General features: G+C 59.9%; 1 protein-coding gene across 1 annotated transcript; it reads left to right on the top strand.

The window, feature by feature from the left end:
* Positions 1-38619: 38619 nt before the first annotated feature.
* TAFA5 (TAFA chemokine like family member 5) lies at positions 38620-230244 on the top strand. The gene is made up of 4 exons (XM_057742878.1): positions 38620-38785; positions 163053-163202; positions 201236-201363; positions 229346-230244. The coding sequence occupies exons 1-4, from the start codon at positions 38674-38676 to the stop codon at positions 229352-229354; spliced, it is 399 nt and encodes a 132-aa protein (XP_057598861.1). The 5' UTR covers positions 38620-38673; the 3' UTR covers positions 229355-230244.
* Positions 230245-280259: the final 50015 nt, after the last annotated feature.

The following is a 280259-nucleotide window of genomic DNA, read 5'->3' as shown; positions in this document are numbered from 1 at the left end:
TGTGGGGAGGGAGGAGGGATGTGACTCTTTGCAGATGCAGAGTCCAAGGAGCCATCAGAGAGTAGACGGCTGGGATGTGAGTGGGACGTGAGTTTGTCTACAGCTGGAGGCGTGACCGTGATCAGTGATCTGAGGGTCCTGAGCAGAGGGGAGCCGCAGGACGGGTGGACAGAGGAGGAGGAGCATTTGCCCAACTCAGTATGGCCATGTGGTCCATGGGCAAACCCCAGGACCAGAGCTGCCCCTTGGAGGCTGCAGAATCTGCCGAGAAACGTTCCTGTAGCACAAGGGGGAAGGGGCGGTTGTAGCTGCAGTTAGAACCCAGGGAGGAGCAGAAGCCTGGACTCAGCGGCCAGCTTCCAGGATGCTCTGTGGGTCGCGGGGACTGACCCCAAGAAAGGCACCACGCTCCCGCAGCCTTGGACACAGCATGGCGTCAAATTCAGGACCCCTCCCTGCCTACTGCCGCCCTCCGCTGGCCGAGCACCCCCCACCCTCAAGGGTGGAGAGGCACCTGCTGTGTGCGTGCTTTATCGGGGGTTAGAAATGAAGAAACAAAGAGGTGGGGAGGGTGGCACTTCCCCAAGGCTGGCCAGGCCAGGCCTGGGGGACCTCCCCTGACGGGGCCGAGGCTGCTGGACTGGCCAGCTTCCCCGCCCGCTGCAGCCTCCCTGACAGTTTGTCCAATGCTGGGTGATGGAATACCATCCTCCCCACACTTATTTTTGTCTTCTCCATCTATTTTGGGAAGCGGGTTCTTAGATCAGCAATTAGAAATGTCACTTGTACTTTGGGAAGGGGGGAGTTTGAGAAGTCTGTAATTGAGAATAGTAATCAAATTCGTTGACAACTTCAATGGTATGAAAATGGTAATTAATGGTAAATTTTTGATGGAATGTATAATATTTATCTATTTTTGAACTTTTTCCTGATCAGCAACAAGCTCTGGTGTCTTACTTCCTTTTTTATCTGATTTCTATAGTTAGCATCTTTATTATTTTTGCATTAAAAGTTTCCATGAGGAAGGAGGAAGCTGCTCAAGAATAAATGTCAGGGTCGAGGAAAACTTCAGCGTCTAATCGGGGCTGTGAAACGGGCACACGTTGTTCTCCGGGGCCTGGGGCTTTGCTGGAGCGGGAGCGGGGTGAGGAGACAGGCCTGTGATAGGAGGAAAGACCAGGGGTTTGCTCAGACCCTGCAGCCGGGGGAGCCCGAGAGAGGCAGATGGTGACACACTCAGATTGCAGGGCACCCCGGGGTTAGCACCTGCCTTCCACCTGCTCTGGCCCTTACGTGCCTGTCAGTCTCTACAGGTTGGTCACCATGCAGGTGACAAAACCACGTCTGAGGAGGGTGTCGGGCAGCTCGGTGGCTGCAACAAAGCCACAGACTGGGGGGGCGAAAACGACGGAAGTAATTGTCTCCCAGGGGGGAGCCTGGGATCTGAGATCCAGGTGGGGCAGGGCTGGTTCCTCCTGAGACTTCTCTCCTGGGAGTGTAGACGGCTGTCTTCTCCTTGGGTCCTCACATGGTCATCCACCGTGTGTGTCTGTGTCCTGATCTCCTCTTTTTATAAGGACACCAGTCCTGTTGGATCAGGGCTCACCCATGTGACTTCATTTTACTTTAATCAGCTTTTAAAGACCCCATCTCCAAATACAATCATATTCTGAGGTTGTGGGGGTTAGAAGGTCAACACGTGATTCTGGGAGGACACCGTTGAGCCCATGATGGGTGGCAGGGGGCCAGCAACTCTGAGATGCTCACACCTCCCCGGGAGCCGGCGGTAACCCAGCAGACGCGGCTCGGGTCCTGCTGCAGGATGCCCGGACGAGGAGCCTTGAAGGATGGACTGTGAGCCCGAGCTCGGGGCAGCTCTGAGCTCCATCGCTTGGTTATCATGAGTTTCCTTCATTGCAGTCACAATGTTCTGAAGGGGATTCTAGGGAAGAAGGAAAAAGCGTTGCCCAGCTCTTGCCAGGCTGAGAGAGAGGAGGCAGGACCAGCCCGTGAACTTCCCGCTGCGGGTCACACTCAGAGGTCCTGGGGGCCCTGCTGTTACCTATCCCCATCCCAGGATGACGAGCCTAGGTGCCTACTGGCAGGCGGTGGACTCTAACCCCCAGGGCTGAGCATCCCACTGGGGGATGAAGGGAGACGGGGATGCTGGGGGAGCAGAGCATCCTCCACGCACTGGAAGGTCCTGCCTTTGGGGCAGGATGTCCACGTCTCAATTTGGGGCCCCTCACAGGTCTCTGCACACCCCACGCCAGCCAGCCTCAGCTATCCAGGGTCTGTTTTCCTTTTCCAGGGCCCTTGCTTCCACCACCACCCTGGCCTCTGACCTCAGCAGGGATGAGCTTTAGGAGCTGCAATCTTGGCCCCTCGAGAGATTGTTCCATCAGGGTGGCGGGAGGGTCTGCAGAGCCTGCTGGCAGAGGTGCTCCAGGCTGGGGAGCACCCCGAGGGGCTGGACCCCAGGTCCCCCGTACAGCACCCTCAGGCGGCACCCCGGTCACTCTGTCGGTGATGTCAGCTCTCAGCCCCAAGGCACACCTTCCTCAACCCCATAGCATCCCCTCACCCTCCCAGCCCCCCCACCCCAGACCGCCAAACCCCGTTTTCACGGAGCTCTGCCCAGGGCTGCCAGATGGTCTTGAAAGAGTGATGAGCAGTCGTCCAAGAGCAGAAAAAAATGCACGTCCGTGCACACGCACTCGCACCCTTGGAAGGCAGCGTGCTTCCTGGCCACCATCTATACTGAATCTCGTATTTTGCATTATAAATTAAGAACATTTTTCAATCTAATTTTTAATGATGTCTCCAAATCTCTTTTGCTGCCCAACGTGTCAGCAGCAGCACACATTTCAAATTTTCTCCAGCCCAGCACTCAGTCTGCTGGCTTCATCAGCCCACAGCCTGGTGCTCCTCCCACAAAGGCCCTTGACCGAGGAATTGAAACAGAACAGTGGACCAGGCTGAAGAAATTTGGAATAGCAGATCTGCAGCTGAAAACAAGATCTGCTTGCACTCATCCAGGTAGGCTGTTCCCACAAGGAATGAGGACAAGCGCTCAGGCCACGAGAGGCACCTTATGGACTTCGAAGGATGCTCTCTATTCTGGGGAAGATTCCAACAATGAGCCTAATCCCAGACACTCCTGAAGCTGATCTGGAGAAGGAGCAGAGGCAACTGCCCTGCAGACACATGGACCCCTGTGTCCGTCCATCCTCTCGCTGGACATCTCCCGGTCCAATGTGGTCCAGCCCTGGCCCGCTGTGGTCCAGCCCTAGTCCGGTTGCTGGGCAGCATCTGTGCACACAGAAGCCCTGCCTCACCCCCAGGGCAAGAGCTGATTAGCATGGCTGGAGCAAGCCTGAGGAGGGAGCTGTCCCGCTCCCAGCTCCCCCTGAGTCCTGCAATGTGTGGGACCCCTGAGGGTTCACCAGAGCCTGAAGTCCTGGTGCCCAAGAAGCTCTGCGTTGAGTCCAGAGGGCTAAGTGCAAGGAGGAGAGAGCAGATGGCCTCTCACTGCCCCTTTGAGGCAGATAGCCAAGCCCAGCATATATACTGAGATGCCAGGGACACTACTCCACCCGTCCTGAAACTTCAGGGCCACCAGCTCCAGCAGGGGACAGAATTGGAGTCCCCGGCACGGCCATTGGCATTGAGAGCAGACAGCTATGCAGCGAAGCAATGTCTGACCCTCCCGGGCACAAAGACTCACAGAAACAGCTCTGTGAGGTGTTCAAGAACAGGGGTCCTGGGTGAGCAGGGGCGGCAAGATCCGGGGACATTCGGGCTCTTCTCCATCAAGGGACCTGATGTCACATCCATGGATGGAGAAAGTGAGAAGGTGTGTCTGCAGGAGCAGGGGCAAGCTTTGCTCCTCCTGGGGTCTGGTGAGCGTCCTGTTGGCCCCTGGAGAGGAGCTCACCCTGGCCTCCTGCCCCCAGGGTGGGTGCCCTTTGTGACACAAATTGATGCATCACAACCACCGACATTAGCTGCCATGAACCCAACGCAAGATGGCACCTGACAGAGAAGGGCCTTGATCAGGCCAGCAAATCGGGATCTGATCCTGGAGCTAAAATGAGCTCCTGCTGAGACACTGGGTCCCCAAGTCTCCCTGGCAGAAGGCGGTGTCCCCTCAGACCCGAGAAGGCTGGGCAGGCTGACAGCCATCCATCCGTCCGCCAGCCAAGGCGCTAATCACCCCGGACAGGCCCCCGCTCCCGCTGCAGCACAAACACGCTCTAAATTCAATTGATAAGATGTAAAACATCGCCTCCCCCACCTTCCGCACCCGGTCGGGTCAAAAATAGGTGACGTTCATTGCATTACTTGGCATAAACATGATTTTAATAATTACCGTGGGCCAGAACCCGTGCCTGCTCTTGAATAATGAGCATTGAATCCTATTACCATTCAGTATTAAATATCTTTCCGGGCAATTCCTCTCTCCGGCTGGCGCGGAGACGTCCGTGGCACAGAGCACCCCTCCGTGAGGCGTGCGGCCCGAGATGAACAATCTCGGCTGCTATTCTGAGGCCCTAATCACACATCATGTGGCAGCCGTAGAAAACCGCAGGCAAATTGTACTCCCTATTTTGTAATCAAGGGGATTTGCTTGAATTTGTTATAACTTCAGGTAGTTTTCCTGTTCCCTGAAGATTATAATTATTCTCTACCTGAAGATACGTGTTAGGCGTATGACAACGTCTTTGTGTCGGAAAGAGTTTGTTTATGGTTCTTAACCTGTGCGGTCAGCACGGGGAATCCACGCAGCTTGGGGAGCTGGACCCCCGTGTCAGGGCGCAGGAGCCGGGCGGGAGCTCAGAGGCCACCGTGCAGCCCATCTCCTGCAGCCCCTTCATCTTCCAGATAAAGACAGTGGAGCCCAGAGAGGTTAATTGACTGGTCCAAGGTTACCTGAATAATTTAAGACCCTTCGGTAACACGAATTAAGTCTGAATTTCAAACAGCTAACTCTCAAGTGTATTTAACCGATCAGTTTGGCTGCATCTCAAGGAAGTGGGAAAAGCCAACGGCCGGTTTCAGCCCCCAAAAGATGCTTGCTGCTAGAAAATTCCGGGGATTCGTCTCCACGGTGTGGTTTCAGAGAGCTCAGAGTTTTCGCCCAAGAAATTACAAGGAGGGATTATTAACTGTGAAGCCCGTGGAGAATGCACACACGTGGGTACACACCCACGCGTGCACACACGCGCACACGCAGAGACAAAGCGACACGAGTCCTATCCGATCCTCCGTCGCGATGCTGGCGCCCCAGCCACGGAAACTTCTTTTGCAGATTACGCAGTGGTTTCCATAGAATATCCCATCCGATCCCTGAACAACAAATATGGGTAAAGAGGCAGGTGTTACGATCACAAATTTTCAAGGGAAAAAAAAATGAGATCAATGGAGTTTAAAGAACTAGCTCCAAAACACACAGGCAGGAGGGACCCTCTTGGAGCCACAGGCACGTGGTCCTGCTCCACCTCCAGCATTCGGGCCAGTGTGGCCACCCCGCCGCAAGTGAGTTTCTGGAGTTATCCTTGACCTGAATGTCTGCCTGCCTGGGCGCCTGATACCCACCGTACAGAAAGGACATGTCTCCTGCCATTTCGTCAGATGTTGTGATATTCTACACGTCAGGGCTACACCTTCTGGATTAAATGTATTCTCAGAAATTGTATAGTTATTTTGTTATTATGGATGGCATTTTCTGTCTACTTCCACTGGAAATTGGATGTTTCTGTGAAACAATGTTTCTTATTCACTTACCTTGTACACCAGCTGTGTTACCACATCATGTGTAATTTTGACCGTGTTTTCAGTGCAGTCTCTTTGGTTTTCTAGCGACGCAGCCGTACGGTTGGCAAGTGAGGAAGAGTCCTGCCTGTGTTAATTACACATTTAATAGCATCCCAACCATATCCTTAATGTGATATTTTGGGGGACGGGACAAAATGATTTAAAATTGCACTTAGAAGACAGACTCTCCAAGAATTGCTATTTTTAACGTGAAGTATAAATATCTCCTTCAATCAAAACAGTAGGACATTTTCACAGATAGACAAACAGATCAATGGAACACGATAGTATGTGCAAAATTAGTCACTGTGAAGGTGAGTTTTCTGTGTCTGCTTGGCCAGGCTGTAGTCCCCCGTTATTTTATCAAACGTGAATCCGGGCTCCTCTGTACAGATATTTTGTGGATGTGGTTGACAGCTGCAATTAGTTGACTCTGAGTAGGAAGATGACCCTTGACTGTGTGTGGACCTCATCCACTCAGTTGAAGGCTTTTGGAGCAAAAACTGAGATTTCCTGCAGAAGAAGAAATTCTGCCTCACCTCCTGCCTGAGTTCCTCAGCAGCTGGCCTCCTTGCGCATTTCAGACGTGGCAGCCCCACCATCACTGAGCCTGTTCCTGTCTAGGCATGTGTGAGTCTCAATTGCTGTGTTTCTTGGGAGAACCCTGACTGATACAGACTTTGATACGGAAAGTGGTCCTAGAGGAACAAAATCTCAAGGTCATATTTTCCGAATTGGTTCCAGGCTTTCTGGAATTGGTTCTCGAATCTGATTAAGTTTAAAGGCACTGCTGGCTCTATTTCCATGGTGTGATGTGGCAGAAGAGAGAGAAAAAACGTCAGAACTTGGTCCTCCTGATCAGACACCTACAAGAGGCAAGGCTCTGGGTGACCATTGATTTGATATCTCAGAACATTCTATCAACCTAACAAGACCAGCTGGTTGTTCCTAACTGCATTCAGCAAAGTGGGGCGAAACCTCCCAGCCCACGTATCACACGTGACCAGAAGACCCTACATCTACCCTGAAAAGACCCTCCGCCCCTGCCGTCACAGAGCTGAGAGTCCCAAAACCAGACCCGGAGCTCAGGCTGCCAGTGGCTACATCACAACAAAAGTTGAATGCTCCATGTCACGGGGCGTCTGCGGTTGATCGGGAGGAAGGCAACTGCCTCGCAAGACACTGCTATTCTCGGGAACCGCCCACCCCTCCTCGTGGCTTCCAGACCCAGGACTAGACTCTAGGCCCAGCAGCCCCCGAAAGGTGAGGTTCAGAGAGTAAACCACGAGGAGCGGGCTCACAGCACTCTGAAAGCACGGTATTTCCCAACTTACGTGGACAGAAACTAGGGAACAGGCAAGGGTGTGAGTAACGGTGAGAGGACGTAGAGTTGGACCAGGCTGAGTTTGTTGATAGTGACTGACTCAGCAGAGGATCTGGAGGCAGGGCTGCAGCCCCCGGGGCTTTGCTTGGTTGGGTGGCTGAAACGTGGTCCAAAAGGTGGCCGACATCCAGGGAGCTTGAAGTGCCAGGGCCACCTCTGCCAGGGCAGAGGAAGGGGTGCAAAGGCTTGGTGAGATGTCACAGTGGATCTCTCACGTGAGGCTGCTCACCCACCTGGGAGGGTCCAGAGGACACGCCTCTCACCCCAATGTGAGAAGTGAGTTCATGACGGGAACCCCCAGACTTATGAAGCCCCCTGTCATCGCCCTTTTCTGAAGGTGAGAAATTACAGCAAGAGCTAAAGCCAGTCCTTGAATGCAATGGGGATGATTGGATCCTAGGGGGTGGGGCCCGAGTGACAGGCGATGTGCTGAAGAGAAGCAGCTGCACGTCTGGCCTCTGTCCCCCGGATCGGAACACAAAGCCTCGAAGCTGTTTGGGCCTGGAAAAGGGCTGGGCTTTGAGAGCCGGAGGCAGCAGGCAATGCTGACTGATGCTGAGCTGCGGGATCTACGCCACGTGCCAGCCTTGGTGCGAGGGCCCGTGCGTGTCTCCATTCTCCCAAAAGCCTCCCAAGCTGGGAGCTCCTACCTTTGAGCAATGAGGAGGACGAGGAGGTTGGGGACGTGCCCCCTGTCTTGTAGGTGGGAAGAGGAAATGCCAGCATTGAATGCCAGGTGGTCTGGCATTCACCATGACTCGAAACCGCCGTCTGGTCAAGCAAAGGGGGCCACAGAGGTTACAGAGAGCAGCTCCACCAACTGGGGACACAGGGCCATGCTTCCCTGGCTCCTGGCCGAGAGCCACACCTGAGCCCTTGTGAAGATGCCCTGCCTCAGGAGAAAGGGATGCAGAATTGGGGAGGGGGAAGGGCTATGGGTGACCAGCAGAGGAGAACGCTGACACCCCACCACAGCCCCTGCACCCCTGGAGCCTCTGCCCTTGCCCCCTGACTCACAGTAACTCTGGGTGCACCTGGAAGGGTCTCAGAGAGCAGTTACGAGATGGTGACAGAAAACCGAGCTGGGAGGAGAAAAGGCAAGGGCGCTTCTCCCCACCGTAAGCTGCCCCTTGTCCCCGCCGGAGATGCCACAGGGGAGAAGGTTTACTTTGGATGAGGGCTTGCAGTGAAGCTTTTGGACCACATGGGTGTTGAATACCTGAAAGTAACCAGATGAGAGGACAGATCTGCTGACATCTCATCCGGGAAGGAAGGACTAGTGGCTGAGCTGTTCATCGGAGCTGCCGCGGGGATGAATGGCATCTGGAGGCCAGCTTCTCGGTTCCTGGAAAAAACTCTGCTGGTCCATGACTGGTCATCCTTTAAATACACCAACGGGCTTGGCTTCATCTCTACAATTTTATTGAAGAGTTTTGCATCTAGGTGTAGAAATGAAATTAACAGATAATTATATAATTAGTTTCTTCCTTTACTATTATTTTTCAGTTTGGGCATTTAGTTTTCCATCTTTTTGTGTGATCTGCAATAGTTTAAATATCATAGGAAGTAAAGAAGAGCGAGAATACAGTTCAGAGATGATGAACTAGAAGAACCATTTTTATTAGGCAATGCTTAAAATATTCCCCAGCTGCAATAGTCTATGTTAATATGACCAGAATCTTCCAGAGCAAAAGACAGAATTCTGGATATGAAATTAATGTCAGCAGTTGCCTTAGAGAGGGATTGAGAGAGCAGCTTAGGTAGATACAAAGATAGGAAAAGTTCACTGCTCAGTTTCTATATGTGTTTATTAAAATTACCTCAAATGTAGGACAAGAATATAGACAAAATAATAATCATCCTTGGACTCTCAACAACGCTTTAGCAAATCAAAATATGATATTAAAACAATCCCTCCTAATGACGTTTTGCTGCCCAGTAGGAAGGGCATCAAGAGGTCTGGTTTGCTGAATTTTCACAGACAGAACCCACCCAAGCAACCAAAACTCAGATCAAGAAGCAGGACACGGTCATCCCCCCAGGAGCCCCTGGTGCTCCAATCACTCACCATCCCACCCCAAGGAGGTGCCCAATCCTCCCTCTTACAGCGAGGACTGCTCCCCCCTGGCCTCCACTCTGGGTAAACGGGATCCCGCATCCACAGAGCCTTTTGTGTTTGGCTTCTTTTGCTCAAAGCAGTAGCTATGAGACTCCTCCACGTTGTTGCGTGAAGTTGTGTCCCGTCCCTTGTTGTAAAGGATGCCATCATGTGAATATATCAGCACATCTGCAACCACTCTATTGATTGGCAAGTAGGTAGCCACCACCCAGGGGCCAGCAGAAGCCCTCCTCCAGATATTCCTGTACGTGGCTCTTTGTGAACACACGCCCACGTGTCTCTCGGGTCCACGCCCGAGGATGAAACAGCTCCATCACAGAGTGTGCCTCGCTGGGCTTCAGCAGAGGCTGCCAAGTGGTTTCCCAAAGGGATTGGAGGGCACGGCTCCACGCACAGCCTTTAAGAGACGGCCTTGCCCCACGTCCTCGCCACCTTGGGGTACTCTCGGGGTTTCCCATCTGGTGCCCAGATCGTGAGAACTCACCAGAGTTGCAGAGGCCTCTCGGACGTCCATTTTTTGTGTGAAGAGCTTAGTCAAACATTTCGCCCCGTTTTCTGTTGGGTTGTCTCTTCTTCCCTATTCATGCGAAGTTCTTTACATATTGCGGGTACAAGTCCTGTGTTGGGCACACGTGTTGTGAAGATCTCCTCCCGCCTCACCAGCTGTCTTCTCCCTCCCCAAGGGTGTCTTCGGATAAACAGAGGCTCCTAATTTCACTAGCATCCAATTCACCCACCTTCCCAGTTTAGGTCTCGGTTAAGAAATCTGCCTACACGAAGACCTTAGAGATAGGCTCCTGTGCTTTCTTCTAAAAGCTTCCTTGTCCTCACGTTTAGACCTGTAATCCATCTGAAATTGATTTTTATGTAAGATAAAGCGCAAGGATGCACACAGATATCCGATTGATCTCACCCCGTTTATTGGCGAGTCTATCCTTTCCTCTCTGTGCTGCAGTGTGGGCTCTGTTTCAAATCATGTTTTAGATGAAACTCCAGCTTATTCACCAGTTTTTCCATGAATGTCCTCTTTCTGTTCCAGGATCTAATCCGGGAGCCTGCATGGTGTTTAGTGGTCACGTCTTCCCGTCCTCTGTCTGCTGCAATTTCTCTATCTTTCTTTGTTGTTTATGACCTTGAAAGTCTTGAAGAATACAGGTCATGTACCTTGTAGAATGTCCTTGAATCTGGGCTTTTCTGTTGTTTCTCTCATAATTAGACTAGGGTTATGGAGTTCTGGAAAAAATAGTGCAGAGGGGAAATGCCCTTCTCATCACATCTCATTAGCGGGCACGTGATATCACATGGCTTATCGCTGGTGATGTTGCCGTCATTGGCTGGTTATGGTGGGGTTTGCCAGCCTTCTCCACTGTGTAGCTACTGTTTTTCTTTTTCCAGCCTGTTCTTTGGAAACCAGTCCCTGAGCCAAACCCACACTTTGGGATGAGTCTCTGCCTCCCAGAGGGAGAAGTATCTATATACGGTGTTTGGAATTATTCTACAACAAAGATTTGTCTCTTCTCTCCCATTTGTTTATTTATCCAGTCATTCATTTATAGCCATATGGGCTCATGCATATTTATTTTCTACATTGTCACGTCTTAAAAAAAATTCAGTATGAGAGTCAGAGTTGATGTTCAATTATGACAGCGATGGAGTAAAGGGGGTCAGATTTAACCTCTCACTTGAAATAACAACAAAACGAGACAAAATATATGAACAATTAAAAACAAGTATGCTTCTCAAGACACTGGACATCAGGCAATGAAGGACAGGAACCCCTGAGAGAGAGGAAACCAATGAGGTGATCTCCCCAGCTGCTCCAGCCTGGAGAGTTTCCTGCCACAGAGAGTACAGGGAAGGAAAAACCACGGGGAGCCTGGCAGATGCCCGGAGGGGAGTGGACAGAGCCCAAGCTGAGTAAGGCAGCTGGAATTTGTAGGACAGAGTATTTAAAAGAGTGACACACAAAGAGGGAGCAGAATATTGATCCGTGCGTGCAAGTGAGGAAACCACTTAAGTTCAGGAAAGAATGACCCAAAAAGATCAGTGAGAAGAAGACCCAAAACTCACAGAGGACCAGGAACATTCCCTGCTCCCAGCAGTCAGCTAAAACCCTCCTAGTTTATAAGACATCAGATAGATTACTCAGAAAGGTCATGCCCCAGTAACAGAGGAAAATTGCCCTAACTCAGTGTTGCTCTGGTCCTGCCTAATAAATGTGGAATCATTTCTGAAAGGATAAAACTGTTTTCAAGTAACATAACTATACATTAGAACAAAGCTCGAGAATGTTTTAAGAATATAAAAATACACAACACTCAATGTTGGGCATCTAATCAAAAAGTACCAAAAAAAAAAAATTACCAGGCATACAAAGAAGCAGAAATTTCAGCCCCAAATGAAGGGGAAAATCAATAAACGGGAACCAAACCATAACTAACACTGATATTAGGATTCGTGGAAAAGGAGTTGAAAGTACTTATGATAACTGCATATTATAGTTCAACATACTGAAGACTGAACATGGTAAGTAGAGACATGGAAGATACTAAAAAGACCCAAATCGAACATGAAGAGATGAAAGCTACAAAGTAGAAGATTAAATGGGATTAATGGTAGTTTAAATGTTATAGAAGAAAATATTAGAGAATGTGAAAATATAGCAATAGAAACTCTCTAAAATGTATAGGTTAAAAAAATTAACAGAGCATCAGTGGGCTATAAGAAAATTTTCAGTAGCCTAATATAAGTGTACTTGGGGTCCCCAGAGAGGGGAGACAGGGAAGCATGTTTGAAAAAATAATGGCTGAACTTTTTGCAGATTTCATGGAAACTAAAAATTCATAGATCCCAGAAGTTCAATGAATCCCATGCTAAAGACATAAGAAGAAAACTACAGGATGCATTCTCATAAAATGGTTCACAACTATTGATAAAGAGAAAATCTCAAAAGCAGCCAGATACAAGTCATATTATATACGGAAGAACAGAGATGTATATGACAGCAAACTTATCCTCAGAGCAAGCATCCAAGCAAGTCAGTAGGACAACATCCTTAAAGTCATAAAAGAAAAAAAGCCTACTCCTTGATTTCTATATCAAGTGAGGAGAGCTTGCACAAATGAAGACAAAATAAAATCTTTCTCTGACATTCAAAAGCTGAAATAATTCATCACCGTGAAATGAATTTATAGAAACCTCTTTCACTAATGAGGTTAGCAAGTTTGCAAAATACAAGATGCACGCACAAGAAGAATCGCATCTCTACATACTAGCAATGACCTTTGGAAGTTGAGATTTAAAAACACCACCTCCAGAAGCATCAAAAAACATAAGATACATAGAGATAACCATACAGGTGAGATATTCTACTCTGAAAACCATAAAATTCTGATTAAAGAAATCAAAGGAACCTAAAGAAATGGAAAGACACACACTGGTAATGGATTGAAAGTGTAACGTAATGAAGATGTTAATCTCCCCAAAATGATCAATAGGTTTATATGCAATTACCGTCATAATGCCGGCAGGAACTTTTGTGGCCAATTCTAAAATTTATATAAGAGAGCAAAGGGACCAGAATGGCTAAAAACGTTTTCAAAAAAGGAAGAATATAATTAGAGGAATTGCACTACCTGATTTTAATATTAAAGACTGACTCTAGAGCTGTAGTAACAAAGATGGTGTTCTATTGATATAAAGATATTCAGACAGATCCATGGATCAGAATAGAGAGTCCAGGGTCAGACCCTTACATGGATGAACTACTGGTTCTTTTTGACAAAGGTGCAAAGAAGGTGTGGTGGAGAAAAGAGGGCCTTCTTTATTTTAACTATATAAAAATGCAAATTTTTTCAATATTAAAAATGTCAGAAACAATGACAGAACACAAATAACAGAGAAGGAAATGTTTTTCAATATATATGAGCAACACATGGTTGTGCTGTAATTTACAATGTGTATATAAGCCCAAAGTAAAAGATGAACAACCCGAAAGAAAACCAGGCAAAGAACCGAAACAGTTTTCAGATAAAAGAAATACAACTGTCCATCGAATACATGAGAGAATGCTCAGCATTATTCATAGTTAATGGAATTCAGATAAAAATAGGGAAAAACACCCCCCTTTTCACCCATCTGATTGCAAGTCACAGGAACTGTCATACCTGGGGTGGAAATATGATTCAGCTGGTGCTGCCGTGGGGAGGGTATGGTCAGTGCAGACAAGCCACGTGTCCGAGAAACGCTAGTCCTGAAAAAGGATCCCTCATGTAAAGAAAATCTGATACCACCTGGAATATCACAGCAGGTTATTTTAAAGTTGAATTTGGGTTTAAGAATACATATAAACTATGAATACAATTTTATCTTATATTTTACAAAGTGAAGTTTGTAAGGCAACTACCTCCTCATTTTCCAAAGGAACAATGAAGGATTCAAATGTCGATGGTGGGTTTTCAAGAATGATTCTTCTAGACAATGTTGCAAGGGTACAGTGACAACCTTGCCCCGCCCCCTCCCCCCAAGCAGGAACACAGCTGAAATCTGACGTGCTCCTCAAAGGCTTCTCCACTGTTCCCCTGGACCTGGCGACCCCGACCTTGCACTCCCTCCCGTCTTTCTGAGGGTGTGAGTGTGTTCCCTCCTCCACAACCCAGAAACAAGTGCTCCTCTGTCAGCGGATCCAGGCTCCCCCATGCCGCTTCGTATGTGGTGTCCGCTCTCCTTGCTTTTGATGCCGCGCCTGCTTTTCGAGCTCTCTTTTGGCCTGTGCATTTGGCTTTTCATTTTATTGGGTTGCCCCCAAATTATGAACCCAATAGTTACAACGTTTTTCATGTTTAGCAATTAACTAGTTTTTTGTTTGCTTACTGAGCTCCCTTTTTAAAAATCTGATCAGAGCACAGTTGATTTACAATGTTGTGTTAGTTTCTGGCAGGCGTACAGCAAAGTGACTCTGTGATACACATACATGTATCCTTTTCTTTTCAGATTGTTTTCCCATGGAGGTTATTACAGAGTACTGAGTAGAGTTCCCTGTGCTCTACGGTAGGTCCTCACTGTTCACCTATTTTATATATCACAGCGCGTGTATGCTAACCCCAAGCTCCTCACTTATCCCTCCCACCACGTTTCCCCTTTGGTAGCCATACCTTTGTTTTCAAAATCTGTGGGTCTGTTTCTGTTTTGTAGATAAGTTCATTTCTATCATGTTTTAAAATTAGATTCTGCATGAGTGATATCATATGATATGTGTCTTTGTCTGATTTGCTTCACTTCGTATGATCATCTCTGGGTCCATCCACATTGCTGCAGATGGCATTGCTTGATTCTTTTTCATAGCTGAGTAATATTCCACTATACACATGTACTACTTCTTTATCCATTCATCAGTCGATGGACATTTACATTGCTTCCATGTCTTCGCTACTGTAAATAGTGCTGCTGTGAGCATTGGGGTGCATGTGTCTTTTTGCTTTATGGTGTTCGCTGGGTATACGCCCAGTAGAGAGATTGCTGGGTCATACGGTAGTTCCGTTTTCAGTTTTTAAGGAACCTCTAAGCTCCCATTTTTAATAGTGTTTTGTTTCCCACCCATGTTTTATATTCCGTCTTCTACTGAAACACATGACGCATATATACTCATAACCTACCATCGTCAACCCCCAAAATCTGAAGTCTCCGTAGGGTGTGCTTCCCTACCCGGGGATATGCTTGTCTTTGTAGGTTTATGGAGTTTTCAATGGGTGATTCGCTGGGCAGACTCTGAGGTTGGGTTTGTGGGTGTGTAATTACAGAGAACATTGCATTTTTTTTAACTTTTTATTATTATTATTATTTTTACAATAAACTGCATATATTTAGAGTGTGCAATTTGGTATCCCAATCTCCCAATTCATTCCCCCCCCCAACCCTCCCCGCTTTCCCCACTTGGTGTCCATATGTTGGTTCTCTACATCTGTGTCTCTATTTCTGCCTTGCAAACTGGTTGATTTGTACCATTTTTCTATAGTCCACATATATGTGTTAATATACAATATTTGTTTTTCTCTTTCTGACTCACTTCACTCTGTATGACAGTCTCTAGGTCCATCTGTGTCTCTAAAAATGTCCCAGTTTCATTGCTTTTTACAGCTGAGTAATATTCCATTGTATGTATGTACCACATCTTCTTTATCCATTCATCTGTGGATGGACATTTAGGTTGCTTCCATGTCCTGGCTGTTGTAAATAGTGCTGCAAAAACATTGCATTTTTTTTTCAGCCAGGACCTTCGAGCCCTCTGAACTTGGGACCATGTCTAAAAACAAAGTATCAGCTACAGTGTTGTAGGACACTACAGAAAATGTGTATTCAAGCCATGAACTTTCCACAGAGTTTTGAGATATGCATTTTCCCTCTACCCAGAACCAGAGTTGATGCGACAAGTGTCTGTTTCTGCTCTTCTGTAGGGAGAATCCACCCCCAGATTCCTCCTCTAGTGAGAGTGTCCCAGCCGCAGACAAGGATCCACACCTGTCTCCTCACCTTGGTCCTGTCCTGTGCCACCGTCAGACACACAAACTCCACGTCGCTGCAGCTGGGAGGTGCCTCTGCAGGCAACCGATGTCTTTACAGCTGGTCTCGTACTTCCCTGTTGTTTTTTACTCCCGAAGACTTTTATTACTATCTTTGAGGAGAAACAAGCATTTAAAAGCACGTATTTTACACTTTATCTCCCATCCTGAGGGCTATCGTGACAGAATATTTCATCCATTATGGTGCTATCAAAACAGATCTAAAGAGGGTTAAATTTTGCTTTTTAGTATTTAGTGTTCAGTCCACCTAGATATTACTTTTGAGTACGATATGAAATAGTGATACTCTTCCTATATTCATACGCAATTACCCATGTATTTTAAAAAATCTATCTTTTTCTCATCGAGACTCTATCAGCCTTGCCGTATACTGATTCCACATATCCTGGGTCTATCCTGAGGTACTTCCTTCATTCGGTTTATTCGTCTGTCGCAGGACTCTCAGTATGTTGTCTTAATTCTATAGGCGTCTAATATGTGCTGAAACACCGTAGGATGAGCATTTTGTCTTTTTCTTCACAATTAACTGCGGTATTATCTGTCCTTCTCTGGTATGTGATAACAAACTTGTCATCCTCTGTGAAAAATACTGTTGGAATTTTGACTGGAATTACACTAAATTCAATGACGAATGTATGGAGAATTGACTTGTTTATACCACTAAGACTTCTAATCCGTGAACATAGCTAACCACTTTTTCAGATCTCTATTTATGTCCTTTTAAGTTTATAATCTTTGTAGCAACCTGGTAAATCTTTGTCATAGTTTTTTTTTTTTTTTTTTCTTGGGGGGAGGGGGAGATAAATGGGAACTTTTTCCTGTTGCATTTTCTTTTTCTTTTTCTGTTTTCAAATGTTATTGACATTTTGTAAAGTGATATACCCAGAAACCTTCTTCATAGTTTTGTTTCTTTGATGTATAAAGGCATATCTTTGGCAAATAAAAATTGTATCATTTTTATCACTTCTGAATTCAATATTTTTCCTTGTCTAATTGCATTGGATTGAATTCAGTGAAAATTTGAAGAGGAGGGATGAGAGCAGGCTCCTAGTCTTGTTCCTGAATTCAAAAGGAATGCTATTAAAATGTTCTCTCTAATTATGATTCTTGTTTATATTTCTGATACATACCCTGCAAGCTAAGAGGTTACTTTCAATTCCTACTTGGCAAGTCATTTTTATCCAGAATGGATATTTGTCCTTATCAGTGCCTTTTTCTAAGTCTGTTGTGATAAGTTTTTAACCTTTAATTACTTAATAAAGTGGGGCCATAGTCACTGTGGGGAATTTTGAGATACTGATAGGTCTCTTCAAAAATTCTCAAAAGCCCTCCTTGAGTGTCCACTTCCCTGACCTTCTACAACCTTGAGGTTGGTAATGCTGTCAAGAATTATTCCACTACTTCTCGACTGTCACCTGTGAGATCTCTGCATGGGGGTGTCACTTTGAAATGAAGAGTTTGCTGTCATGTGTCTAAGCTAATGATGAAACAGGCTCATCTCATTATGTGCCTGGATTTTACATTTTGGGTGATTTCCTTTGTTTTAACTTCCAGTTAATTACTTCTCATTTTGACTGCATTCAGGCAGGCTAGAGTTCAATGTCTTGCTTTTTTCTAAAGTTTATTTTTTTCATTTTCCTTTTTTTCATTTTACTTTTTACTGAAGTATAGTTGAATTACAATGCTGTATTAATTGCTGCTGTGCAGCAAAGTGACTCAGTCATGCATGTGTATATGTTTGTTTTCTTATTCTTTTCCATCATGGTTTCCTTGTGCTGTACAGTAGGACCTTGCTGTTTATCCATCCTGTATGTACCAGTTTGCATCTGCTAACCCCAAACTCCCCCTCCTACCCTCTCCCACCCCCACCCCCTTGGCAACCACAAGTCTATTCTCTATGTCCCTGATTTTGTTTTTGTTCATTTGTGTCATATTTTCGATTCCACACATGAGTGACATCACAGGGTATTTGTTGTTCTCTTTCTGACTTGTTGCACTTAGTGTGATCATCTCTAGGTCCTTCCATGTTGCTGCAAATGGAATGATTTCATTCTTTTTTATGGCTGAGTAGTATTTCATTGTGTATGTACCACACCTTCTTTGAATATACAATGGGGAAAAGACAGACTCTTCAGCAAATTGTGTTGGGAAAGCTGGACAGCCCCATGAAAATCAGTGAAGTTAGAACACACCCTCACACCATACACAAAAATAAACTCAAAATGGCTTAAAGACTTAAACATAAGACATGACACCATAAAACTCCTAGAAGATATCATAGGTGAAACATTCTCTGACATAAATCGCAAAAATGTTTTCTTAGGTCAGACTCCCAAGGCAATAGAAACAAAAACGAAAAGAAACAAATGAGACCTAATCAAATTTATAAGCTTTTGCACAGCAGAGGAAACCATAAACAAAATGAAAAGAAAACCTGCATAATATAAAGTTTACTTTAATGACTCCCTTTTAATCAGTACTTAAGGTCTCCAACTAGTCATTTTTCACAAAAATAAATTCTTATAGCATTTTGTCTGTTTTCTTCTTGTGTTTTATTCATTTGGGATTGAAATTGTACCTTCAATAATCTTTAAACATCTTCAGCATACTTATTGAAGCCTCTGTCTGTCACTATGTAAAGGCCTGAATGAGTCTCGCCTGGAGTCCGTTTCGATGGCAGGAGCTTATTTACTGGTTATATTTCTCAGAATATACTTTTGTGGGCCTTTCTCAGTTTTGGTCTGCAAGTCAGATCTGAGTGGGCGAAGTGTGGGGCTGTTCTCCCTTTGTGTCTGTCTCTCTCCCGCCTCCTTCTCCCTGCACTCACCTCTCCCACCTGAGGACCGTGCCTCCACTCCACCCGTGGTGTGTCCAGATTCGGGTCACACACAGGATCATGTGCCGGGCAGCAGGGATGCTGGCGACACGGCAGGCCCGTCCGCGATGCTGGTGGGTGCCAGGCTCCCATCCCAGCCGCACAGTGATGTCTGCTTCCTCTCCTCTCCCCAGGCCTGCAGCTCCCCTCAAACTAGCCTCCCTGGAGTCGTTTCCAGTCTTATTTCATGGGGCTCCTCCCCACCCTTGGCTGCGGCCTGGCTCTTGTCTCCCGCCGGATATTCTGGTCACCGTTGCCCAGCAGGTGTCGACCTTTGTCCGCCGTGCCTGGACCCGGAGACCAGCGGCCCTCGTTCTCCCCACTCAGCAGTCACGCTCTCCCCCCACCCCTGCCTCCTGAAATGAAGCGCATAGAGGCCTGTCTCCCGGTTTCAGAGCCTGACACTGTCTGCATTTTCTCTGTTCACATGCTGTTCATCATTTCTGTGATTGCAGAGCAAAGGGAGCTGTTGCGATGCAAACACTGTCCTGTCCTGGCAGGAAATCCCCGTGATTGCTTTTAAGTGATAGGATTTTAAATGATTTATATTTTTGTCTTTTATTCAGAATTTTTCAAGCACAAACAGATTGTAAAGACGATAAAGTAAAATTAAAGAATGGTTATTTTCGTAGCATGAAGTAGAAAATAAATACAGAATTAGTACAAAATGAATGTATAATCACAAGAATTACACATGTAAATGGACAGAGCCTGAGAGAGAACTTAGAAAAAAGAAGACACTTAATATGTAGATGTTATAGGATTCTGGGTAAATTTCTCTGATTTTTATTGTGGCTAATATTACAATAATCAAGAGCGTGTAATAGTTGGGTAGATTGAAGCGATAGGAGAGGGAAGTAGTAATCGTATTTAATGCCTAAGTGATTTTTTTTAACTGCAAGAAATAGGTCAAAGTCTACAGGCTAATGGGATCCCAATTAGAAGAATCCTAGTATTTATAATGAAAAAAAAAAGGTAAATAAAAGTATTAGCCTTTGAAAGAGGGAGAAAGCTTTCTGAACAAAGCAGGAGGTGAAGCCACAGAGTTCTAAAGAAGCTTCACTGCTGGGCAGTCCCAGAGCCCAGTGTTTGCAGAGGCCACGCAGGGGGCAGTGGGGTCCTCCCACCCCCAGAGCCTAGTGTTTGCAGAGGCCACGCAGGAGGCAGTGGGGTCCCCCCACCCCCAGAAAGAGACAGAGGCACCAGGTTCCAGCGGGGACCCCCAGCCAGGGCACAGGGAGCCCAGTGTGAGAAGGACGCACAGGAGGGGACAGGAGGCCATCCTGGAGGAGGTGAGACCCACGCGGTGGTAAAGGGCCGCAGAAAAGCAGGAAGAGGTCTCCGGGGCATTGATCCGATGAGAGGATAAGAAACTACCTTGCACAGCAACAGCCATGATAGAGCCTTCCGGCTCTGCCCGCGGGCAAAATAGGGGTTCTGTTTTACACATTTTAGACAAAGACCCCGGGAGGCAAGGTGGGCACAGGGCAGTCCTGGTGGCGGCGGGTCAGCCCACACCCCCGCTGCCTCCCGCGGACCAAAGGACCAGCGCCTCGGCCGCGCCAGCTGGGCAGCCCCCGCGGCATTTCCCACAGGCTGCGGGGCCGGCGCTGCGGGCCTGGGGCTGAGACCCACACCCTCCTGCCCCCCCAGAGCCCCTGCCCCTCCCCTCTGCATCACAGCCCTCGGGGTGGAGGGCAGAGGCCGCACCCGACACCCGTCAGCACAGGCCCCAGACGCAGGTGCCCCCAGGTGTCCACAGGCGCAGGGCACATGCACCTCGGGGCTGGGGGCCTGGCCGCGGAAGCCCACGCAGCCCTGGGGGGGGACCCCACGGCTCCTTGCCCGTGGGGTCCCGCTCGGCTTCTGTGCTTTTGTCGGCTGGCTGCTTTAAGTCACAGCGTCAACCACAGGACATCCCCGACCCAAGGACCAGCAGATTGGCTTCAAGTGTGGTGCTTCTGATGTGCTGTGCTGGGGAGCTGGCCTGTGTGCCACCTTCCGTTCACCTGTCCCTGTTCTCTGCTGACATGTGTGTTGAAATCAACTAGTTGTACTTTCTCGAGGTAGAATCTTATTTTAGGTATCAAACGTTAATATATGTCAAGGATTTTTCAAACGTTAATATATGTCAAGGATTTTTTTGATCCAACAATAACGGGTAATAGAAATTGAAGGGATGGGAACAGCTTTACCTTAGAGTGGGGTCAATGCACTGGGGAAGCTCCAGGGCTCCCAGGCACCGAGAAGGTCCGCTGTCTTATTCCAGCGTCGATGTGCGCCCTGCACCAGCCAGAGGGCCCAGCCCAATGCTCTGACCCCCTCCCCCCGCCCCACCCCGCACCGCGCACGCCTAACCTCCGTTATCCACCCACTGTGCACACGCTGCTGGAGCCCGGGGCTGTGACGTGCCTTGCGATGCATTTCATCTCACCTTTTTAAGCCCTACGAGGATGTCCTAGTGACTGACCGCTTAGAGAGAAAAGCTGACCTCAGAGAAGTGAGGTGATGGCCTTGGGTTTCCACAGCCGTTGGTGGAAACCATTGTCTGACAACAAACCCCGAGTCACACTGGAGCATGGTGGTGGGCACCGGGGAGGGGTGGGCACCGGGGAGGGGGCAGGCATGGGGGGCGGGCATGGGGGCAGCCGAGGCAGCGGGAGCCTGGCCACAGCTGCAGCACACGGGGGCCCTCAGGGTGGCGCGGCTCGGGGGTCGAGGGGGCTGGGCAGTAAATACCACGGCCTGGAAAAGGCAGGTGGGGAAGATCTACCACAGATAAGAGTGGTCCAGTGGGTAGAATGGGGGCCCCCAGATCCTAACCCCGCTTGGTAAAAGCATCCTTGCAGACGTACCTGAGCATCTCAAGGTGGCCTCGTCCTGGATTACTCAGGGCCTTATAAAAGACTAGGACACAAAAGGAAGGAAGATGCAGACTCCGAGGAGGGGCCGCGTGAGGACAGGGCAGGGAAGGCTGATGCGGCCACAAGCCCAGGAGCCCCACCGCCTCCGGACGCCGGGGGAGCCTCCCCGGACCCTCGGGAGGGAGCGCGCCCTGCAGACACCTTGATGTAGGACTCTGGCTCCAGAACCATGAGAAAGCACATTTCTGGGTGTGGGCGGGGCCAGAGCACATACAGCAGCCCCGGGGAGGGGGGGGTTGTCTGGCTCTGCCCACGCGGGTCACTGCACATCTGATGGTCAAATACAACCGTCCAGAGACCCTGCTAGTGACCATGCGCGGCCTCCCCAATGGGGCGTTTGGGCTGCAGGAGGCCTGAGGAGAGGACTGGAGAAGGAACACGGCTGCTTTGACTCTAAGGAGACGTGGCAGCCACTGCAGGATGCAGGGATGGAGGAGGGAGCCTGGCATCGGGCCCAGGCCTGCTGGGGGCTCATGGGCCACCTTCACAGGCCACTCGGGAGGCCCATCCTGGGCCCTGGGGCTATGGAGCGACCTGCACCTGCAGGGTCAGCCCGTCCTGGGGAGGCAGGGCCCCAGGGAGGTTTGCTTCCAGCCCTGGAGATGTGACCACGGGCTGACCTCACACCAACCCCGCAGACTCACGAAATATTTTTCTGAATGAGGTCGGCGAAGCATCTTTTTTAAGACTTTGATTAAGAAGCTGTTCTCTTAGGGCACCTTCCAACGGCCCAGCAAGGAACAAAGGTGCTTATCCTCACTCACAAAGGAAATGGGCTGTGAGGAGAAGAATTCCCTACAATTTATTCACCCCACAAAAAATTAATGAGCATTAGTAAATTCCTTTTTAGTGTAAGAAAAAAAAAGATGCAAACAGTGATTTAATGAAGGATTCTGCTCTCAATGCTACTTTCCACCATAACAAAGAGGACGGTCCTTGTTATTCAGAAAGCAGTTGGACTCAGAAGGAGAAGGTTCTATAAACAGCCATTAGCATCTTAATTACATGATCATTCAAAAGAAAGCTCCCCTGAAAAAAAAAAAAAAACTTCAGCCCATAAATCTCTTAGTCGCAAAGTCTAAGAAGTGAAACAGCCTCCTGAGAATATGTTCCAGGCCAGGCAGGAGCGAGGGAGTCTTCAGGGAGCGAGGCCCCAATGCGTCCTTCCCGTGGGTGACGGCTGGGTGGGCGGGATGCAGCCTGGGTTCTCCAAGCGTGGGTCTCGGGGCCACGCCTCTCATGGCTGAAATCTTTCGTTGAAAGTGGGCGACCTCATTCAAACCCACTCCTTCCTAAAGCAAAACATATTTGCACATCTGAAAAAGGAGAAAGAACAGACAGTGCTTCTTCCAGGCAGAGTCTGCCTTTGGAGACCAAGGGGTGACCAACGTCCCCTGTGGTCCCTCCACATCCCCACCTCAGGCTCTGGGTGACACGATCCTGGGGGCAGGGCGTCTCCACACGGGGCTTCTCGACAGCCCTGGGCGTGTGTCCCACTTGTGTGGACAGTTTCTCCCCCAGTCATTTCTGCAAAAGCCCTAGAACTGGCTTGAACAGGAACCGATCACTGGTTCAGAGGGAGTCTTGCCGTCTTGGGGTGAGGGGTGGACCAGCGCCTGCCAAGCGCATGGGCAGAGACACAGGTCAGTTCTCTGCGGGAGAATGCAGTTGGGGTGCTGCTGTCAGAAGTCGGGGTCAGGACTGGGCAGCAAGACGTCCACTGCTGGGTGATCGAGGCCTCCAAGAGGCACTCAGAACTGCAGCTTTGGATCTTTCTTCAAGCAGCATCTCAGGGCAGCTCAAGGTGCAAAGCAAACAGAAGCCACCCCTGTTGGGGTGATGGTGGGAACCTCAGCCAGTCAAATCCATCCATCTTCCCCTTCCATGGGGTCTGAGGCCCTACTCTGAACCGCCAGGGCCCTGAGAAACGGTGAAACTGGTAACACGTCCCTCAGTCCCTCCATCATAGTACGAATAAACCATGACAGAGAGGAGCGGAGACCCCATCAGTGCCCAGAGAAAAGCACCTGAAACTCGGGTCCTGGAGATCCTCACCTGAAGGCGACCCCCAGAGCGGTCGGCTGGCACTGTCCCCCAGCCCTGCCCTGAGGGCTGCAGCTGGGGCCATGGAAGTTGGTGATGGGGCTGGGGTCTCTTTTTATCATGTCAAAAAAGAAAACAACACCACTCAGTTCTCCCTTTCTATGATTTTGTGTTTTCAGATGCCACGTACGCGTGAGATCGTACGCTCTTCATCTTTCTCACTGAGCGTGATGCCCTCCAGGTCCACCCATGTTGTTGCGCATGGCAGGATGTGTCCTTCTTTCTGTGGCTGAATAATATTCCATTGTTGCCACGTGCACATCTCCTCACCCGCCCCTCCATCGGGGGACACTTGGGGTGTTTCCGTGTCTTGAGTACTGTGAATTATGCCACAGTGAACATGAAGGTGCAGGTATCCTTCAAGAGCCTGATGTCAGCTCCTTCCAATCACACTCAGCAGTGGGTTGCTGCATCGGACGGTAGTTCTATTTTTAATTTTTCGAGACACATCCATATTAACCAGTCTTACTGTGATCGTCACTTTGCAATATGTAAATATAAAAAATCACTGCCTTGTACACCTTACGCGTACACGGTGTTATATGTCAACTCTATCCCAGACAGCTGGAGAAAGCCCAGCAGGAAATATAATTCCATCTACACTAAACCAGCTGTGATTTTCCTGGGGCTGCCCTGACGCAGGGTCCCCTCCCAGGCCGTCTTCCACTTATCACAGACTCTTTGTTGTACAGACAGGTGGACAGATGGATAAAGACATAACCTGGAAATACTGAGTAAGCTGCTAAAGATAAAACCCCCGCAGTGATGAGGGTACGTCAGAGGGGTGCGGGAGCCACTGAGAGAGCGCCTGCTGGCCAGAGAGACAAAGGAAATCAGGTAGCACTAAATCATACCCTGTGTGAACAGAGAGCCCCAGTCGGTGCTAATAGAAACACGTAAGTGAGGAAATAAGGAGGACGAGAGACCCATCTCTCAGGCAGAAGCATCCACATAATTTGTAGACACTTCACGTGCAAGGAGCCGGGGCAGAACGCCCACCCCTAGGCGTGAGCCTTGCATGGTGACAGCCTTCCAGGGAGGAGTTAGGCAAGGAGAGCCCAGCAAGCACACCTGAGCCAGGTGGACGGCACGTGCCCAAATGTGATGTGGGGAGGACATTCACCTCTGTGGTCCTCCCCCCAAAACCCAGGACCCCAGTCTAACCCCGAGAAAAACATCACGCAGATCCCAGGAGGTGGGGCACCTACACGACACCTACCCGGTACTCCCCAAAGGCGCCAAGGTCACCAAAAGCAAAGAGGATGTGAGAAACTGTCGGGACCCAGGGAGCCTAAGGCAACATAACGACCACATGTCATGTGGGACCTTGGTGGGGTCCCGGGACCAAACAATAAGAGAAGAAAAAGACAGCGGTGAAAATGAAGCATATCTGAAGACATGTGGATTGTTGTTTAAAATCAGGTATCAACAAGGAAACACACGACAGTACCAATGTGTAAGGTGTGGATGGCAGAGAAAATAAGTGTTGGGTGTACAGGAACTCTGCAGTAACATCAGCATTTTTCTGTAAATCTAAAACTGTTTTAAAATGTAGAAGTTGATTTTAAAAAGTACTTATAAAAGCAACTGTGGGGAGGAAAGCAGGGTGCTCCCCCCATCTACGGCAGGGCCTGTGGGCCAGCAGCATTCCAGCACCGTCCTCACATCTGGACACCCGGACGGCGCCCAGGGCCCCCAGCGGACATGTCCTCAGCTTTGCGGAGCCTCTGGACACAAGCGGATCCACCCCCTTCGGCGCTGGGCCATTTCCTGAAAGTGCGCGAAGGGCCTTAGGACAGACTGGACGTGACAAAGTGGGCAGGAGCCCCGTGACAAGAAGGGGCTCACCGTAGTGGAAATGTTCAAAATGAAAATCCAAGAAGACCAGGAAAATGGTCGAGAAGTGCTGGCCCCCCGCTTGAGGCTGGGAGATGACCGCTGGTGAGGCTGGGTGGGCGTGATGCAGGGCCCGCGAAGGGGTGGTTGGGTGGGTCTGGGGTGGAGGTCTCCCAGGTACGAAGGTGATGCCATGAGGTCTCGGCCACAGAGAGGAGGACTGAGGGCAGTGGGTAGACTCTCAGAGCCCCTTGTCCTCGGGTCTGGGGCTGGACGTGGACCCTCTGAGATGCCCAGCCCTCGGGCTCACCCAGCGCAGTGCGGCGATCCCACGATCTCAGGGGCAGACGGCAGTAAACAGGCCGCACAGCTGGGGTTGGCTCCCCAGGCCGGGCTGGGCTGCATTCAGCTTCAACACCCACCAACATATCTACTCCCCTTCACTCGTTTGTTTATTTATGTACGTATCCACGCTTTCTTTTTCCCTGTAGCTTTTTCTATCAAATCTCAGGTATCCTATTAATTTACCCCGATCAATTCAGCAGGTGCCTCAAAAATAATGACATATTTATTATAAGCCCAGGATACCATGCCACACATCATAAAATACAGTGGCTGTTACTGACTAACCAGTCCTGATGAAGTCAGCTGAGAACTGTCCTCTGACACTGGCTTAGGGAGACCTCCAGGGTGAGGGCTGCTCCCAGCACCCCTCCTCCCTGACTCCTGGCCTTCCTTTGGGCCTTGACCCCCCAAACACACCCCTTGGCACCACTCCTGACCGAGGGCTGGGATGCCTGCCAAAGGCCACTGGGGTTCCAGGACTAACCCCTGTTTGTGATGAACAGACCAGGGCTTTCATTTCAAACCCTGCTACTCCTTCCCACACCAAGCTCCAGCCTTGCCGAGTGACTCACCTTTGCTGGGACATCCCTCTGTCCCTGGGCCCTCACACACTTCTGCTTCCGCCTTCAGTGTTCTCTGCTCCGCAGACGCCTTCTCATCCATTCTCCAGGCAGCTGGTGGAGCTGCCATGGCAATGCCCCCTCGTGCTTACCTGTTGGCTGTGGAAGCTCCAGCCATACCTGCTGTGACTGTTCCCTGGCGGCCAAGGCTGTGCTGGTGACCTTCCCTCCCCAGGACTCAGCATAGCCCTGAGCACAGGCAACTGAAAGGGCGACGATTCTATCACATGTGTTACACAGTAAAGCATTTTTAATTATAAAAAATACTGAAAGGAAGACCTTTGCTTTCAAAAATGAGGGACTAACAGTGATAGAATATACCCTCCCACCTGAATCAATTGAAAAATGGACAAAGTATATGAAACAATGCTCTGCAAGATACTGGTCATCAGGAAACAAAGGACAGTGACCCCTGACAGATGCAAAGCAAACAAGGGGAGCCCTGGGGTGGCCCCAACTTACTGCCTAGAAAGAGTTCCCAGGCTGCACTGCAGGAGCAGGACCCGGGTGGAGCCAGGTGAGTTCTCAGAATTGAGGAGGTGGAGCCAGAGTATGGAGGGACCAGGGTGGCTAGAGGCCACCCACAGAATGCCCAGGGGGAGACATCGGCCCGGAGAGAACCCCAAGATCAATACAGCATCTCCCTCAAGTGCTCTGCTGAGGACTAGCCAGTGCACGTGGGTGGAAACTGCCCCAGGCTAGAGAAAGAACCACAAGAGGAGCAGAGGTAACGGTCCCCACTGCTCACACAGGGCCCAGCACTAGTGCTTGCTCCTGTTGCTTTTTCCCAGGAGACAGACCCTCAGGGTTCATGGGGCAATGGGTAGCGAGCTCAGCATCTGGTACTTGCCTTAACCGTGGGAAATAATGAATCCTAGATTATATGCTGTTCTTGTCCCCCTACAGTAATTCCCAAAAGCAAGATCTGAAAGGATCAAACTGCAACCTAGAACAAAGCTCAAGAATATTCACAGAAATACAGAAATACCCAGCACCCAACAAGGAAAACTCAGAATGTCTGTTGTCCAATTAAAAATCAACAGGACTGTTATATAGAGGACATTTCAACACATAAGGAGGAGCTGCATCAATCCCTTGAAACCACCCCAGAACTGACACAGATGTTAGAATTAGCAGACAAAGCATTTTAAAAGTTGTTAAAACAGTAACCCATATGGTCACAAAGCCCAGCGGAGACATGGGAGATATTTTTAAAAGACCTAAAATGAAATTCCGGAGACAAAACTATAATGTCTAAGATGAAAACTACACTGATGGGATTAATGGTAGATTAGAAATTAAAGACAAAGAATTAATGAATTTGAAGACACAGCAGTAGAAACTATTCAAAAGGAAGCAGAGGGAAAATCACTTAAAAAATAGAGTGTTATCAAGCTGTGGGCTAACGTTAGGCAGTGTGTAGTGGTAATCCTCCAGGAATAAGAATAGAAAGAATATTTAAAGAAATAATGGCTCAAATATTTCCAAATTTGAGGAAAACTGTGAGCGCATAGACCCAGGAAGCTCAGAAAACTGCAAGCACAATAAAACGACACCAAGACATAATAATCAGTTTGCTAAAACCACTGATAAAGAGAAAATCCCCAAAGCAGCCAGAAACAAATGATATGTTACATGCAGAGAGGCATAAGAAAGACAACAGATTTCTTGTTGAAAACAATGTGGGAGGAAAGACGGTGACAAAACATCTTTAAAGTACTAAAAGAAAACAAATAAACAAGCAAATACCAGTAAACCTAGAATTCTATACTTAAGCAACATTTTTCAAGAATGGAGGTGAAATAAATGCCTTTTAAGACATTCAATTGATGAAAGAGTCCATTATCAACAGATCTGCTCTGTAAGAAATGGTAAAAGTAGTGCATCAAGCATAAGGAAATAATACTAAATGGAACAAGTGATCTACTCATATAAGGACATCAGAAATAGCAAGTATGTAGATTACTTATACTGTAAATGAAGTAGTGTCATAATATACCTTCCGTGTGGCATAGCAAAGCTACACTGTGAGAAGCAGACACTCAGATGACAAAACAAAGAGAGCTGAAAATAGCATAAAATTGAATAATAAAAATATTCAATTAATCCATAGGAAGGAAGAAAAAGAGAGTAATGGGAAAAAAGAACAGCTGAGAAAAAAAGAAAACATTTGCCATGTAGATTTAAACCTAACTCATAAATATTCACATCAAGTGTAAATTGTCTAAATATCCCACTGAAAAACAGATACTGTCAGATTGGATAGAAAAGTGAGGTCCAACAGTATGCTGTTTTGAAGTAATTCACCCAAAAAATAAAGACACAAATAAGTGAAAAGGAATAAGATGAGAAAAGATATGCTATAATAATAGAGTAGATATGCTAATTTCAGGCAGAATAGATGTCAGAGCAAACTATTATCAGGAATAAATATGGTCATTTTAGAATGACAGAAGGATCAATTTATCAAGAGGACACAATTATCCTAAGTGGTCATGTACTTAATTACAGAATTTCACAATATGATACTTGAGGCAAAAACCGATAGAACTGCAAGGATGGTAGACAAACCCACAATTACAGGCAAAGACTGCAATGACTCAGTAACTGATTAAACAAGTAGACAGCGTGTTAAAGACATAGATGATGTGAATAACACTGAGAACTAACTCGATGTGATAGAAGTTTGTTCAGCATCCCACCCAACAAGAGTGGCGTTCCATCCTTACCAAGGACACACGAAACATTTACTGTGATAGACCATATCCTAGGTATAAAACATGTCTCAGGTTACTTTAAAGGACTCAAGTCAGGCAAACTAGATTCTTTGTCAAAAGAACAAAATTAGAAATCAATAAAACAAAATCTCTAGAACATCTTTTGAATGTTTACAGACTAAATGACCCACTTCTAAATAACTCACAGTTCAAAGAAGACATTAAAAGAGAAAATGAGAGAGTATGTTGGATTGCATGAAAATGAAAACACAACTAAAATAGTAATTGAGGTAAGTGATGATGTGATTGTCTCGGTACAGAGGAAAAATATATAGAAAATTTAATATTCATTTCTGATAAAACCCTCCAAAATCTGGGCTTGGAAGGGAACTTTCTCAATCTGAAAGAGTACCTGTGCAAAACCTTCAGCTAATATGCATAATAGAAAAGACTGAGAGATTTACTTCTAAGATCAGAAATAAAATGATGATGTCTGTTCCAACTACTTACATTCAGCATTGTGCTGGCATTTCTGGCCAATGCAATAGGGCAAGAAAAAGAAATAAAAGCCATCCAGATTAGAAATGAAGAAGTAAAATTGTCTGTATTCATAGCAGTTAGGATTCTGTAGGGATTTAATGGAATCCACAAAAAGATACTAGATCTAATATCTGAGTTTATCAAGTTTGCAGGGTGTAAGATCAATATAAATAATCAAATGAAATTTTATAAAGTAGGAGCAATCAAAAATTGAAAAAAAATTTTAAAAATTAACAAAATATCACTTTGTACCAAAAATATTATAAATATGACAAAAGGTGAGAAGACCTGTATACTGAAAACTACAAAATATTTCTGAGAGAAATTAAATAAGATCTGAATGGAAAGACGCACTGTGTCCGTGGGTCAGTAGATTCAAAACTGTTGACAGTTACACCCTAAACTGATTCTAAAATTCATACAGTTAAAATAAGATAAGTTAAAATAAAACTTTTAACTATCTCATTTCAAGACTTTCTGTAAAGCTACAGTAATCAAATCAGTGCATAAAGATAGATAAATAGATCAGCGGTGCAGACTAGAAAGGTTAGAAATAGACCCACGCACATGTTGTTGGCCAATTTTTCACAAAGCTGCAGAGAAAATTCAGTGGAGAAAGGACAGTATTTCAAACAAATGGTGCCAGAACAATTGAAATATTCATATCCAAAAAAATAAACTTGTATGTGTAACTCACACCATGTACAAAATTATCTCAAAATAAATCACAGATCTAAATAGAAACCCTAAAACTATAAAACTTCTAGAAGAAAACATACCCAAAACATTTTTGGTTTGGGGCTAGGCAAAAATTTCTTAAATAGGACGCCAAAATATGTACTTTATAGAGCAAACTGATGAACAGGGCTTCATCAAAATTAAAAACTTCTGTTCTTCAAGTGACACTGTTAGGAGAATGAAAAGGCAAATCATAGATTGGGAGGAAATATTTGCACATTACATATCTGATACAAGATGTATCTGGTATATGTAAAGAACTATAAAAAAACAAGAAAAACAACAACTCAGTAAAAAATTGTGGGTACCTCCCATAGAAGTATTTATTTGCACATATGCAAATAGCCCATGCCAAGATTCTTAATGTTATTAGTCATTAGGGAGTTGCAAATAAAACCACATGAGATTCTGCTTTACACATATTAGGATGATGAAAATTAAAAGATACCAAGATGTGAGAATACGGAGCACACAGGACTCTCATATACTGCTGGTGCAGATGTAAAGTGGAACATTCGTGTTGCAAAAGAGCTCACCATTTCTTACAAAGTTAAGTGTGCAGATGCGACATGGTCCAGCCCTTCGACTCCTTAATATTTACCCACAAGAAATGAAAGCATGTGCTTATACAAAAACAACACAGGAATGTCCGCAGCCCAAACTGTAGGCAACCCAAATGTCCCTCAGCAGGTGAATTCATGAAAAACTGTTGCATCCATGCAGCAGAACATTACAGCAACAAGGAGGAATGAACTATTTATTGATCCCTTCAGTAACATGGATGAATCTCAAAATAATTCTACTGAGTGAAACAAACCAGAAAAAAAAAAGGAGGCTACACTGTATAAGTCCATTTTATAGATATAATGTATCATGACAGAAACCATGGTTGCAGTGGGCAGGGAGGTGTGGGATGGAAAGGGGTGGAAAGGGCCAGTGGAAACGGTCTGGGGAGATGGATGTGGGCACGTTCATTCTCTTCATCCTGGTGATGTTTTCACAGGCATACACACGCCAACATTAATTAAAAATGTCCACCTCAAATGCATGCTGTTTATTGTATGACAATTACTTCTCCTGTGATGGTTAATTTCATGTCCACTTGGCAGACTATGGTGCCCAGTGATTTGGTCTAGATATTGCTGTGAAGGTATTTTTAAGGTATGATTAACATTTAAATCAGCAGTCTATGAAAAAGTAGATGACCTTCCATTATGCGGGTGGACCTCATCCAATCAATTGAAGGTATTAAGACAAAACACTCTGAGGTCCCCCAAGAGGAGGGAATTCTGCCTGTGGATGGCCTTTGGACTCCAGCCGCGACATCAACTCTTCCCCAGGGTCCAGTCTACCTTGTCCTGCAAATTCTGGACTTGCCAGCCTCCACACTTGCACGAACCATTCCTTAAATCTCAACCTCTCTCTCTCTCTGCTTCTCGTTCTCTAATTGGCTCTGTTTCTCTGGAGAACTCTAATACACCTCTGTAAAGCTGTTAAAAAAAAAAAGATACAAAAGATGAAAACCCATATTCCCATTGACAGCATGTTTAAATCTTCAAATAGAAAAATTGGCCCATGATCCATGCAACAGTTGAAAAAAGTGATTTATAATATATGTGAAAGAATGTTTATACCTGTTGTTGTCTTACTTATACCTTTCTGTATTTTTTACATTTCAAAAAGTTGAAAGAAATTAATTCCAACGTTAAAAGAGTCCTTACTAGTCAATAATAAAAGGACAAAAACACCCGGAGAAAACTGGCAAAAGATATAACCAGTTGATTCACAAAAGATGTTAAAAAGACATAGACATATTGTTAACCCTTGTTAGAGCAAATATCGGTAAGTGCAAATGAAAAAAAATAATAAGAACTTTTTATCAACTAGGTAATTGCCCAAGTTACTTGAGTCAATAACAATAACCAGGCTGACATGGGTTGACTGAAATGGTCACTGTCCGGTACTGTCCAGAGGAATGTAAATTAATATAACATTATATGGAAATTCATTTGGCAATATATAGCAAGTCCTTAAACCGGTGTCCTCATTGTGACCTAACAATTCTAGTTCGACAATATTTTTCTACAAATAACCATAACTTTTAAGTACAAGTGTGTTCATTGCTGGGTAGCTTAAAAGAGTAAAATACTAGAAATAGTTTAAATGCCCCCAAATAAAGTTGTTGATTAAATAAACAGCAATGTTTGCACATCACAGTACAGCAGACTGCCATGGAAACAACGTTCTGGAAGAGTATATGTGGTGCCGTGTGGTACGTTTACTACATACAAGGAGCCTATTGACTGCAAAGCTACAGACCGCACAATTTCACTCCGAAGCACGTGTCTAAGAGTAACGAAAACCTATGTCTACACAAAAACCTGTTCATAATGTTACTAACAGCATTACTCACAACAGCCAAATGGTAGAAAGAACCCAGTATCTACGAACAGTGACTGAATAAACAGAAGGTGTCTAGCCGTACAATGGAATATTCCTCTGCCACTGAAAGGAGCGTAGTACTGACACAGGCTACAGCATGGAGGAGCCCTGAAAACATTATGCTGAAGGAAAGAAGCCAGCAACAGAAGACCACACGTTACATGATTCCGTTTATGTGGAATGTGCAGATTAGGCAAACCTATAAAGAAATCTGTAAATCAGAAAGTAGATTAGTGGTTGTCTAGGGCTTCCCAGGGTGGTACGGAGGGCTTTGGAGTAATGGGGGTCTGGGGCTCTTTGGGGTGAAAAAAAATGTTCTAAAATTGATTGCGATGGTTGCACAAGTGTTTAAAATGACTGAACTATACATTACTTATGTGAGTGAATTGTATGGTTTGTAAATTATATTTCAATAAAGCTAATACAAAAATAAGAAAAAGTAAAGCTCTCTGGAGTGAATGTGCAAAAAGAAACGTACGAGTTACTAACAAAATGCCGAGTGTGGCTAACTCTGGGTGGTGGAAGGAAGGAACACTTGATTTTCTTTTGGCTTCTCTGTCTGTTTCACACAATTTTCTATAAATGAACTTAACTGAGTAACGAGAGGCAGGGTAGTGACCGTGCTGAAAAGCGCCCTACTGGAGCCAGAGAGCCCGGGCCAGGCCTCCGCTAGCCCTTACCAGCTAAAAGTCCTGGAGCGATCCCTTTACCTTCTTCCTGCCCAGCTGTCCCACCTGGAAATACAGGAACAGGAACGGAGTGCGTCAGGGGGTGGCTCTGAAGGCAGAGTCAACCATCTCTGCCTGCCCAGCACATGGATTAGTGCCTGGTACACGGAACGGAATAGAGAAGCACTGCCTATCATTATCAAGGCTGAATTGATAAAATGGATGATTGTTCATAAAAATGACACATAGATTCCCTGCACCAAGTCCCCGGAGAGCACTGTTCCAAGGGCTGAAAATTCCGCCAGGTTGCCTTCCATCTCCATGGAGCTTACAGTCCGCACCTGCTGAAACTCCCACTCCTGCTTCCGTATCTTCTGCCCATTGATGCTTCCTTCTGGGCTGCAGCTTTCCCATCAGCCTGAAAGCTCACGGAGGAAGCGACCAACCTCACAGATTTGTCATCTGTCCCCAGCATCTGGCCAGTGCCTGTCTCCGGACACATGGAGACATCGCTGCCCTCTTCCCAGTTTTCTGGCCAGAATCTTGGAGTCACTCGGAACACCTCCATCATGGCCATCCGCTTCCCCGTCCAACGGCCCGTCAAACCCGTCTCCTAAAGAGCTCCTGAAGGCGCCTGTGCCCCACCCCCATCCTCTGTCTCTAGAGAAACAGCCAGCCAGCCTCTCACATGCACTTGTACACCTGCTGCCAACTCCTGTCTGCCTCCCCTCCCCCAGCCCTCCTCCCACACTCACTTTGGAAGTGATGTTTTTCCAAACACACATGGGAGACACGTGTGCCAGGCCCTCCAAGGGAAACCGGCTGTGTGTCCAGAGGAGGAACAGCCAGGCCCAACACAGTCCAGCCCTTTAGCTGCCTGCTACCTAGACCCATGTGTAGTCTTCACAAAAGAGGACCTCCCTTTTCATAACAAAGTCCCTCTCCAGTGTCCCAGGGGAGACATCCCAACATCTCTCCCAGTTAAAATATCCCGCTCCATCCAGGAGCTCTGGGAGCTGCCAGTCAGCCTGGCAGCCCATGCCTGAGTGACAAATGTGACACTTAGTGTGGAGGAGAAAGAGTGAATGGGAAAACCAGAGCCGGAATTTCTGTTTTCTGAAGCAAAGCAGAGAAAATGAGGCACACATCTCTCGAAGAGCAGAAACCGAGATTTCCTGCTCAGACATGGTGGAAGGAGTGCCTTTTTGACCCACCCTCACACCCCACACCTCCTCTACGGGGGTCTCTCCATTCCTGATGCCTCTGCGGCCACCTGAGCCATCCATGGTGCAGGACGCTCCTCCCTGGGCCAGGTGTCAGCAGCCCTGTGACTATCCATGTGGTGCCGGGTGAGACCCAAGGATTTCCTCGGGGTTGAACACCTATATCCCTTGTTTCCTAGGCTTGGCATGAAGCTTGTGGTGTGATTCTCTAATAAACTTTATCCAAGTTTCAAAATTTAATGTTTCATCCGTTCTGGCTTGTAATCAAAACCAGCCAATCAACAACAACAAACTGTCACTGGGTAGGATGCCTGGATGCAGGAGCTTTCTGTTTCCTAGCAACAGAATTCAGCACTCTGCTTATCCCCATCCTCAATTTCCATCTTGGTTTCTCACCAGGCCTCCGGGAACCACCAGCTTCTGCCCCAGTCTGGGCTGCACCCTGGCTCTGCCACTGTGATCAGATCAGGTCGTCGGCTCCTGGGCAGGAGACCCCGATCTTGTCTCTTTTTCCACCTCCTGACCCTTTCCAGCCTCCCTGGGTTTTAGACTCTCCATCACCCTGAATTCTGAGTCAAAAGCACCAAGAACTGCATTCTCCTTCCTCTTCCTGGTACAAGTTTTCAGTACATGGCATGAAGTACTCAATCCCCTCCAACTTCCTAAAGTTTTCTGTCTGACAAAGATTCTTTCCTCAAGCAATCTTTAGCCAGACTCCAGAACCCTCTCCAGACCCTACTTCCTTGTAGGATCCACTTTTATTAAGAAGCCTGCCAAGTCAGTTTATCCAGAATCCCCCACCCTGGATATCTGATCAGGTTCCTATCCACCCACCCCCATCCCCCAGGTGATGTCTGACCACTTGGCCTGCCTGCAGCAAGGTTGGTTTAGCCAGAAGCCCCCCCACCCATGATGTTCTCCTTAGTAATTTTCCATCTACTGACCCCCACTGCTCCTTGGCCATAAACGCCCGCTAGCCTGTGCTGCACGCAGAACTCATCCCAGTCTGTTTCCCCCACTGTAGAATCCCATCCCAGGGGTCTCCACACGTATTGTGATGGTCCTGAGTAAAGGCTGCCTTACGGTCTTTAACAAGTGTTCTCGAATGTTTTTTTTTTTCTCTCTCTAATGTGTGAAACTCCTAACATTGCAGCTACAAAAATCTCCTGGCCTGAGTTACAGGATAAAATAGGCCGTTTCACTCTGTGTGCCACCTCCCTCTGCTCGGAGCACCCTCCCCAACCATCCTGCTGTCACCAATCACCCGGCATCCTTTGGCAGGACAGCCCCAATTTATCCTCCCAAGATCAACATACACCACATCTCTCTAGAGAACGGTATTTTCAAGCAAAGAAAATTACAGTAAACAAAATTATTGGGTGGGCAACCAGCATTTTAAGAAACGAATTAGGATAGAATCGAATACATCAGAGAGTATCGAGGGCCTAAGTATTGTTCTTTGAAACTTTCATTTCAAGTGTTTGTGTGCCTCTGTGTGCGTGTGTGTGTGTGTGTGTGTGTGTGTGTGTGTATCTTAAGGATGGCACCAAAAATGTTTGAAAAGCACTCTTCTGGAAGCTTCCCTGGGATGCCCTTACTGTACCCCACAGCCAGATTTGGGGCCAACTCTCCTCTCCTCTAACCCCCCCCCCCACAGCACTAGCCACACTGCACTATAGTGGCTGGTTTGCCAAATCAACCACACATTTCCAGGGGAGGAAGCGGATGCTGGTCCACTTTCCCTCCTCCAGCACCTGGCATCCCATAGGTGCTCAGTAAACAGACGCTGAGTAAAGTAACGTCCAGAAAAGAAGTTCAGAATGCACAGGATGAAATGCAAGGTGTAGCATTTTCACAAGGTACATCCTTTTTACAGGATGAAAGGCTGACATCGAATGAGTGAATCGTGAAGGTGGAGATACAGGCGTCCACAGTGGCCCAGGCGCTCTGGTTGAGGGGCCCCTCCCTGGGCCAGGAGCAGAGGAGACAAGGGGTCCTGCCCTCATGCTCCCCAGTTCTTAGGGTCTGGGTTCTGCAGGACCTGCTTGCCAGCCAAGGGAGACAGGCAGCTGCAGTTGGGTAGATACTGAGACAGGAAGTCAGAGGATTGTAATTAGACAGGACCAGAAAATTTATGAAGAAAATCAGCCTGGACACAGGCCTATTACAGCACCAGCCCTGCCTGAGCCCCTGGCTGAGGCGCCCATGTGGCCGACCCTGGGACCAGACACACTGCCTGGCCCGAGTCCTCTCCTCTCCGCTTGCTGGGTTCCCCCGCAGTGTGCACGTGTGTGCGTTTGCACGTGCGTGTGTGCACGTGTGCGTGTGCATGTGCGTGTGCACACACATGTGTGCGTGTGTATATGCTGTGTGCACAGACGTGTGTGCTGTGCATGATCCTGGGAGGGCTGTGCCCTCACACCCTCACGGCAGGCTCCCGGGTTCCTCAGGGACCTCCCGGCCAGGACTCAGGCAGAAGGAGGGACGCCAGTCACCTTCCTCTATCTCTGCTTCTCCCCCCCTGTTCAATCAGCTCTCAGGCTGACTAGGGGCTCCTGAGCAACGGTCCCCAGCTCTAACAGGACCTCAGGGGTCCCCAGCTCCCCTCCCTCATGCAGAATCCGGAAGACCCACTGAACTGGGAAGGATGCATTTCTATGGGGTGTCCATGAACGGGTGGGGAGGCAGTGCTTGAGTGAATGGTGTGTCTGGGCACCGCAGGGCCAGAGCCTCCCCGGGTAGCAGGACCATCGGTCAGCACCTGGACTTGCCAGCTTGTCTTGCTTGAGGGAGCAGTGGGGATGGGGAAACGGACCTCAAAGGATGCACTTTCTCCATCCTTGCATTAACCTAGGAGACCAGTCCCGGGTGGGGGACTTTGGAGACACGAGACTGGGGCTTTGTGAACCCTGGGCAGGGAGACCGCTCACCAAGGCCAGGGCGGCGGGCAGTGGTGGAGGCGCTGCAGAGGGGCCCAGGGCAGCGCCCCTGGGACGTGTGTCCCGGCCTGGCAGTGCCGGGCCTGGGGAAAGGAGCAGGCTTCCCGGGTGCCTGAACGCAGCTGACTCTGCGGGGCTCCAAGGCAGTGCTCTCCAGGGGTTTGAGGACGCCAACACAAAACCCAGAACAGAGGTGACGAGGCCCATCTGGGGAAAGGGTCCGAAGCCCCCTGTGCTTGGAATAAACTCCGGTACCCACCCCCTCCCCGCCCCAGGCAGGGTCTGGGACCCAGCACTGCAGGCCGGGGCGGAGGAAGGATCCGGGCGCCGGCGGGCCGCACAGCCCCCGTCCACAAACTTCACGCCGGCCGGCCCGTCCTCCCTGCGCGGGGCCCAGGCCGCGGGCGCGCCGGGCCGTCTCTGTCGCCATCCAGAGGCGCGGCTCGGGCGCTTCGTCCCCTCCGCCGCCGGCCTCCCCCGCCAGCCCCTGGGCCCCCGCGGCGCCGGGCACGCGCGTCGGGCGCGCCCCTCGCCTCTCTGGGCGGCGCGCGGAGCCGGGGCGCGCAGCGACGCCCAGAGCGGCAGGGCCGGCGTCCCCGGGCTCGGCGGGCGCGGGCGCGGGCGCGGGCGCGGCGCGGGGCGGGCCGTGCGGGGCGCAGCGGGCCGGAGCCCGGGCGCGGCGGCGGCGGCGGCGGCGGCGGAGGATGGCGCGCGCGGGGCCCGCACGTGGAGGCCGGCGCGGGGGCGCGGGCAGGGCTGGCCGCTGAGACGCGCTGCTGCCCCCCGCGCGGGCGCCGCGGCTTCAATGGCGCCATCGCCCAGGACCAGCAGCCGGCAAGATGCGACCGCCCTGCCCAGCATGTCCTCAACTTTTTGGGCGTTCATGATCCTGGCCGGCCTGCTCATCGCCTACTGCAGTGAGTACCGCGCGGCGCGGGCCCCGCCCGGCCCTCCGGCCCCGGCCCGGGTCCCCGGGCCCCCGGTCCCCCGATCCCGGGCCGCCCGGAGTCCGCGCGGAGTTGCCAGCTCGGGGCGCGCCGCCCCCCGGGTCCCCGCCGGTCCTGCGCCGGCCCGGGAAGGCGAGCGCCCGGCACTTCGGAGGCCGGCGCCCGCGCTGAGCCTCCCTCCCGCGACTGCGGGGCAGGGCCCGGGCGCCAGGCCCCGGGTGGCGCGGCGATGCCCGCGGCTGCCCGGCGGGCCGCCGCCTCTCCCGGCCCCAGGCCCGCGAGCCGAGCCGAGCCGAGCCGCGCCGAGCCGGCGGCTTCCCGGCCCAGCCGCGCGGGCGGGCGGCGCTGCCGGGGCTGCGGGCGGAGCGCCCTGCCCCGAGCCTTGGGCTGGCGACGGTCCCGCGGGGGACGTGGGGGGACGCGGCGGCCGGGTCCGGAGCGGGGCGCCCGAGGCAGGAGCGCGGCTCCGGCTGGCACGCGCGGCCGCAGCCTCTTGGCTCCCCGGGAAGCAGGCTCGCGGGCGCTTCCGAGAAAAGCGGAGAAGTGCGGGCTGGGGTGCCCGGGGAGGGCCCGCCGCTGCCGCCGGCATGTCGCGGGTGGCGTCCGGGGGCCCGAGCCCGTGAACCGGCGGGTCTGGCGCGGGGCCGCGGGCTCGGGGCTGGGGCGGCACGGGCTGGGGGTCTGCCCGGGTGCCTCGGGGTGGGCCGTGCCCGGGATGCGGGCTGGGGGAATGGGGGGGGGGGGTGGCCGGACGCCGGGCGCAGCCCAGGGACCGGGGCGGGGGTGAGTGGTCCGTGCTCCGGACCCGGGTTCACGGCTGGCTGCGGTGGGTGGAGAGTCGTCCGCGTCCCGCGCACAGGCTCCGGGCCGGGCCGGCGCGGGCTGCTGGGCTCCCCGCCGACCGCCGGGCACAGGGTCCGGGCCCCTTCCCACCCCGGCGGGAGCAAAGCACGGGCGCTGAGTAACACCTGTCATGGAGAATTGCCACGGGCGCGGGAGGCGGTGGAAAAATATGGATTCTTTACGAAAAAGAGAGAGGGAGAGAAAGAGGGAGAGGGAGAGAGGGAGAGAGAGACCGGCGCCGGCACCCCCTCGCCGCCCTCGGCCTCCCAGCTCCCAGCCTGAGCCTTCGCAGCCTCCAAAATGGGACCGCAGCGGGCCTTGGAGACGCGGGGCGCGCGCGGTCGCCGAGTCGTGGGACAGCCCAGCCCGCCCGCCAGTCGCCGGGGAACCCGGTTCTCGGAGCAGCAGTCGTGCTGCTGGCCTCGGCCGGTTGTGCGTTTCCCTACAGTTGCTGGCGACGTTGGGGCACCGCGTGGGGAGGGGTCTCGGAGCGAGGAGATTCCCTGAGGGGTCGCGAGCCTGGCTGCCCAGGCTGGCACTGCCAGCCCGGCTGCACCCTGCGAGCCCCTCTGAATGCGTCCCTGGGCTGGCTGCCTGGAGGGGGGGTCTGGGGGTTTGAGCGAGGTCTGTGCCGTCTCCCCAGCTCCCCGCGAGGTGCTGGGGCAGCGTTCCCAGGGTTCCAGAGCACGGCCCCCTAGGTGGCTTCCTTGGCCACTGGGAAAAGGTTACAGGCAGGTAAACTCGGGGCAGCACGGGAGGGGGAGGGGCTCATCCAGCAGTGCTTGGGGGGGGGATTGTTGTCCCTCGAGTGTCCCCCCCCCACCGCTGCTGCCCCTCGCGGCTCTGGGGACAACATCCTTGGTGCCAAGGCGAGAACCCGGCAACCACAGGCTGGCTGGGGAGGCAGCCCTCCAGGTGCGGAAAAGAGCAAGTGCTAATTGTGGTTAAGTACATGACACCTCCGCCCTGGGCTTCAGCACGCCCCACCCCAGGTGCACCAGCCAGGCCTTCCTTTCTCACCTTCTGTGTGCAGCCTCTGCTCCAGCCACCCCCCCACCCAACCCCAGCACCTGCTGAACCTGAAGGGGGACCCGCCCTGGTTGGTGGGAGCACCTCTGCGGGAATGCTGCCTGCTCCCGGTGGGGGTCAGAGCGCAGTACCCCGGCCTGGCCTGCCCGCTGCTCAGACACTCGGTGGAACCTGAGATCCCATCGGACACGCGGGCTGCCTTTCGGAGGCCTCCCCGGCATTCTGGAAACAGCTCTTCCAGCAGAATGAGGACATTTGGTAAAAAAACGTGTTACCCAGACTGGCAGAAATCATTAATAGCAGGCGCTTGGGTTACCACGTTTTATGGTCGTCTCCATGCCCACGGGATGGAATAATTGACAATAAGATAACGTTTTTGGACACACCCCACTACACCAGAAAGGCACTTGGAGAGATGAAAACGTTGCGCTAAAGTACAAAGTAGACATATGCACTTGGAGAAATGAAAACGTGGCACTAAAATACGAAATAGACATAACAGTACTTGATAGCTCGGAACATCCGTGCTAGAGAAAGAACTTCTTTTTTTTAGTTGATAAAGCAAATAAAATGCAAATGGAACAGTTCCCATGATTTCATTCTCTTTTCCAGTAGATCTGGGATGAAGAAGGATGGTTTAGTATCCATGTTTGTAAATTGCTTTGTGTTATCAGTCAGGCTTTTTGTCACCCGAAATGTTTTTGTGCAGATCTGTGTGTCTCATTAGTTAAGGAGACTGATAAACGTCATACAGGACGCAGTTATCCTGCCTGTCAGATCTGCTTTTCTCTGCGGCACAAAAGGTGTTCACTTCCTGGCGCTGCCAGAAGAAAACCGGAATATTTCTTGGCCTGGTTTTCCGTGAGGGGTGTTCTGCTCTGGCCGGTGAAAGCCCTCCCTTCTTTGCAGGCTGCTGAGATTCCTGTCTAAGGAGATGGGCTCCACCCTCTGGCTGGAGAAAGACCTGCAGGCCACCAATTAGGTTAGTTGCTATAGTGACACAGCCTAGTCATTTTCTCCTATTGGGGAAGAATTGCCAAGAGAAGCAGAAAGAGGAGGGGGGCCCTCGATGGCTTTCTGTAGAGTTGCATCCTCTATCTCTGGGTACGTGCCCGTTACAGCAGGGATGGACGCCTGGGAAAGACTCAGTCTTGGGGGGGTGATGAGCTTGGATGAGAAAATTGAAACTCTTCTTCCTTCTGGTCTGGGGAAACCTCTGTCCTCGTGGCTTGGAAAATGCTGATTTAGATTGCCTTCTCCTTAGCGTGTCTGGAGCGGAGAGGTCTGCCTGGACCTGGTTCTTGGATGGAGTGGAACAGCTCTGGCGAAACCAGAGCGGTTGGCGTGTGTGCCATGTTCGTCCCCAAGAGCCCGAAGATGCGGTCTCTCGTGCCGGCTTACGACATGTTGGCTGTGATCACAGCGGGGGGTGCGGAGGGGAGGATGAGCCAGTGGCTGCCTCAGGACCCTAAAGCCTGCCTTGACACCCGAGTGCAGTATTGACTTCGCAGGTGGAGAAGGCTGTGCTTGCACGTAGATTCACGTCCCCCATGTGGACAGGCTTGGTGGACAGCCCTTCCTGGCATTTAAACAGCAGGCGGAAGGTCTGTCTTTTAAAGTACCAGGCAGCAGGGTGGGAAAGGCAATGTGACTCTGTGTTTGATTTTTATTTCCCAAATAAATCTCATCAAGATTGAATTGTAGCTTTACGTTAAATCTCATGTCATAGTCCTCATGCAACTACGAGAAGAAATTACAAACAACTTCTGAATTGTTTTTAATCCATTAGAATACTAACCAAGCGTAGGCTCTCTGATGCTGCATTTTCTTTACAAATGCAATTTATTGCATATTTAGGAGAGATTAGAATATGCCACTTTTCCTGCTGTTCAAATTTTATTTCTGGGATTTTCCAGGAGGTAAAATTGAAAATACTGGAAACTTAATGAAGTGATGCCTTCAGAAGTTTATTTCTCATCTATTTTTTTTCTCCTACTGTGTATTTTATTTGATGGATTTCCGGCAGGAGAAGATGTGCTCTGCGTTTCTTTCAGCTACGCAACGATAGGTTACCTGTTTGCAGGATTTGTGTTCGTGGAACTCCATGCCCAAGGATCGGCGAGGTGGGGGAGGTTTTGGCCTTGGAGGCCAGCCAGGCGGAGTGCTGTCTCCCTTCCCCCCAGACACCTCCAGGAGGGGCCACACCCTCCAGGACCCCCCTGGCGTCTCACGCCTCGCAGCGAGGCCACAGGACAGCGCATCCAAAAAGGGGGCTGCGTGCCGCCGCTCCGCTGGCTGGGTCTTCGGCACCAGGCATCCGGGCTGAATTCCGCCTTGGAATTCTTTACTCAGGACCTGCCACGCGACATCCCCGCAATGAAATATGGAGATCAACTTTTGTGGCGCGAAGTATTTTCAGGTGACTTTTATGGGCGTAATTATGGGAAAATGTGATGATAATGTGGCACTAGAAAAGGGAAGAAAAGCAAAACATTAAAATCCCCATTTCTTTATATAGCTTTGCAGCTGCGCTGATTTAGAAGGGCTCATTTTTGCATTAAAACGTGGTGCTCCGGAGTTAATGACCTCTACAGAATGCCACCTGTCACCCAGAGCCGTGGGTGCAGGCCGAGTGTGGGGGAGGAGACTGCTTGATCAGGAGGACGGGGGCGGGGCAGGGCTCCTGCAGGAGACGGACTGGGTGCCGGTCGCAGAGGGGGCTGCCGCTGCATCTGCTGGGGTTTATTTGTTTGGAGAATCGTCGCTGGCTGTCCTCCCAGGGGCCTGGGCTGGCGCGCAGGGCTGAGAGTGCCCGGCGGTGTCCCTCTCTACTTGCAGCCTTGCATGCCATCCATGGACCCCTGAGCCGAGCTTGGGCTGCCCCGGGGCTCCCGGGGCTCCCGCGGCTTCTGGGAAGTGTCCAGCAATGGTCCGCTCCTCCCTCCGTGCCTCCCTCCGCACGGCTTCCAGATCTGGGCCCTGGAGGGGTGCTAACCGAAGCTCCCAGCAGGCAGCACAAGCTGTCTTGATGACTGGGCTTTCCAGAAATGGCCCGGCAGCTGGCAACGGATCCGGGCAAGCAGCCCCATCCCTCCTTCACCCTGCGAACGTGGCGGAGGGCTCCCGCAGGCTGTGTAACGTTTACGTATTTATTCCAGTGGCTGGCAGGAGTCGCGTGTGGAATCACTTTTGTCTCCAACTAGGCCGGCGGGACTCCTCCGGCATCCCCTGGTCCTTGTGGTTCTTGGGAGGCCCAGCTCCAACTTCCCGTGCCCGCGGCATCCTTGGGAAGGGCGGGCCTGGGCCTGGTGGGACAGCGGCCCCTTGGTGAGCTGTCCTCGGGGGAGGCCCCGCTTATCTCCCGGTCCTGGGTCCTGGTGTGTCACCTGCTGGGGGTCAGCCTCTCCCGTGGAGGGGCTGGCCTCTGTGGGACCCCAGCTGGGGACCCGGCTCTCCTTCCAAGTGTGTGGAAGGAGGCAGGAGCCGTGAGAGCCAGGCCCGGCGTCTGCGCCTCGGCTGGTTCGTGTAATGAGGAATTAGGAAGGGTGGGGACACAGAGATGGCGAGATCGTGGCCTCCTGGGCTTGCATCCCAGTGGGGGGCTGGACGGACGGTGCAAAGCAGAGGATGTAGAGGAGGGGGCACCCAGCGGGGCCGGCACCCTGTTCTGCGGGGGGCCTGGCCTGACCTCTCGCAGGTCACCGCCTGCCCAGGATCTGGCCCCGAATCCCCTTCCATCCCTGGAGGCTCCTTGTGCCCTGTCCAGCCCTCCCCAGGGCCTCTGCGTTGCAGTGCGGCCTCCGGCTCTGCCCCTGTGCCCAGCCTCCTGTGAGCGCTTCTCCAAACACACTTAGCCATCCTCCAGGTCTGCCTTCACCACCGTCACCGAGTCCCTCCTGCACAGGCCGGCCTTGTCCTCGGTGGCCCCTCTGCCTCCAGGCTGGCGGCCAGGAGGTCCCCACAGTGGCTCCCCTTGGAGCGGAGGCGGCACCCGTCCTCCCCGCCCCATCTCGCCACCTCCCCGCTCACGTCACTCAGGGGCTCACAAAGCCGCTCTTTCCTGCCCGGGTGGCCCTCTCCGTCCCCCTGTGCTGGCCTGGCAGAGTCCAGCCCGCGGCCGGCACCCAGGGCTCCCTTCGTGGTGGCATATGTGCGCTTCTCTCCTGCACCCCCAGGCCTGTCCTACTCACTGCCATATCCCACTGCCCGCCGGGACCCCTCGCTCCGAAACTCCCCGCGGTGCTGCTGAGTGCAGGGAGGGAACCAGAGCTGGACTGGTCTTCAGGACAGGCCCTGACCCCAGTGTTCGAGAACACCTCCTCCGGGAAGCCTCCCCTGAATGTACTGCCTCCTTCACCTCCCCAGTGCTCTCCGTGTTCCCCTGGCGCTGGCTGTCAAGGCTCTGGGCGCCCAGGCATGGCTTACTGCCCCCGGGGCATCGACTGCCCTGTTCTCTGAGCAAACACTCACTGATCCCGGCACCCTGGGCAGTGAGCTGTGACCAGGCCGGGGCTGAAGGTCGGGGGTGGGGCCTGAGGACTAGAGGAGGGGCTGAGGGCCTGGGCAGGGCCAAGGGACTGGGGGTGGGGCTGGAGAGATGTATTCTGAAAGAGGAAGGCTTTGTTGGATTCCGGGGGTCACGTCTGGCTCTAACACTGATTAAAAAGGAGGAGAGAGAAAAACACCTCAATGAAATGTTCACTATGTTTCAAGTGTCCCTGGTAGGCTTTCCCACAGCCGGAGCTGAAAGCTCTGCAGGCCCTCCCGTCAGCCTCAGCTCCTTTCCTGGGCTCCTGCTTTGAACCTTCATCCTTGTTTTCCTTGGACGCTTACGTTCTCCTCCATCGCTCTGTTGGGGCTTCTCCCCTCAGCGCTGTGGACGTTTGGACCGGGCTGCTGTGCGGGGTGGGCTGTCCTCACGGTGGGGTGTGGGGCGGCATCCTGGCCCCCACCCACTCGGTGCCGGCGGCCCCCACCCCCGGGGTGACAGCCAGGCCCTTGCTGTGAGTCCCCCGGCGGGCGGCATCCCCCCAGCCCTGGGACGCCTGCTTCAGTTACTGGCTCCGCAGGGCACAGGCTTGCTCTGGTGTTTCCCGCTTTGTTGAACCAGGACCCTGGTCCTGGGGTCGGTGTGACAACCCCACGGCCGTGTCTGTGGCTGATCCCGCAGCTGCGTCTCCCCAGTGGTGCCCAGATGGGCCGGGCCGTGGGGAAGGCTGTCTGCGGGGAGGGGACGGGACGGTGTCTCCAGAGCGCGGGACGGGCCTTAGGGCTGGCAGGCTGCTTCCAGCCTCTTCTCCGCGTCCTAATTTCTCCACGTCTCGCGTGTGGCTCTCTTGCCGACGGCGACAGAGCCACGTAGAGGGATCCGCCGTTCCCACCCACCACCCGGCTCCCCTCCCTGTGCCGCCCGCTTCCGCTGCCCCGTCCCTTCGTGCCGTGTCCCTGTGTTTGTGCATGCACGTGTGCACACACCACAGACACGCATCCCTTCTGATCTGCGTGTGGCCGGGATGGCGCGAACGATCTTGCCGGGCCCAGACGTCGCGAGGGTCGGGAGGAAGTGAGTCTCGTACTTTGCAGGGATCCGACCCGCGATCCCAGGACCAGCTCCCAGTGACAGAGGACAGCGCAGGCTCACCGGGCCCTGGGCCCACCTCGCGCTGCAGCTCCAGGTTAGGTCGATGGTTGTTTGCTTCCTGCTTCAGCTCCATGGGCTGAGGGACCTGCGCATTTTCTCTGTAGTTCACGCAACGAAGTTGCAGCATCGCTGGACAGACGCCTTGAGTGTGCTTGCAAAGAGGGGGCAGGTCACTTGGGCCACTGTGTGCCCAGTGGGCTGGGCCTGATGGCCAGCTGTCCCTGAGCACAGGGAGTGTGTGGCCTTGTCCTCAGGGCGCGGGGCAGAGCAGAGACCGTGGAAGGTTTGCAGCTGTGCCCACGTCTGCCCTGGCCAAGCTGGGAAGCAAACCGTGTCAGAACCCTCCCTGGCACCAAGCAGGCCTGTGAGGATGTCTGGTTGAGGAGTGAGTCCCTGGGATCTGGCTGGCAGTGAACTTGGGATCCCGTGGTCCCTCCCCTGGCTGACACCCTCCCACATCCCAGAGCCCACCTGCCACAGTCACCTCGGGGCGCCCACAGCAGACAGGACTGGGGGATGCCAGCAGGGGGGCCTGGGCCTAGCGGTTCTGTCCACGGGGAGGCTGTTGCCAGTGCGTGTGCTGGCCGCTCTGGCAGGAGTGAGGGTGGAGGGGACCTGGGGCTCCTGCTTGGGGTCTGGGCAGGGGAACCGCCTGGAAGGTCCACCCTCACCCTCCCAGCCCACTGGCTTCCTAAGGCCCCTTCTTTTGGTGACACACTGACCGCTGCCCCCACACCCAGGGCTTCCCCGGCTCCAGACCCACCGGGCACCTGGCCCTGCCTCCCCGGGCAGGCCCTCGGCCACACCTCGTCCTTGTACCCGCCCTCCGGACATTCAGCGTGACCGTGAATGCTGTTGAAATAGTCACAGACGTAGAAGACAAACTCTGGTCACCGAGGGGGTGAGGAGGGCAGCGGTAAATTGGGAGACTGGGACTGACACACACACACCATGTACATAAGATAGGTAATCAGGGCTTCCCTGGGGGCGTGGTGGTTAGGAATCCGCCTGCCAGTGCAGGGGACGCGGGGTCGAGCCCTGCTCCGGGAAGATCCCACATGCCGCGGAGCAACTAAGCCCGTGCGCCACAACTACTGAGCCTGTGCTCTGGAGCCCGCAAGTCACAACTGCTGAGCCCGCGTGCTGCAGCTACTGAAGCCCACACGCCTAGAACCCGTGCTCCGCAACAAGAGAGGCCACAGCACTGAGAAGCCCACGCACTGCAACAAAGAGTAGCCCCCGCTTGCTGCAATTAGAGAAAGTCTGTGTGCAGCAACGAAGACCCAAAACAGCCAATAAAATAAATAAATAAATAAATAAATAAATGTATTAAAGAAAATGAAATAGTTTAAAAATAAATAAGTGAATAAAATAATCAACAAGGACCCTATACAGTGTACAGCACAGGGAACTCTGCTCAATACTCTGTAATGACCTTTCTGGGAAAAGAATCTAAAAAGCAGTGGATGTATGTATACGTGTAACTGATGCACTTTGCTGTACAGCAGAAACTAACACAACATTGTAAATCAATTACACTCAATAAAAATTAATAATAAAAAAAGACCATGCTGTCCCACCCCGGCTGCCTGGAGCCCCCAGCCCCCGCCTGGTTTGCTCTGCCTCCTTCCTGGGGCCCCCTCCCCACCCCTGCAGGACAGGCTGATGTTCTGGGTGGGGAGTTGCTATGGAGGAAACGCACGGATTGATCCGAGGGATCTCCTCTCCCGGTCACGGGGCCCAGGGCCTGCACGCGTGGCCCACCCGTGGGCAACCTCAGGCCTGTTCACCCGTGCTGGGATCCTGCGCCCTGGATACAGGATGCGGCAGCTGAACGTGTCAGGGGATGCTCTGGCCGCCTGAACGCCGCTCTGGTCCAGGCTCATCTCTCCAGGGAAGGGGGTGCCTGGGGTGCCCAGGGCGGGGTGGGGCAGGTGAGGAGGGGCCGGGAGACAGCTGCTCCTCAGGAGCTGAACTCTGCCGCCCTCACTGTTCTGGCTCCGGCGCGTCCTCCCAGGGTCCCAGGGCTGTGGCTGGAGAGAGGTGGCTACACCTCACAGGTGTAGGTAAACGCTCGCTGCGCGGAGGAGGCGCTCTGCTGCCCCGGGCCTCGCAGGCCCTGGGGATTCTAGCAGGGCGGCCAGCAGAGCCTGATGGGCCCAGAGCCCGCACACCGTGAGGGGTGTCCCCAGGTGGGGCAGCGCCGTGGGCCTGGATGGGGACAGAGCCGGGGAGCCTGGGAGGGCCTCCTTTCTCCCCCGGCGGGCCCCGGTGTGAGCCGGAGGAGGGCTGGGTGGGGGGCCGTGCAGCCCCTTTCCTCACAGCCCCTCTCTGTGCCCCTGGGTCTGAGGCTGCCGACTCACCGCGGCCCCTCGCTGCCGTGGTCACGGTCGCGCTGTGTCCGTGGCGTGGGCGTCTCCAGGGCAGGGCCCCCAGCACAGCACCCCTGGCTTACCGACGGCTCCGGAATGGTTTTCCAAGAGAGCAGACAGAGTGCCGTCCCTGCAGCGATGGCGGGGGTAGCCAGGGCCCTGAACTTTTCAGGACGCCCCCTCCCCCAGGGTGGTCCCAACTGCCTTGTCTTGGTGTCTCGAATGCCCCACAAGAGGGGCTGTTGATAACAGCCGGTGGGCTCTCCCTGCGTCCTTGTTGACCGCCTGTGATGGGCCGCCTTCTCCTAAGCCAGTGGTCCCCGCCTTTCTGGCACCCAGGACCGGTGTTGTGGAAGCTGACTTTTACACAGACGGCCGGGAGGGGTCGGGGATGGCTCAGGTGGTAACGCGAGCGGTGGGAGCCCTGGGGGGCTGCGGGGCGCGGTGGGGCGTGGCCGATGAAGGCCGCTCACCTCCTGCTGTGCGTCCCGCGTCCTAATGGGCCTTGGACCCGTGGTGGGCGGCCCCTGTCCTAAGCTCTACGTGGAGGGTTTCAGCTGGTATTTAGGAAAGTCAGCACCAGCATTATGAATGTCTCCGAGTTACTTACCTGTTACTAAATCCCCTGATGACGAGGTGGCAGAGGAGTCTTCCTGGCTGGTTGATCTCACCGTGAGCAAGCTGGCTGGAGCCGGGCTGAGCCCGTGGCCTCCTGCTGTCAGGCACCTGGCGACACTGGGGGGCAGGGCGTGGCTGGCTTCCCACCACCTGCCTCACACCTGGTTTTACGGAGCTTGATGAAGGTGGTTTCACAACACACCCGGGACCTGAAGCCTTGCGGCCCAGAGGGGGCCCAGGCGGCTCTCTGCAGGGCTCTCCTCTCCTGATGCTGCACAGGTAGGATGCTGAGGCCCCCACGCCGCCCTAAATGCCGCTGGATGCAGGTGAGCGGCCTCTCTCGGGCTCTGTTTCTAGATTATTTTTCTCTATAGCCGTTCCATCACCTGACAGCACTTCGCCTGGATGTAGCTAAATGCCATTCATGGGTTGATAGGACGCGTGCTCACTAATTGATGCTAATTTATGGTCCTTGCGGCTGCGCTGCGGTGGCTGAAGGAGGCCAGCCACGGAGCCACGCTGGGTCTTCCATGCCTTTCCCTGCCCCCGTCGTGTCTCTTTTCTTCCACGGCTCACGTGGAGTGAGCGGTGTGGGGAGCCAGAGGCTGGCCTCTGAGCTGCGTGTCGGAGGCCCCGTCACATCCACATTCACAAGCTAGAGGCAGGAGGTGTCCGCTCCCTGAGTGTGAGCGAGCGGGGCGTCTCGGGAGAGGGTCGCCTTGAGCGGCTGCGGGTGGCACGCCGCTCCCTGGGTTCTGGACACACGTGTCCGTGTCGGGCCCGCTGTGCTGAGCCACCGCGTCGTGACCCCAGAGGCCTCTGCCCGGCGTCCTGGTCGGCCCAGACCACATGTGCTCCACACATTAAAAATTCTCGGGACACAGACCTGAGAGCCCTGCAGTGAGATGTGAGCTCTCAGGCTGAGAAAACAGCAGAACTTCTCACCATCAGCACCTGGGACATTGGACGTGGGCACCCAGGGCTTCTGAAACCTTCCCTCAGGCTTAGGCTTCGTGAGACACAGGCCACTGTCATGTGGAAACCCACGTGCCTCTTTACAAGGACTTCGGTTTAATCGAAATGAGTGTTCCGTGGTCAACAGAAATGTGTTTTCTGAATGTGGTCAGTGTTTGGTCTGTTTTAGCTCTGTCTTCATCTTAAGGTTGCAGGATGAAAAGGGAACAGATTTTAATGGCAGGAGCAGCAGAGGCCCACGCGGTACAGCCGGGTAGCCGCCGGCCGCCTCCAGCTCTGAAGCCCAGTGCGTGGGGAGGATGCCGGAGGCTTCATCAGATACTGTCGTCATGGAGATTTTGCAAGATGCTCCAGTCACTCTCACCGTCTCAGGTGGTCAGGAGGTTTCTGTCTGTTAGACCCTGGGAAGTGGGCAGGACACTCAGAGGCCTCTGTCCACTCAACACGTCAACCCCACCCACTGTGACCTGCAGGGTGCGGGGCGGTGAGCTTGCCGGAGGGGCCAGGGCCCTCGGGTAAGAGGCTTCCTGCATTCTACAAGCCGGGCCCAGCACCTTCCTTCTGGTGTCACACCGGACCTGGGTTTGCACCCTCAAACCCGGTATCTGCTTTGCTCCCCCTCTATTCTCGGGGCCAGTGACGGGGCGGGACATTTCCGAGCAACAGAGGAGCCAGATTCAGCGCCATGGAGCAGATGTGGCACAGACTGCAGTGTCCCGAGGGGGGAGTCTGTGGGGCCTGGAAAGTTCCCTGGGGCGGGCCAGGCCCCCTGTGACCGTGGACGCTCTGCACAGCCTCGTCCGCTGCCAGGGCCGAGGGGCCGCAGCTCTGGCTGTGGGTGACCAGAGCCTTCGCAGCTCACATTCCCATCAGGGCGGCTGCAGCCTCAGCACGTCCTCTCCTGGGACTCAGGTGGACGCTGTGTGGGAGGGTCAGGGGCCGGCCGGGCCCTGCAGGGCTTCGTGGCCTTGACTCAGCACCCTCGGGGCCGGCGTTGGCGGAGCGTGGCACGTGTGAGAGGCCTAGCCATGTTCTGTGACCTGTGCTTACCTGCAAGGTGGGGGCATCTCCATTCACAGGAGCAGACGGGAGCTCCCCCAGAAGTGGGGGGGGTGGTCCTACGAGCTGCGTGCCACGTGGGCCCTGCGTTTACCCTGGGCTGTGAGCCCCTCTGGGGCAGGACCTGGGCATCCGTCGTCAGCTTGTCCCCGTCGTCATCGGCTGGGCCAGGGCCTGCAGAGAGCAGGTGCTGCAGACAAGTTAGCCCAGGCTGACGGCCGCTGTCGGCCGTTTACACGTGTGTGTGAATGAGGCTCTGATGCTGGCTTGGCCGACGGGGTCGGGAGGACATGGGGTGTCCCACCTGGTTCAACCCTGACTTGGGAGACTAGCTCAGCAGGCGTTTTTACCTGCGTGGCGGAAGGGACTTTAGCACCTTTCTAATCCACTGCAGTTCCAAGAGGAGACCAGTGGTCCAGGCTCCGGGGTCCCTGTGGCTAATACCCTGTCTTCCGGCCCAGCTGTAACCCCGGCAAAGGCCTACGTTGCCCCAGAAGGCACCTGGGGCACCTCTGGGGCACCTCTCGCTCCTGCTCCACTCAGGCCCCCATGTCGGTCTGAAATCCTGCCTCCAGGAGCAGCTCCGGGGTCCTGATTAAAGCCCCCTTATTCCCCAGCCCTGGCAGACTCCCACCTCTCGGGGCTTTGGTGACCAAGGCTGCTGGATCTGCTGCCCAGAGGGACACGTGCTGTCACCTGAGGGCTCGCGATGCTTGTCCACCGCACAGGGAGGCCTCCCTGTCCTTGGAGAGGCAGGCGCTGGCCCTGCTCAGTTGCGGTCCTGGGGGCTGGATGTCCTGTGCCCACTTGCTCCTGGGTCTTCACAGCCACCCTCCCAGCTCCATGCTTGTCTTCTCTTCATCGTAGAGCAAAGGGAGGCTCAGGGAAGGCAGGGGACGCACCCAGGGTCCCTGGGGGTGGTGGCGACACAGCGCGACCTTCTTCTGGGGCTCCCAGCCTGGTCGCAAGGAGCTTGGGAGGCTCTGAAAGGAGGCCCGTGATGGGACTTGTGGCCAGCCTTGGGGGCTGCTGGGGGTGGTCCGGCCCTCATGCCAAGAGGGGCAGGTGGGACTTGGACTTGAGGGTCTGGACAAGTTGGGTGAGCCCACTGACGACATCCGTGCTGTTTCCAAGTTCAGTTCTGATCGCGAGGTTAAAAAACAGGGAGGAGGGAAGGAGGGGAGGGGGGAGAGGGAGGGGAGGGGAGGAGGAGGGGAAGGGGAGTGGAGGGGGAGGGGAAGGGGAGGCAAGGAAGTACGGTCCCAGGTGGGGCTCCTGGAACCTGGGGGCCACTGCAGGGGTCCCTCCAGCTGGCAGGTGGGGACACTTTGGGTGCTTGGGTGCCCTTCATACCCCACCCCACCCGCGCCTCCTTGTGAGCGCTCTGGGCAGGGTGGTCTCAGGCCCCGTCCCCCACGGGGGGTGTGTCTGCCTGCAGGTGGGGCACACGTTGTTTGCCTTTGGGATCGAAGCAGTTGTCTCCAGAAACGCCCAGCGCTCGGGAATCCACACAGGAGCCTGGAGCCCTCCCAGAGAGCACGTTTCTTGAGCCACTGCCGGGTGCCAGGCACTTTTCATACTTTGTGACTTGAGTCCCCCCAGTGGGAGATGGGGGCTATGATTCTCTTTTTATAGAAGAAGAAACTGAGGCTCTCAGACGCCCACGGTGGCTCCCTGTCTTCCCCACGTGTGGCGGGGCTGGGGCTTGAACACGTCTGCTGGGCTCCTCAGCTCTGGATCTTGCCGCTAACCCTGTGAACGTCTCCTGCCCCTCACGGGTGTGACGTTCGGTGGTCACCACCTGGCTGACCAGGGCCATGCCATGCAGAGCCCTGCCACCAGCCTACGGTGATGTCTGTCTGGGGACCGAGGACGAGCGTCTGCCCACAGGCATCCTGGCAGCCTTGGCAGTTGGCACCGCACCTGCAGAAACGGCATCCTAAGCACACCCCCTGCAGACCATTGCCACTTGCTGTGGGTTGGGGTCCCTGAGACCACCGTCAGGTTCCGAAAAGCTGTGACCGTCACGAGGGTGGTTTGTTAGAGTGAAAAGACCCAGATTACATTGGCAAAAGGGACAGGTTCACGGAGACACGGTCTCCAGGAGAGAGAGAGCTCCAGGCCCCAGGGGTGGCACAGACGGCACTAGTTCCCCAGTGAGGACGCGTGACAGCCTGTGGAGTGTTGCCAAGCAGGGGTGCTCCCCGAGCCTTGGGGCCTGACATGGTTATCAGGGCTTACCTGGTGGGTAGACTCCAGTCCCCTAGATCCTAACTGGGAAGAAATAGAAAATTGAATCCGTAGTTTTAAAACTCGCAACAAACAAACTCCAGGACCAGATGGCTTCACAGGTAAATTCTACCAAACATTTAGAAAAGAGTTAACACCTATCTTTTTGAAGCTGTTCCAAAAAGTTGCAGGGGAAGGAACACTTTCCAAACTCATCCTAGGAGGCCGGCATCACCCTGATACCAAAACTAGACAAAAATACTACAAAAAAAAAAAAAAATTATAGGCCTATATCACTGATGAAAGATGCAAAAATCCTCAAAAAAATACTAGCAAACTGACTCCAACAATAACATAAAAGGAGCATACACCATGATCAAGTGGGATTTATTCCAGAGGTGCAAGGATTTTTCAATATACACAAATCAATGTGATACACCATATTCACAAAGTGAAGATTAAAAACCATGTGATCATCTCAATAGATGCAGGAAAGGCTTTTGACAATATTCAACATCCATTTATGATAAAAACTCTCCAGAAAGCAGGCATAGAGGGAAGCTACCTCAACATAATAAATGCCGTAAATGACAAACCCACAGCCAGAATCATGCTCAACAGTGAAAATCTGAAAGCATTTCCTCTGAGATGGGGAGCAAGACAAGGATGTCCACTCTCACCACTACTATTCAGCATAGTTATGGAAGTCCTTGCCACAGCAATCAGAGAAGAAAAAGAAATAAAAGGAATCCAAATTGGAAAAGAAGTAAAACTGTCACTGTTCACAGATGACATGATACTATACATAGAAAATCCTAAGGATGCCACCAGAAAACTACTAGAGCTCATCAATGCATTTGGTAAAGTTGCAGGATACAAAATTAATACACAAAAATCTGTTGCCTTTCTATACACTAACAATGAAGTACCAGAAAAAGAAATTAAGGAAGCAATCCCCTTTACCATTGCACCAAAAAGAATAAAATACCTAGGAATTAACCTACATAAGGAGGCAAAAGACCTGTGCTTGGAAAACTATAAGACACAGATGGAAGAAATCGAAGACGACACAAACAGATGGAGAGACATACCATGTTCCTGGACTGGAAGAATCAACGTTGTTAAGATGACCATACTACTCACGGCAACCTACAGCTTCAATGCATCCCTATCAAAATACCATTGTCAATTTTCACAGAACTAGAGAAGATAATTTTAAAATTTGTATGGAAGTGCAAAAGACCTTCAATAGCCAAACAATCTTTGAGAAAGAAGAACTGAGTTGTAGGAATCACCCTCCCTGACTTCACACTATACTACAAAGCTACAGGCATCAAAACAGTATGTTACTGGCACTAAAACATAAATCAGTGAAATGGGATAGAGAACCCCGAAATAAATCCATACGCTTATGGTCAATTAATCTATGACAAAGGAGGCAAGAATATACAGTGGAGAAAAGATAGTCTCTTCTGTAAGTGGTGCTGGGAGAACTGGACAGCTACTTGTAAAACAATGAAATTAGAGTACTACCTAACACCATATACAAAAATAAGCTCAAAAGGGATTAAAGACCTAAATGTAAGACTGGATACTGTAAAACTTCTAGAGGAAAGCACAAACAGGATACTCTTTGATATAAATCACAGCAATACTTTTTTTGGATCCATTTCCTAAAGTAAAGGAAATAAAAGCAAAAATAAACAAATACGACCTAATTAAACCTAAAAGCTGTGTACAGCAAAGGGAAACCATGGACAAAATGAAAAGGCAGCCTACTGAGTGGGAGAAAATATTTGCAAATGATATGACCAATAAGGGATTAACATCCAACATCTATAAACAGCTCCCACAAATCAACCCCAAAAAAACAAACAACCTGGTTAAAAAATGAGCAGAAAAACTACCCATTTCCTCCAGAGAGGAAATGCAGATGACCAACAGGCCCAGGAAAAGATGTTCAACATCTCTAATCATCAGGGAAACGCAAATCAGAGCAACAGTGGGGTACCACCTCACACCTGTCAGAATGACCGTCATCAAAAAAAACACAGGTGACACGTGTCAATGAGGGCATGGGGGAAAGGGAAGCCTCGTACACCCTTGGTGAGAAGGTAAAGTGGTGCAGCCACTGTGGAAAACAGTGTGGAGCTTTCTCAAAACACTAAAAGTAGAACTACCATATGACCCAGCAATCCCACTCCTGGGTGTGTAGCCGGAAAGAAAACAAAAGCACCAATTCAGAAACATACATGTACCCTAACACCAAGTGGGGAAAGCAGAGGGGGTTGGGGTGGGATGAACTGGGAGATTGGGATTGCCACATATACATTACTAATAAAAAAAAAATCAAATTGTACACTTTAAAACACACAAAAAACAAAACAAAAAAACCCCAAAAGATACATGTACCCTAATGTTCATAGCAGCACTGTTTCTAATTGCCAAGGTATGGAAGCATCTTAAGTGTCCATCAACAGATAAAGGGATAAAGAAGAGGTGGTACATATATACAGTGGAATACTACTCAGCCATAAAAAAGATTGAAATACTGCGCATGCAGGTACTATGTTAAGCGAAATGTCAGGCCAAGAAAGACAAATACTGTATGATATCACCTATATGTGGAACCTTAAAAATAGTAGAAACTACCGCAATGAGAAGCCTGCACACCACAACGAAGAGTAGCCCCCGCTCACCACAACTAGAGAAAGCCCGTGTGCAACAACGAAGACCCAACACGGCCAATTAAATAAATTAATTAATTAATTAAAAAAAATAGTAGAAACTAGTGAATATAGCAAAAAGAAGCAGAGTCACAGATACAGAGAGTAAACTATTGGGTACCAGAGGGGAGGGGGAAGGGTGAGGGCTCTACAGGGGTGGGGAGTGGGTGTGGGCACCAACTTGGGTGTAGGAGAGGCTCAAGGGTGTGGTGTACAACGCGGGGGACACAGCCAGTGTTTTGTAATCGCCGTAAGTGGAATGTGACCCTTAAAAATTGTGTAAACACAGGAAAGCCTCCCCAGTGCTCCGGGACCGTCCTCCCCGGACATGAGTGGAGGCGGGGCAGCCAGGTGTGTCCTGGCCAGCATGGGCACTGTGTCATCTGCTGTGGGGTGACACCCAGCACCTTTGGGGGTGACCAGGAGCCTAAAGTCCATGGCGCAGGGCTGGTCTGTGCTCTGCTGGGAGACGGAGCTGCCGTCTTGGGAGCCGGGGGCATCTGGGGGCGGCCGGGGCCACCCCGGAGGGGGCGAGCTGGTCAGCGTGTGGCCTCGGGGCTAGTGCTGTGTTTGGTGCTCCGCGGGGCCCCCTCACCCCTCTGGGTGCTTTTGTTTTCCGCCTGGTGGGGGCCTGCTGTTCTGGCCCACCCAGCCCGGGGGGCTCAGGCTTCTGGGAGGTGGGGGCGTTCTCCCTGCTGGTGCCTTCCGGGGTCCATCCCTCCTGGGTCCTTCCAGCCTCAAAAGGCCTGTCTTCCCCGAGAGAGGGTTGACAGAGCCCCAGCACCTTCCTGCTGGAAATCGCCCTCTGTCAGCAGCACCCAGGTCTGCAGAGAAGCTGTCCATCCGTTTTGATTTCACAAAACGCACGAGCAGAGGCCCAGTCACACCCCGAGCTGGCCTCCAGGGACGGTGAGGGCTCTGCCCTTCCAGCCCCTTTGCCGGGCCAGCCAGACCCCGCAGCTCTGAAGGGTCGCCCCCTGAGGCTGTCTGGTGCAGGCCTGTGTCGGGGTGTCCTGGGGTCCTTACAGGGCTGGCGGGACGGACCCCCTGTGCAGGTGCACCAGGCCCTGATTTGCTGGGGCGGCGGGGGGCAGCCTGCCCGTGACCGCCTCGTCCGCCAGAGCAGGCCGCCGCCGGGCCTCCCCCAGCGGGGCGGGCTCCCTCGCTCCTTAGATGCTGCACATGACTCGGGGCGGGAAGACGGGCATCTGCTGGGCGTCCCCAGGCTGCGGCTGGTGAGGGACGGGACAGACCCCCAGGGCGCAGCGTGGCGGGCGGGCAGCGAGGAGCCGGCCCAGGGATGGTGGCCGGGGACCCGCACGGCACAAGCGCCTGCATCTGTGTGGCCCAGGCGGCAAGGTGACCAGAGCCTCTCCCCCGTCGGCGCCCTCGCGCTGTCACGGCCGCACTCCAGCCAGGGAATAACCCCTTCTGCTCTGCGTCCGGAGACAGGTGGTGATTTTAAAGGGAGACTTTAACAAAAAAGTAAAGGAAAATAATCAGGTCTGAAATGAGGACAATACGAACACCTAGAGGGTTTGTAGACCGCGGGTGTGTGCGTGTGAGCGCGTGCGTGTGTGTGAACACGTGTGTGTGAACGCGAACACGTGTGTGTGAACCCGCACACGTGTTCCTTCTAACCTAACTCCTCTCAACGTGCTTTTCTTCCCTCGCGGTGGGTCGTTGCGGCCCAGCGCCTGCTCAGCATCCTTTTCTGACACAAGGACCAGAGGTTTCCTGAGGCCAGAGGTCAGCTTGGGGCCTCAGAGCAGAGCTCGGCCGAAGGAGGCCCAGACCCAGACCGGGGCTGACGGCAACCAAGTCCACGCTGGGGCTGCGCCCGGGCCCCTGGCCTTGGCCGGTGTCTGCACTCCCTGGCGCTGCCTCTCCCCCGGGCGCCCACGCGTGTCCTGGGCGTGGCGCCCTTTCGCCTTGCTGGGGACTCGCTGTGCGGACAGCCTCGTCTGTCCTCTGGCTTCCCACCTGGGGTTGCTGGGTCCAGGTGCCCTCGGTGTGGACAAGGGCTCGCGGCTGCAGGGAGGGGTGGGGCAGAGGGAAGACCCAGCCCTCCTTCCCGTCCCGTCACTTTTGTGAAGCTCGGGTCTGCCGTGGGAACGCGCCCCGCCGTGGACGTCCTCGTTGGCCTGAGGTTACGGCCGGCGTCAGGGTCTTTCCTGTGCCCTGGGCGTGGAATCCAGGGTGGGCCACTGCGTCGCTGCCTGTGTGCACAGGCTCCACACGGAATGAACACATGCTCCTCTGAAACTCCAAATTGCAAAGTTTTCATCTCGATTAGTGTAACAATAAGTTTGGGAAGGTGGCAGTCGGCATTGGAAAATTAAATGACACCTTCTTGGCATCTCACGTTGGTGAGAAGGCCAACTGATTATTTTTATATTACAATCCCCAGGCATTGTCAAATTGATTAATAAATTCGCTGAAAACCCGTTACCTCTTAATAAATTTAATTTGGGTGGCTGGGGATAACTTTCCTAGGACCTCTGAGTGTGGGCTTTCTGGGGGTCAGTGTTGCAAATGTGCACGGCGTGGCAGAGATCCATTGTCCCACCAGGAGCGTGCTGGAGTCAGGGGACAGTTCTGTCAGCTGCCTTTCCACGGACATGGCCCAGGGTCTCAAGGCCACATGGGGAGGGCCCTTTGGAGGGCCAGCCCCCTCACTTGTCAGCCAAGTGACTCATCCCAGCTGAGAGTCACTGGCGCAGGCAAAGGGAGCTCCTGCAATTGAGCAGAAAGCTTAGCTCTGAGCTTCCTGGCAGACAAGGCAAAAAGGGAAAACACACCAGGTGTAAGGCTCTCAGTGCCTACTAAGGACTCATCTCAGAAGGTTGAAATGACACCAGCAGGGCTTCACTCTGAGCTTCACTCTGGCTGTCATGACACTTGATCAGTCATCTTCGACCTCCAAAGTCAGACAAGGTAGGCACTGTCATTCCCATTTTTAGGGTGAAACCAGAGAGGCCCAAAGAGGACCTGCCACAGGCCTCCCATGTGGCAGGGTGGACGTGGCCCTGAGAGGGGGTGGGCCCTCCCTGGGTGGGGAGTGGTGGTGCAGAGCTGCTCTAGGTCAGTGAGTCCCCAACGTAGGGCCAGCAGCAGGGACCTTGTCGGGATGGACCTGCCAGACTACAGCTTCCTGTCCTGCAAAGGGGGGTTTTGGGGTGCTGGTCCTGCCTGAGCTCTGCCCGATGACCCCCTCCCCTGGTCATCTCCACCTGCCCTCGCTCCTCTGGCACCTTGGCCTTGGACCAGCTGACCTCAGCCACCACCCCCCCACCCCCAACCGCCGCCATCTCCGCAGGCACCAGGGCTCCACTGGCCTGTCGCCCGCTCTCCTGGGGTTGGTGCCCGCCCTTCCTGGGATGGCACTTGTCAAGGTCACCGGCGCGGTTGCAACCGCAAGGTCTTCTCAGGCCTCGTGGTGCAGGGGCCCTGCTCACGTAGCCCCTCCTCATCTCCTCCCCTCAGGCTGGTCCTGGCCTGTGTCCTGCCCGCCCCTTTCCTCTCGGGTGGTCTCTCTGTCACTGTTCAGGGAGCATTGCCCACCCCCCGCCAAGCACTGGCTTCCAGCCTGAGACACGGGAGACCTGAAGCCGGGCCCACCTGGGGCCTCCGGCATCCTGTGGGCAGGTGTCCATCCTCCAGGGGTCTGGCCGCAGAGACCCCTCCCTGCGCACGGGGACCCGGGCAGCCGTCCTGCTGCGCCCAGCCTCACACCCCGAGTCCACCTCTAGGCCTACCGCCCGCGCCCACCGCCGCATCCTCGGCAACCTTGGCCTTGACCCCCCACCAGCAGGTCGAGGAGGAAGGACGAGGTGAGACGCGGCCCCGGCAGCCAACGCGATCAGCCCGGCATGTTCCATCATTAACTCGGAGGCGCGCTACCCAAGGACTAATTAAACCAGATGGCGGTAAAACCCAAGCGGAGGCACAGAGACGTTTTTACATTTAAGTTGATCAGAATTAGGTGGAACGGCATATGCTGGTGGAGATTAGGAATTTTTTAAGTACATATGAACGGGTCTTCCGAACACCCTCCCTGGTGATCTCAGCACGGATCTCTCCTCTCGTACCACTTAACCTGCCGCTCCCGTTCTCCTGTCGCCGAACCTTTGGGCCACTCGGTTTGGGTGTAATTTAAGCCAGTGGAATAGTCTGTGCGGACGTCACTGCCGTGGGTGGCACGCGGGCTGAAGGGATGGACGCCGACCCCCAGCTCTCGTTGGGAGCCGGTGGGCCTTTCCCGGCTGGGCCCAGGGACCCCGCAGGGGACTGTCTCCATGGCGACGTGCTGACCGCTTGTCGCGCCTCGCTGAGCGCTCATGGTGTCCTGTTTTGTTGTGTTCCTGGCTGGGGGGCTTTGGGCTCAGGCCGTGCAGATGCCCAGCCACGGGTGGGGGGAGGCCGCCCCATGCTGGGGGGCTGGTACTTTCTGGGGGGATGGTGGCTGCAGCCCCAGCCAGGCCCCTGCTGGGCCACCCCCCGGGCAGGGTGCGTGGCCCCAAGCATTGTGCCCCGGTGCGCACGCGTGGTTGTGGGTGGGGGCCGTGGAGGCTCCCGGGAAGCCAGGGGACCTCCCTCCTGCTCTTTCAGGGGGAGCCTGGCTGCTCTGAAAGCCTTTAAAAAAGTTAGCTTGTTTTATTGAGGTGAAATTCACGTAGCAAAACTAAACATTTTTAAGTGCGTTTCATTGGCATTTAGCATGTTCACGGTGTCCTACGACCGCTGTCACCATCGAGTTCTCGTTTTCATCACCGGAGAGGAGACCCAGAGGCATTAGGCAGTCACTGCCTGTCACCCCCTCCACCCATCCCAGAAACCCCCAGACCCACAGCCTTTGTGAAGCAAAGGCCAGGAGACCCCTCAGTTCCTTGCAGGTGGAGGTTCACGAACAGGGAAACAGAGATCCTGGCCTCGTCCCGGCCGCCCCGGCCCCCAGACGTGCCTGACCTTGGGAGAAGCCCCTGGGCACGGCTGTGCTGGGACATCCAACAGACGGGTGTCATGTGGGCTCCGGCAGTGGCCGGGGGAGGGGGTGCGGGGCACCGGCTGCCCGCGGGCGGCCGCACAGGATGGAAGCGTCCCTCCGTGACCTGCTCCCGCCGCCCCCAGGACGCTCGTCCCCGCCCGGCCTCCTGCCCCCATTCCTGTCCCCCTTCCCCGGATATCGAGGGTCTCCTGCGCGGCCTGGGCTCCAGATGACAGCGCAGCAGCGACTCCGACCCAGCCCTGGGCCCCGGAGCCCGCGCCAAGGCTCTGCCCGGCTGGTGAGCGCAGCACACGGACATCCGGGGCTTCTGCCCGAGGGCTTGGCTCGGGGCCACCTTGCGTCAGGGTAGAAAGCAGCCCCTCATCGGGGAGCAGCAGACCCCAGGCCCCTGCCGCCTGGGCACCCGGATCCCTTCACCTGGTGGCAGCAGTGAGACCGGAGGCATGGTTCCCCGGGGCCGGGGTCCTCTGCCAAGGCCAGCCCGGGGCTGGAGGGGCCAGGCCGGCCTCCCTCCCCGGCCTCCCTCCCCGGCCTCTCCTCCCTGCCCATCTTCTCCAGGCGGGCACGGTGGGGGTGACGTTCTGGCAAAGCCCACTCTGTTTTCCAGCCCAGTGGTGCCCACATGTGACAGCGCAAGGGACACTGCCCATGAAAAGCCCCTTTGTCTGCTCTGGCTAATTAAGAAATAGCAGCAGGCCTCGAAAGGGGCCCAGGCCCAGGTTCTTCCTGGACGGCGGCCAGGGTCCGGAGGGGCTGGACATGCGCACTCAGGAGCTGAGCGGGGTTCAAGGAAGAGCTTCCAGGCCCCGGGGGGGCCTCGAGGCCGTGGTCAGTGTGCTCCCTGCTGTCCCTCCGCATCCAGGGAGCTGACGTGGTCCTGCGAACGGGCCCAGGCTCTGAGGCGACTGCTCTGTGTGTGCCGGGAGCCCAGGCAGGACACAGCGTCTGCGGCTCCGCTCTCTTCTCTGTGAAACGGGGCAGACTGGCTGCTGAGGCCACAGGGCGGAGGCTGCAGAGGCCGAGGCTGCTTGCAGGGCCTCACCGTGCACACCAGGGCCTGGGTCCCCAGACGGGGATGCCATCTCCGCCCTGGCCACAGGGCCGTCTGAAGTGGCGCCTGCCGTGCCATGCCCCTGCCCACCTGGGCACCCCTCCGCGCCCCCATCTGCACAGCCAGTGTGCCCCCAGGGATGGGGACCGGGGGTTGGTCCCAGAGACGCCACGCACGGCTCGCGCAGGATGGGTGACGGTTGCCGGGGCTCCCGCCTCCTGCTGTGACCTTTGGGAGCAGCAGGTCTGGCCCAGCACAGAGGACCGGCCCAGGGATCCCCGCTGTGCTCGCCCCGCAATGACCACGGCCAAAGCTGAGGATGAGCCCGCAGGCTCTGGTTTGCTTCAACGTGAAAGACTTCCAACCTCAGAGAAAACGGTGACGCTGCCCGGCTCTGGCGTTTGGGCCCCGTGACCCACAGACTCATGAGAGCCGGTCCAGCGCTTGGCGTGGCCACATAATGACGGGACCAGGTGAGCTGCTCGGCCTCCGGGGCCTCGGTTTACTGGCCTGTGTGATGGGAACAGGAGCCCAGGAAGGCTCACCCCCAAGGCTCATTGCCCGGCCTCAGCAGGTGGATATAGGTGAGGGAGGGGTTCACAGCGCCCCTCCCACCTGAACAGCAGCTCAGCCGTATCCCCATCAACTCCATCCCCACCAGGGACCTTACCAGACACGGGGCCCTGGTGAGGATGCCGGCTCCGGGACCCCTCCTGCACGTCCCCGCGAGGTCCTGCCTGGGGACTCCTAGAGCTTCGCGGGTCCTCCACATGCCGGCTGGGCTGGGCGGTGATGGCCAGCGTGGAGATGGGAAGACAGAGGCGCCCGGTAGAAGATGGTTCCCTGGGTCACAGTAACGTGGAGTGGCGTCCAGCCCTTGTCCCCCAGCTCTGTGCGGACAGTCACTCTGAGACGGGCGAGGGCCCTCACCTCCTTCCCTGGGGCGCTTTTCACCTGCGTGGGAGCCCAACCTGCACCCGCGTCTGCAGAGCAGGCCAGGAGGGCGCCTGGGACGGCCTGGACCTCGTGCAAGCAGCAGGCTCTTAGGGGCCGACCCCGAGCAGGGAGCTCTAGGGTAGTTTAAATTTGAAAATTAACATGGAATCAAAAGAGACAGAGGAATTTTTCATTCTGCTTGAAAGGTTATTTGCTTTCCTGGCTGATGCTTAGTGCACTGATAGATGATGTCAAAGGTAAATGATTTTAAACCAGATTCAATTTAAATTTCATTACGTATTTGTAGGAGACAGAGGCTCCCCGCGTCCCTCGCCTTCTCGTGGAGCACCTTTCACTTTTAATAACTCTGGTGCCCAGTGCCCTCATCTGCTTATTATGCGATCATGTAGCAGAGGTGAGATGTCTCGTGTTCCCAAGAAGCCCCCTCGAGTGTCTGTGAAACAGGCCCGCATCTCAAAGGGCGGCTGTGCTGGGGACCGAGCACAGCCTGGCGGTCCCGGGGGAGGCAGGCTGGAGACCCCAGTCCCAGGAGCCGCTCGGCCCAAACACCGTATGACCGTCGGCACGCGGCGCCCTTCTAAGCTCTGTCTCCCCCTCTGCACTGAGCGGCTGAACCCCACCAACAGAGAGGACAAGGGCCAGGCTCCAACTGTCCTGCCAGGGTCTGGTCATGGCTTGACCACGTAGCAGCTGTGCAACCTTGGATCAGCTGCTCAACCTCTCTGATAGCGGGATAGTGGTCGTACCTTTCATGGGCTGAGTGGTGTCCCCTCAAAATTCAAGTCCACCTGGGATCTGAGAACGTGACTGAATTTGGAAATAGGGTCTTTACAGACGTAATTGTTAAGATGAAGTCATACTGGAGAAGGGTGGCCCTAAACCCAGTGACTGGGGTCCTTGGGAAAAGAGAGGAGGACACAGAGACACAGGGAGAAACCACGTGGTGGCTGAGGCAGAGGTGAGAGTGGTGTATGTATTGTACAAGCCACGGGACAGCAAGGATGCCGGCAGACACCGGAAGCCGGGGGAGAGGCCGCAGAAGGAACCGGCCCTGCCGACACCCTGGCCTCATGGAGGAGGGTGAGCTCCCGCTGTGCCGTCTGGGGCCCTCGTGGCGGCCGCCCCAGGGAGCAGATGCACATGCCTGGGGTGGGCGTGAGGGTGCCCTGGGCGTGTGCTCCCGCAGGCGGGGTCGGGAGACCGGGGCCGTGCCCCAGGCAGCACCATGGACATGTTTGTTCCATCCGTGCTCGCCACCTGCGTGTCCTCCTGCCCACGGCCACGGCCAGGCACAGCTCCGCTGCCAGCCCCCGTTCTACGTCTGAACGCCGTGGAGCAGGAGAGGGGGCAGGGCCGTGCCAGCAAGCACAGCTCGTATCAGGTTCTGCTGGGTGAGATGGTGCATCGCGAGGACGCGTCCAGGACGGGACCCAGGTGGACAGTGTCACTCGGGACAGGGAGTCGGAGCCTCTACCTCTGGGCATGTGGCTTATCCCCGGGGATGAAACTGTGATTTTTGTGTTTTCTTTGATAAATTTATCTATTTATTTATCTTTGGCTGCATTGGGTCTTCATTGCTGTGCGCGGGCTTTCTCTAGTTGCAGCGAGCGGGGGCCGCTCTTCATTGTGGTGCGTGGGCTTCTCAGGGCTGTGGCTTCTCTTGTTGTAGAGCATGGGCTCTAGGCATGCGGGCGTTAAGCAGTTGTGGTACATGGGCTCAGTAGTTGCGGCTCGAAGGCTCTACACTGCAGGCTCAGTAGTTGTGGCGCCCGGGCTTCGTTGCTCTGCAGCATGTGGGATCTTCCCGGACCAGGGCTTGAACCCGTGTCCCCTGCATTGGCAGGCGGATTCTTAAACACTTCGCCAGCAGGGAAGCCCCGAGACTGATTTGAGGACAATCCCATGGGTAGTCTTGAGCTGATGTGGGGTTCCCTGCAGGATGTGGTGGCTGGACAGCCTTGGGAGGGCACCAGGGCTGGAGCACAGAAACGGGAGAACCTGGTGGGCTGGGCTGTGCCGACAGGTCTGAGGCCCACTGACCACACTGGCCTCGTCCAGCTGGGGACCCGCCCTGAGCCTCGTCCGGGGAATGAGCATCGGGAATGGTCACTTCGAATCGTCCGGGGCTGCTGACTGACCACAGGGGGAGGCCCAGCCGCAGGGCCGCGCAGAGCTCTCTGCGTGGCCAGGGAGAGGTGGGCAGGACACAGCTCGGAGGAGCATGCAGACGCCCCAGGTCTGGAAGTTTCCATCAGGACCGGCCTGCCTTTCTCCATCGGATCCTGAGGGCCAGGGCGGATCCGAGGGCGGCAGGGCTGGGCCTGCCGTGGGTGCAGAGAAGTGCAGCGGTCATGGGTGCATCCAGAGGTCCCGACCCCATCCACACTTTCAGCACCCCAGCATCCGACTCCCACCCCAACTGCCGGAAGAACCTGGGGGTGGGGTGGATCCTACAGTCAAGAAGTCTATTTGTGGGGAAACGTGAGCGTGGATGGAATTTTCTTTGGAAATTAATTGCCTGGGGAATTTTTCCCGCCTCGGTTGTGACAACGCAGAATCCAGGGCGTGGAAACTAGGGCTGTAAATGGGTTTCCTCTGGCCCGTTTCACCAATTACCGCCTTCTCGCCGTCCTCTGGCTTTATTTACCCAGCAGGATGCTGCTTTTAAATGCACATCTGGGCACTTTTAAAAAATAATGGTTGTGCATCTCGGGAACGCTTTTCCCCGATTTGGGTTTGTTTTATTTTGCAACATCAAACAGTGAGGAATGGAAGGTTCCAGACCGCGGCCTGCAGGCCCTGGGGGTAAGTAAGTGTGCAGCCTCTGCCCGACGCAGGCTCTTGGTTCCAGCCGCCTCCGTTGCCCGTTTTCTCTCCTGTTCCGCGGCGCTAACGGTATTGTTTGTTCCCGGTGCCACACACAGAAAAACACAGGATGACCACCCGGGCATGAGTCCTCATTAAGCTGAGGATGAAAACAAAGGTGTTCTGAAGCTCTGTTTCCAGGGTGGGCGTTGTGTCTCCAATGAACGGTGTTTGTTACAAATGTGGGATTTCGGGGAGCCAGGGCCGGCCCCGCGGCGTCGTGGGGAGGCAGCGAGACTGAGGGCCTGGAAGGCAGACCCGGCGAGGAGGTGAAAGTGCCACTTGGAACTGCCCCCACGGTATTGGGTTTGTCATTAAGCATCGCGTGGGCTTCCGGGTGGCCTTGGCCTGCGTCTGTGACTCAGGGTGGTGTCGGAGGCCCCTCCCCGACGGCCTCTGGGAGGCCGGTCCGTGTGTGCTCAGCCTCCGTCCTCCACTTCTGCTCGGAGCAGACCCGGCCGTGGGCTCGGCTGCACGGGGGACGGGGCCCCATCCGGGCGGAAACTCTTCCAGAAACAGAGCCCAGGCTCCGGGCAGCGCCAGGCGGCTCAGGGAGAGGGGGCACGGGGGCCAGAGGCAGCTCTGCGTCTCCATCAGCTCCAGTCGCTGCTGCCTTTCTTAGCCAGTGACATGCGTCTGACCAACACTGGTGTCACCAGCCAGAGGTTAGGTTCTCCCACAGGGAAGCCCGGCCGGGCAGCCACAGCCGACGCGGGGCGGTGGGGGTTCTGAAGACAAGACCCTCCTTCCCTCATGTCCGTCCGTCTCGGGGTCAGCGCAGGTCCCCTGGTCCCCCCACCCCCGGCCGCTCACCATCTGGGTTTCTGGTTCCCTCTCTCGGTGGTCGGCTCCCAACAGCACAGGGTCTGGCCAATGAAATGCCACACTCCCTTCTCCGTTTGCTGAAATGATGCTTCCGGGCGTGTGGGAACCTAGGGGGGCGGTAGGGTCCAGCCACGCTGGGCAGATGAGCTCACATCTGCCTGGGAACGTCACCCCTTCAAGTCCCAAGGAAGGTGAGATGCTCAGGGATGCTCAGAGATGTGGAAACCCAGGGGGTCCATCTGGGGCCTCCCGCCCTGGACTCTGTCCACTCGTTGTGGGTGACCTGCCTGGCGGAGTTCAGGGGGCATCCGCCTGTCACCCAAGTGACTTTGTGGCAGTGAGACCAGAGCAAGCAGGGGGCCTGGTGAGGCAGGAAGTGCCCCTCAGTGACCCCTGGGGCCTGCCTGGTGTCCAGCCTGTCCTGGGGGATGGGTGACAGGGCTGCTTGGGAAACCAGGAGCAGCCCCAAGTGGTTCAGACACCAGAGACCCCGGGAGGGGCTGGGTGACACGTGTCACTTCCTTCCCAGCAGGGGACCTAGAACTGGCAGGTCCTCACCTGGCATGGCCAGGGCTGGACGACAGCCTGGGGCAGCTTCATCCCCTGGACAGCAAGTCACCCCAGAGCCGGGACCCCCAGCTCGAGGGTCTCCATCTAGCTCTCTGAAGCTCGTGCCGCAGCCTCCCTGGGGCCTGGCTGACCTGACACAGCACAGGACTGGGGGCTCGCTGTCCTAGGGCAGCAGTGGCCTGGCTGAGGGTCTCCTAGAAGCTGCGGGGCCAGCACAGCCGGAAGGTGACTGTGGCAGAGAGTGCCGGGTGGGCTCGTTCAGGGTCGGGCTTGGAGCCTGCGGGTTTTGGGTGCGAGGGGTCTCCACACTCGGCCGGGCCCCCGGTGGCTGTAGGACCGTTTCGGCCCTGTGCTTAGGCAGCCGTGTCTGGCAGGTGGTCGCTGGGACAGATCCGCCCCATGTTAGACTCACTGGGTGACTCACACCCTGAGTGCTGAGGTGGGGACGCGGGAACCTGTGACTTGGTGTTGAAGGCGGGGCCAGCGAGGGGTCTGGCTTGGGAGGGTGATGGAGCACCTGGGCCCAGGCCGGGCTCGCACGGTGGGCACAGGCAGGGGACTCTCTCACCCTGGTCGGGCCGTGGTGCCCACGTGTGGCCTAGCCTTCAGCCCCCCACCCCCACCCCGCCAGGGGAGACTCAGGGGTGCAGCCCCGCCCCCTTCCTGTGGGAGACTCAGGGTGTCAGTCTTTGCGTGGAACATCTTTCCATAGACGAGCACTCTTCTCTGTCTCTGTCTCTCCCTGCGTCTCTCTGTCTCTCCCTGTCTCTGTCTCTCTTATCATCTCCACCATCACCCAGGGCGCCCAGAGCCTTCCCGTCCACGGATCTTGGCAAATGGACTATAGGAGGAACGCCCGCCTAAATTCAGCCCCTCCCCCGCGGGATCCCCTCCCCCTGGAAGCCCCGCCCACCCAGGAGCCCCTCCCCCCACGGGAGCCCCACCCCCGCGGGCTCCAGGACCCCCAAGCCCAGCATTTCTCTGACGGTGGCTCGTGACCGACCCTTGCTGTAAAGCCAATCCAGCGGGCCGGGATCATCTTTAATAAGGTGCAGTATTCAGCCAGGATCAGGCTCCCTCCCGTGGTCCGCAGTTCCGTGAGGCCTGGTGCACGCGCAGGTCCTTGTGTTGTGGGGGCCATGGACGGGACACAGCGCGCCCCCACCCCAGGGCCTCCCCCCGGGAGGCCGCCCCAGCCCCTGGTGACCGCTCCTCTGGGCTCGGTTCCCGCGGGGTGCCTTTTCCGGGGTCCCCGTCGAGCCCCTGCGCGGCCACCGCCCCCCGGGTGCCCCCTGGTTGGTCAGGGCCCCCCGCGCAGAGGCCGCGCCCCCGCCCGGCCCAGGCGCTGCCCCCGGGGCCTGGGCGTCCGCCCGCTGCACCGCACGCAGCATCTCCGCGGGGCGAGTGGCGCGAGCTGCGGTGCACACGCCGTGCGGGGCTTGCGTGCACGCGGCCGTTTCCCCAGGGCTCCGACGCCGACGTGCGGTGGCCTCGGCGGAGCGGCGCGCAGGGCCGCGGGCGCAGGGCCCGAGGGGCCGGGGCGTCGGCCCCCGGGTGTCCCTGGACGCCGGAGCGCGGCCGCTCCCGGCCTTCCAGCCGCCGTGTCCTTCAAGCCCGGTTTCCTTTGAGACCTGAACGCTGCGGCGTCTGCCGGGGAGGGAGGGCAGAGCTTGTCCAATGGAGTCCTGAGCCGGGGTGGGGGGAGCGGATGGGATCACAGCTCCTGAAGAAACAGGGTACGAGCGGGACCTCGGGGGTGAGTCCCATGCGACCTGAGGCTCTCCTGGGGCTGGGTCACGTCCCACGGAGATGCTCGTTCCACAGATGATTCTGGAGCACGTCCGTCTGCCCACCTGAGGGTCCAGGGTCTCACAGCTCAGAGGCGGGCAGCTCGCAGGTGTGCAGGGCGGGCATCACTGCGACCTGCCTCTGACCCCCCCCCCCCAAAGCCCTTTCCTTCTTGCTGCTTCTCCGTACCCGGCACCCTCCAGCCGGGACCCTTGCCCGCCCACGTGGACCGCTCCCCAGTGCCCTCCTTCCAGGCGCTCGGACCCCCTGCCCGCCAGGCCTCCCAGCTGCCTCCTTGCCACCCACCCCCCACGTGGGATGCTGCTTCCCCCCAGACACTCTCACCTGCTCACACCTGGAATCAGTCGGGCGCCGCGCGCGCTTTCTCTAAAGATCAGAAAATACGTTGACGCTTTGAGGGCCCCACGGCGCCGGGTGGGCTTCTCTTCTGGGCCGTGTCGCTGAGGAGTCGCCGGCCTGAGGGCCCGGCTGCTGCCAGGCGCTGAGCCGTCGCCCCGGGACTCAGGGTGGGACCTGAGTGGGCAGGAGGCCCCTGCAGGTGTGACTGGTGTCCTTACAAGAACTCCGCGTGGCAGGGCTGTCACTCCCACGGGCAGATGCCGGGGGACGTGAAGGCGGAGGCTGGCCGGGAGCACCCAGATGGCCAGCGAGCCCCGAAGCCGCGAGGGGGGCCTGGAAAAGATGCTCCCGGCTTCCAGAGCTGGGGCAGGGCACGTGTCTGTGGTTTGCGCTGCCTGGTGTGTGGGGCTGGGTCGGGGCAGCCGCAGGAAACGAGTGCATCCTGCATTTACCATCGGCTGTCACAGGGGCCCCTCTGGGTGGAGAGCAGGGCGTCCACTCTCTCGAGCACGGCCCTGGACGGGCTGCCTTCCATTGGCCTCTGTCCACGTGTCCATCTGTCCACCCGTCCATCCAGCCCCACAGGGCGGCCCACGCGCCGGGGCCCCACGAAGCACCCCGACGCCTCCGCGGGTTATTTCCGGCGGGCGACTCTGCCCACCCTGCCCCGTCCGCCCCGCTGTGGGAAGGGCTGACCCTGCACCCCCCGGGCGGTGGCTTCCTCAGGTGCCAGCCTGCAGGGGTGACTGGAGAGGGGCTTGGGGCACAGGCTGTGATTGGAGTCAGCACCCCAAGAGCCACAGGCAGGGCCCGAGGGGCGGCGACAGGGCGGGGGTCAGCGCAGGGGGGTGACGGGCGCCTGACTGGCCAGAAATCAGCCCCACGGGACAGGAGAGACAGTCACGCGTGCACCACACGACAGGCAGTGCACACACGTGTGGGCACGAACACGACACGCGTGCACACACCGTGCGTGTACCCATCCTGACATTTACACTCACACGTGCGCACACACGGGAGGTGAAGCTGGCCGTGGACCCCTGCCGTCCAGCCACCGCGGCCGGAGGCACAGCCACCAGCTGCCACCTGCAGTTTTGTCCACTTGACCTGCAGGCCCCCCGGCAGCCTCCCAGTGTTGGCAGGTGGAAAGTTGCCTTTCGGCTGGTGGAGGCCCCACATACCTTTCCTCGGGCGGGGGTCTGTCTTCTGGGGGCTCCTCACCCCCCGGGTCTCAGCCAGTGACCCGGCCTCAGAAGCAGAAACTTTCCTCCTTGGGGTGGATGCAGGCATTTTAAAACCACAACTGTTTTCCCCTTATTGTGCTTGTGGGGTCCCCGCATCCCTGGGTTCATGGCACGGGGTCCCGTAAGCTTTCCTGCCTCCTGGGCCCAACGCCCTCAGTTAGGTGCTCCCGAGGGTCCTCGCTCTGGCTGAGCTCAGATCAGAGTCGGACGGAACAGGCACCAGGTTGTCCCAGTGGAGCCCTGGGGAACACACGCATGGCTGCTGCCCTTGGAGGTTTCCAGGGACCCCTGCAGCAGCCTTCCAGTGGTCTCCCGGGACAGGGGGGACACAGGGCCCACCTGTGAGGGCCTAGCCCAGGTGTTCCCAGGTGAGGGGGATGCCGGCCGTGTGTGTGCACATAGTGGGGAGGTCCCTGCACCCTAGCCGGGATCCTGGTGCGGCTCCTGCCATGGGGCCCTTGTGGGTACGGACGAATGACTCCAAAGTCCTCCGTGGGCCGAGTGGCAGCAGGTGCAGCGGCCAAGCCTTCTGAGAGCTGCCGCCAGCAGCCGCATCTGTGGGTGGCCGTGCAAAGCCCCTGGGGCCCGATCCCTGGGCTTTTGTCCTCAGGAGCAGGACAGGCATCCGCGTGCCACTCACTCCCATTCCCTCTGTGCGTCCCGGCGTCGCACAGCGGACTGTGCGGGGCGCCTGCCGCGCTGGAGCTCCCAGGGGGCATTTCACGTTGTCCCTCCGCCTGGTCCCCGCAGGAGGAGACAACGTCCTGTGGGTGCATTTGCATGTTGATCACGCTGCCATTATGTATCTGGGAGTTTTTATCGTGGGAAGAATGAGATAATCATGTTGGTATATACTGAATAGACTTTAAAAGATTGCAAGATGGCACTTTCATTGGAAGAGGGGAATTCATTTAAAAATATGCTGTCAAAATATGTTGTTCTAAATGCTGAGTTGATGGTTCTTTTGTTTTGCTTTGTTTCTTGAATGTGTCATTAGAAAAAATTAACAATGACATCAACTGTGAGATGGGCTACGGCTCCTCTGAAAGGGAGATGTTGCGTTGTTCTTGTGATTTTGTAAAACGATTTCTTTGCCTTTAAATATTACATCTCGTGTGATGAAGGCCCACCATAACTTTGGTGTTCGCTTTGTGAAAGTCCGACGTGGGCGTGTGGAGAACTCAGATATAAGATGCTGCCAAGGGGCAGGTGGGCCCCGGGGCCCCTCCCAGGGTCCGCGCCGGCCTCCCGCCCGCGCCCCATCGTGGGGCCCGGTCCAGCCCTGGGGGGACTTGGGCCCCGGGCTGGGCTGGGCTGGTGACTTGTCCTCTTAACGCTCCTCTGAGGGCACCGTGTTTCGGAGCCCAGCCGAGTCCGCCCTCTGAGGACAGGAGGGCGGGTGAGCGACGCGGGTGTGTTGCGTGGAGACAGATGTGTGTCTGCAGCAGTGGGTGACCCAGTGACGGGTGAATGAACGGCTGAGTGCGTGCAGGGCGGCCGGGGGAGCTGTGGCCTCCGGCCTGGGGGCCCCGCGAGCTGTTGCGTCCAGACGTCTTCTTCCCGAGAAAGCTCCGCGGAGACGTGCTCTCTCCGTGTCCGGCTCCACAGCAGAGGGTGGAGCTCCCCGCTCCATTCTGTCATGGCTGCCCTCAGCCAGAAGCTTCTCCCGGAAAAACCCAGGGTCCCAGAGGCCGAGGGGGCCCGGAGCAGGGAGGGCAGTGCCCCGACCCCGGCCGGGGCTCTGAGCAGAGGTGGGGTGGCCGCTCCCGGCAGCCCCCAGGCCATCCCTCCTGCCCTGCCTCCCCTCTCCTGCCTGGAGGATGGGTCACCCTGGTCCTTGGACCCCGGAACCTTCCAGAAGGCTGACCAGGGCGTGGCTCAGGGAAGCGGGGCAGTCCGAGAGTGGGCGTATCAGGGGAGGAGGGGACCCTCAGGCCTGCTCGCACCCCCAACGTGCCCTGATACAGACGGAGAGGTGGACAGCAGACAGCCACTGCCCCCGCTGTCACCCCAGCCACCTCCCCCAGCCAGGCCTGAGGGGAGGCCCGGAGGCGTCACAGCTCAGGGGCTGCAGGGCCTCAGGGAAGCCCCCCGGGGGCACAGTGAGGACTGTTTTGTGCATGTTTAAATTTCAGTAATTCTTTTTGCAGGGAGAGAGAGAAGCATAGGTCCCTGTACACAGTTAGGAGACGCAGACCCTGCAGAAGCAGGCTCAGGGCCCCTGTGCCTCCTCCAGGAGTCTCCAGCCCGGCCACGTCGGGTGCGGCAGCGTCCTGGCACCCACCTCGCCAGGGGCTGACCGTGTGCCAGGCCCCAGGCTCACCCCGCCATCCACGGGCCCCCCCAGAGCCCCGCAGGGAGGCGGCCGCCCTCTTCCCGTGTGTCGGACGGGCTTTGAGCTGCCCTCCCGTGGCTGCCCTTGCTGAGGGGTCCCAGAGAGACGTGGGTCCCCCTGGGGGGCACAGGGGCCGGCCGTGTGTGGTGGCGGCCTGAGCTCCGGGGCGGGGGGGGCAGGGAGCCACTTTGGAGGGGCTGCTTTCTTCAGCCTGAAGGCAGCTCATGGGCAGGCCCCCGGGCGCTCGGGAGAAGCCGTGAGCCTGCTCCCCTGGGGGGCCCGGGCCGTGAGGGGCTGTCGGGGGCCCCAGTGGGCAGAGCAGCCTTCTCCCTCGTGGGCGTGTGGCTCTGGTGTTCCTGGAGGCTCCGGGGTCTCCGTGGTGGGAGAAGGCTGACATCCCAGTGTGTGCGCCCGTGTGCCAGCATCCACGTGTGTGCGTGTGCACGTGTGAGTGTGCACCTGAGAGCGTGCGTGTGTGCACGTCTGTTCGTGAGGGTGTGTGCACATGCAGGACACGTGTGCGCCCATGCGTGTGTGCGCGCGTGATAAACGCGAGAGGGGACGTGCGACTCGGCCCAGGGCTCCGGGGCGCCGCCCCACCTCCTGGCTCCGACCGAGCCCCCGCCCCTCCCTCCCACCCCCTCCCCGCGTGCCCCCTCCCGGGGGCCTTCGGCCTGTCCTCGAGCCCTGCGGTGTGCGGGGCCGCTGCCACTGATGTGAAGAGACTCCGGGGGGGGGCTGTGGCGGGAAGGGGCTGCGCTTCCTTCTGGAAGGGGGCGCGTGGACCCCAGCTCCAGCCCAGGTGCGGCGCGGTGGGCCCCACCCAGTCGGGGCCTCTCTGCTTCCTGGTGGCAGCCCCGCACGCCAGCACCTTTCCGAATGAGCAGCCACGCTGCCGCCCTCTCACGGTAGGATGAGCCTTAGTCTGCCTCCTCGGGAGCACCAGAGAGGCGGCGGGTCCTCAGCCCGCCGAGAAAGGGGGCACATCTGGTGGCCCCACCCGGCCAGCAGGACCCCCTGAGGGGACACGGGCTCCATGCAGGAGCCTCTGAGCAGGGAGACTGGACAGCCTTGGGGCCCAGGAGCTGTGCTCTGAGACACCATCCAGGCTGTGACCCAGAGGACGAGAGGGGTGATGGGGAAAGTGGGGGAAGGGAGGGTGACCCAGAGGACAAGAGGGGTGGTTGGGACAGTGGGGGAAGGGACGGTGTCCAGACAGGGGGCTGTGACCCAGAGGACAAGAGGGGTGATGAGGACAGGGGGGGAAGGGAGGGTGTCCAGACGGGGGGGGAGGGTGTCCAGGCAGGAGGTGAGGGTGTCGAAGCAAGAGGGGAGGGTGTCCAGGCAGGGCGGAGGGTGTCCCGGCAGAGGGGAGGGTGTCCAGGCAGGGAAGAGGGTGTCCTGGTGGGGCGAGGGTGTCCAGGCAGGGGGGAGGGTGTCCAGGCAGGAGGGAGGGTGTCCAGGCAGGGGGAGGGTGTCCAGGCAGGAGGGACGGTGTCCAGGCAGGGCGGAGGGTGTCCCGGCAGGGGTGAGGGTGTCCAGGCAGGAGCAAGGGTTTCCAGGCAGGAGGGAGGGTGTCCGGGCAGGGTAGAGGGTGTCCTGGTGGGGCGAGGGTGTCCAGGCAGGAGGGAGCCCCTTCCTCCAGGCTGGACGGTGTGAGTTGGGATTCACACTCCCAGCACATCCATGGGTCTGGGTGTGGGGTGTGGAAGGAGGCGAGGGTGACTTGGGGGTGATGGTGGCCCACCTCACAGTGAGACTGGACAGGGCGCGGTGGGGGAGGACCCTGGAAGGAAGTGCTGCCGGGCTGACCGGGCATCCAGGACTCACTGGGCCGCTTCCACGCCCACCGTGGACGGGCTTGGGGCCCACGTGGACGGCCGTCAGGCAGGGGAGCCACGGACCCATCCTGAGCCGGTAAACCTGCAGCCCGCTAGGTTGCCTTGGAGATGATCTGAGGGGGAGGAGGGCTGCACCTGCATTCTTGGGCCGGCAAGACTTCCGTGAGTCTCCTCTGCCTGTGGTGTCCATGTCCCCGCGGCCCGTCTGAGTAGCAGGCAGGGCAGAGCCGTGCGCCCAGCGTGGTGAGGCGACGCGGGTGCAGCCAGTCCTCCTCGTCGGCTGGCTCGGGGCCCGGGGCTCACCTGGTCCACCTGCTGCTGTGTCACAGAGAGGAGCTGAGGCCCAGGGCGGCAGGGGTCTCCCACCTCCTGCCCCCATCGCAGGTGGGACAGGACACCCAGCGGCCCGGGGCTGGCTCCTTTCCTCCGGCCCCCGCGCTGCGCCAGGGACAGGGTGACCTTGGAGGTGCCAAGCAGGTGCACCTCCGGGCCGGCTGTGGCGGGTCTACGGCTGCGTGGTGGAGGCGGGCATCTTCGTGCAGGCGCCCGGCCCTGCGGCTTCCTCCCCGTCCCCGGGGGTCAGAGCAGGACGTCCTGCGGGCCGCTGTGCAGGGGCAAGGGGACAAGCCCGCAGAGGGCCCGCACGCTAAGCCCTAGACTTTCCACTCGCGCCCACAAGGCTGCCGGGGACACCCGGGCACAGAAAGGGGTGCAGGCTGGTCCGGGCTGGTTCGGGCTGGTCCGAGGACTCACACCCCCCATGGAGACCCTGGGGGGCGGAGCCCAGAGAAGAGGCGACGGGGCCCCAAGCCCAGGAAGGAGCCTGCCCGCAGGGGTGGCAGAGGGAGGCCCGCAGCAGCCGGCCAGCGGGGGGCCCAGGGCGGGTGGCCCTTCTGGTTCTGCGAGCCCGCAGCTGTCACTGTCCCCCAGGTGGACCGGACCCCTTTCTCCTGGAGCCCCCTGAGCCCTCCTGCTGTCCTCTGGGGCCCTTCCTGTCACGCCCTCTGGTCCCTGTGAAGAGAGGGTCCCCTCCCCTTTCCTTTCTGTCACAAAGGCCGTGAGCTCGGTTCGCGGCGGGGCTTTTCCACGATGCAGCTGCCGGCACCCCAGCCGGGGCCCTGTGGTCACGGCTCCAGGACGCCCGCGGGACACAGACTGAACCTTCAGTACTGACACCCTTTGCTTCCTGGCCTCCTCTCGGGCCGTGGGCCGTCCCGGCAGCTCCTGCCGGGGCTCGTCCTCAGGGGGACCTCCCCTGGGGAGACCGTGTCCCTGTCCCGGGGTCCGCACGGGGCTTGTGGTCACAGGCACGGCTTCTGTTTCTAGGACAGTCTCCTTGGGGTTTCGGTTCCCAGGTTTAAAGTAATGACTTGGGGACCGCGTCAACAGCTACGCGTTGTGTCCCGGCTGCGACAGGGAGGGGCCGGGGGGCTGCGCGCTGCCCTGGGGGAGCGTGGGTGGCACCGGCTGGCGGCCACAGGCGCCCCCCTCCCAGGCTCAGCCCGACCCCACTGGGTTTCAGCGCCCGTCCCCGCCTGGGGAGGGTCACGGGGCCCATGGCCAGAGCAGCCCAGGGATCCTCTTGTTCCATCTCGTGAGGCCGCCACCCAGCAGGGTCCCCGGGAAGGGGCGGAGATGGAGGGATGTGCGGGGGGCGGGGGGGCCGGGCAGAGGCGCACGCCACCCTGCCCACACGCCTCTCCCCGGAGTGACTCCCGCGGTCCAGCTCCACGCGCGGCTGGCAGGGAAACGCGGTCGTCCCGTGCGTCCAGAGGAAGCCGTCCGCGCTGGAGAAGGCGGTGCTGCTTCTCCGCCTGCCGGGGAGGGCGGGGAGGCGGGCGGGAAGGACTGCCCGGGTGCTGTGGTCCGTGCGTCTCCCCTCCCGCACCCCGGGCTCTGGGTGTGGGCTCCCCCCTCCCCGAGCATGTGTCCTGGGTGGGCCCCCCCCGAGGACACCCCTGGCCAGGCTCCTGGGCCTGGTGGAGCTGATGGGGGCGGGGGTGGAACGAGAACAGGACCTCTCTCACGGAGGGTTCTGGTTCTGAGTGTGTGTGAGCGTGTGCACAGGTGTGACTCCTGAGAAGCTGGGATGCTTCTGCGGGGTTATATGACAATGAGAGCCCCTACCTGCATATGACTCAGAAAAGTGTGTCTTCTGCTCGCACGTACATACTCCACAGAATCCCACGTGTGTGTGTGTGTGTGTATGAGATGCACGCTTGTCAGCCCTGTGCACACGCAGTGAGAGGAGGGAGCACGCGGCCAGCTTCATGTGGAGGTGAACGTGTGTGACCTCCGTGCCACACGGGTGTGTGTGCATCACAGACGCATATCAGAGACACGTGTGCAAAGGCTGCTCGATTGCATCGTGTGTGCGCGGCTGTGCTGACCACCACACACACACACACCAGGGCCACACACGTGTGCCCAGGTGTGCACGCCCTGCAGGGGAGGGAGGCCTCCGTTCCCTGACCCACTCCGTGACGCTGACCCTGGACCAGCACCGTTGTCCCGCATCCGGGGGTTTTCTCCTGAAATTCAGCAGAGGCGGCATCCGTAGGTGGGTGTGGGACCATGGCTGTGCATCTCCCGCATCCCCGCGCACATGCATGCGCGCACACACACACACACTCACAGGCTTGTACCCGGACACCCCTGCGCAGGGCAGGATGGCAGCCCAGGCTTTGCTGACACACAGAGGAGCCGCGTCCGCCCCAGGGCTTTCCCTTCCTCGACCCAGGAAACAAGGGCTTTTCTTCTTTCCCCTTCAAGTTCAGGTCCACGACGGGGGAGCCAGCCCAGCCCCCGTCCTTGCGGTGCTGACGGCGTGTCAGCCAGGGAACCCGGGTGACGAGCAGACACAGGGCCCCCCGGCACCGACCGGACACGCTGTCCGGGATCTGTGGCCGGGCTTGCCGTGCCGGACACGTTACCTGAGGAACAGGGGCTCCAGCCTGGTTATGAACACGTGACATTTCGGAAACCGCGGAGGAGCGGTTAACTCTGGGGTTTCCATGTCAAGAGCATCCTGTCCTCAGTGGCAGCCGCAGCCTGCCCGGGTGAACATGGCCGGGGAGCAGACCCGGGGGCTTGCTGCTTCTGAGAAGCTCCTCAGGCCGGGGTGGGGGCTGGGGGGTCGGGACGGGGTGGCAGAGGCACTTCCCGGCGCATCTTGGGCACGGTGGGCGAGGCCCCCAAGGCAGGCGTGCTGTGGGCTGGGACCAGGCGCGTGGACGGTGACAGAGGCGTCTCCGTGGACACCCTGTGGTTTCCAGGCAGTGCACCCGTGTCATTGTTCCCCCCTGCCCAGGGCCTGCGTTTGAATTTCCAGGGAGCTAGGAACGGATTCTACGTTCCTGAAGGGTGATAACCGTGGCAACAGAACGAACGTGTGACGCAACAGGGACAGCGTGCGGCCTGCACCGCCCGACTCCGGGTTTTGGGCTGGCCTCCAGGCGCCACGGAGACACGTCACTGGGGGGTCCACACAGAAAGCTGCCTCGTCTTTATCTCCGCCTTTTTTACGTCTCTGTTTAGCGTATGTTTCATAAGGTGTGCGGTAGGTTTATAGGCTCAGGCATGCATAGATGCACATGTTGGGGGACACGCTCATTCTGGGAAACCGACCAGATGCCGATGGCAGGGGTTTGAAGGGTCCTGGGCTGGAGCCGCAGCTCCGATCGGGCCAGGCTGGATCCCGCTGAGATAAGCACCCAGGGGCCTTCCGTGACCTGCCACGTGACTGCTGTTTTTAGACCCTGCTTTCTTGTTACATAATGACATTTCTCCATCTCATGGCGGATGCTGGCTCTATGGTAATGAAGGCCCTGGAGAGGTGGCCAGAAAGACCCCGGTGGGCCCCCAAATTGGTTGATTTGCCAGGTGATCGGAGGCAAAGAAGGTTCAGTAATAAGACACGGGCTCTTGTGTAGGCTGTGTGAAGCCGGGCCCCGCGGGACAGGCCTGGCGGGATGCGTGGAGGCGGGCGGCCTCCCTCCGAAGTGGCTGTTACTGTTTCCCAGGCAAGAAAAGCTCTTTGATTTCCCTTTTGGCACCTGGTGTGAAACAAAGAGAATTATTATGTCGCTTTTGCGAAAGACAGAGGTACGTGGAGATGGGTGTCGTTTGTCCGTGCGGCTTTTTTGTCCCGCCTTCTGCTGTGTCGCACCGACCCAGCGTTTACGAAGGATGTGAGCACATTAGGCAGCGATAAAGGACCAAGGAGCGGTAAGGAGCGTTTGGGGAGGCGGCGCGGCGCACGGCTCCGTGCCGACCCCCGGGCTGTCTGGGCCTGGCCTCGCCATCCCTACCGCCGGGACCCTGCACAGCCCAGGGCACCGGCGCCCACAGCCGGATCAGCCGTCGCTGGAGCCGCTGGTCCACAGACAAGGAACCAGAAACAGATTATAAGTCCGCGGCAGGTACACCCGGCACTGGAGCGTCCCTCAAAGAATCGTGAGCGTGGAGCTTGATGGTGGCAGGGAGGCTGCAGGGGGCGGGTGCTGGGGGTGGGGGGCGGCTCCCCAGGGGGGCATTTTAGCCAGCGCTGATGACAGGAGGGCAGGAGCGGGCTTCCACGGGGACGCTGCTAAGTCCTAAACACTCAGCACGTCCGAGGCGCGTTCATCGAGAGATGCAGCCTCCGAGGCCCCAGATCCTGCATCTTCCGGCCAGAAAAATGCAAAGACTCGAAGCACAGTTCTGGGTCCCTGCCCCGACCCCCTCGGAGTCCCTGTGCACACGCGTCCCAGGAGGGGCGCAGGCAGGCAGTCCTGGGGCCGAGGAGGCGGGAGAGGGCTCTGGTTTAGGTCTACGTGTGACGGAGCCTCAGGGGGGACACAGTCTGCTTTAGCGTCTAAAGGCGCCCGTGGCTGCCGGCGACCTTGGATTGGGGGGAGGGGGGAGTGGGATGGGGTCCAGTTGGGGATGGAGGGAACAGTCAGGGCAGATGGCGGTGCTTGGGGTGGGGAGCAGGGGCCCTGGGGGGTCTGTGCCATCTCATCCCAGCCCTGCCCAGGGTGGTGTGATGCCCACTGGAGCTGAGCCCCAGGAGGTCACAGCATGTGAGATGCTACCGGTCACAGGTGACCAAGAGCTTAACTCAGACTGGCTCAACCAGCAAAGGGGCTGCTGGCTCCCAGCACGGGGAGGAGCCTTCAGATCCAGAGGCAGGTGGGCTGCTGGTCCCCCTGCCCCTCTCGGGTGGCTCCCTCCCGCCCCAGTGAGCCTGCTGGCTGCACCCAGGAGTGCCTCCCCTCCCAGCACTGGGCCCAGACCTGGGGAGGCCGGGGAGGAGGGGAGGTCCTGGCTGGACCAGTGAGGGTCACAAATGCATTCTTTTTTTTTTTTTAATTAATTAATTTATTTTATTGACTGTGTTGGGTCTTTTTTTTTTTTTTTTTGCTATGTGCGGGCTTTCTTCAGTTGCAGGGAGTGGGGGGCTACTCTTTATTGTGGTGCACGGTCTCCTCGTTGCCGTGGCTTCTCTTGTTGCGGAGCATGGGCTCTAGGCGCGTGGGCTTCAGTAGTTGCGGCACATGGGCTCAATAGTTGTGGTTCATGGGCTCTAAAGCGCAGGCTCAGTAGTTGTGGCACACAGGCTTAGTTGCTCCACAGCATGTGGAATCTTCCTGGAGCAGGGCTCAAACCCGTGTCCCCTGCATTGGCAGATGGATGCTTAACCACTGTGCCACCAGGGAAGCCCCTACAAATGCACTCTTGAACGGTGGACTGCAGGTAGTAAATGGAGAATGCTGGTGGGCTGAAGGCGGTGGGGCTGCCTCCAGGGATGGGCCAGCTGCCCTGGACCACAGCTGCCTGGGCAGGGGGATGCCCGCAGAGGGAAACCTGTGGGCACCAGGAGGGGCTGGGGAGGCAGACGCCACCTGACCCGCAACAGAGTCCCTTTCCTGCCCCCCCACCCCCACCCCCCCAGCCCGTGTGGCCTCAAACATGCCCTTCATTCTTTCCACGAACCCAAGCCTTGATATGCTTTCTTTCAGCTGTTTCTCAAGTTACTGCACTAAAATAATCCCGTAATTCGCCAATTATTCCTTCTTTACAAAATAGTGTTATTCAGAATTTAGTCTCTGATGTCTGTGAACATGTGGCCCGGATTCCAGCTTCCCTCCGACGTTTGGACCAAGATTTGTGGCGCTGGGTGTACAGGTTTGCTCTGTGTTTGCCTGTTGGACCATTTTTCATCTCCCATAATAAAAGCAGCCGTTTATTAAAAGCTGGCCAGGTAGTGCTGGGCCTGATGGGTGATGTATCTGTGGATGTGAAGCTCTGGTCCTCGAAAGAACCCTGGAAAGCCTCTCCCATGGGGAAACGGGGACCCGGGGCCGAGGGTCGTGTCCAAGGACCCTCGGCCAGGGCGACGCAGGGGCAGCCGTCAGGCCCCCGCGTGTGCGGGCCACCTGCAGCCCTTCCCCTACTGGAGTCTCCTGGGTTGTGTGCACAAGGACAGAGACCCCGCTGCCCACGCTTCCTGGGGTGTGTGCAGGGACCCAGGGATCCCATTACCCTGTGCTCTGTGGGGGGGTGTGCAGGGACGCAGAGTTTTGCTTGGGGTCTTTGTGTTTTTATGGCCAGAAGAGGCAGGATCTGGGACCCTGGAGGCTGCGTCTCTTGATGAAGACGATCCCATGTTTGATCCCGTCGCGTCTCTGGCCCAGGTGTGAAGTCTGGCAGATCGCCTGGCCCACGTGGTCACACCTGTCGGCCACATGGGGCTGTGGGTGGCTCCCTCTGGGCTGTGAGGGTGCGGGGTCCCTGCAGGCGGCCTGTGCTGGGGGCGTAGCTGACCGGCCCCTCGTCTTGGCCGCAGGTGCCGGGCCTTCTGCGGTGTGGCTGTGCTCTAGGCCCAGGGGCCGGTGGCTGGCCAGGCCTGCATCCAGTCTCTGGGCGGCCCGGTGGTGCCCATGGCCCCGGGAGCCGCGTGTCCACAGGCGGCGATATATCTCCCCTCGGCCCTGCTGGTCCAGGTTGCCTCCAGGTGTGTCCAGTGCCCGTGGGCACCGTGTGGGCTTCCTGGGGCCTCTGTAACGAAGCGCTGCGCCCAGTGCGGCTTCAGACAGCGGGCAGTTCCCGCCTCACAGGCAGAGGAGAGGCCAGGGGCCTGAGAGGCGGGTGGTTTCCCCGGGGAAGAGGAAGAGTCTGTTCTCTCCCGGCGTCCAGAGGCTCCTTGGTCCGCGGCCGCGTCACTCCAGTCTCTGCCTCCATCCTCACAGGGAGGTCTCTGTCTCTGTGTCTCTCCCCTTCTCATCAGGGCCCTGGTCTCGTGGGCTCAGGGCCCCCGCCCCACTCCAGGAAGGCTTCATCTTCACGGATTATGTCTGCAGTTGCCCCGTTTCCAAAGAAGGACATCTGGGCTCCGCAGGTGTGTGAGGGCCAGGACTTGAACATCTCTTTCCAGGGGATAAAATTCGATGCATAAAGGTCAGTCAGGGTCTCCGTGCCCCAGTTTCCTCATCCAGCACCGTCCTTTGTGGCTGTTGGGAGGTGATGTGGGTGCGTTTTGGATGGAAGGTGGCATCTATTATCCTCAAACAGTGCTGGCCCGCCTGATGGTTAATCTAAAGGGTTACTGCAAACCCAGCGTGACCGGGGACCGTGGCTGGGCCCTGTCCCCACCCCCAGGGTGAGAGGTGTCCCCCTGAGCAGACCAAGGAGGCAGCGGCTTTCCCAGCAACCCCACCGCCAGGGCCTCAGCGGACCCGGCCTCAGGGCGTGGAGGCGAGGGTGGTCCTGGTGATGACCGTGGGCTGGGAGGGGAGGAAAGGGCTCAGGACGGCCTTGGGGGGTGGGGGGGGCAGGGCCTTGAGGGACAACGAGGAGTGACGCTCGGCCTTGCTCCAGGGAGGGTGAACATACCCTTCCTCTAGCCCCTCCCGCTCCAGAGAGCAGAGCCCCGACCACATGAAGCCAGGAGCCTGTGCAAGGGCCGGACGGAGGGGCTGTGCGCGCCACGGGGCCGCAGCAGGGAGGGGGCAGAGCCCTACGTGGGGCCCCGGGGCAGGTGTGGCCGCCCAGCCCCGCCCTGACCTCTGAGGTGGGGGTGCTGGGGGCTCTGTGTGGACGGCGCGGCTCCGTCCTGCTTTGAGGGATGCACAGGCGTTACTGTCTCCTCCCTCGCGCACCCCTGCCTGGGGGGCGAGCAGGAGGCCCGTCCGCTGTCTGGGCCCCCAGCGAGCCTCGGGGCAGCGGCCCTGCCTCCCAAGCCCCGGCCTGGTACCTGGCCCCACCCGGGTCTGCTCTTTCCAGGGAAGCCACTGGGGGCGCGTCCACCTGGTTTTCATTCCTCCTTTGGCGCTACTGCACGTTAGGATTTTGAACGGCATGAGCTCCTATTACCAAACACCCATGAGTCAGGACACTCACCCCGCCCCAGGGCGGGAGGTCGGCCTGAGTAATTTTTTGCAATAACGTTTGTGGAAGGTGAAGGCAAAACGTTCTTAAAAGGATCATAAAACGTAATCCTGGCTGTGAAGCCGGCCTGAGTGGATGGGAGGTGACCTTTCCAGTTTCTGTGGAGGAAATGTCACCAGGAGAGCGGGTGGTGGGGTCTCAGGTCTGAGGAGAGCCTTCCTGCCGGGCGAGCCTGACCTGAGCCCACCCGGCCAGACGCTGCCCTATGACTGAGAGCCGTCTGGACGTGGACAGCATCTTGGGCACTGCAGGTGCAGCCCGCCAACCTCTCTGCCCTTCCCATCACTGGCCGGTTGTGTTCCTACCTTCCCGGGGGGCCGGTGGCCCTGTCTGGGCAGAGCCCCTGACTCCGGGATCTGGGTCAGGCGGGCATCCGCCCTCCGTTATGCGTGTCCTGACTAGCGAGACACCCTCCCCCACCCCGAGGAGCGGTTGCAGTTGCCCCCAGGACTCCAGCAGACCCGCAGCTGCAGGGAAATGGGGCCACATGTCACGTCGGGGGCCGGTCCCTCAGCTGCTGGGCTGGCTCGCCTGAGGCCGCGGGATCTGACACTGGAGGGGGCCGTGCCCTGGCCAGGCGTGTCCTGTGGGCACCAGGAGGCTTTGTCCAGGTGGCCACCCCCGGGGACATCTGACAGTACTGGGCATGGCCAGTGAGGGGGCGTCTCCTGCAGGAAGGGCTTCCGGTGGGCCCCGGGACTCACCTACTGTCTCCAGGTCCCCAGCTTTCCCCGGAACTCCCGGCCCGGACCCGAAGGCTGCCTCCGTGCTCCACCCTGGTGGACCGGTGGGAGCCCCTACGGAGCGGACGGGGCCCCGTCGGGGCTGTGGACCCGGGGCGCCCCCTCCCTCTGCACCCCCACCCAGTTTTCCGGAGGGTTTGCAGGGGCCTCCGTGAGCCCTCTGCGCAGTGGCATCCCAGGAGGCTGCGTGGCGCTGAGACGCTGGGCCCTCCGCTGCGCGTGCTGATGTGGACTTTGTTCAATTGCGCGGCGGCGCCAGGGCTGGGGGAGTGCGCCCGGTGTTAGTTGTGCTACCATCACGCCAGCTCCTCCCCGGCTGCAGAGAGCCGCCCAGCTGTGTTTCTGTGGCTGCGTTTCTACCCTCTTTCCTTAAAGCCCCGCCTCACACGAGGCCCCACGTGGCGGGTTTGCCGCGTCCCCTTGGTCCCACACGTTGGCTTATCGCGTGTCGGGTGCAGATGAGAAGGCTCGTGGCCTGGTGGCCCCTCCGGGCCTTGGGGAGACCCGCGTGTCCAGTGCCCCGAGTTCCCGCTTTTATGGCCACCGAGGCAGCATCGAGCGGCCCAGACTGGACGAGTCCAGGGTCTTAGGTTGAAATCCAGGGTAGAGAGAGCTCTGGGGGGGCGTCCAGGGGGAGGCCGGGCACAGAGCTGCCCCCCCAGACCTGCCCCTCCCTGGTCCCTAAGGTGTCAGATGGGCGGAGTGGGCAAGATGGAGGTTAGAGGCTCACTTTTAACCGGCAGCGGCTGCCCCGAGTGACCGTCTCTTCTGAGTGGGGGGCCCGCCCAGCCCTCAGCAGATCAGACGGCAGGAAAGACGCCTAGGAGTGATGACTCAGCCACCTCCGGACCTATTCCCGCACACTTAGGTTCCGTGAGAGTTTTCGAGTCCTAAGGCATTGTTACGATGTCAGGACGTGCCACGCTTCCTCTCTCCACCCTCATCCCCGCCCGTCCGTCTCCTCGCTGACGCCCATGGCCCTAAACACAACCACAGCCGTGGCCGCAGCCACCACGGTGTCTGAGGCCTCTGGGCGTCAGGACTCTCAGGGATGCTCTCCTGACCCCCCCACCGCCCTTCTTGTGCCAGCGCCGTGCTGGCAGCGGGGGCTGCACCTTCCTCCCCGACTCACTACCGTTTATCGTCGCCGGGGTCCCTCGGCTCCCCGACTGGAGTGGATCCCCGAGAGGACAGCCACCCTGCGTCCCTGACGCCCAGCGGACAGCCCGGTACCCAGTGCGCGGTACACAGGGGGTGCTCGACGCGTGTGTGTGGAGTCGGAGGGCTCAGGCAGCTCCGGCTGTGCCTCCCAGTCTCTGAAGCTGGGGCATCGCGGAGGTCCCTGTGCTGATGTTGGCAGGGGAGGAGGGGTTCACAGGCTCCCCTGCTCCCCGGGGGGCTCCTGGAGACACAGGGCTGACACCCAGAACGAAGCTGGGACCTGGATCAGGTGGGGACACAGATCACGGGGCAGATAGCCGTGCCGGAGAGCTGCTGCTGGCCGGGGAGGCCTGGCCGGGCCCTCAGAAGGGGAGGTGCGGGGGCCAGAGCCCCGCCCAGGCTGCTGTGCCGTCCCCGGAAGGAGCCCAGAGCACCACCCTCGATGTCCGTCCCTGTTAGAGGTGCTTGTCCCGGGATGCCACCCCACGTCTGGCCAGACCGAGGCCTGCCGTGTCTGCTGAGTAGCTGGGGGCGGGTGGGGCGTGCCCCGCGTCCTGTGTTGGCTTGGGGGTGGGTGGTTCCTGGTCTGTGGGCCAGCAGGTCCCACCCTAGCCATTCTCAGGGCTCCTGGAGCCCTGGCCAGCATGGGGGTTGGGGGCCTGGGAGGGAAGCCCGTGCCACCCTAGGTCAGCGCCTGGAACAGCGCAGGTGGGCACCCTGAGGCACCGAGGCCGCGGATGCCGCTGGCAGGGAGGAGGGCTGGCTGGGGCAGCCTGGGGAGGAGCGTTCCCCACCCCAGGGCAGGTGGGCAGGGCGCACTCCTGTCCCGCCCCCTCTGCCCTCGGCGCTTCCTCTGCACATGGGTCCCCGACCACCCAGGCCTCCATCCTCTGTCCTCACGGAGCCCCTCTGACCAGAACTGGGGTGCTTTCTTTCCGCGTTTCGTGCTCACCTGTCCCAGGTGTAGGGGCTCGAGCCAGGCATGCCAGCAGCCTGTGGTTCCCTCACAGACCTTGTCTTGCACATGGACGGCCCCTGGAGGCCCCTCAGCACCCCCCACCTCCCACCCACCCTCGGAGCTCTGGGAGGAAGGGGCACGCGGGGTGGGAGCCCTGTCTTCCCAAGGTTGCCTGCCTGGGGTGTCCTGCAAGCCCGGGAGGGGGAGGGGAGCCCCGCGCTCTCTTGTGCTGGTTCCGTAGGCCCCTCTGTGGCAGGGGAGGCTCGTGCACATGGCCTGGCCCCGCCGCCAGCAGCACAGCCATCCCCCAACCAGAGGCGTCTCTGTGGTTCTGGAAAGACCCCCCCAGCTGTGCCCGTGTCAGGCTGGTCAGTTCCAGAACCTGTGGCCCTGGAGGCTCCCAGGAAGCCCCCGGGCCTTGTTTGGGGATCGGGGGGCGCCTGCAGTGGGCTCTTCCCACCAACAGCCCCACGAGGGCTGCACACAGCCAGTTGGCCAGACTCCGTCTTCGTCTTGTTTCAGAAGAGTTTGTTTTTCCAGACTCTGTCCAAGTCTGTTTTAATCCACCAAAAGAGGAGCTAAGTTTGATAAATAAAAGAAGATTAAAAATGGTAGAGAAAAATGTGTTTTTCCCCCAGCTCCCGGGAGAGGACTGCCAAAATTGAGGCGTAGAAACAAAAATAGAAATGATCAAAACGTCTGATGGTATCTCTATTTTCAAATGAAAAGGCAGCGCGTCCTCTGGCCGAGGCCTCGCGGCCTGGGAGCCACCGCGCCCCCCGCACGCTGTGCTCAACGCCATGGGGCCTCTTCCTCTGCTGCTGGGACATCTGGGGGCCCCTGGGGGATTCGCGCGCACGGGATGTTAGGCCCCCTGGTATGCACCCGCCGGGGAGCTCTTGGGTTTGGGGTCCCCCATGTCCCAGCCCTCCCCTGGTGTGCCCGGTCCTTGCCTTTTGAGACGTGCCCGTGCCCTCTGAGGCCCTGAGATGCCAACCCTGGACAGGAGCTGTGTGTGATGGGGGGGACGGGCAGAGGGGACCTTGAACTTGGCCCTGGTCACTCAGCTGCATGTGGGAGGCCTGGAGACCTCGCCTAAGAGACCACAGTGGAGGTGGCAGCGACATCCCTTCAGAGGCTCCATGTCACCTGCCAGCCCTGTCTGCCACGTCACAGGTATCACCTCCTTGAACCTTCACGACCCCTTCTAGGTGGGTGGTTCTCACGTGGGGCCTCGGCCTCGCCTGCGAGCCCGTGAGAAATGCAGATTCCAGGCCCATCCCAGACCCCCTGAGTCGGAGACTCCCAGGTGGGCCCGGTTCCCCTGTCTTTCTCCAGGGGGTCTAATGCACGTGCAAGTGTGAAAGCCGCTTCTCTGCGGTGGCTCAGGGGTCCCCCACCCCGTTTTATGAGTGTGGAGGATTGAGGAAGTTGACATTTAACGTCTAACCACCTGGCCCAGCATTTGGCGTCCTGTCAGTGGCAGAAACTGGAGCAAGATAAGGCTCTGCTCGCCCGCAGCCACAGCAGGTGCCCCGGCTCCGGGCCGTGTCCCTCTGGATCCGCCGACGTCCCAGGACAGGTGGGGACCCTGACGTCCCCAGTCCCCAGGCGTGACGTGGCCACTGGGGCTGCAGGCGGGTGGGCGGGCGGCCTCCGAGCCGAGGAGGCACCAACAGCGGCCACTGGAGGTTTCCCCGAACCCGCCGGGTCGGTGCGCCTGGGATGCCGGTCCCGGGTGAGGATGCGCTTGCTTTCAGTGGGAAGTAATGAGGAAGATGTGGGGCATTTAGCTAAGTCTCCGGAGACGGCCGGAGATGCCGCGTGCGTCTGCACTCTCCCCCGGACCCCCTCCCGCCACAGACAGCAAGCTGATGGTGACACACCCGTCCTTCAGGTGAGCCGCGCTCCCACTCTCAGCCGGTCTACATTCCAGATGAAGGGTCTGCTTCAGTGAGCTGCGGCCCTGCAGTGCTATGTAACAAGCCGGCCACTCAGGGGCTCCATGGGGCACGCGAGCATCCGTGGGTCAGCTGGGTGGCTCCGGCCGTGGGCCTGGGGGCAGCTACAGCGGGGCTAGCCTGGACCCAGGCTCCGGGCTCCGGGACAGGGCTGTGGGTCCCCTGGGGCTCGGCTGGTCTCGGCACGCTGGGCCTGGGGTTCCGGGCTGCTCGGTGCGTGAGGCGCCAGGGCCCAACCTCAGAGGCCCACGCCAGCCCCTGGCCGCTCCTGCGTCTGCCCGTCACTGCGTCCCACTGGCTGCCGCAGGCCAGGCGTGGGGGAGGGCGTCCCCGGGGGGGCCGTCGTCTAGCAGGGGCCTCGTGCAGGCCTGGCTCTCAGCTGGCCTGCAGGCAGCTGTTTTCACTTGGTTCGTCTCTCTGGGAATGAGATTATATGAGGCCGTCGCACCCACGCGGAGGCTGTTGGCCAAAGAGACCTGCCTCACAGAAATCAAATTGACCCAAAGAAGAGTTTTCACACGTGAATGTACATTCCTTGGCATGAAATGGCCCGGCCCATCTCGTCCTAAATTGTCTCCGAAATGGAAATACGCAGAGTAAACGCACAGCCCTCCTTTTCCGACTGGCACGGATCGAACTCTTGCAGCCAAACACCGGCTCCGTCACCCATCCCTCTGCCGCCGCTCTGCGCAGGCGTTCACCGCACACGCATTGCTGAGCTGTTGGGGTTGCCGGAGGTTCCGCCCTTGCCCTGCGCCCAGTATTGAAACCCACACGCCAGCAAGCTTGTGCCCCGGGGGCCATCCGTGGTGCTGGGAGCAGCGTGAACCTGGGGCGGACGCGTCCCTCCCCGTCCCGGAGCTGGAGGTGGTCTCCTAGCTCCAGGTGGTAATCCTGAGCTTTGGTGCAGCAGGGATTCTGCACGCATTTCAGAGAGGGGCCCTCATTTGAATTTAAATCTTATCCATCGTATTCACACGGCGGCATTTGGAAGAGGGGACCCGCGGCCACACCAAGGGGCTGCAGGATCTCAACCGACGTGGTGCCCCCGAGGGCTGGGCTGGCTCTTGTCCAGCCCGTCCGCTCCTCTGGAGGGGACAGCCCCTGACCGAGCGTTCCCGGGGAGGGATGTGGCAGGAGCAGGGCCAGGACAGGGGCCGCTCTGCAGCCCTTGCATGGCATCGGGATCTGTCTCTGGCCCTCCCTGCCTGTGTGGCCGTGAGCAGTGGGTGAGCCCCAGGCGCCCTGCCCAGGTGTAAGGACTGGACTCGGCCACAGACCGATGGGCCAAGCCCGCTGCTGCTGTTCAGGCTCTGATGTGGACACTCCCGGCAGCCAGCTCTGCACCAGGCGCAGGTCCAAGTGGTTTACGTGCAGTGACTCATTCACGGCTGCAACCCCCCACGAGATGCTACCACGGCCTCCTCTCTCCCAGGGAGGAACGGAGCCACAGAGCCTTTGAATACCCCGAGCGTGTGGCCCACTGGTCTCAGAAGCCTGGCACTCTGGCGCCAGCAACGTGAGGATGCCCGCTGGGCCCACTGCTGCCCGGACAGCGGCTTCTCTGGGGCCCCCCTGCCGGCTGGCCACCACCACCACAGCAGTAGGAGCCACAGGCTTGGCGTCACGTGCCCGCGCGTGTCCTCTTCTTAATGGCTCGAGGGCCTCCCGGAGGGAGGCTGCACCCCTCCATGGTTAGCACGGGACCTGGCACTTAGCAGGGGCTCGGCCAGCCTGGGGCGAGTGAAAGGCCTGGCGCTTCCTGATGTCAGGAATGGACGCTTCTCCGTGTGGTCCCTCGCCGTCCACGCCCAGGAGGAGGCCAGAACCCCCAGAGAACTGTTGGGATGAAGGCCCTAAAACGGAGACCTCCCCGAGGGTCCGTTCCCCTCCGGGTGGGCTGCAGGGACGGAACCCTCAGAAAACTCACGCTGTCTCTGACAGCTGGCCTGGGAGCCCAGGAATCAGGACTTCAGACTTTGCACTCCAAGTTTTCAGAAAAGCTCTGCCTGAGTGTGTCTGGGAGGACAGACGCAGACGCCTCTGTGGGCTGTTCCAACCACAGAGAGTGACCGTGGGGCCAGAGCGGCCTCAGCTGCCGTTTCTGGATTGACCGGTGGCCAGCCCGCCCGTGCTAAGTGGGAGGACGCCAGGCCGTGCCAGGGCAGGGCACCGTCAATTTTGACCTTTTGTAGCAGGACACACACACACACACCCCACCAGGGTGGGGCAGAGGGAAGGAGAGGACGTGGCAGATAAGAGGGACGGGGGTTGGTGATGGTGTCCAGGAATGAGGTGTGTTTATCTCATGCAACCACCAATCATCTCATCTTAGATGCCCAGCAGGCTCTCTTGAGAAGAGTTCTGGCATCTTCGGGGCCTGGTAGGAGATGGATTAGCGATGTCTGCTATGGGTGCAGCCCGGGGGTATCGCCTGGGAGCCTTTGCTGTTTCAGGGCAGCGGGTCCAGGCAGGTGGATCCAGCGCCCTGGACAGCGCCCGGGGGCCAGGATGAGGTGGTCAAGGCCACGTGGTGTGTGGGCGTTGATCTCCGAGAGCGGGGAGCTGTCTGGTGGCCCTGCCAGGTGGCGGGATCGGTCCTGGGTACCCAGCCTCTTCCCGAATCCAGGACAAAAGTCACGGGAAGGTTGGGTGTCAGCCCTGGCGCCCCCCCCCCCCCCCCCCCCCCCCGCCTCCTCAGAGCTGAGGCCGGAAGGCACTGGGTGTTGGGTGTTTTGCATCTGTCCGTGCTCTTCCTGGACTGAGAGGAACAATGCGTCTGCCCTGGCGTGAGAAAGGGGCCTGGGGGGGTGTGCGGCCATGGAGAGGGTGCGGGACCCCACGAACCCCTTCCCACCTTCTACTGAGCTCCGGGTCAGGCTGCTGAGGTCTGGGCTCTGCCATCCTGCTCTGCTGGACAGAGAAATGCATCTGATAAAAGGACCCACCTTGGAGACTTTCCGTTCTGACTCACACACTCAGCTCAAAAGGAGGGTCTTACACCACGGAGGCCCACCCCGGTTTTCCCTCACAGTCCCAACGCCTTCTGGACTTGGGTGCCTGGGCCCCCGTGCAGATGGAGGTCTTGCCGGGGCCAGCAGGCCCTGGGAGCCTGGACGACTGAGTCCTGGTCTGGGACCCTCTGCTTTGAGGGAAACGCCTTCTGTGACCTTCTCCTTCTCGGGTCTGAAGCAGGATCTTCCAGGCCAAAGGGTGTCCAGAACCAGCGGACTCACCTCTGTGCAGAGAACCACTGTTGTTGAAAACGGTCCCTCCAGTCTTAGCCGGCGATGCTGTGTCGGGCCTTCGTGAGGAGGGTCCACGTGCGTTGCTGGCCCACCGTCCCCTGCGGCCACCGGCACTGCTCTGGGTCCCCAGACAGTGTCATTCTGAGCCCTCCACACCCCAGGGTGCAGGCGAGCAGGAGGTGCCCCTTCTGGCCTCCCGGTGGAAGGACAGCCTGTCCCCTCTCCGCTCACTGCCCGGAACAGGCAAGGGACAGCCCATTGCGGGGCTTCCCAGACAGAGGAGGGGCTGAAGGCCCCCCCGGAGGTGGGGCAGGTGACAGCAGCCTCGCTCGTTTTCTTGGCACACGCTCTGCGGACGAGCCCACTGAGAATTCTGTTCCAGAACTCCTTGATATTTGACTTAAAGTTCAGCTCTAAATATAGACCCGCTGGGCTACGTCACCACATGTTGCCTTTGAGGTGTGTGTGTGACCACGTGCGTGGTGTAGTAGCAGGCGGGCCGTGCTCGTGCATCTTTCTTACAGGCATCCTGCTGCATCTTACAAGGAGAGAGACCCTGCATCAGAGGCCCCAGGGATAGGACCTTCCCCCGTCTCGCCCTCCTGAAGACGCTGGTCCAGCAGAGCCAGGCCCTGCCTTGCCCGCTCCCCAGGCCGGAGCGACCCCTCCCCAGCCCTCCCCCTGCCGCGGCTCAGGTGGACGCTGGCGGGAGCCGAGTTGCAGGATTAGGGGCTTCTGGGCCAGCCGAGGAAATTGGAGTGGACAGCAGACCATGTGGTTAAGAGCGTGAGGCCTGGTGGGACAGCGGCACTGCTGGGGGGACCTTCAGAGGAAACAAAACCTCTGACTCTTTAGCTGGCGCCTGAATGGGGTCAGCGACACGGGAGAGTTCTCGTGTCCGAATGACTCAGGGGCCGTGTGTCCAGGGGCCGCGTGCCGGCCGTGTGCCACGTGGGTGCCTGCCCGCCTCTGTCCCATCCTGGGAGGGTCCCTGAGAGGTCCAGCCTCCGCGTCCTCCATCAGAAAATCCTCTGGGTCACGGGCTCCCCCAAGGTCACGGCCAGGCCCCTGCACTTCCTGGGGCACCCGACCTGTGCTCTCTGGGCACCTGGGGTGGGTCTCGGCTGGTGGGGGGCCCGGACCCCTGTGGGCTGCTCTCCGAGTTCCAGCAGCAGGGAGCCAGGGGCCCGGGGACTCAGGCTCTTCGTGACTGTTCTTGCCGCCTGCAGGTTCCAGCGGGGCCACCGTGGGATGCTCTTTGCCCCCAAGTGGGAGACGCAGAGGCCGGCCAGCCTGCCCAGGCCAGTGCTGCCCCCTGTGGGGCTGGGGGTGTGTCCTGGGGAGGCTGGGAGGCCCTGGGGGAGGCTGGCTGTCCTGCGGGCGGAGCCGAGGCCAGGTCAGCCTACGTCCTCATGGACATCTTGGTGTCCAGGATGGTCCTTCTGGGGACACCGCGTGACACTGCCCGCTGTAGCAGGGGCTGTGTGAATGGGGCCCCGCCAGAGGGAGGCAGAGGTCAGCGAGCTGGGGGCAGGGTCTCGGGAGCGGGGCCTGGCTGTCCCCTCGGTGTGGGAGCCCGGTGCTTCCCTGTGCGGGGTCTTGGTGGCCGTAAGGCCCGGCTCGGGGAGGCGTGGGCGGGTTGAGGGAGCCGGCTTTGCTCAGCCTCAGGACCCTGCCGGGGTCGGGAGAGACATCAGCGTGCGTGAGCGCCCACGTGCTCCTCCTTGTGTCCGCGGGTGGCTCGCCCGCCCCCGGGCCGGGACACGCCAGGACCCGCTCTTCTGGGACGGAGGGAAGTGGCCACGAACAGGCTGGCCTGTCTCGGGGTCCTGCGAGCTGGAGCCTCAGAAGTCTGGGTCCTCCCCGTCCACCGCCCCCGCGAGGGCTGCCCCTCAGCTCCATGCTGAGGTCCTGGGGGGACCTCTCTGTTCTGGGTCTCAGCGTGCTGCTCTGTCACCCAGGTCTGGCACCCCTCGTCTCCTAGTATGGGCTTGGGGGTGCATGACGGTTCCCTGCCAGCGGCTCCTCGGGCCCCGAAAAGCGATGGCCGGAGACGCTGAGGAAGGCACGGTGGCCGGCCTCCGCCTGGGGAAGGCCACGTGGAGCTCGTGCGCCGCCGTAGGCGACTGGGGTCACAGGCCTCCCTCAGGGCCCCCCCATGAGACCAGGTTCTCAGCGCAGGATCCCGAGTTCTGGCTAGGGGCTGGGGCTGGGGGCTGGGCACAGGGACCTTCTGGCCCTAGGCCTGGGAGAACGGGTGACCCGCAGTCAGGTCCCCTGGGGCACGAAGGGGCCTGGGGGCCGCCCACGGGGCAGCAGACCTTCCTGTCAGGCTCGGGGCCCCACGGCCCCCGTCCAGCGGCTCCCCTCTGCCCTCCATCCCTGTACCCGGTACACTTTATTTACAGGAATAGGCCGTGGTCCCGCGGAGGCAGGAGGAGACGGATGCATTGAATTCTGGGACGGAAGCGCCTGAGGGGCCAGTGCAGCCCCGCAGGGAGGGGACGGGCAGCTCATCCCAGGGCTGCCGGGGTTCCACAGAGGTCACGGCGTCGCTGGGTTGGAGAAGGGAAGGCACTGGAGGGATGTTTTAAAATCCGTGACTCAGATGGTAAGGTTTTCCACTGAATTGTGCTGATTTAATTGAGTTGATCAGAAATTAACTGAACTCAGCTTGGCCTCCTGCAGAAGAGGCAGGCCTGGGTGAGGTTTGGGCCCCAGACTCAGCCCAAGCCCAGCGACGTCTGCACGGACAGCGCCTCCCAGGGTCTTTCTGATTCTGCATCCGTGTGACCGCAGCCCCGTGCTCCGGGGCAGTGTCCCAGCCTGGCCAGCCTGGGACAGGGGCCCCCTCCTGCAGGCATCTGGTCCTCTGCTCGACCTGGCCTGTGACCTGCATGTCTCCATCCCTGGGACCCCTGTTCACACCAGCCCCCGTCCCGGGCCCCGTCCCTCTGCCTGGTCCCTGCCCTGTATGGGGACTCGCCTCTCAGCCCGGTGCCTGGAGCCCTGGAGCCCTGGAGCCCGGCTCTGGGCGTAACCGTGCACGTCACCTTCATACCGTCCAGCGCTCTGAGTGACGGGCAGAGGGGGACATGCCTTCGGGGGGGCTCCTGTGGATTAACTCGGCTTACTTGATTCATTGATTTTTGTCAAGGGACCGTTTATCACGCTGACACCTGGAGAAACCTTAGGTAACTGTGTAGCGGGCACTGTGGGGTCTGCTGGGCTCCTGGGGAAGGGAAGGGAAGGAGCGGCCGCCACCCGGTACCCACGTGGGCCCCCGGGCTCGGCCCTGAGGGGGGAGGCTGAGCGCTGGGGTCCTGGGGCCCGCCTGGGGGAGGCTGCCGGTCCCGCTCTCCCGCGCGGGGCTGCCCCTCCCCCGCTCATTCACGCGTTCAGGCCGCTCCCCTGAGATCCCCGACTGCCAGGCCCTGCGCCGGGTCAGGAGAGATGTGCAGAGCTGCCCGGGTGGAGGCCACCAGGCCACGGGTGTGCCGGGGTGACTGTAGTTAGGCAGACGGGGAGAGGAGGCCCCGAGGGGGACGGGTTGGGACAGCAGGGCGTCCCCCTCTGCTCGGGCGGCCTCGCCCAGAGGGCATCTCAGGGTCATGCAACCTGGCCAAGAACTTGGCGCTGAGCAGGTGGGCACACTTAACCTGCCCAGGTGGGGACCGCTGTGTCGTCCAACCCCGTCCCCCGAATGTGAGCGTCTGGGGGACGCGGAAATGCCCCCACCGTGGGCCGCGCACTGTGCTCCCCTCGTCTGGCGCCCCAGAGCTGGTCCTCACCCCCAGGGGCGTCCTCGGAGGTACCCCCGAGGGGCCTGCGGGCGCCTCTGAAGAGCTGGGAAGGGGCTCGTCCGCCGGATGTTCTGGACGGGCCCCGGCCAGGCCGCCTCTCGGGGGACGGTGCCCGGGAGCCTGGGCTGCGGCTCTGAAGGTGCAGAAGTTTGACAGGTTAGTGTAGCTCATCATTTGTTTCCATTAATAAAAATTAAGATAGGAAAGAAATGATCATAATCCAACATTGACGATGACGCTTTCCCATTTACTTCTCGTTCCAAGAGGGTTTTTTTTTTAATCAAAATGATTTATGATGAATACAGTGCGTATTAAAACTTTTAACCTGGTACCTTCCTAAAGTAAAAAATGTTCCCTACATATTACATTTTTAATCACATGAGTTAATTACTCTTCGGGGAGGCTTTGGAAATTCTGGGAAGGAGAGTATTACGGATTTCAAAGAATGAGACTGAAACTGTCATTTTAATGAGAATGCAAATGAGAGTTGCTAAGGTTCAGTGAAGGTCACAGAGGCTTAATCATCACATTATTCTGGCCATTTATTGCCAGTAACAAATGAATATTAAAAGCTTTTGTCTTCACAGATTAGACCTCCGAATGATTGTTATTTCAAACTTTCCCGAGTGTTTGGGGTATACTTTGGGATTATTGAACGCTGGGATCCCCGTCACACCTAGAATCCCCCCTTGCATGTGTTCGTTTTCACAAAGACGTGGCCGCATCTGTCCCCAGATGCCAGAGTGTCCGGGATGGGCTCTGCGGAGCTGCCGTGGGCAGGTGTGTCATGCGCCGGTGGTCCTGCCCCCTCTCAGGGGTGGCTCCTCTGTGTGCGCGGAGGTCGCTGCACAGTGCTGGTGGGGCGTGGGCCCCAGGGGCCCATGTGGCAGGCGAGGCCAGGACTCAGGGTCAGTGGGGGTGGAGCGGGGGGCACTCGGGCAGCCGCCAGCACCAGAGAGAGCGGGAGGAGCTGGGGGGCCCCCCTCTGAGGGACCCAAGCCCTTGGGCAGCCTGTCGCCGTCCGCTCACGGCTGATTCCTGAGCGCCGCCCGGGGTCTGGCGCACGGCGGGCGGGGTGGGGGCTCTGTGTGTGTCTGAGGGTGGGATGCAGGCGGGTGGCACGGGGTGACCGTGGGGTCAGTGCTCTTCGTGGCTCTACGGCGTGGCGGGCTCCCCGGGCGTCTGCCCCTTCTCATCCCACCCGCACGGAGGCTTCGCCCGCCTGTGAGGTCAGAGCAGCCCCCTCGGCTCCGGCAGTGCCGGGGCTCAGACCCCCTCCTTCTGGGGCCTCGGGGTGTTGCTCGAAGGGGGAGGGGGCGTCACCTCCGGCTCGTCCCCGTGGCCCTGCCGTGCACTTTTGCCTTCACCCAGGGGAAGTTCGAGGGTGTCTGTGTCTTCAGAAGGACGGAGGGAGAGAAGGAAACAGGCTGAAGGGAATCTTGGCCCCGGAAGTGCCCGGGGGCCCTGGAGCATCCCGCAGGCCCTGGGCACCCAGTGGACTCGGAGAAGGGGTGACCTTGGCTGGGGGGACCTTGTCTGAGCCCCGCCCCCATAGCTGAGGAGGCGGGGCGGGGGCTGCCGGAGACCTGCCCCAGGGCCCAAGGCCGATGGCCTGGGGTGATGTGCGTCTCTCCAGGGGCAGGAGCAGGGGCAGCGGCCTCCCAGACCGAGGGCCCTGGACGTCCGGTGGGGCTGGCCTGAGGTCACCTGCTTGTGAGACCCTCACCTTGACCTGACCTCCACTCTCCTTGCCCGAGAGCCCTCCAAGCTGGTGTCCTGGCGCTGGGGACTGTGTCCTGGCTGAGACCTCCATCTCTGAGGGCTGCTCCTCGGGGCCATTGGGTAGGTGGGTGGTTTTGAAAGGGTGACCTGGGGACCACCCACGGGAGGTGAGCCGGGAGTGGCACGGAGGGGGTCTCGGGCAGAGATGAGCCTGTCTTGGCCAGCAGGGAGCTCCGAGGGGCCTCGGAGGACGTGCCTCCAGCCCCTGCCCGCAGCCCCCGGCGCCCGGGCCGCGTGGAGGTTGGGGAGAGCGGGCCAGCCCCTCCCGCGGAGCCCCCTGGGGTTCGCAGGCTCCCAGGGGACGGCACTGTTGTCTGTGCATCTCGATGCCGCACACGACAGGGAGAAGTAATTAAATGTAATAGATGCTGAGGCTTCCGAAATTACATTATTTAGGAGCTGAAGCTCGCACACGTACACACACATGCTAAGCTGCGGATAATTAATAGATTTATTTAAATCAGCCTTTGCCATCTGTATTCATCTGGGGAGGGATGCATCCCAGGCAGGCCCCCGTTGGGATGCGTTTGATTTGCGAGAGGAAAGCTGGGAATCCCGAGGGGGCCAGAGCAGCAGGGGACAGGGGACTGCAGGGCTGGATGCCCAGCGGGTGTGATGGGGCGTGACCCTGGACCAGTGGACGCTGCTCCCGCGGACGGCCAGGTGGGGCACAGTGTGCGGAGGGTGGACAGGGATGCGGGTTCTCTGGCAGTGTTCCCGGAAGTTGGGGGCAGATGCCCGGTGAGAAGAGCCACAGGGACACGGGGGCACCCGCCCCCTCCTCGTCGGCGCCCCGGCCAGGCCTCTTGCCCACGGGTCCTGGCTCTGCGTGTGACCCGCAGGGGCCTCGCGTTGGGATCTGACAGGAGGCCTCTCGGGCAGCCGGTTCTCGGCCTCCTCCCACCTCTTGCTGCTGGTCGCTGCCCAGAAGTGGCCGCAGGCCCTCAAAGGACGCACCCGACTTCCTGCGGCCCAGACACCGGCGAGGTTCCGGGACGTGGGGGCACGTTGCCCTCGGCCTTCCCCCCGCGCGACCCAGGCATGTGACGCTCACGGGGGTGCAGCCCCAGGGCCTTCGCTGCCCCTCACGGCCGGCCTGGGAGTCCAGAGGCCCCTCTCCTGGGGCCCAGACAGACAGCGTCCGAGTCTGAGGGTCCTGCCCAGATTTGAAGCGGGGGGTCTTGGCCGCGGTCGTCTCTCTGTTGATGGGGGCCCGGGGGTGAAGGCGGCGTGTGCCGGGGGCCCAGTGCCCTCTCTGGCCCCAGGGCCGGTTGTTCACAGGCAGTTTGTGGGCCCCTGTTGTGCCTGCCTGCTCCCAGAATGTGCTGAAAGGGTGCAGAGCCGGCAGCCCTGCTCCCCAGGGGGTGTGCATCTCCACCTCCTGCCCCGCCCCTGCTCGCCCTCCGCCAGCTGTGTGGGGCCAGTGCCCCATCTCACCCCACGGCTCCTGCCGTCTCCTTCCTGAGCCCTGATGTCGGACGGTGCCTTGGGCCATGCCGTACCCCCCGTGAGAGCATGAGCTCTTTCCTGGGAGGCGGGTCAGCTGTGTCCCCCGAGCCCTGCGGCCAGCAGGTGCTGTGTAGGTATAGGGGCAAGGGGTGCGCAGTACAGAGGAGCTGGGGAGCTCCCAGGCCGGTCTGCGGGGTGCCGGGTGCCGGGTGCCGGGTGCCGGGTGCCGGGAGGAGCCCTGGGGCCTGCGGCTTCCTTGAGAACCAGGCCCTCTGGTCAAAAAGGCTGGTGTGTGTTTGCCGTAACATCCCCATCCTGAGGGTCTCTCGCTGGGGAGACTGGTGTGAGAGAGACCCCTGATGCCTCGGGAGGAACCTGGGGTCCCAGGCTCAAGTCCGACGTAATATCTCAGAAAACAACCGAAACCCGTTAGGTGCGCCTCGCTCCGGAGGCGGCCGTGGGGACTGCTGCAGGAGCTGTTGGCAGCAGGAGGGGAGGGAGCGTCTGTGGGGGCCGTCGCGTGGGGCTGGCCTCCCGGGTCATCCCTCAACTCCCGTCGAGTCCTCGCTGTGACCTTGCAGGGTGGCCTTTCCTGCCCGTGGGTGCTAGGGGAGCTCTGCGCTTGGCCAGCGCCTTCCCGGAGCGAGTCCTGGGGATGGAGGGGGCTCCCTCGTGGACATGAGGGGGGCCGTCGGGGCCAGAAAACGGAGTCAGCGTTAGGGAGGCCCAGCGGGCTCAGAGGGAGCCGCCGCTGCCAGCTGTCCCAGGGGAGCGTGTCTGGGAGGTGCTGCTCAGCCCTGCGGGAGAGGCGGAGGGTGACGCCGCGGGTCCGTCCCTGGATGGAGGAAGGCGGCACTCGCAGAGCCGGTGTGGCACCTGCCCCCGCGGTCAGGTGCGGGGTCAGGGCCAGGGACGACAGTAGAAACGGCATGGGAGGGGTGTCGTGGGCTGACGGTGTCCCTGAGACTCACGTATTGAACCCCTAATCCCCCCGCAGTTGGAGATGTGTCTTTACAGAGGTGACTAAGGTAAAATGAGGTCAGGACTGGAGTCCTTACTGGAAGGGGAGATCAGGACATGGGCACACACGGCGGGACGGCCACGTGAGGACACGGGGAGAGGATGGCGTCTACAGCCCAGGAGAGAGGCCTCGAGGGGCAGCAGCCCTGAGACAGGCGGATCTCAGGTTCCAGCCTCCACGAGTGGGAGACAGCGAGTGTCTGTGGTTTATAAGTGTCTGGCCCGTGGCTCCCGGACCGGAGTCGCCCCTGAGCCCCCAGCAGCCGTGCCCCTTCTCTAACCTCCCCGGGGCAGAGGGCGGAGGGAGGGCCGCCTGCCCGGCGGGCTGCTCGGCACAGGCTCCTGGGAGGGGAGGGTGACGGGAACTCCCAGACGGACGGATGGCCGGTACCGGTGCCTCCCCGCCCCGCGCCAGCTTCGCGCCATCCCAATACGGTCATTACCGCGCCCACGCTCTCTGCGGCTGCATCGTGATGGGAGCTTATGTTCAATTTGCCGGGAGCCCGCAAATCGCCGCATGCTTCTCCGCGGCACACACTCATTTGCGACTTGCCCTGGGTGTTTCTTAAAGCCGCGCGTTTTTCACCCAGACAAATTAAATCTCGGCTTGAAGGCGTCCCTCTCCGGAGCTGACATCGTGCGTGTTAATAGCCACCGCGCCTCTCGGGCGCTGGAGCCGGAATCATCTGCATTTTCAAGCGGCCGCTTACTTACAGGGACGTAGCCTCAAAGCCGATAACGGAGTCCTTAGATGGGGTCGGCGCCCACATGGGTTCTCCCGCGCTCCCCCCAGGCCCGGCTTGGGGGCGGCCGCTAGGAGCAGTGGCGGTGGGGGAGACGTCTCTCTTTGTTCCTGCGTGTGTTTATCCACGTGTCTGGCCAGGACACGTGCCCAGAGCGTGGTCCGTGTGCAGCCGCTGGGAGGCAGGAACTTGGAGATGGGGTCCAGGAGCCCCAGGCAGGCGAGGCCCCAGCGGGCACGTGGACTGGACCATGAGGACCGCGGTGTGAGTAGGTGCGCTGGGAGGGCTGGCTGCTCATGAGGTCCAGAAAGACCCCGAGTGCCATGTGGGCCAGACTGATGGGCAAAGCATGGTCCACCTGCAGGCATCCACTCACGGCCACCAGGCTCCGAGCAAGGGCGTGTGGATAGATGCTCAGTGCTAAGTACACAATGAGCAGGTGCTGCGTCTGGACCAGATTGTGTCCGCAGGTCAGGCTGCAGCCGAACCCCCAGGGCCGTGGCGCTTGGAGGTGATTAGGTCACCACGTCGGGCCCCACCGAGAGATTAAGGGAGGAAGAGGACCACCGTCTGCAGCCAGGAGGAGGCCCAGGGGCAGAGCCGTCTCCAGGAGTACCTGGATCTTGGACGTCCAGCGTCCAGAGCTGTGAGGAGGGAAGGTCTGCTGTTTCGGCCCCAGTCTGTGCTGTCTGTCACGCAGCCGGGGCGGCCAGGCCAGCGGGCCCTCTGTGGCCCGACGCGGTCCCCCGGCAGTGGCTCCAGTGATGATGGCAGGCTGCCGGGGATGCTGTGAGGGGCTTGTCCTGCTTCCCCAGGGAGCAGAGGCCCCCGCCGCCAGGCGAGCGGGTGACGGGCCCCTGTCTCTGAGGCAGGAAGGACCTGTGCCCGACACAGAGTCCCAAGGAAGGTGACGTCTTCTTCTCACTCCCAGGTTCTCAGGACCTCTTGCTGTGGCCCCTGCAAACTACGGATGGGTCCTCTGGGGCCGACGAATTGGGGCCTGAGTGGTCCAGGGAACCAGGGGCAGGTCTGGGCTGCGCTTTCAGGAGGAGAAAGGAACATGGGTCAGGGTCCAGGTGAGGGCACAGCACGGGCAGGGGTGCAGGCCGGCCTGGGATCACGCTGGGGTGACAGGAGCGAGGTCCCGAGGACGGGGCCAGCTGGAGGGCACGCAGTGCCTCGGGGCTTCGGGAGGGATGCAGCGTCTCCGCCTCACAGATGAGTGTCTGCGCAGCAGCGGACGGCCATGGTCTTCTTCCCCAAGGCAGTGAACTTTCCAGGCCATGGTGCCTTCGAAACTGAGGTGCAGTGTCCCCCTGGGAGGGGTGTCCCCATCATCTCAGCGGAAGCCATGTCTGTAATTCTGAGCCTGTCTCTTCCTGGGGCCGTGTCCCCGTGGTCCTCCAGGTTGGTGCCAGGCCGGCACCTCGGCATCTGACCCATCAGGACCCTGACAAAGCTCCTGTGTTCTCCCACGGCCCCCAGTCACCTGAGGCCACGGCCGGGTGCCCAGGAGCCCAGAGGGGCGGGCGCCCCTGCAGAGCAGGGGCGGCGGCCCAGGGGAGAGGCGCCCCGTGTGGACACCAGACCCTCGTCACGCAGCAGAAAGCACACCTGAGACCCGGTGGGCTGTGAGAGCCGTGCTGGCAGCTGGCCGTTGCTGGACACACAGATTCTGTCACGTGTCCACCCCGTGTCCCCGGGGAAGGGCTGCGTTGGGGGAAACACTGGGTTCCTGTGGGTGTGACTATTGCAGGGCCCTGCTTCTCAAGCTCGGAGTGGCCGTCAGGTCTGGGGTCCTGGGGTCCTAGGGATCCAGGGGCCGGGAGGAGTGGACGGGAAGGTGCGTGTGTGACAATGACAGAGGACGCCTCCCCTGCCCGTTGCATCAGGAAAGCGTCCTGCTGGCGTGGCCTGGGACGGCTGGCCCAACCAGGTCACCAGGGTCCACCTGCTCCCGCCCTGCGGCTGTGAGGGATGTTCGTGCCCTCAGGGCCTGGCCAGGTGCGCCCATCGTAGGCGCTCAGAGCGTCCTAGCATTTCAAAGACGGAAACACAGCCTGTGGTGGACATGAGGCTCGGAGAGCAGAGCCCTTCCCTCGTGCGCGGCTGCAGCAGCTTCCTTACCTCGGGCCCCTGTGGTGCCACGGCCGGACGCTGGCGTCTTCTGTCTGCTCCGTGGATGGTGGGGCTGATCGGGAAGTGAGCTGGGGCTGCCAGTGTCTGCACTCGGCGGGCAGCAGTGGGTGTGTCTCTACCACATTTAGGTGAAAAATGCATCCAAACTCTCCGTGCCTTGTCTGCCCGGGCCCTCACGGGCGTCCACGTTCTCACTCATGGCCTTGTTGTGGTTCATGAGCATGGTCTTCAAGACCCACCTCGGGTCTCAGGTGTGCTTTCTGCTGCGTGACGAGGGCCTGGTGTCCACACGGGGCGGCTCTCCCCTGGGCCGCCGCCCCTGCTCTGCGGGTGCGCCCGCCCCTCTGGGCTCCTGGGCACCCGGCCGTGGCCTCAGGTGACTGGGGGCCGTGGAGGAGAGCACGGGAGCTTCGTCAGTTTATAAACCTGACAGTTTATAAAACGTTTACACCCACTTTCTTATTCACTCCTCTCAACAGCTTGCAGGCTGGCCGGGGCTGAGATGATTGGCTTTTGTTATTACCGAGGTGGGGATGGCAACACGGAGGCCCAGCGTCCCCACTAGAAAGTTCCAGACGCGGCAGGTGTAATAAAGCACTTTCACAAACAAGGCGCCCCCACGCTTTTAAAATCAATAAGCCATTTCTGATGCTGTGACACGGGCTCTGACCTTAGTCAGCGGCTGACGTGCCGGGTTCCCAGGCGTTGCTGCTCAGGGTCGGGCCCAGGCCCCGCTCGCTGGGGGAGGCCACACGCGGTCCAAGTAATTGCTGTCCCTTTGCTGGGGGCTGGGGGGCCTTGGTGGGCTTCGGTGGCTGGCCTCTGGGGGTCCCACGTGGCACAGCCTCCGTTTATTTTTATCAGGGGTTAGTGATAGTAACTACCTCTTGGAGCCGAGGCAGGGACGGGACCAGCTCCGGGCACCCAGGAAGTGCCCGGTAAAGGCCAGCAAGTCACTCCTGCTGCCGCGGCGGTTAATATCCCCAAATCCTCACTCCCGAGTCCCTTTCTGGAAAGTGGGGTGTGCGGGATACAGGGAGGCTCTCCAGGGGCACGGTGGGCCCCACAGGGTGGCCTGTGACTTTGGTGGGGCGGCCACATCTCAGCGGGAAGCCCAGCCTCCCCGGCAGGGCGGGCATCACACTTGAGGAGGGTTGGCCTGGCCCTTGGACGGGGACCCCCAGGGCCGGGTCACAGCCTCGGGGGCCGTGGTGCCCCCTTTCCGGTCCCTTCCCAGCAGGCCTGTGTCTGGTCATCGAGGGTCAGGACCCTTTCTCCACAGGGAGAGGGGTCACTCGCACACTTTGCAGAGCTCCCCAGACCCACTGCAGCCGCGCCCGAGGGCGGATGCTGCCTCTCCCCCTCTCCTGAGCCAGGTGGGGGCGGCTGGGGGGCCGTCTGTGTGGGGCGTGGTGCCCAGGGATGGGGCCCTGGGTGGACTGCAGGCCAGCACCTGGGACAGCTCCACGCCCAGCGGGCAGTGCCGCCTCCAGGTGCAGTGCTGGTCTGGATCTGTCCTCCTGCAGCCCTGCAGCCAAACCACGGCCCCTGACCTTCCACCCTTTCTCTGACATTTAGCGGACAGTGCCAGCTGCCACCTCCTCCTCGGATCCTCAGCCGGGCTTTTGTGTGGACCCTGTGAGGATTCCCGCAGGGGCCAGTCCTCTCCCTGGGGGTCATTTGCGCATTTCTCCAGAGGGAAGGGGGGGGCATTTAGATTGGAAGGACAAAGGGACAGTGTCCTGAGTCTTGAATGGTCTGTCTGGCCTCGCCCACAGCTTGGGGGTGAGCACCGAACTCCATAGGGGACGGGAGAAGCTGGCCCGGCCACCCGAGTCCTGGGTGCAGGATGGTGGGCGGTGGTGCTGCCGTGTCTCCTTCTGGGGGGTCTGGTCCCCGGAGAGAGCCTGCACCTCCACTCAGGTGAGGAGCTCTGGCTGCCCCGGCGAGTCACCATGTGCTCGGAAGGAGGCGCTCCTGGGAGTCAGGGGTGCCCGGCTCTCTCCGCCTCTTGCCCCTGTCACTGGAGCCACTGCACCTGCTGTGGGAGTGGGCGCCCTCTGAGGAGCAGCGGTCTGGGCATTTGGTCCCGCTTCCAGCTCACTGAGCAGGGCCACGGGACTGTCGGCCCCTAGATAGACAGCTTCTGCAGGTCCCGGAGGTCAAGGGTCAGGAGCCCCGGCGGGGAGCTGCTAGGTGGCGTCCTGACTGCCCTGCCATGCGTGAAGGCTGTTCTCTCACCGGCCTGTCCTGGGCCGCACCCCCAGGGCCACATCGGGCTCCTTCCCAGGGACTGTCCCTCCTGAGCCCGGCCACGCTGGGAGGGCAGTGCAGACGGCTCCCCACTGTGCTCTTTAGAAGGGGGGTTCTGGAAGGTAAGGATGCCTTGGGCTGGGCTCCCCAAAGCAGCCCGAGAGGAGGATGGTGTATGGGGGGTGACAGAGGGACGAGCTGTGAGGACAGGACACGGGAGTATGGAGGCGGGCAGCGAGGGGGGGTGGTCTGACGTCCCTGCTGTGGGTGGCTGGGCTCTGCCCTGGTGGGAAGAGGGGAGGGCTGCCCGCAGGAGGACGAGCAGAGACTGTTACCCAGAGCCCGGGCCGTGTGGGGGGCGGGGGGCAGCCGTACCGGAGAATGAAGGCTGGGCCCGGGGGGGCTGGGGCGTCCCTGAGGCTCACTGGGGGCGTGTTGTCTCCTCCTGGTCGCCCCTGGGTGGGACTCAGAGGCAGCAACGAGGGAAGCCGGGCGTCACCGACACAGGCTGAGCGTTTGGGCTGATCAACGCTGCTGGGTGGGCTGGGGGTCCGCGTCCACTGTCACACGTGGTGTGGCCGGTGTCTGTACGACGCCACCTGCCTCCTAGTGGCCGGGCAGGACGGATGGCGGGCTGGAGCCTGCGGCAGTGGGATGTGGGTGGAGCAGGAACCAGAGCCTGCCAGGCTGGAACTTCTCTGGGGGACACCGGCCATGGTCAGGGGCAGGCGGGAGGCTGGCCGGAGCCCCTGCAGGGCCCACAGGCTCAGGCTCGGGTGGGTCTGGGAACATGCGAGGACCCGTTCTGAAGACCAAGGGCTGGGGAAGGACTTGGGGCCCGAGATCGCACAGCGGGCGTGGCCTCCGCGGGCACCGGTGTGGGGGGTGGGTGAGCTCTCCCAGATGTGGGTAGAAGAGCCGCAGCACAGATGTCCCCAGATCTGGTTCCTAGCACAGCAGCAGCTGTGGGGAAGCCTCCAGTTCTAGCTTGAAAAGCACAAGATGCTCAGTCCCAGCGGCAGTTATAGAAATGTTCCAAAGGCTGGGGCCACCAGTCTTTCACCATTTCTGGCTCTGCTTGGCGCAACCTGGCGTGCTCTGCCTACTTTGAGCAGAATCTGGCATTTTTCTCCCTCCGATGGGTGTCTGCATAGGAGGCTGGGTATTCTCGGGTCTTAGCTTCAGGACGTCCTCTGACACATTAGACTTCTGTCTTGCTGCCCCCCCAGCCCCTGTGCTCAGCTGTCAGGAAGCCCCTGTGGCCTCAGTCACAGCATGTGCCCCACGGGGCTGGGGTTGCCCAGGAGCAGCGTCCGTTTCCTCCAGGCGCAGGCGCAGGAGAACAGCTCTGGGTCTTACTCCCTCCCAGATGCGCCTTGCCTGGACCAGAGCCAGGCACAGGTCGGGGAGGGATGGATGTACAGACGGGTGGATAGAAGGATGGTAGGATGTATAGGTGGATGGACTGGTGGACAGGTAGGTGAATGGATGGCTGAATAGATGTGTGATAGATGTATAATGGGTGTTCAGATAGATGAATAGATGGATGGATGGATGGATGGATGGATGGATGGATGGATGGATGTACAGTTGAGTGGTTAGAAGGAAACATGGATATGTAGATGGATGGATATGTGGATGGATGGACAGATGGTTGGATGGATGGATGGACAGATGGGTGGATAAAAGGATGGATGGATGAATAGATGAGAGATAGATGTATGATGGATGTACAGATGGATGGATGGATGGGTGGAAGGGGGGACGGATAGATAGATGGATGATACATGTGTGGATGGATGTTTATGAACGTACAGCTGGGTAGATAGAAGGAAAGCTGGATGGATAGATGGATAGAGGTGTGGATGGATGATGGATAATAATGGATGGATGGATGGATGGATGGAAGGGTGGATGGATAGACAGATGGATGATACATGTGTGGATGGATGTTTGTGGATGTACAGTTGGGTAGATAAAAGGAAAGCTGGATGGATAGCTAGATGTGTGGATGGATGATGGATAATGGATGGATGGATGGATGGATGGATGGATGGATGGAAGGGTGGATGGATAGACAGATGGATGATATATGTGTGGATGGATGTTTGTGGATGTACAGTTGGGTAGATAAAAGGAAAGCTGGATGGATAGCTAGATGTGTGGATGGATGATGGATAATGAATGATGGATGGGCGGGTGGATGAGTGGATGGATGGGTGCACACATGGAGGGATGATGGATGGATGAATAGATGGATGCCATGGATGGTGAACTGATGGATGGACAGATGGATGATTGATGGGTGAAGAGATGAAGTCGCTCTGAGAATGTTATTGCCTCTTCGAGTAGCGAGGGCTGCCAGGTGCCCCAGCCCTAGACCAGCCCCTCCTTGCCTGGCTCTAGGCAGGTCCTGAGCCTCCGTTTCCTCAGCGGCAAGCGGGGCACCTCTGCCTCAGGAGGTCGCTGTGAGGACCACCTGTGATAAGTGGCCCAGGCAGGGCTCCGGCCATGATCACGGGCCAGGTGCCTGTGCCCAGGGGCTGCCCTGCCTGCTCTCCTGCTCACTTCAGTGGCTGGGGGGCACGCGCTTGTTGACACAGGGGGTCTAGTTCCTTTTCTTCTCTCTGCCAAGCAGTGTCCCGTCCCGCGCCTCGGCCACAGCCATTACCCTTCCCTGTAGGAAGCGGCATCCGTGATTTCGTTGTTTTGAAGGTGTTGCTTCAGAGAAGCTGCTCTGAGTCATGTGTACCTTGTTGCGCACCGGCAATCTGCTCTTGGCGTGTTCCGAGGATGTGACTTTCAGATTTAGGGTTGGGACATCTTGAATTTGACTATATTTCCTCAAGGACTCTTCAACAGGAAATCATTGTTTTTAAACAAAACCAAAATCTCCATGTTTGCTTCCCAGAGAGGCAAGCAGACACTCACTTGGATGCTATGCGCCGGCCACACACATCCTGGCCTCCGCCACCCCGAGGCCCACGGAAGGGCGGTGTGTACACAGCTGTTTCAGGGATGAGGGGCACCAGGCGCCCGCCACGGGCAGCTGCTGCCTCCCAGGCTCAATGGGAGACACTTTGAGCGAATGGGATGTATCAAGTTCACCTAACGTGTGAGAGCGTGAGTTACTGCGTGCGGAGAACAGATGGGCTTTCACAGGGGAGGGCAGGGTGGCAGTGGTCCGGACGGAGAGAAGACCTGCAGGCGCTGCCGCAGGGCTGATGGGGCTGGCCGAGACGGCCAGGTGAGGGGGAGCCGACGGCCCCGGGAGGCTGGCCTGGGGCGGCACGTCTGCTCCTTTATGAAGCCCCAGCCTCCTCCCTCTGCACCCCTCCCTCGGTCCTCACCCAGGCATCACATCCTCCAGGCGGGCAGGGTCCTCGGGGCACAAAGCTCCAAGCTCAGAGGGCCCGGCCACGGCTAGGGGGAAGGCGGGGACGGGATGCCAGGGGGTGGGTTCAGCACGTGGTCCTGCCTAAACCTGGCCGGGTGGCGAGCTCTGGACATCGGCACGGCAGTCCCAGAGCTGGGAGACGAGGAGGGGCGGTACTGAGGCTCATCGTGAGTAGCCGTGAGCGCCAGGAGGGGGGCTCAGGGCCAGCCGGGGGGTGACGGGAAGGTGGGTTTTGCTGAGATCATCACCTTTTTTTGGGGGGGTGCTGGAGGGGCCCACAGGAGAAATGAGAGTGGAAGAGCAAACACTCCAGCCAAGCGGGTCTTTCTGCATCTGAGGCTGAGCCTGGCCCCTGGCCTCGGCCGTCCTGAAGCACAGCTGATGACGAGGGAAACCGACCCCCCCACCCCCAGCCCCAGCCCCAGCCTCCCCCTCTTCCTCCCTCCACGAGCACCGTTTCTGTCCACCACGTCCTCCATCTGCTTCCCGGCATCTGCTCTGCTCACTCCTGCTCCAGAGAGAGGAGAGAGAGGGTCTGGAGCTCACTCCCTGCGCCCCAACCCGGGTATGAAGGACCAATGACAGCTCAGGGTGAGCCCTGCCAGGGAATCTGCCCCTTGTCCTTTGCCCAGAGTGGGCACTTGAGCTCAGAGATTCCGTTCTGGGGGTGATTCCAGACACGGGCTTCCTGCTGCGTCTTGGGGGGGCTCCCACACAGGGTGCCCCCCGGACCTCCCTGGGGGTCCAATGCTGCCCCTCCCGCACGCGCAGAAGGGCATGGAGGGAAGAGAGCGTTGCTGCGGGCCGACTCTGCGGTGCCCTCTGCCTGACGAGCTCTGATCCCAGTCCTGGGCTCTCCTGGAGGGTGGAGGGGCAGAGGAACCGACAGCTGGCCAGCAGTCACATAGCCGGCGGGGGCGGGCCGGGCCTGGGGCCGTGGGCCTCCCACCCAAGCCCTGGCCCCTTTCTTCACCTCGGGCCGCCGCTGGCTGCGGGCTGGACCCCTTCGCCACCCATCGCCCTCTCTGATCTCCTACAGCTGCGCGGCAGTGCCAGGGGCCCACCACCCCACTCTCGGGGACCCAGCCAGCGGCAGCCCTGTGCGTCCTGAACCCCAGCTGGCCTGAAGGAGGGGCGGCCTGGGCGTGGGGTCCGTCCCCGCTTGACCCCTGGGTGCGCACGTGGGCGCTGACGCAGACAGCCCCGCCCTCAGCGCCAGCTTTCCCACCTGCGGGATGGGGGCCCTTGCTCCTGTGTGCACGGCACTCGGCACAGTCCCGGGACGTGGTGAGGACGCGGGTGGTGCAGGTACGCGGGGGTGCGGGGGCGGGGGTGTCCGTGGATGAGTGACTGTGCTCAGTGAGCGCACACACGTCTGCTCAGGGGGCCGTGGGGACCGACGGTCCTAGCAGTTCCTGGTAACCACGGGGCCTGGGCCAGCCCGATGCTGCCTCGGGCACACACGGGCTCGGCTTCCACGCAGGACCTGGAGCTCCGGGAGGTGGGCGCAGTCCAGGCTGCAGGACGACAGAGCTGGCCGTCCTGTCTGCTCTCAGGTGCTGGGCGAGTGGCCTGGGAGCTGCCAGCACCCGCCGGGGTGGCCGGGGGGCGTCCTTTCCTTGCTGACCCCCTGCCAGGGAACCCCCTGCCGAGGTCTCCCTCCCTCCCCGCCTTCTGCCCACTCTGCCTCTTCCCCCTGGCACCTCCTGGAACCCAGTCCAGATCTTTTCTCAACTGACCCTGTCTGGACCCAGGAAGTGTCGGCTGGTGCCTCAGCCTCAACAGTCCCCACGGGGAGACCCCCACATTCCCCACCCCCATCCAGATCTCCCCCATCAATTCCAGACCCCGCCAGCTGCCCACTCCCACCTCCCCTTAGATACCTGCAGTTGGCCCCAAACTCAGCTTGTCTGAAACCAAACGCCCCAGCCCATCTCCGGTCCCAGCTTCTCACATGTCTGCCTGCAGTATCCAGGCCCTCTGCAGGTCTTTCTGGAACCCTCTCTGAACCATCGCCCACGTCTGGCCACATCCGAGCCTCTCCCAGCTGTATCCCTGGTGTCTGGATGACTGGTGGCCTGAGTGGCCTCTGTGCATCCTCCCTGGTGACCTCATGGTCTCTTTTCTTTAGGACACTCACCCTGGTCCCATTCGAGCCTTGCCGCATCCCCACCGCCAGCAGGAAAGGCCTGTGGATTCGGCAGCAGGAGGGCTGAGCCTGGGGTTCCCGAGCGTGGCCCCATCCTTGCTAACCTGCCCCAATTTCTCCCCCACCCCTTCTGTGTGCTCTCGGCCAATTCAGGTAACCCTGTGATTTAAGCGTAATAGTTTGGTCAGGGTGCCCTTCTGTTTCGTGGCCTCTGGGATGGCTTGTCTCAGGGTGGAGCTGGAGCTGGGGGCGGGGTACCATCAAGCTCAAGGTTTCCTGTGTGAGCAGGATGGCCCCTCCTCACAGACAAGCCCAGCCCTCCAGTCCCGGGTGCGTGTCTGTGCACGCTGCGTTTCCCAGTGCCAGGCCCTGCTTACTTGTCACATTAATTAATTATTCTTGCTGATGGGGGGTGGGGCGGGTCCCATAAAGTGACCTGCAGATGCACGCTTGTCCATGCAAACGGTGATGGTCACCTTCCAGCTCTCCCCACAGCCCTTGCTTTGATCCTGGTGAGGGTAGGCCTGCAGCTCTGGGACCAGGGGCTGCCCTCCTGGCCTGTTCTCCTCGGCCGGACCCAGAAAGAGGCAGAGCTATAGCCAGTGTTCTGGTCCATGCCAGGGTGTCTGCAGCCCCCGAGTCTGCTCGGGATTTGCCGGGTCCTCGTCCCCTACTCCCCCGCTTCGTGGCTGCCCGTGCCCGAGGCCCCCACGAGGCTGCAGTTTCCTTGTCTGGCACGCTCGCTAGCAAACTGGTCCTCTCTGAGGTCACTAGACCCAAGCCCGCCAGCTGGGTCCCCACCTGCCGTGTCTTCCGGGTCCTCCCCCTCCTGGGATGCCCCGCTGACTCTCTTCCACTTGGTGACTCCTCCCCGTCACCAAGGCCAGCACTCCAGTCCCTTCTGCTGTCATGGCCTTTGGCTGTCAGAGTGTTTTCACACTTACTTAAAAACATAGCTGTGACTGTCTTTATTTTGGTTGTATCTTTCGCTTTCTCTATAAATACCACTTCCTCATTCTATTCAACAAGTGTAGACTATTACATTATCTGGACAAAATGCAATTTATTTACAGTATCTTTATGATACTAGGTTTTGTCAAATCACAGCGCTCAAATGACTCACATGTTAGAAAAAAGTCAGATAACAAATGAAGGTTCAAAATGAAAAGCAAGATTCTTCCTCCGTGTTCCCCACACCCTGACCTTTTCCCCAGGGACAAGACTATTCATTGTCTGGTCCTTCCTGCTATAATTTTATTTGTTTATTTTTAAAACAATGTGGTGGCTGTAGGTGCTGACAAATGTTTGCTGCTTGACTCACCACCTCTGACCAGCCTGGGCAGGGCCTCAGCACCTCTCACCCTGAGCCGGAAGAAAACAGAAGGCCCGCTTCCACACCACACCTTCCTTTCTTCCATATAATTAAACAAAAATCCAGGTTTGAGAATGTGTATTTATCTTACTACTAGGAACATTTTTCTGAGCATTGCCTACTTGTGGATTTTAGAACTTATAAAGAAATCAATGGCATTTACAATACCACCCCATACATATTGTTCAGCAGAGATACCAGATGTGTGACCAGAACCATGAAGAAAGAGACAGAACATTTTATAGTGAAGGTTTTACCAGTTGGAGGAGATTCTTCCAAGTGTGAGGGCCTAATGTGTTTTTAAGCACATTCTTTACAGCTTATTTCACTTTCAAAGAGTCAAAGATGCTAGATTCTCTTTTATCCCATATTCCCACATCCGATTCCTTGATTCCCTTCTCTGCTGGAGTGACCCTAGGTCACTTTTTTATCACAGGCACATGACCAGTCAATGGAGTGCTTGTGTGCCTTTGAATGGGAAACCGTGTTGATAGCCTAACAGGGTATAAAATTCTAGATGCCGAAACATTTCCCTTTAGCACCAAACGACCTGCTCCAGGGTCTTCTAGAAGCCGTGTTGCTAATGGAAACCCGGTGTCCATCTGTTTCTGACTTTACAGAGCATACCTTTTTTGTTCTTCTCATTCTGCCAACTTCTCAGAGTTCCTTGCATTTCTTGGGTCTCCACTTATTCTGAGTCTGGGGGCTGCTATCCGAGGATGTGTGTTTGGTTGCCTTTTGCCTTCTCCTTTAGAATCTCTACAGAGGAAGGTTTGATGCCCAGCACATACCCTGCGCGTTCCAGCTTTTGCCGCCCTTCCCTCTCGTTCCATCTGCTCTACGCTCTGGGAAGCGCTCTTTATTTTCCACACCCCTGTCCCCAGCCATGCCCAGTTTCCTCCACAGGGCATCCCCTGGAGCCTAAAATCGGTTCGTCTCGTTGATTCTTAAGGTTCCCTTCTTGTTCTCGTTTCCCTGCTTTCCATGGTACCTCATTTTCTTTCACTGGTGCCACATTCTCTCAGATCTCTTTGAGAATGATGCTATCTGAATTATTGTTATGATTACTTACTTTTCCCTGAGTCATCAGTGATCTCTGCCCCCTAAGGGTTAAGTGTTAGAGTACACATGTCCTGGGTTTTCCTTCTCTTTCTGCAAACACCTGATGGCCCTGCCTGCTGGGTCCTCTCTGTGCGGGAATGAAGGTGGAGGTGAGTACAGGCATGGGTCAGCATGAGCCACTCTGGTCCCACGTAGCCCAGCAGGCTTCTTTCTTGACCAGGAGAGCTGAGCGTAGGTTCTCTGGGACCAGGCAGGGCGTATGGACGGAAGCGGCAGTGGTGCTGGTGGGCACGTAAGGTCCCAGGCGACCCTGATGCTGGCTGGCTACAACCTGGGGATGTTGGTCCACCTCCCTCCCAGGGAACGGTCCTGCCTCAGACCGCCATCCCAGCTTGCTGTGGGTGGCCAAAGACCTCCACTCTGCCCTGCTTGCTCGCTCTCCTTCTCTCCTTTCCTCAGGAGAGCAAGGAACTCCAGGCCTTGTCTGTGCCACAGGCCTTTCTGGCAGTCTGGTGATGCCTGTGAAACCGTTCGCAGAACAACGTAAAAATATAGACGATTACTGAGAAAACCAATTATATCCAAATTCAATGTTATCAAACGTTGGGAAACCTATTTTGATATAGTGATGTGTTTGCTTCTTTATTAAAACATTACATAAACATGTCTGGCTGTGGCACAACCATAATTTGAAGTCAGGGTGATATTTCAAGCTATCTGCAGGAGCTGTGGTGTGATGTGAAGTTTCCTACCGTTTCTGGTAGTGACAAAGTCACAGTTACACCTAAATTCTTGTGTTTACTGCCTAGATGCTCAACTGAATGGAATGTCAAACTTCGGTTAGAGACATATTAAAAGGCACATTTGCCCCATTCGGTCCTTACCTCCAGCCCTCTGGGGACCCTTCCCAGGCAGAAGACTCCTCTCCCTTTGGACAGCGTTCTTCTGGCTCTGGCCTGCTCTAAACTTGCCTGACAGCAGCTCCCTCCACGATGCCCACCCGTGAGACCCTGGCCTGTGCGTCTTGGAGGCACTGCCTCCCACTTTGGGGTCACAGGTGCTGACTCCAGAGGACCTGGACATCCTTCCAGCATCTCTGGCTGCAGCCCCGTCTCTTCTCTCCAGCAACTGGCCCCAGGACTCCCTTCCTGGCCCTGCAGCTTGTGCTCATTTTGATCCCCGACACCATTCTGGTCTTATTACTTGTTAAAGCATCTGTGATGAGACCCGGGGTGTCTCCCCCCAAGGTGTGTGTGGTGGTCACGCTGCCATCTCGAACTCGCTTCCCAGCGGCACCATGGGCCTCCGTGGTGTGCATGGCTAACCTACTCGTGTGGGCGCCTGCCCCGGGCCCCCCAGTGGTCACCTGTGGCCTCTCCTACGGGCACAAGCGATGCCGCACAGGATTCCTTGTGGAAGGTCTTGGAGCCGGAGGAGGATGTGGTGGTCCCCACAGCGCAGCCCCTCCTGTTGCACTTGTTGAAAATAAATTTACACCACGTTTCTCTTTATAAACTTTCTTTTCTTAATTCTCTTTATAAACTTTCTTTTCTTAATTCTCTTTACGGAAGGATCCTCCAAATGCTTAGTTTGTGAAAGTTCCCCTGGGGAATTTAGAATACTTTCCATTTTCAAAATTTCAAGTAGTGGGGCACCGGATCAGGGCCCGGCAGAGGTCAGAGGCTGGCCTTGTTTCCTGCTTGAGGTCCCTGTGGGGTCCTGGGTGTGTGTGTGTGTGATAAGCACCAGGGACCCTTAAGCCTTCTGAGGGGCAGAGCTATGCACCAGGTGAGGTGTGAACGCCAGTGACCTTGGTGGAGGTCAGGCTCTGTTCTGTCAGGAAGGGCGGCTCCCCAGAGGCTGCTGCAGGTGGGGTTTCCTGCAACGTGCCTGGTGGCAAAGGCTGAGGACCAGGGTGAGCCTGGAACAGCAGACGGGGCTCCGAGGGGCCGTGCAGGGAGAGCCCCACCCCCCAGGCAGGGCCTGAGTTGCCCGGCCCACCTGAGGCTGCGGCCACTTCTGCACGTGGGGCCTCAGGCCCGCATTCCTATTGCGTGGACCATCCCCATGGAGGGGTCCTGATAATCGATGCAGTGGGAGTGCGGGATTCCTTCTGGGGGGGCCTCCCCCTGACCCAGGGCTGGCACAGCACCTCCGGCCAGGCAGGCAGTGGCAAGCTTGGAGCTGGTCCCCGATGACTTGGTGTCTGTGTCCCCAGGTGGACACGGAGGGCCTTGACCTGTCTGACCTCTAGGAGCCCTCCCAGGACTGGCCTCTTCCCTTCCTGGCAGGAAAACGCCTGTGCAGGAGAGAAGCAGCTTTCATGGGTGCCCCTGGGCCTGCTCTCCAGGCCTGAGGCTCACCCAGGACCCTCTGGGCATGGGTCCCAACCTTGCCCTCCACCCACCCCACGCAGCAGGGGTCAGGTTCAGGCAGCGGCTCCCACCCTCGCCCCCAGCCTGGGCAGTGAGAACCGAATTTGACATTCGATTCAGGAAAAAATTGCCCGGAGGCTTAGATACTGGCGTCTGGGGTGACTCTGCGCAGGACCCAGGTGCCCGGCTCTGGGGCTCAGGGGTGGCGAGGGAAACGGGCTGGACGCCGGTGCGGCCCTTGGGGGAGGCCGGGCCGGGAAGGCGCCCGCTGTCGCCCGTGCAGCAGCCCGGCCGCTGACGGCGCCCACGCGCAGACGCTGGCCTGGAGGATGGCACGGACTCGGGCGGGCGTTCGGGGCAGGTGTTTGCAGCCCGGGCGCCCTCTGCCAGAAGCGTCAGGCCCGCCCCTCCGGGGGCCGCGCGACCCGGGCTCCGGCCCGGGCGCCGCCGCCTCTGCAGTGAGGCCCCTGCGCGCCGAGGTGGAGCCCGGCCCGCGGGTCTGGGCCGGACCGGCCGGGCCTGACCCGCCGACGCGCCAGGCGGGGGCGCTGCGGGGCGGCCGGGGTCCGGGTGCCTCCGCGGCCCAGTGCGCATCGGCGGCCCGGGCGGAGCGCAGACGGCGCCGGCCGGGCCCTCCCGCCGCCTCCCCAGCAGCGCCGAGCCCACCTGTCGGCGCGGCCGCCCCCGCCGCCGCTCCCCGCCCCCGCCCCGGCCCCGGCCGCCAGGCGCGCGGCGCGCGGGAGCACCGTGCCGGCCTCGACCGGCCGCCGCGGCGGAGTCGCGGGCTGCGGGAGCGCGGAGGCCGGCACTGTCCGGGGGCGAGCGGGCCGCGCAACTGCTCTCCCCGCGGGGCTGGGCCCGGCGGCGGCGGCGATGGTGCGCCGGCCCCGCGCCCGGCGCGCAGCCCCGGCCCCGCGCCCGGTGCTCCGCGGCGGCGGCGGCGGCGCGGCCCCCTGAGCCCCGGGCCGGAGCGAGCGCGGCGGCAGCGGCGGCGGCGGCGAGGAAGGCGACGCCGGGCGGCGGCGGGAGGCGACAGGCGGCCAGCGGCCGGGCCGCTGCGCAATCGGCCGCCCGCCGTCCGGGCCCTGCCGGCGGCGCGGGCTCCGGGGGCGGCGGCGGGGCTGATTCATGGGGCCGCGCCGGCCGCCCCCCCGCGCCCGGGCCCCGGGCGCCCCGCAGCCCGCGATGGTGGCCGCGCGGCCGGAGCGGCGGCCGCCGCGGGCCGCGCCTCGGCGCTGACCTCCCCGCCCCGCCCGCCCCCTCCCCGCGCCCCCGCCCGCTCCCCTCCCCCTGCCCGAAAAGACAGAGCCCGGCTCCCGGAGCGGCGCCGCCAGTCGCGGCGGAGCGCGGCGCCGGCGCGGATGGAGGGAGCGAGCGGGCGGCCGCGGCGGCTGCAGCCGGCGGGGCGCTGATGCGGCGCCTGGACCTCCGCTGCTCGACCTGGGGGGCGTCGGCCGGGCGCGCACTCCGCGATGCAGCTCCTGAAGGCGCTCTGGGCACTCGCGGGGGCCGCGCTCTGCTGCGTCCTCGTCCTGCTGATCCACGCGCAGTTCCTGAAAGAAGGTAATTGTCCCCCGCGCGCCCGGCTTCCAGCACGTTCCGCCGCCGCCGCCGCCGCGCTCGGCCCGGCCGGCCCGGCGCCCCTGCGGGGCCCCGGCAGCAGCCCGGCCCCGGCGCCGAGCCCGCCGCCCCGCGCGCCTCGGGAGTCCGGGGGGATGCGCGCGGCGCGGGCGCGGCGGGGTTGGCGCGGCCGCCGCCGCCGGGGCGCCGGCTCGCTCCCGGGCTGCCGTGCCGGCCCCTGCCCCGCGCGGCTCGCGGGCGGCGGCGCCGGGCTCTCCGCGGGCCTTCGGTAGATGGCACCCGCGCTCCACGCGGCGGGCCGGGCGCGGGGCCCCGGCGGCGGGAGCCCGGGGCGAGGCCTGCGGGCCCGCAGAGCGCGCTCCGCGCCGCCTTCCGGGCGAGTGCGGGACCCGCGGGCTCCGGGCGCAGCGACTGGGCCGCCCGAGCGCCTGGCCGCGCACCGGGTCCGGCCGCCCCGTGCCCCTGCCGGAGAGCGGGGCTCTCGCGCCCATCCCGTTCTTGGGACTTGGCTGAGTCGTGCAAGTGCGCGGCGGGAGGCGTGTGCGGGAGGGGTGGCCCCGCACCGAGGCTCCAGGGCGCGGGCACAGGGGTTGGTACGGCCGGGGGGTCCGAGTGCCCCGGAAACTTCCCGGCCGGGAGGCCGTCTCCCCCGGTGGGCCGCCCCGGCGCACGCTGGGCTCAGCCGGGCCGGCGCTTGCGGAGCGGCCGCCCTAGGCGCTGCCGGCCCAGGCGGCACCCACGGCCCGGGGCTGGCCGTCCCTGCCCGCCAGCCCTGTGCCCCCAGCGCTGCCCGGTGCTGCCCCGCCAGCGGGGCACAGCAGCCGCGCCCGGAGCTCGTGCGGCCGGAGCCGGGGCCGGTTCTCATTAGCTTGGGGCTCTTACAAAGGAAGGGTTGCCACAGTCAGCTGCTTCTCTGCCTAATTAATGAGCTGCCTCTGGCTGCCTGGGGAAGCAGGTAGGTGTGGGAGGCCGGCCCTGCCGGCCCCTGCTCCGCTGGCCTGCTGTCCATTTCCCTCCCTTGATTTCGGGTCCAGGCCCTGGAGGGAGAGGGGACTGTCCCAGGGGGCTGCTGTGGGCCTGGCCTGCCCCGTGGGGGCCTGGCGGGCTTCTGCTGATCTGGAGGCCGGCCCTCTGCCACGGGCTTGCTGGCAGGCTTCAGGAGCCGGTGGTTCTGCCGGGGGCGGGGGGTCCCCTGCGGCTGGCAAGCCTCCCGAGGGCTGGTGTCCAGTGTCCTCTGCCAGGGGACGTGGGGACCCACCAAGTGGCCGGGGGTCCCTGCACAGCTGGGCCTTCTTGGGCCACAGTTCCTCACCCTTCCTTCCTACCGACCTTTCCTTTTGGTTCGAAGGGGGACTCCTGTCAAGTTTCACTGCCTCTGAGGTGGAAAGGGCCTGGCCGTGTGGGGATTTCTGTGATGAGGGGCGTCTTCCGTAACTTTAAAGCTGCCTTCGTAAGAGAGTGAAGCTCGGATAGCCTGTGGCTGGACCATTCCCTCCTGCTCGCCTGGTGGGAGCTGACCCATCCTGCTGTCTTCAGAGGGCACTGCTGTCCTCCGGAGGCCCCGCGTCTTAAGGTCAAGACATACGTTTTGATCAAGAGAAGAGTTTCTATCTCTCGGAGCTGAAGAATCTGCGTGTGGGGCAGGCCAGTGTCTTAGGGACTCATCCTGCTCAGAGCGTGGTATTTTCTGTGGACGGGTTATTGGGGAGCCCTGCACAGAAACCTCTGCATTTACCCTGGGGCGGCCAGAGGCTCCTCTGGAGGACGCGTAGCCACAGGAACGTGGGACGTGGGGCTGGGAGCAGGGACGTGCTCCGGAGGTGCCTGGGGAAGTCTGAGTGTCTGCACAGCCCTCTGGGATTCTTGCAAGGGCTGTTGGTCCACCCTGAAATGTCACGTCCTTGCTGCCCGGGATGGGGTCCACCCTGAAATGTCACGTGATGGCTTTGCTCCGTCTCTCTGAAAGGTCAGACCTGGAGCTGCCCCTTCCCGCCTTTTGGGGTCAGGAGCCCTGGGCAGGTGCTAGGAGGGTGGCAGACCTGACCTGGGTGCCGGGGAGACACGGGCCCTTCCCGGCTGGAGGCTGCAGGCTGCAGGCCACTTCCTTCCAGCGGCGCGCTGGCCAGCGGGTGGGAGGGAGGGAGCCAGGCGGGCGGACGGACAATTGTGACTTGTTGTCTGCGGATGAGTGGGAAAGAGCTGTTTAAATAGCCATTTCCCTGAATCAGGTTTTTTCAGAGGTGAAGAATGGGGGACCCAGGGAGCCGTTTTTCCACACTTCGCCTTTTATGCGGAGATGCGGGTCGCCCCGTGGCTAATCCGTCCCCCTCTGGCCCGCCTGTCTCCCAGTGTTGGTGAAGATGAATAGGGCTGTGGACGAGAGAGAGGCGTATTGTGGTCCCTAATTGCAGCCTTTGGCTGGGCCGGTCTTTGTGAGAGCGTCCTGCCCGCCGCGTCGGGCCTGGCCCAGGCAGCCGGAGGGCTGGGGAGAAAGGCCCCGGTCACGGCCGCGGCCGCAGCGTGCAGCGGGCACTCGGCGACCTGGGCAGCTCCTTCTCCTGCTCGCGCCTCGGGACACCCTGACCCGCCCCTGGGACGCCAGAGCCGTCCTCTGCTTCTGGATGCAGCCCACACGTGCCCTGTGTCTGTGAACCACCGTCAAGGGGGAGAGGGGCCTGGGGAGCCTGATTTCAAATACAGCCTCTTGATCAGGGGGGCAGAGCGCCGGCGTGGGGGTGCGCGAGGCGAGGGCGGAGGGGAGACATCCTTTTATCTCCGTAATTACGCTTGGTCTCAGAACACGGCATTAAGAAAATGGCCAGAATTAGAAAGATATTTTCCATCTCCTTCTACCAAAGACTTGAAGATGTTTTCCTCCCAGCCTTTCAATCACGGCCCAGATTTGGGCGTTCACGTTGCTGCTGCTGTGACGAGAGCAGTAGCTGCGCTACCGAGAGGCTGGGAGACGGCCGCGCGGCTGGCCGGCCGGCCACTTGGCCTTTTCCCAGAGGTGTGGGTCTGAGGGCTGTCTGTCTGTCTCACTCCTGGCAGGGAGGGGAGCCTGGAGGTGAGTGGGCGTGTGATTCACACGCTTTGCGGGTCTCTGCCGAGGACGTGTTTCGGGAGATGAGCCTGTGCAGACATCTGGCCGGCCTCGCGGGGCCCCGGCCTGGATGCCAGAGGTCCTTCCTGAGCCGGACAGCTGCTCTGGGGGCCGGCGGCTGAGTAAACAGGATTCAAGTTTCGTTTATTTGGTTAGTGCCTCGTGCTGGAAGGGAGGCGGGATTCTGGGACCGCATGGCTGGGAAGGAGGCCGCTTAACCCCGTCAAGCCCCACGGTGTTGTGGCCCGTGGGGCCCTGCGCGCTGGGCAGTCATCGCTGCAGCCGTTGCGCTCTCTGGAGTCAGAGCGGAGGGCTGGTGTGTCTGTCGCGTCTGGGAGTTTTTGTTCAGAAGTGGACGGAGGTCTTAGGACTGACAGCACGGTTCCGGGCACCTTGGAGTCCATCAGAAGTGTCTGTTGGGTCCAAAGGTCACCGCAGTCATAGCACGTGTGGCGGTCCCAGGGGCCCAGGCGGGCAGGCGTGGGCTGGCGGGCAGGCGTGGGCCGGCAGCCCACCGTGGGTCGGCAAGGGCTGCGGGCCCCCCGGCAAGCTTCTGAGACCGCGGCAGTTTCGGGGCCCAGGCTGCACCCAGACTGTTCTCAGACGCTGTGGTAGCAGGGGAGGGTTGGGACAGATACTGGGGGCCTGCGTTCAAACGAAGAGAAGATTTCAGGAGCCCTGAGTTCCAGAGGCTCCAGCCCCCGCCTCCCCGCAACCTCCCACCAGCTGCGGGTGCGCAGCCTGAGGCTCTGGGCCACGGGTGGAGGGAGGGCCCGACCGGGCTGCCTTCCCTGCCCCCGGCGGCGTTTATTTGCGAGGCCAGGTGCGTGGGACCAGCTGTCGGGGAGGTGCGGTGGCATCAAAAAGGCGTTAAAGCCCAGCTCTTTCATCATCATTTACTGTCGTTTCTCTGTGACCAAGAATCTAAATAAAACACACACTCGCCGTGACGGGGACCTCGTTGCCCTGTGTCTGACAGCCACAGAAGTGAAAGCAGAAAGGGACTGGACACGGGGGTGACTCTTCAGACTTGAGGGGCGCCCGCGGCCCGGCTCGGCTGGTGTCACGCTCCCCGGGGCCCGGGCACACGCGGGCACACCCGACTCCCACCCGCCCGCCTGGACGGCTTCTGTCCCGAGAAGGGCATTGGGGCGCCGTGCAGGGGCCATGTGAGAACCAGCTCGGGGGCTGACAGCGTGGTTTCGGCCCGTCCTGGGGACGCAGCCCTGTGCAGCGCAGCAGGGGGGCAGTGGGACGGCCAGGTCCCCTCCCTGGGGGAGGGCCGCCGGGGCCTGGAGGTCGCTGTAGGTCCCTGGCGATGGAACACTGCTGATGTTTTCTGTGTGTGCGCAGGCACAAGGATACAGTCACGTCCGCTAAGCACGCACGTGCATTGCACGTGATGCCCTGGGGCACATGGAGGAGGTGAGGTACACTGTGAACTTGATCTAGAACCAGGGAGATGTCCCGTTATCCCTGCGTTTGCACGTCAGCACGTAGTTACAGGAAGTGCATGGAGAAAGACGTGAGCACGTATAGCATGTAGTGTGAGGCGTGTAGTTACGCACCCGTGTGTAACACGTGCTTCTGCTCACACACATTTCTGTGAGATGCACATGGATGAGCTCTGCGGTCACCGTCCCGCTGTGGTGGTGACCAGCCTGCCCTCTTGTGACTTTTTCCTTTACTCTTTCCTTTCGTGGAGACGCGGTCTGTTCCTGTGCGCACACAGGCACGCACACGTGTAACATGCTCACGAACATGTATGTACGTGCACGTGTGGACAGGCGCACACACACAGGTGTGCGTGGGCAGGGCACACACCCCGTGTGATGCAGCCCCCAGCCTGGGGCAGGGAGCAGAGGCTGAGGCCCCCACATCCAGCTCTCGGCCCCTGCTGTCCCGTCCCTGCACCCGACACCCTGCAGGGCTGCCTGTCCAGAGCGGCCACGTGATGTCTGTATTTTCACAGATGAAGCAAGCGAGGTCCAGGGACAGGCCCAGCTCACAGAGGTCAAGGGGACGTGGGCTGCTGGGTGGGCTGGCTTTTTGTTTTCTATGCTTGGAGAAAACAAGCAGGCAGCAGTCCAGAAGTCTCACACCCACCTCTCCTCACACACCCTGATGCGCACCTCGCCGGTGCCTGGCCCTGGCTCACACGTGCTTGTGCGGATGGCCTTTGGGACTAGGAAGCCAGGTGGCAGTGTGATGTCAGGCAGGTCACTGGGCTACTGGGACCCTCAGTCTCCTCCTCGGCAGGATGGAGAGGATTGTAGAAGCTGATGCTGTTTCAGACATTGGTCCGTCGAGAAACCAAGCACCACGCTCAGAGGGTTGGAGAACTCAGGTTTATTAAGCCGGCGGACCCAGACGAGATAATGCTCCAAAGTTGTGGACCCTGAGCTCAGGGTGAGCTTTACTTTTATAGGGGTCAGTGCACATGTTTACAGTTAGCATGGGTAGATTGGTTATTTGGTTTACAGAGCACGGAAGTTTGCAAACAGAAACTTACAAGAGCAGGTGCAGAACATTCCATTTTTAGCAAAACATCTTATGGTTACATCAGATTGCTAGGTCATCCTGGTTTTTTTGTTTTTCTCGGTGCAGCAAGCATATTTTACAGAAGCAGAACAAGCATGGAGTTATTTTTAGCTGAATGCAAGTTTCTGATTTTCCTCTTCAATGCTTAGGGTGGTCGTGACCTGGACGGACAGGCCACCCAGCCCAGACTCCCTTAGCTAAGGACGACGTTAGCTGATCTTGGATGGAGCCTCCTCCAGGGGCTCAAGCCATGGCCTGGGTCCACCCCCCACTCCCTGTGCCTCTGAGATGCCTCCTTCAACGGACCCAGCCTGGGAGGCCTCGGCCGTGGCTGCCAGCACTTCCTGGGGTGCTGGGTCCTGGCTCCATGAGTCCCCAGGGAAGGGTAGGGCCCTCTGTCTGTCCCTCCCTCCAGAGGGCCCTGACCACCAGAACCATCTCCGCAGAGAGGGCCTCCAGAAGGAAAAGGGGAGCCCTGGACAGCTGCAGGGGTGGGGGCAAGCCCGGCCTCTGCAGGGCCCCCTGGGCCCATCAGACCGAGGGGCTGGGGCACCTCCTGCGGGAGGTGGCCCAGGAAAGAGCCGGGAGCGGGCCTGGGCCCTGAGAGCCTGGTCGGCTTGGGTGGCGGGGGCGCCTCCGGGGGTCTGGAGGCGGCTGGCCAGGCTTGGCTGAAGCCCCGCCCTCCCCGGCGGAGACCCCGTGTCCAGGTGGACCTGGAGAGTCAAGGGCAGGAAGGCGGCCCCCCCCCGCCCCCGCTTCCTTGGCGTTACTTAGTCCTGAGGGCGGGAAGCCTTGGGTGCCGGCATGGGGCTGAGATGCTGTCCGCGAGGGTGGCCCACGCGGCAGGCGGGGAGGCTCACCGGGTCTCCGCTGGGCTGGCAGCTGGGGGCATGCTGCTCCTGGCCCCCCTGGTTCCCCAGCGGTGACCTGGGTGGCGAGAAGGGCCGGTCCCTTCCTTCCAGGAGCTGGTGGGTCTTTGTGGGGCCGAGGGGCTGGGCGGCCGCTCCTCTGGAGGGGGAGGGGCAAACGTTTGCAGGTGGGGGGCAGGGTGGGCATCCCCCCAAGAAGCCTGGCTTTCCGGATCACCTGCTTCCCAGGGTCCACACGGCCTGCGGGCGGGTCTGCCACGGGCTCCCTGTGGTGCCCTGACGGCCCAGGGCAGGAGCTGGCCACGGGCTTGGTTGCCCTGTCCAGTGGTGTCTCTGAGGATGCCCTGCGTGCATCCTGCCACGCTTAGCTGGGTGACCTCGGCGGTGTCCACGGTGATGACCGCGTGGTCCTCCGTGGAGCACGTGGCCCCTTTGTCCAACAGGGTTTTGCCCGGGGCGGGGAGGGAAGGCCCTCTAGCCCCCAGGGGAGCTCGGGGGGCACCTCCCAGGCTACCTCCACATTCCCTTTCAGCACGAATGTCCCACATGTCCTTGGAGAAGGGGGGTCACAGACTCAGACCACTGCCTTAGGGACCGAGTAGGGATGCCGTGGCTGAGCCCCCAGCCCCGTGGATGGAGTCATGTGGCGGGCCGGGCCGGGCCGGGCCGTGGGGTGCGTTGCGTCCAGTGGTCCTCGTGGCCCACCTGCGGTGCGGGCGACCCCGGGGCCCGCCTTTCCCGTCCGCAGGCCCGTGTGTATTTGCTGCCCTTCCCTCCTGCTCATGGGGCACGTGAGTCTAGTTCTCCTCAGAAGGCGGAGCCTGCGCTGTCAGGTGGCCGTCCTGCAGGTGGGACGCAGCCTCTGGCCTCCAGGCCGAGATGCTCTCGGTGGCTGAGGCCGGGGCCGGGAGAACCTGGACGGTGTCAGGCCTTCCTGAGGTGGGATGGGACGGTCAGGGCGGTGCCTCTTCAGCTGCATGCTGGCCGCCTCGAGGGCACCTGTGACCCAGGGACACTCAGGTGGCACCTCGGGCAGGCCTCAGGGAGTGGGGCTGGCGCTGGGAGGGGTACATCTGCCTTCACTGCACTGAGCTCCGTGGCCTTAGAGGGCCTGGGGTGGTCACCCCGAGGGCGGCCCCCGAGGCCTCAGTCCACGGCGCGTGGCCCTGGTGGGTCCCCCGGGCACCAGCTCCCTGGCTTAGGGGGCGATCTGAGGTTTCAGGCAGTGTGGGCGCCGTCCTCAGCATGGACCCCCATGTTCCCCGCCCTGCCCTGGACTTGGGGTGAGACCACAGGGATTGAGCTGTGACCTCTGGGTGCCAGCGGTTGGTTCTGGGCCCTGGTCTCCTGGTGTGACAGCGGGAGGGGTCCCGAGGGTGGAGCTGCCGGGGGCGGCCTCCAGGGTCCCCCACTCGGGAAGGGGCCTGGTTCTGGAGGGCGCCAAGCTCAGGCGCGCATGTTGCCCCCTGGGACGCTCCCCTAGGACCCTGCCAAGGCCCCGGCCTGACCACACATCCACCCTTGGCCCTGTGTTCTCCCCCACGGTTCTGGAGGCGGGTGTGCAGCCTTTGAAACACTCACGCTTTTCAAAGTCCCCTTCTGCCTGGAGAAGGCGGGTTGCGTTAGCCAGTTACCTCTCTTCCCCTTCCGATGGCGGGAGCGGCCGGGCCCCGGGCAGGCTCCGATGCGCTTCCCTGAGAGAGGGGCTCAGTCCTCGCTGATGCAAGCTGTCCTTTGCAGACCCCGTCCTGAGCCCGCCTTCCCCAGGGAGCGCCTGCACAGTGACAGCTCTCTGGGCCTGGTGACAGCTTTGCTGGACACGCCCGCACAGCGTGGTGCACATACTGAGCACCTGCTGTATGCCAGGCACGGGCTGTGTGCTGGTGCTGGCGGGTCCGGTGGGACCCTGCATGTGAGGAGCAGAGCGGAAGCCCCAGAGCGTGCCCTTTGAGGAAGGCACAGCGGAGGGCCCATGTGGTGGCCCCCAAGGACAGGTCCACGCAGAACCTGTGGACGTGGCCTGATTTAGAAGAAGTGTCTTTGCAGGTGTGATTAAGGTAAGACTGTCTGCACGGGATCGTCCTGGAGCAGAGTCCAGCCTACACCCAGTGGATGACAAGTGTCCTTGGAAGAGATGCAGGGAGAGGCCACGTGAAGAAGATGGAGGCAGAGGTAGACGACATGAGCACAAGCCAAGGGATACCTGCAGCCTCCAGAGGCTGGACAAGGCAGGCAGGACCCTCCCCCAGACCCCCCAGTGAGAGCGCAACCCTGCCCACACCTTGACCTTGGACCTCTGGCCTCCAGGCCTTGGGAGAATGAATTTCTGTAGTTTGAGATCATTTTTACGGCGGCCACAGGAAACTGACAGGCCACGCATAGCGATGGAGGGAACAGCAGAGGGAGGAGCCCAGACACGTGTGCTGGGGGTGCGGGGGTCTCGCCTCCAGCCTCTGTACCCAGCAGCCTGCACGGGCAGGTGCTCCACCGGTATTCAGGCAGAGACGTGGTTTCCTGTCTGCCCCCTGGACCCACAGATGTGATGGCCGTGGAGTTTCAGGTTGAGGCAGAGGCTGCGTCCCCCAGCGGTGGGGCTGGAAGGACGGCCCGGACGTTCTCAAGGCGCCTCCATCCATAAATCAGCGTTTCCCAGAGCCGGGGCACGTAGGCCGTGCATATGAGGAGGCTTTATGTGGGCCGGGTGGACATTTTTCATTTTAATGGTCGTATGTTTATTTTTATGGTTACCTTCTATTTATGGCCATGGCGCCGGCTTCCCGTGTACGAGAGAAGGACAGTTCCTTTCTGGCTGCTCAGGGACACTCGGTGTGGTGGGTCACCGTGGAGGTGTGGAGCTTCTGGGATGCACATTTATTGAGAACCTACTGAGTGCCAGACCCAGCAAACAGGCTGAGCCAAGGCACAGAGCGCGGGAGGCCTGTGGGCACAGGTTTGAGGCCATGCGAGCAGCCGGGGCTCTGGGCAGCTGTGCAGGCACGTGGGGTCATTGCAGGCCTGCGCTCCAGGAATCATGGTCACTTCCTCAGCATCCAGGCCGGCTGAGGATGAAGGGACCTCCCTCAGTTGTGCAACACGGACTCCACGGTGGACCCTGGAATGGAGAGGTGGGCGGTCCCAATTCCTGGGGCTGCCGTCACAAAGGACCACGACAGGGGGTTTAAAGATCAGACATCTACTGTCTCCTTCCTCTCGAGGCCAGAAGTCCAGGCCAGGACGCTGCAGGGTGGGTTCCTTCCAGGCCTCCTGCCCGCTTCCGGTGGCTCCACGCAACCCTGATGTTCCCGGGCTTGTCGCCGCATCAGTCTGGTCTCTGCCTTCTGTCATGTGGCTTCTCCCTCCGTCTCAAATCTCTCCGCTCTCTTAGCAGGACACTGGGCCTTGGATGTAGGACCCACCCAGGTCCAGGTGATCTCATCTTGAGAGCCTTCACTGGATCTGCAAGGACGTTTACTGCAGATAAGACCATGTTCTGAGGTTCTGGGTGGACTCAGCTTTGGGGTCCACTGTTCCGCTCACCCCACGGGGGGGTGGAAGAGGACGTGCGCCTGTGCCTGGGTGCTGACACCATCACCAGGGCCAGCGGTCTTGCAGATCTGAGAGCGACAAGCACGGGCCCCTTCCAGGGTGGTCTTGGCTGCGTTTGGGTTCTCCCGGGGGCTGGGGGCCAGCGCGGTGTGTGGGAGTGGGGGGTGGAGCAGGCCTTCCTTCCCACCCGAACCCCATGGCCCCCTGATGGAAGGGGCGGCCCCAGGAGACCCCTGCAGCCTGCCCTTGGAGGTCCTGGGGTCCCCCCCGCGCTGGGCCTGCCGTCTGCAGGCTGAGCTGGCCGCACGGGCCCACGACACTGCCTCTATTCGCGGACGGCACGTGTCCATGTGAAAGTTAGCTGTTTTTTCTTTTCTGTCTTTTCTTTTTTTAAAGAAAATGTGAAAGCCACTTTGGCATTGGTGCCCGGCCTCCCCCAAGGCACGTTTGATTCCGCTTGGAAGCGTCTGTTGCCAACTTAACAGTTACCCGGCACGTTATTAAAAATGTGTTTGTAGTGTTTATTCTTCCCAGTCCCGAGTCACCCTGACGCACTGACTCACGCGGGCTGGAGCGCGCGTATTTCTTTTTTTCATTAAGTGTGTGGCTTGGCGATGAGAGCGAAACGCAGGATGCTGGGTGTTGAGTTATCTTCCCACTGTGGCTGGGATGGTATGAGCAGGAAGGAGGGGGTGCTGTCCCTGAGGAATCTTCTAGAATGGAAGGTGGTGCCTCATGGGTGGAAAGCAGTGTTATTTGGAGCCAGAGGCTCGGGGAGCAGGAGAGAGGCCCCAGGCCGCGTTGCAGGCTGCTCCCGGGGTCCCGCTCCCCCGGCCTCTCATCCGATGGCGTCTGCCGCAGCTGCCCACCTGCAGGGTGGCCTCTGGTGCCTCGAGGTCTGCCCATGACGTGGGGGAGGCCGCAGAGGGGTGGGAGGTCCTGGGGGCGGCCTTGCTGTGGGCAGGGGCCTCTTGCTGGCTTGAGCAGAGGACAGGGACACAAGAGGTGGCTGTGGGGAGGCCCAGGTGAGAGAGGGCTGGCGTGTGCCCTGGCAGTGCGGTCAGAGGGCGGGGGACAGACTCGGAGCACCTGGAGGTGGCCTGCTGGGCCAGGCCCTGACTGTGCTGGGCCGAGGACAGGGCTGGGCTGCGGCCTCCCCATGCCCTGGGCAGGCGTGGCAGCTCCCGGGCCTGGACTGCGAGGGGAGGGCTCGTCTCCCCGGGTGCTGGACCGTTGCCCGTTCATATAAGGTCGCCCGGTGGTCAGGGGTGAGGCGAGCAAGGCCCGTGAGCGGGCTGCGGGGTTGTCACCCACAGGCATCTTTCTCGCGGGCAGGACGGCCCAGGACACACCACCCTCTGTCCACGGGAGCACGACCGAGACTCATGGCCTGGAGCACCCTTCAGCCACTGGGAAAGTGACGGGGTGGGGGTGGCACTGCGTGTGGTCCGGGGGTAGCCAGTGTCCCCCTGCACAGCTGGGGGCGGCTCCCTGGGAGGTGGGAGTGCTCCCCCAGGGGTCCTGGGTTGAGGGTCTGTAGGTCCTGGGCCGACACCCTTCCAGGGACCAGCTCATCCCGTCCTGTCAGTCACTGACCCCACCCCACCCCCATCCTGGGTGACAGTCCTGGGAGCCCTTGGCCTCCCGGTCTAGTCTGAGCTCTCCTCCTCCCAGTCTGTGACCTTGAGGACCAGTGTTCTCCGTGCCTGGACCGGGGGCTCAGGACAGCAGGTGCCCCTAGAGCCTCCCTTGGCTCCGGGACAGCGTGCAGGTGGGGCTCCCCTTCCGTCCTGCTCGGGCCGGGGATCTCTGCCTCCTGCCTCCCCACCCGCTGACGTGGGCTGAAGACTCTTGACACAGCCGCGGGCAGGCAGGGGTGCTGGGCGCTGGGCGGCTTCCTCTGGTCTTCCCATCCCCCGACCTCGTGTGGACGCACTTTGGGTGCCGAAAGGCCGGGCTCGGCCCCCAGGGCGTGGGAGCGCCGGGGTCCACAGAATTCCCTGGAAAACTGAGCAGGCGACGTGGTGAAGGGCACATTCTTAGTGCCCGCCTGCCCCCTCTTGCCCGCCTCTGTTCTCCGGGGCTGATCTTGGGAGGTTGCTGAGAAGGCTGTGGGGCTCACGGGGCAGGGCCCTTGGGGCCGATCATGTGAAGTCTGGTCTGTGTGTGCAGAGGCTTCCCCGGAGCTCGCTGAACAAGGGAGGGGAGACAGGACGAGCTCGTTGCCTGCAGCCCCGGGGGGAGGGGGTGTCCACATGGGCCCAGGTAGAAACCGGAGTGGACCCAGGTGGCTGGTCTGCAGTCACCCCACACGCATTGTCACCTGCGGAATTTCCGTGAGCGACTCCGTATGCACAGGCCAGCCTGGGCCCACACTCATGTCACTGGCAGGCTTTGGTGTTTGTTTGTGAAAGGAGCCTCAGAACCAGTGACCCCCGATGCTGGAGGTGGAGGAGCTGGGAATGTATCTGGTGTGACCAACGGCTCCATTGTACAGATGGGGAAACGGAGGCCCCGGCTGGGGAGGGACGTGCCCAAGGCTGCGTGGGGCTCAGTGAACGATGTTGGCGGGTGTCAGGGAAGTGGATTTTCAGGTGGGGCGATGGGTGTGGCCAAAGGCTTACAGGTGGCTGTTGCCCCCACAGAGCAGGTGGGGCTTTCGAGCTGGCTGGCCGGGCTGGGGGCCTGAGCGGGTGGGCTGATGGGGGGTCCTGGGGTCGGCAGGGCTGCGTCTGCCTAGGTACTAAGTTGCAGAGAAACATTCCATGGGGCCCTCCGGTCAGCATCCCAGGTGACCAGGTGGGACCCACGGGAGGAAATTGCACTTTTATTCCCTCCCCCCACTCCCCCTCACCCCACACAGTCTCCAGGGCCGTGACCCCTGCGAGCTGGGAGTCTGGCCACAGGGCACGTGGAACCCTCGCCGTCAGCCAGCCTGGGCACTGGCCCGCTGTGGCCGTGGCCTCGCCCCCCGGGCCTCCCCTGCCCAGTCTGTAGAGCGGGGGTGCTCCGGCCGCCCCGCCCCCGGGTGCGGTGCGATGGTGAAGGCCCCCCGAGGTGGCGGGGGGCGGGGTGGGCAGCACGTAGCCCCGTGCCTGCGTCTCACGAGCCCTCGGTCCGCGCTGTTATTATTTTTAGCTATTTTCGTTATTTTTCTCGTCGACTCAAGTTCTCTTTTAAAGAGCCACGGTTTCCTAGGAGGCTGGTTATCATAAATGCCAGGAAACAGAGGCGTCCTACCAACCACTGTGCGGGGGCCTGCAGGCCCTCCCAGGCCCTCGAAGCTGTGCTTTCTCCGTCCGTGGAGTGATGCCTGCGACTCTCGGGCTCTGGGGGCTCACAGGGACCACCCCGGGGGGCCCGGGGGCTGCTCTCGGCCGGCAGAGCTGCCCCAGCCTCGGGGTGTGGCCAGGGCCCAGCCAGGCTTGGGGCAGCGGGCTGCGCAGGAGGTGGCGAACCTCTGTGTGTCTGACCCCTCGAGAGGGCCAGTGAGATGAACCGGGGCGCCTGAGGGGCCTTGCGGGCGTTACACGCGCGGGGAACCTCTTGGTTTGCTCCCGGTGCTGCGCGTGGGTCAGTCTGAGTACAGGCTGGTGTCTGGGGTCCCGGGGCGCCTCATGGTAGTCGGGGGGCTCCCGTGCGCGTCTCCTGTTCCCACCAGCCACCCGCTCACCCCTGGACATCCCTCCGCCTCCGTGGGCGTCCGGAGAGCTCTCTCAGGGGCCAGGTTGCACTCGCGGGCTCTGCGTCTTTGCCGCCTACGTGGACCCGGCGCGCGGGCGGTGTGTCAGGTGGTGGGCAGCGCCGTGTGGATGGCCGGACGGATGGGCCTCTCGGCACGGGCTCCACCGCTGCAACCAGGGAAGTGCCCTCCACGGAGCCCCTGGGCGGAGCTGGCCCGTGGGCCGAGTTCCCTTCCGGGCGTGTCTGTGTTCCGCCCAGAGGAGCCCTTTGGACCCCTGGCCCGAGGGCGCTCCCTTGGCCACAGGCGACTCTCGGCTGGAAGACTGTTTGATTCGCTGTCCCCAAGGGCCTGGCAGGCGAAGCCACACGTCAGCGAGTCTGGAATTACGTTTCCTTGAGCCCGGTGACCGGTGAGTGGTGAACCCCAGTCGCACTGGGAGGTGAGGCTCCGAGCGTGCTTCCAGCTGTGCACCTGCCTCTCCAGCCTTCATGGCCCGACCGCAGAGGGGCCCCCCCATCTTCCGGGGCACGGTACAACCCCAGGGTCTCGAGAGGAGACTGACGCCAACTCGGGGGACTCCCTGTCCCCCACACGGTCGCTCCCCCTCCCACGCCCCTGCAGGCTCCTCTGTGCCTCCGGCCCCAGGTCGTGCCGTCAGCCCCAGCCGGCGCGTCCCGGGAGCAGGGCTGATCCCACGCACAGGAGACGCTGGGAAATGGATGTGTTTTGTTCCGAGGACCCGCACGCCGGCACTGGCAGGAATGAGGTCCTCTGGGGCCAGGGAGCCGAGCGGGGGCCGCAGAGGCCGTGGCGGCGTGTCCCGGGCACGAGGGGCTGCGCGGGGAGCTCCGCGTCGCAGCCACGCGCCCCCGGGGCCCAGCGAGATCCCCCCCGCCACCCCTTGCTGGTTAGTTAGCATCTACAGGGCCCCCAACATCGCGGCACGCTAATCCTTTAAGAACAGAGACCATCTTCAACGACAGCCGAGTTCCAAGCCGAATACATTAAAACTCCTCCCGCACGCTATCTTGTCGCCTTATTAAGTGGCGAGATTATGCAAAAAAAATCGTCAAGTATGATAATGCAACTTTCCGTGCGGTTCCTGCAGGACATTCATTATCTCCCACTCGGCTCTATTTAAGCTCGATTGCAGGGGAATTCGTGGTATTACTGTTTAAATCTTAACTTTTGTGTTAAGAAAGCACGTTGCAAAGCTTTTGAAATGTATCTTGAAAGCTGTGCCTGGTTTCCCTGGTTTAACAAGGGAGAGAGCATGAGGGATTTCAGAGCCCGCTAATCTGTAGATGTTTTGGTCGTGTGCCAGTAGATTTTTTTTCATCTAATTAAAAAAAAAGGTGTTGTTTTCCTGAAAGTTATTGAGATAAAGTTTTTTCAGAGAAGGCCGTAGAGGGGCCACAGTCTGTGAGAGCCCAGGTGCGTCTTCCTTTCTGGTCACTGAGGGCCAGGCCTGGCCCCGGGCTCTGGGGACACGGCCGGGGACGGGGGGGGGGACAGCCGCCTCACGGGCTCCTTACGAAGGCACGTTCTGAATGCGGACCCACAGATGAGTGGATAAACGAGGTCTCTACGGACGAGGGAACGCTCCTCAGCCTTCCAGAGGAAGGAGGTCCTGACGCCAGGTACCGCACAGGTGAGCCTTGAGAACACGGTGCTCAGTGAAACAAGCCAGACGCAGAAGGACGGATTCTGTCTGGTTCGATCGATGTGCGGTCCCCGGAGCCGTCAGCTCCAGAGAGACAGAAAGTAGATGGTGGGGCCACGGGCCGGGGGGAGGGGGAGGCGTGTTTCATGGGGACAGTGTCTCAGTGTGGGAAGAGGAGAGAGTTCTGGAGACGGAGGGTGGGGATGCTTACACACCCGTGTGAGGGTGCTTCCAGCCGGCGAGCTGTGCGCCTGCAAACGGCTAAAGGGTGAGCTTTATGTGTATGCTACCACGATAAAAAAAGAGTGAAGGCATGTTCTCCATTGTGGCAAAGGGTAAGAACCATGTAGTTTTTTACCCCTTTAAAAAATTATAGTCTCTAGTTTTTAAAAAGGCAGCTTTAGAGCCGGAGGAGATCTGAGCAGGTAGTGTGGGACCCCCGCCCCAGGGTCCCCGTGACTCACCTCGCCTGGGGGTGCGTCTGTCACAGGTGCTGCCCTCACATCCACGCGTTAACCCTAACCGGGGACCGCAGTTCGCACCGGGGTTCTGTCTTGCCGGTGTACGTTCTGTGGCCCTGACCGGTGTACAGCGACCTCGTCCACTGCTGTGTGTCAGCCAGGGTGGCTTCCCCTGTGCCCGTCATCTGTCACCTCCTCATTCTGACCACTGGACACGGAACTTGGGGCGCCTGGGGCTCCCCACACCCCCCATGCAGCTATGGTTACAGATGCTTTCCTGGCCTGGACCAGGAGGCCGGGGTCCTGCTGCATCCTTGGCTCTGATGTGACCAAGAGCAGGTTACCCCAAAAAGCTGTCACCAAAAAGGTGGCCAGGTTCCTCGGGGACTGTGCGTGGGCTCCCCGTGCCCTGGCCGCGGCCGCAGACGCACCCTGGGGCGGGGACAGGAGGGGACTCGGGGCCGCCCCTCCTCAGTATCCTCGGTAACCAGGCTGTGTCTCCGTCACTTTGTGGCTTTTATGACATAGGAAGAGATACAGCTGAGATGCTGGCATTTTATTTTACAGTCTTCCTTTTGTCTTTAACACCAAAAAATGGTGCTCACGTAACTTTGTCCCCTTGTGAATCACCAGTGACAGACCCTCCTCTCTCAGGAGAGGCTTTCCCTCCCCCCTCCGCGCTGCTTCTCCACCCAGAGCTTCTCCCACCTCCTGCTGCCCCCCGGCCCCGGTGCTTCTGCACCGCTGCCCCGACGCCCGGGCCGGTGGAGGCTCTGCCCCGCTTTCTCTGAGGTTCACGTTGGAGGGAGACCTACCAGGCGGCTCGTGCGGCCCTGGACCCCGGCGCCCCTGCTCACAGACCCCTCTCCCGTCACAGACCAGGCGCAGTGGGGCGGGGCCGTCCCCCACCCTTGTGTGTGCGAGTCAGGGGTCTCCAGGAGCAGAGCCAGCTGGGCATGTGCAGAGGGAGGGGTCACGTGATGGTGGAGACTTGTAAACCCAACCTGATGGGGTGGGCCAGCAGGCTGGAGGCCCCGGGAGGAGCTGGTGCTGCCGTGGGGGTCTGTGGGCGTCTGGGGACGCGCCCCCAGGAGCCGGGGGAGGCCCGCCCGCACGACGGCGCGGCGCCTGCTTTGCTCCTGGACGGATCCGCGTGAATCTCGTCCCCAGAACACTCTCGGGGAAGCGTGGAGAGTCCTGTTTGCTCAGATTCCTGGGCGCGGTGGCCCAGCCAGGCAGACGCTAAACTCCACGTGGCAGGAGGTCCCGTTCACGGTGGGGAGGGCCCGGGGTGGGACGGCACCGCTGTGTAAATGGCTCAGGGCTGAGGGTGGCCGTCCCTGCAGGGGCATCTCCTCCTGGTGCTGGAGGGTGCGGTCAGCACCTGGGACACTGGCTATCCCGGGGGCCTGGGCAGGTGTGCAGGGTGCCCTCGGGGCAGGCCAGCAGGGGTCAGAGACCAGCAGGGCTCAGGGGTCAGCAGGGCTCAGGCGTCAGCAGGGGTCAGGGGCCAGCAGGAGTCAAGGGTCAGAGGGTGTCATGGCCAATGGGTGTCAGGGGCCAGCAGGGGTCAGGGTTCAGCGGGGGTCAGGGGCCAGCAGGTATCAGGGGTCCACAGGTGTCGGGGCAGATGAATTTGGGCTTCTGGGCACTGCTGATGGCACTCAGCCTGTGGACCGAGAACTTGACAGCTGGGTGCCCCTTGGAAGCCCAGGGCGGGTCTGGCGGACGGCTCTGGACCCCGCCCCTGCCAGGACAGCGTGCTCAGCGCGCGGCCCCCAGAAGTGTCCGTCGTCCGGGGCGGGGGACCCCCCACCGCCGCCTGCTGTGTGTCTGCTCCTCCTCGGGGCACGTCGGCGTCGGCTGGCCGTGGGCGCGTTGGGGTGGTGGTTATTTCGGGGGGGCCGTCGTGTTGTCGCGGCCGAGCAGCCCTGGCCACCCCGCCCCGCCCCGGGCAGGCACAAGCCTCCCAGTCTGCGGCGTGGCCCGGGGTGCCCTGCTCGCCTCTGCAGCTGGAGAGCCTCTGCCTGGGGGCGGGGGCGCCCACGGTCCGGAGCGGAGGTGGGATGCGCGCCCACCGGCCGACCAGGCCTCGCTCCCCTGCAACCCCTGCTCATGCCTCTCCCTCTGTCGCCTGTCTTCCTTGTTTTGGGGTGGCCCTGTCGTGCCCCGTTTCTGCCAGAACCCCAGACTCCAGCGAAAACAACACAGCAGCGGGCGCAGACCGCATGTTGGTGACTGTGAGACACCCTTGGGGAATGGGCTGGGGAAGCAGGGGCCTCGGCGAGGGCAGTGCGGGGACAGCCCGCAGCTGGGGGAGCGGGCAGGGTGTGTGAGGACGTGGGACCCCGGAGGCGGCCGCCCAGGGTGGGGTCCCGGCAGGACTGGCAGCTGGGACCCAGGGCACCCACCATCCAGCTTCAGAGGTTGCTCGATGGCTCTGGGAGCTGAACGGGGCCGTGGGCGGCCCTTGTGGCCACATCTGTCCTGTCCAGCGAGGCACGTTCCCTCTTGCTTTTCATCTTTTTAAAGTGTGTGTGTGCGTGTGCGTGCGTGTGTGTGTGTGTGCATGTGCGTGTGCACGCACATATACACATGTGTGCATGCATTCACGTGTCTTTACTACCGGGGTGTGTGAGAGAGAGCGAGCGAGAGCAGGTGATGTATGGGTGTCGGTAGCACCTCTGCATCACACACAGTTAGGAAGAAAGCCTGCAAGGCCGTGCGCTCGCGGGTGTCTGCGCTTGACGCAGCGCATGCCTGGAAGGAAGGCACAGAGCTGACCAGACCAGCTCCCAGACGTGCCGGCCTCTCTGTTCCCCTGGGTAGGAGGTTTTGTTTCCTAAAAAATAGCTTTTATCATAAACACAGTGTTCACTCTTGGCTCTGGCCTCTCTTGCTGTTCTACCTGTGGCCGGGCGGCTGGTCTGAGTAGCAGCGGCAGGCCGGACCCAGAGGGGCTGGGAGCACCGGGGACCCTGGCTCTAGACCCCGGCTCTGCGTCTTGTGTCTCAGGACACGGCGGGGATGGGGGCTCCCAGGCAGATGGCTGCAGTCCCTCCAGTTGCTGCCTCTTCCAACAAGCGATTTTTACTGTCATGACTCAGCTTCCCAGACGGTCAGCAGTGGGCTCTCCCGCCAGGAAGCGGGGCCCTCGGCCATACAGATGGGTGGTCTCCAGGTGTCACTTTGGGAGAATGCATCGTGGTGCAGGATATCTCAAGGCCAGGCCCCTCTGCCTCTGGGTTTCCAGGGTCACAAAAGCCCAAAAGTCACCCAGCTTTGGGGGTCCTTGGCTGAGTAGGGGGTCCCCTGCCAGGAAGGGTCATAATGCAGGGTGGACGTTGCCAGGGGCATCCCTGGGTGCACAGGAAGATCCTGGCACCTTCCGTCTGTCCTCTCCCTGAAGGCACTGGCACAGGGGCCTGCTGTGGCACCTGGTCCTGTAGGTGGGGGCCCCGGGGACTGAGCACCTGTCCAGCACCAGCAGCTGTCCGTACCCACGTGGTGCCTGCTGGGCACTCCTCAGAGGCGAGCTGCTCGGGGCTGCCACGGCGACTGCGTCCAGGACTAAAGGAGGATTTGACTGCGGGCTCTCTGGGCCTGGGATGGGTGACTTCCAGGCAGAGGTGCCCTTCTTCTCCCCTCCTGCTCCCCTCTGTGCTGACACTGTGCCGGGCACAGCACCGTAAGCGGTGCCTGTCCAGTGGCGACACCGTGAGCCCCTGCCCTAGGGTGGCATGCCGAGTGAGGGCTGGAGAGAAGGCCGGGTAGGGAAGCCGTGTGCCTGTGAGGAAACAGGCGGGGCTGTAGGCGAGGATGGGGAAGGGCCATTTAGGGAAGAGAGGGCTGGGGAGCAGAGCCTGAGGGAGGAGAGGCCCAGTGGCACCTGGCTCAGCCAGCAAGTGCATGTCTGTGGTGATGGTGGTGGTGGTGGTGATGGTGGTGGTGGTGGTGGTGGTGGTGGTGGTGGTGGTGGTGGTGATGGTGGTGGTGGTGATGGTGGTGGTGATGGTGATGGTGGTGGTGGTGATGATGGTGGTGATGGTGGTGCTGGTGGTGATGGTGGTGGTGATGGCGGTGGTGGTGGCGATGGTGGTGGCGATGGTGGTGGGAACCCATCTCTGTGGCTCAGTGTCTTACATCCACCACCTCCTCTAATCCTAACAGTCCTGGTAGGTTGAAGGCAAGAATTACCTCCTTTTTTCTTATGAGATTTTTGAGGTTTTAGAGGTGAGGTAAGTCGCCAGGGTCACACAAGTGGCCTGGCAGACCTCAAATGTAAACTTGAGACTGACTGATTCCACAGTCGGGCACTGTCTTTTTCACTCCAAGGCACACAATGGAAATAATTACAATCTGTCTGTTTAGTTGGCCTGAGTAGCAAGAGAGGCTGCTGGGGTCTGGAGCCCTGGGGGCTGAGGGGCCCGTATCCGGGCACGGCTGTCCAGGCCCCCGCCCACAGCTGGGGTGGGCAGTGCTAACCCTGAGCTGAGAGTGCCCGTGAGGTTGGGCACGGGGAGCCCCGCGCCCTGCATGGCTCGGGTTCTGGGTTCGCCGCCCTGGGCGGTGTGACAGGACAGCCTCCTTCCAAAGGCAGCTGCTTAGCTCTGCTTACGGGGGACAGAGCGGGGCGGTGACTGGAGGGGACTCAGCCCTGTGAGCCCAGTGAGTCAGTACAGGGTCAGACCTGAGGAGGCCTCCCAGCTCTTGTCCTGCTGGGTGACAGCTGGGTGGCCCCGGATCGCCCTTTGCAGGCTCAGCCTCTGGGACACGTGTGCCCTCGTGCCTCCGCTCTCGAGGGTGCTTGCACCCAGAAAATTCCGCGTCAGGGAATTTGTCCCGGGACACACAGAGAGCTATTCTGGGATCTGTCAGGGTGGTGTGGGGAAGGCTTGGGGAGCTTGTCCCCGGGAGATGGAGAAGGTTGCCTGGCGTCTCCGGTGCACAGACTCCCCAGCCACAGAGGCGGGAACATCAGTGATGCTTTCAAAACTGAAGAAAAACAGGCTTACGCGGCGCATAGGATGCTCCCAGGGTTACCGCGGGGCTCCGTGTTTATAAACGCGGGTGTTTATGTGAGACAGACAGAGAGCAAACATCGGGGAGAGCGTGTGCTCGAGAGCTCACCTTGGTAGCTTCCTTGGCTGGTGCGATTGTCCGTGAACGTTGTTCTCTCTCTTCTGTGATTTTCTTCTTTTTATATAAAAATCACACTTACTTTTATGTGCAAAACACATCATTAGAAAGCACATCAGCTGCTGCCTCTGCTCTCTGGGGTTGGCCATCGAGTTCCCAAAGGGGAGGGCCGCCCGCGCCACCCTGCCTGTGCACCTGAGCAGACGCGGACGTGGGGGGGCACCGAGGTCACGTAATGCTCTGGGTGCGTGCGTGAGCCCCGGCTGTGAACCAGGCATCCCCATGGCCCGAGGCACACGCGGGGCCCACGGGTGGCATCTCCCCAGGCAGACAGGACCCAGGTCCTGCATCCCTTCTGCTGAGCTTGTCTGATGCCATCTCCGTGCCCTCGGGGTGGCAGGACGTGGATCCAAGCGTGGGGACCCACATGATGGCCCCTCACCCAGGCCTGCTGGTCCAGGTGCCCGCTGAGGTGGGATGTGGTGTCGGGCGTGGAGCATGTGGCCGCGTCATGGGGCGGGTGTTCACATGGGCCCTCCCACCTCGGAGGCCAGACCGCCTGTTCAGCTGCTACACCCCATGGTGGGCACCCCAGGGCCAGCTCGGCCCCCACTGGGCAGCTCTGCCTCCCCCTGCCTTCCCTACCGGCCATCGGTTCCAGTGCCCCAGCCAGGCCAGCACCTCCTTCCAAGGTTCCCTGCCCTCTTCCTCCCCCCTCCCCTCCCTCGCCCCTCCTCCCCTCCCCCCTCCCCTCCCCCTCCCCTCTCCCCCCCCCCCTCCCCTCCCCTCCCCCTCCACGACCTGGGGTCTGTCATCTCCCACAGCAAGGGCACGCCCCCACCAGCCCACCCGTCCTGGCCCTCTTAGATGTAAGGGTCCCTCGAGAGTCTGATGCAGGAGGGTCCCTCGGCCCGTCTGTACCGCCGGAAGGAAGTGCTAACATGGCTGAGCCTTGAGGACATCACGCTCAGGGAATCAGCCAGACACAGAAGGACAGGTGCTGGGTGACGCCACTCGTGTGAGGTCCCTGGAGCCGGCAGGGCCACCCACACAGAAAGCAGACGGCGGGGCCGGGGCCTGGGGGGGGGGGCGGGGGCGGAGTCAGCCTCTAATGGGGGCAGGGTTTCTGTTTGAGCAGATGAGGAGGTCTAGAGATGACGGCGGTGATGGTCGCACCGCAGTGTGAATGGACTTCATGTGCTGAGCTGTGGGCTTAAAAGGGTTGAGAAAGTAGATTTTGTTATGTGCATTTTACCAGAATAAACACTAACTAAATAAAGCGAGGAGGGGTCCTCTCCCCAGAGAGGCAGCCCCTCAGCCCCCCAGCATTTCTCCCGCTGGGGGGGTGCCGCACGCCCCCCTCAGCTGGGTGGGGCCCTGGGTGGCTGTGGGGTGACGGGTGGGTCCTCCCTGCCTGTGAACCTGGAGGCTCCGCGTGGGGTCCGCGTCGTCCTTTAGGGCGGGTGCCCCTGTGACCCGCCCTCACTGCCCCTCAGTGGGCACCCCTGTGAGGCCGCCTGGCCTGAATCTGAGATGCTCCCGGACAGCGCCACCTGCCCAGCGGGTGCCCTGGCCGGGGTGGGGGTGCGGGGTCTCAGGTGTGCTCCCAGCCCCGGGGGACTGCGTCTGGGGGTCCTGGGGGCATCGGTGTGTTGGGTTCTTTACCAAGAGTAGACACTGGGCAGGGGAGCTGGGTGCCTGGCAGCGCATCCTGATGCACCTGCGCCGGGCAGGGGATGAGGCAGATGCGTTTCAGAGCGGAGGCCTCGGGGCCCTTTCCTGTGTGTGTGTGTGTGTGCGCGCGCGCGTGTGTGTGTGCGTGCATGTGCGTGTGCATGTGCATGTGCGTGCACGTGTGTGTGTGCGTGCATGTGCGTGTGCGTGTGCATGTGTGCACGCATGTGTGCGTGCGTGTGTGTGTGCGTGTGTGTGCGTGGAGGGGGTGATGGCGCCGCTGCGAGCTGTGTGACAAAGCACAGGGCAGGGCTCCCTCTGCAGAAGCCCCCTGGCCTTTCCCTGCTCCTGTGACTCAAGCGGGGGTCTCCTTCCGGCAGAGGAAAGGCTCCCACTGCGCAGGGCTCTGGGTCTGACAGCAGAGCTTCCCGCAGTCTGGGTGCGGGGGCTTCCGGCCCACAGCTGCACGGGTGTCCCAGCCTCTGAGCTGGCACTGGGTTTCAGGCACTCCCTGGAGTGGCGGTGGCGGGCACTTGTCTTCACGGGGAAAGTGGCTTTGGACCCCTGGGGATGTCGGAGGGTGCTGGCAGGCCCCCCAGCTGCTGTCCTGGTGTCAGTCCCTCTCCTCTCGAAGCAGCACGTACAGACGCACAGCGATGGGTGCGGTGCCGCGGGCCGCTAATGCACCAGGTGCCTTCCCGTGCGGAGGCCAAGGCCGAGAGGGTGGACGTTCTGCCCCTCCCCTCGCGACACGGGCACCACAGGAGGGCCCCCTGCCCGGTGCACCCAGGGCCCCAGGAGGGGTGGCCCAGGCCGGGGCGTTTCCAGACCGGACGCGGAGGCCCTGGCAGGTCAAGGGAACATGGTAGCCATCCTCTCTGGCCCCCAGGTGAGCACAGGTGCCTGCCCCCCCCCAGCCCTGCCCTTGGGTGACTGCAGCGTCCAGCAGGTGCAGGGCTGGGCCCCGGGGCGCCCGCACCCTGGCAGCCCCACGACACCCTGACCGCCTAGATCCCTCCTGCCCTTCTGGACCATGAAGGCCGCCGGAGCAGCCCCGCGTGCAGCCCGCCACTGCAGTGGTCACTCCTCTGTCCCACAAAAGCCTGAGCCGTACTTCTCCGACTCTGGGTGTGAGGCGCAGATCCGATGGCAGGTGCCTCCTCCACGGAGACCTTCTCCCCCAGGAGGCGGACATTTGCACATCTGGTCCCACAGGTCGTCGCCGCGGGGACCCAGGTGCCAGCAGCGTAGAGCTGATCCGGGGTGGGGGCCGGGGCGGGGGCTTCCTGACGGAGGTGACGTCCATGCTGACTCAGAAGCAGGCGCAGAGAACCGGGGGGGCCGCTCAGCGAGGCCGGGAGGCAGGGGGTCTAGCTGACGTCTGGGCGGCGGCGCTTCCAAGCGGGTGGGCACTGGAGACCTGCGGGCGGTGGGTAGCCCCCGGGCAGTGAACTTGAGGGGGTCGCCACCCCACCGTCCCGCAGAGAAGAACGCGCAGGGGTCCGGCAGGGGTCCCGGAAGGAGGAACACGTGTTGGTGTTGTGTGTGACCCCTCAGCACAGACGAGACGTCCCGTGCGGTTAGTGGAAAATTATAAACCCGCCACCGGGAACGACGAGGTGCCTCGTAACTCCTGCTGCGTCGGGGGGCATCGTGGGTCGCGGTGTCGCGGAAGGGGAGCTGCGGCTGTGGCTCCCCGCCCCCCCCGCCAGGAGCGCGGCCGAGGCCGCGAGCGCGGACCCTGCGTGCGGGGCTCCTGACACAAGAATCGCTCTTTACGCCTTGAGATGTGTGAACACATTTAAAAAGAGTCGCTCGTGAAATTCAAATTGCAGCGTCCGTAAATAAAGCTCTGTGGGGGTGAGCACCCCGCGTCCGTCTGTCTACGATTCTGCTGGGCCCTGCGGTCCGTCCTGAGCAGCTGGCCAGGGAGGCCCGTGGCCGCAGCCTCAAGGACATCTGCCCTCTTGTCTGTTACAGGAAAGGCCTTCGGGTCCCCAGGCCGGGGTGCAGGTGGCTCAGCGTGTGGAGACGGCCGTCCGCTGATGGAAGCTGGCTCAGTGTTGGGCCCCCGCCTTGCAGTTTGGGTTTGGGAGCCCGTGGAGGGCAGGACAGCGTTCCCTCCGCAACGCAGGAGCCCGTGTCCGTCCATCTGACGTCCAGAGTCACGGCTGGCGGTAGCCATGACGAGGCCTGGGGGCCTGGCGGGGGGACCGGGCACTGAGACCAGCTCTGGTCCTGCTCTGACCCGTGACCGCGCCGTGACCTTGGCCAGCTGCTCCACCCCGGGTCCTCAGTAAGGAGGCGGGAAGGTCAAAGAGAAAGTAGGAGCTGGGATGACAGGGGCGGAGGTCGGAGATCAGTGAGGAAGGGCCCGGAAGCCTCCAGAACCCAGGAAGTCGGGGACACGGCCCCCTGGAAGCCGCCCACAGCTGACCTGAGCCCCGTAGACCCCCTGGGGCCCCCAGCGCCGGGCGCTGCTCTCTGCGTTGCCGGAGGCCACCCCGTCGGAGGTGACGTCTGCTGCAGGCGCCGCAGGCAGTTTGCACGGGGTCTGCAGGTGCACCTGACCTGGGGCCCGCCCGCCCTGCCAGCTCACCGCCGTTGCCCCTCAGGCCGAGTGACCGTGAGAGCAGCTGGGGGACAGCAACGTGGAACACGATGGCCCCTCCCGACCGCCCCGTCCTCAGGAGGGGCTGGCATCCAGGGGACCCCCCCAGGGTGGTCTGTGTGGGCAGAGTCGGCCCTGCTCCCTGCTGAGTGTCTGCAGGGCGTGTCCGGCTGGCGGGAGAGCTGTGAGAGCTGGGACGCGGCCCCCGAACCCCCTCCATCAACACGGTACCTGGGGGCACACGGGCCTGTAAGGGGGGCACATCCTGGCCCTGCCTCTCGGGTGGGGCCCTGCCCTGAGCACTTGGGAGTGGTCACCTCCGCCTAGTGTCCTGAGAGCCCTACCCTGGGGGTGCTGTTTCTGCCCATTTCTCAGGTGGGGAAACTGAGGCAGAGCCGGGATTCCAACCCAGGGAGTCTGGCCTGTACGTGGAACCTCCGGGCTACGTGGAAACGGACGCGGAAGAGGGAGCCCTGCAGTCTCTGACCAGGGCCTCAGGGTGGGAGCGGGCTTCCTCTGCCGGCCTTGGCATTGCCCCCACCGCATGGGCACAGAGCAGCCTTCCCAGGCCTGAGATGCGCTTTGCAGGCAGGCGCCGCGTCCACACGTGGCGCTCCATGTCGCATTCCCGTCCTCACGTCTCCATATTTACTTTTGTAGCATCGATTGAATTAGAAAAGGCCACGCGTGCACTTTTGAGACAAGAGGGCTCGTAAATACTTTATTGGAACAAGCTCAGGATTTACTTGCTCATAAAGACGCCCCGACAGCTCTGCCCGGGTGATTGTTCGCCCGGCTTCATGTTTGTCGTTGGCATTGAGGCCACTTGGGTGCGTGGCAGCGTGGGCAGCTGGGCGGCGTGGCCCGTCCAGGACCCCGGTTGGCGCGGGGGTGTCCTTGCCCTCCTGCACGCCCGTCCTGTCCCCCTGCCCCTGCCCGTGAGGGTGGTGGGCTCGGATTTGCCCGATGAGCCGCTCTACTGATCTTTGCAGAACAAAGGAGTGATCCATGGGAGGGAGGAACCCGTGAGCTGCAAGGCTTCCCGAGGCAGTGATCTGCCTACAGCCTCAGCGTCCTGACTCCTAGTAAGAGCTGGAACTTTCTACCCCGTGTCCCTCCCAGATCTGGCCTTGGCACGCGCCCTGGGAGCCCTGGATTCCGTGTTGGAGGCACCATTGCTCCCACGGTTGCTGGCCAGGTGCACCCAGGGGTGCAAGACGCGGCTGGACCCCAGAGTCTTAGGCCCCCAGGCCGACCCTCACTTTACAGTTCGGGGACTGATGGTTGCACGGGGACGGGCAGCCCCAGTGTGCACCTGACTGGTGGCATCAGGAGGGAGACGTGGCCTCAGCACCAGGCCGGCTGCACACTGCCGGGGGAGCCCTTTGCCTCCAAGGTCAAAACCAACTTCCCGTGTCTCTGAGGTCCTCACACCCGAGTCCCAGGCCCACGGGCGTTACAACTTGGTTGTTTGTGGGGCGCAGAGCTGCAGGTGTCTTATTGAAGTGCCAATGTCAAATCTAATAGGAAAGGAAGAAAGAAAAGGAAGGAAAGTGAGCCTGAGTTGGGGACGGCCAGACCAGAGGATGGAGGAGAGAGGCTCCCCTCCCGTCCCCGGCCACAGCATCGCTGCCCTTGACCGCTTCCTCCTCACCTGCCCTGCGCCTGCTCCAAGCATCGGAGACTGGATTTCGTCCTGTGACTGATGGCTCAGTCTCCCACAAAAGCCAGACACCCAGGGCCTGAGCCCAGCACCCAGGTTCCAGAAGGTTCTGTCTAGTGGTCGGTCTGTCCGGAGGGTTCGGTCCAGATCAGCCTTCTAGGCCCTGCCCCCAATTCCCACCCTTGCTTTAATGAGGTCCCATTCTGCTGCAGAGAGCCCTCGGCCACCACTGCTGCCCTGGGAGGGGCCGCCCCTCGCCTGGCACCGTGGCCGGTCAGTGCACGTACGCTGGTGGCAGTTGTGGGAGTCGAAGGTGCCGGAAGGAGCTCGAGAAGGGGTCTGGACCGTGACACCTTCACTCAGTCGTTCAGCAAACACGCGTCAGCCCTGTGCCCGGAGCCAGGACGGAGAATCGTGGCTCTGCTGGGGCAGGGCCTTCCGGGTGCTCCCTCCTGACCTCCCCGTGCTGCTCGCCACGTGGGGCCCCGCACCGGGGGCCGGGGGTGGGCGGGGTGGGCCTTCTTCTCACTGACTGATGAGCCGTCCGGGGGTCCTGCCTGTGCAGGGCGGTGCTGGGGTCCCCTGGCCACCTGGGCTGTGACCGCCGACGGGCACGTGGTCCTGGCAGGCTGTGGACCTTCTCTGAGGAGCGGTGCTGGGTGGTGGGGATGGGGGGCCCCGCCCCACGTTCCCCCCACCCCAGCTTTACTCCCAGACCGCAGGCCAGCTTGCTGTCCCCATTCTCAGTGGCCTCGCAGGGAAACAGCCCAGACCGTCCTCTCCCCACATGGTCCCCAGGCCCCAAGGACCATCCTCTCCCTGCACGGCCCCCAGGCCCATCCTGCCCCCAGGTCTCCGGGCCAGTCCTCTCCCCACACGGTCTCCAGCCCCCAGCCCCGTCCTCTCCCCATACGGTCCCCAGCCCCGTCCTCTCCCCACACGGTCCCCAGACCCCCAGCCCAAGATTCTTGGGTGCCTCTCCTGCCTCTTCCGAGGCTCGGTGAGCTGCTCCTCATGTCACCAGGAACCCGCTCTTCCTCCCCGTGTTTGTGTAAGTAAACTCACATAGTTTCTCTTGATTATCTCAAGATGGCCCAGTTTGGGGCTGGACTTTTCCAATTCTCATAAAATCCAGGAGGACCTGTTAATCAGTTAGTTCCTCTGTGGCCACCTCCTGGGTGCCCGACTTTGCTCTGTTGTTTCTGCAGAGGACAGTTTAATCTGATCCCCAAAGGCGAGTCCCAGAGGCCGTGGCTTCACGTGTCGGCCGTGTCCTCAGCCCTTCCCGTGGGTGTCCTCACAGGGGAGCCGGCAGGACTCGAGACGGCCGGGCCTGCGACCCCCGGCGGGCAGCTCTGTGCTGCGGGCTCTGAATCCTGATCCTGTGGGGTTATTTACCCGGCACCTATTCGTGGGACTCCCGCGCGAGGCCCGAGACAGAGAGGCTGGACCCTCAGATCACCTCCCCTTCCCTCTGTCCGTCCGTCCGTCCGTCCACCCGTCCACCCACGCACGTGGTGGCTGCCTGCTCTGTGCCGACAGCACGCCCTCGGGGAGGGGCTGCACAGAGGGCGGGCGACCCAGGGGCAGGCGCAGGGGGAAGGCAGGCTGGCTCCCGGGTGCATGCAGGGCGGATGGTTCCCCCTGGGGGCCTGTGGGGTGCAGGGCCTGAGGTCCTGCTGTGACAGGAGCTGAGCGTCCCACGCTGCGGGATGAAGCAAGCCCAGCCCTGGGTCCTCAGAGTCTTGCGTCTTTACGGGGCGAGCCAAGCGGGTGTGGCGGCAGCCCCGACCTGGGACTTTGCCACATGCACGCGGCCCGGGCCGCCCTGGAGACCCTGGTTCCCGAGGGGGGTCGGGGGTGGCTGAGCACGTCTGATGCGTCAGGCCCCGCGGGGCCTCCTGCAAGTAGCCGGGGCTCTGAAGGGGGCCTCGCCCCAACGCAGGGGGACATCTGCAGGTCTCTGAGGCCAGGCGTGGCTCCCGCCTCCGGGGACGGCCGCTTCCCCTGTTTCTCTGTTTTCTCTTCTTGGGAAAGGAGTTTGGCTCTGCCTGGCCCGTGGGCTGAGCAGGGCGGGACGGAGGCCAGGGCCCAGGCATCTCTTGAACCACGTCTTCCAGAAAGAGCCCTTGAGCTGGAGAGGTCCATAAAGTACCGCACAGATCACCCTGGAAGCATGGAGTTCGTCAGACGCTCGGGGAAGCTCTGCAGCCTCACGAGGGAGGCAGCTTGAAGCCAGGCTGTGTCCTTGTGACTGATGAAGGCGGCTTACGTGGTCAGAGACGCCAAAACCCACTGATCTCTCCGTCCCTCGGATGTTTCTGCTGCCTTCCTCTTACCGTGACCAGAGGTGAAGGAGACTCAGAGACGGTGGATAGCTGCTTACGCTTGGGGGGCCGGCCCTAGGTCCCCGAGGGCCACGTCCCCGCACCTACACGTGTCCAAGAAGAACGTTCACGCCTGATCCTTGTTGTAAAGTGCAAGGCGGTCTTTATTCGGGACTGTTGTAGCAGGGGAGAGTGAACCGGCTCCTGGGCAGCGTGGAGTGGGGGACTGGTAGAAACTTACTAAGGGGAACTCAGGTGCCAGGGGTGGGAGGGCGTCTAGATAAACTGTCTTAGCAGGATTCTTTGCCCAAACGGGGCTCAGCAGGCCAAGGCCAAGGTCTGGAGGAGAAGAGGGCTCAGCGGAAGCTGACCTAAGGTTGGACAAGGAGGGGGTCATCGCGTGCCGTGGGGCCTGCAAGGCTGTGAACGTTCGGGGAAGGGTGCCGTCGTGGGAGGCTTCCTGGAGGAGGTGGCGTGAACGCAGGACAGCCTCTGTGGGCTGGCTGGGCGAGCTCCCACGAGAGCCGCCCCTGTGACCTTGACAGAAGCCCTGATGGAGGCGGGCAGGATCCGCACGTTGCCACCTGTTCCTTCAGGGTCTGTTACACACACTTAATTGTGGGGTGTATCTCCTGGGTGCCACGCTTTGGCCAGAAGGTGTGTGAACCACGTCCTGGGTGGCGGGGTGGGGGGAGCTGAGTAAAGGCAAGGAGGTCGTTCTCACCGAGCAAACGTCCGACCCCAAACTCCCAGGACTCGGCCTTTTCCTCCGGAAGGGTGGAGACAGATGCTGGGGGGGGGCAGGCCGGAGGGGCCAGCGCGGCCCAGTTCCCGCGTCAGATGCCGGCCTGGCCTTCGAGAGCATCTGCGGCCTCCCTGGCACACACACCACAGGAGCATAATTTCCTTCGTCGTTTCCTTAGGTGTCTTAATAGAACTTTTTTTAAGTATTACATTTACAGAAAAATTGTGACGATAGCTCTGGAAGTCCCCGTGTTTTCTGAGCACTTTTCTCTGTTGTGAACGTCTTAGGATAGCTTGGGGTATTTGTTACCGTGCAGGGACCGCTATTTTCACGTCATAATTCCACGTGTCCTCCTCCGCAGGTCGTCCAGAGGGCTTTTCCCTGCCTGAAGCGCCCCCTGCTCCGCCCGCCCGCTCTCCCGCCCCTCCCACTGGCGGTCCTCTCTTCCCTGACCCCCGGGCTGCCCACTGTGGAGGGCTGGGCCCAGGGCAGCTGTCTCCAGGCCCTGCCTGGGCCACCCGCCGTCGCCCTGGTGCTGGAGGCCGGGGAGGACAGGCCGGTTCCCTCTCAGGTGCTTCTTCCCAAGGCACGTGGCTGCTGCCAAAACAGCTCTGCCCCGGCCGGCACCGCTAGGAAGGGTCGGGGACCCTTGTTCCCCGTCACTGTGGGTGCCGTGGGGCTGAGGGAGTTACATGAGGAAGCAGAGGGCTCCCCGTGCCCAGCTGATGGCCACACGCATCCTCGTCCACCAGGGATGCTACGGGACAGGGCCCTCCCCGGAGGCGGGGGCCCCGAGGGGCTCCCCCCTCCCCTGGGAGAAGGTGCTGTCCAGAGAGCAGCTGAGGGTCCGCACGGGACTGCCGGCGCCTTGGGGAGCAGGGCTCGTCCTGCCCGCCTGGCCTGCAGGTGCTCCTCCAGGAAGAGGAAACACTGGGAAGTGATGGACCACGGGGGTCCCGGGCCGGCTCCCCCCACGCTGGGCTCCATCTCAGCTGGCCCCGCCAGGGGCTGGAAGAGGGTCCCGGGCTCTGCCCTGATGCGCTCAGGGCTGGGGGCTCCCCTGCATGCCCCCCACCCCCGGGGCACTGAGGCTTTGAGTCCACTCGTGAAGGGAAGACAGGTTTTCTCCACCGTCACTGTCATGCTTTGGGGTCATTTCCTGCGCATCCTGAGAGGCAGATGGGAGCGAGGACTTGGCAGGTGTCCGGTGAGCCCGCAGGGAGCACCCCTCTCCCGTCTCCATCTCCCAGCTCAGGAAGGACGTGGAGCCTGGTCCCCATGGTCGAGGCCCCGGAACACGGCTCCGCGCCCTGTCCACCCCTTCCCGGCAGCACCCAGCCCTAGGCCCCAGCTCATCCTGTGTCCCCCTGGCCCAGAAATGGTGTGAAAGACACATGAACTCGCTTCAGGTTGAAATGAGCATCTGTGAAAGCAGGGTTCCGAGCTGGGTTCTCGTGGGGGGTTCTGGTCCCAGGGAATCCGGCTGGTCTGGAGTCATGTCTGGTCTCCGCGTCTCGGGGGAGCCCAGGGGTGCCAGACACCCTGCGGGGCTCAGGACCGCCCCCCTAAACGTCCACATTGCCTCGCGGAGAAGCCCTGGGTCCGAGCCCCCTGACGGGAGAGTGCAGACAGCTCTTCGGGGACCTCGTGGCCCAAATGGCCACTTCTCCCATCGTCGGCCAGGGACACTTGGGTCTCCAGGAGGGCCACTGCTAACAGTGATGCTGGGTCACAGGAGTGAGAACTGGGCTGGGAGCGTCCCAGACTTGCGGGGCAGATGGACCCCTCGAAGGGGCAGGGGTGGCCCCTGCTCGCCAGTGACGGTCTGGACGAGCCCCAAGTGGACACCGTGGACTGTCCAGGGAATCGCCCACCGTGACCCAGTGACTCCTCTTGGCTCCAGGTGGCTGCGGAGCCCCAGGGCGTCCTCTCCGCAGTGTGGGGGATGGGGCCAGGAGAGGCCAAACCCCGCCTGGGGTGAGGGCCCTGGGGCCCGGGGTGGGGATGGAGGCAGGAGCCGGGGATGGGGCACGGTCTCCCCTGCGCTGCTGGCACCGCGGAGGCCCGTCTCTCGTAGGGGCTCAGCAGGCAGAGCAGCGCTGGGCTCCTTCCAGCCGAGGGCGGCTGCTGGCCCTCTTTGCTCGGGGCCACATCCAGGCTGAGGCTCTGACCAGCACAGGGCACCCTGGGGGGCGGGGTGGGCAAGACTTGGGGCACGTGCGGCCCAGAGGTTTTCTGGGGTCTCTGGCGATGGCCAGCCAGGCGCAGGCCACTCTGTCCCATGGAGCAGAGTGACATTTGGTGTGCCTTTTACTGACCTCCGCAAAGTCATAAACGGCAGCATAATTACCCCGTGTTTATGGTGTTGTGCCAGCAGCGTTCTGGTCCAGCTCCGGCCAGGCTGGGGCCACAGGGACCCGCCAGCCACACTCGTCTCATTAACAGACGCGATCGCGGGGATGATTGACGGGGAGGTAGCTGGACGGGCCAGGCGCTCCGGGCAGCGCCGCCGCCGCAGGGAGAACAGCGAACGTGCTCTGTCCCCCGTGCTGTCCCTCCAGAAAGGCCCGCGCGTCCGCGGAGGCACAGGGCCCGGCCCGCCAGCTCCTGCCCTGATCCCCCCCGAGATCCAGCCCTCAGGAAGGGGCGGAAAGTGCCGTCTGCTGGGGGAGAGGGGGGCTCACTCCTTGCTCTTCAACTGGGAACCAGGCAGCTGGACGAGGACCAGCCTGGAGGGAGCGCCCTACCGCCTTCCCGTCATGGAGAGAGTGGGGCGCGCGGCGGCTGGCCTGGGAGGGGACGGGGAGGGCGGGGAGCCCTGCGGCTTTGGGGGCAGGGCCTGTGCTTGGAATACGGAGGGGTCTTGCACTCGCCTTCAGGGATGTCGGGGAGGGTCTGCACCCAGCCGCGCGCTCTGCTCCCCGACGGGGCTCCACGAGGCTCAGCCGCTTCTAAAGGTCAGGTGAGCCCAGCTGCTGTGCAGGACACCTGCTGGGGCACCCTCGGTGACCTCTGGGGCCCTGAGCCCTCTGCCGCCAGGCCTGGGGTGGAGCCGCACCCTCAGGCCCCTGGAGGGCGGCTCCCAGCACAAGTGTGTGGCTCCTGACCTGTGTCCTCCACGTGGGCGGGCTGGCCCCCCCACCCCCACCCCCACCCCCACCCTGCATCTCCAGGAGGGAGCTGGCCTGGAAGGGCCTCCCAGCTGGGAAGGGAGCCCTCCAGGACCCAGACATGGGGTCCCTCTTCCTCCGACGCCCCCCAACAAAGCCCAGAGTGGGGGCCATGCGGGCTGCGTTGACTGGCTAGCTTTCCCCGGGCGCCCTTGCCTGGCAGTGTCCCTGTGACCACGCGGGGACCCTGAGCCATGCGGTCACACAGAGCCCCACAGATCAGAGCCCCTTACGGCCTCACACCCAGCCCTGCCGACCCCTCGAGCTGTGTTCCCCGCACGGCAGATGGACTGGACTCCGTGCGGGGACCCAGGTGACAGGCGCTCTGGCGGGACCCGAGCTTCTTTCCCGCTCCCACACTGAGAGGCCCCGGGGAAACCTCACGCCTTCAGGGGTCCTGGCACGTGGCTGAGATGTCGCAGAGCGGGTGGTGATGAGTAGGGGACAGTGGCCGGCGCTCCGAGCGTGGGTGCAGCCTCTCCGCTCCCAGCGGCATGGGCCATCCCGGGGAGGCTGCACCCAGACGTGTGTGGTGGGTCCGCACTGGGGCCCTGGCCCTGTGCCCGGCACTGGCAGATCCTGGCGAGTCCTCTGCTCAGGAGGGGCCTGGGCACCTGCTGCAGGGGACTCTGCCCTGGTGTGGTGGCCAGTTTGGGGTTGGCTGCAGTGGTGAACCTGCTCCCTCTGTGGCCACTGCAGGCAGGACATGGCCTCCGGGATGCTGGCCCCGCAGCACCAGGCAGAGGTGGGCCTGGGTCCAGTCACCGACTGGGGTTCTGGAGGCCTGGCCGGTTCTGCAGGGCAGGGGGGCGGGCCTTAACCGACCCCACAGGCTCACCGGGGGACACGGGGTGGAGGGTTTGGGGTCTGCCTGGCTCAGCCTGCAGTCCCGGGACAGAGGATGAGGGCCTGCCTGAGGATCCCAGGACCCTTGACGGAGAGGCCAGGCCACTGTGGCCCAGGCTCGGACGGTCCCCTCTGGATGGAGAGGTCACAGGGCCTCGCGGGTGGAGGTGTCCAGCCCTGACCCTGCAGGCCTCGCCCTCTGTGACCCTCTGTGAAGTCTGGGGAGGTAGCGGGACTTGGTCTTGGGACGTCGCGACGTGGGGGGTGGGCTGTGTGGCCACCGGCCTCCTCACTGCCCACCTCGTCCCCTCCCAGCTAGAGGGGAGGACTGAAAGGCAGGGTGACCCTTGCACCCCAACAAGTGTCCTTTTGACGGGAGCCTGTGGGCGTGAGCGGGGAGGGGCCCCGTGGACCTGAGGTGGGGAGCTGGGTTCCGAGGGCAGGACCTGGAGAAGCCGGGCGGGGGCCCAGCTGATGCTGGGCTGTGGAGGGGTGGCTCGGGGCCTGCGGGTCCCGGAGGACCTGGTGCCCGTCCAGCCTCCTCCAGGGAGGGGCACAGGCCCGCACGACTGCACACGCCCTCAGAGCCCCTGCCCGCTGCCCTCTGCACACGTGGCCTGAGCCGCCTCCAATGACCCTCCCCAGACCGGGCCCAGAACGGGCCGGACAGCTGCTCCCCGGGTGTCAGCCACGGAGTGCGTTTCGGGGCCCCTGGTGGGTCCCTGCGTTTCCATCTTGAAGCCCAGCTGGCAGCCGGCTCTGAAATCGCACATCTCAAGGACGTGCGTCCCGCCTCTGGGCACCGCCCTGTCCTCCGTGGATGGATGATGGATGGCTGTGGCCGTGACAGCGGGGGGAGGTCCCCACGGCCACGTGGCGGCTTCCGCTGGCTCGGGTCACCTGGCGCCTCTGCGGCCCACCCTGCAGCTTTCTCTGTGCAGCCTGGGTGAGCCGGGGGTGGGCGGTGGGGGGTGGGGAGCAGGAGGGCCTCGGCCGAGGAGGCGGGACGCGGACTTGATGTAAAGGCCGCAGTGGAGGCTGGAGGGAACCTAACTAGAGGGGTTTTGATCTGGCTTCCGGGAGGCCCTGGAGAGCCTGGTTCGTTACTGTAAGCACAGCCCTTACTCTTCTCCCTTTTATCACAGTTCCTTCCACCTGCTCTTATCCAGATGAAAAAGCCGGGTTCTGGGAGTGTCCGGCCAAGCTGCTCTGGGAAGGGCCTGCCGGGCCGTTGTTTCTAAGTGGAGGCCTCTCCCTGAGCTGGTGGCCGCGAGAGGACTCTCTCCTCCCCGCCCCTGCTTTCCTGGGCCCTCCCCATGTCTGCAAACTTCCGAGCGGCTGCGGGACAGACCCAGAGGCTGGCAGAAGGTTCCGGGGTGCGCCCGGCCGTGGGAGGGGGCCGCCACCTGCCCTCTAGTCCCAGTGCATCAGGAGGAAGACGTGGCCTGAGTGGGAGAACACGACGGGACGCCCCAGGGTAGGAGAGGGCGTGGCCGTGGGCAGGAAGGGCGGTGACGGGGCAGGAGCAGGCTGGGACCGGCCAGCTCGATTCCGGGAGGTGTGCATGAGAGGACGTGTGCCTGCTGGAAAAGCCATAATTCTACTGCGCGGTTGTGTTGCGGGGGACAGACAGGGGCTCACTTACAGGACAGGGCGAGTTCAAGGGCTCGTCTTTAAGGTGGGAGAAGGCGGGTGCCGTGCTCCGAGCTGTGGCGGTCATCTGTCTGCAAATGTGACGTCCCTCGATTTTCCAGAGTGCAGCCGCCCGCCCCCGCATGCTTCCTGAGACGTCCCCTGTGAGGCACCAGCAGACAGGGTCACTGTGGCGGGAGCCCCTGCTCTAGGGACCCAGTCCGACAGCCCGCAAGGTCAGGACGGGCCCCGCCGCTGGCTGGGACGGGCCCCGCCGCTGGCTGGGACGGGCTGCCCCGTCGAGGCCGGAGCTGCAGAGCGGCCTGGGCTGGTCGCCTGTGAGGCCACGGCGGGGCTTCCCTTGGTTTCTCTGTGTCCCTCCCCACCCCCCACCCCCATGCAGAGATCATCCTCGGCTGGTCTTCCACGGGGACCTGGACTCGGGGACCGGCCACACGTGTTTGGGTGGAAGTGAACCGCGATCCAGACACAGTGCTGGGTGGCGTTCAGTGTGGCCCGGGATCCAGACTGTGGCAGTCGTCTCATCGAGAAGCGCTCGTTTTTGAATTTTAACCTCATGCTAACGTCTGTATGATTTGGGGTGGAACGAAACATGGGTCGCTCAGTTGGAGAGTCCAGGGTCCCGGCGAGCCCCTTCCATTTGAAAGTGGCTCTCACGTCGTCCAGGAGAGGCTGGGGATTAGGGAGGCGGGGGTTCTGTTCTCGATACCGCCTCCCACTGAAGTCGGGGTCCCAGCGCCCCCACGGCCCCCGGGCTGGAGACGATGGAGGGGCCGGGGCTGTGGTTTGGGGGCAGGACGGGTATGGGTGGGGCTGCAGCCGTCTTCCGTGGGCAACGGGAGGGGGTGCGCTGGGCCGGGGCGGGGGGCAGTGGGCAGTGGTGCCTGTCCCCTGACCTAAGTGACGCTGGTCGCCGTCTGCTCCGGGTCCCGGCTGTGGCTGCAGGTGAAGAAAGCCCTTTGCAAAGAGGACTCAGGGCGTCTGCTCTCAGCCTGCCCCGAGTCCTTCTCAGGAGACGGGAGCAGGGCTCCAAAGAGGGTGCGCTGGGCGTGTCCGGGGCGCCCGCGCCCCTGTCGTGTGTCCTGACCTCAGAGGCACAGAGCCGGGCGTGGGGGGTCTTGCGCCGCCACCCTCCGAGGCCTCCAACCTGGGAGCTGCTCGATCATCCCTCCCCCATCTGCCTCCTCCTCACCTTGTCTCTTGGCCTCGGGCCAAAGTGGCTGGTGCGCTGCACCCGTAAAGTCACGGAGAGCAGTGACGATATCCGTCTGCTGGAAGATGCTCCGAGCCTGCGTCAGGGCCGCACGGCGCCTTTGCCTGGTTTAGCAGAGCGGCCCCGCTCCCTGCACGAGCTCTGCCTCCGTCCACTGCTGTTCACCTCGTGGCGAGACCTTCCACGTGCCCTGGAGAGCGAGGGGGACCCGCCCGCCGCTGTCCACGCCCAGCGGCAGTGACGGTGGCGTCACCCCCGCGCCACTGCCCGCTCCCGCCAGGCGGCCGCACCCTGTCACCCCGGTGACCCCTTACCCCTTCCCTCCTCCCGACTGCGAGTAGCCGTTCCTCGTCGTGTGACCCTTGACGGGCGGCCAAGCACAGGTTCGGGGACGTGTGTCCTGAGGAGGCCTGTTCGGGGGACCGTGGACAAAGCAGTGGCCTGGGAACGTGGCGGGCTGCGGACCCGCCGGTGTCGTGAGAGCGCGGTGCGAGGGGGCCCCACGGAGGGACACGTCCCCGTGTGCCAGGCGAGGTGTTCTGTGGTCCCTGGTTGTTGCTGGGACACGCAGTAACGCGCCAATTGCTGGCATCTTCCTCTCTCGCCTCGTGGCAGGCTCCTAGAGGTCCACTCACGGGTCAAAGGCTGGTGGCCTTTCAGGGTCTCCGCGCTGAGCCCCCCTCGCCCCACACAGGTCCCACCCCGAGCTTTGTGTTCCTTGGTCATCGGTGGGGCTGGTAGGGCTGGACGTTCTTCCCGTCCTCACGGGTGTCTGATTTCTCCTGTGAGCAGCTGCCTTCCTCTGGCCTTTCCAGGGGGAAGGAGTTGCCCTGCCCAATCTTATGCGGGGAGGGGTCTGCCAAGGCCAAGGCCAGCCCAGGACTAGCCCGGGAGCCCTTCTCCGAAGCCTGGGAGGTGTGAGAGCGGAAACCCCCAGCTCAGGACCTCAGCAGCTGCGTGTCCTGTGTGTGTCTGTGACGTTCAGGACGTAATCCCGGGTCAGAGCAGCGGGCAGGCCCTGCCGGTGGGACCTGGTCCCTCGAGGGAGCTGAGTGGGGACCCGTGTTGCACCCCCACCCACACTCAGCGTCCCAGGAAGTCGTGCTGAGGCCAGGCCGGTGGAGAGAGGCCTGCCGGAGGACGGGATTAGGTGCCGGCCGCTCGTCTCCAGACCTGGGACTCCCCCTCCAGCCCCCGGCTGGCAGCCTTCCGTGTACTCAGGACACGCGTGGAACGGCTGTGTGAGGCCTTCCTGAGGCCAGTGGGCGCCCCCCCACCCCGGAGAGCAAGGGCCCCTGCTTATCCTGGGGCAACTCAAGCGTGTCCACCACGTGGACCCGCTGGGCCTGTTGCACGTGCTGCCCTCATTGCCGTGGCCTCACCTGCAGGAACCGCAGGGCCCGTCCGGGCTGGACCATGGGCCGCAGGAGGGGCAAGAGGCGCAAGGTCGTTTAGGCCGGTGGGTTACAACACCCTGGACCATCAGTCTTGGTTAAAACCAATTGTACGCAGCTTCCAGGGACACCCAGCCGCCATCCCATGCTGTGTCCCCCGCCACAGTCCTGTGGTCCCCGGACTCCTGTGCTGAAAGCTGACCGATGGTGGCTCAGAACCAGGGCTGCAGGAGTCAGCTGCGAAGGGCATGCGGGACTTTCTGGAGACGGGAGACTGCGGGTCGCTGGTAGTGGGTTTGCCTGGGTGGCACGTGGGGGACTCACGGCCTGTGCGCTCGCAGTGGGTGCGTTTCACAGCATGTGGATCGTGCCTGGGACTTGACTGTGTAACGTGCCGTGTTTGGGTTTCACGAGGGTTGGTGGGTCCCAGAACACAGGTGCCCTGGTTACAGATGTGGTGCCCCAGGCCCGGCCAGGGATGAACCAGGGCCCCTGGGTCCCCCCACCTCAAGCTCCGCAGGCCTGTGGCCCCCCTTCCTGGTCCCCGTGTGGGTCTGCACGTCCCCACCTGCGTGGCCTGGACCGCCCCCCGCCCCCGGGCGGAGCTGCCGTCTCACCTGGGCCCTTCCCGCCTGCTGGGGCCCTGGCTGGGCCCCCGGCTTCCTGGTCACACGTGTGCCGGGTGGCCCCGCGCCGGCCTCCTCAGCTGCCCTGGCTTCACTCTCCCCCGGGCGCGGCCGGCAGCGGCGATTGCTGAATGCCATCTTGTCTGGGCGCCCATCATGGTCGTTCTGAACCTTCATTCTGTGGTGCGTCCCGTCAGGCCTCCTCCCAGGTTGACGTTGGTGCCGACTGGATGAAACGGCTGTCATGTGCTCCCGGGAGCAGGGCGGGGGCGGCAGGAGGGCCCAGGCCCAGCCGCGTCGCCCCAGGGCCGCCTCCCACGCGGGAGGCCGCAGGCACCGGCTGCCCAGGGCCGCCCTTTGGTGCCCCGTCCGCCTGGAGCCAGGGGCCTGGATGTTGAGGGGCTGGTGTCCTGCCATCCTGCCTGGTCCGCCTCAGGGAATACATGAACCTGGCAAAGCTTGACTCACTCAGCCGAAACGTAGCAGCGGGGACCGTGCCCGTGAGTACTCAGGATCCAGCGTGCCCCGCCCCGCCAATGGCCTGCGGGGTCCCGGGGACCAGGAGGCCCCCAGGGGCCGGGCGCATGGGCCACAGCGGTGTTCCACAGGGTCCCCTCCCCGAGCCCCAGGCCCCCAGTCAGGATCCCGTGGGCCTGGGAGTGACCTCCGTGAGCTGTTTGTGTCAGATCTGCAGAAACAGGGATGCCGATGGTCCTCGCCTTGCAGGGGGTCACCGAGGGCCTGGCGCAGCACCCCCGCCTCGGGGCGCCAGTGCAATCGGCGGGCTAGCTCTGCACTCCTAGCCTCTGGGGTGCGTGGGTGGTGGGCGCTCCCGGCCTCTGCTCCTGGGACCCCTTCCGCTGCCTGGATCACGTAGCCACCAGGGCACTGAGCATCTCGGGGGGGTGCCCCCTCCTCGGGCTCAGCCATGACCCGCACGGCCGGTGTGGTACACGCCCTCCCTCTGTCCCAGCAGCGGAGACAGGGTCCCCACGCAGACCCCAGCCCTGACGGTCACGGTATGTCTGGACCCCAGGTTGGGCAAGGCTGCCTCCCCCGTCAGTGGCCGGGATGGGGGGGAGGAGGGGCGGACCTGCCCTCTCCTGGGCGGGGGCTGCTTCCCAGGGTGGGACCCGCCCCTGCAGGCAGCGGCAGCAGCGTCCGGGGCAGGGTGGCCGGCTGTTACCTGGCGCGATGTTCCCACGAGGGTCAGGGCACGAAATCGGGCCATAGGACTGGGGGTCTGCGTGACCCACCCACGTGCACCCTGACCGCAGCCGCCGTCTGGTGAGAAAGTGGCCGCTTCTTTCTTTTTCACGTTTCTCTCTCAGGCCTCTTGTTGTTGTTAAAGGATGGTGCTGCCGCCTTTCTCCTAAGAAAACCCCCCTGGAGTTTTGTTCCCTTCGTCTTCACGGCAGCTGCCCATCACCCCTCGCGCCCCCGGGCACACGTGTGTGCACACACACGGGCACTCTCCTCCCTGGGCCCTGCACTGGGCCAGGCCGCGCTGGGGGCGGCCGCAGGGAGGCCCGGCCGGTGTCCCCCCTGCGGAGGCAGATGTGCTCGGGTGTGGGCTGCGCGCGCCGTGAGAGTAGGTGTTGGGAAGGAATTGTTACTGCTTGCTTGTTTTATTTTTGAAACAACAGTTTTTTTTTCCTTCTGGGTTTAAAAGTAATGCAAGTTCCTTGTTAAAAAAAATACATGGGGGAAGACAAAAAGAATTATAATCCCACCCACCACCCGGAGAAATTGCCGGGCATGTCTCGGGGTGGACGGATGGATGGGAACCTTGTGAAGCACAGAGTCAGGTGGAGGTGGGTGTTGAGCTCGGCTGTGGGATCTGGGCCCAGGCGCCCCCTCGTGCCCGTCCTGGATCTGCCTAGGGCCCCGGGGGGACCGAGGGAGCCCCAGGCCTCGGGCCTCGCCTCCTCCCGGTGGGGCCCAGGCCGGCTGGATTCACGGCCGCGTCCAGACAGCGGGACGGCCCTGCTCTGCCCCAGCCCGGCACCTTGGCCGGGAGCAGTGGACCCCGGCGCTGCCTTCTCCTGAGCCCCGGTCTCCATCTGGGAAAGGGGACACGGCAGCATCTCCACGTGCATGGGAAGGTCAGCCCGGCCACACACCGTGAGGGACACTGGCCTCAGTGCCCAGAGGCTCCCTGTCACTCTAGCTGGAGGCAAGGCCCCCCATCCCCCCCACCCCACACACACTGAAAGGGCTCTCTCGGAGCCTGGAGGGGCGTGTACCTCTGTAGTCAGGTGTGTGTCTGCGTGCATATCCGTGCGTGTCTGGGTATGTATCCGTGCGTGTCTGGGTGCATATCCGTGTGTCTGGGTGTGTACCCGTGTGTGTCTGCGTGCGTATCCGTGCATGTCTGCGTGCGTATCCATGCGTGTCTGGGTGAGTATCCGTGCGTGTCTGCATGCGTATCCGTGTGTCTGCGTGCATATCCGTGTGTATCTGCGTGTGTATCCCTGTGTCTGGGTGCGTATCCGTGTGTCTGGGTGCGTTTCCGTGTGTGTCTGCGTGCATATCTGTGCGTGTCTGGACGCGTATCTGTGCGTGTCTGGACGCGTATCCATGCGTGTCTGGGTGCGTATCCATGTGTGTCTGTGTGCATATCCGTGTGTATCTGCATGTGTATCCATGTGTCTGGGTGCGTATCCGTGTGTCTGGGTGTGTTTCCGTGCGTGTCTGCGTGCGTATCCGTGTATGTCTGAGTGCGTATCCGTGCGTGTCTGGGTGCGTATCCGTGAGTGTCTGGGTGCATATCCGTGTGTGTCTGGGTGCGTGTCCGTGTGTGTCTGGGTGCATATCCGTATGCGTCTGGGTGTGTACCTGTGTGTGTCTGGGCGCGTATCCGTGTGTGTCTGGGTGCGTGTCCGTGTGTGTCTGTGTGTGTGACACAAGAGAGAGCAGGGATGAGACGAGAGGAGGAGGGAGGGGGAGGGAAGGGGGGGCCGAGTCTCTAGAGGCTTCCTGGCTGCCTCCCCTCCCCCACGACCCACCGGGAGGTGTGGGAGGCCTGGCCCGGAGGGAGGGCGTGCCTGGCCCACCGCAGGCCTCCCCGCTCCTCCCCGGCCCGTGTCCCGTGTGTGCTCCCAGCTGTACCTGCAGAGCCGTCCGCACCCTTGGGTCCCTGGTGGCCTCGCCGCCCCGGCTGTGAGTGGCAGCACCTGCTGGGGGTGAGGTGGGCCGGCCCTGTCGCCCTGAGCTTCAGGAGCGGGGGTGAAGGCGGGCCTGGCGGGACCTGGGCAGGGTCGCTCCGGTCGCCCAGGCCTGGCAGTCCGGGCAGTTGGCTCCCAGGGGTCCCGGCCAGCCTTCAGCCCAGGTGGACGGGTCAGGCCCCGTGACCGAGATACCCGTCGTCACAAAGCCTGGTCAGAGGACACGGGGGCTGAACCATGAGGCAGTGACATTTTCACAGCAGACCAGAAGTCTGAGTGGAACAGAGAGGTTTCTAAGTGCAGGCCGGGCGCCTGCCAGGAGCTGGCGTGAGAAGACCCCCAGAGTGCCCCAGGAGGTGTCTGGGACCTCAGCCCTGGGTGGAGGTGACCAGTATGGTCCTCCAGGCCCGGGACCGCTGCCTGTCCTCCCCCCGACCCCCGTCCCCACCCTGCCCCAGACTGGGACGCAGGTCGAATGAGGTGCTGTGGGTTCCAGGGCAGCTGGCTGGGCCCGGGAGCTGCAGTCAGGTCTGGGCGGCCAGGGGGGCAGCGCCTGGGAGGAGGGCTCCGCGGAGCCCACGGGAAGCTCAGAGCAGGTGGTCGAGTTCTAAGTACTGTTGGCAACCAGGTACCACCTGGGCCGGGCGGGGTCCCATACGCTGCTCAGACCACCTGAGTCTGCTCCTCAACACCGAGCATCCTGGCAGTGTAAGGGGACCACCCATCTGGTACCTGAACCGCGTGTTCAGCCGTGTGGCCTGAGGGAACAGCCACCAGCTTCTCCGACGCCGCCTCTCCTGAGCCCTGAGCGCCTCCGGCTGTTCTGTGCCTCTCTCCTGGCCCGTGTGCTGAGCCGCTGCCACCCTAGCCCTGGCCCCGGCCCTTCACCCGGGCTGCCCGCTCCCAGGAGCCCTGGGCCTGCCCGAGGGGGCCCCCCAGGAACTGTTGTTTGCTGGTGGAGCCGGGGGCTCAGGAGGCGGGGGCGGGAGCGTCGGTCCCTGGGCTCCTCCAGGGATCGGAGACAACACGCGAGACCCGGCGCAGCCCGGGAGGATGGCCACAGCGTGGGGCGAGGGCCACGTGAGGGCCCTGGGGTGAAGGCCGGGGAGGAGGTCCGAGTCTGTAGAAAGCTGGCCCCAAACGCGGAATGGAGGGGTGAACATACGGGCTGAAGAACCAAGAAGGGGCGGCCAGGGCAGCCGAGGGAACAGGGTGTGGAGGGACAGAGAGGCCGGGCTGGGCGCCCCAGCTGTGAGCTGGTAATAAACTCATAAACCGGGACCCGTGGCCTCCTGAAGGCACACGGAGCCGTGCAGGGTGTGCGCGTGGACCCCGGTGCCACTCTTTCCCCGTCAGGCTTTCCACGCTCTCAGACAGAGGCTGGTTTCTTCCTTTCCTAGGTTGATGGTGTCCCCAAAAGACACGTTCAGCTCCTCACCCCGGTCCCTGTGAAGGTGGCCTTACTTGGAAACAGGGTCTTTGCCCTGTGGTCAAGTTAAGATGAGGTCATTCAGTGGACCCTAATCAAAGTGACCAGGGACCTTGTGAGAAGAGGAGAGACGCCCGGAGGCCCATGACGATGGGACTGGTGTGGCTGCAGGGGAGAAACAGCCACCAGGACCCGCGAGAGGCAGGAAGGTCCCGCTGCCACGGCCAGCCTGAGGGAACTGGCCCTGCCAGCACCTTGATTTCAGACCTGCAGCCTCCAGACTCAGCTGAAAGTCCTGGGTTGAGGCCCCCGGTCTATGATCACCCTTATGGCGGTGCCCAGACACTGCCTGCTGTGCAGGGCGCCAGCTCTCAGCCACATCTTCGTGTGGGTGCACGTGCAGGGGAATCGGGGCCCTTGGCGACCTTGTCCTTCCTACCTCAGAGCCACTGGTCCACGGGGTGTGGTCCAGAATCGTGGCACTTGGGGGGAGGATGGCGTGAGGCTGACAGCTGCCCAGGGAGGGGCGCCCTGGACGTAGAAACCCTCAGTTCCCCAGCAGGGCCTCTGCCTGGCCACCCGCTTGCACACGAGGGTCCAGGCTCCGGAGGCGTGATGTGCCTGGGGCAGGGTTTCCCACAGCTGGGACGCAGAGGCCCAAACGCTGGCCAGTTAATGGCTTAGGTGGGGAGGTGTGTGGCTGGTCGGTTGCTTTGTTAGTTACGACCAGGGCTCAGGTCCCCGGGAGACGGGCCTCTGCCGGCCGATGACGTCTGCCAGCAGTGTCTGGACTCAGGGTGGGTGGTGGTGAGGTCAGGGGGCACCAGAGCAGCCCCACGGCAACACACAGAGCTTAAAAGAACAGCCGGGATGGAGCCCACAGAGCTTCTGGACCGCGCATCGCAGTGCTGAACCAGCCTGTGCATCTCATCGGCTTTGCTGTGAGCTCCTGGACACGCTCCGATGCGTGGTTGGCCGTAATCACGTCTTCGAGGCTCTAACCACTGTTGTCACCAGAGATGCACACCTCGTTATCCACAGCACTCTGGCCTCTGAGCTTGTGTTTATCTACTTATTTATTTATGGGTCTGTTTGTTTACTTCCACTTGGTTCTTAGTGCAGTGTGTAATTTTGCGGGTAATTAGCTAGTGCACATTCAAATGGCAGCCAAAGCCTTCAGGGAGGAGGCCCTGGGGTGTTGGCCATGGAACAGGCTCTGCCCAGTGAGGGGGGTCCTGGTGGCTGGGGGAGGAGGCACCCAGCACCCTCCCCACCAGCTGCCCCGCATCCTTCCTCCTGCACCTCTGTGGGTCCCCCTTGCACTGTGCACGACGGCCTCTGGGCAGCTGGCCTGGGGTCACCGTGCACGGCTCCCTCCGCTCTTCGGCCAGGTGTGTCTGGCACCCGCTGCAGACACCCCGTGCCTCTTGGGTCCAGTCACACCCAGACTCGTCTTCTCCCAGATCAAAGTGGCCTAGGCAGCCCTGGGCTGACAGCTGGTGGCTACTCCATGCGCTTTGTCCTGCCGGCCTGCCTGATGCCTGCCCTGGAGCCGGCCCGAGGCCAGGCTGGGGACCTGGAAGTGACATCAGTGACAAAAAGGCAGGGCAGTCCTGGGGGCTGCCTGGAGGAGGGGGCCAGAGGCGACAGCAGTGTATGAGGAAGGACACCCAGGGCTGAAGAAATGGCTGCTCGGGAGCTCCAGGGAGCTGCCAGCTTTTCCTCTGCAGGGTGGACACTGCCCCGCCTTCCCCTGAATGTGGGGACCCTCTCCTGGGTGTCACCTCTTTCTGAGCTGCAGCCTGCACCCGCGTCCTGTCTCCCTGCCAACCCCCCATGGGGGTGGACTGGGGTCTGTCCCGGGCCGTGTCCCCAAGCTGGGAGGGACCCTCGGGGCCGAGTGCCGTCTGCTTTCTCCCACTCTGGTCCCCGGGCCCAGTGCGGAGGGTGGCATACAGTAGGTGCTTATTATTTGCTGAGGGAAGGAAAGTGAGGCAGTGGGTGAGGGGACGCCCAGGTGGAAGCTGCGGCTGCGTGGCCAGGCAGGGTCTGGCCCGCCGAGAGGCCGCCAGGGTCACCAAGAGCTCCTGGGCTCCCAGTGCGGGGATGACCTGGGGGCACCAGCCGGGCCTGGGGAGGACCTGCAGCCTCGGCGGGGCCTCCGTCCAGTGCCACGCTGCCTCCCTGGCCAGTGTTACTCTTCAGAGCATCGTGGTTCACGGGCAGACGTGTCCCTCCTCGGAGCGATGGGCGCCTTCCCTGGATTTAGGAGTCTGATGGAAGGAAGTGAAACCCATGGGGTCGTCACCTGCCAATGAAACGTGTCCTTCTCTGCAGGCTGGGCCGGTCCAGGCAGGGACCGAGGCCACTCCAGGCCAGCCTGGCCTCCCATCGCCGAGCTCTGTGCAGCCCAGGTCCTGGCTCGTGACTGGGGGCCCTTCCCCGTGACCCAGCGCTTCATTTCTGGGCGTGACTGAGACAGAGCCACGTTTAATTTCCTGTCGTCCAGGCAGGGCCAGCAAAGCCACGCTGCACAACGGTGGAGGTTGCTGGCCTGAGCCAGCGCGTCAGCGTTTATAGGGCGGGTCTGACGACATCATTTGGGGCGGTTCAGATGTCCCTCTGGGAACAGCCTCCGTCCCTGAGCCGCCGGGGTCCCTCTGCAGGGCGGGCGCGGGGTGGGCACGCGGGACGGCCGGCGGCGGGTCCACAGGCACGTCTGCTCAGCCTCGTCTGCACCTCTCTTGCAGGTCAGCTGGCCGCCGGCACCTGTGAGATCGTGACCCTGGACCGTGACAGCAGCCAGCCGCGGAGGACAATCGCCCGGCAGACGGCTCGCTGCGCATGCAGGAAGGGACAGATCGCGGGCACCACCAGAGCCCGGCCCGCCTGCGTGGACGGTAAGAGGCCCGGGCAGCCCTCAGGGGCCTGGGGGCTGCGTGCCCGGGATCCACCTGCCCACCTGTCACCCATGGCCCCCAGGACACTCCGCCGAGGCCCCCTGCTCTCTGGGCCAGGCCTCGGGCTGGACGGGGCCCCCGGTGCCTGCTGCGCTGTGGGCTGGCGGGGAGCCGGGTCCCCACGTGGCCTGAGAGCATCTCTTGGCCAGTCGCGGTTGCTACAGGCAGAAGGGGTGGAGTTGGTGCCGCCGGCAAGACAGTCCGGGTGTCCGTGCGCTTTCTGTCCAAGGTGCCCGCGGGGCTCCTTGCCCTTGGGTCCGGCAGGTGTCAGGGGTCAGGTGCCCCAGGCTTGGCGACTGCAGCAGGGCCGCCACAGGCTCCCAGGACAGCCGATGCGCCCGCAGAGTGGGCTAGTGGCTCCACCGGGGGCTGGGCCGCCTTGGGGATGAGGCACGTCCTGTTAACATTCTCGCTGAGTTTAGTCGGGCGCCTCACGGGAGGCGGTGCCTTGGGGACCACCTTCAGAAACAGAGTCACCAGCCATCTCTACACAGAGGAGAGGAGCTCGCAGCCTCCGGTCAGGGCACCGACGTGGGCGCGTCCCCTGGTGCAGGAGACGCCGCGGGTGCCGTGTCGGGGGCTGGGCGCTGACCAGCAGGAGACCTGGGCACCCCTGGGCTGAGGCAGCAGGGCCAGCAGGGGTCTGGTGGCAACGCCAGCTGGGGTGGGTCCAGCGGGCGCGCGTGGGAGGGCACGGGTGGGCACGGGGCGTCAGAGCCGGGCCAGAGCCCTGCCCAGCCCTGGGGCTAGAGCAGGGGGGCAACACCCCTCCTCTGGGCGGCCTGGGGGCTCCTGTGGGCCTGGCCAGCAGCTGCCTGTGTGGTCGAGCTTCCTCGGGGTGGGCGAGCCCACGGAGGGGGTACGGGGGGCCGGGGGACACGCAGTCACTGCAGTCGAGGTGGAGGGTGTGGGGGGTCAGCCGGTCTGTCCCGTGGGGGCGGCAGGGAGGCACAGGGTCTCCCAGAGCTGGACTCAGACCCTGGCTCTTCTGGTCGGGCCCCCCCTCGCCTACAGCCTCTGCACAGGCTCTGGGGCCCCAGCCCCCTGGGCCCAGCCTGCTGCCTCCGCTCTGCTCTGACCTGGGATGCGGGGAGAAGCCCTGTGCCTGCTGCGGGTCACAGGCGCTGAAGGGCACGGGAGGGGTGGCAGGCGTGCTGTGCGCAGGCTGGGACCTCGTGACCTCCTGGCCACCCCGGGAGAGTCGCCAGCAGCGGGGTCAGGGCCGCATGGGGAGTGAGGACGCCTCATCCCCAAAGGGGGGGCCTTCCATCCGTCGGGCGGGTCCCAGTGCAGCCCCCAAAGGGAGAGCGGCACCTAAGGAAGGGCCCCCTTGGGAACGGGGCTGACTGTTTCCGGGGCCCTGGTCAGTGTCACCAGGGAGCCTGTCCAGGACTGTGCAGGGACCTGGCCGGGGCAAGTGCCTGGGGCCTGGGGCTCTGGCCCCACTGGGCCTCCAGCAGGACAGGGAAGGAGTGGGGACGGGGCCAGAGGGGGCAGGCCCAGCCCGCCCCTCTCCAGGCCCCAACGTCCTGTGCACCTTTGGGGCTGAGCTGGCTGCAGGCACCTCGCCCACAGAGCCTGCGGTGCCCAGAAGCACCTTGGAGGCGCACGGGGCTCTGGGACCACCCGCCCACCCCCAGGGCCCGCCTTGCCCCCCTCAGGCCCCGCAGCCAGCACCCCCCTCCTGGTACCGCCAGCCCGGGAGGGCTCTCTAGGGGTGTCAGGGTTCCGGGAGATGGTGGGGAAGGCCCTGCCGTGTCGGGGGCTGGAGCAGGCGGAGGGTGCGGAGGCCGCTGGTGCCTGTTGAGGACCCGGGGCGGGAAGGCCCCTGTGCCGGGGCCGGTCTTGTTTCCGAGAAGCTGAGGTCTGTCCTTGTTAAGAGCATCTGCCACCGGCGTCCCGTGGCCCGGGTGTGACTGGACAGCCAGATGTCCCCACATGCTGTGTCACATCCCTGCCTCTGGGGACCACCTCCAGAAACGAGCACAGATGGTCTTTACAGAGAGCAGAGGCCCGGCCACTCCAAGGCCTCTGCGCTGACCCTGGAATCCATCTGCCCAGTGGGTCCCAGGTGGACCGTCCCGACCCCAGTGAGCGGGGCTAAGTCCCCACATCCCTGTCCGCAGCTCCTGTGACTGGACGCGGCTGGAGCACCTTCCAGCCTGACGTGGATGGACTCTCCCGCAGGGAGGGGGGTGCAGGCCGCTCGCCTCCCCGCTGCTCATTAGCTCCCGAGCCTGCGGGGGAGTCGGGTTGGAACTAATTACTAATTGAATCCGGGTCTGCTCATCTGAAACCGCGTCCTCACCCCTCTCCCGCGAGCCTCCCCTCCCCGCGCCTCAGGAGCCCATTCCAGAGACCCAAATTAAAGCCCGGCCCTTTTCAAGGCAAGACACACACATCAGTTCGCTGGCATTTTTTGCACAGTGGGCATTTCCAGGCTGCCATGTAATTTAATTTTTGCTTCTCTATTTTCTTGCTCTGTGTGCATGATAAGTTCCCTTGCATGTGGACTGTGTCTGCTAAAGAGAAGACTTGGGCTGCGTGGGGCTGCTTGGAATTCATTGCTGTGAACGGGGCTTCGATCGGGGTAGTTTGTCCTGACCCTGTCATGTGCGGTAAATACGGGGCCTTGAAATACTAGAGCCCAGCTGTGTCTTTCACGTTTACTCATTTATTTATTAACTTATTGCTCATCCATTCACCCACTCACCTTTCATTCATTCAAATCGGGTGTGTGCACTCCTGAGGGGAGGAGAGCTGGAAGGGGAGATTGACCCTCAGGGTACCTAGTACCTAGAACATGCAGTGCTGGGGGCACTGGGCTCCAGACTGTGGAGCAGGAGCTGTGCGACCCCAGAGTACAGCTGTCACTTCCTGCCTAGGACCTTGGCAGAGCTGCATCTCCAAGGGAGCATTTGAGCAGGGTACTGAAGGATGAATAGGAGCTCCCCAAGAAAGTATCTCTTTGTAAAAGGAGGGAGGTGGTGGTGAGAGGGGAACTCCTGGCCATGTTTCTGAGCCTCAAGCATTTCTGGTTGGACCGTACCCCACCCTCAGCCTGGATTCAGGTGACCTGGTGCACCTGCCTGGGTTTGTTCCAGCTCATGGAACCATCAGGGAAAGAGGTTCTCAAACAAACCCCACCATCTCTGCATGGCTCTGCATCCTCACACGCAAATACAGAATGGTACCTCCCCTCGGGGCTGCCCCTGCTCGTGGACACCTCAGTTCAAAGCCTCCTCTGCTGGCACTGCTGCTTTGGAAGGCTCTGACAGTCGCTCTCCATCAGCGGAAACGTGCGAGGTCCTGATGCCCCACAGCGCCCCCGAGGAGGACTGAAATCAGGTCCCCAAGCTGCACCCCACCCAGCATGCAGCAGGTCATCCACGAGCAGCTCTCACTCCTCCAAAGTGGCCTCTCGCTTTATAAAGGGAGCGTCTTCCTCCCATAAGCTGAATTCCCCTGAAACTCTTTTGAAAGAAATCAAAGTAGAGAAAGCAGCGTGGTGCCCAGGGGCCAGGCGCAAGCGGCGGGGCGAGGAGAAGGTTGTTTCTGAAGCAGCACCGCCCCAGACGTGGGGGGCAGGGGGGAGGGCAAGAGTCTCAGGCCAGACCCAGCAGGGTCCTGGGGAGCCTTCGGGGGGTGGTGGGCAGGCCAGTGTCCGAGCTCTGCACAGGCCAGTTGTGAGGGCCAGTGCGGCCCTGGGGAGGAGGTTGTGGCCTAGGCTGGCACAGCCCAGAGAGGGTCCCCTCCGCACGTGGCCTGCCAGGCTCCCTGAAGGCCCTGCAGGGACCCCTGGCTGATGCCACGGACCACTGGCCCCTGCCGGGAGCCCGCCTGTCTTCCAGGCAGCGTGCCCTCATGCTCCCGAGCAGGGAACAAATGCATCCAGGCCTGAGCGTTAGCATCAGATCTCATCATGTGTCTTCCTTCCAGGGGAGCCTGGTGTGGGGTGGCATGGAAAGCCAGAGCCCCAGGCCTTGTGCATGCTCCCCAGCTGTGCCTGTCTGTGCATCCGCAGATCAGGGTAACGCCTGGACGTCATCACACTCTCCTCAGAGTGGGAGGAGGTATGATGCTCAGAGGCCCTCTCTCAACTGCTGCACCCACCTTGGGGACCACTTGTCCCCCGTGTACTTTCCTCCCAGCCATGTGTGAGGCATGCGTGTTCCAGACGTGGCCGTGAGGGACTCTGCCCAGGAAGTGTGGAGCGGGGATGTGTGTTTGCGTGGGGTCTGTGTGCAGATGGCTGCTGCGGTTCAGGATGAGGCTGGGTCCCCACCAGGGAGGAAGTGAAGACTCAGAAGAGGCTCCTCATTAGGAGATGCAGAGAGCTGAGGGTCCAGCAATAAACCCTTGCATCACATCAGCTGCTTTTCAACAAAGGCACCAAGACCAATCAGTGGGGAAAGAATAGTCTTTTCAACAAGTGGCACTGGGACATCTGGATTTCCACACGCAAAAGAATGAAGCTGGATCCCTACCTCACACCATATATGCAAACAATCTCAACATGGATCAGAGTCCTAAATGTTAAGGGCTAAAATGTTAGCACGTGTAGCAGAAAACAGGGGTAACTCTGTATGACCTTGGATTTGGCAAAGGATTCTTACATATGATAGCAAAAGCACAAGCAACAAGGGAAAAATAGATAAATGGGACTTCATCAAAATGAAAAACATTGGTGCTTCAGAGGACGCCATCAAGAAAGTGAACAGACAGCCCGCAGGATGGGAGAAAATATTTGCACATTGTGGATGTGCTAAAGGACTTTTATCTAGGATATATAAAGAGCTCCTACAACGCAAAAATGAGAAGACAGTTAACACAATTTTAAAATTGTCAAAGGATCTGAGTAGACATTTCTTCAAAGAAGATAGATGTGAATAGCCAACTAGCACACGAAAAGATGCCAGCTCCTGTGAGTCAGCAGGAAAACGCAAATCAAGCCCCCAGTAAGATACTGCTCCCCACCCCACAGAGTGGCTAGAATCAAAAAGTCAGATGATAGCAAGGGTCGCCGAGGATGTGGGAAGATCGGAGCCCTGCTGCACTGCTGGCGGGCACGTAAAAGGGAGCAGCTGTTCGGGGCAAATGGTCTGGATTGAACAAGAATTATCCCATGACCTGACAGTTCTACTCCTAGTGGGATCCCGGGTATTCCCCAGGAGAAATGAAAACATACACCACTCTGTCGACTGAAAAAAATTGAACAGCATGAGAATTGCTAATTCAGTTTTATTTGGGGCAAAATGAGGACCATAGCCCGGGAGACAGCATTTCGGATAGCTCTGGGAAACTGCCCCAGAGAGGCGGGGAGGGGGGAGGTCAGTATAGATGTGATCTTGGTGAGGGGGGAGTACATGCAGTCAGACACATTTTTTTTTTTTTTTACTGTTTTATAAATTAATTAGTTTATTGGCTGTATTGGGTCTTTGTTGCTGCGAGCAGGCTTTCTGTAGTTGCAGCAAGAGGGGGCTACTCTTGGTTGTGGTGTGCTGGCTTCTCGTTGCCGTGGCTTCTCTTGTGGAGCACGGGCTCTAGGTGCGTGGGCTCTAGGTGCGTGGGCTTCAGTAGTTGTGGCTCGAGGGCTCTAGAGCGGAAGCTCAGTAGTTGTGGCACACGGACATATTTGCTCCGCAACATGTGGGATCTTCCTGGACCAGGGATGACGTGTCCCCTGCGTTGGCAGGCGGATTCTGAACCACTGCGCCCCCAGGGAAGCTCCTGAGCATATATTTTTTGCAGACGGTTCTGCTGGTCACGAGGAGCAGATGTCACCATAAAGGATTTTAGTGCTTCTCTAGACATGAGGAGATGTGAGAACTGGACTCATAAAACCGCCTCCTGAAAGTATGCAACTACCTGAAGGCCTGTTCTGCCCATTTTCCCAGAGCACAGAGGGCCTCCTTTCGGGGGGTGTGGAAGGTCAGCAGCTGCAGCAGCACAGGATGTAGTCCTTGTAGAGGGAGATGGCGAGTGACAGTTGGTAGCTGGCAACTCAAAAACGTGTCCACACGTTCACAGCAGCACCTGCCGTAAGGAACAAAAGGTGGAAACAGCCCAGACGTCCATCCGTGTACCAACGGATAAACTTGAACGTAGTGTGTCCACATGATGGAACATTTTGAGCCGTAAAAAACAATGAGGATAAACCTGGAAACGTGATGCTCGGGGAAGAAGCCGGTCCAGAGGGCACTTGGTTTGAGATTCCATTTGTGTGGAATTTCCAGAATAGGCAGGTCCAAAGAGACAGAGAGCAGATGAGAGGTTGCCGGGGGCTGGGGGTGATAGGTGAGGGAACGGGGCTCTTTTGGGGGGATGGAGAGGCCCTAAAACTGACGGGATGGGCACATGGCCCTGGACAGGCTGAAACCACAGAATGATGTGCTTTTAAGTCGTGAACTGTAAGGTGTGTGAATCACAGCAAAGCCCCTACCCCCCCCAACCCATGTGCACAGAGCTGATGAGGAGGGTGAACTGCGAAGGTGGCGGGGGGGTGCCTTCCCCAAGGCGAGGGGGATGGGGGGCCAGCACCGCCGATGCTCCCTGCGTGGTGAGGCGCGGGTGGGGGTTAGGACCTTGGCTGTTCTGCTGCCTGGTTGGCTTGGAACTCAGGTTGGAGAAGGTCTGCCGGGGAGGCGAGTGTAGACCAACCGTTACTTAAACCCTGATGGCAGGGCCGGCGTCTTTTGTTATAAGATATGGCAAACATTACATAACGGGGAGACAAACTTCCAGAGCGCATTCAAGTCCAAGTCTGCTTTGCGTTAGATGCAGCAGAGCCTGGGCGGCCCCTCCGTGTCGCTCTGGCCCGGCTGCCTGAGGAACAGTGCGGGCTGTGGCCCCGGCAGCACGGTCCGCGACCCCCACCCCTGGTCCCGTGAGGGGGCAGGGAGGCCGGGATGTGGCTTCGAGGCTCAGAAGCACAAGGGACGCAAACGTGAGGCCTTTAGGGGCTGGAGGAGAGGGCGGGGCTGCTGAGAGGGACCGAGGAGCTGGGTGTGAGTGAGGGTGCAGTGCTGCCTGGCCTGCACACCCGGTGCTTCCTATACCTGCATCCCGTGCTCTCTGGAGTCTGCTAGACCCGCCTCCGTGGTGTGCCGAGCCGGCCTTGCAGTGACTTTCGAGCGTCATGTGTTAAATTTTCAGAAATGTTGTGAGCTGACTGCTATATACAGCCGTTATTAAAAAGTCAGTTATTTAACCTTGCCTGTATGTAACTTATATGAAAAAAAGATATCCACCTTAAGACTCTGAAAAAAGAGAGCTAAACCCAAACCAAGTAGATGGAAGAAAAGGATAAAAATTAGAATGGAAATAAATGAAACAGAGAATAGAAGAAACAGAGGATAGAAAAATCAGTGGACATCAACTAAACCAAAAGTTAATTATTTGAAAGATAAACAAAAATATCAAAACTTCATTTTTAACTGGACTGGTCAGAAAAAGAGAGAGAGAAAAGGCTCAAATGACTCAATCGGAAACTAGAGGGAGGACCACCTCTTTATTTTACTGCCCTTCACAGGAACACAAAGGGCGGGGAGGAGGACTAGGCACCACCGGGTGCCGACACACCCGGTACCTTGGACGAAACGGGCACCTTCCTAGAAACACACAGACTGACTCGAGAAGAAATGGGAAGTCCGAGTAGACTGTGACAGGTCAAGACAGTGAGTTAATACTCTAATAACATCCCAGCAAGAAAAGCCCAGGACCAGATGGTTCCACGGGTGAGTTCTACCAAATTTAGAGAAGAATTAGTATCGATTCTTCTCAAACTCTTCCAACAAAAATAAAAGAGGAAACACTTCTTAACTCACTCCATGAGGCTGGGTTTACCCTGATACCAAATGTATCAGGAAAAGACATTACAAGGAAACTGCAAACCTTATAGATACAGATGCAAAACCCCCCCCACAAAATACTAACAAATTGAGTCCAGGAGCGTGTGAAGAGGATTGCACATCGTGACCAAACGGGGTTTACCTCCAGGGTGCGCGAGGGGCTCCGCGCAAGAAAATCAGGAGCTGTGATATGCGGTATTAACAGAATAAAGATCCAGAGTCATGTGATCGTGTCAATAGTGGCAGAAAAAGCATTTAACAAAATCCAACATCCTTTCAAGATAAAAACACTCAGCAAAGTGGAAACAAAGGGGAACTTCTCAACGTGACAAAGGGCGTCTGTGAAAAGCCAGCGGCAGCACCCGTCCAGCTCAGTGGGAAGACTGGACGCTCTTGCCCTAAGGTCAGGAGCAGGACGAGGGAGTCTGCCCTGGACAGTCTGTGCGCCGCTGTCCCGGAGGGAATGATTCATCCTGATGGGAAAAGAAGAAGGAACGCTGTCTATTCAAGGCGACGTGGTCTTCTACAAAGAAGATCTGAAGGAATCCACACACACACTTGAGAGTACTAAAGGAGCTGGGCAAGGTTGCAGGATGCAAGGTCAGTACACAAAACTCCGCGGAATCGCTCCGCGATGGCAGTGAACAGTCGAAAATGATCTCAAGAAAACAATTCCATTTACAATAGCTTCCGCAAGAATGAAGTACTCAAAAACAAATTTAACAGAAGAAGTGCCGGGCTCCTGCACCGACAGCTATAGAACAGAAAGCTGATAACGTCGCCCCGCTCGTCATATACGTTTTAATCAGCGTTTGAGGGTAATCAGCGTGTAGAGAGGAAACATCTCTGCAGCATCTCGGAGGAGATTCTCTCCAGGAACCTGGAGCTGATGCGCCCCAGCGTGTGGTGGGAACTGTGTGCTCTGATTGCGGCCCTCGGCAGGGACGCTCGTGACATTCCCCGGGGGAGGGTGCAGGGGGTCTGCAGGCTGCCTCCGTCCCGTCCCCTCCTGTAGCGCAGGGACATCACAGACCCTCGTCGTGGGGTGGGGGGCGTGAGATCCTGTGACACCAGGCTCTGTCCGGGTCCCCGGGGGCAGGCCCACCGCCCTGAGGTTTCTGCTCCTCTGCCTCCTCCAGGAAGGAGGGTGAAGAGGGCGCTCAGCTCTGGAGCCCCAGCTCTGGGTGGAGTTTACATTTGGTTGCTTTTCAGCAGCCCCGAAGCAAGGCTGCAGGTGACGTGGGGCTGGCAGAGCCTTGAGAACGGTTCCTAAAGGCCAGATCCACGGCGCTCACGCCGTCACCAGGTCCTTGCCGAAGGCTTTAAATGAACCACTGGTTTTATTCCCACAAACGCCCGTTGAGGGAAGCACTGTTGTCCGCCCCTTTAAAGACTGGAGCCTGGGCCACACGCGGGAAGGAGCTCGCCCGAAGCGGTCAGCGGCAGCCTGCGGGCACCGGGGTTTCAGTGCCACGCAGGACGTCAGAGTTCCCTCCTGGAGACGCCCCAGCAGCACTGAGCTGGCCCAGACCTGGGTGCAAAATGGGAATAGCCCAGGCTGCTGGCCTCAGCACGGGCCCCAGGAGAGATGGACAAAAGGTCCTGACTGTGACCCAAGATGTGTAGGGGATGGAAAAAGCACGGGGCACCAGGGGAAGAAACTGTGGACTCAGGCCACGGCGACCTGGGAAGGCTTCCTGGAAGGGGTGACACCAGCACTCATCACTGGATCACGGTTGTCGGGAGCAGGTGGATGTCACCGGGCAGCACATCCAGGGCGCTTGCTGGCTGTAGGCTGTGGGTACCATCCTGGGCAAAGTCTCTGAGAGCCGTGCTGAGGACACAGTGCTCTCCAGACCCTGTGGTGGAGGCACCCCCGTCCTTCCTGGGCATGGCGGCCACAGAGGAGGCAGGCAGGTGTCCTGTCCGTGCCTTGTCCACGTGCACACGTGCCCAGCACAGGTCACATGAGTGCTCAGACTGGGGCAGTCCTCAGCCCCAGTCCATCGTCCAGCTCTGGGCCCTTGGAAGGATGTATACCAGCCGCCGTGGTCTAGCGCTGTGGGGTCCTGCCTGGGGTTCGACCTGGTGGAGGGACGCAGCCCAGTCTGCCGTGCTGGCCATGTCCGGGCTGAGCCTGAAGGTGGAGGACACGAGAGCTGGACACTGTGTGTCCCGTCCCTCCCAGCAGGTCCAGCCCCCTCTCAGGGAGTCCAGCTGCTGTAGAGCAGATGGACTCTGGCATGGTTACACTTTCAGGGCAGGGCTGGGAAGGCATCCCTCCTGGGCCTCTGTGGGAGGAGGGGCTTCCCTGGGGGCCAAGCGCGGGCCCTGGGGCCCTGCACCTCTCAAGGAGGCCCTTCTCTGAGGAAATCTCATGCTCTTTCATCTTATTGTAAATTTCAAACTCAGGTAAATAGCATAATGCAAACCAGATCAAAGCCAGGGAAATTTTGGACACAACAATTTCATGATGATCTTGGAAGGTGCTTTTATCTTGGGACAGCGGGGTTCTAGGGAGCGGGTCTGCCCCCGTGTCCTGCAGCTCTGGTCACTTTCAGGGCCCACATGGAGGAAGCACCCTTCACGCTCCCAGGCGCCCATGCAGTCTTCCAGGTCAGGGCCCCGGGAGGCAGGAGGGAGCCGGGTCCTCTGACCATCTCCGCAGGCCGGGGGTGGGGGCCAGGGGCTGATCCCTACCTGCTGGGAGCCCGGGTGGTGCCTGACGGCCTTTTGGAAGATCTCTGCCCTGCTCTCTGGACAGTAAAGCCAGGGCCGTGGGTGCTGGGAGAGGTCAGGCTGGTGACAGAGGTGGCAGTGACTGTGGACGGGCGAGTCAGGGGGGCAGGCGGTGGCACTCGCTGTGGGGTTGTTGAGAAGCTGGAGGGAGAAGCCCTGAGCCCGGCCCTGGTGCAGCCTGAGTGCTGTCCCCCCGCCCCCGGCAGGGGCGGCTCACCCGTGGGTCAGGGAGCAGGAGGTGGGTCCGGGGGCTCCCCCGGATGGTGTGGACGGAGTGAGGTCAGCAGGGAGGCAGCCCGGACGGGGACAGGGCTGCAGGCCAGGAGGCCGGGCTCCAGGCCTGGGGCGCTGTGTCCAGCAGGGCTGGGATGTCCGCGCCCCCTTCCTTGCTCTCCGAGGCTGTACTGGGCGGGGGGGGTGGGGGGCAGGAGAAGGGAGGAGGCCCCCGTGGCAGGGAGCCAGAGAGGTGGTGAGGGGCTCCCTTTAATTGTTCCGGTGCCAGGCAGGACGGGCAGAGTCTTCGCCTGACAGCCAAGAAGGAGCCACGTTTGCCGCCCAAGCCGGGGGCCTGGGGGTCCGAGGAGCCTCGGGAGGGGCGTGGGCCCTTAGGGTCAGGGCGGCCGGGCCAGGATGCTCCTCCGCGCCAGCCAGAGGGGCCCCGCCTGCCCCGCAGCTGCTTTCCGTTTGGCTTTGTTGTTGTCCCCGTAAGTATCCTTGGTGGTGGCCGAGCAGCGGATCTCACGGGAGCTTTGAGGGTAACTGGGGAAGGGGCCATGGTCACATCCTGGGTCCCCAGCCCGGGAGCAGAACGCCACCCCGCACGTCAGGGTCGTGCGCCCCACGCGGGGGTTGAGTACCCGAGTCCTCGCAGGTCCTGTGCCCAGCTGCTCACGTGACCTTGCCGTCACCTCCGCCCGGAGAACCCGGGGTCCCTCCCGTGTGGACGTGAGGGCAAAGCGCACACCGCAGGACCCGGTACCCAGGGACCCGTGTTTCCCAGGTGACTCGGCGGCACCGCGTCCTGGGGCGGGAAACCGGAGATGCAGGCGTGTTTTCAAAGAGATGCTTTGTCTCCTTTAAACGTGAGTGTGTCTCTGACACCTGGATAACGGGAGGAAACGTCCCAACGCCAGGGAAGTAAGCGCAGCCCTTTCTCCCGAAAGGCCGTCCCTGAAGCCTCGGGCACCTGGTGACCTTGGGAATCTAAGTCTATACAGTTACAGATTCATAAACGTGCCCACGTAGACACGTTCAGAAAAGATGTCATGACCTCGCACAGGATTTGGAAGTCCAACGTCAGTGTTTATTCTTTTAAAAAAAGACTTTAATTGAGATGTAACGCACACGGGCTTGCACACAACTTGCCAGCCAGCCGGAGCCTGGATGCTTCACCCCCCCACTCACGCCCTCCCCCCGACTCATACCCTCCCCCTCCCGGTACTGGTGTCCCGTCCTCTGGAACCTCACGTAAACGGAATCAGGCAGTGTGTAGACCTGCGTGCCTGGCTTCTCTTGCTCCCCGTGTCTGTGAGACCTCCCATGTCGTGTGTCGTGATGTCTTGTTATGTTTACTGCTGTGTGGAATTGCATTGATTGGATGTACCGTAATTTATCTGTCTGTCTCAGAGAAGATGGGTGTTTGGGCCATTCTGAATTTTTAGGCATCATAAGTACAGCGGCTGTGAACGCACGTGTGCGTGTCTTTTGGTGGACGTGCACGCTCTTTTTTCGCGGGCGTATGTGTACCCAGCAGTGGCAGAGACTTGCACCGGCTCTAGCAGGCACAGCCGAAGCAGGTCTCAGAGTGCTTGTGCCCCTGGCCCTGCCGCCGGCTGTGTACGGTGGCGCCACGTGCTCTGCGTCCCCGTCAGCACTCGTCGCGGTCGCGCTGTTTAGCTTAGCCATCCTGCGGGGCGTAGGGCGGTACCGCGTCCCGGCGTTGGTGTGCGTCTCTCTGTTGGGAGGTGGGAGCGGCGTGAGTCCATGGGCTGATCGGGCGCCTGGAGAGCATCTCTCGTGACGCATCCGTCCAAGGCCTCCGCGTGCTTTACTGGGCTGTTCAAGGACTCCCAGGAGCGCCGTCCTCATCCTGCAGCTGAGTCCCGCGCGGGGGGCTCGTACCGCTCATGTCTTCTCCCAGCCTGCCGTGGTCACCTTTGTGTTTGGATGAACAGACATTCCGAACTCTAACTAGGTCTAGCTTACCGATCTCTCCTCTTAGGCCATGTGCTTTGCAGGTCGGGGGCTGGTCCCTCATGTCCTCCTGTGAGCTCTGTTGTTCATGTGACACATGGTCTGCGTCTCACTGATGTTTTACGTGGTTTCAGGTGGCTCTCAGATTTCATTTCCAGCATCATTACTGAAAAGGTCTAACCTTTTGAGCTCATGACAATTTCATGTAAAGTTCTAAAACACGATTTTGAAGCAGAATGAAAGAGCTGGGTTTGTTCCCTGATTATTTTGTAGCTAATTGGCTAATCATCTCTTGCTGTCTAATCAGCTGAGAGCTGCGGCTGGGATCACGCGTGGATTACTATATACAACCCCCCACCCCCCGCCCCGTCAGGGAATGCTCACAGACTCACGGAACCTCTCTCCCTGTTTCCTTTTCCACCTCCGTGAACATCTCAGGCTGGAATTGGCAGGAGGAAGTGGCAGGTGCTGCACCGCAGGTTCCCCTGACGCCCCCACTCGGCATCCAGCCCAGCCCTGGCCTTGTGGGTCCTGCCACGTGGGTGCAGGGCCGGGCTCCACAGGGTGAGGATGCTGGCTGCCTCGAGGGTCCCTGGCCCGATGGTCTTGCACTCTTGCCACCAGGGCAGGACAGACGGACGGGCAGAAGAGGGGTCCGGGCTGCTCCTCCGTCCGGGGCTATTGGCCTGGGGGGTCCCTGTGCCTGATGACGGGGCCGCGCCGCATCCACAGACAGCGGGGCGACGCTTCTGTCCGGTGTGGCCCGGGGCCGGGCACTCCCAGCTCTGTGCTCTGGGGAGACGGGCCGGCCTCCTGTCTTGCTGAGGGCTGGGCCACATGGCTTCTTCCACGTCGGCTGGCTGGAGCGGGTGTTTTTCCTTTATCTGTTTGTTTTTAATTAACAGACTATTTTTAGAGGCATTTTCAGTTTACAGAATGAGCAGAAAGGACAGAGTGTTCCCCCCATCCCCTCTCCCCCAGTGTCCCCGTAATCAGCATTAATAATAGCATCGCTCGTGCATTTGTTACACGCGAGGAGCCGACGCTGAGACACTGTTAGGAACCGAGTTCCATCTTGGGGTCGTACGGTCTCTGGGTTTTGCCAAATACATGGTGTCAGGGACCCAGCGGAGCTGTGTTGCACAGAATAGTCCGTTGTCCCAGATCCTGCGTGGAGCAAGCTGGGGGCCCTCAGCACTCGGGGGGCCGTTCCCCGAGATGGGGGTCCCTGTGGCAGACGGAAGGGAGCTGGTACCCGGGGTACGCCTGCCCCCGCCCCCGGCCGCGCCCCAAGGCCGGCATCCTCCCCCGGAGGTCAGCAGGGAGGCCGGAATGAGGCCGCTCTTCCCTTTCACGCCAGGATGCCAGGCCGACGACGGTGAGGTGGGAGGCCAGCAGCTGACCTGAGCCCGAGCCCCGAGCGCAGCCCGCCCCCAGCGCCCAGCCCCTCGGAGGAGCCCGCCTCCGGGAAGCAGCTGATTCCGGGGCAGCCTGACCTCTGCTGTCGCCAGGCCAGAGCCGGAGCAGGGCGCCTACGGAAGGGGGACCCGGTGCGTCCGGAGAGCCTACGGAGCACCTGCCAGCCAGGGGGCGGGGGCGGTGGGGCACGGTTGAACCCGGGAGACAGGGCCTGGGCGTCCTGCCCCCTCCCCCAGAGCCCCCACTGTTCCCCCTGCCTGCCGCCTGCCTGGCTGGTTTCGGGAAAGGCTTCTTGGCTCCAGGCTGCAGAGACCCTCGGGCCGGCCGCTCCCGGAGACGCCTCCATCCACGCTGGCAGCCCTGTCCGTCTGGGGAAACCCAGACGGGGACCCCGAGGACTGCGGGACGGAGGGCAGCAGGGTGGGGTCCCTGTTCCTGCCCAGAAGGGCTGGGGCTTCCGGAAGGCGGGAGCGTGGGGCGGAAGCTGGGTGCCCCCGAGGAGCTTGGAGGAGGGAGCGCAGAGCCGGCGCGCTGTGCAGCCGGGCCCGGCGCCCTGGGGCCTGAGGGGGCCGGCCTGGGAGCCGGAGGCGCCCCTTCCCGGCCGGGTCACTGCCGCCTACGCCGTGATTATCCGTCTCGGGCCCTCCCCCAGGATGTGAGCGCACACTGCGGTCAGAGGGCCCGCAGCCTCCGCGAGGCAGAGGCAGAAGAAGAGGGGAGAGACTGGAACACTTCTAATACAACTGCGTTTCCTGAACTAGCCGTGAGCGTGGGGGTGATGTGCCTGGTGTCGCGTTGGTTCTGACAGGGGTACCGCGCGTCAGCGACGCCTTCCACGCTCGCCCTGCGCCCGGCCCGGGCTGCTCCGTCCTGTCGGCGTTCGTTTGTCTCACGGGCGTTGCTGGGACAGGGATGCTCGTCCGCTGGCCGGCACTGCATTACGACCCGCGCCCGCTTAATGCAATCTCTCGTGTGTCCTGACCCCGCTGGCAGCAGTCATCGGCTTCCGGCTGCCAGGGCGCAGTCTCCCCTGAGAGCTGGGTCTCGGGCGTGCCCGAAGTCCCCGGCCTGGGAGGGCTGTGCACCTCGTCCTCGGGATGGGCAGAGCCCACGACACCCCTGCTGCCCTGATTCCCAGCCCGACGGGGCAGAGGAGGTCCCGACTTCAACCTTTGTGGGGTGATCGAGATGAAGGCAGGAGCCCGAGTGATCTCACTGGGCACGGATTCATCTCCAGAACCCTTAGGAAAGGAGCGTGGGAGCCACGGCTCAGCGCACAGGACCTTATCTGCACGGAACCCAGAGCCCCATTCAGGCTAACGGCGCCTCCGGGTCCGCGGCCGCAGCCCAGTCACTTGCGTTTCTCCAGCAGGACAAGTGACTTCGGGAAGGGCTGTGTGCACCTGTCCCCCTCCTAGTGGACTTCACGCTGGCGCCACCCCCAGGAGAGGAGGGACCCCGCCCTCAGCTTGACCTGGGCCACTGGCCGCTCACGAGCCTCAGGTCACCTCTGCAGACTGAGCGTTACTGACCTGCCCAGGCCACCAGCGCGTCCCAAGGCTCCACGTGGCAGGTGCCTTGGCGAGGAACCCACGAGAGAGGGTCCCTTTGGAACCCCCCCCAGGAGCAAGTTGGCACCGTGGCCTCTCTTTCTGAACGAGGGTGGTTTAAATGATCCAGAACCGGGCCCTGTGGGCCGTGGCAACGTCTCAGAGCACCTGCCCTCCGCTCACCTCCCCAGCCCTGTCCCTCCTGGACTTTGCACAAGAAGAGCCCCTGCTCACGGGTGACTGAATAGCGGGGCATCACAGAGCTCAGATCCCGCAGACCCCGGGGCGGGGCGCCTCCTGCCTGACCTGGGGGGAACGGAAAGGCGGGCCCTCCAGCCCCTCCTCCGTCTGGCAGCTGCCCTGGTCGGCTGTCCAAGCCCATACGAACCACGGAAAGATGAAGGGGGGGCTTTAGGAGCAGATACCTCGACTCCGGCCTCGGTTGTGCATTTAAGCCCTCTGGTGGGGGCGGGGGCGGCTCCGGGCTGTGAGTCTGCCCACGGGGCTGGCTGGCGTGCCCGGCCCCTAATCCCGTAATTGGCTGCTAATTGCTGTGCGTGTCTCGGGTCGGCCTTCCTTAATTGCAGCTTTAGCGGTGAGTAAGTGCTCTCTCTGTTACCACTCCTTTGCGGAGGGCGTTTTTGCCCTGCGGAGGTCGTTAGGACGCGGCTTGTGGAGAGGTGTGCCGCTCTCTTTAGTGGAGGCTCTTTCTGGAGCAGGGCTCCATGGACAGACCTCTTAGAAGGCGCTGGGAGGCCCTTCCAGTGCACACTCGATAAACGCCCCTGTGAGCTCTGTCCACCTTCAGTGGCCAAGCCCGTGGCCAGCTGCTGGCTCAGGCCCAGGAGAGCGCAGGCTGAGCTCAGCACGCCTGCCTGGCCTGACCCCGCAGAGGAGGCCGGAAGGCCAAGGGTGGAGGGGCGCCTGCTCGGGGGCCGGGGAGGCCTGGGCAGCGTGAGCCCAAGGTCAGAGCTCCCGGCAGGACAGAGTGAGCGGGAGCCGCTGGGTAACGACCCTGAAAGCTTGCCAGCTCGTCAGGACAGGAGCTGCTGGGTCGAAGCATCTTGTCACGGCCCCGACGGCGAGGAGGCACCTTCCGTGTTGCGTGAGGGCGACTTTCCGTGATGGAGACGGTGGTTAACAGCGGCGTCCCCGCAGCGGGCTTTACGGGCCTCTGGTGACTGTGTTCTGTGTAATAAATACGGCAGGGAAACGCCGTCCCCGGAGGCTGGGACAGCCAGTCCTGGCTCATCTGTTTGGATGAAAGCCTTGGGGAGCTGAACTGTCATCCCTCGTCACCCATAAGGTCGGGGACTGGGGGGACATCACCTGATGGGTACCCACCAGGAAGCACTGGGGGCTTTTGTGTTCCAGGCATGTGTAACCCTGGCAGGACCAGAGTGCGCCACGCGGGCGCACCTCTTCAGTCACGAGGTTGGTTTCTCGTCTCGTGGAAGCTGGGAGAGCCGTGGCCTCTGTGCCGGCAGCCGTGGTCAAGTGCTCCCCAGCCGGCCCCCCCAGGAACAGGCCGCGCAGGAGGGAACACGACGGGGTCCGCGTCCTGACGGGTGGTTCCTCCCGCCGTCCGCCCAGCGCTGCGGAGCCAACGCCGTCTCCTGCCGTGGAGCCCCCAACAACCCGGGCATCTCTGGAGAGGCCGCCTTTCTCCCCGACCTGCGGCGCCTCTCAGTCCCGTCCAGGGGGCTCCCCCGAGAAGCGGGATGGGGTGGGGGCTGCCAGGCACGTGGCCTGTCACGGGGGGCCCTCCACTCCTGCAGGGAAGTCAGAACATTCAGCCCACCTGAGCCAGGAGCGCAAGGCCTTTGGTGTCTTCGGCTGGTCCTGCCGTGGGAGCAGGGCAGCGTCCAAGAGGACCTACCGTCCGCAGGGTGACCCTGCAGCGCCCCACACAAGCGGGCAGGGTTGTCAGGGAGTCTCCTGGGCCCCCGAAGCCCCGGGAGACCCACACGCACGCTGGACACGCAGGCAAGATGGTAGCCCCTCCCCCAGCACAGCTGGAGGGAGCCTCACCTGCGACCCAGCCACGCCTCCCGCCGCAGCCGCGGCCAGGCGGGCAGGAAGAGGGGAGCTGCCAGTTCCCAGCACCACGTGATGTCCGGTGACTGGGGAGGGAGCCCAGGGCAGGGACCGGTTACCTGGGTTCCAGCCGGAGTCTTGCACTGCGTCACTGTGCGTCTTTGAGGAAACCCCTCAGCCTCCCCGTGTCTGTCTTCTCATCTGTAAAATAGGTGCAATGCCTCCCCCCAGGATGAGTAAGGGGCAGCGATGATTGTGTTGTGTTTATTGGTGTCGGCTCACGTGACGACTTGCATCCCGTGAGTTTCCCTCTCTGGACCTTAACTGCAAACACTCCTCCTGTGTTTTGCTTGTGTCTCGCGCCCAGTAATTAGGCCATAACTGATGGCCTCTGGGAGGGTGGGTCTGTGGGAACTTCTGCTGCCTGCATTGGCCTGTGACACAACATCCCCTTTAGTGGTTATCTTTAAAACTAGCACTAAACGTTCACTATTTGTGGTAGGTGATTTGGACAGGAGAGAAAAACAGAGCATAAGAAGATGGAAATGTTTCTTCCATACCCAAAGAAAACTGCTGTTAGCTGTTTTGAAAGTGCTCGCTTTCCTTGTGTGTATCAGGGAACAATGACCCACGTGTGGAAGACGTTGCTGAAGGTCAGGTACACGTTTCCTGCAGACGTGGTTCGTGCTGTGTGCTATCTTGGCTGGGCATAGAATCGCAGCTCAAGTTCACTTCCTTCCAGGGCTTCCAAGACCTCGCTCCCGTTCACACAGGCTCTCACACCTGTGACGGCTGTGCATCCTGACCTCAGTGACCTCTCATGCCCTGGGCACCCTTCTTCCCCTCCCGCCCCAGGGCCTTTTGAAACTTTCTTTGGAACGTCCGTATTCAGAGGCTTCCGGGGGTTACAGCCAGGCGGGCTGACGCTCAGTGGGCGCTTGGAATGGAGACTCCAGCTTTGCTCCGGGAACGTGTCCCATATGCTCTCTGACCACCTCCCCGCTCCCCACCCCTCCCCCGCTGTGCTGTTTCCCGTTAGGACAGTTGCTCCCCGTGGGGAGCGGAAGCTGGACTCCCAGGCACGGGTCACAGAGACCAAGGCGCTCGTGGCAGGCGGCGCTGCGTCCCTCCGGTCCCGCCTGCCTCTGTTCCCGCAGTCCGGCCTCTGACTCCTGAGAGCTCTGCTCTCGTCACGTTGCTTCCCCATCCCTGAAATCCTCTCACGTGAGCCAGGTCCGTCCCTGTGACCCTGAGGGCACCTTTGAGATGGGCTGACAGTGGTCTCTGCTGCCCCGGGGCCGGTTTCCCACCTCTCCTCTCTGCACTGCTCCCAGGGCCGTGGCTTCTCTCCCAGGCCGCCCCCGGGTGCTCTGCCTCTTTCTGTGCCAGGAGAACGGGGTATGGAGCCGCTGGGCAGCTTGGGGTCCGCTGCGTCTGCCGCAGACTCTCTCCTAAGTTGGGGAGCAGGACAGGTATCAGGTACCAGGTGGGGGAGCCGGCGCCCTGTCACTGCCCGGTCAGGGCGGCTCTGCGTGTCCTGGAGGTGAGCGTCCTCCCTGTCTGCAGCCCCTGACCTGAAGGTCTGTGCTTGTGTGTGAGGCAGTGGGGAAGGGGCATGGGAAGATGGGGTCGCTCGAGGGCCAGCGTTATCTCAGGCTCTGATGACCGCTTTTTGGGATTCTCTACGGACGTGGCCCCACCTCCCCAAACCTGTCTCTCCAGCCCACGGGTCGTTTAAGGACACATCTTCCCGGCTCGATGTGGGGCTCGTTGAAACTGTGATGCTCTGTGGGTGCCGGGCTGGGGTTGGAGGGCTGGCCCCGCTCCTACGAGCAGGCCTCCTGCCGTGATGCCACAGGACAGCGTGGGAACGTAGCTCTCAGCTCTCAGTGTGGACGTGGGGTCGTGGGTGCCTCTTCCCACTTCCTGGGATGCCAGCCCAGCTGCTGGGGGCGCCCGGGAGTAGGTAAGTGGTGCCTCTCCGGTATTTATTTGTGTGTCTGTCGGCCCTCCCGCCCCAGCGGGGAGGGAGCGCCCCGCCCACCGCCCTCTCCCCAGCCTGCAGCCCAGGCGCGTGGGGGCGGTTTTCAGGCCCGTGTGCTCCCAGACGCCAGGGCCTGCTCCCCGGCCTTCATCGGAGTGGCCTTGCGGGGCATCCTTCTGCAGAGCGCCATTCCAGGTCCCACAGAGGCCGCGGTGGTTTGTGGATGAAGGGCCTGGTCCGCATCCTGTGCTGTGTCTGCGTCAGTGCTGGGGCTGACGGAGGTCTGTGCCGTTAGACGGTGCAGCCCGGGCCCTAACCGCTGTCTGCCTGAGATGCCGCCCAGCAGAGGGGCCGGGAGGACCTGGAGCGTGGGGCGGCGGGGGTCCAGGGAGCAGGGGCCTCGGTGCTGCCTCCCCAGGGCCCTGGGTCGTTGGAGACCTGGCCCGCCGCCAGAGCTTCCCTGGAAGCCCAGATGGGGGCCTGACCAAGAGCCTGATGGTGGCAACCTCCTCCCATCCCTCCTGGGGGGCCCCGTGGGGGGTGTGCTCTCGTGAGGCTGGTGCACAGGCTGTGGGGAGCGGAGCCGGGCCCCGGGGTTCCTGCGTCGCCTCCCGGCCGCAGGCCTCCAGGGCGGGACCCTGCACCTGTGCCCGCCGTGCCCCCCTGACCTCGCCCTCCCCGACCCCCGCACCAGGGGCAGGTTGGGGGTCTCCGCCGCAGAGCCCCCCACGCAGAGAAGGGCTGCGGGGGGCGGGGGGACCTCCACGCCCCTCCCCGCCCGCTGGGCAGCCGCCCTGAGCCCGAGGGGAGTTTGGCTCAGCTGAGGCTTCTGCCCTGCTCAGAGCAGGCCCAGCTTCGCAGAGTGTCCCGGGGTCACCTCCACACCCAGCCTGCGGGGAGTCAGGGCCGTGTTTGGGCCTCCGCTGTGAGACGGCCTGCCCCGCCGCAGAGGTGGGAGACTTTCTGGCTTTTTAAGAAAAAGTGTGCTGATGACCTGCCTGCCATAACAGTTTGTTTTATTCCCATAAAGATCAAGGTGTGTCTTTCCCCACGTCGCGGGCCCAGGGTCCCCCATGCCTTGGTCCCCATCTTGCAGGAGCTGCTGTGTGGCTGGGGAGGGCGTCGGGTTCTGGGCCAGGCCTGGAAAGGGCCTCTCAGCTTCCCTGAGGTCCATGGCCAGGCCGCCACCTCCGTGCAGGAGCCTGGGAAGTGCATTCTAGTCACACGTGCAGGAAAAGGGGGAAATGGGTTTAGGGACCTTTGTCCTAAGCAAGTGGACCCTGCACCCGGGCATCTCAGGCTGACACTGTCGGGGGTGGGGGTGGGTTAACCCAGAGCCTTGGGAAGCCCAAGAGGAGTGTGGAGACGATGGGCCGCCCCTTGGGAGGGGCTCTGGCCCCCTTGCTATACGCTGTTGGGAGCACAGAGCCGGGCCGTCCTCCCTGGCCTCTGAGCCGGTGTCTCAGGAGCCCTGCCCTGCATTCCAAAGCCCAGCACCTGCCCTTCCTCCACCTGCACCACCTGCCCTCGGCATGCCCTCGTGGAAGTGCAGGTGCCCTGGTCCGCGGATGTCCCTGGAGAGGCAGGTGGGTGCCTGGTGGGTTTTCCTCCACGTTCCCGGTGCACTGCGGGCAGGAGAGGCATCGCCCACCTGACATGGAGGGAAGACCACCTGCCCTGAGTCCTGTCTGAACCCAGAAACTTCCCAGATGTCCTGCTGACCCTCCCGGCAGCAGGGACCCCAGGCATGGCGGGCTGACCCCGTGCCCGCCCGTGCGGTCCCAGCTTGGTCTCGTCCACGGCCAGGAGCTGGTTCTGCCTGACGGGGCAGTGATGGGGCAGCGGAAGCCGGGCACGTTCTTAGACGCTTGGACATGAGATACAGGCCAGGCTTGTAACTCACCTCACGGGGCCACCGCAGCCAGGCCCGATGGCCGGGCCCTGCCCACGCCTGCTGACGGAAGGACGTGGAATGTTCTGGAAAAGCAGTGAGCCCAGAGCAGTGTCCCCCCCCAACCCCATCCTCATCTCCGGGAGGAGGGAGGGAGCTGCCGGGTCCTGCGTGTGAGGGGTGCGGTGACAGAGATGATGCCGGGCCCAGGCCCGGGGAGGGTGCGCGGCGTCCTGGTGGCGGGAGCGGGCGGCAGAGGTGCCTCTGGGAGCTCCCGGGGGACACGGGAGGATGGACTGGAGGTGGCGGTAACCCATCCCCGCTGCCTCTTGCCTGTGGCCACCCCTCCCGAGAGCACCCAGAACCGGCCTTTTCAGCGCCGTGCGTCCTTCTCCGGGGCTGGTTGGGTGACCGTCCAGGAGCCGAGGGCCGGGGTCCTCTAGGCGCGTCCGCTCCTGCCCGGGGTGCGCGTGGGCCCCACACAGGGCAGGACGCTGGACCCTGATGCCAGCCCCACGGGCCAGAGCGACGAGAGGGCCGTCCGCTCCAGCCTTGAGTTTCTGGCGTGGACGCCGCGGCCGGGACCCCGTGCGCCCATCGGCCCTGGGGCCTGGGGGCACGCCCAGGCTCGCCCCTCCCCCCGAAGCCGCTGACCTGGAGGAGGTCCAGGGTCCTCTGTGTCGTCTTCGGAAGGAGGGGCCGCTGCCGCTGCAGCCTCCAGGGCCGTGGAGCAGGAGGCGCTGAGACGGAGTGCGTGGCGCCCCCAGCACAGCCCATGAGGCCCGGTCACCCTGACCGCTTCTGTCACCCGCGGTTCCCGGGGCCGCACCCAGGGCAGGGCCCCCGGCCAGGGCTCGCAGGACGTGGAGGGACACCCGCCTGGCGTTCAGCCGGAAAGCGCTTCTCAGCATCCTCGCTGCCCCCGGAGGTGTCAACGAACCCACGTGAAGACACAGCTGTCCGGCCTCTCTCCCGTGTCCTGGACAGAGAGCTGCGGCCACGGCAGTCAGGCGCATGCAACGCAGCCATCCCGCACCTCGGGCGGGAAGGCCGACGGGCGGAAGGATCCCGTGGTCCTGCTGCCTGCGCGGGGCCGGCTCCTCACGCCACACCCAGCGCGCACGGAACAGGCCCTGGCACCAGCCGTCCTCCCGCGGCGGCCCTGCTGCCGGCCTCGGGAGTGTGGCTCTGGAGACAGCTGTGCCAGCGCTCCTGGGGCAGCGAGGGCGGTCAGGACCACGTGAGCGTGATGGAGACGCTGGGCCTCCGCCGCCGACATCGAGGGGCCGCCCTCAGAGGCCCGTCTCTCGGCTGCTGCCACCCCCCCGGGGCTCTTACGACACGGAACCCGCAGGCGCCTCCCGCGGAGCCTGGATGGGGGGAGACCCCGGGCTGAGGCTCCTCCCGCGGCTCCCCGCGAGCGGGGTCCCCGTGCTGGGCGTTGGCTGACCCGCCCGGGCCGGGCGGCAGAGGTGCTGCCTGCGGGGCTGCCCGCCGCTCCCCGGACGTACCGGGCAGGGCAGACGAGGCTGCGACGTGTGGTGGTCCAGGCCCCGGTCTCCTCCCGCCCCCGTGGAGCCAGCCCCGCCCCGAGCTGTGAGCATGCGGGGGGCACAGAGCCCTGGCTGGGACGGACCCGCGGGAGGAAACTGAAGGATGACGTCCACGCAGGGCTCCTCTGCTCAGCGGCAGGCGGCCTGAGTCCGGTCCAGGGCCCAGGGCGGCCCGTCTCTCTCTCCCTTCCTCCCCTCCCCCCTCTAGGGCATAGTTCTAGAATCATCTGTGCATCTGTGCAGGGCACGCAGCAGGGGACGGAGCGGGCCGGGCCCCGCCCTCACGGAGTGGAGCCCTTGTGGGGCTCAGACTCCCCAGATCCACGCTCAGATCCGTGCGTCGCTGGCCTCGGGAAGGGTCAGGGTGCCCGACGGAGGCCCTGGGGCCTGCGGTCAGTGGAAGGGGCAGGACAGCCCCCCGTCGGGGGGAAGGTCTGGGTCAGGCTTCAGAGACGCGGGAAGGGCGTTGGAGATGGTGGGTCCGCGTGGGGCGGGGGTGGGGGTAGGGCTGCAGGAGAGCGGCCAGCGGGCACGGGCAGGGTGGTCTTGGCCCCACAGTAAGAAAGGGTCTTCAGCTGGGCCCGCAGGAGGGACGCCTGTGCTCAGTGCAGAGATGCTGGAGACATGGAAACAACACTCAAGGCTGAATTAAGGAGAAAGAAGAGAAGAAATAGGACAGAAAGCCCCACGTAGGTTTAGATAGCCCTGTGTCCCTGGGCAGAGGTCTGGAAGGAGCAGAGGATGCCCCCTCGAGCATCAGAGGTTGGCTCTGAACACCCGGGTCCACGCCAGCTTTGCACAGTCCCCACGGGGCCTTGGGCTGACTCCCTGGGACCTCGGCTCCCCCTGTAAGCGGGGAGGATGGCTCTGTCCCCAGGAGTCACGGGGGCCGCAGGAAGCCCTCTGGCCAGCGCCTGGCCCCGAGCCGGCCTCGCCTCTGCAGCTGGGTTGGGGCTCCCTTTGCCCCGAGAGGGAGTCGTGGTCCAGCCGCCAGGCCGTGGACGGGACTGCATTTCTAAAGCTGCGGTCCCTCCGGCTCCGTTCCGCAGACCCTGACCCCAGCTCCAGCCTGTGCTGCTGGTGGCGGCAGAGCTATAAATAACTCACAATTTGCAGCTCCGTGGACACCAGGCAGGGGAGCCATTCATCCTGCTGCCCAGGTGGCCGCCAGCTGTTGCCGGGTTCTTGGAACAGAAAAAGGGAGAGAGGCAGAGAGAGGGCTTAGCTTGCAGCCCACCCGCATCCCAGAGCCTCCCTCCTGCGGCCCCGGGCACTTCCTCCCCTTCAAGCCATGGGTGCCCCGAGGCGGCGGGGATGCCCCCTGAGTCGAGTGGGGTCAGGCAGCCCCTGGCAGTGAAGGAGAGCAGCCCCTGAGAACAAGGAGCTCAGGGCCTGAGGGGCACAGAGCAGCCGAGGGCTGGTGGCTTTCCCAAGCTGCTGCGAGACCCCCAGACTTATCCTGCTGCATCCCGCGTGCGGCGGCTGCCCCGGGAGCATGGTGTGCGGGGACCCCCAGCACCAGGACTACCTCAGCCCACCTCCCAGGGTCAGAAGTGCTGGGGAGCCCTGGGCGGGGCACCGGCCCGTTTCACTGTGCCCCCGCCCGCCCTCGCAGAGCTTCCAGAAGACTCCAGCCCTGAACCGAGGGTCTTCGATTCCTGTGTCCCCAGTGGGTGTTTCTCTCCCCGGGGCCCTTCCTTTCTAATTCAGCAGCTTCACCCGGGTGATTGGCACATCCTCGCCGTCTCCACGGTGCAGCATCCAGCCTCTGGGGATTTCAGCAAGCGCATCGGTGATGCCAGGCAGGGCCCTGTGCTTGGACCAAACCTGAGCTCCGAGTTACAGGGAGACTTAGGGATGCAGAGCAAGGCGGTAACCAAGAAAACTGCATTCGAACGTCCAGACCCAATTTGCCCGGTTTCGGAGCCTCTCAGAACCTGAGGGGTTCAAACCATTGAGCAACTAAACAGGCCATCAGGAGAGACTTCTTTCCCGTTACTTACACTGAGCTTTGTAAATCTTACAACACAGGCGAAAAGCTTCCGATAGACACCTTTCCCAGATTCTAAGATAAAGCGCACATGCAAGACTATTCGATACAGTCGGAAGCAGTCTATCCTTCCTGCAAACATGATAGATCCTGGTGCACTGTCCAAACACAGTCTCTCCCCGGCACTTAATCAAACACCCGCACCCCTCGTTTCCCAGGCTCCGGGCTGAGTCCACGGGACCTTGGATTCTGGGCGACCTGCCCGTGGTTCAGTCCACTTTCCCGGGGCCGGGGCCCTTGTGCTGGTCACTCCTGAGGTGGGGTGTGGAACATGGAACGTGGGACGTGACCTGCCCCATGTGCCCTGTGCTCTGTGCCCCAGGAAGGGCATCTGTGGCGGTGTGGGGTCAACAGAGAGATGTGATGAGGTTCTAATCTGTGTGCTTGTGAGTGTGGCCTCGGGTAGAAATGTGATGAGATGTCACCAGATTAAGATGAGGTCATCCCGGTGGGCTCCGATCCAATGACTGGGGTCCTTATAGGAGGAGGAGATGCCACGTGAAGACACAGGCACCCGGGGAGCAGGCCCTGTGACGGTGGAGGTGGAGACTGGAGTGATGTGTCCGCGTGATCCCGGGGGGCACCAGCCTCCCCCTGGGCCAGCATCTCCCCACCGATGCCTTTCTACAGGCCTCACAACCTCCCTTCCTGCGGGGGTGGGGGTGGGGTCCCTGGACCCGTCAAGGCCGAGTGGCAGGTGCCCGTGTCAGGGAGGAGAGAGCAGAGCTGCTGCAGAGCTGCGAGGTCGGTCTGGAGAAAACCCTGCAGGAGCCGACGGGACCTCCAGTTCCGGGGATGGGAACTCAATGGCGACCCCGAGCCCCCACCCCCGGCCGTCTGCCCCACTGTTTAGTTCTCCAGGGGTGGTCACGGGTTGCTTCTTTACAGTTCCACTCCGGGCCGGTCAGAAGGAGCCTGGGCAGAGGTTTTGGAGCCCACAGGCTGTCCCTGGCTTCTTCCATCACCGCCACTGACCTTCTCCGTGGACCACAAGAGAGGCTCAGAGGAGAGGAGAGGCAGGAAGTCCAGAGTGCCTCGTGCTGACTGCGCGTCTGCCGTGCACGCCGCGGGGGTCGGAGGGAAGCAGGGTGGGGTCAGCACGGCTACCCATGTCACCCCTCCGCCCCCCCAAAGTTTGCTCTGGGGGCAGGAGGACAGAGGTTCCTGAGCAGTGAATTCACTGGCTTTCCCAGTAGGCATGACACTGTGTGACGCTACCAGGCATCTCTGACCGTTGTGGGTGGGAGGAAGGAAGGCACGTTCAGGGTTTTGTGGTGATCTGGACACCAAAGGTGGGGGTGGATGCATGGGTGGGTGGATGCATGGGTGGATGGATGGATGGATGGATGGGTGGGTGGATGGCTGGATGGGTGGACAGATAGATGAATGGAAGAGTGGATGGATAGATGGACAGATGAATAGAGGGAGAAATAAGTGGACAGAGGATGGTTTTCTAAATATTTCACGGGCCTCACCGTGAAACTTTCTGTGAGAGGTGAGAGCTCTGAGTGCTAGTGGGGGCCTGGCTTCCCTGAAAGCAGCCAGCGTTCTCAGCCCCAGTGGCCCTCTGCCGTAGCCAGCGTCTCCTCCGTACAGGCACGACCACACCCCTGGACCATGGCCCTCGTCACTTCCTAGGGGACTGACCCACGACACAGCCCCCACCCCCGTGGCACCCGGCTGCTGCCGATGGCCCCCCAAGTGCGGCTGTGTCCCAGCTCTGAACAGAGGGGAGCGTGGGGTCCCCACACAGCGAGGGCGTGACGCGCCCCTGCCGCCCCCCAGGAGCCCTGCCGCCTCCCGGAACCGGGGGGGAGGCTTTCCTGCCATGGGTTAAAATGGAAACCTGACTGCGTCTCCCGTCTGCCCTCTCAAGGAGCTTCTATCAATTCATGGGAATTTGTCCAAGAAAAACGATTGGAGTGTTTCTTATTCTCTCTACTTACGTTTCTTAATCCTAATGAAATAATGAAATAGGTAGCTCATGACAACTGTGGTCTTTCTCTCTCCATGTAATTTGATTACCCAAATCTGGAGTGTTTTCAGGGGCGCAGGACGGGGACTAATCACGCAGCGGCCTGTCTCCGTCCTCGCGCTCTGGTGGGGACAGGTCCCGGCAGCTAATGAATCACGCTCATCAGAGAACCGTCTTGAAAATTAATCCATTCTACTGTAACTATTTAAAGAAAAAATAATTATCAAGACTGTTCTCGCTAAATTATGCTGTCTAGAAGTGGTCGAAAGAAAATTTTCTCTAATTTTAAAACGTAATCTGGCTTTTGCAGATTTTTCTTTTCTGAGCGATGAAAGGATTTGGCATGAGTGGCCAGGAGGAGAACGTGCCTTCTCTTCCCAGATCCCCGGGTCTTGGGTGTGACGTGTGCCAGCCTGGTGCGGCCCACGGCCTTGGCCTGCGTCACAGACCTGCCGGGACGCGAGCGCGGCCTTGGGGCCCCTGGACCCCCGGCTTCTCCGGGGAGCTGGGTCTCCCCTCCTGCCCCTTGGTCCTGAGCACAGGCCCGCGTCCTCGAGCCGGGCGCGCCCCACGGCGTGGGGTGAGTGCAGCCTGGCCCTCCGTGCCCGGGAGGGAGAGGCTGACAGGCCCGCTGAGCTCGAGGGTCCCGGCGGCTGAGCTGAGCCCACACCCACCCCACGCGCTTCCCTGCTGGGCTAGTCTCGGTGCCAAGGCGGACGGGGGCCTCCCGTGCTTGGCCCCGATGTGTTCGGAACACCTGAGAAGACTCCAGAAAGCTGTGGCTGCCTTTGCCTGCGAAGGAGGCAGCTGTGAATCACAGAGGCTTTGCATTCTGGGCTGGCTCACTGACCTCTGTCCGTCCCAAGCGACCGAGGAGACCAGAGCAGTTCAGGGGGGCCGGAGCCAGAGCCCTGGGGCAGCCCCTCATCAAAGAGGAGGCAGGCTGCTCCCAAGAAGTCCCTGAGCCCCGGGCTTCCCGGCCAGGACGGGCACAGAGGCCACCCTGGAGCACAGAGCTCAGGCCTTGGCTGGCTTGGGGGGGTCACGGGGTGCCAGAGGCCGCCCCTCTGAGCCCTTCCCTCATCTGTTGGCTGGACCTTCCTTCCTGCTCTGGCCTTGTGAGGACGGAATGGGATGGGGTCTTCAGAACCCCGTGCTAATGCATCTCTTCCTGTTGGCATTTTGGCCTTACTGTCCTGCGCGTCTTGAGTGGGGGGGGGGGGGGAGGGGATGACCAGACCAGCGAGGGCAGACAGGTATGTGACCTGCACGTACGGTGCTGAGTGTCAGGCACCGGGACCCCGGGAACAGCGGGGGCTGTGGACGTGATGACAAGGGCACTGACCCCGGACCAGGAGCAGAAGCCAGGCAGGGTCAGAGAAGGTTCTGGGAAGCTGGATAGGGAGGGCTCTTCGTCCCCGGCACCCTTCTCCGGGCCGGATGCTCACCTGTGTGTCCAGGACCGCCTGCTCCATCCCCCAGCGTCCGTGTGGACCCCTTTCCGTCCGCTGCCCACGCGCCGCAGCACAGCAGGCTTCCACACCACCCGCTGGGCCGGGCGCCCTCCGGCAAGGACGGAGGGTCGGTGGCCACGTGCGGCAGCCCCAGCACCTGCCACCTCCTGCCCAGGACGCTCTGTTCGTCCTGTCTCCTCACACCTTTTCCAACTGAGCCCCCAAAAGGGTCCCCAGCAGAGTCCACAGATGGTGGACCCCACGTCCCTCCATCCGGGGGGCTGCAGTCCACTGTCGCCAGGTGAGCCTCAGAGCTGGGAGCGGGAGCAGGCGGTGCACGGAGGCCCCGCCCCGGGGGCGGCTCTGCACAGAGCCCCGCCTCCCGCTCTCCCTTGGCTCCACCCAGGCAGCCCCTGGCCGTGACTCCGGCCCTCGGCTTCCTTCGGGCCCTGCGTTCCCTCTCCCCAGGCTGCCGTGAGAATCCACACCGCGCTGTCAGCTGGGACGTCTGGGAGCGGAGCCCACAGAACACGCCGGCACCAGGTGGGCGGCCGCGGCTGCTGTGATTCAAGGCCGCGCAGCCATCGCGGACCGCCTCCTGGCTGTCGGCGTGGTCAACGTGGCAAAGACCCGAAGCGCACCTTGGGGCCGGCGGGAGGCGATGTCATGTGCCCGGTTCCCACAAGAGGGGTCAGCACAGCCTGGCGCCGGGGGAGGCCTCAGGGGATGAGGGGAACCCTGCAGACCGCGCTGGACCCGGGCACAGCCGCCCCGGAGCCACAGGCAGGCAGACGTGCCGCGTGCTCCCATCACTGGGCAGGAGCGGAGCGCCTGGTACACGCGCGTAGACGTACGTCTGCGTAACCCTTAGAAAGCCTTGTGGAGGGGTCACGGGGGGCCTGCGGGGAGCACAGTCGCGGGCCGGTCCGAATGGGAAATGGCTGCCTGCCCTCGGGCAGCTGGCCACAGACCCACCCGGTCCCTGCCCGGAGCAGCCCGGAGCCGGCGGCCGGGCCTCTGGAGCCGGCCGGCCCCTCGGGGGTTAGGATGCTGCTGGGTTGCCTTGTGGGTGCAGCACCGCAGGACCCCAGGCCACCCCGTCCAGCCTCTACCTGCCCCCCGCCCCCCAGGTGCTTCCTGCAGGCGGCAGAGAGAGCCTGGGACAAGCCCCCCCCCCCAGTCCACGCAGCCCGGGGAGCTGTTGGGGTGGGAGGAGCAGCACACGCCCCAGGCCTCCCGGAGTCCCCTGTGACCCCTGCGGAGACGGCCCCCTCCTCCAGAGCCCCGGGGACCCAGCCTCGGGCGTCTCAGGGCGGGAGCAGCTGCTCCAGGGAGGACGGGAGGGCAGTGCCTGCGGCTCTCAGCGCCTGGGCTCGCTGGCCTAACGTGCACAGAACGCACGTCTGTGGGCGAGAGTTATTCAGGTCCAAGGCTGTCCGGGCGCTGCCCTGGGAGCCTCCTCCTGCAATGGTCACAGAGCTGCCTGCAGGAGGGGAACTTGGCGCCAGCTGCCCCGGGGACAGGTGACCGAGGACACAGGATGGGCCACGGTCAGGGTCTGTTCCACTTGGCGGGCAGCCTGGTGGGACACGTCCAGGGCCGTGGAGATGCGCAGACCCTTCGACCCCATAATTCCTCTCCCAGAAATACGTCCTGAGAAGGTGATTTAAAAGAAGGGGAAAGGCGTGTTGATAGCTGAGCTGACAGCAGACATGCCCGTCTCGGGACAGCGTGGTGGACACGGAGCGGGGCCTGAGCTGGTCCCCTGCGGCTGGGGTTGCGGCCGTGGGGCAGGCGGGGGCCTGGCAGAACTGGAGACAGAGGAGGAGGCAGGGGGGCGGCAGCTGCACGAGGGCCCTTCAACAATGTCTGGGGGGTGCGGCTGCCCCAGGGGAGGGTCACCTCCCTGCCCCTCAGTGGCCCTGGCTCGGGTCCTCAGTGTGGCTGTGCTGTCCCTGCCCGGCCTCCAGAGCGCGGGATGCTGGCGCAGAGGGCCTCTGCCCCACCCCGGCCGCGGGGCCACCCGTGCTGTCCTGGCCCGTAGTGACCCTGAGAGCGTGAACAGTGATGGGCCAGAGGGAGGGTCTTCCTGCAGCTGCGGCCGTTCTGATCGGCTCTCAGGTCCCCTCCATCCTTGCACCACCCCCCACGTAGATGCCTTCATCCCATCGACAGGTGAGGAAACTGAGACACAGAGAGGGCAGGCGCCTGACCTAAGGGCCCACACCCTTGGGGTCGGGCTCCGGACACCACCCTGGCCTCCTCCCCCTCTCCGGTCATCTCGGTTTCCCCTGCCGGCCGGGGCCTGCCGGCTCCTCCTCTCGCTGCCTCTGGGAGCCCCGTGGAATCAGAGAGCCTGGCGGCTCTGGTCCGGCTGCCCAGGCCAAGTCCCCACATCCTCTCCTTCCAGCGGCTGTGTGACCTTGACCAATCTCCTAACCTCTCTGAGCCTCCGTGTCCCCACGGGTGATGTGGCCATCAGGCGAGTGGATCCCTCATGAGTAATAACCGACGGTTAGTCTGTCAACAGAGGAGCACGTGCCGCCCTGTGAGGACCAGCGAGCCAGTCCCCGTGGTCAGCGGGCACCCGCAAGGCCCAGCCGCTTGGTTCAGAGCCCCCAAGAGCCGCCTGGCCTGCTCGGGCCCGCCCGGCGTGCTGACCTGGTGTGTGTCGTGATCGATGTTTCAAACGGGAGTTTCTAGAGTTTCTAGGATGCAGAAGCTGCCTCTGGGTGTGGGGGTGCGACGGTTTCCTCCCGGACACGGGTGTCCCCGCAGACGCTCTCGTCGTTTGTGTGTCCCGAGCCCAAGGCCCCCGGTGCCCAGGTGGCGTGGGCAGGAGACCAGAGCCCACAGGGAGGCCCAGGTGTGCCGGCTCTCCTGCGCACAGCTGCCGGCCCTCCCCAGGCCAGGCGGGGTCCCGCGTGCGCGCCTGTCCTGCCGTCGCTGTGCCGTCCTCCAGAGCCCTGCTCCCCCGCGTCCTCCCGTCCTCCCGTCCTCGGGGCAAGGCTGCCTGGGGGGGCCGGCCTGAGAGTGGCTGTTGCAGGGAAGGGTGTCTGTGGATAGCTGGGGGGGGGTGGCTACCCAGGGTGCCCTCTGACCTCCCAGCCCCGCAGGCCTCCCTGCCCCAGCTGGTCACCGCTCCCAGGAGGGGCCTGCGTGTGCCGCCCCGAGAAGCACGAAGATGGGGGCCCAGGGCCCTCCTGGGATCCTCGAAACGTTCCCGCAGCGACAGTGACGCGATTACATCCTCGGGGCCTGGGTCAGCTCTTCGCGCGGTAGATTCTTCCGGAACCCTGGGTACGTTCCAGTTATGTCTGACTCCCATGGGCCGTGTGCGTTTGCTTGTGTGTGTGTGTGTGTATAATTAGTGTCTATATGCTTGCATTGAATGTCAGCCACCCCTTTCCTCGTGTGTGTGGATGTGGCCTGACCCCTCTGTCACCAGCAAGATCTGGGGGCCTTTGGGGACAGATACTTCTGGACTAGATGCTGCCGGAGAGAGCGGCTCCCCGCCTCACACGGACGAGGTCCATTTGCGACGGTATCTGAGGATGTGGCCGGAGAGTTCCGGAATCCCCCTGGTTTTGTTCTGGACGATTCACTCTTCCAAGCTGTTGAGTAAAGTTAGCAGCTTCCTGTGTTAATGGAAATGAAGAAGCAGTTGATTCCGCAGGGAACCGTGCAATTTACGGGCAGCGAAGGGCACGGGCGTGGAGCGCGCGGTGCCGTCTCTGCCATCCCGGCCCGGCCCCGACCATCTGTGCAGACTCAGGCGGGCGGCACGCGTGCGGCCGCAGTCGCTGACCGAGCAGGTGTGCCGCCCACCGGGCCCTGGGGAGGGGCTTCAAGGTCGTCCTGGTTGTCCGATTCCTTAGCTTTGGGGGGTGGGTGAGGTCGTCTGGTGGGGGCACCTTTCTGAGCTTCCACGTCTTTGGAGCTTGTTTGTGCTGGTAAACGAGGAGGGGGTCCCAGCATCACACGTGTCCTGGTGGGAAGGGGTGTCACTGGCTGCAGGGTCCCCACGTACATGCAGCTCGGTTCCTAGAATAGAACCTCAGACGTCACACGTGTACACGCACACACATACACAAACGCACACACGCGGTCAACAGCTGGGCACACAGGCTCTTGGCCATAGCAGACTCCCGTGGCGGGTGAGCTGATTGAACTGGGGTCCACTCAGACCCTCTGCACCTCCTCGAGACCCTGATCAGGAGGGTTGAAAGGAGTCAGATAGGGGTGCTTCGCCCAGTCGGGGAGAAGCCACAGCGCTAAGCGTCCTCTTTGAACGGGCGGGTCTGGCGCGGAGGCCCTGCAGGGCTGCATTCACTCCCGCCTTGAGCGGGTCATCGTTTTCCCCAGAAGGAAAATTCCAGAACAGTGGCCCTGGAGGGTGGGCAGCTGGGGGCCCTCACAGGCCTGGCAAGGGCAAGCGCTCAGGAAACATGAGCAGATAGAAAAGGCTCGTCGTGTGGGCCTTCCGGGGAAAGACGCTGCTGGGCTCTGCTGTTTGGGTCAGCATGGATGTTCTGCGGGCTCCTGAGAAATCGCACACGGGAAGAGAGCGCCAGTAGCTTTCCAGGGTGTGAGTGACCTCAGCCGAAGGCCCACGTCTCCGCCAGCTGTGGGGTCTGAGCGAGCTTAGCCCCGAATCCCTCTGATCTTTGGAGGGGGGACCGCAGGGCCGGCTCCTTCTGTCTCTTGATGAGGAAGGAGCTGGGCCCCCCCTTGGACCCTGGAGGGCACCTGTCCTGAGGGCCCTCCCGCGGGTTCTGCGGGGCCCCGGCGCCCTGCTCGCTCGGGAGGCCGGCCTGTCCCTTGAGTGAGCGTCACTCCGTCTCCTCTTGGACGTGTCCCCGCAGCCCCCCTGCGCCCCTGTCACCTGTGGCTGCCGGGATCTGTCTTCGACTCCGGGTACCATTTGCCCCACAGTTTTGGTGAATTGGCCCTGCAGCCGATTGGCCCAGACCCACCTGGACCCGTCCGGTCGTGTCCAGGACCTGCGCCCCGGCCGGGCCCCGTCCTCTCAGCCCCTCAGACACCCCGGGCCCTGACCTGCTCTCCTCCCAGCCGCCAGCCCCTCCCACTGTGTCCCGGGAGGCCTTCTCTTCCATCCTTCGCAGGCATCTGGGCTGCAGAGGCGGCTTCCTTCTGGGGAGGCAGCGGCCGCGAAGGAGCCTCTGGGCCTGGAATCACCCGGGTGTCCTCGCAGAGGGACATTCAGAGAGAAGGGGCCCAGCCTCTCCTTCCCACGGCCCCGGCACTGGCCGCTGGAGGGCAGGTGATGCTGCAGGCCGACGTCCTCACGTGCACACAGTAGACGTGTGTGTGCGTGTGGGAACGTGTATGCATGCGAGGTGCAGGGAGGGGAGTGTGGACTGGGCCCGGTCGGGAGCTGCAGCGCCCTTTCAGAGGCTCAGGGTGGCAGAGCTGGTCCACGTTGGGCCCGAGGCCCAGCCTGGACAGACCTGCTCTCTTCCGGGCCTGGCCCGGGCATTGGGCGCGTGGCCAGAGGGAGACCCATGCCCCTGGCCTGCAGGGCCGAGGGCCCCTGGCTGTGACACAGGACCAGGCTGGACCGCTGTCCCCAGGCGTCAGCCACCATCACTGCTCCCTCAGGCCCCAGCCCTGGGGGCCACCCCCCAGCTGCGAGCTGCCGCGTCTGGGCCCGCAGAGAGGAGGTGGTGACGTTCGGGCATGAAAGGCCCCTTTGTGCCTGGGACATGGAGGCCCCACCCTGCGCCTCCGACCGCCCCCAGCAGGAAGTGGGCTGCGGCTGGGTGAGCAGAGCTCCCGCGGCAACAAAAGGCGCGTGTGGTGGGCTCCGTCGGCAGCGCCCAGGCCCCCGGCCGGGTGGGGACAGGGCGGGGGCCAGGGAATCCGTGTGTCTGTCTGCTCTGCAAACATGTCACGTGCCTGCTGTGTGCTGGGCCGGCCCGCGAAGGGGTCCCACGTGGATGGCGGTGGCTGTGCCTGTGAACGTGTGTGCCTATCCGTGTATGTGTATGCGGTGGGCACATGTGTGCTGTCTCACATGGGTGAGTGTGGTGTGCATGCCTTTGTGGGTGTCAGCATGTGTGCTCTGTGTGACCTCTGCATTCCTGTGTGTGTGTGTGCCCATGTGCACATGTGTGTACGTGTATGAACACGTGTGGCCAGGCTCTGTGGCTGCAGCGTGGGCGGCACCTACGCCCCTCCCCCCACTGAAGGCACTCGGGACCCCCCCAAGCTCTCCTCCCTCTTCCTGACCCTCAAATGTTGTCCCACAATGTTTATGGGGGGGGGTGTGTCCCCCCGCGTCTGCCCAGCTCTTAGAGCCGAGTGTGTAACAGAGCAGAGGCGGAGGCTCAGGGTCAGCAGGGGCCTGTGCTCTGGGGAAGGGGAGCGGGGCCCGCGGCCTTGACCGAGGGCCTGGAGCCGTGCTGAGCTGCGGCCTGGGGGGTGAGCCCCCCAGGAGACCAGCAGGTGTCCCAGCCCCTTGGATGCCTGGAGGCTGGCTCGGTCTCCGGCAGCGTCCATCTACCCCCGGTCAGTGGCCGAGAGTGGCTTCTGTCCTCATTTGACCTCGAAAGACGTGTGTTTTGGGTGTGGACTGGCTGAGCCCCGGCCTGGGTACTCCACCTGCAGCTCCTCCTCTGTCCCCATGGTCACCGAGCTTCCCGGGGAGGACGGAGCCCACGGGAGCACTGCTGGCTTGAGGTCCCCGGCCGGCACAGCAGTGCAGGATCGAATCCACCCTCCTCCTGGGCCTGCAGGTTGCCTGTGCTGCCCTGGCACCCTGGTCTGGGCTGAGCCCCTTCGGGATGGCTCCGGCCTCTCCGTGCAGGGCCTCACCATGGTCTCCCTGCCTCCAGAACTGCATTTCCCTCGAGCAGCTGAAGGGTGGGTCTGTTGCCTAAGAAGACCAAGTTCCTGTTTTTGGCTCCCTGGGCCCAGCCCGGGGCTGGGCCCCTGCCTCCCTGGTGACGGAGGTTTCTGAGCCGGGCCCAGTAGGCTGACAACGTTTCCTTAGGTGCAGACAGACGTGGGACAGACAGGAGCACAGATTCAGACACTTGAGCCTCTTCCCACCCCGTCTGTCCTGGTTGATCCCCGAGAAACCCTCCCTTCTTTCTTTAACTCCCCACAATCTTCTCCAGGCCGCGCACACGGATTTCCGGGGATTGGCAGGCTGTGGATTTCAATCCTGTCGCTTCTTCATGGGTTTAAGGTTTGCGTCTGTTGGTGTGCGACGAGGTTTCTGTGCTGTCTTTTACCGTCACCAAAATGGTGCACCAGGGAGCTGCCGCGGGGACGTCTGCAGAAATGATGAGCCGACGAGGAAGAGCGGTGCGAGGGGACATGCCAGGGAGAGCGGCCGCCTGGCGCCCGCGGTCCTGGGAGGGCTGCGCGGAGCCCGAGGTGCGGCGGGGATGCCGTGGTTTGTCGTCTGTCTTGGAGACGTTTCTGGGCCGCAGACCGGCATCTCCCCGCATGGGAACCACGCTGCCACCCAGCCGGAGGGCTCCCCACGCCACCTGCAGTTGGATGAGGGGCGTCTCTGAGCCATGGGGTCTCCGGGCCGTCTTAGCTCCAGCACGGTGACGAGGCACCGTAAGCTGTGCGGCCTGAACGGCAGAAATTCTTTCCTGGCAGTTCTGGAGGCGGGAGGCTGCGGCGAAGGTGCCCTGCTCCTGGTGGGGCGCCCTCCTGGCCCACGGACGGCCGCCTGCGCTGTGTCCCACGTGGGAGAGGTGGCGCTCTCTGAGGTCACTTCCTATAAAGACACCGAAGCCGTGGGGTGAGACCCCACCCTTATGACCTCGTGGAACCTCAGTCACTTCTGTAAAGGCCCCACCGCCTCCAGGTCCAGCCACCCTGGGGTCAGGACTTCATCCTGACTTGCCGGGGGCGGGGGGTGTCCCAGTTCCATCCGTAGCTCAGCCTAGAAAGGAGCTGGTCTCGGGAGGACCAGCTGGCTGTGGGTGGGGAGACGCCAGGTGTGGGGCCAGGTGGGCGGCACCCCCACCCCGGGTCCTCTGCTGTGCCCGTGGCAGGCGTCACCAATCGATCCCCGGACACGCCCGCTGTGCTCAGGCAGCTCCTGCTCGTTTGTTGGCATCGGCACCAAGAGGTCGCCCGAGCTGCTGTCCTTGTCTGTGTTCCAGACCACTTCCCAGTCCACCCTTTGTTAAGACGCACCGAGGCCCCTCCCCTGCAGAGACCACAAGGCCCAGGCCCCCCGGGGTGAGGCCCCTCCCAGGTCCCCTGTCGCCTTTGCAGGGACAGTCAGTGCCTGCAGGGCTGGCAGTGAGATTGGCGGCCCCCCTGCAAAGTGGAAATGCTGGGATCTTTAAAAGTTATTAAGAGTTTCAAGATGTAGGAAGAGCAGGGCATCATCCAAGCGCCGGCCACGCCTCGCGTGGGGCCGCGAGGGCTGCAGCCGTGCCCGCAGCCTGTAACCGCTGAAGCAGTCGCACCTGCTTTAAGAATGGCATGCGTCACTTTGTCCCCATGCGGAAACGCCCCGTGGTTCCCAGGTTCCTATGACAACAGGTCTACGAATGCCATCTGCGGTCTCTCCATCACAAAGTCCCTCCTTCCAGGGTTTCCATCACAGAGGGTCCCCCAGGCCCCCCGCCACAGCCACAGAAAGGTGGTGGGCTTCCCAGGAAGAGAGAGACGCAGCCCCCTGCCGCCTGGAAGTGTGGAATTGGGGTCATCGGTGCTTCGCGGCCACGGGGGTCTACCTGTCCTCAGCTCCTCTGGTGATGACACGCCCTGATGTCACTAGCCCCGGGACAGCCTTGCGGGGAGGGTCCCCTCTGTGGATGAGGTCCTAGGAGGGCTGTGGTCGTCGTAAGATGCACCAGAAGTCCCCGCCGCCTCCTGCCCGCACCGCCCCCCAGCCCCGAGCAAGGCCCCTGGGTTCCTGCCTGTGGACGGGTGGACCCCACTGCATCTGAGGGGGTCCTAACTGGGAGACCCCGTCCTGCTGTCTTTCCTGACTGTCGCATGGATTCCAGACCAAGGAGAAAACTACATTGTCCTCTCCGGGAAGGGCCGTGGCTGCTCCTTGAAACTGTCCCCAAGGTCCTTGTCACTCCGTCGATGGCAGAGCTGGCCGTGGGCAGCGAGCGACTGACTGGGAGTCCAGGGAGGGGGCGGCGGCCTGGCCAGGCCACCCTGGTTGACACCAGGCACTGACCCCCGGGCTGTCCCATCCCTGACGTCCGGTGCTGGGAGTCGGGCCCACGTCCCAGGCCGGCGCTGACGGCTCTCTGCTCTCTCCACAGCTCGAATTATCAAAACGAAGCAGTGGTGTGACATGCTCCCTTGTCTGGAGGGGGAAGGCTGTGACTTGTTGATCAACCGGTCAGGCTGGACGTGCACGCAGCCCGGCGGGCGCATAAAGACCACCACGGTACGTACGCGGCCCCGGCTGTCCTGGGGGTGCGGGGCCTGGGGCACCAGAGCACACAGGGCGGGGTGGACCCCACACCCCACACCGGCGATGACGGGACAGACAGAAGCTGGTCGCTGGCTCCCTTACGCGGAGAGGCTGCCGGCCGCTCGTCCTCCGAGGCCTCCCTGCTCTGCGGCCAGAGCCGTCTGTCCCCAGGCCGCTCGGCCTCATCGCAGGGTCACTCAGTGCCCGTCGGCCCGGGAGGCTGCACAGAACCCCCTCCAGTCCGGCCAACCCGCACGACTCTGCTGCTGAAGTTGTCCTGTTTCTGGGAGGTGGGCTGCAGGCGCCAGGCTGGAGGGAACGTTAGAACTCGCAGAGGGGCTTCAGGACCCCCTGCCCCCGGGTGAAGGGCCTTTAAAGAGGAAGGACTGGGGAGGGTCGTGGGCCTTGTCCAGGCCCTCCCCTCCCCCCAGGCAGGCACGGTGGCCGTTTGGAGCAGAGACCCCGAGAGCTCCTGAGGGCGCCTCTGTCCCTCCTGGAGTCCACCGAGAGGGGCACACGTGGACCCTGGGGTCCCCGCTGGTCTCCCGCAGGCTGGGAGGCAGAGGATGGCAACGTGGTTCTGGGGCCGTCTTCTCTGAGATTCCTCTTCCAGAGGAAAATCCGTTACGCTCAGGCTGGGGTGGTGCGGGCCAGGGAAGCGGGGCCTCGCGGCCGGGCCGCAGGGGCAGCTCTGGGGCTCCGTGCTCTGGGCCCGCGCGGTGCTGGGCGCCACCAGCCACTTATCACCCTCGCCCGGGCTCTGCCTCCCGAGGTTTACGTAGAAAGCTGAGGGCTGGGTGGGCTGTGACTCCTGGCCGAGATTCCCGCCTCAGTGCCGGGGGGTGCTGCTTCCGGGAGGTCTGGGGCCTCGTGGAAGGATCTGGAAGTTCTCCACTGGCACCCGCCGCAGAGAGTGGGGGCCGCGGCCCCTCAGGAGGTAGACGAGAGGAAAATCCACCCCTTCCCGCCCTGCGGCGTCCGCTGGGGACTCAGAGGAGCTGTTTCAGCCGCGTCCTCAAGAGGCCCCGTTGGTGAACCTGCCCCGAGGGGAGCCTGGGGTGCCCCGGTCCCGGCGCCGCCAGGGAGGTCGGGTGGGGACACGTCAGGCCTCCGGCGGCCCCTTCCGAGGACCGGGCTGCCACGCTGAGACACAGGGCCCCGGCTGCACCCGGGCGGCCCATCGGATGTCTTGCGGCCTCTTGTGTAGGTGGGAGTTCGGGCAGGCCTGGGGGGCCCGTCCGGAGCAGGGCCACCCGCCCGTGCGCAGCGTGGAGCCAGGCTGCGGCGAGCGCCCCGCATCTCTGGTGGTGGAAGCCGCGGCCGTGCGCGCGTCTGAGCCGCAGCCGTGCTTGTTTATCCGTGTTCAGCACGGAGGCGAGGGACCCGTCATCACACCTGGGAGGGGGGCCGGGCCGCCGGCTCATCGCCTGCCACCTGCCTCTCGGCTCCGGGAGCGGAAGGGCCTCTGAGCTGGGGCTGCCCCCGTCCCGAGCGCCCAGGAGGCAGCCGACCTTTCCAGGCTTCCCGAAAGGCAGCCCTGGGGACAAGCAGACCCCGGGACCCCTGGAGCCGCCGTCCCCAGGCCCGTGGGGCCTGGGGGTCAGGGTGTGGATGCCCAGGGGGTCCGGGCCAGCTCTGGGGCGGGAGACGCTGCTTCGGGGGTCTTTGGAATGAACACGCAGAGGAGGTGCTGCAGACCACCTGACCACACGGCGGGCCTGGGTGTGCGTGGCCGCAGGCTCAGACCTGCCCTCCAGGCCCTGTAGTCCCGAGTTCCCCCTTGGTCTCCTCACTGTGAACCAGGGCATCTCCTCCCATCAAGCCCCCGAGCCCTTCCCAGCTCCCAGCTCCCTGCACCCCTGCCCCGCAGAGGTTCTGGGGGGCCGACTGCACGCAAAGGGCGCCCCTTCGGCAGCCCCAGCACCCCCCTCCCTGCGGGCACAGCCCCTGGTCCTTAACTTGCTCTAAGAGCTTTGCAGAGAAGGTGCAGATACTTGTTCCTTTCGGCCTCACAGGCCTCAGAGCTCAGAATCATCATCTCGGTTTTATAGCCGTGAAAACTGCAGCTGGGAGAGACTGAGGGATGCCGCCGGCCGGGGGTCAGGGGGCCGTGGAGGTGGGGCTTGAGCCTGCCGGGTCTGCCCAACTCAAACGCGGCCCTGGCTCTGCAGGGGCCCCAGGCATCTTCTGGGTCAGAAGATCCGTGCTCTGATCCGTGCATCCGGAGGTCAGCCAGCCCTGGAGGGCGCCTGGTGCAGGAACAGGTGCTGCAGAAGCCCACAGTCCAGGCAGGGGGGCCCCGCACACGTGGGGCTGGTCAGGGAGGGGCACGCACGCTCAGGGCCTCTCAGTCCCCCCGGAGGGCGGTGCTCACTCTCAGAGGCGTGGCTGAGTGGACGGACATGTGCGGTGACAGTGACCTCCGGCCTGAGTGCTGGCCCGAGGTGTCACATCCCACCTGGGAAGTGGCCCCGGGCCCTCGGGTCAGCAGATCCCAAGGGTGGCCAGGAGATGACCCTAGGGGACCGGTGGGCTCTGTCATCTTCCCAGGTGTCTGCAGAGGTGATCCTGGCCTGCAGAGACCTGTCTTCAAAGCTCTTGACCCAAACGCCTGTAACTGGAGCACGTAATCCCCTTCCACGGCTGCGTCTCGGGCCTCTTACAGATGGCAGATTAGCACCTTGGGGTTTCACGTTTTACCATAAATTGGTTTTCCGCAAGGAGCGCTTTAAGAGACCTCAGGATTGCTTGACCACATGACTGCTAATTCCATCCCAGCTGCCAGGTCTCAGCCCGCCTTGCAGCCAGGGCCATGTCCGAAGTGGCTGCCACCCTGCCCCCGCCTGGTCTCGCCCCACCCCCTTCTCCGCGGGGGCGTGGCCGCTCCCTGCTCTGTGTCCCCCGCAAACCGGGAGCCGCCTGAGGGCAGGCGCAGGGCTTGTGGCCCTGTAGATACGTGAGATAAACCGGTTAATTGATGAATATAACCCAGACCGCAGGGCAGCTGCTGACGTGTGCGTTTCCTAGATCGCCGCTTCTCAGAGTGCAGGTCGTCACCCCATGACTGGGTGTGAAATTCATTTAGTGGCTCACAATCGGCATTTAAAAGACAGAGGAAGAAAGAGAATAAAAATATTTGGGCGCATCCGCGTCTTGAGGGTGAAAGCCGCTTCGTGATGCGCGCACAGGGTCACAACGTGAGGTCCCGCGGGGACCAGGGCAGGCTGCGGTGAAGAGCCGGGGACCCGGCGTCCTGGGGGTGCGCGGCGGGGGGAACCTGGCATCTGAGGCTCCCGAGATCCCTGTTCCAGCTGCTGCGTTTGTGCTGTGTCTCTGCTCCGTGGCGTCGGTCCACACCGGGCAGGGAGACCGGGTGGGCATCACGGCCCCATCCTTGGCACCCGCGTGGCCTCCGCTCCCCGAGACAGGCCGCGGGCTGGCCACCCCCCAGCCGCACGTTCCAGGCTCCACAGCCCCACGGCCCCTGACGGCAGGGCGGACGGGGCGGGCAGAAGGGGAAGGCGAAGGCCAGGTCCCAGGTGGGCGTGAGGCCCCCGTCGCCCTGCCCACGAGCGGCTTCTGTCCAGGTGTGAGCGGCCGGGGCAGCGCCCGGGACCGCCTGACCTGTGCTCCGTCCGCCACGTGTGTGGAGTTCCGCGTCGGAGATGCTCCACGGCAGCGGCTGTGACGCCTTCTAGACCAGAACAAGCCAGCGGGTTGTGTCCATCTCGGATTAGCAGCCGAGCCCCACACTTTAATTCTGTGCTGTGTAGACACCCCACTGTGGGGCCGGGGCATCCTGGGGGTCTGTACACTCTCCTCAGGACCTTGGCTGCCGTGGAAACTCGTGACATTGAAGCACTTTCCCGGGAGCCGCCTCCGGTCACCTTTGCCCCTGGATGTCCACGTTCTGCCCGGCCCACGCGTCCTAGACCCGGGAGGGCATGGCAGCGAGGTGTGGACGGGCGCCGGGGGCCCGCCTGGATGCAGGAAGGGAGGGGCGCCCCGCTCTGCCTGACGCCCGGAGGCCAGGCCCGCAGCCTGCGGGTCATCCCCCCGCCCCCCTCCCCTCGTCGTGAGCCGGCCGCGCCCGCGCCGCAGAGCGCTGCACGCGGACCCCGCGGCGTCCAGGCGCGGGCGGCTCTTGCGGTCGCCCGTCTGTGCTGCGCGTCCACCCTGCACAGCCCTGGCCCGGGATGGAAGAGCCAGCGGGCACGGCGTGGGGGTGGGGGCAGTGCCCCGCTGGTCGTCCATCCTCACGGTCCCAAAGACGGCCGGCCTCGTCCAGGCCGCCGCCTCCCCCCAGGATCACGTGTGGCTCAGCTTCTGAGGCTCGGAGCTTCGGGAGGGAGGAGTCCTAGGAAGGCCCAGCCTCGAGCTGGAGGCCTCTGCGTTCTTGGATTCAAAAGGTACCACCCGAGGGCCCCGTGTGTGTCCGGTGTGGCCCCCCGATATTCCTGAGAAAGACGGGCCGGGGCCTTCTGTCCAAGGAGCTCGCCCAGCACGTGGCTCAGGCCTCCACCCGTCAGCCAACGTCCCTGTGCCGGACAGCCGTCCAGGGATGTACACACAGGAGGAGGAGGCTGCAGGGGCCCCGCGCACTGGACCCCGCACACGGGGGCTCAGGTTCTCGAAGGGCAGTCGGGGGACACTTCGCAGGTGCCTGTACCAGGCCCCCAGTTGTAAAGAACAGAAACAGGCTTCCCAGTTCTGCCAGCTGGAAACCCCTGGAGGTGGCGGGGACGTGGGGGTGGGGAGTGAAACAGAAGAGGAGGCCGCAGCAGAGCCAGGTGGGGGAGGCAGGTCGGGGGAGCTGAACCCCAGGGGAGCGGCTGGGTCACCCTCAGACTTCAGGACTCAGGAGTCGGGGTGCAGGCCCCCTGCGTGTGGAGTGGCGGTGGGGCTGACACAGTGGGGCGGGTGGAAAGGCCACAGGAGGGCTCCCAGGTCCTCACCACCTGGCCCCTGGCTGGGGCCCCCAATGTACCCCACAGGAGCCTGGAGCCCCCAGAGGCTCACGCCAGGGAGGCATCGCACCTGTGCAACTCTGGACCCCATAAGGCTAATGCCAGGTGTGGGAGAACTTACTGAAAACCAGGAGATAGAGGGAAACCCAGTCCTGAGATGTGAGACCTGTCTGCTCCCAGAGGGTGCAGTCTGAACACTGGTGCTTCTTTTCCGAAAAACTTAAGATCTGAGCTTCCCCTGGCTGCTGTAACAAGTGACCGCCCGCTGGGTGACTTACAGCAACAAAACCATTCCCTCGCGGTGTGGCCGGCTGGAAGTCCAAGTTCAAGGTGTGGGCGGGGCCGTGCTCCCTCCGGTGTCCTCAGGGAGGGTCCTTCCTGCCTCTTCCAGCCACTGGGGTTTGCCTGCAGTCCTGGGGCCTCCTGGGCTGTGGCCACGACCCTCTGGGCTCTGCCTCCGGCTCCTTCCCTGTGCACCTGAACTTCCCTCTTTGCTTTCACAGACACCAGTGTCGCGTTTAGGGCCCGCCCTACACGAGGGAGGGTTTCATCCCAAGGTCCTTAATTCATTCCATCTTTAAAGACCCAGTTCTGAGGAAGGTCACATTCTGAGGCTCCCAGTGGACAAGAATTTGGGGGAGACCCTACCCACCCTCTAGCCTACCAACCCAATGCAGAAGCTGCTGTGAGCTGGGGTCCGAGGCCCCTCTGTGAAGCCCCCTGTCTACCCGCAGGGTTCCAGCATCAGGATCTTCATCTTGCGAGAGGAGAGAGATGGTGAACACAAGCCTAAGGAATGGGGTTAGGAGCTTAGAGGAGCTGGTGTCCCAGAGGCTGCGGAGATGCCCGAGGAACCCGCCTGGCTCACCCCGAGTCAGGGGCTGTTTGTTACCAGGCAGTAACTTCCTGGAAGGAGGACTTATTTCAAGATCTGTAAGAAGATGGGAAAGTGCTTCTGGAAATTACACACACGCACACTCACATGTGATGTGTGTGTATGTCTTGGCAGACTTAGTACATGCCTGTATAAGTATGTGTGTATGTGTAACAGAATTTGTTAAAACTCTGGCAAATATTTGGGACATAAAATTGAGAAAATCTCAGAAAGCTGAGAGCAGAACTTAAAAAAAAAAGAAGTAGGAAGTAGGAAAGGAAAAAAAAACAGATTAGATCGATACAGGCGGTCTAAAGAATATAAGATCCAAAAATAGAGACTAATGAAGAAGGAATTATCAAAGAAATATTTCTAAGGAAACTTCCCAGGACTCAAAGCCTGGGTTTCCTGTGTGCAAGGACGCACCGCAGGCCGGAAATGGATGAAGAAAGACTCGTCCTGGGGCGTATCAGCATGAAATTTCAGGCCACTGGAGATGAAAACAACATTCTAAAAACTCAGAGGGAAAAAATAGGTCACATACAAAGGCTCAGACATCAGAGTGTATCTGGCTTCTCGGCTGAAGCTCTCCAAGCTGGAAAACAGCGGCCCGGACCTTCCAGAGTCAGGACGCAAGGGAATTCCACGCCGGCCCAAAGTCCACAGGGGGAGGGGTCCACCAGTCAGGAATCTGGAACTGGACGGTCCTCCCGGGGTCAGGGAGCCGTGGCCCCGCTCCCCGCTCCGGGCTTCACATCTTCAGGAGGCCGAGGTAAGGCGGTCCAGCGGGGTGAGGATGAAGGGACCTCGGGAAGCCGGGCGACCCCTAGCACAGCGCCCGGCGGCAGGATGGCCTCCACGGAGGGTTCCTCGAGGGAGGGGCAGTGCGGGGCTCCCTGACAGATGCTCCCAGAAAGTTGTGGGTAGACCCCAAATGCAGAGGAGTCAGGCAGTGGAAAACCCTGAAGACTCCCCAGGAAAACGAAAAGGGAAATCACCCCAGGATGCTACAGGGAATGTTCCGGAGCCTTGGGTCTGATCCAGCCACGTGGGCTTATCAAGATCCAACACCCCGTGCTCTGCTGGGCCCTGCGGCTGCCCTCGGGGAGGTCTGGCCCCTCATGCGACGGACTCAAGCCCTTTCTCCCAGATTCTCACGCGGCTCATCAGCACTGCTTCCCAGGGAGGTGACCGGTGAGCTGACGTAGCCGGGAGAAGTCAGGAAAGGGTCCACAGTGGGCCCGCCTACGGCCAGCTCCCCGGACGCCGGCCCTTATGAGTTCAGGGGTCGAGGTGCCACCAGGACTGAGGCGGGACCCGGGGGGCTGTACGAGGTGTGAGTTCATCCCGAGCGACTCCCAAGTGGCTCTCGAGCCACCAGGGCCAGCCTGGCCATGAAGTTCAGGTCGCTCTGCTTGGCTGGGAGGGGCTGCAGGTGAGAGGCTGAGGTCGCAGCAGGGACGGAGGGACCCGGACATGTCTGCGGCACCCGGGAGGGGGCGTGGCGGGTGCAGGGTGGTGAGCACAGGCAGGTGTCGGGAGCACTGGGGACCCCGGCCTGACCCCTCCTGGCCCGCACACAGCAGGCACCGGGCCACACCCAGGTCGGAAGGACCAGGACTCGCTGGGGACAAAGGGGGGCCACGTGACAGGCGCCCAGCGTCCCTGCAGAGGATGTTTCCGTGGGTGCCCAGGCAGGGAGGGTGGTGGCCGCCGTCCTGAAGGGGAGCCTGGGGGCATCCTGGCAGGTGAAGTCCGCCACTGGGTGGCTGACCCCCGTGTGGCCGATGGAAGAAAGATGTGGTCTAAGGCCTGAGGGCCCCGCCGTGTGCCCTTGGCCCCTCCCAGCCTCACCGGGAGCCCGAGCCCCGTCTCCCCCCAGAGCGCAGCCCGGCGGCCCGGGGTTCCCCTCTCCTCCACAGGGTGCCCCGACCCTGCCAGGCTCTCGCCCAGGCACAGGGTTACCCAGGAACCCCTGCAGCCTTTCTGATGCTCTGCGGTGCCTGGGGGTGCCACCCCCCCGTTCTGTCCCTCGTGTGCGTCCTGCCCTCTTTCTCTGGGAACATGACTCCCTCCACGGCCGGGATGGCAGGGCCCCCTCCCCCAGGGCTAGGACTTCGGGGAGCACTGGTGCGGTTTGTCACTCCCCCTGACTGGCATCCTCCAGGCCTCCGCCCGTCGCAGCTGAAGGCCTTCTCTCCCCACCATCTGGCCGTCCGTCCATTGTCGGCCCAGGCCAGACCTCCCCTGGGCCCTGGGGACCACAGGCTCCATCCCCAGCATGCAGGACCACACGTTCAGTCCGTTTCATGGCCCAGGGCTTCGAGGGTCCCCAGCCTCCCTGCCGGGCATGGGCTCCCACAAACAGGACTATCCCAACCCCGGGGGGAGGCCCAGGGCTCCTGGGGGCCTTTGTGGGGGGGACCTTTGGCTCCTCTCTGCCCCCGAACAAGCCGCCCGGCCACCAGAAGCGATTGTTACCGGCCCTTCGCGCTGCTCCTTCCGAAAACCAATACAAGGAAGCTGATTCTGATCCGGGACGAGGTGGCGGGCGGCCCTACTGACCGGAGGCCCTGGGCGGCCGTCTTCTGGCCGGTCTTTTGTGTTTCCTTTGGGAAGAGGAGCTGGACCATCCTGAGAGGCTTCTGGAGTTTCCGTCGGCCTGCCAGGCAGGCGTCCTGGGCGCCCCTGCAGGGTCCCCACCGGCCCTGTGCGAGGAGGACCTTTCTGGACCGCTGGCCTCGGGGGCTCCTCATCTGCCACGGCCCCTCCCGCTGTAGCTCGTGGCAGGCGGTGCACTCAGTGTGCGGAGGGCGGGGGCTCGTGGGCCCCCAGGGCGCCCGTCCTGCAGGCAAGGCTTCCTCCTGAGGACGCAGCCACACCTAAGCCCTGCTTCCTGCTTCTCCCGTTTCAGAGAAACACACCTGGGATGCACCTTGGGCATCCTCTGAGCTGGTCCCTGGTCCAGGTGGCTCGCTGCCTCCTGGGAGGCACTGGAGCACAGAGGTGGGGGCAGAGGGGGAGGTGGGGTTCTGTGTTGCTCCGGTTTCCCAACAGGGAGGTCGGGCTCTGTCACATCACCACTCCCCACCCCACCCCCCGCCCCCGGGACCCGAAAGCAGGTGAGGAAGCCCCAGCCGGGACCGCGTCCATGACAGGCTGACCCACCGAGCATGGGGACTGAGGCCCAGTGCAGGAACAAGGCGGGCCCAGGACATCGCTCGTCAGAACCCAGGATGGGACAGAGGGTGCCCTGGGATTTACCCAGATCAGTCCAGTCTCTGCCGCGGGAGACAGTCCCGCCTCAGACGCGGCGGGTCCCCAGGAGGGAATCACGATCCACCCCTCGGCGTGAGGTCAGGGGGGATAATGCGTTTGTCTAATGGACAAACAGGATTTTCACCTGGAGATTTTCTGTTTGAAGCCAGTGGCGATGAGGGGGGCGTATGCGGGGCCGTCCCGCCCCGAGGAGGCCCGCGGGGTCTGTGCTTCCAGCCCCCCCGCAGGCCTCTCTCCTCCCACGCGGATGCCAGCAGCACCCCGGCCAGGAGGCTGCAGGAATGGTCCAGGCTGTGGCCACAGCCTCCTGTCTCCTGCTGGGCTCCGCTCGGCCCGAAGCAAGAGGACGCGGCCTCGTCCTTGTCCCCAGGGAGCGTCCTTGACTTACGTGATCCCTCCTGGTTCTGGGTGCCGGCTCTGCGCTGAGCGTCTGGCTCAGGGCCACGTCTGCCCCGTGAGGGGACGAAAGGGACAGAGGAGGATCTGGCCGAGCTGTGAGGGCTCAGGCTGAGCGGCCCCTCAGGCAGGGCTGGGAGCTGCTGTCCGTCTTCCGGAATTTGATCTGAAGGTGTTTATGGGTATTGCTGGAGCCCAGACGGTGCTCAGAGCCTGACTTGGGGGCGGAGACAGGGCCCTTGAGCTCAGGGTGAGGCTCCGCAGGAGGACCAGGGAGAGGAGACGCCTGGAAGGAGCACTGTGTGCGGGAGGACTGCCGCCTCTCACCGTGGATGAGGGCTGAGACAGGTGGACCCCAGCCCAAGCCAGCCCCTCCGTCCATCTTCCAAGAGCCTCCGGGAGGGATCTGGACTCTCTGTGCCCAGGACGTCCTCCCAAGGGCGACAGGCTTTTGTGCAGCAGGTTCCAGGATTAACGTGTCAGGGAGTCAGTGGACGGTGGGCTCTCCTCCAGAAGCAACTTGGTACCTGCCCCTCACCGATTCTTTCTTCCGCACAAACAATGAAAAATGCCCCATCATGAGTCTGATCCTTGTCTGCAATCCATTCTGTGTTCCTTCGAGTCACTGCTATTCATCACGGCGATAATAGCTGGACATTTTAATGGATTCCGCGTGTAAACACCAGCGTAGATGGCCGGCCCGGCACCGCCGCCTCGGGAGCCCCGACATTCGTCATTTTCTCAGCAGAAATGAGCCCAGAAACAAAACACAGCTTTGCCCAAACCCGCGATATTTCTGTCAGCACTTTTGGCCACAGGTTTGTAATAGGAGGCAAGACACGCGGGTAGCTGTCCACAGTAGCTGTGCTGCGTGAGTCTCGATGTTCCTTAAAGCAGGTGCTCTTTGCATCGTCTTAAATACGTAAATAGCGAGGGTTGAAACAGAGGAAATGGGTCCAGTGGAGAAGCCAGTGGGTGACGGACAGGCCGCCACAGTGGGGTCGGGTGTTCCTGCCGCCACAGAGGTGACAGGCAGCCTGCCAAGAGGCCCGGGTCAAGGTCAACTGAGTTCTGACTCGCTCGTCCACACCTGGGGCGGCCTTCCCCTTGGCCCTGCACAGACAGCTGGGTCACGTGATCCGTGCATCAGTATCGCTAGCTCCCCTTTCCCGCCCCGCCCCCCTGCTTCCCTGCCCTCCGTCGTTTTGGGCTCCATGTTGGATGCTGGGATGCAAGGATGCAGCAGTCACGGCCCCCAGACCTCGGGGAGGCAGCAGGCCCCTCTCAAGAATCCCTGGAGGGGCCGCTTTGGGAGCTGCGCGCTTGGCCGTTGCTTAGAACATGAGGTCAAGTGATTGCTGACCAAATGGAGGAGGATGCTTTCTGCAGGATGGGGGGGCAAGCTCAACCTGTTGGGGGGCGCCCAGGGTTCTGAGAATTCCAGATAGTTCCAGATCTCAGCAATCCTAAGGGAAGGCTGGGGCCCCGCCTTCGGCAGGGTCTGTGTCCCCATAGAGGGAGCTTCAGAGAACACCCTTGCTGATCGGTCAGTTGTTCTAGACCAAGCAGACATTGTTACCACCACACTGTCCACTGAAGCCAGCCCACCACACCGGCCACGGCTGTCCAGGCTTGCCCCTCTGCCCCTCAGCCTGTGCCATGGCCGGGAGCACCCCTGTGGTCCGGCGAGCACACAACGTGTTCTCGTCCTGTCAGCGCCAGCCTTCGATGGGGATGGATGAGGTTCAGACTCACCCCTGTTTCCAGCAGAGCTGTTTGAGTTGATACTATTTCTTAATTCCACGTTTCATGAACTAATTAGGCAGAAGTACTGGCAAAGGCACCGAACGCAGTTTTCTCCTGTTGGTTTACTATGCCCTTGTAACCTTACACGTGACATTTCATTGCTTAGTGATTTATTTTTTCATGAAAGGCGGAAGGAAATCTGATCCTCTGTAACTGTGCTGTGAAGTCAGATTGTATACTTGAGATGGAAGTTAAGCCATCGTGAGCACGGCAGAAATCGTCAGGGCGGTGACATCCTTCCTAACCCAGCCCGGTTCTGGTTCTGATTCCGAACAACGGGCCCTGGCATCCACTCCACCCACCCCAGCCTGACCCTCGAGCCCCAGGGTCTGGCCGCCCTGAACCTCTCTCTGTGGTTGTGTGTCTGTGCTCTGCCCTCTCACTGCGGCCTGGGTGTGACCCACGGTCCCCAGCTCAGCCCCGCCGCCCACACCGCAGCTCTGATGGCTTCTGGGCGCCGCAGTGGGTATGAAATACGGCATTTGGCATAGACATTTGTTAAAGATCAGTCTTGAAAAATGAAATAGAAGGATTTGTGTCTCAATCTAAATCACTTTAAATGTCAACTCCCCATTAAACTGAGATATACCCGGTGCTGTAGGTGCTGGGATGATACCTAGGCTGACATTGTCATCTTTGCAGTTCTGTCCCTGGGTCCCGTCCTCCCTGCCACCTCCGCCAAACCAGAACATCCTCTCAGGTTCACCTGGACCCGTGTGGGATGGCACCTGCCCTCGTCTGGGCCTGCTGCCTAGATGGGACCACCCCGGCAGGTGTGACAGGTGTAATGCACGCTTGGATGGTGGCCCGGCGGGAGTCACTCTCACCTCTCAGAGCCTCAGTTTTCTCACCTGTGGAAGGGGTAAGCGTGAACCCAGGCCGACCTCACAGGTCCTTGAGGTTTGGGGTTAGGGTTTGGAGTTTAGATGAGAAGCATTTTTAAGAACCCAGGGGAGTCTCTGTAGGGGAAAGAATGGTGATCTTCCGGAATATTCTGGAATGCTCATGTTCCTGATGGCTGCGTCAGAATGAAACCACACCCTTGGTCCCTCCTGAAGCCCTCCTGCCTACCTGCTCATCGGTGCCCTGTAGAAGGAACCGCCCAGGCCCTGGGGGTGTCTTTCTGCTGCGGGTTTGGGCTGCATCTGGCCTTGTGTAGTCATGGCCGTGTGGCTTCAGGTTTTCACAGGACAGGTGGGCGTGTGATGGACGAGAAGCAGATGGGCGGAGACCTGCAGTTTCTCTCTTCCCCGTGACCTTGGCCATCCACGCCACGAGGAGTCACACTTCTCCGACCTTTGCAGGAGAGAGGAAGAGTGGTCCTCGTGCCAAGTCTGTGGAGAAGTGGCCGTGGCTTTCTGGATTAACGTGGTGAAAGGCTCGTCACACTGGCTGCACAGCCTCTGCCAGGTTTTCAGTTTCAAATGATTTTGGAAATAAGAGCAACTTGCAATAGCATCATGACTTGGAGAAAAGAGAAGTATGTGCTGAGGTTGGGTAAAACCCTGCTGGGCGCTTTGCCAGAGTGGACGAGAGAAACCTTGGGATGCCCCTGCTTTATCGTCTGAGCCCCTGCTGTGACTGAGAAGCCCTGTGATGCAGAAAGAGCCCGGGGCCTCCTCCTGGTGCCTGGACCTAACCTTCGGACCTAGAGCTCCCTGCAGTGGGCAGAAAACAAGCAGGCAGAGGTGGAGCCTGCCCGCCTGGGGGTCCTCCCTTCACTCTGTGAAGAGGCAGCTGCAGCAGCAGGACCAGGAGAAGATGCCAGGGCGGAGGGGAGTTCCACTGGAAGGGGCAGAGTTAGCAGGAAGAGCCTCTCACCTGGGGCAGGAGCAGCCAGAGGACTGGTGACACAAGGTCGTGTTGTCCCTCAGACCTCCATTCTCAAAACTCTGCAGCTTGGTTAGAAAACCTAACCTCCCGGGTAGGATCAGACCCCACTAGGAGCTGCCTTTTGGGGTCCCGTGAAGGTCGAGGGTCTCTGCACATCACCCTGACGTTCTGGGGCAGGCGAGGCCCCCACAGCCCCTAGAACTGAGAGGAAGGATGCAGACTCGCTCCTCCTGATCACGCTGGCTCATTCCCGGCGAGGACTGGCCTCTGCCTGTTTAAAAGGGAATAAGAAAAGCATCACAGCCAAAATATTAGCAGGAGCCTGTGAAAGAATATGCAGTCTCTGTGGAAAAGAACACTTTCTGAAGACTTAGAGGCAAGGTTAGCTCTGGAAATAGCCCCTGCAGTAAACATGAGACTTCTGGGTAGTATCCGCTTGTTGGCATCAAAGAGATACAAGATGCTGTGACCTCTGTGACCCATGAGCCAGCAGCCAGAAGGAAGGGCAGCCTGGGATGAAATGTAGGCAAACGTCCGAAGGTTTGTGGGGCCGCGGAGAGGCTGAGCTCAAAGGGCCCCAAGACATCAGAGTGGAGTGAGATGTGTGCAGAAGCTGCAGGTGATGGGCGTGTCCCTACAGAGAATCAACGCAGGGACCCGGACCCATCGTCAACCAAAAGACAGTTCATAGGAGACGCAGGAAATGAAGGCAAAGAGAGAGAAGTTATAAGTACAGAAGACAGAGGACAGAACTCCAGCCTGAGAATGTGGACACACTGGGGGGAAGCCATGTGGCAGAAACAAAGAATAACCAGGTTAAGGTGAGAAGACGGGGTTTCTGAGAAGCTTCCCTGAGCTGAGAAACCCTCAATTAAAGCAGAACAAAAGCATCTGGGACCCAGGCATCCATGGCGACATCTGTGAATTGAAAGAGTGAAGGAAAACTCTCTATAATCATCCAAATTGTGTTGGAGAAAAAACTAAAGGCAGGAGGATGAGTCCACAGACCTCTGAAGGCACAGACAGGCACCTCTGAACCCATAAGGCCCAGAACCAGTGTGAAGAACAGGACCATCTCCAGGGATTTGCCAAAAAATAGTTTCACTTGTGAGTTCAGTCCTGTTTCTGGTTGTTGTTTGGACACAGGAAGTAAACAGGATGGTTTTAAATTTGCAGGGATTTAGAAAGTGTGCCACCCCATACCTTTCCTGAAAGAGTCAATAAAAGATGCCCTGGAGCCAATCAGAGAAATACAAATGAGTGGCTGATGATTGGGAAGGTCATAGGTCATAGGTCATAGGTAAGATCATTCGTGACTGGATACCGATTAACTGCAAGGAGCTTAGATATAAATTATACCTGTGACTGTGGTTACACAGTTGAACACAAAATTGGCGACACTGTTATTTAATGTACTCTGTATGTTGTGGAGAATACTTTTGTGTAAACTGATTTGTAACTTCTGGTTCAACTGACAACAGCTTCAGGGGAGCAGCTGCAGATGAAGAAAAGAGTCACTTAATATCTCTTCATGGAAAGAAGGACGTTACAGTCACTAGGGAAATAATAGGGCTTAATCATGAAACGTGCACCTGATCAACATAAAAGCCAGCACTAACAGAAACAAGAACATGATTTTTCCTAAACCACAGTGGAAGAAAAAGTGAGTAAAACTGTGTGTAAGGACATGAACCATGAAAGGAGAAGTACCCGAAATCAGTTCAGGATGTGTGATCAGGACAGAAGTGCAGCATCAGCCGTGACAGTACACGTAAATGGGTTAGTCTCCTCGACTAAAAGGCAGAGACTCTCAAGTCAGGTTTATAAAGAGTCAAATATCTGTTGCCTCTAAGCGCAGTCCTACAAACAAACAAACACGTTTAAAAGCAAGTAATAAACGAAGACACTAAGCAAATGAAATGGAAAGGAAGTCAGTAGGTGAAATGATTAAATCAACTCCATGATAACCGTGCTTTTATATCTTCTGGTCCTTACTGCAGGACCCAACACCTCCATGTTCCAGAACTCTGCATAAGCAACTTTTCTAACTTATTTCATGATCTATCTATACACCCATTTCTTTCACATACATATTTTTTATTCAACTGTCTCCTTTAAGCCTTCTATAAAAAGGGAAGAGATCATCTTCTCTTTGGAAAAAGATTTATCTGGAAATAACTAATGAGTTATCAGAATCGCAGATGGAAAATTCATTGTTGTAACAGCCTTTCAAATAATTCTTGGTCTTCAAATCATTCTTGAAAAAATTCATGTTTTCTATATTCTATATTTCTATATGCCATTTATACAATGGCATAAATTTGGTTGACGCTGTTCTCTAATCAATACTCATTCAGATTGTACAATTGTATCATCGTTTAGCACCCTGTAGAATTAAATATGTCATCAATAAAGTATCTATTCACGAAACAAAACAAAAAAAAAAAAGCAAGTAATAAACAAAGACACTAAGCAAATGAAATGGAAAGGAAGTCAGTAGGTGAAATGATTAAATCTGTACAGCGTGGTGGCCCGTGTTGACACACGTAAGACGTGTGTATGATTACTGATGCATATTGGTCCATTCCAGCTCAAACTAGTGGAAGCATCACAGAAACCGTGATGTACTGATAAGCATAAGCTCATAAGAAGCAAACCCAAGTGCAAATAAACAAATTGATTAGAAACACCATTTTTAGTTGGAATTTAAACAACTCTTAAATCTGTGTTAAGGTCAAGTAAATGCCACTGATAACAGCAATAAAAAGAACCAGGACCTAGATGTTTTAAATAATAAAATTACCAAGGTTGAATTTGTAGCAACATAGTGAACATTATAACATACAAACAGCCTGCTTCTAATTTTCTATCATTTATGAGATCTACAAAAATATCCATAATCCAAGTTACTAATTCACCCTAAGAGGAGGCCTGTGCCAACTTTCTTTTCCAATCACAATACAATGTGATTGTAGCCACCAGGACCTTCCTGTAATTTGTTGGGTGAAGGATGAAGTAAAACATGCAGCCCTGCCCACGAGGCATGTGCAGGTGTGAGGTCAGGCTTCCTGGCCCCGTTCCCAGGCAGCACCATCAGGACCTGCTTAGCTCAGAACACGTGACCTCGCTCTCTCCGTGCTTCTACTTCTGCATCTGTAAGATGTGCAAAGTGCGATTCCCCACTTCCTAGGGCCGCTGTCAGGGTTGATGGAGTTAGAACATTAACACCATTACCTGGGGCCAGCACGTACTGGGTGATAAAGGGTACGCATCTGAGTTACTCTTCAGCCTCATCTAGGATGTGATGAGAATAGTGCAGTGCACCTGTGGACACAGGGAAAGACCGGCTCCTTGGTACACTTGTGTCTTAAATAACTTTATTCTCAACTCACAAAGAATGAAAACGAAGACCCCAAGCTGTGGAAAAAGCCACCTTCAAAAAGCGAGGAGAAAAACTGTAAAGATGAAAAAGAAATATTAATGATTTTTTTTTAAAGCATGGAATTGATCGCTGCATCTCTGGCAAAACTATAAAAATGTATTTTTACTTCTGTCATGTGTAGATGTTTTTTTAAGTTAGAAAATAATTCTGAAAGGAAGAAGGGAAAATCAACCTGCATTGGGACCTCAAATTATTATATATAAGAGTGTACGCATAGCTAGTCCACTGGTCACTACCTATGGAAATGTGATTAAAGATATGATTTTCCCGGGAGGGGAGTGGGGGCAGGGGAATTACCAAAAATAACTAAAGGAGTAGGAAAATGTTAGGATCCTCCAATAAAAATTCCAGATGGAGATGTTTTAACTGGCATGTTCTTGAAAGCATGCAGTGTACAGGTATCTCTTCCCCTAACACTGGGAAAAGTGGAAAATTACCCAGTTCATCGTAGGAACTAGTGAAACCCTGGTGCTGGAAAAGTCCCCAAAGTTAGAAAAATACGCGGAAGGTCATTTTGTTCAATAAAGGTTTTTGAGTCTATGGTGTAGGATAGGTGCCATGCCAGGCACAGAAATCCGTCAGCAAAGTGCCCCGAGGCCCTGCAGGACCTGGCGTTGTTTTGGGGGTGCAGATACACCTGGGGGGTCCCTGCACCCTGGTAGGAGTGATGATTGGGACATACCTCACCCTCACCTGCATAAAATCACAGCCGGCTGACTTCTGCAGTCCCTTAAAAGAGCAGCAACAACAGAAGGCCACCACACAGCAGCTTTATATAAGAAATGTAAATACATTGTAATATTTCAGAACCAGGTAGAACGACAAGCCCTACCAAGAGAGCAATGAAAATATGTGTTCTAATTCAGAAGATGCTGAAAAAGACACCAGGCTGACACTGTATTTATTCCTCAGAAAAATATCAAAGGAGCGATGGCCGTGGACCACTGCGGAAGGAGAAGGTGGGGCCCCCCTGGAACCCAGTGTCCGCCCAACACCAAAGCTGACATGGCACGGCGGGTGGACCCCGCCCACCCCTGTCCACACCAGGGCTGCGTCGCAGGCCAGCGGTCCTCAGGCTGGCCTGCAGTCCCCCAGGACTGGTTACTTTTTGGAAGTTCTGGCAAATGTGCTCACATAACTCTTTGATATGAGAAAACACAATCGTTGTTACTTACAGACGGTAAACAGGTGCTTCCAAAACTCTGGAGAATCCCCTGCAATGCCTTGAAAACTAATGGGAGAGTTTATTAAAGTGGCCAGATTATGAACATAGATGGTTCTCTACTTGTATTCAGCTTGAGCTTTCATAGACACAAACAAGCTCTGGTCTAGAGTAGAGGTCAGCCAACCACCACCTGCTGGCCAAATACGGCCCCCTACCTGTTTTTGTAAATAAAGCTTTATTGGCACACAGCCTTGCTTATTCACTTATATATCACCTAGGGATGCATTCACGCTGCAGCAGCAGGGCTGAGTCTTTTCAGAGACCTTATGACCCACAAAGCTGAAAATAAACACTACCTGGCCCTTGGTAGCACGAGTGTGACAGTAGATTAATAAAGGTTCATCAACCCTGAAGGTCAGGGCACGGAGTCAGCCGTTGCTTGAACACATGTCATTTAGGAGGTGAAACAGGAGGTGAGGATTGTAGGCAACTTTAAGGAAGAAACACACCCGCTGGCACATGGAAGAGAAACTGGACAGAAGCCTGTGTGTTCTTACCTCCAAGCAAGCATGTGTAATGGTTTAATTACAATAAATAAGTGAAATAAAAGTAAGAAACAGAGAGGGGAGAGCTCTGTTAGTAGCAGGGGAAAACATATAACTAGGAATAACTTTAGTAAGAAAAGGTATCTATAAAGATAATGGCAAAACCTCCCCAGGGGAGACTTAAAAAGACTTGAATAGATGAATACATTGAAGGATGTCACATACTTTGACAAGGTGACGGGTTGTCTGAATGTTTTGAGATGTGTCTATTCTTTCAAATTCGATCTTTAGATTTAATACAATTGCAATCAAACCTCCAATGAGGCTTTCCAGAAGGTTACAGAATGATTTCACACCTCGCGTCGTGTGGGACTCAGCCATGGCGTGGAGGCTTCGGGACATGCCCGGCGTCCGCCTCCCCCTGGGATGGACGTGGGGATGAGAGAGCTTTGTGAGCAGCTCAGCGCTGGGCGGTGTGGCCGCTGCTTGGCTCTGACCCTCACCCATCTCGTGAGTTAATAGAAGACCGTGTCTCGCAAAGTCCCCAGGATGCAATTGAAACCCGAGAAGGTACTGGCTCTTCTGCTGCTCTTTCTGACCCGAGAACCAGACCGCGTGGTCCTGAGATGAACCTGGATGTAGGTGAGCACGGACTAGGGGAGCAGTGGGGAAGGGACAGCCCCACAGCGGATGCTGGGAAAACCAGCTTCATACTGGGAGGACATTCAGGCTGGATCCTTACCTCACACCACATCCCAAATAAAATTCTCTGGGGATGAAGAACTGAAATACGACACATGAAACCATGAGATGGCGAAGGACACGTCTGGGTGGACGTTTGAGTTCAGGGGGAGGAAGGAGGCTGAAACGGTCCATCAGCCTGAAAATAGTCATATCAGTGATCACAGGCACTGACGCCGCTCTGAGCACCTGCGCAGGTCGACCTGCCCAGGCTGACGGCCACCGTGGGCCAAGCGCTGTTCTCACCCCATCTCACAGACGAGGACGCTGAGGCCTTCTGCGGGGCAGCCGGTGACCGAGAGGCCCATGCTGGGCCCACCCTCAAGGGGCAGCCCTGCCTTGTCTTGACATCCCGAACTTCTGAAAGTCCCGCTCACCTTCCTGAGAACGGAGGGAGAGGGCGACGTGGGCGTTGGGGCACCTGCTGGGCGACAGCAGGTTCCCAGCCCCGGGACTGGGGGCAGCCCGCAGCCTCAGGGGCTCATGGCGGGGAGGGGGTGGAAAGTTCCTAAAATATGAAATGGGAACGGAAAGTGTGATGAGAGATTCTCGGTCGGGGATCAGCCGCTAAAACCTGAATGGGCACTGCTCCTCAGGGCTCACGGGGTGGGCGTTAATTTCCTTTAACTTCATTTTAAGGCCTCGCAAAGGATGCTGGTTAAGCGTGTGAATCTGTTAGTCTTTCTGGAAAGTGCTGGGCAGTGTGTCCTCAAGAGAATCAGAAACATGTGTTTCAGACCCTTTGGAAAACAGTCTGGCAGTTGCTCGAAAAGAGACACAGAGCTACTACGTGACGCAGGACCCCTCTCCTGGGGGACTCCCCGCGATGGGATGGGATGGGGTGGGAGGTGGGTCACTGCTCGTGGGTGTGAATTTGGGGAGATGGAAATGTTGTAAGTTGATGGTGGCCGGGTAGACAGCTCTGAATAGACCACACCGCTGACTCGACTGTGTAAAGGGCATGTGGTCTGGGCTGTGACCTGTCCCTCGGTGAAGCTGCTCTTAACACATGGATGTGGATGGATATTTGAGCCAGAAAGGGTTTGTCCTCGGCCTGGTCTCGGGACCCCTCTGGCTGACAGTGGCCTGGCGGGACCACGGCACCCTCTGCCGACTTGTGTCACTGTGAGGACTCTGCCTGGGTCCAGCAGGTGACCTCCCCACCCCCTGAAAGTGGACATGGGAGACAGAGTGGGGAAGGGGTTTGATCCTGGGCTTCCCGGGCACACGGGGCCTCCCTCGCTGCTGTGGATGGCCAGGTGTCAGGGAGAGCACGTCTGATGTCACCTCTGAGGACACACCTCCACCCTCCTGTCATCCCCAGGCATCGGCATCGCCTGTGAGCTTGAGATGGCGAGTTGGCTGTGAGCCGCGGTTGGCCGGGGCCATGGTCCTCTGCTGCGGGCTGATTGCTGGGGTCGGCAGAGGCGTGAGGGGAGAGGGGGCGGATGGGACTTCAAAGGCTGCCTCTGCCTGGGGACAAAGCGGACAGGGCCCCGAGGCCCGCCTGCAGTGTCAGCACTCCCTTTAGAAAAGCCTCCAGGCAAGCCGGCCGTTTCCAAGGCATCTGCGCCCGTGGAGAGGTGGAGGGCAGTCTGCTGCAGAGCTGGAGGTGGCCTGGGCTGGGGCTGGTCCGCCTGCGGGCACCTGACCCAGGCAGCATCAAGGTCATGGGTGGGTTTGGACTGGACCAAGCGTGACCCGTGAGTGGAACGGGCTGGTCTCAGCCTGAAGGGCCTGTCCAGCGGGGGCACCTCCCTGCAGGAGCCAGGCAACACGCGGACAGGATGCCACCGAGGTGCTGGCCTCCCTCGGGTGGCGTGGGGCCCTCAGCCAGTTCCCACACCCAGGACTCAGGCACCCACCTGCCTGCAGGGTAGACGGAGCCGGAGGCCCCTGTGTGGGGCTGGGGGCCGGGAGCCTGGCTTGGGGTGGGTGGATTTTCTGTGCTGCTACCCATTTGGTGACAGAGAGCCTTTGCCCTCTGACAGCTCAGCGGTCAGAAGTCCAGCTCCGCGTGGCCGGGGTCTCGGTCCAGGTCTCATAGGGCAGAAACCCAGGTGTGGGCCAGGCTGCGTCTCACCTGGGGCTCCAGGGAAGAGCCCTGTTCCAGGCTCCCTCGGTTGGTGGCAGCATTCAGGTCCTGGATGCTATAGGACTGGGGCCTGTTTCCTTTCAGCTGCCCTTGGGGGCCACTCGCTACCCCCAGAGGTGACCAATTCCTTGCCAGGCAGCGCACCTTGGTGGTGGGCGGGGTCTGTGGCCTCTGCCCCCAGGCTCGCCTCGTGGCCGTGCTGCCTTCCAGCCGCGTGGTTGCCCTGCTGGGGTCCCCCCGACACTCTTGCCCTGGCAGCACCTCTGGGTTCTGCTTTCATGTTTGGAAAGCGCACACACCCGCACACACCTACGTCCACGTTCCTTCCCATGTGCTCTGTGGGGCCCGATGTCACCGGCACGTAAGCAGCCCCAGCATCTCTGAGGTCTTTTGTGGACACGGGTCCACATCGCAGGACCTGCATCCTCGCGTTCACAGCTCCTCGCGCGCTGCCCTCCAGTGCCGAGGGGAGCCGGCCACCGGGCGTTTCTCATAAGCCCTTGCTCTCGTGTCCTGTCCATCTCGGGCTGCCGGGACCCTCGTGTCAGCGCTCAGCCCCCGCCTGGCGTTTCCGCACCCGCGTCCCTTTATCCCTGCGCTTCCGTGGCCGTGTGACCTGTGGCAGCGGCCTCCGCCCGGCCCAGCGGGCGCCGAATCAGCCCCCGTCCTCCGACCCGCAGGGTCTGCTCTGCGAGGGGGAGGCCCCTGAGTGCCCAGACGTGCTGACTCTTGGCAATTCGCTCGAGTTCCCACCTCTGCTCGGGGGTCGCCTGCCCTCCCGGCCTTCGCTGGGTCTAGATCAGCCCAGCGAGGGGTGCAGCCCGTCTCCTCCAGCCCTGGAAGGCGAGGGGCTTCGGGTGATTGAAGCCAGGCGGAGGCTTTGTCAGCCAGAGGCCCCCGGAGGGGAGGCCGCTCTGGCCGGTGCAGGGCGGAGGGATGTGTCTGAGCCGCCGCGGCCCCTCTGGGGATGATCGTGTCCCCTCCACGGGCGTCTGGGACACCTGGGGCTCCAGAGTCGCTTAGCAGCACTCCTCGTGTGTGAACCGGCCGTGTAACTCAGGAAATGGTCCCAGAAATGGGCATTGATGGGCTGATGAACAGCTTTCCGGAAGCTCCTCCCCAGGTTGTTCTTCCTTCCTCCCTGGTGACAGCTTTCGTGGCCAAGCCCTCTTGCGCAGGCCACGGCCACCTCGCCGCCCCACGGATGCCCCGTCTCTGCTGTTTGTTAGGACCTGCTGTTTGGGGCTTTCAACCCCGGATACTGTGCTCCGTAAACACAAGACTCATCCTGACCCTAAAGGCAAATGGAAGCTCTTAGAGGAAGAGAGAACATCACTCAGGGGACTGGCAGGGCTGGAAAGTTTCCTTTGGTTTTATAAACAATGATTTATGGCCTCCAAATACCTAGAAAAGCCTCCTCATCGCCTCAGAAGATGTGCTTTCCTCGGCCAGCCGGAAGGACTCCCCTGGACGGGAACCGCAGGAGTGTCCACGGCTCCGTCCTCAGACCAAACACACCCGGGGCTCTCGCCACTGACTGAGAGGCTGTGTCCGCTGAGCCCGGTGACCGCAGGGGCGTGGGCAGCGCTGGGCCAGCCCCCGTGTTGGTGGTCGTGGGCCCGACGTGCAGGGCAAGGTGACCCCGGGGCCAGCTCTGTCCACCTCGGGGGCGGGGGCCCAGAGAAGTGGCTACAGCACCCAAGTACACAGCCCATGACCTTGGGGTGTCAGACGACCACGCGGGGAACTGGAGCCCACTGGGTGTCGGCTGCCTTCCAGGCCCAGGGGCACCAGGGGGCCACACGGAGGCTGCGACCACAGGACGCTCCGGATCTTCACACGCGGGGAGCGCGGCGGCCCGGCCACACGGGGCTGCAGGAAGCTGGGTGCAGCTCCCAGCGAGGCCCTCGGCAGGCAGAGGTGCGGAGTGGACAGGCCCTGGCAGCAGAGGCGGGGTGTGGGCCTCTTCAGGCACCCGGGAGGGGCCGCTTTGCCTCCCTGAGCCTCTGTTCCCGTTGGGGTAGAGGGTCCTAAAACCACGCGGCCAAGGGTGTCCAGAGGTGTCGCAGCAAGCCGTGGACAGCAGGGCTGGGGCTCAGGGTGGGTGCAGCTGCCCCGTCCAGAGGGGAGGGACGTGACCCCGGCCCTGAGGGAACCCACGGGGGTTTGGGGAGACCCCCAGGGTGCAGCGATGGACCTGACCCATAAGAAAGATGTAACCAGGATGAGCAGGTGCTCTCCGGGAGGTCAGCTGGGGGAAGCTCAGGACCCTCCAAGGAGCTGGGGCCCAGGACTGGTGTCTTGATCAAGCTTATCTCACAGGTGGCGTCGTGGGGGCCAGTGGGGCCGTCGGGGCGGGCAGGTCTGGGAGAACCCTCCTGGGGCCAGTGGGGCAGCGGCGCCGCCTGCCCGGGAGCCTTCACCGGGGAGGTGGAGGGTGAGGCCGCAGGGACTCCACCGCGGACCTGGGCCGCGTCCCGGGCCCTCATGACGCAGCCTGAGTGTCCAGCCAGGTGGCCCTCACGGTCCCACCAGGCCCAGGGTCCTGGTCACTGGCTCTTCTTGTCCCTGAGCAGGTGGGAGGTGGGGGCCCCGTGGGTGAGACCTGACTCACTTCTCATGTGTCATCCTTGGAGCTCAGGTGTGCGGTCCCCAAGCGAGGGGGCAGCCTGCCAGGAGAGCAGGGGGCTTCCCGGGTGTCCCTGGGGGTCTGGCCGGCTGTCCTGAGGAGGCTGTCCCTGGAGAAGGGCGCCGGAGACCAGTGGACCCGCTTCCCAGCACAGCGACGTCCCGCCGCCTGCAGAGACCAGCCCGGCGCCGGTTTTCCGATGAGCTGTGAGGACCAGCTCAGGGCCCTGGCGGGGGCGTGCAGGGATGGCAGGCGGGACCCCTCTGAGGCCCGAGGTGGGCTGGGCCGTGAGATTCCCCAGCTGGAAACGCTTCTCTGGGGGCGGGAGGTCCCTGCCAGCTCCCCCAAAGCCCGCGCGGCCCCGCCGGAGGCTGTCCCTGTGGTTCTGACTCCTTCTCTGGGCTGCAAACCCGACGTCCAGGCCTGTTTTCCTGTCACCAGGCCTGAGGACGAGTTGGCAGCCACCGCCCGGCGGTTGAATGAGTCAGGACTTGTGTCTCATCCGAGCACAGCCTCTGGGGACGTCAGGCTGCCCGTCCGTTCCTGACGGTCGGGCGGAGGCCGGGAGCAGCCCGGCCCAGCGTCTGACAGCGAGGGCCTCAGAGAGTGTCTGAGCCCCGGCCTGGGTGGTCCGGCTGCAGCCCACCCTCCCCAGGCGGCTCTGGGTCCACCTCCCTCCCCGTCTCAGCCTGGGCCTGGCGGGAGAAGCACGGGAGCACGCAGGGCTCGGAAGGAAGCTGGACGGGCCTCTGTGTCCCTCCAGACCCGCGGGGCTCAGGGCTGCTGTCTCCAGGCTGGCCTGCTGGGGGTACTGGCCGGAGCAGCCAGGGGCCTGTGTCCATCCCTCTCCACCCTCACCCCCCCTGCCCAGGGGCAGGAGGCACCAGAGGCCAGAGTGTGTGGAGGAAGGCGGGACCCCCCGAGCACGGGGCGGCCGGGGCGGGGGGGGGGAGAAAAGGCTGCGAGTGAAGGAAATCACCAGAACAGTCTAGCGACTTCACCGCTTCAAGTGTGGCGTGGTGTCCTAATGAAACATCCACCGGGCCTCCTTCCCAGAAAAGTAAACCTCCGTGTGTGGGATGCAACACGAGTGAAAGCTAAGGGTGGACCGAGCCGGGCCACGGGCCTGCAGGAGACGTGCCCGGGGACGCTCGCCAGCCTGTGCACACTGGGGCAGCTGTGATGACACCCGCGTTCTTGTTCAGAGCACTAAGAGGTACACGACCCGACCAGAGGAGGCCCCGCAGACGGGCCGGGCCGGTGCCGGGGACCACCTGGGGAGGACTCCTCTCCTCCTCTGGTCGTCGAGAGACGTGAAGGTGAGGCCTCAGCCAAGTGCTGCTTTTCTTCTATCAGATTAAGGACGCGAAGGCTCTGGCGGCTCAGCTCGCAGAGGATGAGGAGCAGCTCCCCAGGCGGGGCGGGGCGCGGGGCCGCTGCGAGCCCGGGTCCCTGCGAGTCCGTCCCCTGGGGGCCCCGTGAGCACGTGTGCGGCCCAGGCGTTGCCGGTCGCCCAGAACAGGCTGCCGAGCTGCTCACACAAGCGACGCCCACGTCCCTGCAGAACCCAGGCCTCACTGCACACACATGGACATCAGTAAAGGTGTGAAGGAGACACACCAAGATTATCAAAACATCTTCTGATGTGGAAACGTGGATGGATTTCTGTTTTCTTCTTATACTCCTCTGTTTTCCCCTTTCTCTCTGAATAAGAATTTGTACAATTTCATATGCAGAAGAAGTAGAATCAGCGCTTCCTTTCTTGGTTAACCCCTTGGGTGCTGGTGATTCGGCTGGACAGTCTCCGACGTGGACGTGGCTGCCGGGTCGGGGAGGGGACGGCGCCCCGTGCTGCAGGCCTGCGAGGTCCAGGCGAGGCGAGGGTCGCCACCACTGCTGGACTCCTGGGTCGAGCACGGCATGCAGGGGGGCCTTTGTCAAACTCGGGAAGGCGGGGGGTAGAGGTGTCCGTTCCGCAGTGGGTGAGGGTCCCTGGGCTGAGATTAGGCAGCTGGTCAGACGTGGAGAGAGACCGCAGCCAGGACCCTGCGGTGGTCGGAACGGTGACCCCCCCACACCAAAAAGATACCTCATGCCCTGGCTCTGCTCCCTGTGCCCTCCCCCTCGGGGCTGGGCCTCCGTCCATGGAGACAGAGTGATGTCTGTGCCCCTGTCTGCGCCTCAGCTGCACGTGGAGCTTCTCTCAGGTGCCCCCGTCACTTCCGGACACGTGCCTGTGGCCCTGGAGTCCCACACCAGTCTGCTTCGGCAGCCCCGTGGGGCACAGTCCCGCCGAGAGGGTGGGCGCCCCCCGCCCTGGAGCCTCAGGCAGCCCTGGCACTGGGGGCGGAGAAGTCTGACCCTCTCTGGACGCCCTTAGCTCTGGTCCAGCTCCGCCATCAGCCTGCTGGTTGTCCCTGGGCCTGAAACACCTACATCCAGTTACCCCCCACCACTGATGTGTTCAGGGCGCCCTCGTGTGCCGGCTCAGCACAGAGCTGGGGGTGAGGCAGCCGGGGCCTCGGGGGGGTTCTCAAAGCTGCTCCTTGGAAACCTGGGCCGGCCTCGGGGCGCCAGGGCGGGGCCAGGGGACGCCAAGCTGAGTCCTGTCCAGCAGGGGCTCCTCGTCCTGGCTGCTGGCCGGCGTCTGGGGGCTGTGGGTGGAGAACGGGGTCCCTGCAGGGACTCCACGTGCAGTGCTCTGGCCCTGGCAGAGCTGGGGGGAGACGTGCCGCCCCACCGCCCCTGCAGGGGCCTTGTCTGTCTGGAGGGGTTGGGGGGAGGCCAGTCCCAGTCCGTCCAGACCCCCCCGAGCCATCACTGAGGGAGGACAGTGAAGACGTGAACAGCGCTGTCCGGGTGCAGGGCCCCCGCAGGCTCGGTCCAGGACAGGACGGGACGAACGTTCCAGGCGGGCGGCTCTGGGTGAGGCCCTCGGGATGGGGCCTCTGCACAGGGGCCCGGGGAGGCGGTCCAGGCGAGTGGGAGCGGCTAGCACGCGGTCCGGCGTGGCCTAGGCCCCGGGAGAAGCCAGGAGGCACGAGGCGGGGACAGGGGCCTGCGACGTGGGGGGGCCCGTGGGAGTGTGGCCAGAGCCACAGGCAGGCGGGAGAGGGCTGGGCTCAGGTGGGATGGGGGGACGTGGGACCCACCGGGAGGCAGGAGGAGCCGCTGCGGGGCGAGGGGAGGAGGCTGCTGGGGCCGCCCAGTCTATCTGGAGGGGCCCCTCCCGGGCCGTCACGCCCGCTGTGCCCCGTCCCCGCGGCATGTGTGGGGGCCCCCGGGACACCATCCACTCCCCACAGAGCTGAGCCTGAAGGGAGACTGTACGGGGGGAGGGTAGCCCCCAGGCACCTGACCCAGGCCCGGGGTCCTCAAAGGCAGTGGCCACCAGATACTGTCTGGGGGACCCTGGGCCTCGGAGTCTCTGCCTTGAATTGGGGCCACCCTAGGGGACAAGGGAGCCAGCAGCCCAGCAGGTCCGTGGATGGGAGGCTGCCGGACACGGGTCCCGCCGCCTGCGGCTGTGATGCTCTGTGGAAACCACACCCTCTGCATCCCATCTCCATCCCTTCATAGGTGGTATTTCTGCTGCCCCAGAGCGGAGGCTGGGACCCTCACGTCCCTTCACAGCCGTGAACTGGCCTGTTCTATCGTGTTTCCTGGGACTCGGGGGTGCTGGGTGGGGGTGCCGGGGTCCTCATCTACCAGCACGTGCACTCTGTCTCTGCAGCCTCCCGGGGCTCTGTGGGCGTGACGCGTGTGTTTCCATCACTCTGCTCTGCGCATTTATGCAGCACCGGCTGTGTACGGGGCATAGTGCAAGACACAGGGAAACAGGTGGATGCAGCCCAGACCCGAGGCCCTGGCCGGCACGGGCCAGAGGATGTGCAGCTCACACCGGCAGCTGACAGAGCTCCAGTGCGTGCCCTCCATCACGGCCAGGGGCGGGGTCCCACCCAGGACCTGGAGGAAGGGGCCGCCCCCTGGGACAAGTGTAGGTTTCTCTTCCAGCGTTGGGGTCTGAAACCCAGTGTTTGTCCTCGAGAAGGCCTGCTGGCGTCTTTTACGTGCGCCGTCCGGGCGAGGCCAGCCTCGTGGATGACCCCTGGGTCCCTGCCATTCCCGACAGGGACCCCTGGTGCCTGCGGAGGCTGACGGCTCTCCTCTCTCTGCTCCTCAGGTCTCCTGACAAACGCAGCCCCAAGGAGTGGCCTTGGCTCCCTGGAGAGTCCACACCTCGGCCACGGTCCTCGGTCCGTCACGGACGCCACCCGCCCTCCGCCACCTGCCCATCCTCCGTTTCTCTAGCCCGTCAAGGACAGCCTGCTTCCTCGGCCGCCTGAGCTGAGTCTGCCCGGCCGCCCCGTGGAGTCGGGCCTGGGACACACAGCGGGGCTGCGTCTCCGGGCATCCCCGGAGCCTGGCCCGGCCGCCCTCCCGGCCGCAGACGAGGCGGAGCAGGAGGAGGAGGAGGAGGAGGCCGCAGGCCCCGCCAGCCCGAGCAAGGAGGACCGCGCCGGGCCCGGGAGGACTGAGTCTCAGACGCAGACGTGGCCTCTCCTTGTGCCCCAGACTGAACCGCTTTTATTTTCTTATCCTTCCAGTATATTCAATAGACCAAAGAGCAAAACCTATTTTAACGCGGACTCGCCCTCACCATCCGAGTCCCTGGGTTCGACGGGGGGCACGGGGGCGGAGACACGCCGGAGAGGCCCCCGCCCCACAAACACTGCGGGGCCCCCTGAGCGGCCGGAGGATGTGGCCGGAGGACACGCGGCCGGCGATGTCCCACGCGGACCCCGCGGGCGCACCTGCCTGGGAGCACAGCCCGCCGTGCGCACCTGCTCCTCTGTACTTCGATGGACCTTCTCATACTAAAATCACTTTCTGTTTTAACCAGTTAGACACGCCTCTCCGCAGCGCCATCCTGATAGTGGGGTAACCCGGGGTTCGCCAAGAGCATGTCGGGTCTCCCGTGACCGCTGTCTCATCCGATCACCATTTAGCTCCAGAAAGCAAATTAAAGAAAGCGAAAGTAACACTTGTTTGAAAGAGATCATTAAATGTATTTTGCAAAGCTGAAAGTTATATATTTAACAGTTTTTATATGTTGTATATTTGTAGACAACCCTATTTAACAAGTCACGGGGTCGCCCCGGCTGTCCTGAGAGGCGGGTCGGGGCCGGGGGTCCCCGAAGGCGCTGGGGTGGGCCGTGGGGACCGGCATCCCCGGACGTAGGCGCGCCGGGCGGGGCAGGCTTCTGCGGGCGGCGCACTGAGGACCAGGTGCGGGCGGCACAGGCGGGCTGGCCGGTGCTGGCGAAGGGCCCGCTGCCCCTCGCTGCGTGTGGGTTGGGTGGTCCCTGCCCCTGGGCCTCTGTCGTGGGAGTGTCCGGTCCTCGGATCACGCCTCTTCCGACGGATTTTGTTTCCCTTTTTCTTACCCCTCTCACGTTCGCAGATCTTGAGGGCCGTTTGCCGCCGACCTCGTCTTCCCCGCCGGGCGCCCGCTCCTTCCCAGGCTTCACGTCAGAGGGTGGAGATGGTGGGGCATGGGCCAAGCCCCCATCTTCCCGCTTCCCGCCTGCGAGGCGGGGTCGCCAGGCCCCACAGATAAGGGACAGGGACGTTTCACCTCCCCCTTACTTTCCTGAGTCTCAGCCGAAGTATACGACCTACGAGTCCAATTAACAGGGGTACCGTGCTAGGTCTATGCTACTAAAAAATAAAAGTTGAAAAAAACACTATATAGAAGCTGTTCCAGCCACCCATAGACTAAAGATAGGAGAGAAGGTCCATTTATTTAAGACCCATTTCCATGTTCCACGAGCATATGATTTACCTTCAGTCACCTCAGATGCGTGGGTGTGCGTATCCGGGGTGAAAGGACCGGCGAGGTCCGGCCGTCATCACAGAGGAGCTGGCCGGCCCCCCGGCTCCGCGGCCTGGGCTCACCCCGGGAGCGGGGAGGGGGGCCCCGGGGGGTCGCCCGGCCCAGCACACCTCCGCCCTGCCCTGCCGGCAGCCCCCCTCCCCCCCCGGCCCGTTTCTTTTGACCGTGGGTGTAGACACCTTCCGAGGGCAGAGACCGGGAGATTTGATATGTGACAGCATTTTTTTCCTTGTTTTACAGTATTCAATTTTGTGTTGATTCAGCTAAGTTATGAAAATAAAGAGAAACTCCTTTGATAAGCATGGCTTCTGTTCGCTGGCCGCGGTGTCCTGGGAGAGGGCTGGCGCTGGCGTGGCTGGCAGAGACACAGCTCAGGGCACACGTGGGGCAGGGCCTCCTTCCCGGGAGCCGGGCCCGCCACGGTAACGCTTCAGGTTTTCCTGGACCCCCAAGAATGCTGCCTGCAGCCCAGCCCTGGGCGCGTGCACGGCGCCTGGCCAGTAATCATTGCTTCACGCTCTCGGAAGCGGAGTGCCCCGGGCCAAGCCAGTGGGAAGCCGACAGCCCATCCGTTCCCCCCTTCCGCAGGGTCCGTGAGTCAGGCCCTTCCTGCACACCCTCCCCCCAGGCCCAGGAGCAGAACCCCACTCGGGCCCCAGAGGAGACCCTTGTTGAGAGGACCCCCTTCCCAGGGAAATCCGCTCGGATCTCCAAAGAGCAGTCTTTGACATGTTCAGGCCACCGTCTACACGCATGCGTGGAGCAGGGGAGGCCATGCCTGTCAGTTTCCAGCTGCTCTTGATAAAATGTCAACCCTGGCACCTGCGGCCTGGGGGCGGGCCCTGGGCCATTCGAAGTCTGAACTTGATTTAAGGAGACTTCCCTGGCCTTTGGAGCTGTTACAGGGAGTCAGGAGACCCCGCCCTCTGGCACAGAGCTGGGTGCATCCTGGGAGGGAGGGAAAGGGACAGAACGCAGGCCTGGCTGCTGCCACAGGGTCCCCCAGGCGGGCCCTTCCGCTCTCGAGGCAGCCTGGGCGCCCATGCCGGGAAGGGCCTTCCCCGGGCGTATACCCCTGGGAGCAGCCTGGGGGCTTTGCCGTCAGAGCCCAAACAGGCAGGGCAGCGTGACAGGGAGAGGGGCCCACCCTCGCCTCCTCCCTCTGACCGCACGGAGAAATGAGCTGAAACAGGCAGGGGTGCACGTGCAGGAGGAAAAGCAGGGCACCCGAGAGCCACCCGCACCGTCGCTGGTCCAGAGCCTTCTGGGCGGAGCAGAGGAGAATCAAACTTGTGAAGCTGGAGAAAAGAAGAGCGGATGACCACCGGGGCTCGTAAAAGCGGACGCGGGTCTCCAGCCGGAGCCCGGGCAGAACGGTGGGGATGGGTCGGTGACGCTGCCGTGCAACGGGCCCCCTGCAAGGCCGACCTGCCCGTCAGCAGGGCTCCCCTCCTGCCGCAAGCCCGTGTGCCTGGCGGGGGCGTCTCCCTGAGCAGGGGACACTGGAGCAGCCAGAACCGGCTGCAAAGGCTTCTGTGTGGAAGCAGCGTGCGCTCCCCCCACACCAGGCGTCCCGCGTCCAGGAACAGTCTGGCTCTGCCGCGGCCGCTCTGTGTCTGTCATCTGCTGACTTGAGCTCCTGGCCTCCGTTTCCTGACCATCGCATGTGACAGGCAGCGTTGCGTGAGGCCCACCTCCCCAGGCGGGGGGACGGTCACGCACCCCCTCCACGGGGCCCCATCCCACCACGCTGTGACCTGAGGCTGAGACGGGCGTGGGCGCTGCCCCGGGCGGGAGGAGGATTCGGACCGTCCTCCTCGACCACACGCTGGCCACTCCCGCAGCCCCTGCAGGACAGGCTTGCTCCAGGGCAGCCAGGGCCGGTGGAGGCCCCGCTCCCTCGGGACACGGCCCAGGCCTGGCGGGGGCTGCCCGGCTGCGTGGTGGGAAGAGCAGGAATCTGGGAGTCAGGCCTGTCTTAGCTGCCGGCGTAGCCGAGAGAGCAGCCCGGACCTGCTCTCTGGGTCTCAGTTTCCCCGTTGGCAGAATAGAGGGAATTGAGCCAAGCTTGCCAGGTTTTCTGAAGATCAAGGGAGACACAGTACGGGAATCTCCTAGCACACGGAGGCCCTTAGAGACCAGGAGGGGTGCTTATTTAGGGGCGACTCTGTGGTTAGGGCCACCAATGCCCTGCTCCATCTCTCAGGACCTGGTCTCCGTGACCAGCTGTGCGCCTGCATCCTGGATGTGGACATGAACCCAGGCTGCGGGCGATGCCTACGGGGGTCAGGGTCAGAGCAGGGCTTCCTCAGCCAATCCCACGGTCACTGTTGCTCCAGCAATCAGGCGCGGCCTCCGAGGTCCGTTCCTGGACCGGCCAACCAGGATGTGTGTGCCTGCCCATGTAGGCAGTGTGATGTGTGTACCTGCCCGTGTAGGCAGTGTGAGGTGTGTACCTGCCTGTGTACGCAGCGTATGCACACGTGTGCACACACGTGCCTGCACCTTCTAGGTCTGGGGTCTGAAGAGGAGCCTCCAGGAGCCCCAGGCGATGCTCAGTGGCGTCGGCCCGGAGGGCAGCTGAGGTGGGCTGACCCCGGTGGACGCTGCAGCCCCCTCGTTGCCGAGGCCTCTCCTGCCGCGGTCCCAGGTGCCACAGTGACTCGTCATGTTGGCATTCGGGAGGGGACCACTTTGCCATCCTTGTCCTGAGAGGCGGGTGGCCACCACAGGGAGCTTCTTTTGAACCCCTTGTGGAATGTGAGGGCCGGGAGGTTCCTGAAGGTCCCCGGTGCTGGGCTCAGTGAGAGGAGGTGGGGGCCTCCGCCGGCCCTGCCCGTCCCGCTAACCTGACGGATGGTGGGCACCGCGCCCCGAGCAGAACTGGTGACGGAGCCCCATGTGCCTGTGAAGAGGACCCACTTCAGGGCTGTGAAAGGGTCCCAGGATGCTGGCCTGCTCCCTTAGTGGCTGGGTCAGCCGGGCCCAGGGAGAGGCCATGGTGGGCTGAGAGAGGCGCCCGACTGCTGCTGCAGAGGGTGGGGGAGGTGACCGCCAGGGGAGGGGCCGGAGAAGGCAGCCAGGAAAGGGAGGGAGCGGGCTCAGAGGCCAAGGGCGGGGTGGGGGGATGAGGAGCGGGGCCGGGCCGCTCAGGGCAGGGCAGGGCAGGACCTCAGGACGGCGGGGGCCGCCCACACACCCCTCCAAGACAGGTCCCCGCATTTGCCCACCCAGCACGCTTCGCTCCCCACCCCAACCTGCTGACTGCGCCCCACTGAGGTGAGGGTCACGGCCACCCACTCCCCGGGGTTGCTCGCGCCCTCTGCCCCGCCCCCCAGGGGCCGCCGCCACATGGAGACCAGCACGGCATGCAGGCCTCTGCAGGTGCAGCGGGGCTGGCGGCATCTCCGCACCGACTGCCTTCCCAGCTGCTCCGGGTGCGGTAGCGCCCCGAGCCCCTGGCCTGTTTCCAGGGGTCCGAGTGCTCTTCTGTCCTCAGCCACCCCCCAGGCCTCAGATGCAGGGCCTGATCACCCAGCACCTCTCCCCTCCGGCCGGGGTCCCAGCCTGGGGCATCGGACGTCCCTCCTAAACGTGGGGGTGGCATCCCTGGTCTCATTGTCCCGGAGGACACGCGTGCTCCTCTCTGGCGGGCCGTCTGGTTTCCTGGCCGTATGTGTTTTCTCTATATGTTGTTGGCTTCTTCAGGGGATACACTGCATCTTAAATTATCTTGTATTTCTTCCTTCTGTGCCCAGGGTCATGGAATTACTTTAAAATAATAACCACATTTATTTTCTGCTTTTACGGATGTCACCTCATTTGTTCCTTCCACCGGCACTGCAGGGAGGAGCTCTGTCTCCTTCCTTGGTGGGAGGTGGGGGCAGGGGCCCCTTTCCGCTGGGGCACCACCCAGTGGACCTGCCTGTGATGTCACCTTCTGTCCCCGGGGGCTCTCCCCAGGACAGGGCTTTATTCTGGGGCCAAAGGAGCCTGGAAGTCGCCCATCTAGGCCAGCGGCACTGTCCAGCCCACCGTAAAGGCGGGAAGTGAGCGTGAGAAGCGGTGGAGGTGCCCGCCTGCAGAGATGTTCCCACCTCACGGTGCATCAGCTCTGAAGAGGGTGGGCGTGAAGGGGGAGTTGCTCGAAGCCGTGTGAAAATGATCGGGGGGATTTCTCCGAGCGCTGCGGCCACAGGGGAGGTCGGGCTCCACTCCCGACACGGCGGACGACTGGCTGGGGGTTCACAGCCACGGAGCAGGGTGGACGGGAGAACAGCCGGAGACGCTGGGGCAGGGGGTTCCTGCTGTCGGCACGTTGGCGACGGTGGGGGTCCCGCCAGACTGTCGCAGCAGGACTCTGGCTGAGACGGGGCCTGTCGACACAGACATGGCATCCTGAGGCCAGGCCTGGCCGAGCGCAGGACGCCGGGGGCCTGAGAAAATTTGGTCAAGGGGTGCGTTTCAGTCATGAGCTTTCTCTAAACGTGGAAACCGTGCCTTCCACACAAATCTCCACAAAGCAACCCTCCCGTTTGAGCCCGGCCTCACTTCTGGGAAGACAGAAGAGGAAGGAAAAGTGCTCGTTGCCAGGGAGACGCCGAGACTCGGGCTGAGCCGTGGTTACCGCCGGGGTTCCGATGCTCCTTGGAGAGGGGAGAGGAGGGTCCTCCTCCGAAGCTCCTTCAGGGAGACACTTGGTCTGACGCTGCCCAGACTTCGGCAGGGTCAGCCCTCAGTCAGAGGTCAGCCATAAACCCTGGAGCGAAGCCCTCCCCTTCCCTTCTGGGGAGGACAGGTGCACTTCTCTGAGTGACCGGACTGTGGCCCAGTGGGCACGTCCAGGCCCGGCCCTCGTACCCCAAGCATGGGCCCAGCTGCCCGTCCAGCTCTGGGGCCCCATTGCTGCGGGTTCCCGGGACCTTCCACGAGGGACGAAGCCTCAGTGAGCCGGGCCGATGAGCGGCCTGCGCTCCCTCCTGAGAGAGTGGACAGGTTGTCCATGCCCACGTGAGCCCTTGCCCTGTGTGCCTGCTTGGTCTCGCCCCAGGAAAGCCACGTCGTGCACACAGCCCGCTGGGAGACGGTCTAACTGGGCTGAGGAGGGTAGGGCCACGTCTGGGGCGAAAGTCCAGGGCCCGGGACTCCTGCTGCCTGGGACACTAGCAGGAGCCCCGTCCCCCCTGCGCGGCCTCCCTTCAGCCTCGCGGGTGGAGGGAGGAGGCCGGAGTGGCCTCGGGGCTTAGGACTCAGGAGCATGAACTCAGCAGCGGAGTCCCCAGATCCACGTGGTCCAGGAGTGGCTCCGATCTGCTGTGTGCGTGGTGAGGACACTGACGTCCCACAGGAAACGTCCCGTGATGCTCAGGGCCCAGCCGCTCACCCGCCCTGAGCAGGTGCCCTGGGTCCTCGAGATGCCCTACCATCTCTGGGCCCCTGCACACAGGAGGACAAGGGCAGCCCCCGGGGACCCAGGGCAGAGGGTGGCCTTGCAGGGAACACAGGGCCCGGCAGAAGGAGTGTTAAGTGCATGGCCGCCGGCTGGCTGGAGTCTCCTCCTGCCCGCGTCTCGGGGGCTGCTGTCAATTCCCAAGGCCGAGCCCCCACCGTGAACTGCGAATAAGACAGATCGACAAATGAAATTGATTTGGTGAAGTTATCAATTTAAGGCCTAAAATGGAAGCCGATCTCACCCCCAAGGCTGGAGGTTGACTGTCGTAAGTCACCCGGAGAGAATGAGCTTCTGACTTTCAAATAATTAAACTTACTTTTCTGCTTGGGGTTCCTAAAGGTCCCCTGAATTACGACTGCGAGAGCCCCTCCGTCCTCTGCGGGGGTGAGCTGAGGGCAGAGGGGGCCTGTCCCTTTGGGGAAATAGCCTGGGTAACAGGTGTGGGGAGGTCTTTCTGGGTGAGGGTCAGCCAGCCCCCGTCAGCCCTGCTACACCCCCACGTGCAGACAGAAGCCCCTTTCAAGAGAGGAAAAGAAACACTGGGGACAGAAATGCCAGCAAACCCCTCGACTGTCCCCCCAGGATCACGTGGCCCTGGGGCCACTCCTGCCCTCCCAGCTCCCATGGAAGGAAGTCAGGAATCTCTAAAGCATCGCCTTTATCCAGAAAAGATTGGTCTTTGCTCCCACGTGGCTTGGCCTCCATATTCCGTATTCAAGGCCAGGCCAAGGTCAAGGCTCTGGGGGTGTGTTCAAGCCCCAGGGTGGTCTCCATCTCTGCAGACTCCAGGATCCAGCCCTCAGCCGCGGCAGCCCCGGGAGCACAGGCACGAGGGGAGCCTGGGAGGGGGGCTCTGCCCCCGGGAGGGCCATGATTTACTCTGGGGCAGAGCTGACGTGAGGATGGGGCGAGGGCGTGAGCGGAGCTCCCAGAGCCAGGCCACAGGGCCCGGGCTCCCTTTGCTGGTCAGTGCTGATCCGGCGAGGCTCCAGGGAGATGCCTGCCTGCGGGGACGCAGCAATAAATATGCAAATACTCCAGGGCCGGGGCCGGGTGTCTGAGCGGGTCCCCTCTGCCAGACTGTCAGGGAAAGTTTTCTCTCCAGATTAGCTTCCCAGCGGCTGTTTGACCCTGGAGGCGTCTGCGCGTGTCTGCGGGTGTCTGCGGGCGTGTCCGCGGGTGTCTGCGGGCGTGTCCGCACCGGGCGCCAGTGTGTGGGCCCGGCTGCTGTCCACGTCGGGGGTCCTCGGCCCGGACCCCAAGCCTGGCCTGTCTTGGGGGCGCGGGGGCTCCTCGGGGGCTCCGTGACGTGAACGTGCTCCTGGCCCTGCGCAGCATGAGGCAGAGACGAGCCCAGCGTCCCTCTGCAGGGACACACCCTCCCCTCGGCCCCACGGGACCCTCCTGGGACGTCCCCCAGACACGCCTCCCACAGAACAGGGGGCCCCAGGAGCCTGGATCCCAGAAACGGCAGCAGAATCAGCCCCAGAGCACGGACGGAAGCATCAGGTGTGGACTTCCAGAGAAAGCGGTTTTTCAGAAACGGAGAAGAAGATGTGAAAGGGGGCAAAGGTGCTGTAGGGAACAGGCACAGGAGAACCAGACGCGGTGGCCATCACTCCCCGAGGGGCCATCCCTGCTCCCGGCCGCGCACCTGGGCTCTGCCCCTGGTGGGTCTGCCCTTCTCACCGTCACCTGCTGCACCTCCCCGCCCCGTGACAGGAAGCCCTCACTCACCCAATCACCTGTGCTTTCACCGCAGCCCACCCAGCGTGGGATGAGCCCTGGGGCTGGGGGGCTGTGGGAAACAGAGCAGATGAAGCGCTGGGCCTGCTGGGTCCAGGCTCTGCTGCAGGGCTGGGGGAGGCCCAGGGAAGACAGCCCCCCCCCGCCCCCCCCCGCCCTGAAGTAGACGGGTAAACGTCATCTCCATCAGGGTCCGTGGTGGGGGGGGGGAGGGGTGGGGAGCCCGCTGCTGGACGTGGCGGGGGATGGTCAGGACTCATCATAACGTAAGTCGTCCTAACCTGATTGAACCTGGAATAGCCTTCTTTTAGGGTTGGTTGGAATTCCAGGTTTGGGTCTCCACTTTGCTTTCCTTTCCACTCAAGCTTTTTGAGAATCTGGTCTAGACCTGCACTCTGCTTCTTTGAGGCTCACGACATGGCCTCCAGACGGGGCCCTGGGTCCTGATGTCTGGGTCCTACGGTGACACCCCAGGCGTGACCCGACGTGGCTTCTCCAGGGCACGGGCCCTGGTCCTCTCCCCACCCCCACAGGGCACAGCCGGCCATGGGGTGGACTGTCCACGGCCACACCCGCAGGATGACCACCCTGCGCTGACGCCCCAGGCTGGGCCGCAGATGCCCGGCGCCGTTTGGCAGAAACAAGAGACCCGTTCAAAGCATCATTTCCTGGACCCTGATCAACCATCTCCTTCTCTGTAAAGCGAACAGTAGGCTGCCTGCCCGAGGATGTCAGAGAGGAGATCACCCTCCCAGCCACCGTGGGGTGGCCCATGCAGGGCACCGGCCGGGGGGCGGGCCTGTGAGCTTCAGGGTGGCCACAGGGCCCCGAGGGCCCAGGGTCCAGGACCCACCACCCGCGTAGGTGTGTGAAGAGCACAGACCCTGTGGGTCAACGTGCACCCTGCAGATTCAAAGCCACACCGGAGCATCTGAGCAAGAAGCAGGAGAGGCGTGAAGACGGCGTCAGGGCCAGAACACAGCCCCCGCTGAGCCCCAGGGACGGGAGCCGCCACGCAGGGAGGCCGCCCAGAGCCCCCATGTCACCTTCTTTACCGCCCCCTGCCCCCCCACGTCTCACACTGACGACTTCTTTAAACTCTGCCTTGGCTCTCCTGGTCAGATTCCATTTTTGGCTTTTCAGGGACTATGTCTTGTTCCAGCCTTGAAACGCGGATTCCCCAAGGGTCCTCCTCCCCCTCCCTCTGCCCAGCCTGAGGTCACGCGCATCTCCTCCGCCTCCTGGACGCAAGGACTAACAGGAAGGAGCCGCATCTTTTCTTGCACCCCCAGAGCCTGGCGACCGTCAGCTCTCACCACACCTGTTAAGTGAATGTTCAAATGCTTGTGGAATAAACTGAGTGTCTGCACGCAGGGCCTGGGGGTGGGCTCTCAGTGTGGACATGAGGGTGGCCTGCCGGGATCTTTCTGAAGGCCCTATTTGAAAGGTCAGGGGACAGGCAGCTGAGGCTTCTTGGGAGGGTACAGTGGTCCCTGGCCAGACCCTGGGTGAGGGAGAGGCACCCCTGTGAACAACTCCTCTGTAGTCAAGCCTCCCAGCCAGCTTGTGGGTTCTGGAAGCTTCCGTGGTGCATGCATCACAGCCGTGAGCTTCAGGAGGGGAACATGGCCTGCCCTGGACACGTGCAGACAGTCAACCAGGCACAGGAGGGGACAAAGAGTGACCCCAGAGCACGAGCTGGAGCCCTAAGGGAAGGAGACTTCAGGGATGGGAATCACGGGGCCGTCGTGGTGGACTGTTGCCGTGACAACCCCTCGGCTTTTAGCCCCGCCCCCCGTGTCTCCCTGACTGATGCTGAGCTTGGTCACGTGACACCTTTTGGCCAATCAAACAACAGCAAATGGGACGCAGGCAAAAGTTTAAAAGCTGCTGGATTCTTAGAATTTTCCCACTCTTGATGCTGTCACTTCCTATTACCACGTGACCTAGAGTGGGTGATGCCGCAGAAGATGAAATAACACATAAGGCCGTCCAAGCCCAGCTGACAGCCATCGTGAGCCCAGCCGAGACCTGCAGAGGAAAGTGCAGACCCACAGAACACGTGCTGCACAGGCCAGGGCCGTGGATAAATGAGACAGCATAAGCCAGACAGCAATGGGATACCTTGGAAGTTCTCAGGGAGAAAAATCAACCTTCCCAACTTAAAATTCTATGTCTAGCAAAGGCACACGTTGAAAATGATAGCAAAATAAAGATACTTGAAGAAAAATAAAAACTGAGAGAATGCACTGCTAAAAGACTCTTACTCTGGGAAACACCAAAGGATGAGACGGGAAAGAAAATATCCAAGGTGGAAGCTTGGAGGTCCAGGAAGGAGCAAGGACCCTCGGAAGTGGCATGCTGGGAACAGGACAATGGTGAGGTCAGGCAGTGCTCCCCAAGAAAACAGCTACGCAGCCTGAATCCAATTCTCCTACACACGCTTTGAAGGCACTGATTAAAGGCAGGAAGAAACGGAGAAGAATTTACTTTTTAAAGAATGTTGCTGATCAGGTGAGAACTGCAGTTTTGTGGCTTTCTTCCTGGGACCTCTCCTAAAATCCCAGCTGTGGTGACAGAAAGCACAGCCTTGGAGTGTGAGGCAGCAGGTGGCAGAGGAGGAACATGGGGCAGCCAAGGAAGACAGAGGCCAGAGACCCAGGAAACGAGTGAGCCCCCAAACCTGAGTAGGAACTCTGCCCAAAGCCTCAGGTGAGCCCTGGACCACACAGGTGCAGGGTGCACACATGGAGTCAGGATAAAAATAAGCACAGCTGGAAAGCAAAAGTAACACAAAACAAACCCAGAAACAAAACCCTCAGCAGAAACATCAGCTGCTCCACACTTCAGGGAAGACAGATTTCACAGTCTGAGTGCAGGCAAAATAATTGCAAATTGTAACAAAACCCAAAAACCCTCAGAAAAATAGCAGACATTTCAGAGAGTGCCCACAACCTACTACTTACAATGAGATTTCCACCAAAAGGTATCAGGCATGCAAAGGAGCAGGAATGTGTGATCTGTACTCAGGAAAAAATTCAGGCATAGAAACCAACTTGGAGCCAGCCCTGCTGCTGGACTTTGCAACACTTCCAAGTAGCTCTTATAAAGATGTCCAAGTGATTAAAAGGCAATGTGGCATTCATGAGTAAAGAGGTAGAGAATTTCAATAAACTAAGACTATAGAATGGCAGTTCTACAGGAGAAAAGTACAATATCAGGAAATAAGTACAAAAACTGAGCAGCTGAACTCAACAGTAGCTGGAAGCCAGCAGAGGAGCGAGCCGGTGAGCCTGAAGACGGACCGATACAACAGGAACATGAAACACGGACAGATGATGGGAGAAAGGTGTAAAAGCTTCAGGGCCCTTGTGGGAGGTTGTGAAACTGTCTCATATAGGTGGAAGTTAGGTCCCTGGAGTGAGAGAAGAGGACATGTGGTGTAGAAACAGCATTTGTAGGAATAATGGCCCAGACTTCCCAAATCTGGTGAAAACATGCACACACAGGTGCATCGGATCAACAACCCAAAGTGGAATAAACACAAGAAACCTCAACAAGGCACTTGGTAGTCAGACCTCTGAAAACAGAAAGAGGAAACGACCCATTTCATGGAGGGGACAGTGACAGGACTAATGGCTGAGGTCCCATCAGAAACCAGGAAGGCCATCAGCAGATGAATGGACAAAGAAGCTGTGGTACATGTACACAATGGGATATTCAGCCGTAAAAAAGAATGAAATGATGCCATTTGCACTGACGTGGGTGGACCTAGAGATGATCATACTAAGTGAAGTAAGTCAGACAGAGAAAGACAAATGTCATATGATATCATTATGTGTAGAATCTAAAAAAGATATGAATAAACTTATTTACAAAACATAAATAGACTCACAGACATAGAAAACAAACTTACAGTTACCAAAGGGGAAAGCAGTGAGGAACAAATTAGAAGTTTGGGATTAACATATACACACACCTATATGTGAAGCAGATAAACAACAAGGACCCACTGTACAGCACAGGGAACGATACTTGGTATTTTGCAATAACCTGTAAGGGAAAAGAATCTGAAAAACTCTCTCTCTCTCTCATATATATATACACACACACACACACACACACACACACACACACACACACATATAATTGAATCACTTTGCTGTACACCTGAAACTAACACAACGTTGTAAATCAACTACACTTCAATTTAAAAACAAAAACAAACAAACAAACAAAAGAGGCCAGACACTGCAGAGACAATCTGAAGCATCCAGAAATCTGCCAACTAAAGATTCTATTTCCAGAAAACCTATTCCTCAAAGTAAAATGTGAAATAAAGACATTTCCAGTAAAACAGAGCTGAGAAAATTCCATACCAGCAGCACTGCAGTGCAGGAAATGCAAAAGTATTGTATAAATAAAAATACGAATGTGTACACAATCTCATAATTTCTTTAGAATATATGCTGTTGGGTGTAAAGTGTAGAGAGGTTTTATTTACCTCGTTATAAAGGCATATAAGCCCAAAGAATGGTCGTGCAAGCAGAAGATATGCAAGGTTCCTATTTTTTTTCAGCAGTCACTTATCATTTAACCTTAAACTGAATGTGATAACATAACATAACCCACATTGCAACTGCTAGAAAATAATGCAGAGAAGTTTTACCTTGAAAGCTGAAAGTGGAATTGAGGTGGTATGCTAAAACTATGTCGTGATTCCAGAGAAGGCAGGAAAGGGTGGCTATAGAAAGAAGCCTGAGGTAAAAGCATAGAAAAATGTGAGGCAGCCCCGAAATACAAGCACATCAACAGTTACGTTAAATTCAACTAGAAGAAACTCTAATCAAAAGTCGAGTTGACGGATGGGATAAAACAGCGAGAACAAAACATGTGCTTTACCCATACAAACCCCAAGAAAAAGACACATGCAGTAAAAGGATGGACAACGTATACACCACGCAGACGACAGGCATGAGAAATTGGGAGGGGATTTGTTGGAATAATGGTCAAGATGGACTTTCTGACAGGGAATAGTGCTACAAAAAGGAACATTAAATAATAATAACGTGTCAATATAGCAGGGAAATATAGCAACATGCAGGAAAGTAAAAGAATTATAGAGGTATACGTGCCTGAAAATGAATGCAAAGTACGTGAAACAGAATGGACAGAACTGAAAGGGAAGCCGGAGACCATAACCATTGGAAACGGCGATTCCATCACTCCACCATCCGTAACCGATAGAGCAGAGACAAAACCGGTAAGTCCACGGAGGACCCAGACAAGGTCACCAATACCTGATCAGTTCTAGGGCATTCCACCAACCAGGAGTGGAGCCTCACGAGTGCCGGAGCCCATGTAAGGCCATGTGCTTATATGTTCTTAAATTGCTAAACTCTATGCAAACGTGGCCATACCTGTCTGATCAGTCTTTATTTTAGCCATTCTATAGAACTAACGTTGCACACACTCTTTTCAAGACACATGGAAGATGAACCAAGACAGACCAAATGTTGGACAAAAAGCAAATCTCAAAAAATTTCAGGGAATGAAAATCATGTAATGTATATTCTCCGACCACAGCTGAATTGAATTAGAAATCAACAAGAAAACGATATCTGGATAATTTCCAAATATTTGGAAATACCGTCTAAACAAACCATGAGGTAAGAAGAAAAAAAAAAAGAAATTTAAATTTTCCATATTTAATTAAATTAACTTAAATATTTTGACTTGAAGGAGAATGAAAACTCACTACAGTAAAAATCTCTTCAGTGCAGCTAGTGCAGAGCTTTAGAAGCTTATATTAGGAAGGGAAAAGGTCCGAAGTGATTGACATGAGCGTCCTCCTTAAGAAACTAGAAAAAGGAGCAGAGCAAACTCAATGTAAGTAGGAGGAGGGAAATAATATAGATAAGAGCAAATATCCATGAAATAGGAAGTGAATGAGTAACAGAGAAAAGCAATGAAGCCAAAAGCCTGATTTTAAAAAAGCAGCTTCAGAGTTACGACTGCCGTGTGACACCCGCACATGTTTGAAGCACACGATTGTCGACGTGCCCGTGTTTTGACGTGTATACACACCTTGAAGCCCTCATCATGGTCTCAGTCTGCTCTGGTGGCTGTAGCAACTTTCCACGGACTGTGTGCCTTCAATAAGGAGATGTACTTCTCATCGTCCTGGAGCCTGGAAAGTCCAAGATCAAGGTGCTGGTTGACTGGGTTCGTGGTGAGGGCTCTCCTCCTGGGTTACAGGTGGTCACCACCCCTCATTGTGAACTCACAGGGTGGGGAGAGGGAAGGGGGAGGGAGGGAAAGAGGGAGAGATTGAGAGAGACGAGGAGACAGGGAGAGGGGAGTGCTCTGGGGTCTCTTCCTACAAGGGCACCAATCCCACAGGACCAGGGCCCCACCCTCATGACTTCTTCCAACCCCAAATACCTCCCAAAGGCTCCACCTGCAAGTACCATCACTCTGGGGGTTGGGGCTTCAATGTAGGGGTTTCGAGGGGACACAGTTCAGCCCCAGACAACCACAGTCAAGGTAAAGGGCATCCCACCAGCCCCGAGGCACCCAAGGCAGCCTCTGGTCCCTCCTGACCTGCCTGCCCTGTTTTCTGCACCATCGATCAGGGCTCTGTCTTTCTCATTTTCTATCCCCTGCGCTGGGTTTCCTCTACTCCTGTTTCCTGACTTATTAGCATGAAAGTCTACACGTCTCATTTTAGATTTTCTTGTTTCCTAACATAAGAATTTGAAGCTGTAAATCCACCCCCAGTATTGGTTCTGCTGCGTTGCACACACTGAGGTCTGTTGTATTTTCATTACCATCCTGTTCAAAGTATTTCTCTCATTTACTTGGTTATTTCTTTCCGACCCATGGATAGTTCAGAAATGTGTTCTTTAACTTCTAAATATTGGGGGATTTTCTAGATGTTTTAGTGTTACTGATGTCTAGATAAGTCGCATTGTGGCCAGAGAAAACACTCCACGATTCTGACACTTTTACATGTATTGAGACTTGCTTACAGCCCCTTGTGTGACCTATCGTGGTGAATGTACTATATTAATTTGAAATAAATGTGTATTTTGTAAGTGTTGCATTTGCTTGTAAATATCGACTTATAAATACCACATATCTAAACATAATCCTTTTCAATTTCGGTTTGTCTAGTTCTACCAAAAATCTTATTAGAATTTTGATGAGATGTGCATTATATTTATGGAATAATGTGGGAAAACAGACTTTTCCCAGGTATTAAGACTTTACGTAAATGAACATAACCAATCTCTTCATTTATTTAGATCTTCGGATCATCTTTCACTGTCATTGTATTATTTTCTGCTTAACAGATTTTTATGTATTAAGGTTTCATTCCTTTTGTTTTTACACAAAGCAGCTCTGAGAAACTTATTGTGAATAATATATCTGTTGATGCCACAAAATTGTCTGGCAATAGTGTCAAATATTTCCTTTTTAATCTTTATATCTTTTACTATTTATCTTACTATTATATCGTTTACTATTTGTCTTACTCCACCAAATTGGAGTATCCTTAACTTGTCCCAGATTTTAAAGAGAGTGTGTCTAGAAGTTTTATACTGACATATGATGTTTGTGGTCAGTCTTTATAGATGACCTATATCAACTTAAGGAAGCACTCTCCTATTCTTATTTTTTTCAGAGCTTTTATCAAGAATGGAGTTAAATTTTTTAAATGCATTTTCTTGCCTCTGTTCTAATAATTGTATGTTTTTTAAGTGGTGAATTACATGTGGTATTAATGCATCTTTTTACTCCTAAGAAAACCCAATTTGGTCATGAGTAATTTTTAATGGATTACTGCACTTGAATTGTTAATATGTTGATTGATTTTTAAATCTATGCTCATAAATTATATTGACCTACACTTTTCTTATACTGTCCTTGACTGGCTTGGGATCAAGATTACATTCGTCTCATAAAATAGGTCCCTACATTTTCTATTGTGTGGAAAATTCTTTATGAAATTGGAATGATCTGTTCATTGACTACGTGGTGGAACTCACCCATAAAACTCTCCGTGCCTCTTTTTAAATTGAAAATATAGCATGGGAGGCTTTTAAAATACCTGTCCAGTTTCTTTAATGGTTATAGGTCTATTTCGGCTTGCTATTTCTTTGGGGGTCATTTTTTGGGAAGCTATACTTTTCCAGGTACTTTTCAAGTTTACTTAAGTTTGCACATTTCTCAGGACAAATGAGTTTATAGAGTCCGCTTATCTTGAATGTCTTTACTGTGAAATGCATCCTGCTTCCAATGATGCAGGTGAACAGTTTGAACAGTAGTAACACACAGAACCTGCATCCTTCCCACATCTCCGTGGAGAGGCAGAGCCTCACCAATCCTGTCGAAGCCCCCATGGCCTCACCCCAGTCTTCTCTTCCACCACCCACTCCCCAGAGAAATCATCTCCCTGACTTTGTGAAAACCGTATTCTTACATTTTTAAGAGTTGGTAGTCTAAGGACGTATCTGTACATTCTGCCATTGGGTTTACTGTGGGAGCGATAGGCACGAAGCTAGCTTTATGAGTTCAGGGGACTATGGCCACCACGTAGGGAAGGTACCCACAGAAGACAAACTCAAGAGACTGTGCAGGGAAGCCTGGCTTCAGCATCTTGGAGACTTTAGGGGAGCCTCCTGCAGAATCCCCTGAGCAGGTCATTGTGAGGCAGGGACCCAAGGGCTCACTGTGACCAGGGCCCCTGCAGGGACTGTTGTGTGGACGGGAGCTGCGCGTCCAGGAGGAGCATGGGCCACGTGCTCCTCCAGCTCCTGGAATTAGGTCCGAGCAGCCCCGTCTGTGTGGTGGGATGCACGCCCTCAGCTGGCCCAGAAACCCGGGATGGAGAGGAGCACACAGCCAAGGTAAGCCACAGAGAAGAACCCTGGCCGGCACCCCAGGTGGGCAGAGCTTGGGTCAAACAGCTGATGCGGTGGGGGCGAGGCCCCGGGTTAACCTCCACATGCGTCGGTGGGGACGCACTCCAATCCGGGCAGGGTAACCTCTGCATCTGGTGGATGGCTGTGCACACAGGGACCTCCACCAGCCTCCTGAGGGTGGTGGCCATGCCCCCTGCATTGCACCTCCGGTGTCCTGAGCCCCCTTCGTGGGCTCCTGCTCTCAGCTGGGTGGGCACAGCCTCTCGAACTTCTTGAGAAGGAGTTTAAGGGAAGTAATGTTTTTGGACCTTGCCTATGCAAAGTAGTTTTTGTGTCATTCTACATATTTCATTTTATTGTTGAATACTAAAACATATTGAAGGGTTTGTCTGGGTAAAGAATTTTGGTTGGAAAACATTTTTCTTTCGACTTGAAGGAAGCGTGCCGCTGTCCTCTGGATCCCTCTGCTGCTATTGAGAAACCCAAAGCCTTGTGGATTCTCCATCCTTTCAGCTACTTTTTCTACAAGCGAGATTACAGCGTGGTCTCTATTCTGTTGTACAGTTTCACAGTGAGGAGCCCTGGTGTGCACCTGTTTTCATTCCTGTGGTGGGTATTTACTGAGCCTTTTTAATGCATCAACTCTTGGCCTTTTTTTCTGAGAAATTTTCTTGAGTTTTTGCATGATTTAATCTCTTCAATTTTTTTTTTTTTTTTTTGATTTCTTTCTTCTACAAGTTCTTTAGGTATTGGACCTTCTGAACTGGTCTTCTAATTTTATTTCTCTTTGTTTCTTCTCTTTGCCTTTATCTCTACCAACGTTTTTGTAAGACTGTCTCACTGTGAGATGGTTTCAATTTTATCTTGCAGACTTTTCGTAGAGTTTTTCATTTTGACCAACATGTTTTTAATTTCCAATTGCTATTTTGTTATTGTTCTCTGAATTTCCTCTTGTGTTATAGATAGCATCTCCTTCTTGTTTTATTATTGCAATATTTTTCTTATTTCTCTGGGGTATTTGGTGACTTTTTGGAAAGTTTCTGCTCTCCAAAAAGCCCTTGTTTCCTCCAAGTGGCGCTGCTCTGTTTGTAGCTCTGGCCTCTGTCTCCCATGGTGGAAACTTTCCCTGCACTTGACAATCCTGAGCTGATGGTTCACGGTGGCTGGAGTGTGTTGGGAAGCTTTATATGGGTCAACTCACAGACTTTGAGCTTTGCCATGAGGACATTTGGATGGGCTGTTTTATGGGAATTCCCTACATTGGAGACACAGATGTTTTCTCTTCGGCTGGCCGGATTTCCCAGAAAACTGTCTTCTCGTTTCTCACCTAAAAGGTGAGATTTGCCTGTCAGCTTATGTCTTAGTCTTTTGCGTACGGTACCCACATCTCAGTTTTGCCAAATGTGGAAAATACATCTCTAGATTCCAGCAGGGGTAGAGGAGGGGCTGTGAGGTGGGGGAGAAACGCTAGATACACATTTGCTCCCAAACAGAGGTCGGTGCTGATGCAGCCAGGTCCTGGGCATCTTTCCTCCCTCCCTCCCCCCCCACTCCTTCCTTTTGAATTCTCTAGGATAAATCAGTTTGGTTCTCCACATTCCCGATTGCTGCTTGAAATTAAGATTTCTCAGACTCACTCGATTAGCTATTTTTCATTGGTTTGTTTTTTTGGCTTCAAAAATTTTATTCCTTTCACTTCCATCTTTTTAGAACTTCTGAAAAGCTTTTCAGGTTAAAAAAACAATTCTCTTTTTTATTAGTGGAGTTTAGGGGAGGTTGCAAAAATACATGGAATGTACACTCTACCATCTTAATCTAGAAGTTGTCTTATCTGTGAAGAGATCATATGGCCATGCTAGATTAATAGTTACCGTCCTCTTTTATATCCCTAATATTGGTTTGTTTGTCCTGAAAATGCAATGGACTTTTGTTTTTGGAATTTTTTTCTGGATAACTTTCTTGGAGGTTGTCAATTTTAAGCACTTTTTCCCCCACAAAAGTCTAACTTTTAGTTTTGGGAGTGTTCACCAGTTTTAGTCTGGTTTTAATTTTATTAACTTCTACTCTTCTTTTTATTACCTTCATTCTAATTTTTTGGTATTCACATTATTGTTTTTGTTTTTGTTATTTTTCCTAACTTCTTAAGTTACCTGCCGAGCTCTTTATTTTCAGTCATTCTTCTTCCCAAATGTAAATATTTAAGGTTGTAAACTTTTCTCTAGTTTTGCATCAGTTATGCCCAATGTGTTTGGATGCATACAATTTTTTTATTATTTAGAAATAACTTTTGTATATTTAAGATTACTATTTATTCTTTTAAACCCCAAATAATTTTAAAGTTTAAAATTTTTTAATATACAGGATTTATAACTGAAAGTTTTATTGAGATAATTAGAGATTCACATGCAGATATAAGAAATAATATAGAGAATCCCATGCACATTTTACCCTGTTTTCCCCAGTGCAAACCTCACATAAAATTACAGTATGGTGTTACACCAAAGTGGTGCAGTTCCCTGATTTTTTTCAAATTTCCCCAGTTTTACTTGGACCCGTGTGTGTGTGTGGGGGGTGTGTGTGTGTGTGTGTGTGGTGTGGTAGGTATAGGTATGTTTCTGTGCGTGTATTAAGTTCTGTACAATGTTATCCCCGTACATCCAACAGCAGTCATGATACCAAACAGTTCCCACACCCATCACCCTTCTAACCACACCCACCTCCCTCTCCCCTCCCCGACCTCACCCTCTGGCCAACACGAACCCATCTTCCATCCCTAAACCTCTGTCCTTTACAAAGGCTACATAAGGAGAACCGCACAGCACGTAGCCTCGGGCGTTGTTTCCCTGCTCCCCGCCGTACCCGGGGCTCCCTGCACAGGCACAGGTGCTGCCCCCCGTTTCCACGGTGTGGGCGGGCCAGTTCGCTTAACCATCCTAAACGTGCAGGCATTTAACTTATTTTCTTGTCATTGATTTGCCATATAATTATGTTTGCAAAATATATTCTGTTTCATGGTAAAATTGCTTTTGGTTTTGAAATGCATTAAGATTTGACTTAAAGTCTAATCCAGGTCAGTTTTGGTAATGTTCTACGTATACTTAAAAAGAAAGTCTATCCTGCAATTTTGAGGTACAGACGTCTACAGTCTATATTTTCACATGATCTGTTTGTTAATTGTGTTTTGATCTTCATATACATATAATTTACTGTGAAAGCTCTATTCAAGTCTTCCGGAATGGTGGTGGATTTGTCTCTTCCTGCTTGCAGTTTTACTAACTTCGGCATGCTGAAATTGGAGCTATGCTATGTGCGTACGAGTTTGGACTTTTTCACGTTCCCCTAATGAATCAGGCTTTTCACCGTGGAGTCACCCGCCTTGTCTCCAGTGACTCTTATTCCACGTTTCACATTAGCTGCTCCAAGATGCTGTTGTTTCATCTGCTTCCTTTGCTGGTAAAGTGTCTCCCTGTGTGGTAGGTATGTCTCTTATGTTAGCCATATGACTGCTTTTCTTAAATCCTTCATTTGCTATAATTAATTTTTCTTTATTTTTAAGCATGTTTATTGAGATACAATTGACATACAATAAACTGCATATATTTAAAGTGTACAATTTGATTTTTTTTCTTATTAGTAACGTATATATGGCAATCCCAATCTCCCAATTCATCCCACCCCAGCTATAATTAGTTATGTTGGAATATTTTCACATATTCCAAAGAGCACAACTATTTGCTGTTTTTTCTGCCTTATCCGAGTTCCTTTGCTTTCTTCCCTCTCCATCCTTTCTTCCTCCTGAAAGCAGGCTCTGTGTGTATACACTTCATGCAGGAAGAGCCAGACCTACACCCCAAGGGATGAGGAGAAGGAGCGTCTGCTGGAACGTGGAAGGAGTAAGTGGTGGGTGAAGCGGGCCACATGGAGGGGACACAGCGGCTCCAGGGGACCTGGGGGAGGGCCCCGAGGAAGAAGCCACGGAGTCCATTCTCCCTGCTCTCTTGTAGGGTCTCCCTATTGACCCAATTCAGCTGCAGGCCAGTGGGCTTGGGAGCCGGAGGGGCAAGACAAGGGAGCAACACTGTGGCTTCACGATTACTCCGATTTATTTTGGTAGTCAACTTTATACACGTTAATAGAACCGTACTTTGCTTATTTGACTTCTGAGTGTTAAACCACATCTGTTGACCTGTTCGGAGAAGGATGAAGAGCCTTGTTTACCCAGCGCCCGCAGGCTCCCCCGCCCGCCTGCTCTTCAGTTCCTTAGGTCATTATTTCCACAGCATCATAGACTCTGATGTTTACTACTTGCTCTGTAACTGGCATTTCTACCCTCGCTTTAGCCTGAGTGTCACATCTATAAGATTCCATAGTGAGCTCCCTGCCAGTTCACCTGGTGCAGCTTTTTTGTGAAGCTCAGAGCTGACTGGCTATCATCCTCCAGGAAATTCTTCAAGAAGGTGACAGGAGTTCTCGCATATGAAAAAAGATCTGTCTCTTGATGTTGTACTCAAATAATAGTTTAGCTGGGCGTAAAAACATTGAGTGGCATTTTCTTTCCCTGAATCTCTACGAGCATTGCTCTACGCCCTCCCAACATCGAAGGTTCCTCTGGGAAGGTCCTGAGAGGGGCCAGCATCTCCCCCTAATGTTGGGCTAAATTTGGGGGAAAGAGGTGGATTCTCACAGTATTATTTCTTTATCTTTCGAGCCCAGGAATTTCACCTCCTCTTCTTTAGGGCAAGCGATCACATACACGTTGGAAATCTTTTTCTCACGTGGCTGCCGTACTCTTTCTTGAGTTTGAACACAACAAATTGTTTCATTTCGCTCAGCATTTCCGCACTCACTTTCCCTCTGCATCCCCAGCTGTGCCTCCTCGTCCTCATGATGCCACCAGTGGGGACGTTTCTGTGACAGCTTCACCGCCCTCTGCCTTTCCTTTCCAAGTCTAGCAATTTATTTTCATGGTTTTTTTTTTTTTTTCTGTTTTATCATTGCATCTTGGTTCTCTCATGTCTTGACGCTGAGCTCCTGGTTCACTAAAACTTCTTTTTTAAAAGAAAGACCTTTAGATCCACGAGATATTTTTTTCTTGATACTGTTTTTTACTATTGGGTCCCTGGTCAAGTTTTCCTGTTGTATATTTTTAGTCTCCTCCTCAACATCATTCGGATTTTTTCTCGTTGTGTTTATTTTTATTTGAATGAGAAAAGCCGACTCCTGGCCAGATATTTATAGAGCGGCAGCATGGGAAATGCATTCCTGTGCCCCGGGCCGGTACTCACCTCCTCTCTCAGGTTCACAGTTAAGCTCTGTGTGAGGCAGGGTGTGTGTGTGTGAGTGTGTGTGCATGTCGTGTGTGCGTGTGTGTCTGTGCATGTCGTGTGTGCGTGTGCGCACCGGCATGCGTGTGGCCTATTGGCTGACGTTGGTCTACACCGAGCTTCCGCCCAGGACATCAGTGGTTTCAGAGCCCTTCTCACGGGCAGGATTCCTTTCTTCCATTGTGTGTTGGAATAACCTCCTCCTGAAAGGATGGCAGACTGTGCTTTTCTTCATTCACCCCAATTTCATGACCCTTTGTGGTGTAAGGAGTCTTAAAGAAGCCCGTGTCACCAGCCCAGGCACCTCTTGATCCTGTGTCACGGGGCAGGAGTCCCGCAGACAGTGCCAGCTGATTTGGAGAAGGTGTGTGCTGTGTGGCTGCCCCCAGGTCTGCAGCAACGGGAGGGCCTGGTCTGCTTTTCCTCCCAGTGATTAGAGCTTATAAATACATTGAAATCCTGAGTAATGAATACGGGAGGCTAGGTTCCCAGTTTCCCCTCCTCCTGTTTTCTTCTGCATCGCGAGAGTACTCAGCCCACCGTTACGGTGACCGGACTCCCAGCCAGGTTGTTTTGCGTCTCAGGTGACTGGCCCTGAGCAGAACCTCCCAGAACCCCGCACCCCCCACCGAGAGGAGAGAGAGCCCAGAGCTGCTCTGTCCCCCGTGTCCTGGGTGCCGAGGGAGCAGCTGAGTGCAGGGACCAGAGCCCGCTCCCCCCCGAGGCTGACATTGTCGTCAGGTGGCAAAGCCACGTGGGGAACAGAGCAGACGAGGGGGTGGGGAGGGCCTCCCGGAGGAGGTGAGGCTGTTTATGCAAAGACCTGGGGGTCCCGGGGTGAAGAGCACAGATACGACACGACGACACACAAAATGACACTCAGGCCTCAGCGGGGCCTGAGCCCTCTGTGCCCCAGGTACAGCTGGGAGACAGAGCAGAGGATGAAGGGATCACAGGACAAAGTGGAGGGGGGCTGAGGCCAGGGAGCCACGGAGCTGCCTCCCAGGGCCTGGGGACCCCTGGGGACCCCGAGTCAGGCAGGGCTCTCAGCACAGAAGCAGCAGCTCTGACTTGGGGTCCACGGGCTCACTGGCTGCTGTGGGGCGTCAGGTTGTGGGGACACCAGGGCAGAAGCTGGGAGCTGGGTGACGGGGTCGGGGGGCCGACGCACACGCGGGGAAGGCCCAGAAGAAGACTGTTCCCTGTTCCCTGCCCCAGGCCCTTGCTCTCACTGACCAGCGCCCCGACACCAGCCCCACCAGCGATGGAGGGCCCAGAAGAGGTGAAGGACAGGGAGCTGGACCCCGAGCCAGGACGGCGTGGACACGGGATGGGGAGGGGCTGGTTATCCATCCATCTCCCTGGTGAGGTGCCCGCTTACCATGCGACAGCAGCTGATGTAAAATCATAAAATGGGATGTTTGCCTTTATTTTCCTGTAACCTTGGACCTTGCAAAACTCTCTGAGCAACTTCCTTGAAATTTAACTGAAATTTAACATCAGTCAGATGTCTGGCTCAGCGATGCTCTCGGCCCCATCGGGCCTGAGCTGTTGCCGCCTGGCGGGTGGGGTGCGAACCCCAACACGGGCTGGTGCAGGGCACCCTGGCTTCCCTTCTTACCCACAAGACACCGCAGTGGCCCATCTCACCGGGGGAGAGGGAAGGAGGGAGGCAGGGAGGCACCGGCCACTGTGCGCGGCGTGGCCAACTGGCCGCTCACCTTGTTTAATCCACGTAACAGCTTCCCAGGCGGGAGACACAGAGAGAGGTGCCGCCTTGTGAAGGCCATGTGGCTGGCTGGGTGCCACGGCATCACCAGTCAGGGGACTGTGGGGAGTTTTCAGCAGAGGCTGGAGCCCGCGCCTTTGCTTCCTGGCCGAACGCCACCTGGGCCCCTCTGGGTGTACCAATCAGGGCTTTCCAGAGAAGCAGAACCAATGGGATACACAGAAGCGTTGAAGAGAAGAGGAGATTTATTGTAGGAAACGGCTCAGGTGGTGATGGAGGCTGAGAAGCCCCACGAGTTACCGTCTACAGCCTGGGTCCCCAGGACGGCCGGGGGCAGCTCCTGCCCGAGTCTGAAGACCTTAGAAAGGAGGGGTTATTCCCAGTGTGCATCTCCAAGCCCTGGAACCAGGAGCTCCGATGTCCCCAACGTCTCTGGGCAGGAGCAGATGGGTGTCTCAGCTTGAAGAGAGAGAGGCTGCCCCCCCATCCTTTCTGTGCTATCCTGGCCTCAAAGGCGTGGTTCACACCCCCCTCAGCGCACACACATGCATGTGGTGGGGGGTGCTCTCCTCTGTCCACTGAGCCAGATGCCCATCTCTGCCAGAACCACCCTTGGAGGTCAATGCTCGGCCAGCTGTCAGGGCCCTCGTGGCCAGTCCAGCCCACACGTAAGACTAGGCATCACCGTGATGAAGTGGCCTGGGACACACTTGAGGAGAAAGAGAAAGGAAGAGAAGAAGATGGAAAGGATGGACCGTTTTTGGAACCACCGTGGAGACAGCTTACTAGGAGTCAGGCTGAGCTTGAAGGGAGAGATGAGGCAGGGGTGTCAGTTTCCTAGAGCCGCATAACAAACGCCCCTGCCTGGGTGGCTCGGACAACAGACATTCACTTCCTCGGGGTCCTGGAGGCTGGAATCCAAGGTCACGGTGCCAGCAGGGCTGGTTCCTCCTGAAACCTCTCCTTGGCGTGTAGATGACCGTCTTCTCCCTGCGTCCTCACACGGCTGCGTCCCTCTGTGTGTGTCTGTGTCCTGGTCTCTTCTCCTAAGGACCCCAGTCACGTTGGACCAGGGCCCGCCCGTGTGACCTCATTGTACCATCCTCACCTCTTTAAAGACCCGTCTCATGTTCTGAGGTCCTGGGGGTGGGCGTTTCAACACGTGCCCTCTGGGGCACACAGGTCAGCCCCACCGCAGGTCAGTGTGAAGGGCAGGCCCGTATGCAGATGCCTCTGCCTTGAGGTGTCTTGGGGACCAAGGAGCCAGGTCCCCTCACTAGACCCTGAGCTAAAACCTGACCGCTAATCTTCAGACACTGGGCCTTGGCCCTGAGCTGTGGCTTCACAGTTTCACTCCCGGGGCCGGGCTTTCCCTGGAGGCGCCAAGGCCCCATGAAGGCAGCGTCCCCCCGACAGTGGGGTTGGGACGGAGCGGGATGTGGACCCCTCGGAGCCCGGGGTGGCGGCTCCTGGTGACCCGGCCGTGGCGCTGGGGGTGGGCCCTGCGGAGAGCCTCGGCCCCATGCGTGGGGCTGCGCTTTTCACCTGTCCATCTGCGCTTCGTGTGGCTTTGCTATTTTCTAAAAGGAAAATGGTTTTGTCTCCCAGATAACAGCAATCCTACAAACCCGTCCAGTGGTGATTTCTTTAATCCCCCTCTGCCCACAAGGCCGTGCTGTGCGGACCCGAGGCCCAGAGAGGCGGCCACGCTGGCCCAACACCTGCGGGCCACCTGGCTGCAGAGTCAAGCTTTCAACACAATTCAACACAACACCGCAGGCTTCCTCTTTCGTAACATCATTCCAAAATAATTTAATCATTCAAACAATAAATGTTTAGAAATGTAAGCGATCTCTAAAATACAGAGGAGGAAATGAAGACCGACCTAGTCCAGCCCCACTGGAAGCCAGGCTGGCCTTTCCCAGGGCCGTGGGAGCTGCGTCCAGCGTGTGGGCCTGGAGACCCCCGGGCAGGCCTGCTCATGTCGGGACCCTGGCCGCAGGGGCGCAGCACTGGGGCCCACCACTCCCTACATCCCCGAGGGACGAGGCAGAGACACTAACGGCAAAATGAATCCATAAGTCGTGGTGGAAGGGAATTAACCGCAAACCTGGGAAAAGCAGGTATCAGTCTCAAGACAGTCATGCTGAGTGGAAGATGCCGGGTGCTGAAATAACACGTGCATAGGCTTCTACTTCTATAAAGTCCCCAAAAAGGCAAAACCACGCTTGTATTCTAGGGATGTAGACACGGGCAGTGAAACCATAAAGGAAAACAAGGAAGTTATGTCCATGATACTAGGAGACTGGGTGACCCAAGTCAGGAAGGCGGCCAGCCAGGGGAGGGGGGGACACGTGTGACGGGGGTGTCCCCGGGGCTGTCACAGCTCTGCTCTGGGGCCCCCGGGGATGGGGATGGAGGGGTGAGTCAGAACCCTGACCCACCCACCACGTCGGCTCCACGGCCCTGGGCTAGTCCCACGGCGCCTGGCTGAGCTCCCCCAGGGGTGAAGCGGGCTGTTCAGGGTTGCTGTGACAACCAGAGGAGATGCTGGATTGGGAGACAGACGCTTATGATCTGATGTGGACTGAACTGTGTCTCCCAGAAAGATACGCTGACGTTCTGACCCAGGCCCCGCGAACGCAGACTTATTTCATTCGGTCTTTGCAGCTGTGATGAAGTGAAGATCTGGGCGTGCTGGAGTAGGGTGGGGGCTGCACGCGATGACGGGGGTCCTCGTGGGAGATGCGGAGAAACAGACACGGGGAGAGGCCGTGTGCAGACGGAAGCAGCGACGGGTGATGGGCCGCGAGCCCGGGGCGCCTGCAGCCTCCGGAGCTGGAGGAGCGGGGACCTCCAGAGGAAGCAGGGCCCTGCCCGCACCTCGCGACCTCCGTCCCCCAGACCATGAGCCGGTACCTTCCGTGGCGGTCATGTGCTCAGCAGCCCTGGGAGACGGACACCGCCTCGTCTTTCTGCATTTGCTCCTCACGGGCAAACCTGCGTCTCGCTCTCAGCTGTGAGCTCAGCCTCCACTTTGTCCAGGCTGCCAACCACAGTGGGCAGGCACCCCCTGCCTCTACGGGGATCCAATCAGGAGCCGCTGCAGCTGCCGGGCTTCCACGCCCCCGAAAGGGGCTCAGGGTGGAGACCAGGAGCGAGGCCCTCTGTGCCCTGGGGAAACGGGCAGCACAGGCCTTCAGGCAGTTGGGTATGTTCAGCAGATGGTTTTATGAGCTCAACTCTCGAGTCTCCTCTGATGTAGAAAAGCACTAAAATCCCTCGCGGTGACGTCGGCCCCTCGTGACCAGCCGTCACCTCATGAGACCCTTCTGCACAAACACGTGCCGGACCGCGTGTGCGCCGCCTCACCAAAACCACATCTCTGCGGACCTGCCCCACCCCCGCCACCCCGCCTCTTTGGAGCAGTTCCCCAGAGCCATCCGAAATGCTGTCTCCCGGGCTGCTGTCCTCATTTTGCCCCAAATAAAACTCACATTGTGCATTGTTTTTCAGTTGGCAAGGCACCTAGTAGGCACTTAACCAGCGCTGGCTGGATGAAGGTTGGAGTGCGACGCACAGCGTTTTATGGGCGGCTTTCCTCAGTCACTCTGGAGGATCGAGCCTTGTTCCGTGTCCATACAGAGACACGTGCCCTGTTACTGTGGGCTCTGGAGTCCCTCCAGGGACGGCAGCCCCTCTGGGGTCACACCGATCCGGCCCCCTTTCTGTTCTCACGATGGATGCTGCGTGGATGTATTCCTGTGTAACCCCCGCAGCTCATTTAATAATTCCGGTACCCCAAGCCCACGGCAGGAAGTTGTTAGGTGACGGGTACAAAAGCTCTGTGCATTTTCACATTTGCTGCAGGAGGCAGAATCACACTCCAGGAAACAGGACCCCTTCAGAAGCCCACCGACCCGACCGGGGAGAGGGCCGCCCATACCAGGGATTATCTTCTCTCTAATCTCTGCCCGTTTGCTAAACACAGAAAGGTATCAATGGCTTTGTTGCTTTGACTTGCATGTCTTTGAGGACTGCTGAGCTTGAGCATCTTTTCATATGTTTATTGGCCATTTATGTAAATAAGTCCTTAATGTTTATGAAGCCTTTTAAAATGCCAGGCCGCCTCCTCCATTAGGAGCTCTGGGACCCGGGCCTGGGCAGGAAGAGGTCAGGGGAGGCGGCCCCAGCAGGGCCAGTCACCTGCTTCCCAGGGCGTCCAGCCGCCCCTCCAGGGAGCCCGTGCCAGCCTCCACTCCCTTGGTGCGCCCAGAGCAGCCTCCCCACCCCGCTCCCCGGGGCTCCACGATCCTAGGTCCTATAGATGGATGACAGCAGCTTGGCAAGGCCTCGGCTCGGAGAGATTTGCATGCTAATAGGGAACTCTGCTCCAGGATAAAGATTTGGAAACCCAGCCTGGGCTCTGGGGGCTCAGCTCTGGAGCCCTTCAAAGCGAAACGGGCACTAAACGCACACCTGGCGGCAGGGCTTTCCCACAGGCCTGCCTGGTCTCCTCTAGGAGGGGAGCGGAGGGGACCAGCGAGGGGGTGGCACCAGGGCAGGGAAGTCACAGTGACCTCCTGCGCCGGGGGTGCCCAAGGTCAGGGGCATCCCCCCCACCAGGCCTACAGGTGAGCCCTGTGCAAGCTGGGGTCCAGGCCAGCTCCTGACCAGGGGGACCACTCCCCGCCTCTGGCCTCTCCAAAGCTGCCCTCGGAAGGACCCCCTCATCCTAAACCATCCCCAAGGTCAACCCTGCCCCAAGTAGCCCTCCTAAACGTAATTCACTCCCCCTTGCTCTCCATTCCACCAGCAAAATCACCCTGCATTTTACGTTGTATTTTCTGATTAGTTGCATCGAGCTCATTAAACGGGAGATAGAACGTTTCATAAAATATGCAGCTGGCTCTCGGATGATTAATTTCAAAATTAAAAAAATAATAATCAGGCGATGAAACGCACTGTCTGTTCATAAAACCCATGCAGTGTCTGAGGATGGTGGGTTTACGGCCACAGGGTCCAGAGTGCAGGGTCCAGCTCTGGAGCTGACCTCACCCGTCCGGCGGAGCCCACGGCCGTCCTGGGGGACCTGCTCCTGGAGAAGGCTGCACGTGGCCCCTGCAGGCGCGCAGGGCTGGGACCTGCTGTGGTGGACCCGGCTCTGTGGGGAGCTTGCAGGTTCTGGGGGCTCCCCCCACCCGCTCCAGCAAGACGTCCTGGGGACACCCTGTTAGACCATCCTTCCCAGCCGCAGACCACGGTGAGCGCCAAGGAGGTGGCTCTCCAAACAACGGGGTTGAGAAGGCACCGATCCCCAGCCCAGAACCCCTCATGTCCTAGCTCTGCTTGGGCGGGGGCTCTGTGTGGGCAGCAGCCGTCCTGCAACGTCCACGCGGGAGCCTGGGGCCTGCGACTTTCGGAAGAGATGGGGCCTGTGAGCGCGTTTCTGTAAATTAATGTCTTAGGAAAACAGCCAGAAAACCACGTGACGGGGAGACCACAGGACGAGGAGGGGCAGGTACGAGGAGGAGGCAGTGCCAGGCCCGGGTCTTCCCGCCTCCTCCGGGGACGCCCTCGGTCAGCCCAGGGGGCTGCGGATCAGAAAAGCTCCGGTGTCCCCGTGGGACATCCCCAGGGGGCTGGCTGTGCTGTAGGACGTCCGGATCTCAGGAGATGCACGCTGAAGAGCAGAGGGGCAAAGGGGCCCGTGGACGTGGACGGGAGGTGGGGGGGGGCTCAGACCTGACCCGGGGGTTGGGGGGATGCACTGCGCCGACTTCTGCTGCCGCGGCAGCTCTTCCCCGAGCCTGAAATGATTTCAGATACAAAGTCAACCAATACAGTCTACCTGGCAGGTGCACCTGGTGCTGGGCGGGCGGGCGCCAGCCCCGCAACCGGATGCCCAGGGTGCGGGGGCGCGGAGGGCAGGGCTGGTGCCTCCTGCGGGCTCCACCCCCCCCCCCCCCGACTGAGACCGTCCTTCCCGGTGTTTGGTCTGCAGCTCCCTCCTCCTCTGCTTGGCAACCCCCAGGCGGCTCTACAGCCCCCCAACGTCCCACACCGGAGCCCTGATCCCCGGGGTGACGACCAAGGTGAAACGGGGGTTAGGTTCCCAGCTCCCCAGGCCTGCGGCGCAGGACGGAGGGGCGGGGTGGGGACGTGGAGGAGGAGGAGGAAGAGGAGGGCTGCCACCAGGCCTGGCGGCAGGTGACCCGGAGGCTCAGGCCAGCTCCTCCGGGGAGAGCGAGGCTAGGCTGCAAGATGTTCGAGGCCTCCCCTGACTTGGGGGGCAGGGGCCTCCTAGGGGCGCCCCCTCCTGTAAGGTGGGTCCAGGTATGCAGGCAGCCCTAGGAGCCAGGAGCTGGGGGCCACGGGGCCTCCTGGCTAGGACACAGATGAGGGGACACTTCTGGGGCCACTGAGGCGGATGGGGCCCTCCCGCGTCCTGAGAATGCAGGGGCCCATCCCCATGGGGGTCGTGCTGGCCCCCTCCCTGGCCTCTGCAGGCTCAGGCAGGGTCTGTGAGACCACCCAGCCCACTGTGTGGGGCCTCGGGAGGGATGCCGGGCTTCCTGCAGCGGCGCTGCTTCTGGAGTTGGTCTGAGGACGCAGCACAGAGCATCCTTCTTAGGACAGCAGGTGGGCGTCCTGCCAACATGAGTGACCACTGCCTGTCCGAGCCCCACAGTCACCTGAGCGAAGGGGTCAGGCGGAGAGAGCAGCCGTTCAAAGGCCCTGTGGCAGGGGCTGGGCACTCGGGCGCAGGGGGGCCAGGCGTCGGGGTGGGGACACTGGGCAGAAAGTGCCGGGAAGTGCCGGGAGGGGTGGGCAGAGGGTGAGTGACCCTCCCCCACGATGCTGGCATGCAATTAGGGGCTCCAGACGTCATCCTGCCGGCCGGGAGCGGGGAGGGTTTGTGCTGGGCCTAGAAGGAGGCAGAGGTCCTGCTGGGCTCAGGGCAGCAGGGTGGAGAGTCTCGAGTGAGCCCTGGTTTCCTGCGTCCTGAGCGGGGCCAGGCTTCCGGGGCGGCGGGGGGGTGGTGCGGGCAGGGCTGCGTTTGTTGCCCCAGAGCTCCGGGTGGTTGTGGGTGGGGGGCAGGCCTGCATTTCCCAGGGGTTTGCAGGCAGGATGGAACGTACAGCCGTCTCTGTGGACGGGGCCAGCCTCACAAGGCAGCCTCATTCCGGATACAGACACGGTGGGGAGGGGCCCGCAGGGTCTCTGAAGACACGCTGCTCTGATCGCTCTTCCTGACAGCACATGGGTGGGCTCCCTGGCCCCCCCCACTTCCCAGCCAGGACACCTGGCGAGACCTACCGCCCCGAGGGGGCCCTCTGTCCCCAGCCCCTGCCCCACTCTCCCGGGCAGCCGCCCCATCCCAGGGTCCTGTTCCCTGTCCCTCCCTTGGTAGTTTCTGAGGGGGACGCCTGCGGTGGGAGGGGGGCAAAGACCCCAGGTCCTGGAGACCCCCAGGGAACTCGTCTACCCTCTCCTGCCCTGGGGAGCTCCAGGCAGGTTTTCCGAGGGAGGGTGAGGAGGAGTTCAGAGGGTGAGGAGGAGTTCACCCCGGGCAGCGAGGGGATGGGGGTCTAGGTGGGTGGGACTCTGTGAGCAAACTGCACTGAAACCAGGAAGCTGCAGCAGGCGCTACCCCAGGGAATGAAACCGGAGCGGAGGACGGAGGACGGGGGCGGCCTGGATCCCGTGGTCAGGAGCTCCGAGCTTCCCCCAGGAGAAACTGGAATCAATGACAAGGTTTGTATCAGAGATGTGATGGGTGATGTGTAAGTACCGCGATTCCAAATACGCGGTCTGGCCACAGGGGACAGGCTGGAGGGGGCGGGACGGGGCAGAGAGGCCAGAGGGCGACGTGGGGGCCAGAGGCCTCGCTAGGTGGGGGCTGCCGGGAAGTGGGGGTGCTCGGTAGACGGTGGTGCTGACCTATGGGAACTTTGCTTTGATTTTCAAAAGTAGACCAGTTTTAGATTTACAGAGAAATCGTGAAGACAGTTTAGATGGTCCCCATGCACTCCACCCAGGGTCTCCAGTGAACATGCGCATTAGCGTGTTTGTTACAAGAACAGAGCAGTGCCGTATATTAGCTATATTATTATTAGCGGAAATCCATGCATTCCTCAAAATCCCTTAGTTTTTATCTAAATTCCCTGGTTTTTATGTAATGCCATTTTTCTGCCCGGGACCCCATCCAGGACGCCAGGTGACACGTAGTTGTCCTGTCTCCTTGGGCTCCTCCTCCAGCTCTGACAGACCCTCTGACGCTCCTTGCCTCTGCGCCCTTGACCTTCTAGGAGTCGGGGCAGGTGCTTTGCGGAAGGTCCCTCTGTTGGAGCCTGTCTGGTATTTCCCTTGCTGGCGTTATTGTTATTCTGGAAGGAGACGTACCAAGGGTGGGCGCTGTCACCTTGATGGATCACCGAGATGCCGGCCTGGTCACCTGGCTGAGGTGCGCGGTCAGGCTCTCCGCGTTCCGGCCCCGCTTCCCCGCCCGCACCCTCCCTGGTCGGGAGCCTCTGGGTGCAGCCTGCGTCCCGGGGGTCGTGCCGCAGCTCCTTGAGGGCCGGGGGTCTACAGTCAGTATCTGGTATGGTTTTGCACGGATTTTCTCCCCTCTCTTGCTTATGTATCTGTTCAATCATTCATTTTTATGAGTGTGAATTCATGGAGATTTAGTTCAGACTTTGGGTGTAGTTCTAGACCACTGCCTTGTTGCTCAGGTGGTTCCAGCTCTGACCCTGGGGGCTCTTTAGGGTGCCCTGTGTCCCTTGACCTGCCCTTGCCCTGTGGTGCCTCCCTCCCTCCCTCCCGTCCTTCCTCCCTCCCTTCCTTCCTTTCTTCCTTCCTTCCTTCCTTCCTTCCTCTCCTTTAAAGACTGTCCCCTTTCTTTCTCCTTCACCTTCACTCCTAGGGGCAGCCCTTCTGCGATCTCATGAATGGCCAGTCGAGGGGTTTCCTGTGGCCCCTTTTCCTTGAAAGCCCTGAAACCCTCGGTTTTTGCCTCCTGGCTTGTGAGGCTGCAGAGGTGACACTTACCTTTCCAGGTGGCCCAGCTGTTGAATTCTGTTAGTTTCTCAGCCTCTCCTCCCAAGCACACGGAGCTTGGGGAGCAGTCAGTGCCTCGAGGGGACTCTGTGTGTGGAATTTCAGGCGCACGTCCCTTTGGCTCTTGCTCCTGGGATTTCTGGAGCCTCAGGTCCTGGCATCTCTTCCCAGCCCAGGGAGACCCGTTTACGACCTGCTTTCTGCTCCCCGTGCTGGCAGGCCAGCTGCCCCGAGGAGGGGATGCAGGGAGAAATGCAGGGTCACCCAAGGGGTGTCCCTTTTGGGGGGACTCTTAGCTCCTCAAATCCTGGCTGTCTTGGCTCCTCTTTGATGTCTTCTAATAACCTTTAAAAAAAAAAGCTTCATCAAGCTGTTTCAGTTGTTCTTGGTGGGAGGGTCGGTCTAATAGCAGCTACTTCAACACAGCTCGGTGCGCTAGTCAGGTGCCTAGAACAGTACCTGGTATACAGTAGGCGCCTGGTAAATACTTGTTTAGTGTCTGGTGAGTGGCTCAGTGAACAAAGAGAGTCCTCGACAGGTGACAGTAGTTGAAACATGGATCACAAGATGTGCAGACAACCCTTCTGCCGAGTGTGAGGATGTAAGGGCCTGGGACACCCGAGGGAGACGCCCGCAGGTAATTAAAGACATTTCCTGGACGCTGAGAGAGAGGATGGAAGAGGCTGCTCCGGAGATGCCAGCATCCCCCTACCTGTGTGGACACCAGGCTGAAGACCTCTCTCAGGTAGATCTGAGCAAGTGGTGTAAATGTTCATGTCCCCCCTCTCGTCACAGCAGGAGGCAGTTGGCAGTGCTGACGTGCAGGAATCACGCTTTAGCGGGGGGAGCAGGGGAGGGGGACCTTCCTTGGGTCCTCCGGTGCTTCAGGGAGGTCCCTTCCTGTCTCTCCCCCTCATTTGAAGGCTGCTGTGTGGCCACTTCTCTTTTCAGCCCGAATGACACCACGGTTTGGTTCTGTTATTCACTTCTTGCAAAGGTCCCCCTGGAAAGGCATCCTCATGGAGACGAATTCTGGTTTGGGAGATGTGTCTCTCCATTTGATGCCTCAGAGTCTGCGTGTCTCTGGGGGGATGGGGTTGGCGCAGACAGGACAGAGCTCCCTGTTCGCCGCCTCTGCTCTTCAGCTGGGGTTGTAGCCAGCAGGAAGCCGTGTCTGCAGACCCGGCTCCCATCCCTGTGCATCAGGATCACCGGGGGCTCTTGTGAAAAATGGGATCACCTGGTCTGCCTCCCAGACTCAGGACCAGAACCTCAGCTCTAGGCTGGGGAGGGGGACCGCACGGTCATCGTGTTCCAGAAGCGTCCCAGGAGCTTCTCACGCTCAGCGGTGCTGGCTGAGGAGTTTGGCAGGTTCTGAGAACTGAACCGTCACGTCATTGTGTTTTGCTTATTTTATCCATTTAGGTTATGAATCATGTCTGCTTAATTCTGTTTTACCTACTGTCCATTTTTTTATCTCTCATCTGTCTATCTCTCATCCTTTCCATTAATTACCTATTTTAATAGAGTTCTTGTCTGAGTACATGGCCCTGGTCTTTGAGCTCCTGTGCCCCTGGGGCTGCTGGGACAGGGACAGGTGGGGCAGCGAAGAGGCTCAGGGGAGGGGGCGGTAGCAGCGGCCTTGAGCAGGTGGTGGGGGGTTGGTGCTTTGGTGGTTCTGTGACCTGCGCCAGGGCAGTCACAGAACCTACGCCACCTACGCCAGGGCAGCCAGCCTTGACAGAGGGATGCCGTGCACTGGGGGGAAGCCCTCTTTCTAAGGTGATTGCGACCCCCCTATGCTGAGCTGAGATGCTCAGACACCCCTCTGCCACCTGGGGAGAGATCTGGTCCATCACTCTCCTCTGGCTGTGGCAGCAAAGCACCACAAACCAGGAGGCGTAAGTGGCAGAAACCTCACAGTTTAGAAGCCGGAAGTCAGAGATCCAGGTGTTGGCCCCACTGGTTTCTTCTGAAGCTGTGAGGAAAAGGTCTGTCCCGGGACTCCCTCTGCTTCGGGGGGTTTGCTGCCGTCTCTGGCGTCCTTGGCTCGTAGACGCAGCCCCCATCTCTGCCTTCACCTTCACCGTCCTTCTCCCCGTGTGTCTCTGTGTCCACACTCCCCCATGTTATGAGGGCACCAGTCACATTGGATGAGGGAGTCCACCCTGTCCCTGTGTGACCTCATCTTGACTCAACCAATTGCATCTGCAATGTCTCTATTTCCAAATAAGGTCACATTTTTAGGTCAAGGGGGTTAGACCTTGAAGATACACATTTAGGGGATGCAATTCAACCCATAACATTTGAGGTCAGGAGGCGCCCCCAGTCCTGAGAGTTTCAGGAAGGATAGGCTTTGCTTCTGTGGGTCCCCCAGGGATAAAGTGGATGCCCTCAGGACCCTCAAGCTCAAATTATGCACCAGGAGATGTGGTTTTCCAGTGGGGGCTGTGAGTTTATCTAGGAGAAGGTCTCCGTGGGGCTCGGGCGGGGAGGATTGGGGGAACGGGGGTTCTGGGTTCCGGTGCCCAAGCTGGAGGGAGCCAGCATCTCTGATGGAGAGAAGCCCCGTCTCCTCTCTCTGACCCCGAGGAGTTGAAGCCCATCTTCACGGGGCAAGATGAGGAGAACGGGGTGTCTCTCCTCTGTGTCCGAGGCCGGCCAGCTCATGGGGCAGGGCCGCGAGGGGCCCTCACCCTGGTCCCCGAGTCCACGAGTGGAAGCCTGTGCAGCCGCGTGTTAACACACGGACCTGTGCCCACAGAGTGTCTGATCCGTTGTCACCTTAGACGAGCTGAGCTGCATGAAGTCGGGCAAGTGGTTCTTCTTCAGGAAACGTGGTGACACACAACAGAGGATTAGCCGTGACAGAGCCACCCAGAGACACCCGCTTCCCGCGCATCCACAGACGTGCAGCCGGGCCACACCCCCCCCCCACCCCGCGCTGGCCTTGCCCGTCGTCCGTGGGCTCCGACTCCACAGCTGGGCCCGTGTGTCTGTCTGTGCTTCCACGTCTCAGTCTGTGTGTCTGCCTATCCTGCAGGCAGAGTCATGTGTGAGGGTAAGGGGAGAGTGCTGGCAGGCCCGAGGGGAGGTCCCCAGGGCTCTGATCTGAGCTCCTGGGTCCCCCACCCTCGCTGCCCCTGTGAACCCTTGTCCCCTGAAGACTACATTCAAGGCTGTCCATCGCTGCCTGGTGGCTGCCACACCATTCCTTAAACCCCTGGTGGATTGTCAGTGAGCGGGGTCCCGGGACTGGGACCCTGGCTTACAAATTCCCCCTGAGTGGACGCACAGAGCAGGGTTCCAGGACCGCCCAGCTGGTCGTGGGGCCAGTGCCGCCCAGTGCTGTGTCCAGATGAAGTCCCGGGCAGTCCGTGGGGGCATCACTGACTGCCCAGTGATGACCGGGGACAAAGGATGCTTCCTTCATGGCTCTTGCTGAAGAAAAGCTGGTCACAGGCCTCACACCCCAGGTTGGAAGCTGGGGCTTTTCCAGTGCTGGTGGGACCATCTGCTGAGGGAGGAAGTCACGTGGCCTGCTGGCCCAATGCATCCAGCCCCGTAGGGACAGCATTGGAGATGGGGGGAGGGGGTGGAGCTCAAGTTCAGAGGCTCCGAGGAGATCCTGGCTGCCCTGGGGAGGCAGTCACCACTGTGCCTTCGTTAGCCCACGTCCCGAGGCCACATCACTGGTTCCACCAAGAGCTGCCCAGACACACAGCCTGTCAGGAAAGCTCTCCAGCTGACCAGATTCCTGGCCTGGAGTTCTGAATTTGGACACGAGGAAGGGACCAGTGTCCGCGGGAGCTGAGCTGAATGTCATGTGGGCCAGGGGTGACTGGGCTCTGACGGACACCGGCCCAGATCCCACGTGTCCAAGGCCTGGCCCTGGGCCTCTGCCAGACGCACCTGTCTACTGGCTTCACCACTGTGTTAATTTCGCACTGTGTGTAGGTTTCCACTCTTCTCACAGAAGAGCCACATCCGGGACTCAGGCCTTCGTACGCGACCTCTCGGTTCCACCCCAGAATTCCCCAGGGGCCTTCAGCGCAGCACCTGCCTGCCGTCCTCCTGCCCGCGACCTGCAGCACTTGGCTACAGGTCATCATTGGGCCGTAATGGGCACTCATCTCTCCCCTGTGGGCAGAACTGTCCATGAGCACTAAGTTCAAGAACACGGAGGCTCACCTTGGTGACAGAGGACAGCTATCTGTCCCCTGAGGGGAGGTGGGGCCCGGAAGGGGGGCAGGGTTCATGGGCACCTGCTCGCCTGCAAAGCTCGGGGTGGACGCTGGTGTCTGGGGTAGTTTACTCTCCAGAAGTGGTGCTCGAGGGCAACGTGCAACTGCATGGGTGAACGCTAGCACGTGGAAGTAGGATAATTGGTCTCCTCCCCCAGCGGGCTGTCCTACAGGTACCGCGCGCCCTGGGTGAGGCCACCTGGCGGCCGGTTCTCCCCGTCCCCACCCCCGTCCTGTCCTCCCGGCCGCCACACCTGCTCTGCCCTCGCAGGTGAGCCCCTTCCGCCCGCCCCAGGCCGGAGGCGCTGTCCGTGGTGCTGAGAACTCAGAGAGCACGGAGGCCACCGTGTCCAGGTCCAGGGCAGGACGGACAGTGCGCGGGGAGCCCACGGACTGACCGCTCAGCTTCGCGGCGAGGAAACAGAGCTGTTAGGGTGACAGGACGGGTCGGGGAGCCTCTCCCACAGCAACACCTGTGCTGAAATCCGAGGGCTCGCAGGAGACCCCGCAGGCACGTCCTGCTGGCAGAGGGTCTGGGTGGGCACCAGCGCACTGATGCTTCCGGGCGCCGTGGGCGTGGGGATGTGTGAGCCCTGGCACCCATGGGTCAGCTCCCCACGGGGCCCCAGTGTGGGGTGCAGGGCAGGAAGGGGTGCAGGGCAGGAAGAAAGGGACTGTTCCTGTGGGAGGATGGACTGCAGGGCCCAGAGGGGCAGGGGGTGAGCGGGGGTCCAGGGCAGCACCCGGTGACAGCAAACGGGCGCCTGAGGAGGGAGCTGGGGGCAGGGATGAAGGGGCTCTGACTGGCTTCGGAGGAAGTGTCCCCAGGGCTTCTGGGAGGATGGGATGCAGGCCGGGGGAGGGGACGACCAAGAAGGACCCCAGGCAGAGGCAGCAGCAGCACTGCCTGAGCTGGAGGGTGGCGTCACGCGTCTGGGACCTGGAGGGTTGGGAGCCCGGGCCCCTCCTCACGTGCTCGTGGCGAGGGACTTTCATCAGGGGATGACGTCTTGCCAGGGGTGCAGGTCACTGTGACCCTGGGCCCGGTGGCCTGGCCCTCCCGGTCACAGGGGACCCCCGCGCAGGGCGAAGCGGGGAGCGTGACCGTGGAGCCTGCACTGCCCGTGGGACAGGAAGCATCTCTCTCCAGCGTCCCTAATACTATTAGGGGAAGCGCTGGGCTCTTTTCACTCTTGCTGGTCCCTGGTAATCATTTCGCCACAGCTGCCAGCCACGAGCAGATGGCTGTGTCCCGCCTATGCGGAGGTCTGCTTGGCATTTGGGGCAGAGCGCCGGGCGGATTAGGGGCTCTGGGTTCAGGCTGCCAGCGGGGGAAAACCGCCCCCTCAGCCTGCACTGGGAGGTCTGAGAGCCGTGGGAAGGCACTGCGGGGGGCTTGGCTTGGAATACGTATCAGGGTCTGCAGCTGAGGGTGGAGCCCAGGGGCGGCTGCGGGGGACAGAGGACCCACCCCAAGGGGCCCCCAGTCAGTGCTGGAGGTCACCCCATGGGTGCCCCGGGGACGGAGAGCCGTGTGGAGGGGCCCCGGCTTCAGACGTGCAGGGAAACTGAGACGGGCAAGTGGGGCCCTGCCTGTGAGGAGGAGGCTTTGGTGTAAAGGAGGGAGGTGGCTGGTGTCCCGTGTGACGGGCGAGGACGAGCGGGGGGAGCAGAGGTGACGGCAGGAGCAGGCTGACCCTGGCACAGCACAGGCACAGCCAGAGAGCCGGCGGTGCGCGCACCTGCCTCCCCTCAAACTGCTGCACTGAGAGGCTGGTGTGAGCTGGGCTGTGGGCAGCGCGGCCCCTGCTTGCAGAGGAGAGAATTTACGCCCAAGGAGCATCAGGACCAGGCACGCACCCCGATGGGGCCGGGAGACCTCGTGAAACGGGTGCCAGGGTGAAGGATCAGGAGCACGTCAGAGTTCGATGCGAAGAGTTTTTCACAGGGAGGACACCCCCGCAATGCAGGGCTTAACAGGGCCCAGGACATGGGGGCGGGGAGTGGGGGGTGGCAGGCCTGCCATGGTGCCAGGGTGACCCTGCTGGTCCCAGGTCAACGCGGGATTCCAGGGAGGCGGAAGCATCCTCTGGACCCTGCTGGCGTCGGGAACTGGAGGCCAGGCTGGGACGGCCTGGGCCAGGCCCCGCCCTGCGTGGGGAGTGTCCTGCTCTGTGCGCCCCACGCACAGCTCGGCCCCAAACCGGGTCTGCGCCCCTCCAGGCCGCCCAGCGCCTCTGGGCGGGGGCGCCACACACGTGCGTCTTCTCACGCCAGATCCCCCCTTTCTCGGCTCTGCCTGTGCGACACCCCGCGGCTGCCCCCACCTGGGGATGGCCTGGCTGTCCTCAGGAGGGGGGCAGTGGAGGGCAGGAGGCTCCTGCGCGGGGCAGGCGGGGGCTGCGTAACACGGGGCAGGGTCTGCCCTCGTCTAGCCACCCTGCTGACCGCTGGGGGAGGGCTCCTTCAGCGGCGACCACACCGCTTCGCACGGCCTGGCCCTCGCCTTCCCCTGCTCCCTCCTGGCCCACCGGCCCAGGGCCGGGGGCGGGGGGCCCTGTAAAACGGCCTGGCAGGGACCCGAGGGCCCTGCAGGGAGGACCTTGGGGACAGAAGCCCTCACACAAGTGTCCCTGGGCCTCTGCCCGCAGCTCAGGCCGCCCTCGGCCCAGAGTCACTCACAGCTCAGGGAGGGACACAGCCCTTCCTGTGGGCTGACAGTCCAGCATCTCAGCACCCTGGGCGGCTGGGCACCACAGAGATGCCCTTCTGGGGACTGTGCACCCTGCTGTGCCCTATGGAAGCTTCTGGAGGGATCAAGAAGGCTGGATGGTGCCTCCAAGGCACTCAGCTGTGGGGTAGGCCAGTGGGACCGCGGGACCGCCTCCCACCCTGTCCCCTGAGGAGGGTCAGACCAGCCCATGAGCCACGGCGGGTAACCTGGCAACCAGGCAACGGTCCCCATCTGTCCCAGACAGGTCAGCGGGTGTCCTGGGCCAGGACGATGGGGGCACGGCAGCTGCTCCCCCCCAGTGTCGGGACGGCGTGCCCACCAATCACACCACATTGTTTCTGGACAAATGACCCAGGGGACCCGCACTTGGCACCTCCAGAAACCTCGTGGGCTACAGCAAGCCGAGGGCCCCGGACAGACCGCTTTCCCCGGTAACACAGCCTTGACCGAGCCCCCTCCACCGGCCTGCAAAGTGCCCCGGGCGCCAGGGCCTGGCTGGCCCTCGCCGGCAGGAACAGACCGTTCGCCAGGCGGGTGAACCATGCGGCCCTCGTGTGACAAATGGGCTCATTAAGGAGATGGATGGCCGTGGTCCACCGCTGCACGGCATGCCTGCCCTGGCAGGGGCCAAGTGCATTCGAAGCGCCGGACCAGCTGCACATGGGCCTCTGGGCGGCTGGCGGGGGGGGCTGTCGGGGGAGGGCGCAGCCCGGATCCTGGGCCTGGGGGCCCCGGGCCCTGTGGGGTCCTGCCCAGAGCGGCAGGGATGCTGTGAAGCAGCTCAGGGCGGCAGTTTGGCAGGTGTGGTGGGGACAAGGTGGGGGGCCTCGGGGACAAAGAGAAACGCTGCAAGGTCCTCAGCGAGCCAGCGTTTCTGGACTGAAGTCCAGCTCAGCCGGACCCCTCGACCCCCCACCTGCTTCCCGTTTCCTCCAGCCCCAGCTCGGCCCGGCCGCTTCCCTCTGCTGGATCCCCGCTGATCGGTTGTCCTTAAAGTCCTCCCTGTGACCAGGCCGGGAGCCCTCGTGGGGGTCGTCCCGTCTGGACACCTGCGCCCTCTCCACACGCCACAGTCCCTCCCGGAGCACAAAGGCAGGCGGGAGGAGAGCGGAGAGGCAGGCTGCAGGGAGGCTCTGGCCCCCTCCTCCAGCAGGATGGGCCCCTCGTGCCACCTCCTCGTAGAAGCCTCCCAGATGCATCGACTCATGGGGCCATTCACTCGCCTGGTCCTGTGAGGGCCCCGGGGCGGTGCTCCCCGCGCGGGTCGGAAACTCAGCTTCCGAGGAGTTAAAGGTGCCTGGGGTGGGTGTCGGTGGCCATCCAGACCCTTCCTGAGCCTCTGAGGGTCCCGGTGACCAGTGAGGGGCCCCTGAGCCTGTGACTGGGAGCCGGGCAGCCAGGGTCCCAGGGCCCTGACCATCCAGGGCAGGTGGAGGGGACCAGCAGGGCCTGCTGAGAAGGGCCATGTCCCAGCTCTGGCTTGAATGGGAGCCGTGAACCCCTGAGACTCAGTTTCCCCATTCAGGGCTGGGGGAGAACCCGGCTGGGGGCACGTCTGTCGCAGACGTGTTCCAGATGTCTTGTCCTTCCAGGAGGAACACTTGCCAGGGCCCAGAATCCCTGCCCTTCCTCACGTAGGGCCAGGCCTGCATCACTCGGGACCCCAGGAGCTGCCCGGGCTGTGGGTCCCCAACCCCCCAGCCAAGCTGGCCCCATCCTCCTCCACAAAGAGCTGGTTGTAGGCCCGCTGGGCCCCCTGCCAGAGCCCGTCACAGAACCTTCTAATCACACATTCTAAACCAAGGATAAGCAGGGACTCGGCTCCTCAGGTGTGTTAATAAAGTGCGGTTTCCAGGGCGGCCTCTTGGAGACCATTAAAAGATTATCTTCTTGAGACGTCCATTAACACCCGTCTGCGCTCTCGGCCGCAGCTTCAAGCCGGGAAGAGGTAACCTGTTCAATCAGAGCAGGAAAATGAAGCCTTGTACACACAGAATCGGCCGGTGAGCTCCTTGATGGGTCGCCAGGAACAGCATCCCCCAAATCCCTGAAAGCAGCAGACAGACCAGCCTGCCCGCTCAAGAGGTTCCTGTTCTCACTTGTACCTGCTTTGCTCTGATTTCTATCTATTGAGTCTTGGTAACCTTCAAAAAGCTGGGGGAGACTGAGCTTCACCACAACCCAAGGTGGCCCACTGGCCAGCCCGCCTGCCCTGCATCTCAGGCCGGACGGGATGGCCTCAGCGGGTGTAGAGGCCTCCTGGGCATCTTCCCAGGTCAGGAAGGCCCCTCGCCTGGTACCTGGACCCGAGCGGTGGAAAGGGCTTAGGTGTGAGCTTCTGTGTCGGCAAACGGGGCCGGGGCTTCCCTTAGGGACACGACCAGGCATATGTAGTTGTGTCAGTTGAATGTAGGGACTGGGGGCGGGGGCTGGGGGTGCGGTGTGCCCGTGCTGTCTGCACACCCAGGACCCCCAGGGCCGCACTGGGAGGTGAGTGGGGGTCTGAGGGCCCGTTAGGTAAGGGACCAAAGTGGGGGGGGGATGCCATCGATGTGTGGATGGACCCACTGCTGGGAAGGGCCGCCGGAGGCCTCGGGCTCTGCCCTCACAGAGCTGGGAAGCGGACCTAGGCTCATCTCACCGCAGCTTCAGTGCTGAGCCACTTCCCAGTCCAGGGGTGTTCTGCCCCCTGGGCGGAGGGGAGAGCATGCTGGGAGCTGGAGTCGCGCGGGGTGGGGTGAGACGCAGCTGCTGGGAGGGTCCAGGGAGGGTGCCCAGAGCAAAGCAGAGGAGGGCTGAGGCCGGTCCCGTGGACGTCACATCCCGCGACCCCACGTGAGCCGGGGTCAGCCATCTTCCTCGGCGAGCAGAGGAGGGAGGCGGTTGGCTAATGCGGGTCCCTCTGGAATCTGGGGCCGCGATGGGCGGGCAGGAAGGAGCAGCAGGTTGGGTTCCGTTCCTTTCCCTCCGTGCAGGAGGCGGTGGGGACGGCGGTGGGTGTCCCCGGACGGCGAGGCGTCAGGGACCCGGCTCGGGCCTCACAGAGGTTTGGACAACGGCCCTGGCTCCCCTCGCTTTCGCGGCTCTCCTTTGGGCGTTCTTCACGGCACCGCAGGGTGAGAGGGGCAGGGAACCGGGCCGAGCCCCTCGCGCTGGCTGGAGCGCGGGCGGGCGCAAGGTCGTCTCTGCCGCTGCCTCTCCCCTGGGATGCGTGGGCCCCAGGTGGCTCGGGAGTGCCAGGCACTTGGTGGGAAAGCCCGGGACCAGCACCCGAGCCCCTGCGACCTCAGGCTCCAAACACAGCGACGGCCGGACCTGGCGTGGGCCTGGCATGGGAGGGGGTCGGGCCTTCCCGGGGCTCCAGCCCACGAACGCCCCCTCAGCTGGGTCCTGCTGTTGTTCTAATCTCGCCTCTGCCTTTCGAGAGACCTTCTTGAGTCCGACTTGCCCCTCGCTGGACGGACTTCATTGCACGCTGTCTGTCCCTCACGGCTCCGATGCCAGTTTGTCAACGTGGGTTTCTTGCACACACGAGAGGGGCACAGCACACAACCACACACGTCAGAGTTAGGACAAGGCCGACGTGTGTACCTGCCACGAGGTGAAGGCGGGGCACCCCCGCCGCCACCCGCCTGGGTTCCAAGCGCCCCCACCCAGACGAAGAGGTCCCCTGACTCCCGTGATGCCTGTTCCTTGCCTTTCCGTTGTGCAGCCTGCAGATACGACCACGAAGGAGGACCCTGGACGTTTCTCCAGTTTGAACGTTACAGTGTGGAGCCACACTCTTTATTTTCTAACGGAAGAGCGCTTCTGTCCCTCGGCGTCACGTTTCGAGGGCGTGCAGCTGTGATCCACACCCTCAGGTGTCGAGCGTGTCCTGCAGTCCGGAGCTCAGCACGCCACCCCACTTTTGTTCGTCAGGCCCGGGAGCTCCCAATCGCATCCTCAAAGGTCCTTTGCCATTTGGGTCTTTGCTTCTGCAAGGTCAGCTAACCCTCCAGCTCCCTGGGCCATCGGTCTCTCCTCCCTGCTTCCACCAAGCCGTGCCTGCTGCTATGTTGGTGAGAGGACAGGAGTGAAAAGCGCTTCAGCTTTCTGGGAATTTCCACCTCCAAACCTCGTCCCCACTTTGACCCTGGGATCCGGAATATGAACCTGTCGCTGTGACTGCAGGTGATTTGGGGAGGTTTCGGGGTGGGGGGAACACACGGTGTATCAGGAGGGACACAAAAATAGTGACCAAGGGCAGACCCTGGGGTCCAACTCATCAGTCCCCCAGGAGCTATGCTGTGTCCTACCTGCCACACACCTGCGGCCCTGCCTGTCCATGCTGGCTTTCACTGACTCATTCTCCTAAGGCAAAGCCACTTGTTCGTGCAAAGTCCTTCAATTCAAACGTCTGGTCATACTTAGGTCTTCTCACCACATACACTGGCCGTGCTGGTTTTTCCCACGGCACCTGTATCAGTTCAACTTCACAAACCCGCCACGTTTTCCATGGTTTTCTCCGCGTGGCTGTGTCACTAAGTTGATGTACCGTCAGGTTCTCCTCTTTCAGTTTGTTTCCAAATTACCGGGGACGTTCACCCTTTTGAAATAATTTGGTTATCACATAAACCACCTATGCGACGTGCCATTGGCTGCTGGTCCTCAGTCATGTGCTCAGCGCCAGCTCTCGTGTTGAAGCTTCCCCGTGACTTCCCGCGAGTCGGAAGACCCTTCCCGCGACTCTGAAGACCCTCCCTTCCCAGGAAGGGCCGGGGGAGACAGGCTGCTTGAGTTCTCACCTGTTCCTGAGGTTTGTCTGCAGTCTTGATACTTGAAGGTCAGTCAGCATAAAAACCCCTGCCTGCATGTTGTTTCTTTGAGTATCTTAAATCTGATTTTCCGTTTTCTTCTGGTACAAGGTTTGCTGTCAAGGGTCTTGGTGACAAGCCCTGTCCCGGGCGTCTGGTGACCGTGTGTCCCGGTCTCTGTGTATCATCCACACAGCACAGTCTGTACAACATCCCCGCCATCATCTCAGAATCTGCCCTGATGGGATGGGGATGAGGTCATCACCCAATGTACAAGCAGTTTTCTCTTTTGCCCACAGCGCCCTGGTGGATTTTTTTTTTTTTTAATCCTTAAAGACCAGTGTTTACCAGAACACTGCTCAGCGTTGGCCATTCTGGGCTGTTTGTCCCAGAATCACAGTGTGCCCTTTCCACAGACTCCTGTGTTTCAGGAGGGATTCCTTTCATGGGGATGGTACACACCTGTTCTGTTGCACTGCTTCCCGCCCCGATTTTGGGGGATTCCATTGACACATTTTTGGGACCTTCCTTGCTTCTATTCTGTGACTGTATAACTGTCTTTGGAACCATTATGTTTTAGTTCTTTTCCCCATTTTTCTCCTGTCTTTCTCCCACCGACCTGCCTGCAGTATCAGTGGTGTCTGCTCACGCCTGTGTCCGTACCAGCTGGCTTCTCCTTTCTGAAGTGAGGTTGCTTTTACATCAAACATTTGTTTCTAAACCCTCTGTCCTTTCAACCCACTTCCTGCTTAGCCAGCTCGTTCCTAAGCTTTCCTACTTTTTGTCACTGCATTCTTTCTCAGGCCCATCATTTCCCTAATTTCGTGTGGCTCGTCTGTCGCGTTAGGTTCCAGTCTGCACGCGCTCAGAGGCCAGTTTTCAGCGGGGGGTCCTCACCCCCCCCCCCCCCCGCCCCGCCCGTCAGCTCACTCTCAGTCTCTCTTCTCACGAAACTGTGTATGGATTTTTCACAATCCTCTTCTCTTCTCATTTGAAATGAGCTGAAGGTTCCTGTGTTTTAGGGGAGGTGTCCCAGCGTGGGGGGCAGGGCGGTGACCCCAGCCTCACACTAACGGATTCTCCCCCGGTTATTATAGAAAAGGGCATCTCACTGAGGAAGCGGGGCAGAAGGGGTGGTTTTTCAGCCCACTGCCCAGCCCCTCCTGGTGCAGCCATCCCAGCGCTGCACTCCGGGCAGCTCGTAAACCCTCTGTGACGTGGCTTCCTGTGTGTAAAGTTGGGCTGGCAAAGGTGCCTTTCCCCCGGAGAGAGCACAGGGTTGCATGGTTTCTTTCCCAAAGCCAAAGACAGCATCGGGCACAAAGAAAGTGCGGGGTCAACACTCTTATCCCTCCTGGAGTCCTCCTGTTTCCTGGACTTGAACCCTGAGTGCGTGGGCTCACCCCTTGGAGCCTCAGAGACACTGCGCTCCCCAGGTCTCGGAGCCCTCACTGCCCGTGTGGGTGGTGTCCCATGTGTGCCCTGGGGGTTGGTCTGTGCAGCTCCCGCTTTACCCACAGACCGGGCTGTGTGTGGGCACCTGCGTGCAGGTGAAGACCCCGCCTCAGGTTGTCAGATGGGGGTGGCCTCTGAGGGTGGGGCGGAGCGCAAGGGAGGGGACGGGTCACCGCAGCCCTGTGCACGGGGACGGCTGTGAGGAGGCTTGTGCGGGAGCCCAGCTCCTGGCTGGTCGGTGGGGCTGCAGGGGGTCAGTTTGCGCTCTGCCTCCGGGGTCCGCCAGCTCATACCTGCAGGTCCAGAACGAGCTGCCGGCCTTGCTGACCTGCCTCGGGGGAGGGAGACCTGGGACGTGCGTCTGGGCATCAGGGAGACCCGGGCTCGAATCCTGGCTGGCCACACAGCTGAGAGTCCAGAGCCCTTGGACAGGCTGCGCCTGACTGAGTCAGTGATTCTGCCTGAAAGATGGGCTGAAGCCATCCTTCAGGGGTCCTGTGGGGTGAGATGGGGCCATGGAAGTGCTGTGCTCCATGCACACCTGGGCTGCCCCTCCTCCCCCGGGCGGGGAGCACTCCTTGGAGGATGCTGGGGCCCCGGAGGCGAGGCCCGCACATGGGACCTGCAGGGCTGCCCTTGCTCCACAGACCTTGCTCCCAGGGTCCCTGGAAGGCAGAGCGCTCTGAGTTGTAAGATGTCCTTAGACAAACACAGGACTGAAATCTCTGTGCACGAGGAAGCGTCCAGCTGGGAATCAGGACCCCAGACTCCTCTTTTTCAGACGATTTTACACTATCTGTCCTGCAGGCATGGGGGTCACCTCCCAGTGTGGACAGCGGCACCGGGAGAGGCTGTGCAGGCCCATCAGGGGCAGCTCTGAAGACCGCGTCTGGGCCTCACCAGGGGGACACCCCCGAACCCGCCTCACACCAATAATCTCATGTTGATGGACAGAATTAATCTCCGAATTCTAACGAGACAGTGTGCCCGGGGACGGACAGCTCATCTAAAGATTAAATGAGAAAAATTGCCACTTTTGCTGCTTCCTTTAGAAACTCATTTGCATTCTGTCAGCTTCCATTACGCAGGGGCCTGCAGAGGCTGAAGGGAATGTGGGTGGGGGTGGAGGCCCCCTGGCCCGGCCCAGGGGTGGTGTGACGCGGGGTGTGGGGGCTCTCCGCGGGGCCCCTACCCCCTCCCAGCCAGCTGGCCTCCCCTCCAGCCTCAGACTCCCACTCTCTGTGCAGAGCTGGGTGCAGCCTCCTTGCCCTGCTCCCTGCTGTCCTGGAGGCAGAGGCCAGGAGACCATTCTTCTCGCAGAGGGGTTTTCCTGCATGTATCTGAGCAGTGGGGCAAGAGGCCCGGGCTGTCACTCTGGGGCTCTTTCTCTGGTCAGAAGACACACCATCACAAAGTCTGTGGCTTAAAACAGGGCAGTTTACCAGTTCCTCCGCCCTGGAGGCCGGCCGTGCTGCTCTTCTGCAGGTGGGACCTCGCGGGACTCACTCACTGCTAGGACGTGTTCTCTACCCACAGCTGGGCCGTCCTGGGGCGGCCAAGAAGGGTCCCGCCGTGCGCCCTGGCGGGGGTGGGGGCGACGGCGGCAGGGGGTGACCAGCAGAGCCCGGGGGACAGCTGAGCTGACCCGCACGCACCAGCCTTTCCGTGAGGCTGCCCCCTGCGGTGCCCGCCGTCACCGGGCTTAGAATCCACACCGTCCTTTCCCAGCGGCTCTGCGCCTCCCGCCTCGAACCTCAGCCCCGAGGTGTCACGCGGGCAAATCATGAAGTCACTCACCAACGCTAACAGCTGACATTGGCACTAATTGTAAATAAAAATTAGCATAGAAATGTGCTTTTAGGAGATTAAAATTATTGGTAGGTCCTGACCCGCATGCGTCACCCTAAGTGACGGAGGACACATACGCCTCGCATTAAAGTGCATCGAATGGGCTTTTGAGAGAGGAAAGATGCAAATGCATCGATTTTCCTTTCTCCTTGATTTACAAACATGTCTCCTGCATAGACAAACACCCGTCGAGACTGTCGGCCCGTCAGACTCTGCTGCCCCAGCCTCCAGAGCCAGCGCCTTCATCAATTTCCACGCAGGTCCGCGACCCTGAATACCAGCTTTGTACCGTAAGCACTTTCTATATTCTGTAAATTGCATTACATATTAGAAATATTATCTCCATGCGGCAAACGATCAGTTAATGATTCATTGAGTGGGTGAAACGCATGTCAGGGAGAGGATGCGGATTTCATGGAGCAATTACAGCGCAGCGTGGTGTTTGCGTCCCTGACAGCGTTTGCCTTTGTGGGACATCCGGGCTGCTGTCGACAAAGCGACACGGAGACAGACGTATCACTCGAGGCACGGGGCCGCCCCAGGCTGCGGAGCCTCCCACCCCTCACCCAGGTCCCCTCGGCTTCCCAGGCCAGGTGCTCAGGGGGCAGGGGTGTCTGGAGCCCTGGAGCCGCGCAGGTGCCCGTAGGCGCAGGGCAGTGCCTGGCCCAGCAATTGAAAGAGCTGGGGCGCCTGCTGTGGCGCAGGGCTGGTAGGGGCTCCGCTCACCCACTCAGACCTGTGCGGGCAGCACCCACCTGTAGAGGATGCCAGTGGGATGGGGGCAGGGCAGACACCCACGGGCCCCTGCTGCTGACAGGGCAGAGCAGGGCGGCGGGTGGGCCAGCGAGGGGCCGAACTAGCAAGGACTAGAGAGAGGTCAGGCCCTGGGAAGAAATAGAAATCAGCGGAGGGGTGGGGAGGCAGACCGACTGGCTTAGATACGGCAGTCCTGGAGGCCCTCTCTGAGGAGGTGACTTTTGAGAAACATCCTGAAGGAGAGGCAAGGGCAAGTCGTGTGGCTACATGGGAGGAAGGAGCCCAGGACAGAGGGCACAGGGGTGCAGAGAGCTGAGGCTTTGGAGCATGTGCTCTTTCCTGTGGGTGACAAGAAGGCCAGGGAGGCTGGAGGGAGGTGGGGGAGGTGCAGCGACAGGGGCAGGAGGGTCCTGGGGCTGCGCGGTGAGGAGGTCCAGGGTGCTGAGCAGGGCTTGCCATGGGCTGATTGGATTTCATGCGGAGAAGAGGCAGGGGTCGCTGCAGAACTCAAGTGGGAGACGGGCAGCTTGGAGAGGCAGCTTCAGGAGGGCTGGATTCGGACGTGCCTTGAGGTCATTCAGATGGGCAGGATGTGGGGGTCAGAGACGGGCGGCAGGGGCAAGAAGACACCAAGACCACGCCACGCGGGGGCCCAGCAGCCCGGTGTCTGATGGGATTGGATGCAGACCCGACGGCAGCTGGGAGGTGGGCTGTGGGGGGTGGGGAGGAGAGAAGTGCGGATGCCAACGAATCTCCAGGTGGAGGTGAGCAGGGACGGTGGCCCGGGGTGTGGACGTGGTGAGGACCAGGGTGCGGACCCGCGTGAAGGCCGGGGTGAGGACCGGGATGAGGACCGGGGTGAGGACCGGGGTGAGGACGGGGAGGGGACGGGGGAGGGGACGGGAGTGGGGACAGGGGTCTGTGATAGCGTCCGTGATAGGGGCTGTGACGGGGTGTGGAGCAGGCTAGGAAAATGGGCTCTGGGTGGCTTTCTGCTCCCACGGTTTCCTCCGAATTCACTGCAGAGATCTGTCCATCAGCCCACCTGTGCAGTGTCCGCTCTGAAGGCTCCAGCACTGCCAGGCTGACCCCGAGCCCGTGCTCTGCGTGGCTTCCTCCACGGCCAC

Source organism: Hippopotamus amphibius, chromosome 7, assembly GCF_030028045.1.
Source record: "Hippopotamus amphibius kiboko isolate mHipAmp2 chromosome 7, mHipAmp2.hap2, whole genome shotgun sequence".
Lineage (NCBI taxonomy): Eukaryota > Metazoa > Chordata > Mammalia > Artiodactyla > Hippopotamidae > Hippopotamus > Hippopotamus amphibius.
The sequence above is the reverse complement of the archived record's forward strand: the minus strand, read 5'-3'. Positions and strand labels throughout refer to the sequence as shown.

Bases quoted from the DNA above. Each gene is read 5' to 3' on its own strand.
- TAFA5 (XM_057742878.1), top strand. From the start codon at position 38,674: ATGGCGCCATCGCCCAGGACCAGCAGCCGGCAAGATGCGACCGCCCTG. The intron at 38,786-163,052 runs GTGAGTACCGCG...CCTCTCTTGCAG, and splicing joins CCTGCTCATCGCCTACTGCA to GTCAGCTGGCCGCCGGCACC. The intron at 163,203-201,235 runs GTAAGAGGCCCG...CTCTCTCCACAG, and splicing joins CCGGCCCGCCTGCGTGGACG to CTCGAATTATCAAAACGAAG.